Genomic DNA, 256,938 nt, shown 5'->3' with positions numbered 1-256,938 from the left:
GGCATGTAGAATGAGGTAGTTTGGAGGCACCAGTTCGAGATTTCGGTCGTTAGCAGGTGTGATGAAGGTTCAAATTCTTTCTGCTGTTACTGGCTTGAGGGTTGATAGCGCGGGTTCTTGCCTGGAGTTCATTCACTTCACTGGTCAACTAGAAACTGCCAGAGTTAAGATCTAACACTCATTACCACAGTTCAGCTTGTGGGGAGGTTGGTCATTTTGGACCCAGGAGGTAGATTCCCACATCTGGAATCTAGATGCTTAATTGGAGTCAGGACTTCTATTTTTGGAGACACTGGTGTCAGGTTAACCAACTGCTGCTCCCTTTATTGAACCTGGGTGTTAGGTCTGATTAACGTTTTGACCATTAGCATCATTGTGGGAGATTACATCTTGTGAAGGTTATCCTTTATGCAGAGGTAGCTGGTCCAGACACCTTGTCACCATGGCCATTCTTACCTTGGAATTGCTGCAAGACATCAGATGGTTGATTGAACTATTTGTGAGCTGAATTTTTCCATTTTTAACAGCACAGGAAAAAAATGACTATATAGAATCATTCAGTTGATTAATAAATACATTTTCTGTCACGTCTCAACTGTGACCATGTTGAAAATGGGAGCAGGGCTTCCACTTCTGGGTCTCACCTGCCAGTTTTAAAGGTTGTGGCATCAGGAAGACACTGAAAATCTGCGCAATATTTCAGGTCGCTTGATTTTCATCAGAACTGGGAAAAGTTCGAAATGTAATCAATTTCCAGCAAGTCACAGTGTGGGAGGCAAGGTGGGGCTATGAGAGAGTGATATGGGTGGGAAAGAGAACCAAAGGGAAGGCCTTTGATGTATTGGAAAACAGCTTTTCCCTGAATTGGCTTTGGTTCTTTTCATCTGATCCATTTTGCCTATCCCAGAGATTACGTTTCTGTTGGTGGGTGAGAAGTATTGGTGTGGAGTGGCAGAGTGATACCCTCCTTACAACATAGCTGAGAGTGACAGATTTCATGGGCCTGCTGTTCTTTTTCTGCACATCTTTTTCATGTCTTCATATGTGCTCTTCAAAGGCAAGATTATTCTATCTTAAATTATTAATTCATGATAAGACAGATGATGCCACGTAACCATAATATTTCTACAAATGAACTATTTTTCACACTCAATCCAAGGAAACAAACATTTGATTGTACGAGGTATCCCTCGTACAATCAAATTATCATTACCTCACACTCACAGATTTCCAATAAAGATAACTGGTTCGTATTCAACAGCCAAAATCCTAGCAAATTTTTTTTCCTCCCTCTGCTTAGCCTAGGCTTTAAAAGGCCAGACAGAGCACCTCATTACCAGCCACGTTCAATTCAGCACATTTTCAGAATTAGAGTTCAGACTTTCCAGACCTATTTAACAAAGTATCACATAACATGCACTTAAGCATGGTCATTGTTTAAAACTGATTAGAGCCTTTGTGTGCCAAAAAGCAGACAGCTGATGGGCCATCACCAGGCTCTCAGAACAATTTATATTGATCCCTCCCATTCCCTTGACTCTCAGATCACTTAGCTAATGTTTTTTTCAGATGCTCCAAATATACCAGTATCCAGGATCTGCTCGGTTTCTAAAAGTAATGTTATTTCTTGTCAAATAATATTTTAAAATTCTTACTACTTTATTTTATTAATGCAAATATATTTACAATGTAAAAAAACCTACATTTTAAAGTTTCCCTTTGTTAGTATATGGCCAATGCTATTTTTTTGAAAATCATTTATGGTATTTGGGCGCTGCTGGCTAGGCCAGCATTTGTTACCAATCCCTAATTACCCTTGAAAATATGGTAGTGAGCTGCAGTCCATATGATATAGGTACACCAACAGTGTACTGTTAGGGAGGGTCTTCCAGGATTTTGACCCAGCAACAGTGAAGGAACAGCAATATATGGGTGGTGAGTGGCTTGAAGGGAATTTCCAGGCTGTGGTGTTCCCATGCATCTGCTGCCCGTGTCCTTCTATATAGAGCGGGATTCTCCTGGATGAAAACCAATTGCTGCTGCCACCAAGAAAACCAGAGTATTTCCCGCTGGCACTATCAGCTGAGGTGGGATTCAACCGCCTTTTGTTGAAAATAAATCCCAGCAGGAAACACACTACAAGGTTGGCTTCACAGAGATTGGGGCACCCCAAACTCAGAGTTCATTGACGCCCCCCCCACTCCCAGTCAGATACCTCATTCCCACCCCCCCACACCCCACCCCCCCTCCCCACACACACACACACAGGACACACTCTGATGTGGGGACACCAAAGGCCCCACCCCCTTTGCAGTGCCCACCTGTTTTAAAAAAACTGGTCAGAAACCTCAGCAGCTGAAGACGAAGCACTTCAAATTTAATCAACCATGAAGGGAAATAAAAACAAACAAAGCTACTGCCTACTGTGAAATAGCCTGTACTTGTCAATCAAGAGGCTAGTAAAAGGTATTGAAGCGTGAAATTGAATGCAAACAATGCCTCTCAAAACATTTAGGCTTCTCAGCATGGCCAAAGGTTTGAAAAAGTTAAAGGGGAATGAGATTGAATGAGAAATAAGCAATTCAAAGATTTTCAGTACATCAGAAACAAGACTTTCACCTTCATCTGAACAAAGGACAAAGAGAACAAAGAACAAAGAAAAGTACATAACAGGAGCAGGCCCTTCAGCCCTCCAAGCCCATGCCGATCATGGTGCCCTAACTAAACTAAAAACAAAACCTTTTGTCCTTACTCTGACCATATCCCTCTATTCCCTCCCTATTCATGTACCCACCCAGATATCTCTTAAATGTTACTAAAGAGCCTGCTTCCACCACCTCCCCTGGCAACGCATTCTAGGCACCTCATTCCTCTGTGTGAAAACTTCCTCCACACATCTCCCTTAAACTTTTACCCTCTCACCTTGAAGCTGTACCCCCTTGTAATTGACACTTGCACCCTGGGAAAAAGCCTCTGACTATCCATGCTATTTATGCCTCCGTCTTTCCAGTTAAAACAATCCTAGTTTATTCAACCTCTCCTCATAGTCAATACCCTCGAGACCAAGCAACATCCTGGTGAACCTTCTTTGCACTTTCTCCAAAACTTCCACGTCCTTTAGGTAGTGTGGTGACCAGAAATGCATGCCATACTCCAAATGCGGCCTGACCAAGGTTCTATATAGCGGCAACGTTATTTCCCAACTCTTGTACTCAGTGCCCCAGCCGAAGGGGGCAAGCATGCCATATGCCTTCTTAATCACCTTGGCCATCTGTGTTGCCATTTTTAGAGAACTGTGGACCTGCCATGCCTAGATCTCTCTGTACGTTAATGTTCCGAAGGGTTCTGCCATTTACAGTATAATTTACACCTAAATTTGATCCTCCAAAATGCATCACCTCGCGTTTGTCTGGATTAAACTCCATCTGCCATTTCTGTGCCCGAGTCTCCAATCTATTATATATATCCTGTTGTATCCTCTGACAATCCCCGGCACTATCAGCAACTCCACCAATCTTTGTGTCATCCACAAACTTACTAATCAGACCACCCACATTATCCTCCAGATCATTTATATATACTACAAACAACAGAGATCCCAGCACTGCTCCCTGCGGAACATCTGAAAAACATCCTTCCAGCACTACTCTGTCTTCTATGACCAAGCAGTTCTGTATCCATCCAGCCAGCACACTCTAAATCGCATGAGATTTTAGTTTTTGTACCAGTCTGCCATGTGGGACCATGTCAAATGCCTTACTAAAGTCCATATAAACTACATCCACAGCTCTTCCTTCATCAATTATCTGTCACCTCTTCAAAAACTTCAATCAAGTTGAACGGTCATGATCACTAAATCACAGATTACTACAGTGTAGAAGAGGCCCTTCGGCCCATCGAGTCTGCACCAACACATGAAATGCTCTGACCTGCCCACCTAATCCCACTTGCCAGCACTTGGCCCATAGCCTTAAATGTTATGGCGTGCCAAGTACTCATCCAGGTACTTTTTAAAGGATGTGAGGCATCCCACCTCCACCACCCTCCCAGCCAGTGCATTCCAGACCATCACCATGCTCTGAGTAAAAAAGTTTTTCCTCACATCCCCCTTCCCACCCTTCACTTTTAACTTGTGTCCCCTCGTAACTGACCCTTCAACTAAGGGGAACAACTGCTCCCTATCCACCCTGTCCATGCCCCTCATAATCTTGAATACCTTAATCAGGTCGCCCCTCAGTCTTCTCTGCTCCAACGCAAACATCCCAAGCCTATCCAACCTCTCTTCATAACTTAAATGTTCCATCCCAGGCAGCATCCTGGTGAATCTCCTCTGCACCCCTCCAATGCGCTCACGTCCTTCCTATAATGTGGCGGCCAGAACTGCACACAGTACTCCAGCTGTGGCCTCACCAAAGTTCTATACAACTCCATCATGACCTCTCTGCTTTTGTAATCTATACCCCGATTGATAAAGGTGAGTGTGCCATATGCCTTTTTCACCACCCTATTTACCTGCCTTTCCGCCTTCAGAGATCTATGGACAAACACACCAAGGTCCCTTTGTTCTTCGGAACTTCCCAGTGTCAGACCTTTCATAGTATACTTCTTTGTCAAATTACTCCTTCCAAAGTGCATCACCTCACACTTTTCAGGGTTAAATTCCATCTGCCACTTATCCGCCCATTTGACCATATCGTCTATATCTTCCTGTAACTCAACCTCACTGTTAACCACCCAGCTAATCTTTGTGTCATTGGCAAACTTACTGATCTTAGCCCCACATAGTCATCTATGTAATTTATATAAATGACGAACAATAGGGGGCCCAGTACGGATCTCTGTGGTACGCCACTGGTCACTGACCTCCAGTCACTAAAGCAGCCATCTGTCACCACTCTCTGTCTCCTACCGTTAAGCCAGTTATGTATCCACCTTGTCAGATCACCCTGTATCCCATTCTTAATAAGTCTCCCATGTGGGACTTTGTCAAAGGCTTTGCAGAAATCCATGTAAACTACATCAACTGCACTATCCTCATCCACACACTTGCTAACATGCTCAAAAAATTCAATCAAATTTGTTAGGCATGACCTCCCTCTGACAAAACCATGCTGACTATCCCTGATCAAATCTTGCCTCTCCAAATGGAGATAGATTCTCTTCTTCAGAATCTTTTCCAGTAGTTTCCCAACCACAGACATGAGACTCACTGGTCTGTAGTTCCCTGGCTTGTCTCTACAACCTTCCTTAAATAGTGGGCCCACCTTAGCTGTTCTTCAGTCCTCTGGCATCTCCCTCGTGGCCAGGGAGGAATTAAAAATTTGGGTCAGAGCCCCTGCAATTTCCTCCCTTGCCTCCCACAACAACCTGGGACACAATTCATCTGGACCTGGAGATTTGTCCACTTTTAAGCACGCCAACACTCCAATAATTTGTCACTCCCTATGATAATTTTCTCTAGAGCCTCACAATCTCTCTCTCCCCGAGTTCCATAACTACCTCCTCAATCTCATGGGTAAAGACAGATGTGAAATATTCATTTAACACCCTACCAATGTCCTCTGCCTCCACCCACAGATTTTGCCCTTGGTCCCGAATGGGCCCTACTCTTTCCCTTCCCTTCTTACAAAACCAAGCTGCCAGTCAGTAACCAGTCCATTTTCTTCCAAATGTGCATATATTTGGCAAATCTTTGGACTTGGCATGCTGGGAGCCAAAGTTTAAACGGACAAGATTTAGCATCCTCATCTCATATGTCAATAGCAAATGTATTTAAACGTAGTTTCTAAAGTAACGTAAATGGTCCTTCAGATGGTCTCATTGGATGAAGTGAGGAGATTGGCTATAGATTCATGGAAAATAATAACAGAGGAGGTGGACATTCAGCCCATCAGATGTCTGCTGGCTGAAAGCAATTAATTTTTCAACCCTTGGCAGTAGCGCTGTATATCATGGTTCTTCTAATGGATAACCATCCTCTGCACGTTTTAGAAGCTTTCTGCCCAAATTTCCCCTCAACTCCCCTTTATTCCTTCAGCCTTTCACTTTAAATCTATGCCCCCTGGTGACTCCTCTGCTTTTACAAATAGGTTCCTACATCTCTATTCCATCAAGGCACCGTCATAATTTTATGCACTTCAGTGAAATCTTCCCTCAGCCTCCTCTATCTCGGAAATAAAAACCACAGCTTCTCCAATCTTGAGGCTTGGCAAAGAGAAAAAAATACAGTTGGAATAAACAGTTAAGAATGAAGCTTTTGGACTGAAGCTTTGCAGGCAAGAAAAAAGGGGAAAAAAGCCAATATAAAAATGTTATTAGAAAGCATTCATGCTTTTTAGGAAGGGTCAGAGACTTGAAAAAAATGCAGTGTTAAAAAATGGGGTCAGATTAAATAGCTGTGGTGAAAATAGGATTTACTTGAGCCCTATTGGAGCATGAACAGATCAATAATGAACTCTTTCATCTGCTCATGAGCTTGTCAATCGGAGCAGTTCAAAGAGGACATGCAGCACCCGCGGATCGTTCAGTCCACAAAGGGCAATCCCCCTGGTGAAACTGACATCTCCTGTCAAAGTACTTCTGGGCCTTCTGAAATCAACCAAGGGCAATCCCTGCAGTAGAATGGAGTGCTTCTTTGATTTTGAAGGATTCCAGGTGTTCAGAGGGCATGGATATTAATGTGACCAAGCCACTTCAAAGGTTTTACAAAACACAAGACAATAATAATGAGTTTTAACAGAAGATTGCCTGAAATCACCATCCAAAGAGTGATCTCCATTTTCCTGGGCAAAAAGCAAAATTCCAGCCTTGAGACCCCCATCCCGGGGAAGATTCCAAAGTCAACCCCTTCCCCCAACCCGAGCCCCCTCCCCCCCCCCAAACCCCAGGTCCCTCAAGGAAGGCTCCATCTGTAGCCTGGCAGTGGCAGAGGAACCTATGGACACAGTCCTTATCTCCTTGCCCCTGACCTCTTCGGAGTTCAGCTTGTCAGGACTTGCACCAAATTGCGCCCGCTGGACTTTTTGCTGGGGGGAGTGGCATACCAGGAGGACCGGAAAATCCAGCCTCAAACCCTTAATTATTTTGAAGTGAGTGTGAATGAATAATGATCAGGTTCTTGCTTGCTCTAGCTATGTTCAGGATTTGGAGTGCTGACACACACTGCCTGAGAATGTGATGGCGGTACATTCAATCAATCAGGCTTTCATAGGAGCAAAGGAATTAGGAGCAGAGTAGGCAAATGCAGCACTTCAGGTCTGCTCCGCCAATCAATCAGATCATGGCTGATCTCTCCCTGGTCTCAAATCCACCTCCTCACCAGTTCCCCATATCCCTCTTTCCCTTTTTTAAAATTAGAAATATGTCTATCTCGCTCTTGAAACCATTCAATGATTCAGACTCCACCACGCGATGGGGCAGCGAGTTCCACAAATTCACCACCCTTTGAGCGAAATAGTCCCTCCTCATCTGAGCTTTAAATCTACTGCCTCCCAAACTTTAGCTGTCGCCTCTTGTTGGAGATTGCCCTGTAAGAGGAAACATTTGGTCTACATGTTCTTTATCAATCCTTTTCAGTATTTTATGTACCTCAATCAGATCCCCTCTCATCCTTCTAAACTCTTTCCTTTCAAAAGGGAATGGGATGAGCATCTGAAATTCTGAAGAAAACATTTCTGAAAAATCTGAAGTCAAAGAGTGGTTGTAGATGGGTCTTTTTCAGCATGGAGGTCGGTCACCAGTGGAGTAACCCCGGGATCTGTTCTGGGACCCTTGCTCTTTGTGATTTTTATAAATGACCTGGATGAGGAAGTGGAAGGATGGGTTGGCAAGTTTGCTGATGACACAAAGGTTGGTGGTGTTGTGGATAGTGTAGAGGGATGTCAGCAGTTGCAACGAGACATAAGATGCAAGATTGGGCGGAGAAGTGGCAGATGGACTTCAACCCAGATAAGGGTGTGGTGGTTCATTTTGGCATGTCGAATAGGATGAAAGAATATAATATTCAGGGTAAGACGCTTGGCAGTGTGGAAGATCAGAAGGATCTTGGGGTCCGGGTTCATAGGACGCTCAAAGCAGCGTCGCAGGTAGAGAGCTGTGGTTAAGAAGGCATATGGAATACTGGCCTTCATCAATAGAGAAATTGAGTTTAGAAATCGGGAGATAATGCTGCAGCTGTATAGGACCCTGGTCAGACCCCACCTGGAGTACTGTGCCCAGTTCTGGTCGCCTCATTACAGAAAGGATGTGGAAGCCATAGAAAGGGTGCAGAGGAGATTTACAAGGATGTTGCCTGGATTAGGTGGCATGCCTTATGAGGATAGGTTGAGAGAGCGAGGTCTTTTCTCCTTGGAGAAGCAAAGGATGAGAGGTGACCTGATAGAGGTGTATAAGATGTTGAGAGGTATTGATAGAGTGGATTCTCAGAGGCTTTTACCCAGGGCTGAAATGGTTGCCACAAGAGGTCACAGGTTTAGGGTGCTGGGGACTAGGTACAGAGGAGATGTTAGGGGTACGTTTTTCACTCAGAGGGTGGTGGGTGCGTGGAATCGGCTGCCGGTAGTGCTGGTGGTGGCGGATTCGATAGGGTCTTTTAAGAGACTTTTGGATAAGTTCATGGAAGTTAGTAAGGTAGAGGGTTATAGGTAAGCCTAGTAGGTAGGGACATGTTCAACCTGTGGGCCAAAGGGCCTGTTTGTGCTGTAGCCTTTCTATGTTCTATGAAATGGGGACAAGGGGGAGGTGACCAGATTAGTTGTTTTTTTGTGGGAGAGTGGGCATTGACAACATGAACGTTAACGGTCTCTACCTGTGCGCCGCGCTGCGACACCATCGAGTTGACGGCTGTGGGCAGGGCAGGTGTCGCCTGGCGGTTTGAATTTTGCGCGCGCTGGTCTAGGCTGGGCACCCACGCATGCGCGGAAGGACTTACCTGCGATGAGCCCGGTCATCCCGGCTCACGTGACAGAGGTTGTTTCCCTGACAAACAGGAGGCGCCATCCCGATCCCCGGGCCGCACGACGCCTGACCCATCCGACATTTTAATATTCCGTGTGTTTAATATTATGTGTGCGTGTGAATACAGTGGAAATCTTTATCTCGCAGCTGTCAGACCTGAAGGATTAGTTTGATTTGGCAGCTCAGTAATCATTGTCCTGACGGTTGTCCGGCGCTCCTGCTTACCTCTACCATGTGTTTCTTCTGACTTCAGTCGACCACTGCCGGGCAGCGTGGAATCAAAATTAAAAAGCAAAATAAACCCAACAGGTAGAGAAAGCCTGACAGGTAGAGAAAGCCTGACAGTCTGGAGAGCTTCGGATGCTATATTTCGAAACTGAAATAAAAATATGCAGAGGCGGCGTAAAAATTAGAGTAAGCCTCGGTTGGTTGTCGTGTTGTGAGCTTCTGGCATTGTCGGCCGTGCCTGCTTCATATTGGACTGTAATTGTAGGAATGTACACTCCCTGAACCGCATCTCCTTTTAAGACCCTCCTTAAACGTATCTCTTCGATCAAACTTTTTTGGTCAGCTTTTCTAACGTCTCGCTCTTTCTTGTCATAGTGTCAGACTTTGCCCGTTTACACTTCTGTAAGATTTTGGGGATTTTTTGTTGTTGGCTAAATTGAAGGCGTTGTACATCAATCTAAGTTCTCTCTTTGAATCCAATTTCTAGCGTCATATTATTTTGCTTTTGTATTTGAATTTGTTTGCACGTTCAGATCGTGAAAAACATGCAAGTTAGTAGAAAACTTTACTATGCTTAAATAGAAGCATAAGCTTCTTGTAAAATATTGGATAAAGTTGGTCAAAATGTAAGTTTTTACTTTAACAGATTGAACAAAATTATTAAAAATCAATTGGTAGGAAAGCTTGGTGTTACATGGTATTCAATATAAGAAGAAATATAGCAACAGTCATTATAATTCTTGAATAGCAATGTCAACAGAACAAAATAAACAATGCATAATGTAATTATGTTTCGATATCTGGCATAAACTGGACCTTATACTTCTAGTAATTCTAGGTCATAATTTCACAGAATCACAGAATTGTTATGGTGCGGGAGGCCATTTGGTTCATCGTGTCTACACCGACTCTCCAAATGAGCATCGTGACTTAGTGCCATTCCCCTGCCTTTTCCCTGTACCTCTCTACATTGTTTCTCTTTAAGTAATCATCTAATTCCCCTTTGAATACCTTGATTGAACCTGCCTCCACCACACTTCCAGGCAGTGCATTCTAGACCTGAACCACTCATGTGAAAACTTTTTTTCTCTCTCATATTTGTTACTTTTAAAAAATCACATCTGTGCCCTCTTGTTCCTTTTATGAGCAGGAACAATTTCTCCTTGCCTATTTTGTCCAGCCCATCATGACTTTGAACATCTCTATTGAATGTCCTTTTAATCTTTCCAATCTATCCTCAGAACTGAAGTTTCAAACCATTCTTGTAAACCTCTTCTGCACTCTCTCCAATGTGTTCATATCTTTCCTATGGTGTGGTGCCCAGAGCTATACACAATATTTCAGCTGAGGTCTACCTAATGTCTTGTATATGTTCAGTAAGAAGTCTCACAACACCAGGTTAAAGTCCAACAGGTCCAACAGTCCAATGCCGGCATCTCCATATCTTGTATAAGTTCAGCATAACCTTACTCATGTACTCTATGTCCCTATTAATAAAGTAAGAAGTTTAACAACACCAGGTTAAAGTCCAACAGGTTTATTTGGTAGCAAAAGCCACACAAGCTTTCGGAGCTCAAAGCCCCTTCTTCAGGTGAGAATTGCCCCTTCACTCACCTGAAGAAGGGGCTCAGAGCTCCGAAAGCTTGTGTGGCTTTTGCTACCAAATAAACCTGTTGGACGTTAACCTGGTGTTGTTAAACTTCTTACTGTGGTTACCCCAGTCCAACGCCGGCATCTCCACATCATGCCTATTAATAAAGCCCAGGGTCATGTATGCTTTATTAACTCCTCTCTCCACCTGCCATGTGTCAGAAAAACAGGTAGTTTAAAGTGATGTATATCTGTATTGTTAAATATTAGAAATAAAATATAGTTTTAAGTGGTTTTAATTTAGTGTTTCTATGTAAGGAAGGGCAAACTTGCAATTAGATTCATGTTAGACAAAGATGTTTCCTTTTTGGGGGTTTTTGGTTTTTTAGTTCAAACTGTGCTTGGTTACAGCGTGAAAATTAAACAAGCTGGGAGAAGTGAAAATGGTTGCTTAGTAACCGTGGCACCTTTGGAGAAGAAAGTCTTTTTGGATGCAGTTTTAACTGAATTCTTAGCAATTGGAGCTAGGGAGCAAGTGGGTGAACAGGAAAGCCATTCAATGGAGTCAGGTGCACAAAAGCAAGCTCCAAATAAACTAAAGGACAGTTAGTTTAAGAAACCAGGGAATGGAAAAGAAGCTCCAGGAATATTGAAGTAGAAGGAAACAAAGAGGAGCTGCCTGTAGAAGAGGATGCTGTTTATGGAAGTTAAAGATGGACCTGGGAAGAGAAGAAGTTGGTTGCAGACAAGCCACATTATCTGAAGCAACCAATTTAGAAGCAATAGCATTTGGTTGGGGACTGTGTACCAGAGTTTGTGTGGAAGCTTAAATACATGTTGCAATTCAAGATAAAGGAAGCCTGAAATAAGGTGGAAAACCTGGTGTTGGATTCCTTGTTAAAAGTGGAGCTGAAGCTTTGTTTGAAAGGCTGGTTGGAAAACCTGGAGTATATTGTGAATGAAAAGAGCTGATGGAAAGCATTGTTTGAAGGCAGATTTTAAAGCGGTCTTTTTGGGAGTGAAGTTTGAAAACACTCATGACAATCATCTGGGGGGATTGTGAGAGAATTCCATGGAAGAACGGTTGAGTGACATCGGCCATTTGGTTCAGAGTAGGGTATTATTTTTGAAAATTGTATATATTTATGAAGCTGGGAGAGAGCGTAAAGGAGTAATGTAACTTCGTGGTCCTGTGACTTTGTTCCTCCACGTTTTCTAAAAGAAAGTAAAGCTGCGATCTTTTTAGCCAGGGTTCCAGTCTGGGATCTTCCCGTCCAGTAGCAACACCAAATGGGATCATAACACCTGCCTTTAATGATCTATGCACGTACACCCAAGTCCTTCTGCTTCTGCACCTCTAAGAATTTTACCGCTTATTTCTGTTGCCTCACTATGCTCTTCCTACCAAAATGCATCACCTCACACTTCTGCGCATTGATCTTCATCTGCCACCTTACTGCCCACTCCACCTACTTGTCTGTCCTTTTGAAATTATACATCTTCTTCACAGTTTACAATGCTTCCAAGTTTTGTGTCATTCGTAAACTTTGAAATTGCACAACATAATCTAGATCATTAATGTAAATATCAGGAAAAGCCAGGGTCCCAAAACTGATCCCTGGGAACACTGCTACAAACATTCCTTCAGCCTGAAAAATATCCATTGACTATTACCTTCTGCTTCCTAATATTCAGCCAATTTTATATCCATGTTACTACTGTCCCTTTTATTCCATGAGCTATAACGTTTTTCAAGTTTGTTGTGTGGCACTGTATCAAATACCTTTTGGAAATTCATGTATGCCACAGCAACAGCATTACCCTCATCGACCCTTTCTATTACCTGGTCAAAAACCCTTTAGAAATCCATGCTGGCTCTTCCTAATCAATTCATGTTTTTCCATGCGATTACTAATTTATTCTATTTTTGAATTTATGAGGCAAGTTTAGATAATGTATTTTATGGGCCACGTGAACAGAAAAATTTGAATTAACTTGAAATATATCTTCTGATTAATTCAATTCATGCTGTTTTCTTTATTTTGTTAATACTAGGACAATGGATCTCTTGTCAGTGTTGTGTTACTGTCTGGCGATTTATGTGATTGTGCAGTTTGTTCGGTTTATGAGGGCTGATGCAGATTTTACTTTGTTATGGGCTGAATGCTTTGGAAATAAGCCAGGTACAGAGACCCCAATTTATTTCTATACTCAATAAGTTCATATACTTTATAATGTAAAAACGTAACTATTCTGCCAGTAAACTTATCTCCGATTTGAATGATCTGCATTTTTATTGACAATTTCCATTTTGGTCTTTTTATTAGTAAATTTTCACAGTCCTGCAGCATTTAATGCATTTTTGGCTGCAATTCTGAGATTCTGAGCCATTAAGGTCAAAAGGTTTAAGTTTGATACCTGGTCTGTGTTGGTTAGCTGATTTCACTTTGGATGGCATTAGCAATACCACAGTGAACCATAGTTATCCTGGATTAAGGAGTGTAAAGAACAGGTAACATTCCCATTGCCATTTTGGAGGTAAATCTCCAGTTTCCAGCAATACTAGACACAATATAGGCAGAAATGTCAACTTCATCTGGCAGTTCAACAACATTAATTTCAAATTAAGTTTTCACATAATTCAGAATCTGTCTCATTCTTCTGCCCAGCCAAGGTTGACTCCCTGCCCCCAATCAAATAGTCTGCCAACAATTGCTGTCAATTCATATGACCCTTGGATAGGTTTATTGGACTTATGTTACCTTTGGAACCATATGCAAACGTATTAGGATCATCAAGAGCTAGTTGGCGAAGGAGACGAGCAGTCAATCTTCACTCAGTTTTAGATTTATTTACAAAGTGAAACATTACAAATGTATAGCTTCTAACTCTACAGCCTAACACCAATGTCAATAAGTGTCTCTGTTCTTCTGTTATAGTCATAATTAAGTCCACAGAATACAGCTGACACAATTGTTTTATAACCTAGGCAGGTTAACAGCCTTCCTGAAATGTATACAGTGCGTTGTGTATACATCTCCCCCACCCCCACTTGATTAAGTTCCAAATTGGTATGAGCGCAGTATTGTTGTGCAGTTACATTTATGCACGCTCTTGCTGTAGTCTAGAGTTGTATGTTTGTGATACTGTGTTTCAGGCATCCATGTATCCATACACATAGCTATACATTTCTGTTCAGGCTTCCTTCCCTAAGAACATCAATGAAGGGTTTCTTCTGAAAATGTAAAGCTTTGTAACCATTTTTGCTGACAGCAGCCCTTTTTAAATTTTCAGATTTATGAAATTGAGTTCAAATTCTTATTTTGTGCAGTATTCATTCAATATGCTTGAATATTATTACAGAAATAACACCAGTACTCTTTAGTTGTTCCACTTGTTTTTGGAGGTCATCCCCCGGATCCTGGAGCCTTCTTTCTGTAACATTTCCTTGACAATACCTCTTTGAAGAGCAAAATTATGTATATTCAGCAACATTTAGGATTATACTGAAGGACACTTGCAGTACAACTCACGCAAATGGAATGCTGCTTCAGCATTTCAATCCAATAGTGTGCTTGCTATTGGAGTTATATACTTCATTATATCTATGTTCAGCCAGCATCTTGAGAGGTTGCAGAGGTTTCATCAACTACAGCAGTGGAGGTTAAACTTCCCCAAAAGCCGCCCAGAGTTGTTTTGCATAACCACATATTGGCCGGCCCTCGACTGCTTTGAATGAAAGCATTGTGCTGTCTGCTGGGTAAGAGGGCTTTTATTTGCATTGTGATGCTGAGATGAATAGAAAGACTGAAATCCTTTGTTCTCTCATATAGAAAATGACGTTGTCTGATGTAGCATATGGAGCCACATAGGTGCAATCAGTAACCCTTAGAATTTTCTGTAAAAGTTTGGATCCCACTCATACCGTAGGGAAGATGATGAGCTATGATGCTCAAACAAAACATGATTTAACTCCCACATTTATGCAGTGCAGATACTCCAGAATGTCTATGTGCAGTGGCAACTTAAAATGACTCCAATGTCCTTTGAGTGTGATTGTCATTTTAACAGCCACTTGCAGTTGGCTATGATGAGGTTTAGCTGCTGCTCCAGTTACAGCATTTGGTATAACTCTATTTCCTTAGTGAACTGAAACCTCCATATGCAATTCTACTTGGACTAGTATATATATATATATATATAATATACACACCTTTGGGATTTAGACAGATAAGTGCCAATCTCTAAAGTGCAGATTGACCTGCACTGAATTCCCTGACTTTTCAAAAAGGAATCAAATAAAGGGTCATTGATAGGTTATGTTCCTCCTATACCACTTCACTAGCAGCAAGCTGAGTTATATAAATTGGGGCCACAGCATTACCTCACTGTAGCAGCCAACACTAACAGGACTCATGCCAGCAGTGGACCCTGGCAAAATTACCACCAAATTAACTATTCAGTCAAGAATTCTCCTGTATGGCATTATATCAACAGACATTGAAAATGAAACATTACAAGACAATATTGAAAAACAAAAAAGCTTCAGCCATGTTCTTATGATGTATGATCCTTGTACGTTTAAACAGTTCTATTTGGAGCTCAGTATTTAATATTCCTGAATACCTAGCTTATCAGATTAAGGAAACAGTGCAACCTCATAGAATCCCTACAGTGCAGAAGGAGGCCATTTGGCCCGTTGAGTCTGCACCGACCACAATCCCACCCAGGCCCTATTCCCATAACCCCACATATTTACCCTACTAATCCCCTGACACTAGGGTCAATTTAGCATAGCCAATCAACCTAACACGCACATCTTTGGACCGGGGGAGGAAACCGGAGCACCCAGAGGAAACCCACGCAGACACGGGGAGAATGTGCAAACTCCCCACAGATGGTGACCCGAGGTCGAAATTGAACCCGGGTCCCTGCCACTATGAGGCAGCAGTGCTAACCACTGTGCCACTTCCCTGGTTGGAAGTCATGAGAAGTTGGTTGTTTGGCATCATTGTTGTTATACACTGATTTACATGTAATTGTTCACAAATTGGCAGCTTTTTCCTTTGGAACCCAACTACAGAATTGCAATGGAGAAAAAGTGGACAGAGAACTGACACAGTAGATGCTAATTTTCCATTCGGGAAATAGACCTACTCAAACAAAAATCTAGGCACCACCTGAACCATCATTAAGACATAGTTATCCAAAAAAAAGAAAAGAATTGTGAAAGGTCTTTTGATCAATTTATCCCCTCTAAGTATTAAATGTTAATGTTCAATAGAAGACAAACTCTTCAAGAAAGTAATATGGATAACAGGAGCCTCTTCTGGAATTGGAGAAGAGTTGGCATATCAGCTAGCAAAATTAGGAGCTTCATTGGTGCTATCTGCTAGGAGAGAAGCTGAACTGCAACGAGTTAAACAGAACTGCCTTGGTAAGTAAGTGAAAATGTTTTTAATGACCGTAATTGTGGATTAGTGGAAGAGTAGATTTAGAAAAATAAACTGCAGGAAATTAAATTAATAATATGCTGATTGCTATCATTACAAAAATCTCCTTTTTTCATAAGCTTTAGAAGTTGAAACTATTTGAAATAAGGCTGCGGGGGTACGTAACGATTTCAAAGGCATTCTACATATATAGTGAGCACTACTTGATGAATATACTCTGTGTTAAAAGCAAAATACTGTGGATGTTGGAATCTGAAACAAAAACAAAAAATGTTGGAAAATTTCAACAGGTCTGACAGCATCTTTGGGGAGAGAATCGAGCCAATGTTTTGAGTCTAGATGACCCTTCGTCAGAGCTAAGAGCAAAGAAAATCAACAGAGATTTATACTATGGGGGGGGGGGGGGGCACTGGAATGAGACAAAGGGAATGTAAATGAGGATACAGAAGGCTGAGAAAGGTTCTAAAAGTGTCCATTCAGTGATCAGAATGTGTGAATAGCAGAACAGAGGTACAGATGGTTAAGAGACTGCATGGGGATTATGGCAGTGGCCCTGAAAGGGAAGGGGGTGGGGAATGGAATTGATAAAGAAGGATGATAATATGGATGAATGAGATGAAATAAAATAAATGGAAATGGGGTGAAGGTGGAGGGGAGAGTTCATGCTCTGAAGTTGTTGAACTCAATGTTCAATCTGGAATGCTGTTAAGTGCCCAATTGGAAGATGAGGTGCTATTCCTCCGGTTTGCAATGTTCTAGCGAACTCGACACAAAAGGCCAAGGATGGACACATGGACAGGAGAGCAGGGTGGTAAGTTGAAGTGGCAAGCGACAGGAAGGTCTGGGTCCTGCTTGCAGACGGACTGAAGGTGCTCAGCAAAGCGGTCACCCAGGCTGCATTTGGTCTCTCCGATGTAGAGTAGACCACATTGGGAGCAGTGACTGCAATAGACCAGATTGAAGGAGGTATATGTGAAGCGCTGCTTCACCTGAAAGGGGTGTTTAGGACCTGTGATGGTGAGCAGGGAGGAGGTAAAGAGGCAGGTGTTGCACCTTCTATGATTGCATGGGAAGGTGCCATGGGCAGAGGGTGAGGTGTTGGGCTTGATGGAGGAGTGGACCAGGGTGTTCCGGAGAGATTGGTCTCTGCAGAACGCTGACGGAGGGGTAAGAGGAAGATCTGTTGAGTAGTGGCATCAAGCTGGAGTTGGCGGAAAAAAAGTGTGTTGTAGGTTTGCAATTTATTTATTTTTCCCTCGATAGAAAGTCTCTTCATTTTTCAATATATTCATCAATTCCCTTATTCAAATTTTTCTTGCCCAAGCATCAGTTTTGGCCAAGTGGGAAACCAATATCCCTCTTGATGCAGTTGCTAGGAAATACAGCAGCAACTTGATTATGGCTTCTGTCCAATTGTACCAGTCTCTCTGGTCAAGTGCCTGGCTTACACTGAACATCATGGGCAACATGCAGTTCCCTCCAATGGTTTTATTGGCAGTTCCACTGAGGTTATTGCTACATAACAGTAGTAGTTAGCACTGCTGCCTCTCAGTGCCAGGGACCCGTGTTCAATTTCTGGCTTGGGCCACTGAGGTTATTACTACACAATAGGAGGATAGTGTACTCTACATCTGGTGCTCACCAATGCATTCAGTGGTGGTTGGGATGCTGTGGTAATCTATCAATCCAAACAAAATCACCTTACAATCTTCTGACGTGCCCCATACAAGGTTTCTAGTGAAACCAACTCCGGTCTCAAGAGGTTGTGTGGCCAAAAAATCACAGTATGCTATAAGTATAGAATTTGTCAAAAGATATCATGATGTAACATCTTATTTGCAAGGTGTTTCCATAAAAAACTGATATGTTGTTTTACATCTTTCGTTTAGTTTTTCCTGACTTTCTCCAATTCTACTTCCAGTATTTTACTGAAACTTTCTCCAAATAATTTTTCCTTGTTAATTCAAGGAAGGGAACATTTTAATTATTCTCAAATACTTAAAATTTTTAATCTTAAAATGAAGTTCAAGTAGAATCACCCTTTTAAGTGCTCCACCCTCTTTTTGACCTCAGCTCTGCAAGAAAGTCTAGTTTAAATGTACAATTTAAATTGCAATCTAAACGCAGTACAGAAAATTGAAAAAAAAGTGATTTCATGTGGCTATTGTCAAGATTCATAAATATTATCAAGTCTACCAACTTGTGGAATTAGCTATTATGTCACATTTCTTTAATTTTTTTTTAGGTTGTTGGCATTGCTGTCAAGGCTGCATTATTGCCGATCCCTATTTGCTCTTGAACGGAGTGGCTTGATGGGTCATTTCAGAGGGATTTAAGAGTCAACCACATTGCGTTGGATCTGATGTTAGTTGTCGGCCAGACCGGGCAAGGATGGCAAATTTCCTTCCCTAAAGGACATTAGTGAACCAGATTTTTAAAATTTTTTATTTAGTGTCACAAGTAGGCTTGCATTAAAACTGCAATGAAGTTACTGTGAAAATCCCTGAGTCTCCCCACTCCAGCGCCTGTTCGGCTACACTGAGGGAGAATTTAGCATGGCCAATGCACCTAACCAGCACATCTTTCGGACTGTGGGAGGAAACTGGAGCACCTAGAAGAAACCCACGCAGACATGGGGTGAACATGCTTGGGTCACTGTCTGTTCGGAATCTGCACGTTCCCCCCATGTCTGCTCGGGTTTCCTCCGGGTGTTCCAGTTTCCTCCCACAGTCCAAAAGATGTGCTGGTTAGGTGCATTGGCCATGCTAAATTCTCTCTCAGTGTATCTGAACAGATGCTGGAGTGTGGCAACTAGGACATTTTCACAGTGACTTCATTGCAGTGTTAATGTAAGCCTACTTGTGACAATAATAAATAAACTTTAAATTTTAGACTCTGCACAGACAGTGACCCAAGCCGAGAATCGAATCCAGGTCCTTGGCACTGTGAGGCAGCAGTGTTAACCGCTGTGCCATCATGTCAATCAACGAAAGTTTCATGGTCACCATTACTAAGATTAGCTTTATATTTCAGATTTTATTGGTTGTATTTAGATTGCACCCCCTGCTGTGGTGAAATTTAAACCTGTGTCCCTAGATCATTAGACTGGGCCTCTGGATTACTAGTCCAGTGACACTACCACTACACCATCATCACCTCTTGTCCTCAATATGGAGCTTTTTATTTAGTTTGTGCATCATTCATCAATATTATTGTTATTTACCACCCTTATACCTTTTAATTACAAATGTTCTATAATTGCAGTAATTTATTGGCAACAGAAAAGGCTATGTGGTTCATTGCGCCTGTGAAAGAACCATCCAATTAGTTCCCTTTCCCCTGCTCTTTTCCCATAGCCATGTAAAACAATTTCTATTATAAAAGGTTTAATATAATTACCTTGATTTTGTATTCTTGTGCTTCTGTTAATAAAGCCATACTTTTTTATGCAGTCTTCTCAACTTGTCCTGCCACTTTCAAAATATTGCATACACACATCTATGGGGTCTCTGTTCTTGTACACCCTTTAAAATTGTACCAGTTAGTTTATATTGCAGCTTATTTGTGGCATGTTAACATGTAGGGAAAGGTACGAAAAGAAAAATAAGTTCACTGCATTTCAAAATATGATACTCTTTATTTAGCAAGTAAAGACTTTAAGGTGACACAATATCTTGTGACTTTAAAGAAAAGACTAAATTTTGTATAGATCTGACAACGAAAGCTGTCTGTTTTTCACCATGAATGAACCAAAATTTCAAATAGACTACTGAGAATTATTTTTGCCGTTAATCTACATTTCCAAGGTCAAGTTTGCCACAAGAGAAAACGCTGGAAAATCTCAGCAGGTCTGGCAGCATCTGAGAGGAGAGAAAAGAGCTGACGTTTCAAGTCCAGATGACCATTTGGCAAAGCTTTGCTCTTTTGGTTTCAGATTCCAGCATCCACAGTAATTTGCTTTTATCAAGTTTGCCACATTTTGTTATAATTGTATTTAACTAAATTTGTGAATGGACATGGAATTTTTCTTTAACAAGGCATAGGGTGGGTTTTCCAGCCCTTCCTGCCGGCTGGATGTTTGGGTCCTGACTCCCACATTGGCGGGATGGGCGAGCCATGCAAAATGCCATAGACTTTGGCAGGAGCATAAGATCCCGCCGACGGCCAATGGTGAGCCACCTCTGCCATGGGAAAACCCAGCCGCAGGTGGCTGGAAAATTCCGGCCATAGTAAAAATTAAAAACCAAAAGAAAGAAATGGATGGGCATGAGAAACCACTTGTATCGTTTTAGTATTCCCTCTGTGACTCTGTATGACTTGCTTCGCAGATCATAGTAAGCTACAAGAAAGGGATATTCTTGTCCTGCTACTTGACCTAAATGAAAGCAGTTCCCATGAGGTTGCAACAAAAAGCGTTATCCAGCACTTTGGTAAAGTACGTTTCCTAATGATTATCCATTATTAAAAGAATAAAGCCATAAAGTTGTTGTACCTTTAAATAATAAATGAATAGAATGTAAAAAAAAGTTACATTTCGGTGATGAAACCGGCTTTATTTTTACAGATAGTTCACAGACCGGAAGAACAGAGAATTATTTTACTAACATTTTAAAAATATTCATGCACACAAATGCTGTTTCTTTTGTTGGGTTTCACTTTCACTAATTTAAGGCTGTTAGCAGTATGCCCTAACTCTTGATTTCTCACTCCTTTTGCAGAGATGCATTCTGTCATTTCCCTTGAGTGCTGTTCACAGCAAAAAGTGAGATATGAACTAATGGTTTCCAGTTTTCATGTGATTTTATGACTTTCTGGCAAGGAGAAGAAAGTAATGCGACAGTAATAGTAACTCATTTCAACCTTTACCATTTCAGCATATTTTTTTAATGTGTACATTAATGTTTATATTAGTGGCCTTGTCAAGTAAGCAAACACTTGTTTGGAACATTTTTACATTCCAATTGCTATTACCGTTTTATGTAGGGAAACTAAAAATTTAAGCTCAGGGCTGTTTTATTTAAAAAAAAACTGTCCCAAGAAGCTGTTGTCGGGTGATTTTCCACTCCCTTTTTTTTGGGTGGGTTTGCCAACAGGAGCAGAAATTCTCGCAGGAGGCCTAAATCAGGTTTCACACCAACGTAAAAGCGTGACATGATTGTCCCCCACCAGTGACGTAACGGAAACCCCAACCTTTTAATGTCAGAACATTATTATAATATTGCATAATATATTTGCATATTATTATCAGGCCTCTGTGCCTGAATCACCCCCCCCCGCCCCCCCAATAAGAAAATACATTCGCTTTGGCGTGAGGGAAGACTGGTGTGAATTATGACTGGTCTTCATGGCGTGTACCTGGCAGGCACACCTCTCAGAGCAGCTCGAGAGAGAGAGAGCGAGCATTACTCAAGAGAGAGGGTCAACTGAGCACTGCCCCCTGGTGAACTTCTGTGCATTGGGACAGCCTTTAAAAATGGCCTTTATAAAACTAAGTAGCTGCCAGTGTGCTCACCCCACCAGTGAGAGTTGTGGGACCCGCCCCTTGAAGTTTATTTTCCTATATTCCCAATGATACGGTGGCGAAAACCACTGTTGGTGCCAACAGCTTCAACGCTGTTTTTCCTGCCCGCTGTCGCACTCTGCCAAGAGCGAGTAACTTTCCACCCAAGATCTAAAAGTGAAGCCAATTAATCATACCCTGCTCTTCTAATAAGAAGAGGTGAATTCCTGACCTGATTCTGGTGGAATCGAGATCTTTTTCTGACTTCTGCAATGTTTCCAATTAAATAAATGAATACCATTGGCTGTCCTCATGATTTTGGCACTCCGTAACACTGGTTTTTCTAAATTTTCAAGTGAGATGCTCCTGGCAAGTTTGAATTTTCTTATTTTGTGATTTCTTTTGTTTTGGTCCTGGTTTATCCTGATTATCCAGGTTAATTTAAAAAGTTTCTGTATTTTTTGTATGTTATTCTACTTTGATCCGGTGCCACCAGGACATTGTGTCCCCTTTACTTAGCTAATATCTGTTGTGAATAAATATCAAAACCTGGAGGCCCTTGTCATTCTAGTCTCTGACTAGGAATATACCATGTGCTACCACATAATTCTCAATAAGGGAATGGGATATACTTCATCAAACTTGGCTCAGACTTTAACCCAACAGACCAGTCATTTAGTATTAAAGTGATAGGTGGCACGGTGCGGTGGAATAGTAGTTGGCACTGCTGCCTCACAGTGTCAAGGATCCAAGTTTAATTCTGGCCTTGGTTGTTTGTGTGGAGTTTGTACGTTCTCCCCGTGTCTGTGTAGGCATCCTCCCATGGTGCAAAGATGTGCAGGTTAGGTGGATTGGCCATGATCAATGTGCAGGGTTACGGGGGTGGCCCGGGGGAGTGGGTCTAGATGGAGTGCTCTTTTGGAGGATCGGTGTAGACCTGATGGGCCAAATGGCCGCCTCCTGCACTGTATGGATTCTAAGATGGCACAATGGTTAACTCTGCTGCCTCATAGCGTCAAGGACCCAGGTTCAATTCTGGCCTCAGTTGTTTGTGTGGTGTTTGCGCATTTGTAGAATCATAGAATCCCTACAGTGCTGAAGGAGGCTATTTGGCCCATCAAGTCTGCACCAACCACAATCCCACCCAGACCCTATTCCCATAACCCCACATATTTACCCTGTTAATCCCCCTGACACTGGGGTCAATTTAGCATAGCCAATTAACCTAACCCGCATATCTTTGGACTGTGGGAGGAAACCGGAGCACCCGGAGAAAACCCACACAGACACGGGGAGAACGTGCAAACTCCACAAAGACAGTGACCCAAGCCGGGAATCGTACCAGGTTCCCTGGCGCTGTGAGGCAGCAGCGCTAACCAGTGCCGCCCCATGTCTGCATGGGTTTCCTCCAGATGCTCCGGTTTCTTCCCACAGTGCAAAGATGTGCGGGTTAGGTGGATTGGCCATACAAAATTGCCCCTTATTGTCCCAAGATGTGTGGGTTAGATGGATTAGCCATGGTAAATGTATGTGGGTACAGACATAGAGCGGGGGAAAGGGCCTGGGTATGATACTCTGTCAGAGAGTTGTATGGACGCTATGGGCTGAATGGCCTCCTTCTGCACTGTAGGGATTCTATGATAGTACAATCAGTACATCTGTAGTAGTTCACTAAGTTTAGTATTCCCTTCTACATTAGACAATAGGCACTTCTGAACTATTTCAACATAAAATTAACCCTTGAAACCTAATTCTTACTTGACAAAATGCTAAAAGGTAGTTACTGATATAGCTCATCTCTCTGCTAACCAAATACTAGCTGAAATAAGGTCAGCCAAATATATATCATTCGAAGTCAACATATGAGCATACGAATTAGGAGCAGGAGTAGCCCCTCAAGCCTGCTCCGACATCATAAATAGTCATCGATGATCTGATTGTGGCCTCAAATCCAAATTCTGTCTATCCCCGATAACCTTTGAACATTATAAAGCTATAAGTATAATTACACCAGAACAACAGCCATTCGCAGGTTATAAATTACCTAAATTGCTTCTCAACACAAATTCATTTACCTTTAAAGTTCAGAAACTCTGAGCCTGAATGTCTCTATCTGACAAACCGAATAGAATCAAAAGAGAAAATGCTGGAAAATCTCAGCAGGTCTGGCAGCATCTATAAGGAGAGAAAAGAGCTGACGTTTCGAGTCCAGATGACCCTTTGACAAATGGTCGTCCAGCTTTGACAAATGGTAATCTGGACTCAAAACTTCAGCTCTTTTCTCTCCTTACAGATGCTGCCAGACCTGCTGAGATTTTCCAGTATTTTCTCTTTTGGTTTCAGATTCCAGCATCCGCAGTAATTTGCTTTTAAAGAGAATGACTGACTATAAAGTGGAAGTGCCGTAAATCTGAAAGAAGGTTGATTGATCTATCGGGTCAATCGGCAAATATGGTAAAAACAGAAAAGGTAACATTTCATGTGTGACCCTTCATGGAAACTGAAAACAAAATGAAGTGAACAAGTATTTTAACATATACCTTCATTTTTCATTTCCGATGAAAATGCAAATCAGATGATGATTTTTCTCTTCCATAAAAAATGACTGAACTGCTGTTTTTTTTTTAACCAAGCAACAAGATGTCAATAAATGCCCAAGAAGAATAGTGCATCTGAAGTGGTCCTTTTCCCCTATATAGTGTGTAGATTGATCTGTAGCTTTCAGAAAATGATCAATGAGTGACCATAAACCCTGAGCATGTACTGTGACTACAAATAGACAAATAAGTGATCTGACATTACTTGGTGTTTTAGATCATTGTTGTTACTGACATTGTGGATTGAAATTTCATAAATGAGATAGTCAGTGGTTCTATGTATCAAGTGCAGTTACATCAAAATATATTTGCATAACTTTAAGAATTGATTCCACAATGTCTTTTGATACGAGTTTCATTTTTGCATAATTGAAATGGAATTATGAACAAATGATTTGATTCTTGGGATATATGACTACATTTTACTCTTAAATATTGCTAAGTTTTACATTTTAATTAGGCTAAAAGATGCTTTCTTACATATACATTATAATGTGAATTATTTGTGACGCATGGGTAACTTGCATTACAATAAAAAGTGGTTTTGTTTTTTAAAAATGATCTTCGTATCCAAGGTTATCTTCATTACTCTGATTTGGAGACTTTACATTAGAATCTTGTAATTGACATTATGCAAGTGTCAATTCAAAATTCAGAATTTTTTTATGAGCTTGCCCTCACAATAAGCTCAACACTTCTTTCTATGCGTCCCTGCCATTTTACATCTTTAACCAGTAGAAATAAACAATGCTCGACATGTCCAAAAAAAATTATTTGTTAATCTAAATCAATTACTACTTTCTGCTTCTATCTCACTAAACTGCTTGAATTAGCATAGTGCAGCAATAGTGATTACAAAACACCCAAGTTATTATTTTGGTCATATGTAGGTTTGGGCTGACAAGTAGAAAGTGACATTTGTGCCACGTACAGGTGAATATCTAAATACTTCTTAAATGTTACAAGAGTTTCTGACTCAACCACCCTTTCAGGCAGCGAGTTCCAGGCCCCCTCTGTGTGAAAAGGTTTCTCCTCAACTCCCCTCTTGGCCTTTACCTCTTACCTTAAATTTATATCCCCGATTATTGATCCCTTGAGAGGGTGGATACCCTATCTGGGCCCTCATAATCTTATACACCTCTATCAGGTCCCCTCTCATTCTTTGCTGCTCCAAGGAAAACAGCCACAGCTTATTCAATCTTTTCTCATAGCTCAGATCCTCCAGCCGAGGCAGCATCCTGGTAAATCTCCTCTGCACCCTCTTCAGGGTGGCACGGTGGCACAGCGGTTAGCACTGCTGCCTCAGCGCCAGGGACCAGTGTTCAATTTCTGGCTTGGGCCACTGTCTGTGCGGAGTCTGCATGTTCTCCCTGTGTATGCGTGGATTTCCTCCGGGTGCTCCGGTTTCCTCCCACAGTCCGAAAGACGTGCTGGTTAGGTGCATTGGCCATGCTAAATTCTCCCTCAGTGTAGCCGAACAGGCGCCGGAGTGGGGTGACTTGGGGATTTTCACAGTAATTTCATTGCCGTGTCAGTGTAAGCCTACTTGTGACACTAATAAATAAACTTTAAACTTCAGTACAATCACATCCTTCCTATAATTTGGTGACCAAAATGCATGCAGTACTCCCGTTGTGCCCTAACTAGCATTTATACTGTTCCAGCATGATCTCCCTGCTCTTGTATTCTATACCTCGGCTAATAACGGCAAATATCTTGTACGCTTTCGTAACTGCCTCATCTATCTATCCTGTCACCTTCAGAGATCTGTGAATATACACTCCACTCTGATCTTCAGCACTTTCCAGGGCTCCACCATTCACAGTGCAATCCTTTGCCTTGTTGGCCTTCCTCACATTTTCTATTTGTCACTGCTCTGCCCACCTGAGCAGTCCATTGATATCCTCTTGCAATCTATGGCTAATCTACTCACTGTTTACCACCTTACCAATTGTTGTATTATCCACAAACTTCTTGTTCATACCCACTATATTTAATTCCATATCATTAATGTACACCACAAATAGCAGGGGCCCCAGCACCGAGCCCTGCGGAACCTCACTGGAAGCAGACTTTCAGTCACAGAAACATCACTCTATCACCACCCTCTGCTTCCTGCCTCTCAACCTAGTTTGGATCATCGGGACCCTTACTTTCTTGACCAGTCTGCTATGAAGGACCTTATCAAAAGCCTTGATAAAATCCATATAGACCACAGCAAATGCATTACACCTCATCAACAGTTCTGGTTACCTCCTCTAATTCAATTAAATTTGTCAAACATGACCTTCCCTTAACAAATTCACTCCATCTATCACCAATGCCCAGTGGCAGCAGTGTGTATTATCTACAAGATGTGCTGCAGGAACTCATCAAGCCTCCTTAAACTGCACCTTCCAAACCCACAATTTCTACCATCTAAAAGGACAAGGGCAACTGATGCATGGGAACACCACTACTGGGGAGTTCCCTCCATGCCACATACCATCTTGATTTTGAAATATATCACAATTTCTCCATGGCCACTGGGTCAAAATCCTGGAATACCCTCCCTAACAGCACTGGATGTACTTCTCCACAGGGATTGCAATGATTCAAGAAGGTTCACTACCACCTTCCCAAGAGGAAGTCGGGATGAACAATAACTGCTGGCCTAGCTAATGATGCCCACATCTCTTCAATTAATTTTAAAAATCTGAAAACCCATGAAATCATCATCAAAACTTTTCTGTTGCTAGTTTAATATTTCTTTGCTCTTTTTTGCAGATTGACATTTTGGTCAACAATGCTGGCCGTTCCCAACGCTCTCTATTCCTAGACACACATCTTGATGTTTACAGGGCAATAATGCAACTGAACTTCCTTGGTACAGTCTCACTGACCAAGTGTGTGTTACCTTACATGATCAAGCAAGAGAAAGGACAAATAGTTACTGTCAGTAGCTTGGCAGGCCTTGTCGCTGCACCTGTTTCTACAGGTTATGCAAGCAGTAAACATGCTCTTCAAGTAGGTGATTTAATTGCATTCAGTAATTATTTTAGCTGTCCCAAACTTATCTAATTGACCTTTATTCTCCTGTTGTTAGTTTTCTGATGACATGGCTCTTTTCACAATTCTGGGCTATATTGAGTTGCATTTTCTTTAAGAATGCAGCTATTGATTTAAATCTTAGAGCTGAGATGAATAAAAGTTGTGGGATTGTTATACCTCAGATAAAGCAAAGTGCAGCATCATATTTTTAAGGATCATTAAAACTTTTAAAACTAATTTCAAGTATAAATTTTTGGATTTTTTCACATTGTGAAGTCTTTTAAAAAGCATCCCTCTGATTATAAGCTGAAAATTGCTAAATTATCTGATCTGTACTGGTTTCAACATGCTGACCAATACATTAATAATATCATGAGCACCAACAATACTAAAACTTGAGAGATTTTGGGATGTGATTTTCAGCAGCAAATTTTCAGAAGTTAAAAGCAGATTCAGGGTTTACGTAAATCATATTAAGTCACAAGACAGTTAATCATGTTTTTTTTGTTAAGAATTCATAGGAAAATTCTTACAGCTTGACTTAAACATATTGGTTGTTTTGAATGCGCTGCTAGGCATAACAGCATGTGGAATAATACAATTAAAAATAATAGAAATGGTTTAATGATAGTAAGACTGTCACTTTTATCATACACATCACACATGTTGATTCTATACTGTATTCCCTTTTCTAGGGATTTTTTAATTCCCTTCGACCAGAGCTTGCCAGCTATCCAGACATCATAATCAGCACCGTTTGTCCAGGACTGGTACACTCTAATGTTGTGAAAAATGCTTTTACCGAAGATCTATATAAGGTAAAGGGACGGACAGTTCACCAGAGTCACGAGTGCAGTACATCTAAGATCAGTGGTGGGCAACCTGCAGCCCAGACTGTTGCCCATGTGCAGAGTTGCCCCATTCCACTGGTTTCAATCTGTGTACCTTTTTACCTACCAGTATAACTGAATTAATATACATGTAAAGCAAAGGCACATGGTGAGGTTCATGCTGTTTACATACAACATTGACTGTCAGAGCCTTATGCTCCCTCTGCATCCAATCAAATGTCAATATTTTTTCTGTTTTTACCACTTGAGTTAGAGAGAGTGCAGAGAAGGTTTACCAGGATGTTGCCTGGTATGGAGGGTCTTAGCTATGAGGAGAGATTGGGTAGACTGGGGTTGTTCTCCTTGGAAAGACGGAGAATGAGGGGAGATCTGATAGAGGTGTACAAGATTATGAAGGGTATAGATAGGGTGAACAGTGGGAAGCTTTTTCCCAGGTTGGAGGTGACGATCACGAGAAGTCACGGGCTCAAGGTGAGAGGGGCGAAGTATAACTCAGATATCAGAGGGACGTTTTTTACACAGAGGGTGGTGGGGGCCTGGAATGCGCTGCCAAATAGGGTGGTGGAGACAGGCACGCTGACATCGTTTAAGACTTACCTGGATAGTCACATGAGCAGCCTGGGAATGGAGGGATACAAACGATTGGTCTAGTTGGACCAAGGAGCGGCACAGGCTTGGAGGGCCGAAGGGCCTGTTTCCTGTGCTGTACTGTTTTTTGTTTTTTTGTTCTTTGTTCTTTGAAGTTGATAGTTTTGTTTAATATATAAATGATTAAGCATTTTCTATAACTTGTTAGAAAATACTCAGCGTGTATTAAATGTATTCAATCTTATTCATGGAAGTCACAGTTATTGAACAAACCCAGTTTCAATCTTGCGGCACACTGAGATGAAGGAGGGCCACCAATGTGGCCCACTCATTAGCCTAGGTTGCCCATTGCTGTTCAAGATTATTTAAAGGATTGTTGTTTACCCTGTAAAATAATTTAATGTAAAAAATTAAGTTGCAATCAATGTTGTCATTCTTTTAAGTAAAATTCACACAACATTTAGAACAGTCATATTCATATTAATGAAACTATTGAGAACATTCAATATATTAGGACTGAACCAGTAAGTTTTTATCTTTAGTGATTCAATGGTTGAGTAAATTAAAATATATATTTATGGAGATATAAAGCAAAACCAATTCAAATTGGGGAAGCAATACCCCAAGATTTGGACTCTTGCCTTTGGAGCAGGCTGAAAGCATGGCTGATATGTTTACATTATAGGAGAGTTCAGAAATATCATTTTGTTTTGCACTTAATGTTGCTTTTCCTAGGCTGTGACTGAGACCTCTGTGCAAACCTGCAAAATGTCCACGGCTCGTTGTGTCCGACTGATGCTAGTTGGTATGGCAAATGAATTAAAGGAGCTGTGGATTTCAGAGCAGCCGATTCTACTTTATGTTTATCTTTGGCAGTATGCTCCCACCTTGGCCTGGTTGGTTGCAAACAAGATGTCTGTGAAGAGAATCAAAAACTTGAAAAGTGGTCTGGTAGGTAAAATTTTTGAATGATTAATATTTGTGTATTAACAGTCCTTTCTTTTAAGTTTGTGGATCTTTAATCATCAGCAAAACTTGTCAGCACCTTAAAAATATTCCTGGGTAAATCTAACAATGGTAAAAATGAAAAAAAAAGACATGATTGCATTTAAATTATCAAAATAAAAGCATCTTGCTATGGTTTATCTGTCATTGAGAGATGCTATTTCTTTATTTCCAGAGAGTCTGGGATGACTAACATATTTTGGATTAAAATGTTACTATTGACAATGGATTTTTTCCTCCCTTCAGATGCATAATTAGTGTTAACAAAATTGTGCTTTTCAATTAAATCTCTGTAAAATTTAAATAGTAATTTGTCCTAGGCTGCTTTAACCTAAATTTAGATGTACATTTTTTTAAGTGACTGACTTGAGTAGAAAATCATTGCTGTACAAGTCTCCAAGACAAACAATTGACCAGTTCAGACCAGATTTGGGTATTTTCGAGTCCTTGTTGAATTTTAACTAACTGAAACAAAGCAACTTGTAATTACACAGTGACTAGTGTACTTGGACTTGCCTCACTCCTGTACAGGACTGTAAGTCTGCCAGAATATTGTAGACCTGAAACATTCACAGAACTTCATCTTTTCACCACACATCATCTTGCCTGCTGTTGGATTCTAACATATTTATTTATGCCAGAGAATTGATTTGGTTGTAATTTTGCATTGCTAAGTGCATCATCTTGGAACAAACTTCAGGCTGCTTACCACTCTCTCTACTGGGAGCAGTGTTACTCGTTGGTCAGGCAGTTAGCAAATGTAGATGTGTCCTAGATTTGGGACAGTAGGGAGCAGGAACTCCATCTGATCACCATGCTTCGTTCAACTCTCAATGTGTGTATTTCCTGAGCATGGTAAGATTGCATTGCTTTTATTGATTTTCATATTCAACCAAGTGTGAGGAATTCCATGTGTTTATTTGTCACCAAGATCAGGACTATCCATTCAGTTGCTTCCCTTCTTTCACTTGCTCCCTAAGCCCAACCTCCCTACCTGTTAAGGTAAAAGTAGTCGCCATAGTCCCAGAGATGATCACAGACTAATCTCCCCTTAGAAGAGGAGAACTGACTGGTGGTGATTTAACCTGAGGATCACTGCACCTCAGGCGAGGGGCAAGGTTGAGAAGGCAGGCCTTCATGAATAACCCTACCTATAGGCACTGTGGGTGTACCTACATCATATTGATTGCTAGCTAACCACCTTCAATAGTAATTAATGAACAAGAAATTCTGGCTTTGCCAGTGACACCTAAATCCCATGAATACATATTTTTTTTAAATAGTGAATCTAGAGTAGTACAATTGCTATAATTTACCTAATGTACTCAAGAACAATTACCCTTTAAGAAGTTGCGCAATTATGCCAAATAGATAGTAGTTGTAAAGGGATTCTGCTCCACTTCATCAATGTAATAATAACTGATGTGTAACATGATAATGCTCATGAAATCCTCAAATAAGTAACCGTCCCACGACAATAGATAGTTTGATGTATGTAGATAATGGCATTCAAACTTGTATACTGCTGGGATTTAAAAACATCACAATTGTACACAGGAGTATCTTTGTTTCCCAGCCTTTGCTAATCGTTTTTAAATATATGTTTCAGGATGCCGATGTCTCTTATTTTGGAGAAATAAAGGTTAAAGCGGCTTGAAACTGTAACCATTATGCTTCGCCTAAAGAAAGTGAAGTTTTAGCAAAGGTACTTTTAATGAAAATACATCATTGTTTACGAACCCATCACAGTTGTTTTGTTTAAAATTATCAAAAAGAGAACTTGCATGTATATTTTCTAGCCTCTGAGGACGTGAAAGGCCCTATATAAATGCTATCTCTCTATTACCTCAATGATTGAAGTGTTGTCTCTGTTTAGTGCAGTGAAACCACCAGCAAAATCCTACCCACGTTTTTTCCATTGCCCTATTCAAAGAATGTCTACACAGTCTATGAAAATTTATTTTAAAAAATTTAGTTGGTTTAGCCTACAAGATCAGTCTTAGGCTTAATGCTGCCATGGTGAGGAGGGGAAAAATAACAGCTACAAATTATCTGATAACCAAACACTGCTAGTGTGACACCACACAGAAAATCGTAGTCCACGCTCACATGAATGGCCATTGAGTCTATAAAACAAAGGTTTTCTGCTCTTTAAAGATATGAGTAGCCATTTTAAAAGTCAAGGAAAAATATTCATCCACTACTTTGAGAGATTTTTTCCTTTTCTATTCAGAAAGAATGGCTCATGGATATTGGCAGTTCTCCAGTACCCTTACTCAGATAATTATTCCACAAAGTCCCAAATGTTGGCAAGGTATTTGACAATGGGATAACATTTAGTCAGGTTTAATCCTCACTTCGTGTTCGCACATACGTTATGATAAGAACGGTCCAAACAAACTCACCTGTACCTTTACTGTCTTCAGGTCAAATGCTAACAGCATTCTGTTCTTATACCCTCGCATTTGCATAACCAACAAGATGTTCCATCACTTCTTTATTAGTGCACACACTGAGCGATATTTATTATCCATCGTCATTGCACTTTGCTTCTTCTCCAGCTTTCAGCAGATGAACCACATGAACTTCCTCTTCAGGAGCCTTCAGATTCAACAGAAATTTGAAATTGGCATTTGAAATTGGCTAAGTCAGAAAGACCAAACCAGTTAAATCTGTTGCTTTATATGTCGTAAGAGTTTTAACAACACCAGGTTAAAGTCCAACAGGTTTATTTGGTAGCAAATACCATTAGCTTTCGGAGCGCTGCTCCTTCGTCAGATGGAGTGGGAATGTCTTCAGGGCCTGTGGTGACCTATCGTAGGTAAAATTAATTCTATTTAAAAAGGAAACAGGAAAACATGCAGGCAGGATCTTATTACTCTAGTTTGATTAAAGTGTTGTTTCTATTTTGTGAAAATGTTAAGTTAACATTCACCCTGGTGACCTTGAGGCATAATGGCTTCCTACATTACAATAGTGACAAGACTTCAGAAGTACTTCCTTGCATTGGAACATCCTGGGTTCCAGTTTTCTTCCAAATTATATTTGTGGGCATTGTGGAACCATGAAGGGGTATCATGAGCCACTGGCAAATGACTGCCATTTTAACAGAAAACCATGGAGCAATCTTAATTGCATTATTGGCTTTGATTTGCTTCTCGTCATGAAGCTACTGCCCGTCTCTGTTGCACCCATCATTTGAAGTAAAGAAACTACACATTTAAAATGGCAGTCAAGAGTAACATCTACAATAGCATAGTTTTTATTAGGTTTATATTATAGCATGAAAATGTATATAGGAAACTAAGGTACAGCTTTTGAAGGAATATCATTCATTCAGCATAATGAAAATATAGGGCACGATCTGAGTGGGGGTGGGGCTGTGATGGGAGCCTTATGCAGGGGGCCGGACGTCATGCAGCAGTGGATTGTGAAGAAGGAGCATGTCAGGGGTTACCAGGGGACCCCTCGGGAGGGCCCTGATGTCAGCTACCCCCGTTGTAGGGGGAGAAAATGCCCATAATGGGGATGGGGGAATTCTGATGTTTGCAAGAGGGCGTCTTCCACTGACAGATCAAGGCACCCTAGCGAAATAGCACCTGAGCACTCTGAAGCCGGTTTAACTGTCGTGCTTGGCTCTGCCTCCCCCCCCCCCCCCCCCTTTGGGGGGAAAATTCTGCCCATACTCCCCTCTTTCCAACAGTATAGTTAATTAATACAAATCAGTCAATTGTGTGGCACTTCATTGCTGTTGAGACTTAGTTTGAAATAGCAGCTTGAGATTAATGGGACCCGGGTGCACTGACATTCTTCTGACTCAATTTTAAATAAATTCAGTCTTATTTTCGTAATTCCATTCTAAATTTTTCTGTCCACATTTATAAACTCCTGACAGTGTGTCAAGTTCTTGCTGAAATTATACTGTCCTACTAAATAGAACTCAGCATCTGCACTGGCAAGAGTGTAATTAGTGTGAATGTGGACATTGAAGTTTCTAATGTAGGAAATTGATGAAAATTATGCATGGACTTGTGATTAATTTTATTACTGCATTTATTGTAATAGTTTAAAACTAATTTGTTCATGGTTTATTCTTTTGTACATTGTTCATTTTAAAGACATTTAATTTGGAAAAAAAGCCTCAGATGGTTGTGATGAATATTAAACATAGGACGTAGGATCTGATCTTGTTTACAATAGTTTGTATAATTAATTGTGAATTAATATGTAAACTTCCCTCAACAATAATAAAGTGACACTTTTGAAGGGTTGATTTTATTTCATCTGCTCTGCATTGCTCAGTTGTAAATATGCCATAATTTAAACAATTTCATTACACTATGCCATTATAGAAATAACCTACTATTCCAATCCATGCCTACAGTGAAATAATCTATCAAGGGTAAGTAATATTGATGGATGTTTGCACAAGCACCTGTACAAATGTTAATGTTTTCTGTGTGGGGGTGGGGGGGGGGGAAATAATTAGAAACTTCATTAACAGAGGTGTATGTCAATACATTAAAGAAATGAATTACGTTAATTGGGATATTCTGAACGTTAAGATACTTACTTGCAGTCCTGAGGGCCACACTCAATCAAGTGGGCTGCGAAAGCAGGGTTCTTTCTGTCTGTTTCCTAATGTGGATGTCAAAGGTTACAGCATTCTGTTGGCACCCTTGCCAATATTCTCTCAGTTACTACTACTAAACAATTAAGTATCTTGGTATTTATTTCATTGTTATTTATGGCATCTTGATGTGCACAAATTGACTGCAGCATTTCCCTACATTATAACAATGACTACCTGTCAAAAAAGTACTCCCTGTCTACAAAGTCCTTTGGGACTGGAGGTTGGCATGGTGATATGTAAATTTGAAAACTTTGTAACTTTCAGATTTCCTTAAGTGGACAATGTTGTACAGAATTGAATCATAGGATCCCTGCAGTGCAGAAGGAGGCCATTCGGCCCGTTGTGCCTGCACCAGCAACAATCCCACCCAGGCCCTACGGCCACAACCCTATGTATTTACCCTGCTAGTCCCCCTGACACTAAGGGCCAATCTAGCATGGACAACTTGCACATCTTTGGAGTGTGGGAGGAAACCCACGCCGACATGGGGAGAAGATGAAAGCTCCACACAAACAGTCACCCAAGGCCGGAACTCGGGTCCCTGATGCTGGGAGGCAGCAGTGCTAACCACTGTGCCGCCAAAACCAAAATTGGTTTACATGTTCTCATCAGCTGGCATGGGGCATGGTCCCCTAAAAAAACATAAATGTTAATGGAATGTAAAAAATGCTTGATCATCTTTAGCACTTTTTGGTGAAAGAGTTTTTCTTTCTTAAATTTTTTAAATCCTCTTGAATAGAACCATGCTATCAATATTTGAGAGAAACCTACAATATCACTATTTAACATCCTACATTTGTGACTTGTAATCAGACTTCTGCAGATATATTCGTCCCATATAATTTTAAATGTGTAACATTACCTTTCTGCCCATTCCCAAGTTACATAACTTGGTTGTCAGAAAACTGATGAGCATGGATTTGAGCTCTTGGTAAATACAAGGAAGAGAATTTCAACACAATTGACAGTGAACTGTACAACTGCCCACAAGATGAGAGCACTTCGGTTACACTCACCTTTTGGATGTACGGAACCCAATGAAATGCATAGAACATGGATATATACAACTGCATATTCTCATTCAGTTCTCAGATATAGCTTTCCAACCATCATCCCAAGTTTGAGCCTTCTCAATCAACCAGTACTCATGTGAATGCTTTCAGCAAAATGGTAGGGTCGAAAGGCAGCAAATTTATGTTGCTGCTCGTGTTAAGCACTGGGTTCTGGCTTACTTATTATCAAATACTAATCAGAGTGAACCTTCAGGAACTAATAAAAAAAGCACAGCCTTACCCTCCTGCTGCTTTTCCTATTGACACAAATTGACAATGGTTTAATTCTGAATCTCACATATGGCTATTATATAGCTAGAGTGTTTAAAAAGTTTTTATATATTAAAATGTATCTTTTTGTATAGAATGTTTTAAGTTTCCAAGTAGAACTGGAGTGAACAAACTATAGCCATAGTCTGCAAACAACCACAAAGGAGAACGTGACCATAAAGCCCAGACACCTCAGTACTGCAGTGTTTTTGATTTGCTGTTTGGTTTGAAATTTGTGGGTTCTGAATTCGTGAAGAACTATTTTTTACATTAGCGAATACATGCTAAATAAGAATAGCATCAAAATCCATTGTCTTAAGCAATTTCAAGTATAAGAAGAGTAATGGAAGGATAGATTTAATTTAATGTGGCTTGTAAGACTCCATAGCTTGCATCTCGGTGATTAACAAAAGACAATAGTCATTCCTGATATAAAGTAAACTTTAATTTTATAGAAGTTCACGAAACAGTAAGTTTCTTCAATATATACAGATTTAAACCTGGAAACTGTCATAAAAGTTATATCAAATACAGCCGTACATGTCATCATTGTAATTTCATTATACAATAACCCACACTTCTAATAAATCTGATTTGAAAATGTATTGCTCATTTGAAAAACAGGAGTTGCCCATCCATTTAAAAACTGCTGATAATAAAAATGTGTTAAGGGATAACAAGAATAATGGAAGATTATATATACTAAATGGTTCATACTGTGCAGCGCTAAAAACAAGAGGCACTGTTTGAGGTTTAATCATGTTCAATACAATTTCTTGTATGGTTGCTTTAAAAACATTTGCACACAGAATTTCAAAACAGTGTGCTTTCTGGCACCCTACAATCTTGCAGATTCCTAATAAAGATGTGGAGATGCCGGCATTGGACTAGGTGGGCACAGTAAGAAGTCTCACAACACCAGGTTAAAGTCCAACAGGTTTATTTGGTATCAACGAGCTTCCGGACCGCTGCTCCTTAATCAGGTGAGTGGACTCACTTGATGAAAGAGCAGCACTCAAAGTTCCTAATACCAATTTAACTTGGTGTTGTCAGACTTCTTACTATTCCTAATGAAACAGTCCTTTTAACAAAATGTAATTGATTAGCCAAATAAGAACTTGCTTTACTTGTATTCTAAATGTTGTACAATTTATTTAAACATTATTTCCTTTATGTATGGGTTAGCAGGTTGGTCAGTCAGGCGACTAACTGATTGTCACCAATATCTTTTAGCAAATGCTCGTAGCCACACACCCGTGTGTGTGTGTGTGTATATATATATACATACACACACACACACAACTCTTCATACATTTCCTTCCATGCAGCAGATTGTTACCACAGCTGATGTTCTGCACAACTCAGATTTGTAAGTGAGCAGAAACAGTTTCAGTTACTAAGTTCTTTCATTCTGGGGTTCTTAAACTAGCACGGAGTATATCAGCCTGCCATCATTTGAGGTCTTAAAATTACAATTTATGGAACTAGCAAAAACAAATGCAATACTTCATTCCAAACAAACCATGATATACCCATTTGCACTGTTACAAACAACATTCAAGATGAGCAATTGCAATTGCCAAAGGGGGATTTTAGCATGACATTTAAGAATGGTTTTACTAGGACTTTTCCACATCAAGCAAGTTTTCAATTTAAATCAAATATCTGTTCCATTTGTGTTGTGTTGAAGTTATTATAACTTTAAAGCCACAGAGGTATTTTATTGCAAATAATTACACATTTTCTTAGTACTGGTAATCCATGGTAAATAGTTTAGGTTTGAAGGGAAAAAATCCTAGGTAAAACAAGATTTTACTGTCAATTATTGTATTCCTTGCAATCATGTAGTGAAATATTTCAGAATGAAGGTTTTTAAAAATGTGCCTCATTCCAATTTTTTCAATAAGCTGCCACACTTTTACAAAATAACACAATCCATTGAACTTATGATGCAGAAAATAGTATACAACATAAACTCTCTTCAAAGCTAGTGGCACATACTTGGATACTAGATCATAGTTGTCTCCAATTTCATATTCCTAACCTAGGTTTTGGCATACTTTTAAACAGAGGATTCACAGTTGAGACCAATTCTAGTCTATAACATTCCCCACCCCAACCCATTCTTGTTTCCAGGGATACAAAAAGACTACAAAAATCCACTAATTAAAAATCATCAGGAAGGTTTTAAAAATACCAAAATTATCCTGGCAATAACTTTTGCATAGTTGATACATGAAGAACCCAGCAAAGCATTGATTTGTACTAGTTCAAGTAGTAATTCATCAAAGTGCCAAATCTCAACTTTTAATAATGAGGGAAACATTTTACTTTCATTGCTTCCATAGTAATAACTCTGTTAAACACCGATTCGAATTTGCAATGAAATTCTTCAGAACAGAGGCATATGAATTGACGTGGATGAATAAATGGGATAGCCAAGGGGAGGGTCTGCTGATTGCACTGTTAAATTTCTCAGTAACACAGGCTGTGCTTGTATACTGTATCGTTCCTCGTCATCATTTGTAGCATACAGAAGTTCCCAAGACAAGTTGGCCCACTGGCCTCTTATTGCTTCGGCATTCAACCGTCCAACCTGCAACAACATTTCCTGCAGTGACAGCACACGTCCTGTATATGTGCTCTGCAAAAGCAAGAACAATCAAAACAATTTTAACTCAACCAAGAGCTAAGAAAAATAAATTTGACGTTTCATTTTGCCCTAACAAAAATTTCACAGGCAGAAGTTTGGGCAAGTGATATGTTAAGAGTGATTTCTTAGGCAAATCCAGACATTTTCATTTATTCTAGAATTTTTACTGTAAAACTGTAGTGATGGAAAATGAGTGGTGGTTTAAATTTGCAGCATTCTTTCAAATGGTTATGGGTTCAAGCTTCAGTCATGCTGTGTGATACTGGTAAAATGCCAGCAGCTGTCTGTTCTAATAAACATAAAAGTCCCATGCCACAATTTGAACTGAAGTGAAATGTAGTCAACCATTTCTCAGGGCAACACCACTTAAAAAAACTGATCTTCATCTCATTTGTCAGATCTTGCTATGTGCAAATTTTCTGTCTTTGTTATTTAAATAACAGCAACAATAGTGTACTTCAAAATTAATGGGCATGATAAGCAAATACACAAGTGCATTTTTTTCTTGCCCAGGCATAAAATTGCAGAAATGTATTCATGTGAATGTTGTAGTTAAGGTGTAGATCAATGGTCCCAATGATAGATCAATAAACCTATGAATGATTGAACATTGAACTTGAAAGATCAAGATGGCAAACATAAACCTACCAGAACTGGAAACAAGGGGTGGAATTTTCCCGTCCCGCCCACCGCGGGAATCGTAGTGGGTGGGAAAGGTCCGTTGACCTCAGGTGGGATTTTCCAGCCAGGAAAATCCTGCCCAAGATATCATCTTAAAAAGTAAAGACCTAGACCACAAGGATTCATTGAATGAAGTGAACAAGATTAAAGATGCAGGTTACATGGATTCCAAAGCACTCAACATATTTCTTAATCAAGTTGCTTTTGTTTTTTTTCATTACCAATAATGTTTTGGCAATAATGTTGTTAATAGTAGCAACCCAGTACTTTTACAGAAATGCGAAAGTAAATTCCAAATATATAACTCCGCTATTTGTTATATAAATTCAAGTTTCAAAATAAAGTCAAAAAATATTTCCATTGATTTCTCAAGTTATCAGGAGATTTGGTTAGACAAAGATAACCTAATATAATCAAATGCTTTTGTTAAAAATAAATCCTATCTACAACAGAGAAAAGACACATTCAGTGAAGTTATGATGAAAATAAAAGCTTGTGGTGTGAGGGTAACGTATATGGCACGGATTGAAACAGGAAACAGAGTTGACATAGATTGATCTTTTTCTGGTTAGCAGGATGTGACAAGTGGTGTGATGCAGGGATCCGTGCTGGGGCCTCAACCTTTTACAATTTATATAAATTACTTGAATGAAGGGACTTTTGCTGACAACACAGACAGGTAGGAAAGTAAACTGAAGAGGATGTAAGGAGGCTACAATGGGACATTGATGGATTAAGTGAGTTAGCAAAAAATCTGGCAAATGGGAATATAATGTGGACAAATGTAAAATTGTCTATTTTGGCAGGAATAATAATAAAGCTTATCTAAATGGTAAGAGATTGCATAGGGATATGGGTGTCCTGGTGCATGAATTAAAAAGACTAGTACACAGCTACAGCAAGTAATTAGGAAACCTAATAGAATGTTATTGTTTGTGAGGGGAATTGATTACAAATGTAAAGAGGTTATGCTTCAGTTGTATAGGGTATCGTGAGACCACATCTGTAGTATTATGTACAGTTTTGGTCTCCTTATTTAAGGAAAGATGTAAATGCATTAGAAGTTGTTCAGTGAAGGTTTACTAGACTAATAACAGGAATGGGCTAATGAGGAACGGTCAGAGAGGTTAGGTTTGTATCCACTAGAGTTTAGAACAGTGAGAGGCAACTTGATCGCAACCTTTAAGACTCTGAGGGGTATTTACATGGTGGATGTAGAGCAGATGTTTCCTCTTGTGAAAGAATCTAGAACGAAGGACACTGTTTAAAAGTAAGGGGTCACTCATTTAAGACTGTAAAGACACCAGCAAAGCCTGATGGTTAAAAGAGCAGACTGTGGGAGCAACAAGGTTGCAGAAGTTTGCAGTGAAAAACAAGCACAGGAGCTAATTGGACAGTGACTTGCTATACCTTGAACAGACAATGATTGAACACAGACACCTGCATTGTGTTCTTGAGAGAGATACAACCCCTTGAAAGACAACTCGCTGAGCATTCGTGACCACAAAGCCAGTAATTTATCAGTGCTTCTGTCAGTACGTGACTGAAAGCATGATCAGTACTAGCAAGATCCATATAAGAATGAGAGATAGTGGGTGCGATAACCTGCAAGGCCCACCATTGTAATAAGACCCCGAGTCCAGGACTCAGACATCGGAACAAAACCCGTCAAGAGGGAGTCAGACCACCTCTCCCCAACATAGGTAGAATCTGAGTCCAAATCATGAGTGTGGCTATTTTTGTGAAGCTTTTGATCAGCAATGGAGCAGGCTCGAGGGGCCTACTCCTGTTCCTAATTCATATGTTTGTATTACCAGGTATTTTCCCTACACACTGCCACAATCTTGCAGGATGACAGCATAATCTAATTCTTTCATTGGATGTGGGTATCGCTGGGAAGGTCAGCATTTGTTGCCCATCCTTAATTGCCCTAAAACTTGCCAGGCCATTGTGGAGGGCAGTTAAATGTCAATCACATTGCTGTGGATCTGAACTCATACTCAAAAAACTTGACACAATCCAGGACAAAGCAGCCTGCTTGATTGGCACCTTATCCACAAACATTCACTTCCTCCACCACCTCTACACAGTGGAAGCATGTGTACCATCTACATTAAGCACAGCAGAAACTCACTAAGGCTCCTTAAGGCAGCTCCTTCCAAACCCAGAGTTGCTATCATCTAGAAGGACAAGGGCACAAACATATGGGAACACTGCTATCTGGAAGTTCCTCTCAAAACCGCTACCATCCTGACTTGGAAATATATCACCTTTCTTTCACTGTCACCGAGTCAAAATCCTCAAACATCCTAACAGCACAGTGGGTGTACCAACACCACATGGCCTGCAGCACTTCAAGAAGGCAGCTCACTATGCAAGGGTAATTAGGGTTGAGCAATGAATGCTGCCATAGCCAGCAAAGCCCAAATCCCATGAGTGAATAAAAAGTGAAAGAATGTTCTGATGGTTCTTGCTAATACAGCTTTGTAACTTAAAGGCTATTCATATTACAGTCAAGGATAATAGGCCATTGATGTGCGGGTTAGGTGGATTGGCTATGCTAAATTGCCCCTTAGTGTCAGGGGGACTAGCTAGGGTAAAAGTATGGGGTTATGGAGCTGGGTGGGATTGTGGTCGGTGCAGATCGGATTGGCCGAATGGCCTTCTTCTACACTGTAGGATTCTATGAACATAATTGCTGATACATTATCAAGAATATAATTTTGTTAGAATTATTTGGAAATCAAGGAGATCAGAGAAAGCTGTATAGGTTCGGTGTCGTCTTCGGCAATCAATTGCTAACATGTGAGATCATTCACCTAAGAAACTCTCCCAAAAAAATTCTAAGTGCCGAATTTGAGTGAAAACTGGAGTAAATCACGCTGTTTTTTTCAGTGGGAGTTCACAGTGTACTGCTGAGTGCACCAGTGTAAATTGCGCTAAAAATCAGTCCCAGACCCATTAATAGCATTTATATTACATGGAAATTCAAATTAACATAAATTATGCAGCTCCGCACCTATTCCTGACGCGGAGCTGATGGTGCCGGGAGACACACTCGGGGCCGGACGCCCAATGCAGATTGCACTAATCCGGCCCCGCTGAAATCTCCCATCCTGCTGTGCTAAAAACAGAATCAGCGCAGCAGGATGGGAGAATCACTCCCTTGGTTCTTAGGGTTTCTAGGAACAGAGAAACTGTTGTTAGTATCTAAAAACTGGCCATGGGTTCTGTGGGTCCTTGCGTGGCCGATGAGCCTGATCCGAGAGCTGCAGCTCCGACCGCACACTTGGCAGATGTTTCCAGGTGGTGAGATTGGTCCTAGGACTCAAGATCATTGATATTTCTTACTCAGCCTCTTTTTCTGGACTTCCTCTTGCCGTTTGGTGTTCTTGAGGAATTGTGTCCCATCAATCAAGGAGGTTCCTCCCAGTAGGTCTCCTCTGAGCAAGTGTGTCCCAGGCATTGACATCTACGTTGATTTCTTCAGGGTGTCTTTGAAGTGCTTCCTTTGTTCTCCTCTTAGTAGGGAGCCTTCTTTGAGCTGAGAAAGAAGATTTGCTATGGCAATCGGGACTCTGGCATCCTAAGCACATAGCCGGCTCAACAGTTTTGTTTTGGATGATCATGACCTTGATGCTGGTGTTCTTGGCTCCTTTAAGGACGCTGACATCCTCTCAGCTGATGCAGAGAATCCGTCTCAGACTGCGCTGATGGTAGTTCTCCATGGCCTTAAGGTGGTGTCAGTACGTAGTCCAAGTTTCGGAGCTGTATAGAAGGGTTTCTTGTACACGAGGATCTTGGTATTAGTATAGGTGTCGAAGACTCTCACCCTTAGGTGTCCAAATGTGATTTGAGAAATTTTTTTCACACAATTGGTTCAGGTCTGGAATGCACTGCTTGGAAGTGTGGTGGGGACAGGTTCAATTGAGGCATTCAAGAGAGGATTAGACAATTATTTGAATTGAAACAACATGCAAGGAAAAGGCAGGAGAATGGCATTAGGTCATAATGCTCCATTGGAGAACTGGTGCAGACATGATGGGCCAAATGGCCTCTGCACCATTACAATTCTGTGATTCTGAGGATATCACAAATGTGTTTCACAGCCAATAAAGTACTTTTGAAATCTACCCACTGTTGTGCTCCAGAAAACACAGCCTCAATTTACACAAACTGAGTCAGAGGTAAGAATGCTACCCACTGAGCCACATCAATGTGAAAGGAACTAATAATGTTGATATGGTGCGTAATGATGCTTAAGGTTTTGAAAAATCCATTATTTTGTAAATCAATTGTTAAAACAAGAAAACATAATGGTGTACAAAAAACAATTCTTTCTTCATTTATTTGTTAAAAGTACTTACCAGACTGGGGTCATAACCCAAGGAGAAGAGGCAAGGCTTTTCCTGCAGTACAGCCTGTTGCCACTGGGGCTCTGACACCATACCAATGAACCAATCTCTATCGTATTCTTCCAAATAATTCACCAACTCAACAAAATTTTCAACTGGACCTAGGCTGGCTTTGTCAAACATCAGCTTGAAGGTATACCTATGTGAAGAAATGTTTCACCATGATCACACTCTGCATTTCAATGAATTCAATTAAGTAACCCCATGCATCAAATTGCAGTTTTACAATTAAACCAAGAATTTTCAGCAGTAACTGCTCTTGTGGAAAAGCATCACATTTTAATTACCTGAATGCCTTTAGTGCAAGTGTGAACAGCTCGGGCTTTTGAGTCAGCCAATCTAAACCCAAAGACCAGGGTATGTCACCAGAATACACCTTAAAGACTTGACTGGGGCTCGGGATTGTAGAGTCTGTTCCTAACATTACACCATAACAAGTCATCACCACTTGGGCATACATATCTCTCAAAGTCTCATCTCCTTTCACTTCAAAGATAATGGAGGATTTTTCATCAGAGTGGACAACGTCCAAGAGAGTAAGAACAAATGAATACCAATCTTTAGGGAAGGACTTCAACAAATCTTGAAGCAGTAGTGAAGGGAAAGGTCCAGATTGCCAATTTTCTGGCACTTTTAGCTTATGCGAGTAAGGGGAACTGAAGACAACCAATGGGCCCATTTCATGGCTACCAGTTTCCATAAACCTCTCTCTTCCTTTGTCAGTAGCAGGAAGTCCATATGTGGGAGTTCTTCTTGGTAATTCTTCATCATTCATATCAGGAGATAAGCTGTGTGTTTCAACACTCCCAGGAATAGATGTTATTATAGGTTGTGTAGTTATTTGTTGCACACCTGTGGTGCTTTTAATTAAACTTATTCTAGTCTTTCTTCCAATGGATTCCAGTTCAAACATATCACCATCTGACCATTCATTAAATGTTTCTGAATTCATGCTGTAGGAATCTTTGGGACTTTTAGAAGATTCTGTTTGCACTGAAGTAATTGTATACTCATCTGACCAGGTTACATTTTGTTGTAGTGGCTGGTTGTCTTGAAAGGTTTCAGAAGATTTTGACTTAATAGCATAATGTAGAAGTACCCAAATGAAAACTTTAGCAAAATCTTCTTTTAACTGTTTTAAATTTTCATGAGAGTCAATGATTCCTGTTAAAATATTCCGTGCATCAGAGTAAACTTCCACTGGTAGTACAGCACAGGGAGTCAAGATGTTGCCAATATGCTCATTTATAGGGCAAGCTTTCGCTTGGTCATCTTGTTCAAAGGCCATTTCAAACACCTCATCCACTCGTCGGGCTTCTGCAGTGTGGCATGATGTTTCTTGGAGCTCTAAACCCTGACAATAAACAAAAATAATTTCACATCAAATATAAAAATCAGTCCATCAAAATGACAAACATTATTTGATTACAAGTATTGCACAATCATGAAGTCAGAATTCCAATGGACTGTTATATTTTTGAGCGGAAAATTATTTAATTTCTCTCCCATTCGTGTTATTCTTGGTTGACAGAACAGACCGAAAAATACACCCAAGCCTCCACCAATGCCATCTGTTATGTAGCTGTGAGAAATGAGACACTAGCACAAAGTGACTCCTTCACATTTTCTTCGCTGTTGCATGTGATTCCTCTTGCAAACTTCAATGTTATGCACCCCACTGGGTTGAAATTTACTTGGACAGACAAGCTGAAACTTTGCTCTAAAAACCAATCCAGCATCTTAAGCAAAAATAAATTTGGGTAGACAATCCAGCTCAGAGAGCCATTCAGAGAGCCGGTGCAGATATGATGGGTCAAATGGCCCCCTTCTACACTGTAACAATTCTGTGTTAGTGACTGCTGTATATTTTAGACTGAAAGATGAAAAGCTCTTGAATTTTCCAATGTTTGGCACCAGCACAATGGACTGGCATCAGGCATGACACATTGAATTTCTATGGGGCAGCTGAAATGCTTAACAGTTGCTCTCAGTAGAAAAACAAATGAGGCAATAGGATATTTCAACCATAACAATCACAATTGTAATTTTTGCTTAAAGAAAGGTTACCAAATTGCGATCTTTTCTCTATGGTCCAAAACAAAGTTTGGTAGTATTTTTATAACTTTGCAGGACACAAAAATTAATTCAAAAGGGCAGTTTGTAATTGGCACAAATAACAAGACTGCTCAAATTACGTCTTCTCAACCAACAATTGTTGTTTAGGCCCCGTTTTGAACTGTTGGCATATTTGCTAAAATTTTTTATTTGAAAATACCCAAACTCATTCCACATAAAGCCTTTACAATATACCCCAGTCAGGAGACTTTGAACCCATTCGTTTTAGCTAGATTCAAATCAAAATACGAGATCAAAATGTACTCATTTAACGCAGTTTCACCCAACCCTACCATGTTTTTCATCAGGAGATGAAGCTATCTTACCTTAACGCTAATATAGCAGTAGCCAAAACCTCTTTCCAAAATCAAAACCCATATCAGTCGGTCCTGGAAGCGACACAGAAAATGAGATCCAGGTGAAAGATTGCCTGAAAATAAAATGTCAAACAATTAGCATATATACCAGAATTTTAAACCAAGTTAAACTTTGACATTGTATCCATTGTACACTTTAAAAAGTGTAAAAAATGTAAAAAGTACCAATTTAATCCATGAAGTATACATATGTGTATGAATATATGTATGTTTAGATATTTAGGGCAGTACAGTGGTTAGCACTGCTGCCTCACAGCGCCAGAGACCGGCCTCAGGTCACTGTCTGTGTGGAGTTTGCACGTTCTCTTCATGTCTGTGTGGGTTTCGGTGAGTCCGGATGCTCCGGTTTCCGCTCATGGTCCATAAATGTGCAGGTTAGGTTGATTGGCCATCCTAAATTGTCAAGGGGACTGGCAGCGCAAGTAAGTGGGTTACAGGGATAGGGCCTAGGTGGGATTGTGGTTGGCGCAGGCTCGATGGGCCAAATGGCCTCCTTCTGCACTGTATGTATTCTATGATTCTATGGATCTGTTGTAGTCTGTAAAAATTAAAATATCTGATCATGCAGCTCCAGAATGTCTGGCTTTGGGCATTAAATATGTTTCACTACAATAGCAGTAGAAGAATTAAACATTTTAAAATTCACAATAAAAATATTTAAACTGAATCCCTAACCCACAAATTGAGTTCACACACAGCACAAACTTCCACTCAGTCGCACAGATTTCTTTGAATCTTTAAGCCATAAAGGTTTCCAATTATCATTCAATTGTAAAGAAGTCTTGAGAAATAAATTAAAAATATGTCATGTTGATAAATAGCATCCTCTTAATGATAGAACATTAGACAGGATAGGTGGAGAGAGCAGTTAATAAAGCATATAGAATTCTGGCCTTTATTAATAGGGGCATAAAGTAGAAGGAGGTTATGCTGAACTTGTACAAGACACTATTTAGATCTCAGCTGGAATATTGTGCATAGTTCTGGGTTCCACACTTTATGAAGGATGTGAACACATTGGAGGGAGTGCAGAAGAGGTTTTCAAGAATAGTTCCAGGAATGAGAAACTTCAGTTATGAGGATAGATTGGAGAGGTTGGGAATGTTCTCCTTGGAGAGAAGACGGCCATGAGGAGGTTTAATAGAGATGATCAAAATCATGAGGGGCTGAACAGAGTAGATAGGGAGAAACTGTTCCTGCTCGTAAAAGGGTCGCAAGGGGTTAGATTTAAAGCAATTTGAAAAAGAAGCAAACGTTACAGGAGAAGGAAAACTTTATCCACACGGCAAGTGGTTCGGGTCTGGAATGCACTGCCTGGAAGTGTGGTGGAGACAGGTTCATTCGAGGCATTCAAAAGGGCATTAGATAATTATTTGAATAGAAACCATGTGCAGGGGTACAGGGAAATGACAGTTGAAAGGCACTAAGTTTGGCGAGCCGGTGCAAATATGATGGGCCAAATGGCCTTCTGCGCCATAACAATTCTGTGATTTCTGGACATCTCACAATTTAAAAGTTCATTATTAAATGAATTAATCCTCCCCATAGAATTGTTTGGACAAGTTTTTTTCCCCAAATGAAATGAATGGAAAAATGAAAGCACCCTGAGGCTATTATAATTTTGAAATTCTAAAGCTTTCATTCCAAGCAGAGAACACATTCAACAGTAAAACATTTCAAACCTGACACCTACTTTCATGTTTATAACCAGGCACTGAGATAAACTGAACCTTTAATTTTCAGGTTGCCTGGACATTTAAGCACTTCAAAATGTCAATACGAAACAAAAGTAGATCAAAAACCCAGCCTCAGCCTATTAACACTGTTCAGAAAATTGTGCTGAGTTTAGGAAAATCAAACATTGAAATACTACCATCAAGAACATCATCATTCAAATTTGGAATTATTCTTCACATACCCAAGCTGCCAGCAGAGAATGCCGTACAAAATGCAGCAGCCAGATTGTGCATCATGTGCTGGTAATATACAGAATCGGGACATATACATGCAGAAGCACCCACAGGTCCAGGCCAACTCTTGTTAGGTCTTGGAAATCCCACCAAAAACACTGGAAGTGTAAACAGTGGAAGTAAAGGTGCCGAAAGTGCTGAAGCAAGAGCTATGATCGTCAATACAACTGGGAACAGAATAATATTTAAAATAATTAAGATGCTAGAAGACTTTCGGCGCTGCTTCTTCTCTGTCCAAGAGGAGACGAGTACAGTCAAAGCAAATTTGAGCTTGGAAATTGCTTGAAAGAAACGATCTCGTATGATACCAACCTACAAAAGGAGATAAAAAACTGGGTTATAAAACTCTCCAAATTCTAAAGGGACTGGCTGTTTTTAAGTTCAAATTCATTATGAACATTTAGAACTTAAGAAATAGGAGCAGGAGTAGGCCATCTAGCCCCTCGAGCCTGCCCCGCCATTCAATAAGATCATGGCTGATCTGAAGTGGATCAGTTCCACTTACCCGCCTGATCCCTATAACCCCTAATTCCCTTACCGATCAGGAATCCATCTATCTGTGATTTAAACATATTCAACGAGGTAGCCTCCACCACTTCAGTGGGCAGACAATTCCAGAGATTCACCACCCTCTGAGAGAAGAAGTTCCTCCTCAACTCTGTCCTAAACTGACCCCCCTTTATTTTGAGGCTGCGCCCTCTAGTTCTAGCTTCCTTTCTAAGTGAAAAAAATCTCTCCATCTCTACCCTATCCAGCCCCTTCATTATCTTATAGGTCTCTATAAGATCCCCCCTCAGCCTTCTAAATTCCAATGAATACAAACCCAATCTGCTCAGTCTCTCCTCATAATCAACACCCCTCATCTCTGGTATCAACCTGGTGAACCTTCTCTGCACTCCCTCCAAGGCCAATATATCCTTCCGCAAATAAGGGGACCAATACTGCACACAGTATTCCAGCTGCGGCCTCACCAATGCCCTGTACAGATGCAGCAAGACGTCTCTGCTTTTATATTCTATCCAACTTGCGATATAGGCCAACATCCCATTTGCCTTCTTGATCACCTGTTGCACCTGCAGACTGGGTTTTTGCGTCTCATGCACAAGGACCCCCAGGTCCCTCTGCACAGCAGCATGTTGTAATTTCTTTCCATTTAGATAATAATCCAATTTGCTATTATTTCTTCCAAAGTGAATAACCTCGCATTTGTTAACGTTATACTCCATCTGCCAGATCCTCGCCCACTCACTCAGCCTGTCCAAATCTCTCTGCAGACCTTCTACGCCCTCCACACGATTCACTTTTCCACTAAAATTTAACTTTTATCTTTGTAATTCATATTTACTACAACCATTTGCACTTATTTGGAATCATTAACTTTAAAAAAATTCCAAGGCAATTTACAGTAGCTTCATCAAGCAAAAGAACTGAAAAGGCTGAAGCAAGACTGTTGGTACAAATTGAAACAGAATAATACTTAAAACAGTATTGATACTAGAATATTCTCAGTGCTGTTGCTGTTTCTTTGTTCAGGAGCAAAGAAGCACAATCATAGTAAATGTGAGCAAAATATAAAAGCAAAATACTGCAGATATTAGAATCAGAAACAGAAACAGCAAATGCTGGAAAATCTCAGTAGGTCTGACAGCATTTGTGGAGAGAGGATAGAGTCAATGCTTCGAGTCTGTATGACCCTTCATCACAGCTCTTTGAGCAACTTAATCTACAGTTTGTTTATACCTTCAGAACACAATTAACATAAAGACATCAATTAAAACAAAATAAATTGTCAAACTAGGGTCCTAAAATCTAATATAAAAGGATAGGCCAAATACCCAGACAGTAAAATCTCACATTTTCTCACAAACCAGAGAAGTTCATAAAACAGTATTGCTCGTGTGGCCAATGTGGTGGCATCAGGAAATCTATGTCCTTCCCTGACACCACAACAACATATTGAACCATTACAATGACTCAGGAGTCGACTGGAAAAGAACATAGTTTATTACAGAATGCAAAGTAAAACCAGTACTGTGGTGCACACACACTAGTCCCTGCCTAGGCCTGCCTTATAAAAGGTTCAGGTAATGAACCTGCTGGGCAGGCCACAGCCTATTACCAGGGGAACTCATATTCAACAAGCTCCACAGGGAGATCAATCAGTGATTCCCCAAGGACCTTGTGGGGGTTATCACACCTCTGTCCCTACCACCCACCCAGAGTCTGAGGGTTCCTCCTCACTCCCATGACAATGGGAGCTTCTCTGGGTCTTTGACCATGGCCTCATCTCCATTGCTTGGAAGGTCAGCTCGGGTGTGGGGGCGCAAGTAATGGATAGGTGAATGGACACAAAGAGCATTGAAGAGCCACAACAGAGGCTCGTCCTCAGTGGCGACCTCGGACTGGGTATCCGTGACCTCTGTCTCCATGGCCAAGCTAGAATCTTCATCATCCAGATGACTGGCTCAGGTTTTTAGAGGGGTGGGGAGTTTCCTGACCACAGGCTGGTATGAACAGACGGTATACCTGAGGTCCTCATTACAGGCAATAGGACCCTTTTTACCCGTGGGGAGTTTCAGACCTTCATGGGTATGAAGGGAGTGTGTGTACCATCGTGTATACACACTAGTCCCTTCCTGGGACTACTGTTCAGCAGGCCGAGTCCTGCCCAGTGGCCCCACAGGGAGATCAGTGATTCCCCATGGACCTCGTGGGGATTATCACAACAATCTGAGATATTTTTTCAATTTTATTACATATATCCACTAATGCCACTGGCTGAGCATAGACTGGGGCATGAACGCAAAACATTTTCTGGTCCATTCATCATCTCAGCAAACCACTAATTCTCAGTCAAACTGTCAATCTCAATTTCTAAAAGGAGTCCTGGATCTGAGGCAGTAACTTGCAAAACAAAACAAAAAAAAAATCTGATAGGCAGTTGATTGGCAAAGCCTTATGATGACAAAAATGCCTGAAAAAAATGCTCTCCCCCATGTCTCTAGCAGGACAAGAATAAAGAGAGACAAAGAGCAAGATAAAATAACCAAATGCATCATACAAGAGTCATCATCTTTGCAACTTTAGCAAAGATGCTTTTTTGGCAACTGTTCGCAGATGAATCAAAGCAGAATTTAATTATACAATGAAATTATAATCAAATATTGTATTATTTGAACATTATTTTTAGCTGCTGTATTTTATTACACGTGCTGTAACAATATTTTTAAGTGCACACAGAACATTTCTCTATTGCCAGTAAAATTCCATTACCATTTAAAACATCTAAATTGTAGCTTATAAATGTTCCTACTGAATTCAGAAAATCAAAACCATGCCCTGCTGGTAAAACATGCTGAGAAGCAAAAACTCAATAAGAAAATAGGGAAAATAAAAATTGCAGTTACCATTAGCAGTTGGATTCCTGTACCTATACTGTTCCACCACACCAAACTTGAATGCAATGTGGCAAGTCGCACAATTGCTATCACGACCACTTCTAATAGTGCATTCTCTGTATTCTGCCACACCTATTAAGACACAAATACTTGTTTTTATTATTTTTGACTTCCATTTTGTAAAACATGTTAAGTTATACAAATATCGATGACAAATTTTCTTGAAATGTTGCAAGCGATTTAAAAAGAAATTCAGGATCTACCAAAAATGTTGGCGCCTCTTGCCACGAAGACATTAGTATGGATTTTGTAGTCTGCAGCATTATGCTGAGAGCTGCTCCCAGTGGCAATTTACAGTCATTTGGAGTTTGATAAAACACAATATCCTCCACGGGTGATCTGGGATCTGTGAGAACAGTACAGGCAATAGCATCTCTCTTCAACCAATCATATTGAAGAATCCTTACTGAGGGAAACAGTCTGGACCAGGAAGTGTAACTGAGAATGTTTAATTCAATGTAAAAAAATTACAAAGAGAAAGTAAAATAGAGTGGGAAAGTAAAAAAAGAGATTGAGAAAGAGGTGAAAAATTGTTTTGTTTAATGTTGCAGATAAAAATATTTCAAGTCTGAAGGAATGAGACTTCACTTGTAAAATTAATTTTCAGGCCTTAGTAGTAATTAAGACACATCATAGTGTTAAAAATTTACTTACACTTGAACAGATAATCCCTAACTTTCAATGGGACATTTAGTGGTATTTCTGCAACTTTTTGTTTAACATGTTTAGAAGTCGAGTCTCAGGCTAGGTACCAACATAACAAAGCTATACAGCAAAGCAGTGGAAACCGGACAGAAATCTCATGATTTTCACATTTAACTAAGTTTGTGCAGTCTCCGGAAGTTGCTGTCTAAGTGTTTATAGCCTCAACAAGGACAAGGGCTGCAGATACATGGGAACACCACCACCGCCTGCAAGTTCCCCTCCAAGTCACTCATCGTCCTGACATAGAAATATATCGCCATCCCTTCACAGTCACTGGGTCAAATCATAGAACTCCCTCCCCTTCACAATGCTGTTAGCATTGTGGGTTGACCCACAGAACATGGACCACAGCATTTCAAGAAAGCAGCTCACCACCACCTTCCCAAGCGCAACGAGGGATGGGCAATAAATGCTGGTCAGCCAGCAATGCCCACGTCCCACAAATAATTTAAAAAATTCGCCAGGATCTTGTGATCCCAATAGCAGCGAATGCTAAGAGAATCACCTCTGTTGAGGGCCATAATAGCACTGCAATTTCCAATGATCTCACTTATACCAAAATCTTGATGTTGCGGTGTGCCACAATGGGCTCTAGAGAGGAGCCTGCCGTGATGGTTCAGCCAGGACCAATTGTCCAGCAGTTACTTTCTACGTTTGCACAGTCTTCTGAAGCATATCCCTTCAAACCAACAGGATTGTTAAAAACCTTACGCCCTGATGCCACTTCCTCAGTTCCTTACTCCTGCCAGTCAGCAACAGGAATTGGTGGGGAAAACTTCTTCCATCAAGGAGACCAACAAAATAGAAACAAAGAGTTTGAGGAACAAGAAGGATCAGAGCATAAAAATGTGCTAGGAATATATCTAGATATATAGTTTTGGATTTGCTAGCAAAAATTTATCTAGCCTTTTAATTCTATAGTCACTTGACTATAGAACAACTTGAATTTATATAGTGCCTTCATAAGAACTAACAACAGTAGGCAATTCAGCCTCTCAAGCTGCTCTGCCATTCAATACGATGATGGTTGTTCTCATTTCAGTCTCATCTCCACCTTTCTGCCTGCTCCCCACAACCATTCAACCCTCGAATTAAAAACCTACCTCCTCCTTAAATTTATTTAGTGTTCCAGTGTCCACTGCACTATGGGGTAGAGAATTCCACAGATTCACAATCTTTTGAGTGAAATAATTCCTCCTTATTTCTGTTTTAAATCATTAGTCTGAAACTATGACCTCTTATTCAATTTGTGTGCTGCATTACTTTATGACTCTATGGTATCCAATAAGGGGAAATATGCACTCTACGTCTACCCTGTCAGTTCCCTTTAACATCTTATATACCTCAATTGGATCTCCTCTCATTCTTCTAAACTCCAGCAACTATAGGCCTAAACTGTTCAGTCTCTCTTCATAAGACAAGCCCTTCATCCCTGGAATGAATCTAGTGAACCTTCTCTGAACCATCTCTAATGCATTTGCATCATTCCTCAAATAAGGGGACCAAAACTGTAAGCAGTGATCCAGAGGTCTCACCAATGCCCTGTACAGTTGCAACAGCACTTCTACTTCTATTTTCCATTAGCAATGAGTGCCAAAATTCCTTTTGCCTTCCTTATTACCTGCTGCCCCTGCATATTAACTTTCTGGGATTCGTGCATGAGGAAACCCAGATCCCTCTGCACCAAAGCATTTTGAAGTTTCTCTCCATTTAGATAATAAGTTACCTTTTTATTCCTCCAAACAAAATGGATAACCTCACACTTATTCACGTTAAATTCCATCTGCCAAATTTTGGTTCACTCACCTAACCTATCCATATCCATAAGTAAATTTATTATATCCTCATTGCAACTTGTTTTCCCACCTATTTTAGTGTAGTCTGCAAATTTTGGCTGTAGTACATAATACCCCTGCATCCAAGTCATTAATATAGATGGTAAATAGTTGGAGCCTCAAGAACCAAACCCTGTGGTGCACCACTAGTTACAGCTTACCAACCAGAAAAATATCCATTTATCCCCACTATCTGCTTTCTATTGGTTAGCCAATCCTCTATCCAAGCTAATATATTATTCCCAATCCTGTGGGATCTTAACCTTGTATTAACCTTTTGTGTGGCACCTTATCAAATGCCTCCTGGAAGTCCAGATACACTACATCTACAGGACCCCCATTATCCACTTTGCTTGTTACATCTTTGAAAATCTCCAGCAAATTAGTCAAACATGATTTACCCTTCATAAGACCATGCTGACTCTGATGGATTAAGCTTTGACTTCCAAATGTCTCATTAATACTTCCTTAATAATGGATTCCAACAATTGCCCCAACAACAGACGTTAAACTGGTCTACAGTTTTCTACTTTTTGCCTTTATCCCTTTTTGAACAGGGGCATTACATTAGCCTTTTTCCAGTCCACTGGAACCTTTCCAGAATCCGGGGAATTTTGGAATATTAAAACCAATTCCTCCACTATCTTTGTTGCCACCTCCTTTAAGACCCTAGAATGCAGGCCATCAGGCCTTGGGGACTTGTCTGCCTTTAATCCCAATTGCTTACTCAGTACTTTTTCCCGAGTGATGGCAATTGTTTTAAGTTCCTTCTTTTCTACAACCTCCGCATTACTTGTTACTATTGGGATGGTTCTAATGTCCTCCACCATGAAAACTGAGGAAAAATATTGATTCTTTGTCTCTGCCATTCTGTGTTCCCCATTAACTCCCAGTCTCATCCTCTAAGGGACCAATTATGATCTTAGCTACTCTCTTCTTTTTATATACTTACAGAATCTTTTGCTATCTGTTTTTGATGACGCATACCATGAAAGTCAGTTGAAGAAGGATAAAGGAGAAGTTATCTGACTGGAAAACAAAAAGGGAGCAAAGAATCACTTTGAACTGGCTCCTGAGGAATGAAGTGTCCTCTTAAGGGACAGAGCAAAGATTAATCACAGAAGGAGATTTAATGGGGAATGTCCTATTGAAATAGTATTTAGTTAATGCTTTTAGTTTGCACGCTACAGTAAAAGTCTTAAAACTTGAAATATTGTCATGCAATTCCTTTAGGCTGGTGACTGGAAATTTGAAATTCTTTGGAAAAAAAATTATTGGTTTTAAAGGGGATTGTAACAATACAACAAAACAAAAATCAATGCACCAATATAGAACAGAACTTACTATTCGGAATGCCCGTGTGAATCCAATACAAAGAGACGCTGTATGGAGATCATGTAATGAAGTATCAACGGAGAGAAAGGCTATCATGGCAAATGGAGAGACTGCAACAAACAGAAGGTTATTAGAACAATTTAGTCTCTAATAATGCAGAATGCTTCATTATGCCATTAACATTTTGAAAGGATAACATTGATCAAGCATAAACAAAGTTACTGTTGATTCATACTGCAGACAACTGGCAAGAGCCAGGACTTGAAAATAGGAAGTGAAAACTAACGAACAAAAATCTTTCCAACATGTTTCAGGTGCTATGTTAATGAAAGATCAAGTCAGTTTTTGTTAGGAAACAGAGATGAACTCTGAATGAGGAATGTATGATGCTGGGAAAAACCTGTTTCACCACCCACCAGCATTGTGCTACATTCAATGTGTATTACCACTGGATCAATCAGGTCTTTATGTTTAAATTCTAATACGATTTGTCCATTTTTCTTTACCCCTCATTTACTACAATTCCACCTTCATCTGGAAGGGTGCAATGTCTCACTATACAAATGTGCAATTCTGTAGTGAATTAATCACTTTTGCAGATAAAATACGCAGTCCCAAACACAAAAAGGCACTGTCAAAAAGGAATCTCTCTGCTTTGTTGGATATCGGTCCGGAATATCAAATCGTCTGGACCTTTTCCACTCCCTGCCTGTGCTAGGCTCAGTCACCTTTTTCCTCAGCATAGGCTCCATTCCAGACAAACCAGTCTTTCAAGAGCAGCGCTGTCAAGTCAGGAATGCAAGTCTGCAGTCACTGCTTCCTCCTCTTGCCACAAACCCCAACCTCCAAATTGCCTTACAACCATGCAGGCCACAGCACCACCCAGTGGTCTCTACCCAATTAACCCAGCCTCATATTGCTGCACGCATTAACTAAGTCTTTCTTTTAAAAAGCAGAAGATAAAAACGTAGTGAATGCAGTGGAAACAAAGAAGAATTAAACAGATTAAAGGGAGGGGAAGTGAGAGATTGAGAAACAGGCATCTTTTCAAAAATATGCCACACACAACCACCATCTAACCTATTACCATTTTAAGCAACTTACTGAGATTGAGGAGAATCCTTTGAATCCAGCCAGCCTTCATCAATATTGCTCGTTTTTGCTTAAATACTTTCACAGTTCTTATGCCTTTAGGAAATAAAGGATTTCGAAAGAATCCAAACAGGACATATGCACTTTGGATTTCTTGGAAAATCTTCCATACTACCAGAGTTACTATTAAGATATAGCTTATTATAGTCTGGGGACTTATTCGAGATGTAGTTGATTTTGTTGCAAAGGAATGTAACAAACCAGCTTCTGCAAGTGTCATTATGAGAAGACTAATATAAATCAAAGCTTCTTTCCAGCCAAGCTGCCATCCAATTCGGTTCCTGAAATGTTTAGGATATTCCAGTGAGGCATGAGCTGTCCTGCAGCAGAATCTAAATGAAGCCTCAACTTGGGTGAGATCGAGACTAAGTATAAATCCCATTCCAGTTGTGAACAGTACCACACCAAGTGTGTCTGGGATAAAGAACGTTGCAATCACCACGCCAACAGACACAATAAACATAACCAACAGCCTGCAAAAATAAAAGTCATAGATGTAAAATTAACACCACAATCAGCACAGCTCTATAACAGCCTAGTAGAAATTTATAATGTAGTCACAAATTCTGTAACTGTGTCAAGTCCATGTTTGCATTAATGATCATTAGGGCACAGAAATGACCATCCACTATTTTCTGGAGTCTAGTACATAGGGAATCAAAATAACATTAAAGGTAAAGCAGGGTTAGAACATGGGGATAACTGAAGTAAGGTCCAGGAAGGGCAGTATATCTGCAGGTGAAAGGGGTGGGATGGGGAAAAGATTGAGCACAGAAAGAAGGAAGAAAACTGGGGACAGTGGAAGGACGATGCTGAAGCACATACAGAACTTAGAGGAAGTTTAGTCAATGTGACGGAGAGGGGAATTTGGATCAATAAGGAATTCAATAGAGTTGATGTAGAAAAATGGTTTCTTCTGGTGGTAGAATCCACAACAAAAAGTAAAACCTTAAAATTATAACTCAGCCATTTAGGAGTGAAATCTGGAAGAACTTTGAAAGGACAGCGGAAGTCTGGAACTCAAAAATGTTGTTGGGCCAATTGAAATTTAAGACTTAAATTGCAAGGCTATGAAGGGAAAAGCTGGATAAATGGATTTTTGATACAGATCATTCACTAAATGGGAGAATAGAGTTAACTGACTGAAAGACCACTTCCCATTCCTATGTTCTGATTTAAAGTGGTATTTTTTAAAAATAGAAACTTACTAAACGTTTTTAACATTTAACAGAAGCAAGTTGTGTTGAAGATGTCATGAAAAGATCACAAATAAAATTCTAACTGTTGTAGAATTAAACACATTTGATGAACTGCATTATTATAATAGTGTCATAACATTTTGCAAATACAGGCCCTGCTACATTACAATGTAATTTTCAAGTTATGAAATTTCACATCCAGAACTCTGGTCAATCATTAAGCACATTGCAAGTCTCAGCGGAATAAAAGTACCAACAAGAATGACAACTGGTGGCTGATAAGCACCTTTTCTCTCAATATGTTTAATTGCATATTTGTTTTTAGACACCTGGTTTCTGACTTCCTGTAGATTAAAAAAAAGAGTTGTACAAATCTTCTGCTGCACGAATAAAGTGTTTGTAACTATGTTTACAGAGTATTACCTGGTAACTGACAACAAAAGGTTTTGTGCCTAGGCCAGTCTCAATTTCGGGAAATGCATGTGTATGAAACATTCTTCCAACTGTTTCCTTCCTTCCCCCACTATTTTCTTCAACTTACTCAGTTCCTTGAATAATTACTACAGAATCAGACATACTTTTTGCATACTCAGGAGTGATAATGCAATGTATTGAAATACCCGGATTTTTCTTCCCACTCGACCAACATAAAATGAAATAAAATGTGCTATGACAAAGTTTTTGCATCACAGTTTGCAAAAATAGTAGGCAGTCTAATTTATTGCAAAATCTTTACAAAGCATAATTTACATTTTATTTAGAACATGGTTAAATCAAGTCAGGGAACCATAAATTTTAGAAATTTCCCCCATTTTGGGCCTGTTATTTGCCCAATTGGTTGAGAAAGAAGGTTCCAGCAATTAGCTTCAGTGCCTCTCAGTTAGGAAAATGGTTTCCCCCTTTTGACCACTGTCCAGTGACCCTTATTGCAAATACACATATGTACATCAAATGAGAACAAGATAAAGTTTAATGATGCCATCTGAATAGATAGCACACTGACATTCACTGTCAAGTCTCACACTCTTGAATAAATGCAACTTCAGCAAAGCACTGAAGGACCTCTGGCACTTTCAACAGTACATCAGAAAACCAATGCCTTCAAAAGAGGAGGATGGGAAAGAACATTCATCAGAAAAGGAAAAAAAAGTCTTCCTCAGGTGGACTCTCATTAGTGTACAAGTTAGAGCAATATTGTGAATTGGGATCAGTTTCATAAGCAGCATCTTAACACAATCACAACCACATGTCTGAAGAGCTTTTGCAACATAACCAAACGTTGTACTGTGACCCTCAAAGAGTGGGATTCAGAAAGGCCAACCAATATCAAATTGGCCATCATGAAATATACTATAGCTTGAGGAGTATTGGATGAGAAGTATACAAATGTAAAATTCTAAGTTTACATAGGAACCGTGTTTTCTACCAAAAACATCTTGTGCTTTCCATTTGGGAAGATTTGAATCTTACCTTAAGTTGGTTGCCATGGGTGAACCTCCAAGCCCAAATTCTAAGACTTGCTCGAGAAGCCATAAGAAAAGTGCATCCACAGGAGGCAAAATACCAACTGCCCAAAGGACAGGCAGAAATACAAAAATAATGTGCAAGATCTGATTTGTTTGAAGCAGGGTTGCGTTTACAGTAAATCTGAGGAAAGGAAAAGTCACATATTAATTCAGAAAGCACCAAATGCTTCAGCTATTTATCTCTATATTCCAAATCTAATCTCCAGGTTCAGATAGCCTACTATTAGTTAAATATTGTGAGCAACTAGAATTTGGTCAAAGCAGAGGCAGTACAATATTGATAAATTTCTTTTAGTGAGAATGGAAAAGAATCTTCAGATTAAGCAAAATATATAACTCGAAATGGATTCAGTGTTTTACATTTTATCTTCTTGATCCACAATATCAGCTTTCTAAACATATATCAATTTCCACGTTTGCGAGCTCTTAGTGGAAGCTCTTTTGGAACAGACTGGATAATTTCTGCTCCTCTACAGGAAGCAGCATTAAGACAAATTCAAGTTGGGAGACATAATATTATGTACAAACTTTCCTTGATCAAAAATTATGACACCATACTGAATTTTTAACATTGTAACCGTTGTTCACAAAGGTTATTCGTTTCAAAAGACTTCCAAAGATTCGAGCCATTAATATTTTCAGATACACCATAGAAAGCATTCCTTCTGATTGTATCACAGCTTGGTATGGTTCCTGCTCTGCCCAAGACCACAAGGAACTACAAAAGGTCGTAAATGTAGCCCAATCCATCACGCAAACCAGCCTCCCATCCATTGACTCTGTCTACACTTCCCGCTGCCTCAGCAAAGCAGCCAGCATAATTAAGGACACCACACACCCTGGACATTTTCTCTTCCACCTTCGGGAAAAAGATACAAAAGTCTGAGATCACGTACCAGCCGACTCAAGAACACCTTCTTCCCTGCTGCTGTCAGACTTTTGAATGGACTTAACCTTGCATTAAGTTGATCTTTCTCTACACCCTAGCTATGACTGTAACACTACATTCTGCACTCTCTCCTTTCCTTCTCTATGTTTTGTCTGTACAGCATGCAAGAAACAATACTTTCACTGTATGTTAATACATGTGACAATAATAAATCAAATCAAATCAAGGTAGCAGGAGGAAAGAATTTAAATTAGACGGCTTCCACCAAAATGGGATTTGAATTTGGCCAAATATTTCTAAGTTTGGATAATTTCAGACCTAAATAACATATCCCTCCATATGGGCATCAGCATCACTAGAATATCAAATATCAGAATGGAAATTCAAAATTGAGAAAATCAGGGCAAAATCTGAATCCAAACACAGCCTTTGCCACTTCATTCATAATTTCTCACAACGCAACATAAAGATATTTTTAAAATGTATACCTGTAGGCAAGATCCACTGCAATGAAAGCAAAAATATAAAGTGGTCTGGTAAGTGCATTGATTTCATATGTATCTTGTGGTTGAAATGTAGCAGTCTCCACCGCAGTGTTTATTATTAATGAATATTCTCCAATGCACACAGTCACCCAACCAAAAATAAAGAGCACAACTGTTGCTCCTGTATTGGCATATAGTACCATTAACCTGTTAGGTAGCAAATACCATGTTCCAAGACCACATAATGCTCCAGCTAAAATGGAGTGAAAAACTGTATTGATTAAGTATTTTTTTCCAGGTATGATGAATTTTGTTGTCTCTGGCCCAGCACAGCTGGAAAAATCAAATTCATCCTCATCTGCCAAAGTATTTCCAGATGAGAATGTTTCGACAGTCATGTTCTTCTGTCTGGCACACAAATTCATGCCTTGAACGATGAAGGCTGTCAGAATCATCAATCCTGCGGCAAAGGCTGATGCCCAATAATCTTCTAATACATTTAGATGATAAAGAGCGGTCCCCACTCCACCAAAAACCCATGGTATCAGGAACAAGATGATCTGGTTCACGTAGATGTAAGGTGGAGCATAGTATCCAAGTTTGAATCGTGGTCCTCCTAGTACCGTCTGTGGAAATCGTTTCCAAAAGAATTCCTGTTTGTAGTCATTTAGTAGCGGGACATCTGGACCCATCCTGATTTCGCACAATCCTTACATCGTTAGTATTTCCACAGTGTGGTTTTGCCTGGGAATGTCAGAATTTAACAGTAAGACATCTAGATATCCACGGTTAGAATTAGATATTATTATATCTAGTAAACAAGCACTTCAAACTTGGCACCAAATTTCAGCGCAGTTGTCCAAAACATATTTACATGGTGTTGAGAAAGACAAACACAAATATGAAAGCATACAATATAATGGCAGAACATTACCTAGTGACTCACTACTCAACTTACAAACTTTCTAAAGACGCAGTAAGATATCCCATGTCATGGATAGCTCAAGATCTGTGATGTAGAATCTGTGTACTGTGATTCTGCTGCAGCGCAAATGCAAAACTAACTTGCCCATGTAGCACTGCAAATTTACTGAACCAATAGATCATATAACTGGTTGAATATTTTCACAAATAGATCTGTTGTAGATTTTATTTACCAGATTAAAGAACTTACTTAAAACGCAATTGCTTGTTCTTCACTCCCTAAAACCATGTTCCCAGTTTTTGTTGCATCTCCTATTAAGTAAAATGAACTATTTTATCCATTTATTAGATTTTATACATTGCCCCAAAAGAATTATTTGTCCCACTATTTTATCTCCCCATGCCAATGTGCATTTTCAGCTTTTTTTCAATTCATTCAAGGGATGTAGGCTTTGCTAGCTAGGCCAGAATTTATTGCCCATCCCTAATTGTCCTTGAGGAAGTGATGGTGAGCTGCCTTCTTCAACACTGTAGTCCCTGTGGTATAGGTACACCCAGAGTGCTGTTAGGAAGGGAGTTCCAAGATTTTGTCCCAAGCAACAGTGAAGAAACGGCAATATATTTCCATGTCAGGATGGTGAGTGGCTTGGAGGGAAACTTCCAGGTGGTGGCATTCCCATGTGTCCGCTATCCTTCTCAATGATATCAGTCATGGGTTTGGAAGATGATGTCTAAGGAGCCTTGGTGATTTCCTGCAGTGCAGTCTTGTAGATGGTACACACTGCTCCCACTGTGTGTTGGGAGTGAATGTTTGTGGGTTGTGCCAATCAAATGAGCTGCTTTGTCCCGAGCGTTGTTGGAGCTACGTTAATCCAGACAATTGGAGAGCATTCTATCACAATCCTGACTTGTGCTTTGTAGACTGTGGACAGTCCTTGGGAGTCATGAGGTACATAACTCGCCACATGACTCCTAGCCTCTGACCTGCTCTTATAGTCACAGTATTTATATGGCTGGTCCAGTTAACTTTCTATGGAATGCACAGGATGCTGATAGTGGGGGATTCAGTGATGGTAATGTCATTGAATGTCATAGGTTAGATCCTCTCTTGTTGGAGATGGTAATTTCTTGGCACTTCTGTAGCATGAATATTACTTGCCACTTGTCAGCCCAAGCCTGGACATTGTCCAGATCTTGCTGCATTTGGACATGGACTGCTTCAGTATCCAAGGAGTCAGGAATGGTGCTGAATTGTGCAAGTCATCAGTGAGTGGGTTCTGACCTTATAATTGAAGGCAAGACACTGTTGAAGATAGTTGGGCCTAGGACATTAGCTTGATGAACTCCTTTGTTTATTGGAACTCCTCATTTAGAGAGTCTGCAACATTCAGGGATGTAGTGATAAGAACAGGGATTATTTGCTCATGGAAAGACTATCAACATGAATTGGTTAGGCCGAGTGGTTTGTTTCCATTGTGTACCTTCAGTGAATCCATTCATTCCCCCCCCACCCCTCCAGTCTGTTCTGCCATCCAGTGAAATCATGACTGATATAAGCCTCACTTACCTACCTTGCTCAACAAAAATCCATCTCAGCCTTGAAAGGAAAAACTAATCTAGTATTCAAAGCCATAAAGAGACAAGGCTCCAGGTTTCCACTTTGTGTAAAAAGATACTTTTGGTTTTCACCCCTGAATGGCCCAGCTCTTAATTTTAATTTGATGCTCCCTTCCCCAGTGAGGGGAAGTCATTTCTATGCAACTTCCCCTACCAACATGTATGTATATTTAAGATATCCAGCACCTTAACAGGTGATCATTTGTCACAGACTGTACTTAGTTGGTTGGCTTACTGTGGTCACATTGCCAGAAATAATCAAAATACTTTAAAACTCTGCCTCTAACATTTGGTACAAAAATCAATCCCTTTAAGAACACAACATTGCTCATTCAAAACAGTTAAAGCTTTTTTCCTGTTCCCCCACTGCCCAACCAATACCCCTCACAGTTATGCTTTCTGTCCACTGCTATGGGACAGTTTTTCCAGGAGAAAGGTGAAAGCTGTAACGCTCTCCTTTAAACATTTTCCCCCTCTCACACCGGTTGAAAATCTTCAGCATCCAAGCTTAGAAAATGTATTAAATTTTCAAAACAATATCCTTAGCCAGAAATCACACTGAAGATTATCTTCTGAAAATTGCATCCTGAAAACAGTCTGGGGGCTTTACACAGACATAATACAAACATTCATTAACTGTTGATACGTCAAAATCTAGTATTAATAAAATATCCAACAGTCATCCAAAAATCAAGACTGGCGACATACGGGCAGTTTTTATTTATGAAATTACTAAAGCTAAAAATATTAAAAGCCACAAAGTTAAGAAACGTCAACAATTTTGTACCGCGTTTGATGGTTCTATTCTCTTTCCACAGATGCTGTCAGACCTGCTGAGATTTTCCAACATTTTCTGTTTGTGATAGAAATATCTAACTGAGGGGGGGAAAAAAGAGCAAGTTTTCCATTTGGTCACGGTGGATTCAGTCAGGCTGATCGGAGCTGAGTTTCAAGCAAAGGTCCGGCTCGGCCTATGTGCAATTTGATTGTTAGATTGTAAGAAAAATTGTGCGCCAGGGTTGGTCATTTAATTTTAGTTGGGAGGAAAGTAAGCAATGTTAAACACACCACCCCATTCGGTATTTCATCAACATTAACCAGCCCTCACCCACCCTCCCTCGCTGTCCGCGCTCACCAACAGGCGCTGGCTTTACGGTCCAATGCCCTCCTGAGGTGACGTACCTGCCGGTGAAGGGACTCAGATCCAGCGGCTCCCTCTCCATGTCCATGTCGCCGCTAACTGGTTTCTATGGCACAGCCGTAAACAGTCACCACCCCCTACATACACACAGAGGCGGCCCAAACACCGCCTCCTCCCGCTGCTGTCAGGCTGTCAGACCGCCTCCCCGCCCCCCCCCCCCCCCCCGGCCGAGCTGACTCACCGACACTCCCCACATCAGCTGCCGGCCTCCGCATCGCTCCTCGAGCATGTTAAAGGCGCCGGCCGCCGCTTGGCCATTCAAGCCCGGCTCACCGCTACCAGCACGCATGCGCCTGGCCTCTGACCCGCGGCGGGGTGACGTCGCAGGGAGCGAGGGCGCATGCGCAGGGGGTGGGGTGGCTGACACCAATAGGCCCTATGAGCACCTGAAAGAGGCTTTCAGCAACCTTGCCACCTGCAAGCTCACTCTCAGACCTTTCTCTTATTCTTTCATGGCATGTGGGAGTTGCTGGCAAGACGGATATTTGTTGCCCATCCATAATTGACCTTGATTTGAGTGGTTTGTGGGCGATTGGATTGGGCAGTTAAGATTTGATAAATTCATTTTCAGCTAATTAAACTGATGCCAGCGTTGGAGTGGGGTGGGCACAATCAGAAGTTATAAAGCCATATGTGGAGATGCCGGTGTTGGAGTGGGGTAGACACAGTAAGAAGTCTCACAACACCAGCTTAAACAAGTCCAACAAGTTGGACTTTAACCTGGTGTTGTGAGACTTATTACTATGTCCACCCCAGTCCAACACCGGCATCTCCACCGCATGGCTTTATAACTTCTTACTGTGCCCACCCCACTCCAACACCGGCATCTCCACATCATGGCTACCATCGACACTGCAAACCATCGGCTCAAAGTGGAGAGGATCTCCAAGAAGATTGCGCATATCGACACAGACATCAAGTTTCTACAAAGATGCAAGAAAGTAGACAAGATCCTGAAAGGACTACTCCACTCACTTGATGAAGGAGCAGTGCTCCGAAAGCTCGTGATTCCAAATAAACCTGTTGGACCTGGTGTTGTAAGACTTCTTAATAAAAGTGAATCAGATTACCAATCATAAATTTGTGAAATAAAAGCAAAATACTGCGGATGCTGGAATCTGAAACAAAAACAGAAAATGTTGGAAAATCTCAGCAGGTCTGACAGCATCTGTGGAGAGAGAATGAGCTAACTTTTCGAGTCTGGATGACTCTTCTAAAGAGCAGACGAAGGGTCATTTAGACTTGAAACGTTGGCTCCAATCTATCTCCATAGATGCTGTCAGACCTGCTGAGATTTTCCATAAATTTGTGAATGTTTTTTTAATGCGTGGGAGAAAGTGAGTACACTATTATTTGCTACATGATTGCACTGGGTCATAGAGGTTTGAGAGGCAACTCTTAACCCAGAGAGTGAGTTCAAATTCCATTCTAATTTGTGAAATTGAATCCAGTATATCTGTCGCTCTACCTCTTCCCCCTCCTCACTGTCCAAGGACTCAAACACTCCTTTCAGATTAAGCAGCGTTTCATTTGCACCTCCTTCAATTTGGTCTCCTGTATTTGGTGCTCCCAATGCATACTCCTCTAATTGGGGAGATTAAATGCAGGCTGGGTGACCATTTTGTGGAACATTTTAGCTCCTTCTGCAAGCATGACCCCAACTTTCCAGACACTTATCATTTCAACTTAACCCTCATGCCCACATGTCCACACTAGGCCTGCTGCAATGCTCCGGCGATGCCCAACGCAAACTAGAAGAACAACACTTCATCAACTGGTTAGACACATTTTTAGACAGTAAGTTACACCCCACCCCCGTCACCCATTTTGTAGTTTGTTTGTCTGCCCTGACACAACCCCACCCCCTCGCCTACTTGGCCACCTGACCGTTGCCGTTCAGTTGCTCCCATTAGCACATTCTGTTATCTCACCTTTTGCCACCATTGGCACACTTCATCCCTTTTTTTTATTCATTCGTGGGACATGGGTGTCGCTGGCTGGCCAGCATTTATTGCCCATCCCTAGTTGCCCTTGAGAAGGTGGTGGTGAGCTGCTTTCTTGAATCGCTGCGGTCCACGTTCTGTGGGCTGACCCACAATGCTGTTAGAGAGGGAATTCCATGATTTTGACTCAGCGACTGCAAAGGAACGGCGATATATTTCCATGTCAGGATGGTGAGTGGCTTGGAGGGGAACTTGCAGGTGGTTGTGTTCCCATTTATCTGTTGCCCTTGTCCTTCTAGATGGAAGTGGTCATGGAAGAATCTTGTAGATAGTACACACTGCTGCTACTGAGCATCAGTGGCGGAGGGATTGAATGTTTGTAGATGTGGTGCCAATCAAGCGGGCTGCTTTGTCCTGGATGGTGTCAAGCTTCTTGAGTGTTGGTGGAGCTGCACCCATCCAGGCAAGTGGGGAATATTCCATCACACTCCTGATCTGTGCCTTGTAGATGATGGATAGGCTCTGGGGAGTCAGGAGGTGAGTGTCTCGCCGCAGTATTCCTAGCCTCTGACCTGCTCTTATAGCCATTGTGTTTATGTGATGAATCCAGTTGAGTTTCTGGTCAATGGTAACCCCAAGGATATTGACAGCGGGGGATTCAGTGATGGTTACACCATTGAATGTCAAGGGGTGGTGGTTAGAGTGTCTCTTATTGGTGATGGTCATTGCCTGGCATTTATGTGGTGTAAATGTTACTTACCACTTGTCAGCCCATTGCACCATTAATACTCCCTTTGTCCTATGACTATGACAAACTGGTCCATACCTCCTTTGCCCCAACCTATCCCTGGTCTTCCAATCTGCCCACCTTCTCTGCCCCCTTTCCAACTATTTATTATATACCTTTCTACCTTGTTTCAGTTCCACAGAAGGGTAATTTAGATCTGAAACATTAATTCTGTTTTTCTCCACAGAGAAAAGTCTGCTAGACTGCTGAGTTTATCCAGCATTTTCTGTTTTTAAGATTCCAGCAGTAATTTGCTTTTATCTATCACTCCAATCTGATCTGACCTATATGTGACTCCAGTCCAACACTTTATATTTGCCATATATTTATTGCCCTCAGGCAGACATCTGTGATGTGGAGATGCCGGCATTGGACTGAGGTGGGCACAATAAGAAGTCTCACAACACCAGGTTAAAGTCCTACAGTTTTATTTGCTATCACACGTTTTCGGAGTGCTGCTCCTTAATGAGGTGGAAAAATACTAAGAACAGAACAACACAACCTCACAAAAAACAAGACACTGCCCCGAGGGGAGCCGAAACCTAGAAGACTGACAGATTGGAAGCCTGCATATAAGACCAGATGGAGAAGGTGACATGCTCCTCCAACCAGTCTAATCTCTAACCAAAGAGAGACCCCAACAATGCTGAATCAAAGCTCCCAATCTTGCTTTCAGGCCCTGCAACCTACAGGATACTGTATCCTACTTCCCTGTCCAAATTGTTACTTCTTAAAAATGTGTTCATGGGATGTGGGCACCACTGGCTGGGCCAGCATTTATTGTCCATCCTGGACATTTGAAAGTCAACTATATTGCTATGGATCTGGAGTCACATGTAGGCCAGGCCAGACCAGGTAAGGATGACCTAAAGGGGCATTAGTGAACCAGATGAGTTTTTACGACAATCAATAGTTTACGACCAGCAATGGTTTCATGGTCACCATTAGATTTTTAATTCCAGATTTTTTTCATTGAATTCAAATATCACCATCTACCATGGTGGGATTCGAACCTGGGTCTCCAGAGCATTACCTGGGTCTCTGGATTACTAGTCCAGCGACAATACCACTACACCACTACTTCTCCATTCACATGTGAACAACAGTGGCCCCGGCAGTAGTCTATGGAACCCCACTGTCCACCTTATAGTGCTCTGAATAGCTACCCTTTACCCCTGCTCTCTGTTTTCTATCTTTTATGCAGCCAGATATCTATTCTGCTACTTGTCCTATGATTCCTCATGCTCTGGCCTTATTCGTTAGCCTATTATGTGGAACTTAGCAAAAACCTTTTGAAATCTAGATTAATCCTACCCTTGTGTACTTTCCCTGTTATCCCTTCGAAGAACCCAGTAAGGTTGGTGTGGTCAGATGGCCAGCGGCCTGAATTGTATGCCCAATGGACAATTGGACACTAAATTAAACTACCACAACAGATAGCTCCTACAGCAAGCATCACTGGGAACCCAGATAGGCCAAGATCAAAAACAATACAGGTCAGGAACACGCCCCTTATATGAAGTTGATCTTTCTCCACACCTGAGCTATGACTGCAACACTACATTCTGCACCCTCTCCTTTCCTTCTCTATGTATGGTATGCTTTGTCTGTAGAGTGTGCAAGAAACAATACTTTTCACTGTGTACTAACACATGTGACAATAATAAATCAAAATCAAAATCAGGTCAAGCTAGGGCATGCTCCTGGAGCGGAGATCAGAAGGACTCGAACCTGACCCTATTTGGCAGGTCGTTTATGTATTCCCAGGTTTTGGTCGACTTTCTGGTGTCTCAGGTTCCCGCCACCACTTTATTTGGAAGGGAGCTACGTGGAATATGCATTCCTGGCAACGTTCTCCTTGGGTGCATCTAGCGTCCTCCAAATAAGGGATTTGCAACCTCATTGAGTGTCGTGACCTCCACCCAGTGACCCCATTGACTGGAAACCAGGGAAGCTTCCAGAAGGGTGCAGAGGAAGAGGATATGGGGAGACAGCTGGAGGCCACTAACTGTGAAGACTCAGCACGACCCACAGTGAAGAAGACTACAGACAAGACTCAGCGGCAACCTAGAGACGGATGGAAGAGGCCATACGAGAATCACCTTCGAAGATGAGGACCTTGAGATGGCAGAGGCTGAGAGAATTGGACCCATAGCTCAGTCAAGTTCATCGACACGGGTAGTATTAGAATCTTAGGCAAATAGGGTTAAGATAATTTGGAAATACTAACTGTGTGTTAACATTTATTGAACCTGTTAATAAAATTAGGTTGAACCACGAACTGAGTCTTGTCCTTTTGTTCATCTTGTATATAAGGACATTTGGGTAAAGTGTTTGAGATATACGAACGGGTCGAAGTGTCTGTTGGCGTTTCACAGACATCGATCAAGTGAGACATTTCCTGTGAAATCCATACTGACTGATCATTAAACGGCTTTTCACCTTCCCCTTTAATGGGAATTCTACTATCTTTCCTACCACCCATGTCAAACTGACTAGCCTACTTCCGCACATATTCTATGTTCCTTCTTAAATATAGGTCTAACATTAGCTATCTGTCAGCCCAATAGCATCACACCTTTTTCTAATCAATAGTTAATTACATGTAATAGTGCCAATGCCATCTCTTCCTTAGATTATTTTAAAATGTGAAGATGCAATCCATCCAGACCTGGAATTTTTATCCTGTTTTGTATTTACTCTGTTTATTTCATATTTCTCTGGTTTTTAATTTTAAATGTGGTTACATCATTTCTAATTCATCTCCATCTGATCCATCTCCCTGGTAAATACCGAAACAAAGTAGTTATTTGCTGGTTGTGCCATTTTGCAGCCGCTCCCTGTGATTTTTATTCTGTCCATCCAATAGCAGCAACCCTGTTCCCACTCTTTTTTATTTCTTTACATTTCGTGAATAATTCAATTTTTTATGTGCTTATGATGTTAGGCATACTTTCAGCACCTTATTCTTAGGTAACTGAGAAACCAAGATGACAGATTAAAATACTTTTTTAAAAATGTATTCTCTGCCATTTTATTGCCTTTCTGTTTGGCAAACTGTTAATTGTTTTTTGCTGCCACTTACTAGTAATTCCGTCAGTAGCCTTCACTGGGAACAGGGTGCAATTACAGAGAGATGAGTTTGAGTTTGCCAAGGCAGTTTTCATTATAAATGTGGATATATTACTTTGCAGAAAGTCACAAGAAGTGCGCATGGGTGTAAATTGTTAAATATTTAATAGATCATGCAGTTCACATTCTGTGCTGTTGTACATTGTAAAAAATAAAACAAAATTATCTTCCTTCCTGTAATTGTCTCTTTCCTACCTGCTAATGGTTCCTGTGTCACTTGCTGGGTTTTCCTGATTGACATTTCGCTCTCTCTGTAACACCAGCACTTCTTCCATTCTGTCTCTTTGTCTCCAGATGTTGTTTACATTTTTCACTATCTGTGCAAGTTTCCTTTTTTGCTGTATAACATTTTTCTTCATATTTATCAATTGGTATTTATGGCTCACAAATATTATTTTTTCTATGTACTCAATTTATCTTTTTAAGCCTAAATGCACAAGAAGCTGGTACTTATCAGGATCCAGAAAGCATTGGAATACACACAATTTTTTTAAAAAGTAGGAAATGGCACTGAACTCAAATTAGCAGTCATCAGGAGTATGCAGTATGTGGGGCCTAGAGCTGGTGTGTTATAGAGCAGTGATTCCCAAACTTTTTATATGTCATGCATGGCACAACTCTATACTATAAAAAAATTTTGAGACACACCACCTATTTTCTCTGTCTTCTTCCCTCACGGGGAACTTTGTTTTTAACTTCTCCCTATCGTGTCTGTTTTTTAAAAACCTCTCCCTGTGTCTCTCACTTCCCCCTGGGTTTTTGTATCCATTTTGTGTTTTTGCTTTTTGTGCAGGTGGATGGGACCTTTGTTTTCAGCTCCAAGTCTTACTGGTCATGCGCATGGATCTGACCAACATAAAAAATTGAAATCCCGCATTTATGGCTCTTTCCAGCCAGCTCATGCACGGGAGGCCCAAGATTGGTCGGGTCTTGGAGACGCCAACCACAGAGTTGAAGACGAAGGTTGCTTTTAGTTTAATTACCTGAATTTTGACTCTTTTTCGCGACACATTTATGTTTCCATGGCACACCAGTATTTCATGGCACACCAGTATTTCATGGCACACCAGTCAGGAACCACTGTAATAGACAGTAGGCATGGAAGACAAGGGTGCTTCGAGGTTTGAAACCATTCAGCCAGGTTGCGTCTTAGTTGTATTTCAGTTGCACAGAAATTGCAACATGGAAACAAGTCAATCAGTCCAACATGTCCACCATGTCAGCTTTTACTCTCAACATCAGCAAATAGTTTTGAATCACATTTTCCCACCCTCTATCCTTTTCTCCTCAACCAGTAGAAATTCATAAGATAGCATGTGAGACCACTTACTGGGCTGGAGGATACTAACGTATGGGTTTTGTCAACATTTTTACAAAAATGGATGACAAAGAACAAAGAAAATTACAGCACAGGAACAGGCCCTTCAGCCTCCAAGCCTGCATCGACCATGCTGCCCAACTGAACTAAAACCTCTTACCCTTCCGGGGACCATATCCCTCTATTCCCATCCTATTCATATATTTGTCAAGACGCCCCTTAAAAGCCACTATTGTATCTGCTTCCACTATCTCCCCCGGCAGCGCGTTCCAGGCACCCACCAACCTCTGGGTAAAAAACTTGCCTCGTACATCTCCTTTAAACCTTGCCCCTCGCACCTTAAACCTATGCTCCCTAGTAATTGACTCTTCAACCCTGGGAAAAAGTTTCTGACTATCCACTCCATCCATGTCCCTCATAATCTTGTAGACTTCTATCAGGTAGACCCCTCAACCTCCGTCGTTCCAGTGAGAACAAACCGAGTTTCTCCAATCTCTCCTCATAGCTAATGTCCACCATGTCAGCTTTTACTCTCAACATCAGCAAATAGTTTAATCACATTTGCCCATCCTCTATCCTATACTAGGCAACATCCTGGTAAATCTTTTCTGTACCCTCTCCAAAGCCTCCACATCCTTCTGGTAGTGTGGCAACCAGAACTGAACACTATATTCCATGTGCGGCCTAACTAAGGTTCTATAAAGCTGCAACATGACTTGCCAATTTTTAAACTCAATGCCCTGGTCGATGAAGGCAAGCATGCCGTATGCCTTCTTGACTACCTTTTCCACCTGCGTTGCCACTTTCAGTGACCTGTGTACCTGTACACCCAGATCCCTCTGCCTATCAATACTCTTAAGGGTTCTGCCATTTACTGTGTATTTCTTATCTGTGTTAGACGTTCCAAAATGCATTACCTCACATTTGTCTGGATTAAACTCCATCTGCCATCTCTCTGCCCAATTCTCCAACCAATCCATGTCCTGCTGTATCCTCTGATGGTCCTCATCACTATCCGCAAATGCACCAAACTTTGTGTCATTGGCAAACTTACTAATCAAACCAGTTACATTTTCCGCCAAATCATTTATATATATTACAAACAGCAAAGGTCCCAGCACTGATCCCTGAGGAACACCACTTGTCACAGCCTCCATTCAGAAACGCACCCTTCCACTGCTACCCTCTGTCTTCTATGATCGAGCCAATTCTGTATCCACCTTGCCAGCTCACCTCTGATCCCAAGCAGCTTCACCTTCTGCACCAGTCTGCCATGATGGACCTTGTCAAAGGCCTTACTGAAGTCCATGTAGACATGGGAGCATTAGTGAATGCTGATTTATAAGAAGTCAAGCATGATTTTGATTTGATTTATTATTGTCACATGTATTAACATACAGTGAAAAGTATTGTTTCTTGCGCGCTGTACAAAACATACTGTTCATAGTGAAGGAAACGACAGAGACTGCAGAATGTAGTGTTACAGTCATCGCTAGGGTGTAGAGAAAGATCAACTTAATGCAAGGTAAGTCCATTCAAAAGTCTGACAGCAGCAGGGAAGAAGTTGTCCTTGAGTTGGTTCGTACGTGACCTCAGACTTTTGTATCTTTTTCCCGAAGGAAGAAGGTGGAAGAGAGAATGTCCAGGGTGCGTGGGGTCCTTAATTATGTTGGCTGCTTTGCCAAGGCAGTGGGAAGTGTAGACAGAGTCAATGGGAAGTGTAGACAGAGGCTGGTCTAGGACTTGATAAAAATCTGGAGAAATCAAGGAGCACTGGGGATGTTAGCAGCATCAGGAGGCCTGGCAGTAGTGGGCCAAAGGGGGGGATTGCCTGAAGGAAGGGCAGTAGTTTTGCAACAGCGGAATTTGTTCCTGTAGTTCAGCTGCAGTACGCCAACCCTGATATAATGAGATAGAAATATGAATTTTGGTCTAATAGGTATTTATGTGATTTAGTGGCATAACAGCAGGGGTCCTGGAGAATCACGACATTAGATTACAAGCAGTTGGCACCCATAAGAATAGAATACAGGGTTTGCCAAATGATTGCACCCTATTTTTGCAGCCCTGGAGGAATGTTGTGTTTGAATGTGGTGCATGGAGTCTTGGAAAGAGAACAGGTCACAGTCTGGGGAAGAAGGACCTTCTGTAGTAGCCACTGTTACATCAGCCAGGTAAGAAAACCATCTACAGGAAAACCAACTGGAAAGAAAGAAACTGTACAGACGCACTGGAAAATGTTAACAGCATCATGTGTGCATACATCATCATATCCCAAACTGCACATTCACTGCAAGACCTATTTTAACCAGAACAACACCCAAATAAAATATTGTATCTCCAGACAGGTAGTGCAAATTGAGTCTTAGGCTATCAGCCCTATTGCAAAGATGTGTTCCAGGCACTTTTCAGCATTCAGACAAGTTGTGAGTTAGCACAACTATTTATTCTGAACAGTCTAATTTTTATAGATTTCCTGTGAAATAAATGTTACTTTTATCAGAAATAAATAAGCTGGGGAGACAGCCAAAACTCAACTTTACAAAAATTATTTTAGCAGTTTGTTTGGTAGTAAATGAAGATAGAATAGTAGCTCCACAAAGTTTTGGCAGTTTGATCACCCAGTTTTATGCTGCTTACAAGTTCCCCATTGTTACTGACTGCTTATGATATGTTCATGAATATTCAGTTGGATGTTTAATTGCCAGCAATAGATATTACACACTTTAAATCAGCTTATTTTTTTGTCATAGAGGTGTGAGGTCCATTGTCTTTGGAAGGTATGACACACCAGACGCAGGATGGACATGAATTTTAATTACATATATAATAAATATTTACACATATAATGTTGCTGAAAGGATTATGATATAAACACAGATATCATAGCATTTTCTTATCTTTGGTTACTTTGACAACTTCTTTATTAAACATAGTTACTTAATATTTTATTAATATCACATTCTTTTAAAACATTCAACTTTTCAGGGCACTTGTTTCTGATATGTTACTGAAAGTAGATTGAATTGGATACCTTTGAACTTGTATAATGTTTGAAATGATACTTGAAACTTGTACATCTGATGTAAATTGTAAATTTAAACTCATCCTATATTGAAATTAGTGTGTAATACACCTCAATTTCGCACAGGTTAACATTTTTCAAGCATTTGGAACCCCAACGTTATCTAGTTGCACTTTAGGTTAATCAGCACTTAAGGTTAATAACGAGGAGCCAAGTTACAACCTTAAATCCATCAAATACTATAGTGAAAAAAAAGTGATTTTGAATGAAACAGAAAACTTTAACAAATAAAATACACACCATCATTTTGACCAGTTTAACCTTTAAAGAAAGAGCCACTGTTTGGAGAACAAACTAGAACTCTAGGATATGTGAAGGTGCTTGAGCATAATACCATAATTGAATTACATTTAGAAGACAAGTATTCTGGAAACAAAATAATTTACGATTCATAGTTACTGATGGAAACGCTGTAAAAATCATCTCCTGAATAAATCATAATCACAATCAACGTAAATCAGTCTTTTTGAGATGCCATCCTAGTTATTAATGAAAACCCCTTAACATCAATCAAATAAACAAGATTTCAATCTTGTAATGTGTGACCTCCTTTTGTCTGTGGTTCAAATTCGGAGGGTTGTATGTCTTGCTGCACATCTTGATTAATATTAGATGGCTCAGACCTTTCAAGATGGATTTCGAGATGTCAAAGTGGCTACAGAGCACAAATAGCAATCAGACACAATTAAGGTGACACAGATAAGTGCTTTATTTATCAGTAGACTGCATCAGAAAATGCACTGATATTCAGTGCACCTCCGTCCAAATTAAATCTCTAGTGGTCCAAACATTCTTGGTGTACTTCACAAAAAAGAACTTTAACCTATTACAGTTAACCTTAAGCAGCCACATCATGTCGCAAATTTCAAGCTACCTCAACATTAAAATAATGATTCAGGTGTTGGGTACAAATCTGATTCCTGAATATACTGAAGCTGGGAGGCTTGAGATCATGGGGTCTGTATTGTCGTGTTGAGTTGACATCCTAGTGAGTGTATAGACTTGCTTATACATTTTGTCAAAGAATTAATTCATCACTGGTATCAGGATTACATGATTTGGATTAACCTTCACAATTAATCTAACAGGTTGGATTTTCTCCAGTTGGCGGGTTTGTGACAGGGTGGAATTTCTCTCTGCCAATATGACTCTACTGCTTAGTTAAGTGGAGCAGGATTACACATACAAACCATGTCACTTTCGACCCTGTCTCACTTGGGTTACTGATTGAATGCCCCAGATTTTGAGGTCAGCAGCTAAAGGAGAGCATTCACCCCTAATCTTGAAGAAAGATTCCCATAAAGGTCTAACAACTGCTGCGACATTGATTTCCTGAATTACAGTATCAATTTCATTCTCGCATCATTCATAAGAGATCTCTGGTGACCAGGATCAGCGAAGTCATCAAACAGGCTGAATCAAATCAAAGTATTCTCACAGACAGCAAACCTAGAATTAAAAAGCACTGATTATTTATTCACTTTATAATCCTTTTACAGAGAGTAAAATACAAAAAAGATAGGAAATGGAAGATGTCATTCAGCCCTTTGAACCTGCTCTGCCATTCAGTAAGATCATGGCTGATCATCTATCTCAACCCCATACCTCACTCACCCCATACCCTTTTAGAGTCTAGATATTAATCTATTTCCTTCTTAAATATAGTCAGTGGCTTGGCCTCCATCGCCTTCTGTGGTAGTGAAGATGCTTCTCCTCATCTCAGTCCTAAATGGCATACTTTGTGTCTGGAGACTGATCCCTTGTTCTAAACCCCCTAGCCAAAGGAAACAAAGTCCTTGCATCTCGTCTGTCCAACCCTATCAGAATTTTATATGTCTCAATGAGATCCCTTCTCATTTTTCTAAACTCCGTTGAATACAGGCTAAGTCAACCCAATCTCTCCTCGTATGACAATCCTGCCATCCCAGGAATCAGTCTGGGAAACCTTTTCTGCACTCCCTCTACGGCAAGTACATCCTTTCTGAGGTATGGAGGTCAAAACCGTACACAATGCTCCTGATGTGGTCTCACAAAGGTCCTGTATAGCTGCAGAAAGACATCCTTGCTCCTGTACTTAAGTCCTCTTGCAATGAAAGTCAACATATAATTTGCCTTCTTAACCGTTTGCTTACCTACATGCTTGCTTTCAGTGACTGCTGTACAAGGACACCCAGAGCCTTTTGTACATCAACATTTCCCAATTTATCCCCATTTAAAAATACTCTGCCATTCTGTTTGTCGTACAGAAGTTATTGTAGGTAAAAATACCTCTGAGGCTAGTCTGAGTCAAAATACAGTAAGGCTTTATTCTCACAAGCTTGCGGGAGAACTTGACCCTTTGAAAGCGGAAGCCAAAGTTCTCCCTAAACACAGAAAAGTGGGGATATACATACAGCATGGCTTCTAATACTGGTCACGAATCAAACTCCAGACCAGTCACGACCCAAAAATACAATTTACAACTGCTGGTCACGAAGCAAGCTCCAGACCAGCTACAAATCAAAAATATCGCATCTGGTCACGAAGCAAGCCTCAGACCAGTTACAAGTCAAAAATACATTTATACCTTCTGACCATAAACCAGTGTATCTGGCATTCTCAGGTCATGAAGCGCAAGTCTTCTGTTTCCTGTTCTTCCCGCAGCTTCCCTTTGAAGTTACCAGCGCACTTGCAGCTGACCCAGCGGGAGTTCCTCTTCAAACGGTCGGATTGCACTCCACATCTTGCAGCTGCCTTCTCCGTTCAAATCACACACAAGCTTGTAGGAAAGGTAAGACTTCACAAACACATTTACATTTGACTGTCTATCACTATTAGAATAAGAGTTTAAAGAATGAATAACTTGTATTAATCTCAGAAGCAGTACAAACAAGGGGATTAGCCATAATGAAGGGTTATGCTTGTGATACATTCTAAGTACAAAATCCATTAACCCTTTAGGTATAAAATACATTGAGTACAAAAAACATTAACCCTTTCCCTTCTTCAAAGTGGATAACTTCACATTTATCTATGTTATATTACATCTGCCATGCATTTGTCTGCATACTCAATTTGTCTGAATCACCTTGAAACCTCTTGATATCCTCCTCATCAGTCACATTCCCACCAAAGTGTGTGTTGTCAGCAAACTTGGAAATATCACCTTGGGTTCCTTCATCAAAATCATTGATGTATATTGTGAAAAACTGGGGCCAAAGCACTGATCACTGTGGGACCCCACTAGTTACCACATGCCACTTTGATAAAGACCCATTTATTCTTACTCTCTCATTCATGTCAGCTAACTAGTTCTCAATCCTTACCAATATATTATTCCAATCCCACGTGCTTTAATTTTGAACACTAATCTTTTCTGTGGGACTTTCACAAAAATCTTCTGAAAACCCAAATTTACCACATCTATTGGTTTATCCTTGTCTATTCTACTGGTTACATCTTCAAAAAACTCTTGCCAAACATGATTTTCTTTTTGTAAATCCATGTTAACTTTGTTGAATCCCATTGAAATAGATTGGGGCATACACATTATTTTAAGGTAGGAGCTGCAATATCATAAATAGACATTTTAAAATATTGTTGCTTTAAAAATCTGTGGAGTTTTAAAAATGATGGTAAGGGAGGGAACGACACTCTGGACTTTTATAATCAGATTTTCAAGATCAAAGAGGTTGTTCAGCAGTAATTATGATTAGTATTCTGTGGATGTGTGGGGAATCACTGACAGTAACTTCTGGGTTTAACTATACATATGTGGAAGCCAAAGATTGCTGTCAGTTCCACAGAGTAAAGATGGTGAATGCTGACAGTTCTGTTGCTGTGACAACCACAGAATATGAGCGATTAAGGTGAGTGAACACCCCAAGGTTGTCTTTTCTGGGCAATCACCAAGTCAGGTGAGGTAAGAGAAGTTGCTCCATTCCACCACGGAACTCAGGTGTCTAAAGTAGCAGTCTGAGTACTCTAGAGAGAATTACTAGCAGCTTAAATGTCTCTGGCATGGTCTGCTGCAGATACACTAGAGTTGCAGATGTCTTTTCAAGGACTATCGCACTACAAAACCATTATACAAAATTATCTACATACAGCTTGCAGCAGTAGACTTCACTCATATCTTTGCATTCATTCAGACCAAAATAATTATATCTATTTAATATATGTGAGCCCTCAATTTTAACATGTTGCTTAGCATGGTCCCCAGTGATTACACAATATTGTCTTTCCTTTGAACAGGGATCCACGAGCTCATCAGCCAAGGAGAAACATGATGATGACACTTTGGTTAGCAGATTCCCCACTTACACTTGTGGGAGGGCGCGATTCTCCCATCGCGATTCTCTCATCGCGACCCGCAACTTTTCTGGCGAGTCGGGCTGGGAGATGTACGTCGCCGGCCTTTTTCCGGGATTTGCGCATGCGCCGGGAACACATGTGCATCTCCCAGAGCCGGAGAACAGTCGGAGTCCAGACCACGCTGGAAACCGGCGGGAGGACAGGTAAGTGACTTGAATCTTTTTTTAATGTAGTTTAAATATGTTTAGCATGCGATTATCTGGAACTTGCCGGGCCCGATTGAATCTCCCACCCCGCCAGGAGTACATCTTTCCGGTGAGGTTTAGAGTAGCTCCCCACGTTCGGGGAACTAGCGGGAGATCCCACTGGAATGAAGGGGGGGCAATCGGGCCCCCCCCCGGGGGGGGGGCGGGCAGCGGGGGTTGATGCCACCTGGGCATGGGTACCCTGGCAGTGCCAGCTTGTGCCCCCTGGCACTACCCAAGGGGCAAAGTGCCCATGCCCCAGGGCACCTTGACACTGCCCACTGGGCATCGGGCAGTGCCAAGGTGGCGGGGCCTATAGTGGGCGGGACTTAGGGGTAGTCGGTGGGGGTGGGGGGGTCCGGCTGCCACTCTGCATGGTGATCGGTCTGCGCTGGAGGGAGGCCAGCGATTGGGGCAGGCTGGGAGGGCGTGGTCTGCCCGGGGGAGGGGGGGGGTCTGCTTCCCGGGAGGGTGGGGGGTGTGCCGGGGTGAGGATGGTGGGAGGATCGCCATTGTTGGGGGGATGGGCTGGACATTCGGTTGCTCCAGAACCGGGGTGGGGTCAGGGCTCGCCCAGGAATTGTTGTGGAGGCCACGATTGGGCCATGGGGGGGAGGGGGGTGGTGGAGGGGCAGCACTGTGGGGGTCCCGGGCTGGTCAGTGATCAAGCTGGCCAACTAACGGGAAGACTGACAGATTGGGACCACTGCGCATGCGCAGAGTTCCAGAACTATCAGACTCCGGCGCGAATAGGCCCCCCCCCCTAGGTTTTTAATGAGATTCACGATTGGGACTTCTGCAGTGTACAGAGTGCAGAGATTCGAGTGTGAAGCTGAACTGAGAAAACAGTCGTGATCTAGAACAGTTTTCCTGCCAATTCAGCACTTTTGGAAGAATGGCTCCCGTGTTCTCTGCCCCACCAATTGCACCCTTCAAATCTCTGTCTTTGGAGATATCTCTGCTGGTGCTTTTGGAGAAATGGAGGAAGTGATAGTGTGTGTCATGAAGCACTTGTGGGCCAAATGCTACTTGAGTATTTGGTTTTTAAAAAAACGCTTATTTATTAGTCACAAGTTAGGCTTACATTAACACTGCAATGAAGTTACTGTGAAAATCCCCTAGTCGCCACACTCCAGCTCCTGTTCAGGTCAAGGCACCTAACCAGCACGTCTTTCAGACTGTGGGAGAAAACCGGAGCACCCGGAGGAAACCCACGCAGACACGGGGAGAACGTGCAAACTCCACACAGACAGTGACCCAAGACGGTAATTGAACCCTGGGTCCCTGCCACTGTGAGGCAACAGTGCTAACCATTGTGCCACTGTACCATGGTTTGTTGCCTGTAAGTTAGTGAAAAAATAGAATTAGAAGAGCAGAAGGAAGTGGCTTGGTGGAGACCAATTATCCTAGTGTCCTATTTCCAAACTCCACCATGACTTTTGTCCGTAGGATTTGTAGGGTTTTTTTCCTCTTTACGCAATGTGAACATGAATATTATGAGGCCATCCTTCTGTGCACATTCTTTCACTTCTGTTAAGGTTGTCTTTAAAGACAGAATAGAAGTGGGAGATTGCAATTGTCAAACTGATATGAAATGATTCCCAAATGTCAGCATATAACCCATAGTGGGCAGGAATTTCATTCCCAGGTCCTAATCCCACCATCAGGATGAAATGGGGGTGAGGAACCACAAATGCTGACAGCGGAACCTCGGGAATACATGTGGAGTGAGTGGGCAATGAGTTGGACAGGTGCACCTTTCACACTGCCCACTTATAACTTTGAAACATTGTCAAAGGTACCATCTCGATACAGGTTTGTTCTTTCTTTACATGTTTGTAATGTCTCAACCCTTTTCATCGAAAATCTTCCCATGTCACACATTTTTCCGGGATGAGAAGAATGGGCTTCAGTTTTGCTGTCAGGTCCCTGCTAATGCTGCGCTATAGTGAGTCATTAGGAGGTGCAGAACAGTGACAGACTATCTGACATTCCCTCTCTATTGATGCCAGCTTCTCAGCTAGGATCAGAAATGCATTATGTGAGGAAACAGTCCATGCACATGCATTCAGCTTTGAACTGAAAAGTGCTGCATGCCGTGGCTGCCCTTAATGATTTTTGACAAACATACTGTGGATTTCCATTGAAAACTAAGATTTTAAGATTCTGTGTGGGTTTTTTTTCCACTTTTAAATTAACAAGTTGCGAATTGGGAGGCAGAACTAAGAAACTCTGGCTGTCTTTTGTGAATTGACAGCTGTACTATACAAAATAAATTATACATGACATCATGGTGACCTAGATTTGTTCTGACGGAAATCTCTAGATATAGAACGAGTTTCCTTTGGTTGAAATAAACAAAGAAGAAACTGCCATAAAATCAAAGCTGATGAGCCATGTAACTTGTGCTGGTTTTTGAGTATGCAGTGCTTTACAAAAAGATTCATCTTCAAAAACAATCTCACAGGCTAATATGACAGAGTCGGGACAAAGAAGGAGGCCACATAAAAGGTTGATAGTTGAATGTAAAACACGCAGAAGAGGAAACAGGTGAAAGATAATAGCAAATAATAGAATATCAACCAGGCATGCTTCAAAAGCTCTATTCAGTCAGAAAAAGCAAACATCTGCATGTGGCAAATGCTCCTTCAGTTGATGATGTTCATCTTGAGAGGTGCTTCCTGCCCCCACAAGCCATTTGGTTCACTTTCTGACTCTCCTTCTTAAACATAATTAGTTCCAAGCTAAGGAATAATATTGATTTGTCTCCCCTATTAGCTGGAAACACCTCTTCTGAATATGCTGGTTGCTATCGAGAATTTAATACTCTGTGTTTTATCGAGTCCATCTTTTTGCAGTAGCTTATTTGAGCTTGTTAGAATGGAACCTCATCAAATGAAAACCTTTCCACCTGCCAGCACTTCAATCAGTACCTGTATATACTTTTTTTTAATCAGCAGTATGAGACTGAAGCTGCTATCAAAGCTTGCCCTGAAATTTCTTTTTAAATTGCCTATTTTTTTCTATTACTTTGTTTCTGTTAATCGAAGTGCAGAGTGTTTGTGCTGTGAAATGTTGCAAATTTGGATGCAAGCTCTGTATAAGAAACATAATTTATGCCATGATGCCATGTATAATTTATTTTGTATAGTACAAAAATAATGATTTTAGTCTTCACCATCAGTAACTTCATGTATTCTTTGGACAGTGTTATGATGTCCATGGGAGATCGTCAATAGATCTCACCATGGGCCTCGTGGAGTACGAGTTCCCCTAATGAGCGAGTTTCGGCTCACCCAATAAGAAAGGAGCAGCAGGAGTTTAAAATCAGCTGTCGCTACTCAGGCCAGCAGCCAGGTTCCATCCTGGGCTTGATCTGTGTCCTGTAGCTGCAGAAGTGATGCTTTACTCACTATGTAGATAAAGGGTGTTGGTGACCAGTTGTGTTCTTGTCAATGGTAACCACCAAGATGTTGATAGTGGTGATGCCATTGATTGTCAATAGGACAGATTCTGTTTTGTTGAATATAGACATTGCCTGCCACATTTGTGGCATGAATGTTACTCGCCACTTATCACCTCAACTTGAATGTTGCCCAGGTCTTGTTGTATTTGGATATGGTTGCTTCAGATCTGAGGAGTCATGAATGGTGCTGAACATCGTGCAATCATCAGGGAACATCCCCACTTCTGACCTTATAATGGAAGGCAGGTCATGACGAAGCCACTAAAGATATTGTGCTGAGGGCACTACCCTGAGGAACTTCTGCAGGGATGTCCTGGGACTGAGATGATTGACTTCCAACAACGACAATCATTTTACTTTGTGCTAGCTATGGCCCCAACCACTGGAGAGTTTCCCCCCTGATTCCCATTGAGTTGTATTTGGTGGGGCTCCTTGATGCTATATTTGGTCAAATACTACTTTGATGTCAAGGGCAGTCACTTTCAACACACCTCTTCAGTTTTGCTCTTTTGTCTATGTTTGGACCAAGGCTGTAATAAGGTCAGGAGCTGAATGACAAAAAACCGAACCCAAAGAGAGAAACAGTGAGCAGGCTATTGCTGAGTAAGTACTACTTGATAATACTGTTGATGACCCATTCCATCAATTTACTAATGATTCAGAGTAGACAGATGAGGTAGTAATTGGCTGGGTTGGATTTGTCCTACTTTTAGGATCAACTTGGGCAATCTTCCACACTGCCGGGTAGCTGCCTGTTTTGAAGTTGTATTGGAACAGGTGGCTAGGGCAGGTGGCTAAATCTGGAACACAAGTCTTCACTACTATTGTCAGAATGTTGTCAGGATCCATAACCTTTACAGTATTCAGTGCCTTCAGTCATTTCTTTATAGCAGGTGGAATGAATCAAAATGGCTGAAGACTGACATCTCTGATACTGAAGACCTCAAGAGGGGGCTAAGATCGATCATCTGCTTGGAATAACTGGCTGAAAATGGTTGCAAATGTTTCAGCCTCGTCTTTTGCACGACATGCTCCCAAATCATTGAGGATGAGGATATTTGTTGAGCCAGTTAGTTGTTTAATTGTCCATCACCATACACTTCTGGATTTGACAGGACTGCAGAGCTTGCATCTTATCTATTGGTGTGGGAGCTGCTTAGTTCTGATTATCACATGTCATTTCCACTGTTTTTGCATGCAAGTAGTCCTGTGTTGTACCTTCACCAGGTTGACTCATCATTTTAGGTAGGCCTGGTTACTGATCGAGGTATCCCTTCCTGCACCCTTCATTAAACAATGGGCTGATGATAATGGTAGAGTGGGGGATGTGCCAAGCCATGAGTTTGCAGATTGTTGCTGGATACAATTCTGCTGCCAATGGCCCACTGTGCCTTGTGGATGTCCAGTTTGTGCATTGCTAGGTCTGTTCAAAATCTATCCCATTTAGCATGGTAGTGCTACACAACATGATGGAGGGTATCTTTGATGTGAAATTGGGACTTTGTCTCTACAAGGACTGTACACCAGTCATTCCTACCAATGCTGACATGAACAGATGCATCTGCAACTCATTGAACTCTTCTGTTCTCCAACATCCAAATGTGTAATAAAATGCCTTTATTTGCTTTAAACAACGGCATGTGATTGGTTTTATTTTTTAAGAGAATGCTAGCTTTTATAAAATTATTTTTATTTAATAATACTTCTGGAAACTTCTGGGACTTGTTCTCAGAAAACTTATAGAGGTCATGTTTGGGGAGTATAGGAAGATTAGGTATCCCAAATTATATGACACCAATATGGATAACTCCATAACTAGAAAGTTAGAAGTGAGTTTTTAGTGTCAGCCCAGATAGAAGTATTTTAGCCTCTGTGTCTTACGGCTGCAGCGGCAAGATTTGTACACATATCTACAGTGACTCTTCAGTACAACACTGAAGGGGTGGTGTTGGCAGAATGGCTATTGCTTGGATTAAACATTAAGCATTCAACTGGGTCTGTGTCTGTCTGTACGTGTGATCATCAAAGCCCGCATAGGCATTTTTTGGCAGAAAAGTGGGATGTTTTCCTGGTATCCTGGCCAATCTTCATAGTTCCAACTCTACCACTAAAGATATTATTGTAACTAATATATTGCCTCATTGCTGTTTTTTTGGAAACTTACTGTGTACAAATTGCTGTATTTGCCTACTTAACAAAAATGATTAAATTGAAAAATAATTAATTGGCATGAAAGGTGATGTATAACTCATAGAATCCTACAGTACAGAAAAAGGCCATTTGGCCCATCGAGTCTGCACCAACCACAATCCCACCCAGGCCCTATCCACATATCGCTACATATTTACCCACTAACCCCTCTAACCTGTGCATCCCGGGACACTAAGAGGCAATTTAGAATGGCCAATCAACCTAGCCCACACATCTTTGGACCGTGGGAGGAAACTGGAGCACCCGGAGGAAACCCACACAGACACAGGGAGAATGTGCAAACTCCACACAGACAACGACCTGATCCGGGATTCGAACCCAGGTCCCTGGAGCTGTGAAGCAGCAGTGCTAACCACTGTGCTACCATGCTGCCCAACATAACTCTATGTTGTTTCTTTATAGCTGGCAACACTGAAATATAAATACTGTTTAACATAGGAAACCAAGCTGCGGGGATGGGTGCATTGTGAAGTCTGTATGAGAGTGGGGGGACATCTGGGCCGGAAGTCTCCCATCCCGCTCGCCACTGGAATTTTAGTGGGCGGGTTGCGGAGAATGTGAAACGGCATTGACAGTCGGGCAGGAATTTCCGGCTTTTCGACCAGCGCGGCCGGAGAATTCCGTGGTTTCTGCTCAATGACCCATGCTGGATAATACATTGCGTGAGTATTGGAGTGAGTATTGGATGAGCTTTAACCATCAACTTGCTTGTTGATACTCATGCCTCCTCGCCTCTCCCCGCATCACATAAATTACTCTTCCATTAGGAATTTTAAAATCACTTTCAGTTTCACTACCATGGTGTTATTATTTTGCAGTACAATATATAAGTCACAGGAAACTAACATTTGCACAAATTATAAGGCAGCTAAAAGCAATGATTCACTAGTTTTTACTTCTCTGTTAGGATATAAAGATTCAATTTCCACTGACACAATCCCCATCGAAAACACAGCATCAAAACTTCTACACTTTTAATTAATGGTTTCCTTTACCTCACTTATAGCACTTCTGAACTGTTCTTTATCAATATAACACACCGTTTATGCTTAATGTATCCTGACAGAACTGCTAAATTCTCATTTGTTCAGGAGTGTGTTGGGGAGATGAAACTGATCTTACTTCATTTGAGCATATCTGCAATGTTGGTATTCATTTGATACGGGGTATTCATAAATATCTGAAATATTTATTAGTATCTATATACTCCCTTCAACAGGGATGTTATGAAGTCTCACACTGAGGTTAGGCCAACAGAAGCCTGGAAAACTACCATCCGTCTATATAGTCTGACTAAAGTAGGCATGCATTTTGCTTCAGGGGTGGTAAACAGAGGTTGGGTCTGTTTCCAGGTTCCAAATCTACCTCCTGGTGACAAAGTCCATTCTTTGAGACTTTGAATGGGGTAGTCCCTTATCTGGCCAGTTGTGTCCTCTGTCAAATTCAAGGTGTCAGCCAGGCCTTTGAAGTTGAAGGGTCAATTAGATACCTCCCTGCTTATAAGGAACAGTCGACTGCAGTAACTGAGAAGGTGCTTCAACATGAAAGAGCCCTCTCTCTATCTTATCTCAAAATAAAAACTAAGAGAAGCAGCCTGGCCATTCGGATGCGGAGGTTACCCTTCTACAGGGTGGTCTTTACTTGCACCCTGCTGACACCCTGCTGCTAGGAGCCCACCTCCAATTAAACTGTCTCTCGTCGCAACAGGAAACTGGGAAATCCCAGTCGGCCTCCTTTAACCACCAATAGGGCTCCTTATGAGCCTAATTGGCTGCCCATCCCTCCTAAAATGGCTGGCACCAAGGAATGGGGGTCAAGAAACAGGCTTGCTGATATTTTGTCTGCCTCCAGTCCTGACCTTGGAAGGGCCAAAAAATATTGCCTCTTCTGTCTGCTGACAAGTTTCATGTATTCTTTCTGATCTCCCAATAATTTTAGTCTCCTTAAAACGTATATATATTGCCAGAAAAAGCTGCACTTGCCAGTTTTGTAGGTACATATATCTTCCAGTATTCTGCCATAATGCCAAGATAGATGACAGAAATGCAATTGTGCAATTTTATTTGCAAATGCAAATGACAAAAATAGATTCAAACAAACTCAAATAATTTGAAGTAATGTGCTCTATTTGAACACTTGAGAATGGACGTCATTATGTCCTCCATCTATCTACCATCTCACACATATGGACATCATGACCTGAATTTTTTTGGATGACAAAGTCTCTTTTCCCATCCACCATCTGGCAGCTCTCCAAGGTGGGACTTGCTCTCGGGTGAGGGGCAGAAGTCCCACCAGCAGCCAACTGGTGCTCATTCAAGTGTGAAATGGTTGTAGGACCCTCAGAGTCAGCGGGAATGTGTTCCCCACTGCCTTTTCGAATGGTGGGAAGGGAGGGAGACCCCCACCATCTGAAACATTTAGGCTTATTTCCGAGGCCCTGCCCATCACAGTGTGAAATGACTAAGAGGTCGAGGTGGGTGGGAATCCAGAGGGAATCCCATTCCTTCAGTCTCATGCTTTTCACACCCCCCCCCCCCCCCCCCCTCCCCACCACCACCTAAAACCCCGTTGGCAGGGGAACATGAAATTGAGGTTTTGTGCTCAGTTGTGGGCGGCAAACAGGGGAAATGTCGAATCATAGACCCGATCTTACCATTGCGTCGCGCCCAAAACGTGGTAAAGTCGGGTGTGAGACCATTAACGCGATCCGCGCCCTCGTCCGCGCAGATTGCCACTTTACCGAAACCCGGGAATGGCGGCGATCCGCTTCGTGCCCAAAAACGGGCGCAACGGCAATTTAAATGCATTTGCATGCATTTAAATTGAATTAATGAACTGCCTGCCCAACTTTATCAGCATTTTGAGTTTGTTTGAATCTATTTTTGTCATTTGCATTTGCAAATAAAATTTGCAAATGGACAGTGATGTGTGTGGGTAGTGGGGGGGGGTGGATAAGGGGGACAGTGATGTGTGTGGGGGCCATTGCTCCTGCTTTTCGCTCCCGTGCCGCTTTCTCTGCTTTTTGCGGCTCGGGAGCGATTTGACACGGGCGCGCTTTTTCAAATTTTTTTCTAACTGCGCATGCGCAGTTCAGAGCTCCGATCGTTTCGGCCGCTTTTAGCCCCGCCCACAGCGCGAATGGGACTGGAGATGGCTGAGAGTGTATGGGGGCGCCTGAAAGCAGATTTCTAAGTCAGATCTGCATTACGCCCAGATTCAGCACTTAGAATGAAAATGGTAAAATCGGGCCCATAGAATCATAGAGGTTTACAGCATGGAAACAGGCCCTTTGGCCCAACTTGTCCATGCTCCCTTTCTTTTTTAAAACACCTAAGCTAACCCCAATTGCCCGCATTTGGCCCATATCCCTCTATACCCATCGTAGCAATGTAACTATCTAAATGCTTTTTAAAAGACAAAATTGTACCCGCCTGTACTACTACCTCTGGCAGCTTGTTCCAGACACTCACCACCCTCTGTGTGAAAAAATTGCCCCTCTGGACACTTTTGTATCTCTCCCCTCTCACCTTAAACCTATGCCCTCTAGTTTTAGACTCCCCTACCTTTGGGAAAAGATATTATCTAGCTGATTTGTGCCCCTCATTATTTTATAGACCTCTATAACATCACCCCTCAGCCTCCTACGCTCCAGAGAAAAAAGTCCCAGTCTATTCAGCCTCTCCTTATAACTCAATCCATCAAGTCCCGGTAGCATCCTAGTAAATCTTTTCTGCACTCTTTCCAGTTTAATAATATCCTTTCTATAATAGAGTGACTAGAATTGCACACAGTATTCCAAATGTGGCCTTACCAATGTCTTATACAACTTCAACAAGACATTCCAACTCGTGTATTCAATGTTCTGACTGATGAAACCAAGCATGCCGAATGCCTTCTTCACCACTCTGTCCACATGTGACTCCACTTTCAAGGAGCTGTGAACATGTACCCCTAGATCTCACTGTTCTGTAACTCTCCCCAACGCCTACCATCAACTGAGTAAGTCTTGCCCTGGTTCAATCTACCAAAATGCATCACCTCACATTTGTCTAAATTAAACTCCATCTGCCATTCACCAGCCCACTGGCCCAATTGATCAAGATCCCATTGCAATTGGAGATAACTTTCTTCACTGTCCACTATGCCACCAATCTTAGTGTCATCTGCAAACTTACTAACCATGCCTCCTATATTCTCATCCCAATCATTAATATAAATGACAAATAACAGTGGACCCAGCACTGATCCCTGAGGCACACCGGTCACAGGCCTCCAGTTTGAAAAACAACTCTCTACAACCACCCTCTGGCTTCTGTCAAGAAGCCAATTTTGTATCCATTTAGATACCTCACCCTGGATCCCGTGAGATTTAACCTTATGCAACAACCTACCATGCGGTAGGTTGTTGAATAATCATAGGACAACAACTAAAATTCAATGGGTTCTTAGTTACCAGAATAGGTTCAAGGTGTTGGAGCCATTTGCAATAGAGAATTATAGGCTTAGGATAGACATGACTGCGGTCTCCAAAAATTATTCAGCTATTAGACTCTATCCAGTTAGGTTATTTGAAATATAGAAGGGCAGAAGTAATAGGTAGCATGCATAAATACGTGGACAAGATGTGGTTAGATTTTTAAAAATTCATTTGTGGGACATAGGCATCGCTGACTGGGCCAGCATTTATTGCCCATCCCTAGTTGCCCTTAGAGGGCAGTTGAGAGACAATCGCATTGCTGCGGCTCTTGAGTCACTTGCAAGCCAGACCAAGTAAGGACAGCAGATTTATTTCCCTAAAGGACATTAATGAACCAAGTGGGTTTTCCCAACAATCAGCAATGGTTTCATGGTCATCAGTAGATTCTTAATTCCAGATTTTAAAAAATTGAATTCAAATTCCACCATCTGCCATGATGGGATTTGAACCCAGGTCCCCAGAACATTAGCTGAGTTTCTGGATTAATAGTCAAGTGATAATACCACTTGGCCATCGCCTTCCCTTAAAATGTTAAAAATTAACGTTAAGATGTTAAAAATAATTTATTTTAACAAGAATTATTGTGGATGGAACAGAATACCAAAACCTGCAGTGAGTTGCACTCTCTTCAATCCTTCAAAGGTAAACTAGCCCCTGAGTGAGGAGGACATTTCTGGCTCTAAAGGGCAACATGCAGGGTGGCTCGGATTAGAAGGATTTTGGAGTTACTGATGTCTCCTTGATCTTTGCTTGATTACTGCAAGAGATTGGGGAGTCATTGGTCTGGGATAATTTATCAGGTGCTTTCTTCATGAGGAAGATCAGAGAAGGAAAGCTGGGATCAATTTTAGAGCAGCATCAGTGGGGGTGTTGAAGAAGGTTGCCTCCAATCACCCACCCCCCACATACACACTCTCCCCCCACAAAACACCCCCACCACTAGCTAAGTACGTTGTGCACTGTGGGGTAAGCAAGAGATAAATGTAAAGAACAAATTCATTACAATATTGCAAATTAAATAATTTTAAAAAATGCACCTTGGCAGAAACTTTCAATTCACTCAATTTACCGTCAGTTTTTATTTTCATGAACATTATTCTCATTAGCGTCACAAAGTGCCAGAGTTTACCCAGCAGTCCAAAATGCGGTAATCATTCCAAACTCATATTTTGTTCCCCTTGCTATGCTTTACTACAGCTTTTCCGAGCTTAATACTCCAAAGGTGATATTTTCGAGCAAGTTCAAACATCTTATTTTTGCCAAAAGTGAAGGGTGATCTTATATGAGCAAAATGAGATAAATGTGGATGTGGTGGGGCTGAGAGATTAAGGCAAGGAATATTTATGTCAACTGTGGCTTATTTGGTAGCTTTCTCAACTTTAAATCAGAAGGTTTGGGTTCAGGTCCCATTCCAGCACAAAACTCAAGGCTGACACTTCAGTGCAGTGTAGAAGAAGTGCTGCACTGCTGGAGGTACCAACTATCGGGTAGGACATCAAATCGAGACCCCGTTTGCCTATTGAGCTGATTTGATGGCACTGTTTTGAAGAAAAGCAGGGAATTATCCCAATGTCCTGGTCAATTTTCTATCTGGTCATCATCAGTTTGCTGTTTGTGGGAGATTGCTGTGTGCAAATTGGCTGCCATGTTTCTTTTTATTCATTCGTGGGACATGGGCGTCGCTGGCTGGCCAGCATTTATTGCCCATCCCTACTTGCCCGAGGACAGTTGAGAGTCAACCACATTGCTGTGGCTCTGGAGTTACATGTAGGCCAGACCAGATAAGTGTGGACAGAGAAAGAACGGCTGCAACAATGATTTAACAACAATATTGACAAAGTGGCTTTGAAATGGCTATTCTGGCTGAGAGTGAAGCATGCTGGGAATTTTGGTCAACTTATAGATTAAAACCAGATGCAGGTCGTAAAGAGGCTCTAATCTGGGAGCTGTGATCTGAAGCTTCCTGTGTTGGTCAGATCAGGGAAGTTGTTTACATTAACTGAGACAGCGCGGCTCCGATTTATGGCTGCTATGTGTGGGACATATAAAATGAACTAAGCATCATGGCGTCGTTCAAAAGTAGTTTCACTGAATGTTCGAGCCATGTGATTGGTTTCTGGCTACACAATTGGCTGGATGACAGAGAATCTTCCAGAAGCAAGTGGAGAATTGGGATAAAAGACATGTGAGTCCTTTGTTTGGCAGCGATAACTCCAAGGGAACAACCATCGCAACAAGACCTTGTACGCTGAAGGAGACTTCAGAGAGAACAAGGACGTAGATTCTACATCAAGGATATTTCTTGGCCAAGGTTTTCCTAAACTTGGTAGTATCTATTTTGAGTTCAATAGTTAAAATTGATGTTCAGTTAGAGTTAAAGTGCAGTTTAAGAATTAAATAGTTAAAGTTGATGTTCAGTTAAAGTTCAGTAAAGAGTTAATGAGTTGCTACTGTTTATGTTTGAGTTGGTATGAGAAGTGTTAAATAAAGAAATAATTGAATTACTGTCCTTGTTTGTCTCTTTAAACTGGAATGCTTGGAAGGTGTTTAAATTAAAGCTGTATAACATAAGGAAGGGAGATTTGCTTCCCTAAAGGACATTAGTGAACCAACTGGGGTTTTCCAACAATTGACAATGGCTTCATGGTCATCAGTAGACTCATAATTCCAGATATTTTTCATTGAATTCAAATTCCACCATCTGCCGCAGCGGGATTTGAACCTGAGTTCCCAGAACACCAGCTGAGTTTCTAGATTACTAGTCTAGCGATAAGACCACTAGGCCATCACCTCCCCAATTATAACACTATTTCTACATTATAACAGTGACTACACTTCAAAAAGTACTTAATTGGTTGTAAAGCGCTTGGGGACACTCTGTGGTTGTGGTAGGCACTGTATAAATGCAAGTTCTTTTGTATCAGAAGGGTATTGTGGAGCATAAATTAGATACTTATGTCAAATAATCTCTTGTACGAGTTACAGCTTGAACAAATTGAACATTCCATGTTCAATCCCCCTAAGAGTAGAGATAAAAAGGGTTTTAAAATCGAATTAATGCTCAGTAAAAATCTGCCGCAATAGCTCCAAAGGAAGCTACAAATTAATCCATGAGATATTCTTTTCAGGTACAAGACAACTTTGTTACTAATATTCATCTTGTTTCTCTTTCAGTGAAAGAAATGTTTTCCAAGTCAAACATACTTTCGTTTTAAAAATAAATTCCATACATTTTTCTAAATAATATGAGAATCACTGTAATTTCTTAAAGACTTCACATGATAATGGTACCAATAATTCACAGAATCTTTATAGTTTAAAAGGAGGCCATTTGGCCCATCAAGTCTGCACTAGATCTCTGAAAGAGCATTCTACCTAGTCCAACTCCCCCGCCTTATCCCCATAACACTGCAAATTCTTTCTTTTTAGATAGCAATCCAATTCCCTTTGAATACCTCGATGGAACCTGCCTCAACCTCTCTCTCAGAAAGTCCATTCAACTCCAACCACCCTCTGGGTGAAAAGATTTTTCTTCATATCACTATTACTCCTTTTGCCAATTATTTTGAATTGGTGCCCTCTTGTTCTTGAGTGGGAACAGTTTATCACTATTTACCATGTTCACATCCCTTAGGATCTTGAATATCTTGATCAAATCTCCTATCAGCCTTCTTTTCTCCAAGAAAATCAGTCCCAACCTCTCCAACCTATCCTCATTCTTGTGAATCTCTTCTGAACTCTCCCCAGTGCCTTCACATCCTTTCTCAAGTATGGCCCCCGGAACTGGACGCAGCGTTCCAGATGAGGCCTAAATAGTCTTTATGCAAGTTCAACATGACCTTCTTACTCTTGTACTCAATGACCTTATTAATAAAGCTTAAATTACTATCTGCTTTATCAACTTGCCCTGCTATCTTCAATGACATATGCACGTATACACCAAAGTCCCTCTGTTCCTGCACCTCTTTTGGAGTTTCTCCTTTTATTTTGTGCTGTTTCTCTATATCAGAGATGGGTAACCTAGGCTAGTGAGTGGGATGCATGAGTGGTCCTCCTTCATCTCAGTAGGCCGCAGGATTGAAATCAGACTTGTTCACTAACCAAGACCACATGAATAAAATTAAATACATTTAATACAAGCTGAATATTTCATAACGAGTTATAGAAAATGCTTAATCATTTATATGTTAATAGAACTATCAAATTCAAATGGTAAAAACAAAATAAATATTTACACTTTGGATGCTGTCTCTCACTGCCAATGTTTTGTGCAAACGTCATGCACCTTACTTCACTTCATTTGCCCTTGCTCTATGTGCGCATCACTTCATTAATACCAGTAAGAAAAAAAAACTACACAGACAGAAATCACAGGAATGTGGCAACCCTGCGCATGGGCAACAGTGAACAAAGTGCCTTGGGGGCCCCACTCAGAACCCAGATGGGCCGCATGTGGCCCTTGGGCTGCAGGTTGCCCACCACTGCTCTATATTCTTACTGCCAAATGAATCAACTCAAACTTCTCCACATTGAATTTCATCTGCCACTGTCTTCCCAATCCACAAACATGTCTAGGTCCTTGAAGTTCAAGATTACCGTCATCACAGTTGGATAATATTTCCAATCTTTGTATCATCTGCAGATTTTGAAATCATGCTCTAAATTCCACGGTCCAGGTCATTAATTTCTATCAGGAAGAGCAAGGGTCCCAACACTGACCCCTAGGGAATTCCACTACAAACCTTCCTCCAATCTGAAAAATAACCACTAATCACGTCTATATTTCCTGTCACTCAGCCAATTTCTTATCCAAGTGCTTACTTTCCCTTTTCTTCAATGAGCTAGAATTTTGCTCACAAGTCTGTTGTGTGGCACTATATCAAATACCTTTTGAAAGTTCATGTACACCACATCAACAACATTGCCCTTATCAACCTTCTCTGTTATCTCCTCAAAAATCTCCAGAAGGGTGGCTAAACATGATTGTTTCTTTAAAGAATCCATGCTGGTTTTCCTTAATTATCCTGTAGTTATCCAAGTGACTATTAATTTAGTCCTGAGCTATAGTTTCAAGAGGTTTCCCTCTCATTGATGTCAAACAGACAGGCCTGTAGTTGCCAGCTTTATTCTTGCACCCCTTTTTGAACAAGGGTATAATGTTCACAATTTTCCAGTCCTTTGGCATCACCCTTGTGTCTAAGACTGGAAGATTATCACTAGTATCTCTGCAATCTCCACTCTCACTTCCCTCGGTACCCTTTGACCATAGAATTTCTACAGTGCAGAAGGAGGCCATTCGGCCCATCGAGTCTGCACCATCTCTTCGAAAAAGCATCTTACCCAGGCCCAGCCTCCTGCCCTATGCCCGTAACCCATGGCGAATCCACTTACCTAAACTGCTTTGAACACTAAGGGGCAATTTAACATGGCCAATCCACCCAATTTCTTCATAAGGTGCACTCTGGTATATAACATTTTTTGTCATCCCTCACTAGCAGTGAGCCTATGCAAACATCTTCCCTAAAGCATAGCTGCTGTATTACTGCTTATGGCTCCAAAAGGCAGCTTAAAATAAGTCTATTATGCATTTTCATTGTGCATTGTTTTGCTTCGACACATAGATATGTACAACAATAAATATATAAAAGTCTGTTCACAGGTCTAAAATTTTAACTGTTGCACACTCTACAACCTTCCAAAATATATACTAAAATATGATGTTATTTGAATATTGTTTGTATAACCTGCATTTCATCATCTTCTTTCCTGCTTTAAATCATTTGGATTTATTAATTTTACTGCAATATGCTTTCAGCAAACATTGATTTCTGGGATTTGATCTTTTGTTTACTTGATTTTATTCAAAACGTAGGAATTTCTTGATCTGGCTGTATATTTATTTATTTTTGGCTTCTCGTTCTCTTTCATAGCATCTTTCAGCAAATGTTCCTCATCTCTAAAACACAACATTTCAGGTTGTTCTTTATAACCTGAACTCATCAAACCATCTTCATTGACTTGTTCTGTTTCCTGTAGCCACAAGAATGCACTACCAGGGCTGATTGAACTCTCCACCACACACTTCACAAAACACAAAAGGTCACAGTGAATTAACTTATCTGTGTTTGAAAACACTTACATTTCAGCAAAATGAAGGCAAAACATGGCAGAATCTTCAACACATTAAATTGCCTCTGGTGTTTGTTGATTTCTTGATGCATCAGAGTGATAATCAAGATTATCATCAACTTCAGTGCCCTGAATAAAAGGTACTCCTACAGACCAGCACAATAGTAATTTTCACATAATGGGCTGTGATTTTATTATGATTCTGACTGCATAAAAGAACCATTGTTTTTCGATCTCCTTCTTGTTAATAAATAAAATTGGTCAGGTCAGAATGTACTGAAGGGATGAATGACAGCAAAATTGGAACGAAGGAGGTTAGAAGACTGAAATAGGTATCTGCCATTATTACTCTGTCATCGCATATCTCATGATTTGAATTCTATCCACCTATTAAAATTCTTGGCAACTCTGATTGATGTCTCATAATAATTTCACTGTAAAGATTGAAAAGATCTTGGGACACTGCACTATATTTTGTATAGCTAGGCGGCACAGTGGTTAGCACTGCTGCCTCACAGCGCCAGGGACCTGAGTTCGATTCCTGGCTTGGGTCACTGTCTGTGCGGAGTCTGCCCATATCTGCATGGGTTTCCTCCGGGTGCTCTGGTTTCCTCCCACAATCCGAAAGACATGCTGGTTAGGTGCATTGGCCATGCTAAATTCTCCCTCAGTGTATCTGAACAGCCGCTACTCCAGACAGGGGAGAGCTGTGGTGCGAGGCGACCGTGTTCCAGACTTTGAGAAGGTCCAGGTAAAAAGATGGGCAATGCCTGCAAGGAGTTTTGAAGGCCCCCCTGGTCTTTGTACAGGAGCTGCATGTCATAATTTAGGCCGTAAACCTGGCGGACGAAATACGTCGCCAGGGCACACCATCCAGGAGGGGGCTGAACGTAAAGGTATCGCTGCAGGGTCTGAAGGCAGAAGGTCGCCACCTGGGTGCGAAGGCACACCAGTGCCTGACTGCTCTCCACAAGCGGGGTGAAAATGTAGCCAGTGCTCCCACCGACCAGCCATGTAAAATCACCATCAATTGCCTCCTTAATGGGCTTAATTGGTGGCTGACAGACTTTAAAGCCCCGCTTGTGCCTGCTGACCTTAATGCTGCACGCATGCACAATGAGATTGGGACCTGTGACTTGATTTGATTTATTATTGTCATATGTATTAGCATACAGTGAAACGTATTGGTTCTTGTGCGCTAAACAGACAAAACATACAATACTTAGAGAAGGAAAGAAGAGAATGTAATGTTACACTCATAGCTAGGGTGTAGAGAAAGATCAACTTAATGCAAAGTAGGCCCATTCAAAAGTCTGATGGCAGCAGGGAAGAAGCTGTTCTTGAGTCGGTTGGTACGTGTCCTCAGACTTTTGTATCTTTTCCCGACGGAAGAAGGTGGAAGAGAGAATGTCTGGGGTGCGTGGGGTCCTTGATTATGCTGGCTGTTTTTCCGAGGCAGTGGGAAGTGTAGACAATGTCAATGGGTGGGAAGCTGGTTTGAGTGATGAACTGGGCTTTGTTCACGACCCTTCGTAGTTTCTTGCGGTCTTGGACAGAGCAGGAGCCATACCAAGCTGTGATACATCCAGAAAAAATGCTTTCTATGGTGCATCTGTAGAAGTTGGTGGGAGTTATAGCAGACATGCCAAATTGCCTTAGTCTCCTGAGTAAGTAGAAGCGTTGGTAGCTTTCTTAACTATAGCGTCGGAGTGGAGGGAGCAGGACAGGTTGCTGGTGATCCGAACATCTAAAAACTTGAAGCTCTAGACCACTTCTACTTTGTCCCATTGATGTAGACAGGGGCATGCCCTCCACTACGCTTCCTAAAGTCGATGACTATCTCCTTCATTTTGTTGACATTGAGGGAGAGATTATTGTTGTCGCACTAGCCCACCAGATTCTCTATCTTTTTCCTGTGCTTGGCTCGTCATTGTTTGAGATCCGACCCACAGCAATGGTGTTGTCAGCAAATTTGAAAGGGAGGGGAATTTGGCCACACCGTCATAGGTGTTTAAGGAGCATCGTAGGGGTCTGAAGGCACAGCTTTGTGGAGCAATGGTGTTGAGGGTGATCATAGAGGAGGTATTGTTGCCTATCCTTACTGATTGTGGTCAATGGGTTAGGAAGTCTAGGATCCAGTTGCAGAGGGAGGAGCCGAGCCCCAGCCCATGATGTTTGGAGATGAGTCTCATTGGAATAATGGTGTTAAAGGCTGAGATGTAGTCGATAAATACGAGTCTGACATAGGTGTCTTTGTTATCTAGGTGTTTCAGGGTTGAGTGTAGGGCCAGGGAAATGGCATCTGCTGTGGACCTGTTGCAGCGATAGGCAAACTGTAGTGGATCCAGGCAGTCTGTGTCCACCGTCCATAATGTTTTACACATACGCGGAGATATCGGGATGGGTACCCACTGTCTTCTCGCGCACATGATTTCACATGCTCCTGGGTCAGGAGCCTGTTCTGGCCATGGTTTCTGGCACATTCGATTGAGGACTCATTGGACAACACATGCAGCTAATGTGGAAGTTTTGTTAAAAGCAGGCACACAAAGAACCTTGAGATAACACTAAGAAGCTATTACAGTTCTTTGGGCATGTATCTTGGAGTGAGAAACTAGAATATCTGGCAGTCATTGATAAAATTGCGAGTAACAGAGCAAGAGGAAACAAAGGAGGAAACACATCCACAGTTTGAAAAGAAGAAGATTTGAGGGTCATCCCAAAATATTGGCTATTATCAAGGAAATTTGGAGATTCGAGCCCTGATTTTAATTTGGGGTGGGCAGGGTGCAAGAGCACACATGGCCTACTGACACAAGGCTATTTTAAAACCAGGGCCTTATTTAAATGTTTCTGAAATGTCACCTGCCTAAATCAGTTGGGAGGAAAGACTTTGGAAGCAGTGATGGGTGTGCAAGTGGGAAACCAGACATGAGGCGCACACGTTTACCCTCACTGTCAGTTCTTGACTTTAGGATTTTTATAAAGGACAGCTTACATGGACTACAGTGGTTTATGCTCAACCGCAAATGTGTTTATTAACAGAAAAACACTCCTAATCTCCCTAATACAAGAGATCTAAACTCGTGCAATGACGCCACACAACACTCAAAACCACAACTTATTAACAAAAGCCTCCACTGAAAAACCACAAGCAAAACTCCACATTTCTGCCCTAAATCTTACGTGGTCCAACTTAAACTCCCTCAGGATTTAGCTCCTAACCTTAGGATCTGGCTGAAATTTACAACTCCCTACACGGTCGGTTGCTCCAGTGCAAGCTTTAGGCCCATGAATCAGGTTTACGGTTCCTCACCCTCCTTGGCAACCGTAGCCCTAAAACCCCAAGCCAATGCCACCACAATATGGCTGAAAACACTTTCAATCTCCCAACATGGCCAGTCTTGTCTGATGTTGAAAGTTGGCCTGTATCAAAGTGACTCGCCCTGACTCCGCTTCTGACTGACTGCCTGACCCTACGGCTTTGGCCTTTTTATTACAAATTTTATTAAAAATATCAAAGCATGTTTCCTGCAGATGTTTTGTTTAGTGGGCAGTGCTTAGCATCTTTTTAATCTTTAGACTGGTTCCTGCCTTGGTCCAAACAAACCCATTCATTGCTATGTTGTTTCCAATGTACCCTATTCAGATGTGGTGTCTCTGACTCTCAATTTGATACATGCATGTCATATGATAAAGTCCATTTCTCCATAGCTATTGTTGATGTTGTTTATATGATGGTTGTCTGGGCCTCATGCTGTTCCAGTTTCTTTAGTTGAATTATCTGATGGACAATTTATGTCTTTGAGATGGTAATGTCCCAATTCTTTACATGGTATCGACTTGGTTTCAGTATTGACATGTTTTGAAGGTTAACCCCTGATAGGACAGCCGGCCTCTCTGTGTTGCGGCCGAGCCTGTTTGTTTGCAGTTCTTATGTCTGATAATTGTAATTCTTCGAACATTCAGGATTGTTTAGCAAATGTTGTCTAATCACAAAATCACATCTAATGTTGGACTGTGTGTTTTAAGTTTTGCAAGCACAGACTGGCTGGGTGCAGTTAGTGCCTTAGCCATTGTAAACGTCCTGCCTGCGGTGGGTTTCGTGACAAGTGGCAGTGGAGAGTCCAGCAGGAGCCAAAAATCCAGAATCCTGCCTACGTGATAACAGTTTGCAATTCTGTTGATGGCAGGCTAATGGCAGTTTCAGGTATCCTACTGTCTAATGGTGTGAATGACATTGCAGTCATTATTATCTCATAAATGCTCATTAAATCTGCTGCTTGCCGGAATCACATGTTGTCTTCCAATCCTGCGACACATCAATGGGAAATCGTGCCAGTATGAAGCACATTTGAAAAAGGGTGGCACACAGCTGTCAGACCTCACTTTGCTTACGACTCTGAGTGAATGCTTCATTCATAGACTACCTGAACATAGCACAGTTGCAGTCTTATTGCAATGAGAGTGGAATACCTCACTGATGGGGATATAGGGTAGCACTGCTCCTGGTGGGTATCTTCATAGTTGGGGAGGCGGGGATGTTGAAAGATAACATAACAGACACATGAAGGGCTAAGGGGTAGGAAGGTATTGCTACGCATTGGGGAGGGGGAGCACATGGAGTCAAAGGGGCACAAAGTCATTGAAGGATGTTGTGGAAGAGGGGATTGATGGAAAGCAGAGGGACATGAAGGGTTTGGAGGAGGAGGGGGAATGATATCAGGCAGAGGGGAGACCAAGGGCTGGGAAGCTGGAGCCTGACAAGGGAAACTGAGACACTGACAAACAGGGGGTGAATGGGATACAACATATAAATGGGAGAAGCTGCTTGTAGACTCTGGAATAGGAATGTGGGAAGGTGGTGTTAGTGTGGCACAAGAGGGATGGGTTGCACTGAAACTCATAAAGGGGAGCGGGGAGGGGTTAGGAGAAGGGGGATAATGTAGTGTTCAGTCATGAGGGTAATAGGATCTCATTGAAAGTCAAGGTCCTTGGTCTGGGACCAGCAGGTCAGAGTGACAGAGTGGAAGCTGTGCTTGGGTTCCCAGTCAGGACTGAGAGGGTACAGAATGTCCTCAGGCTCTGTGGACCTCACAGACAAGAATGATAGACAAGAGACAGTCATGGGATGTAGCAGGTCATGCTACAGGGCTATGCATGGCACACGTTTTGTACTCCTGGTCCAGGGAGGAGCAAGGGATATGAGTTCATAGGGGTTGATGTACAGCTTGTTATGTGGGCCATTTTCATGGTTGCTGTCTGTGGGCTTGTCTGGCTCTGTACTGAACTGCAGATGGGATGGTAAAGGTTATGGGAGGGCATCTGCAGCCTGTATTTGGAGAAAACATAATAAAGGGCGTTTAGGAAAGTTTAACTGTGATAATTATTTACAATTAGCTTGTAGTTTAGTTACAGGCATTAGTCAAATAATCAAAGAATGTCAACCAATATGACACCAGCTCATCACATGACTTCCTCTTAGAATCACAGGGATAGAAACTGCATGTCGGCACAGGTTTGATGGGCTGAAGGGCCTGTTCCTGTGCTGTATTGTTCTTTGTTCAACAAAAACGCAATTGATAAATCATAGAATCCCTATAGTGCAGAAGGGGGCCATTCAGTACATCAAGTCTGCACCGACCACAATCCCACCCAGGCCCTATCCCCATAACCCCATACATTTACCCTAGCTAGTCCCCCTAACACAAAGGGGCAATTTAGCATGGCCAATTCACCTAACCTACACATCTTTGGACTGTGGGAGGAAATCGGAACACCCGGAGTAAACCCCCGCACACACGGGGAGAATGTGCAAACTTCACATAGACAGTGACCCAAGCTGGGAATCGAACCCAAGTCCCTGGCGCTGTGAGGCAGCAGTGCTAACCACTGTGCCATCATACCATCTTGTAAAGGCCTGTTTTAATGAAGTTCTACAGGATCGATTTATTCGTATAGACCAATTAGACATCTGGACTGAGGAAACCATGTTCCCAGATATTGCATGCTGTCTTATCTCAAATAAAATCAGGCATCAAAACTATTATCACTTTTATATATACACATTGGGTGCAATTTTCCCAAAATTGCAGAGTGTTGGATCAGGTGGGAAAAGCTGTATGAAACTCACCAGCTTCACTGATGCCTTTAACAGCACTGACGCGGATCACAGAACCAGCTGGAGGGCTGTGTAACCCTGCCAGCAAGCTGGGAAATGGTGCCCCAACCTCAGAGTTTAATTTAAAGCTCCATTTCCTCCCCCGCAGAGATCAGGGTCCCCTCCATGGAGATTAGCACCCCCCACCCCTCCAACCACAATGCCAACTTCTGGGTAACACCCCGCTCGCAGACATCAGGGCTGTCCCCCTCTCTACTGTTTTTCTCCCCTTCCCCATTCGCAGGTACAGGGCTCTCCCTCTTCCCCCGTCCCGTCGTGGGCATCAGAGTTCTCTCCTCTTCCCCTCCCCCACCCCCCACAACCACCATACAAGGGGAACCCACCCCCCAATGAAAGAGAGTAACTCCCACTGCCAAAGCCTCCTTGGCACGACCCCCTTCATGTGCCCCTTGGTACCAGGAGGCAATACCTAGCCTTGTCCATCAATCCCTGGGGCCTAAAGGCATTTCCACACTTGCCAGCATGGTCACAAGGTCATCACAATGGTTTTTTGTTTTTGAAAACCTATAGTGATTCACACTGGTGCAATGTCATGCCATCAAGGGAAGAGGAGGATTACCAAGCCCAGTAATCACATCTACATTTATTAAAATATATGGAAATCAGGTTCACACTCTTTCTGCTAGCAGGCAACCGTTAAGGAGGCACAAGTGCTGCATTATATGGCACCCCATCAATGAAAGACTTACAGATGATTTCTAGAATTGGCATTAACAGGCCAAAAGCACCCAGTCAGTAATCATAAGCAACTTATTGTTAATTAACATGCTAAATCTGAGATTGGATCACTGAGCTAGGTCAGGTTGGGTAGGTCATTCAAACCTCCTCCATGTGCGATTCAGATGTTATGGGAAGGATTTTACAGCCCCTTCTCCCGCAGGAATCTTCTGGTTGTGCCGAAGTCAACTTACTTCTGAATGCCTTGCTGAATTTCCTGGCTCCATCCCTGAAAGAATGGGGTGATAAAATTCTAGCTTAAGTCTCGGGGATTGCATCTTGGTCACCTCAATGTTTAGCGCCTCAGATACAGGACTGCATCAGTGACAAGGCTAGTAGGGCAGAAGCCACTATAGACATTACAGTTGCTTCTGGTTCAAGAATGTGACCCTATTTTCACCCATTATTCATTAATCTATTCATTATGTCACTTGTGAGTGGACAAAATAGTTATGGATCCAGGGATAACTGCTGCCTTTTGGAGAGTTCTAATATAATGGACATGGAGAAGAAGGGACAGACAGCGTCGAGGGCAATTTCAGAAGGAGGTCCCATCTGTGGTCCAGGGTGCAGGGGAACCATAGCAAGAACATGAGGATCAGGAGGATGGACCCAGACCAAGGAGGAAACTCCCTAGACCAAAGATCACCAAACAACACTATTTGTAGATGAGTGAGAGACAATGCCAAACACACCTGTGCTTGTCCCAAGTTCTGGTGGTTCACATCTTCCACATTCTTCAGGAGGATCCAATGTTCCGTGGAGTTAGAGGCTATTGTCAGTGGCCTTGAAGGTCATCACCTGTTCAATTATTTTTCCCTGAAGATCGTTCCGGGGGTCTGTGTGGCATTTCAGTCCACAGCACATAGATGCACCAAGGAGGTCCCGAATTCCCTCTACAGCTAGGCAATTGTTGTATGATGTTTGCACTCGATGAAGATAATGGGACTGTGAGATTCAATAGGTTTGCAGTTATCTCAGGCTTCCCTAAAGTGCAGGGTGTAATAGACTGCACTTATGTGGCTGTGAAGGCTCCATGGCAGCAGCTCTAACTTTTATCATCTGTAAAGGCCATCATTTCATCAATGTTTAACTGGTGTGCAATCATTGGAAGCACAGGTATCCTGGGAGTTGCCCTGACTCGTGCATCCTGAATGCTCAGGTGCCTCATGTATTTAAATGGTCTGAGCATCTACAGGGATGGCTGCTTGGGGATAAGAGGTACCGTACCCACTGAAACACTGGCTCATGGTACCCATGCATTGGCCTCAGTACTTCTGAGGAGAGATAAAATGCAGTTCACAGCTCCACATGGCCCTTAATTGAGCAGATAATTGGCATTCTGAAGGTGCGCTTCCGATCTTTGGACCACTCAGGTGGCGTACTGCAGAAACTCCAGATAGGGTCTCCTGTATCATCATCATGTGTTACACCTTTCACAACCTGGCACTGCAAAGCAGTGATGGTGAACCCTTGCCAGGAGATATGGAGGAAGATGGAAAGCAGGAGGGCCAGGAGTGATGAGGGTCAGCTATCATAGGATGAAGCCATCGAGGAAGCATGAAGTGGAAGACATGCCCACGTCTCTTTATTTGCTACCAGATTCCAGGAGGGCTAAAGTGAAGGCAACAAGAGATGGCCACATTCCTTCTGTCCCTTAATGCTATTCCATTGCAATGAAAGCGACATCCAAACAGACACATCAAGAGTAAGTTTGGGATTCAGACTTGCACCTTCCAGCCTCATGATTGACCAGGCCATGATCTCTAAGAAAGTCAGTGGTGCACCCTTATGTGCTCACTCTGGAAAGTGAAAGTCGACACAACAGCAAGAATTATAGACTGCTTGCATCTTTAACTTAAAATGTAGTTATACAGTGCTATGGGGAAGAGGGTGGTGTAGTAGGATTAATTTTGGATTGCCCTCACAAAGAGCTGGCATGGAACTGAGGGCCAAGAAACCTCCTTGTGTACGCTGGAAGCTTCTAAATTCCTGAAGAACTGGTTCTTTTGGTTTTTGAAACAATTAACAATTCATCACAATTTGAAGATCATAAACCTAATGTTAGCAAATGATGTTAACAAAGATTAATTCAATTAGGAGTATTTTAGGACTAGATAAAAAGTGTTGTTAAGAATAATATGATCAATCAAAAAAGTGAAGTAGAACTCGGCATTTGTTTGTAGAAAATACCTTAACTCTCTTGTTAAGAAATTTAGCTAACAGGATTACATTTCAATTAGTGATCATTTTAATCACATCCAAGCCAGAACACACTCAATTAAGTAAATTCTTCAAATATATCAATTAATTATTGCAACATGACGATGGAAGAATAAAAAAAGAGCGCCTTGGTGATAATGTTTACAATGAAACGTGCATAATCTTTGAAAAATACCTCTTGCAAGAAGAAAGAAAATTGCACCTAGTATTAAAAATACGAAGCAAGGATTTTCTTAAAATTAGTGTAACAACCACTGCAACAACCACTGTAACAACCACTGGTTAGCACTACTGCTTCACAGCTCCAGGGACCTGGGTTTGATTCCCGGCTTGGGTCACTGTCTGTGTGTAGTTTGCACATTCTCCTCGTGTCTGCGTGGGTTTCCTCCGGGTGCTCCGGTTTCCTCCCACAGTCCAAAGATGTGCGGGTTAGGTTGATTGGCCATGTTAAAATTGCCCCTTAGTGTCCTGAGATGTGTAGGTTAGAGGGATTAGTGGGTAAAATATGTAGGGATATGTGAGTAGGGTCTGGGTGGGATTGTGGTCAGTGCAGACTCGATGGGCCAAATGGCCTCTTTCTGTACTGTAGGGTTTCTATGATTTCTATGATTTCTAACCAGGCTAAAAAGGTTACTGAAATTGAGTTCTGTTCTGTAGAGAAGTCAGTCTGTCACTTTCTATCCCATTAAGTTATGCTGCAAGTCTTTTGTGTTAAGCACACCAGAAATCTCAAAACATCACTGTTGCATTGCATGTTAGTGCAATTCTAACAGCAAAATTAATATTTTGTTACTTTTATGCAAATAGCATTTTTATCAACACCTACGCTCTTTCGGTGAGGCATAAAGAAAAGTTATGTTAATTTCTTCTCAAACAAATTAAAACCATATGATCATAAGACAGAATTAGGCCACTCGGCCCATCGAGTCTGCTCTGCCATTCAATCATGGCGGATATTTTTTCATCCCCAGTCTGGTGAAAGTTACATCAATGTTTTTGTGGTTACAAATGCCAAAATTAAAACTAAAATGGAGAATTTAAAAATTCTTAACAAATAAAACTAGCGAAGATGTTCGTGTGATACTTCTGAATCTCTACTTTCATTTACAGCAGGGTCAATTTGAAACTACAGTTATGCACAAGTTCCTTCTGGTATCTTCAAACAATGTACAATTGACATTAGTTTTTATTTACTGAAGGTTAGTAAAATCATATGCATTACAAAATGAATAATAAAAATGCCAGAGTATCAAATTAATGACAAAACACCAGACATTCGTTGTGGCTGCACTTATTGAATTTTTGAAATATGTTTTTGGGCTCATGGAGGTGGTGATGTTTGTGCTGGGGAATTAAATTTTTCCTATTTTAGAACATAGAACATAGAAAGCCACAGCACAAACAGGCCCTTCGGCCCACAAGTTGTGCCGATCACATCCCCACCTCTAGGCCTATCTATAGCCCTCAATCCCATTAAATCCCATGTACTCATCCAGAAGTCTCTTAAAAGACCCCAACGAGTTTGCCTCCACCCACCACCGACGTCAGCCGATTCCACTCACCCACCACCCTCTGAGTGAAAAACTTACCCCTGACATCTCCTCTGTACCTACCCCCCAGCACCTTAAACCTGTGTCCTCTCGTAGCAACCATTTCAGCCCTTGGAAATAGCCTCTGAGAGTCTACCCTATCCAGACCTCTCAACATCTTGTAAACCTCTATCAGGTCACCTCTCATCCTTCGTCTCTCCAGGGAGAAGAGACCAAGCTCCCTCAACCTATCCTCATAAGGCATGCCCCCCAATCCAGGCAACATCCTTGTAAATCTCCTCTGCACCCTTTCAATGGCTTCAACATCTTTCCTGTAATGAGGTGACCAGAACTGCGCGCAGTACTCCAAGTGGGGTCTAACCAGGGTCCTATAAAGCTGCAGCATTATCTCCCGACTCCTAAACTCAATCCCTCGATTAATGAAGGCTAGTACGCCGTACGCCTTCTTGACCGCATCCTCCACCTGCGAGGCCGATTTAAGAGTCCTATGGACCCGGACCCCAAGGTCCTTCTGATCCTCTACACTGCTAAGAATGGTACCCTTCATATTATACTGCTGCTTCATCCCATTGGATCTGCCAAAATGGATCACTACACACTTATCCGGGTTGAAGTCCATCTGCCACTTCTCCGCCCAGTCTTGCATTCTATCTATGTCTCGCTGCAACTTCTGACATCCCTCCAAACTATCCACAACACCACCTACCTTGGTGTCGTCAGCAAACTTACCAACCCATCCCTCCACTTCCTCATCCAGGTCATTTATGAAAATGACAAACAGCAAGGGTCCCAGAACAGATCCCTGGGGCACTCCACTGGTCACTGACCTCCATGCAGAGAAAGACCCCTCCACAGCCACTCTCTGCCTTCTGCAGGCAAGCCAGTTCTGGATCCACAAGGCAACAGCCCCTTGGATCCCATGCCCTCTCACTTTCTCAAGAAGTCTTGCATGGGGGACCTTATCGAACGCCTTGCTGAAGTCCATATAGACCACATCCACCGCTCTTCCTTCGTCAATGTGTTTGGTCACATTTTCAAATAACTCAACCAGGCTCGTAAGGCACGACCTGCCCTTGACAAAGCCGTGCTTAGGCAGTGACTGTCAGCATCAAGCAATCCCAGATCAGGGATAATAGTAAAGCAGAGTACAATTTCCTCTACTCTGGCCCCCAACCTCCTAAGAGCATTTGCTAATACAGGATTTTACCCACAGCTGCCACACAAGCAATGTTGTGAACTCTTAAGTGAAGCTGTCATTTGGTGCCCAATTAGGGACAACATGCCGATAAGGAGCTAGACAGAGAGTGTGCAGACCCATTTCACACAGGACACACACCAGAGGCTTTCTATAGCTATTCATCTGATGAAGTGATATACTCCTAAAACACCACAGTCTGTTTTCACTTTATGGATAATAATTGATCTGTGGCATATTTACCAGTTTCTCTTTTGACTTCATATGAACAGATAGTTTTCCATTATGCATGACATGTCACATTTGATGATTTCATATTTATTTGCAGCATTTTACAGTTTCGTCATTTTATAATTGCATTTCAAATACTGCAGTTCTCACCTTGAGCTGAAATAACTGCAATATTATGTAGTATTAAAAAAAGGCTCATTTGCTTAAAAATGAACAAGAAACTCAGTGCTTCAAGTTAACTGCTGTTCGATCTATGCATTTTACAAAATTAGCTGAAGGTCGACATTGAATGTTGGAAACAAAAGCACCATGAACAGTAATGGAAACAATATTTTAACTAATTTGAGGGATGGTGAAATGGTCTAGTACTAGATTATTGAAACATTTTATTGATTGCAAATGCATTCATTCCAAATACATTTTGCGACTAAAAGATTTTTTATTGTACTGTGCTCTTAAGTGACTTTCCATCTGCACATTGGATGCTGCAGAGTAATTTTAAAAATAGCAAGACACGTCATGTTTTGGTTTAAATATATTATTAAATAATATTTCTTACATTTCAAAATGAGCTTCGAAAGAAAGGAAATTATAAAACTGATACGGTAGAAATGCTATCGGATGTAGGTAATATGGTAAACATGATCCACTAAAGTAACAGGGCACTTTGGACTGGACAATGAGGACTTCTTGTGGTACTGTTTGAAATTACAACATTCAAAGTGTGTAATTCAGTACTAAAGTTGAAAGATCACAATAGGAGGTAAAGGACAATAGACAGTTTCAATTTTGTACTGAAGTTCAATAAAGTTTACTCTGTTCCTGTGGAACAACTTGCAACAGAAATACAAATTGGGGATACAAAAATATAGTATTTACATACAGGTTTTTGCAATATTTTGGAGGAAAATGGATTGATGTTTTTAACATAGTCAAGGCATACTTGACAACATACAAAATAAATTGTGATTAAAACCTTACTGTAAACTATCATTTTAAAAAAACAACTCTAAAGCCATCTCTGTACACCTTTATTAAAACAGGATTACATTTACAGGGCATTTAAAATAATACATTTGAGAATGCAAGTAAATAATGCAAGTTATGTACTAGACTATATTGGGCAATATCAATTATTGGTTAATGATTCTTAAGTGTTAGCAAGAATACAGAACTGTAAATGTTTACTGAAACTATTTCAACACAAACCTTAGTTATCTATACATGTAGTAACGAATGAAAAGAGTGCATTTCATATTTGCTTAAATTTTCATCATGATTCAAAATTTTAATGGTCAACTAAAACAGTTTTAATTGAGTATTTTACACAAAATTCTGAGAGGTTAGCTCAGCATGAATTGTCATTGCTCATAATAAAATGTGATTCAAATGTATTTTAATTCTAGATTTAATTATAAAAGTCAATGAAGTACTTGCACTTTCTGTGTCAAGTGCAATCAAATTTTTCTTCATGGATGAAAGTTATTTATGTCAGCTAAATTCTCAAAAAATGTCTTTTAATAGCCAGGTCTTGTTAAGAACTGTACCAATGCACACAATAGATGGCATTTATTGGCATAATAAATACATTAATCTCAAATAGCTTTACACCTGAGAGGAGGGGTCATGGTATGTACCAACTTTGTTTTAATGCAAATTCTTTAAACTTAGACATTACATAATAGTCAACTCATCCAAAATGCATATCTGAAGGTTAAGAAACTGACAAATAATGCTGGAATAAATAAACCAACTACCATATTTAAATAGGTTTATGAACTGTTTACAAAATAGTACAATGTTATTTTGAAGGAGAAAATAACTAATCCCTAGAAATGTAGTTGAAAGAAAATGCCTGAGTAGATATTTCATGAACCACAGACAAAGGTGTCTGCAAAGTTGTTCATCTCCCTCTTCGAAAAGGAATATATAGCTGACGGTATCGCTTTCCCTCCAACTCTTTCACATTTGAGATGGCTTTGAAGCACTACTGTTGTGTACCCTGGAAGAAATCTTTCCATCAGCAATCAGCTTCACTTTTCACAAATTAAAAACATCAGCTACTTAGTTTTCATATTGTTTTATCATTAAAACATAATGAAGGCAGAACTGGCAGAACTTGAATATTCACATAATTTAATTAAAGGAATGGATCTTCAGAAATGTTTAACTAATTTTTCAACAGTTGACTTTAATTAGTCCCTTTTAAAACTAATAGCAATGTGCGATTAAATAAAAATGCTGTGTCTGTTCTAATGTAGTTGTATAACCTTACGTATCCAATAAATATGCCAATGGATTATATAGAAGTAAACATTTCCAACCAAACTTTGTTGAAGATTTAAAACCTTTCATAATATTCCAAGTTTAAAAAAAATTATTTTAATTTTGTTTAAAATATAATTGTTTTAATTAGCACATATTGTATTACCATTTAATTCATCACCTTTGAACTACATGTTTTGACTATGCACAATCAAATCAAACTAATTCCTACGGAGAAATTAATTAATCACAGGATTTCATAATCTGTGGAGGCAATATTTTATACAAAGATATATGTATTGTATTTTGTTTGGAATGTTTCTCACACAGTTCTGTTATTTTGTAATTCACTGATTGTGACTAATATGAGTAATAAGATAGTAATAATGGCTTTCAACGAGATGTGTACATTCCACTTAAATTATTTCATGTTGCATGATAAAACTTTTAAGTGTTTTTATACATGGCCAAAATCCAATATTCAAAGCAAAAAGCCACTGTTTGAATGCAAAATCCAAGGAGAACCCTGTTGCTGGAGTAAAAATATTGACATACAACATACAACTAGACGTTATTCTGTGAGCAGACAAAAATATTGACGTGGCTTTTGGAATTGGAGCATAATTTTCTGTATCTCGCTATAATAATCCTACTAACTTAGAAAACAAAGCAATCTTTTGAAAGAAGTTTATTATTCAAATGAAAAATGCACATTTCAAATTAAAAAATAATTGCTTCTCAGACTTTTGTTGATACCTTTTGTTATTTCTTTCCTCTAAGATGCACTGAATGGCAATGCAATTATATTTTTCAATGCTTTTACATTTAATTATTCAGTTGGTACCTAATTATTGATTGACAGAGCAAAGCTTCATTCTGTTAAGAGTGCCCTGGTGGATAGGCAAATGTCCATTTACAGAATAGAAAAATTAATTGCAGTCTGCAACTTATATCCTCTTAAATACATTAATTATGAAGCAAATGTAAATATAAAATTCAAACAAAAATTAACAGCATACCTGCTATCTTGATCTTGGATCTGCATTAATGTTCGCATGTTGCGGGAACTATCCCTCTGCTGCTGCATAAAAGAAGGTTGATACGTTCCACCACTTCTCATCTGTCGACAGATAATGTCTGGTTGGAAGCTGCGAATATTAGACAGGTTCCCTCCCAAACTCTTGTGCTTCTTATCTGCAACATTGTTTACATGTTTGTGAGAAAGTTGACATCTGTTCAATGTAAATTACTTTAAGATATCTAAGGCTTGCAAGTTTGAATTGCGTATCTTGAAATCCCTCAGATAACATGCTGTGTTATCAAATTTGTTCTGATGGTAATCGTCATCAGTGTCATCATTTTTCTCGCTCTTTATTGATTTCACAATGTGTATGTCTAGAAAATGTATGCTGGCTTTCCACATTTTATTATTGTAAAATTGGACCGAGCACTTTTCCTGTGCAGAAAGTATTTTCCACTTTTCCATCTCAAAGTCAATACCCCAAACCTTTTTTTGAATTAGATTTCGCTGAAGTCCTAGCCACCCAATTATAATATATGAATATATGTGTATAAATAAATGGGCCCCATTGCCAAAGGACGTTTTATGATTCTGAAGGCATTATGTGAATGTGCATTGCTGTAATTTTCTGCTTTAAATCATAATGCACTTGGGTTAAATTAAAACAAAAAAATATAACTTATAGTTGATACCAGAAAATAGCTCAGACTAGTAGACGCAAAGGGCTGGATTTTACATGCTCCCAGTTGGTGTGTTTCCTGCATGGGGGGGTATGTAAAATAGGATGGGCACCCATCTCACCATCTTCCAGCCCACCCCCGAGATCCCTTCTCACATATTACAGGGGTGAATGGGCCTGTGCTGAAATTAGCATCTCCCCACCATATTTAAATGAATAATTAAAGGTCAATTAAGCTTGTTATCAAGTTAATTGACCCTGTTAATTCGCTGCCCACACATAATATTTGGCGTGGACAGCATGACAGGAGTGGAAGTCCAATCTCTTGAAGTTCAGAGGAGAGAAGGAAGTCGGGCCATTCTGGGAGCTGTTCTTTGCTGATCATGCTGCAACCCCCTCCCCTATTCCTTTACAGACACACAAACCAATGAAAAGTTACAACTCGCTTGACACATAGGCTTTTCACTAAGGACTGGCACAGTTGAAATTCCTGAGTATTCACTTGATTCTCCTCATCCAATATGCATCTCTGCCCAAGACACCCAAACACTGCACTCCAAATTCATTGTGTCTTCAACTACAGAACAGACAGAATGAGTTTCCAAAACTCAGTCTTCCAGTAGCACCTTTGCTAACTGATAACTTTACCGAGTTCTATAACAGTTAACCACTTCCCTAATAACTTTAGTTTTTCTTCTCAGACAGCTTAAATTGCCGCCCCATCAGTCTACTCTCGATCATCAGTAAAGTGATGGAAGGGGTCTTAACAGTGCCATCAAGCAGCATCTGCTCAGCAGTAACCTGTTCAGTGACGCCCAGTTTGGATTTCGCCAGGATCACTCAGCTCCTGACCTCATTACAGCCTTGGTTCAAACATAGACAAAAGAGCTGAATTCTAGAGGTGAGGTGAGAGTGACAGCCCTTGACAGGAGGAGCCCAAGCAAAACTGGAATCAATGGGTATCAGGGGGCAAACTCTCTGCTGCTTGGAGTCATACCTGGCACATAGAAAGATGGTTGTGGTTGTGAAGAATCAGTCATCTCAGCTCCAGGACATCTCTGCAGGAATCTCTCAGTGTAGTGTCCTAGGCCCAACCATCTTCAGCTGCTTCATCAACGACCTTCCCTCCATCATAAGTTCCGAAGTGGGGATGTTCGCCGATGATTGCACAATGTTCAGCACTACTCGTGACTCCATAGATACCAAAGCAGTCCAAGTTCAAATGCAACAAGATCTGGACAACATTCAGGCCTGGACTGACAAGTGGCAAGTAACAAACATGCCACACAAATGCCAGGCAAGGACCATCACCAATAAGAGACAATTTAACCATTGTCTCTTGACATTCAATGGTGTTACCATCACTCAATCCCCCACTGTCAACTTCCTTGGGGTTACCATTGACTAGAAAATCAACTGAAGTCACCACATAAACACAGGGGCTAGAGCAGGACAGAGGCTAGGAATAATGCGGCGATTAATTCACCTCCTAACTCCCCAAAGTCTGTCCACCATCTACGAACCACATGTCAGGGTTGTGATGGAATACTCCCCGCTTGCCTGAATGGGTGCAGCTCCAACAACACTCAAGAAGCTTGATACCATCCAGGATAAAGTAGCCCACTTGATTGGCACCACATCCACAATCATCCACTCCCTCCACCACTGACGCTTAATAGCAGCAGTGTGTACTATCTACAAGATGCACTGCAGAAATTCACCAAAGATCCTTAGGCAGCACCTTTCAAACCCATGACCACTTCAATCTAGAAGGACAAGGGCAGCAGATACATGGGAACACCCCTACCTGCAAGTTCCCCTCCAAGCCACTCACCATCCTGACTTGGAAATATATCACCGTTCCTGGGTTATAATCCTAAAATTCCCTCCCTAACAACGTTGTGAGTCAACCAGCGTTTTCAAGAAGGCAGCTCACCACCACTTTCTCAAGGGCAACTAGAGATGGGCAATAAATGCTGGCCAGCCAGCGATGCCCACATCCCACCAATGAATAAAAAAGTTCCTGTCCCCTCCCTTTGACACACACCCAACTCTTGGAATTTCCCCCCTCAACTCCTTTCTTTTTTCCCCTGTTTGTGTTCCTGGATATCTGTTGCTAAGCAACAGTAAAGCATTTTCCACTTTTTGTTGCCTTTGGGGGGACCGGAAGATCCCACTGGTGGGAAGAGCTGGAAAAACCCAGCCATCATCTCTGTTAAGTCTCGCTTGTCCCCCTCACGCACTGGACCACACATGCACCTTCCACTCACACACGCTCTCCCATGTTTGCTCTCCATGTACAAGTTCTCTCCACCACACATGTTCTTGCCCCTCAGTTTCTCCCCTTTGTGTGCTGTCAGCCCTTCACAGAATCTCCACTTCATATGCTCTCCACCCACGTTTCCCCTGTTCTTTCTCCTCACTCTGACACACTCTTACCCCCCCACGCTCACGCACACTCTCCCCATCACTCTCACACATGCCCCCCTCACTCACCCTCCCCTCCCCCACTCACGCCACAAACACCCCCTCACTCACACTCCTTCCTTCTACCTTCCCTCTACCTCTCCTTCCCCCTCAGAACTTGTTGTCAGTCCATAGAGTGCTGCCCCAGCTCCCCAAGTCATCGTTCTGGCTCCCATGGTCCTCACTCTGGCTCCCCAAGGCCCTGATCTCTCCCTGTCTGCAATCTTGCTCTGCGGGCCCTGGAACCTATCTTAAATCTCACCTTACCATATTTCCTGCTCATCCAATCAAAAGCTGGTTGCTCCCTGCATTTGATGCTGATGGGCTCCAGTGAACTTATCTGCAGCAAATGCAGGAAGAAGCCAGCCTCTTACAGCATATTTCAAACATGTCAACTGAATGTCCAAAAAGTTTGGCAAGCCAATTCCAGAGAGCCTAGGGGCCACAAACCGGCCTGCAGACCGTGCGTTGGGCAAATCTATTTGAGAGCACTGAGGGAACTCCTCACCCACAAGCACAGATCCAGTATATTTCCCCACCTGCAATTCTGAGACTAGAATATTTTGAGAATAAAACAATTCTCCACCTTTTAGGTTCACTTTAATATATAATGTCTTTAATTTGTTGTCTCCTCTCAAAATCCTCAGTAGTTTGTTATCTCTATGCAGAACTATTTAGATTGGAGATTGTTAACTCCAGAGTCCAAGGTCCTCCTGGCCTTCAAGTCACACTACTGCTTCTACAGGGAGCACTGATGACACAGTCGGCTTGAAATGCAGGACCCTGCAGCCCATGTAGGTGCTGAGGCTTACCTAAATCAGTATTTCATCAGCATCTCCAGAGGCAGAGTCATCCAGGCCAGCAACATGGACAGTACCTTCTGAAACATGGGCTATAATATTTTCAGCTTGCCTGTACGGGGGTGAGGAGGGGTGATTACAAGCTTGGTTAAAGAATGGGCTTTTCAAGGAGGAACGTAAAGGAGGAGAGGGATGTGGAAAGATTCATGTTTCTCCACTGAATTAAAGTGTTGATTCCTGTTGATCCCACTAACAGTGATATTTATAAAAGCTTGTTAATTTCAGTATCATTATTAAACAACTTGGCACAATTGGACAGAACAAATAAACACACAAATTTGTTGGAAGCCGTACAAAATCTGCAGGTTGTTGGTTAAGACAAAAGGATAATACATGACAATTTCTTACTTCTAGCTGTTTCCTGTGGTATTGAGTCCCCAAAACCATGTGGGAGATTGTATTCTGCTGCTGTAAAAGGCTGCAACCCTTTAGGAAGACAATTGGTCACCCTCAATGTATTGGGCCTTGTTAACAATGGCATAATTGCAGACAGCCCTGATTCCACAGAAGGATTTGAAGGCGTTGCCTATTGATCAAAATAAATTAATACAATCAATATCGGTAAATATTGACATCTATAACCAAATAACCAAATTAAATTAATCACTTTTAAGTTCAAATGTTTTTGGCCAGATGGGAAAGATGGCTCCTTCTTCCTTCCCACCCCCTCCATCCCACTTGCGTTGATTGGAGTCTGGCTATTTTACAATTAATATGCTTCTGTGGGATGCTTGGCAGGTATACTCAATGTTCCATTTTATGATTGTCTATCAAGTAGGATATAAACAAAGAGCTACGCTAAATAAATCTACTCAATCTGTCTAAGGGAAAGCAGGAAGTAAAACTGAATGCATAACACAATAGTTATAAACCATATTGTTAAGTTAATAGTGCTTGTTTTATTTAAGTATTTTATTTACAATAAAGTTTGTTTTTGTTTAAAATGTGAAATCTTGATTTAAACAAGGTTACTGAATTTCTCTTTAAATGTTAACATCCCCTAACCAGATCATATCATCATCCTAAATCAATGATCATAGTGCAACATCTTACATGACATAATTCTACCCGTTATAATTCAGTGTATTGTTCAGCTTACTGTTAGCAATGCCACAAAAGATCCGCTAGCCATTTAAACAATCAAAATTCTTACACTGTGCTCACACAATAGAAATTCAGCTCTTTCTTTCTCATCCATTGTCACTGGTACACCATCTAATATCTGAAGCCTTGTCAATCGAAACACTAGGAATGGACGATACAACATTTTACGAGAGACCTGAAAAAAATTTTACATGGTCACTTAAAAGAAGCCTCACTTCTTCCTCTTTTTAACGGTTTCAACAAGTCAAGTTAAGATAGTGGAATCACATACTATATCAAACATACTTAGAATTTCACACATTTGATTAATTTTACAGCTGCCTATTATTGTGAAGTATCTTCAAATCAATATATTGCTTAACACGAATTACTCTTATTTGTAACTTGGAAATCTGTGAAATGCTGATGCAAATCTTTGCAGACAATTGTAAATGATGTAAATGATCATTTTTAAAAAAGAAATGTAATCTAGAACTCCAGTTTAGGGGGAGTTATTTAATACTGACCTGAGACATACAGAACATAAACCTTCCAGATTCAACCTCTTTTGTGCTGAATTAGTTGATCTCAGCTGGTGCAACACTTGGGAACTAAAATTAGCCTCAGTGCCTCATGTTAAAAGGGGGAAAATGCACAGATCCCCTTCCTGTTGAAAGATAGTCTTCTCATTCACATGTGATCGGGCTTGATTTTGATGTACAGTGCAAGGTTGCGAGGATGAGATACTGGATTATGTCTGACATGCAACCCAGCAACAGTGATGTCAGGAATGAAGAGAATGCAGAAAAATAAATGCACAAAATATCTTTGTGTACCTCTAGTGGTAATTAATATGCTAGGAAGTTCAGATATTTCTCACACAACCTTTGCGTATAGAAATGCTGGAATTATTTCTCCTACAAAGAAAATGGAAATAATCCTCACGTTTATATTCCTCAATTACTCTTTTACATCGAGCAGTGCGAGAGGCAGTTTGTGTGACAATGGCATGACTGAAGTTGCTATTCAATATTGGTATATAAGCATCAGAGAGGCAAGTAAAAATAATTATGACATTATGTTTAAATCTCTTGTAACTAATAAGCAATTACTTAAATTGTGAAAGAATGTAATTCTTCAGAAATCTAATCTTTGCAGAATAATTTTTGGAATTTTTTATACTCTTGATAGATGAAACCAATTGTGAAAAATTTGTCAAACTGTGGCTTAGTTCATGACACACTCATCTGAGTCACAAGAGTGTGACTTCAATTCTAGAGACCTGAGCACAAAATCTAGGTTGACACTCATGTGCAGTAATAAAGGAGTACTGCACTGTCAGAGGTGCCATCTTTCAGAAGAGATGCTTAATTGAGGACCTGCCCGTCATTTAATATGGACATTAAAGATTTATTGGCACTATTTTGGAGAAGAGGAGTTACCAAGTGTCCTGGTCAATATTGATCCTTCAATCAACATCACAAAACTGGAGGCTGGGATTCCCCCCTCCCTCTTTGGCTGCTGGTGGGGTCTATTGATCCCACAGATATCATTGGCAATTTGCATGGCTTGTCAGCCCTGCTTTGGGGGTCAACTTCAGCAGGACTGGAAGATCTCATCAATGGAAAGGGTTGGTAAATCCCGCCTAGAATATCTGGTCATTACCACATTGCTGTTGGTGAAAAATTGCTGTGTGCAAATTTGCCACAGTACACTGTGACTACACTTCAAAAAGAACTTCAATAACTATAAAGGATGGTCTAAGGTCATGAAAAATGGCACATAAATGCAAAGCTTTTTTAATCCTTATTCTTGGTATATTGGCATTACTGCCAAGGCTGACATTTTCGAAACGTAGAAAATAGGAGCAGCAGAACTAATTTCTCTGCTGTGGAGCAATTCCTAGCCAAAATTCTTTGTCCTTGGTGGAAAACTATGCTTTGATTTACTTCCCTGATGTTCCATTTGTCCTTGCTGTTGCTGTTGTACAGTTTCTTTCATTTTTGGGGGTTTGAACCGGTCGAATGCTGAATGTAGTTGTCTCTTCATTATTAGTAATGCAGGAGAAGTCTTGGTCGTTGAATGTGCGATATTCCTACACACTGGTGGGAATTTGTTAAGATGTTTGATCAGGGAACCTTGTCCTCGGGTTCATAGAATGACTCCATTGATGAACCAGAAGGAGCCATTCAGCCCACTGAGTCTGCACAGACCCTGCAATATCTTGCCCAGGTCACCCCCCCCCCCTCCCCCCAATCCACCGAACTTTGACATACTTGGATTGCGGGGCAAAACCGGAGCACCCAGAGGACACCCATGCAGACATGGGGAGAATGTGCAAACTCCACACAGTCACCCAAGGCCGGAAATGAACCCAAGTCCCTGGCGCTGTGAGGCAGCAGTGCTATCCATTGTGACGCCCTCTCAAGGTACGTTTATGGTTGGACAAAATGTTCTGCTAGTCCATTGATAGCAGGATGATACAGTGCGGAACCAATATGTTGAGTACCATTCTCTTGCAAAAAACATATGAATTCTTATGGGTCAAAATGGCATCTGTTATTACTTGCCAGTTGTTCAGGGAATCTAACCTGATTAAATACTTCTCCTAGCTTCTCGATAGTCTTCTCCGATGAAGTAGATTTCATCACAGGTGACCTCTGGCCACTTTGGGTGAACATCCACCATTACCAAGAACCTATAACCTTCAAAACGTCCTGCCAAGTCCACATGCATTCACTGCTAAGCCTCTTCAGGCCATTCCCATGGATGCAGCGGTTCTAACGGTGGCATGTTTCTTACCTTTGCACAGGAAGAACATGTTCTGGCTTTCTCTTCAATTTCTGCATCCAGTCCAGGTCACCAGAAATAACTTATTGCTATCTCCTTAATACATATGATTCAATGGCCCTCATGTAACTTCTCCAACACTCACTTTCTCTAAGGTGACGGAATGATCACTCTGAGCCTTCATAGAAGACATTCCGATTGTACTGACAGCTCCACTCTTCTGGAGCAGTATGGCTTCAGGTTAGGGCAAGGTCTTCCCTCGTAATAACAAATCCATCACTTCTGAGAGTACTGGCTCACTCCAGGTATGCTTCCTCACCTATCTGAAAGTGACTGGTGTATTGTCCACTTGTTCAGCATTCAGCTGCAGAATGCCCTGGCTTTGTACATAAATAAACCTGTTGGACTTTAACCTGGTGTTGTGAGACTTCTTACTGTTTGTACATCAGTAACATACATGAATCTCGAGATTCTTGGATGTCGATTCAGCAGACAATTTTTGTATTAACTACACAAACTCAATTGCTGAGCTTCCTTTGTACTGAATTTTATTGAAGTAGCCACTTTCATGGTCTTTTTCAGTGTAAGGATACTTTCGTTTAGCAAACATTTCTGGATTGCCTCGCTGCGCAGTCCACAGACAAATCGGTCCCAAATTATGTCATTTAGCACATCTCCAAGCTCACAATATTTTGAAAGTCTTTTAAACACAGCGAATTACACAATTGACTCTCCTTCTTCTTGGTTTATGTTGTGGAACCTGAAGTGCTCTGCAATCACCAAAGGCTTCGGCAAAAAATGTGCTTGCAAAATATCTATGATCTGTATATTCGTTTTAGTGCCTGGCTTCTCAGGTTGGACTAAACTATGGAAGAGATAAATGTCTCCCCCCCCCCCCCCCCCAAATCACACTCAGGAAAGTGGGCACCATAATATCTTCAACTATTTTCTTTTCCTGCGCAAGACAGTCAAAACACTCAGTATAGGAGATCCACCACCGCTCCACATTTTCATCAAATGGTCCCATGATGCTGAGAACTCCTGCCATTTTTTTACCAATGAAGGTTTCCCGCATGTGCACTTCACAACACTTTTCCAGAGCACATACGAAAAACTTATTTTCTAACATTTCGTTTTCCTGACTTTTCTCGGTAAATTTCTTCATCCCAGGTGGCTAGCAGCATCCTTCGTTGTCCTCATTTTTTTGTGTTGCATATTGGAGATATGCTGTACTCAGGATAAGAGAGCCTTATTTACAGGTGTGTGTTCACTTACCTGGCTGCTTCTTCTCTGCCCGTTTCCCCGCACTAGTGACTTGTGATGTCACTTCCGGTGAATACACAAATACATTAACACAGCAGAGGAAAGATCAAGTGTAGAATTGACATGCTGTACTTGGTTGAAGTCATTAGGTTACATTTTAGCTTCATTTGAAGCAATGTTTAAAAGCAGCATCTCGGCCTTTTGGCTAAGATGCAAATGAGATCAAGCCTTGGAGGAGGTGCAATGCCTACTCCAATCAGCTTGGATCATGTAGATCAAGCCCAAGACTGGAGGTGAGAGCCCTGTCTTGTCAGCTTGGATCGGGAATGTCTCATTTGTTGAGACTCTGAATTGGACTTGATTTCATTGAATTGGATTTTTAAAAAATACATGAACACAGCAGAACTTCAGGAAGCTAATAAGAATTAATACAAATACATAATACTCACCACTCTCTGGGTGAAGATCCTTCTCTTCATCTCAGTCTTAAATGGTCTACCCCTTATCCTCAGACAGTGACCGCTATTTCTGGACTCCCCTGCCATCAGAAACATCCTTCCTGCATCTATCCTGTCTAATCCTGTTAGAATTTTATTGGTTTCTATGAGATCTCCCCTTATTCTTCTAATCTTGATCATCTCCAGTTGCCCTGAGATGGTGGCCATGGGGTTTCTTCTCAAACTATTGAAATTATTTGCGCTATTCAGAGGGCAGCTAAAAAGTAATTGATGTGGGACTGGAGTCACAAGGAGATGAAAGCAGATAAGGATGTCAGATTTCATTCCCTAAATGTTTTCAATGGCAATTCAAGATCATTTTTATTGATCTCAGCTTTTATTTCCAAATGTTTTAGAAACCAAATCTAATTCTTAAACAGAGGCACTGAGCATTTCTTTTAGGTTGTGTTTTTTCTCACATGAAGGAGTAATGTCTATTTTCAATTTTTTTGCCATCTTATGAGGTCTTTTGGTCAGTGTGGTTTAGTGAGCAGGAATACAGTTTATTCTCGTGTTGCTGCCAATGTTGTTCGGCAGCCATTGCTAGAGTTATGGTATGAATTTTCTTTCGCTTTCATTTTCCATCCACCTTCCCCGCTCCACCACCTCATCACAAAGACGTGGGAATGTAGACAAATGTAGATTACGTGGTACAAACTATTGGAAAAAAATGCAGACTTTTCCTACCATGTAATGGCAGGACTAACATAAAACAATTTTGAAATCTGTCCTCTTTATCAGGTAAATTTTGACTCATGAATCTTAAAGTATTCCAGGTCTGTATGCAACTGGACACTGGTAATATCCAGTTAGTTTTACACAGAGGAGGCAAGACCAGATGCAGTAGAACAGATGGAACTATTACTTGTCCCGTCCCCAAAATGAATTTGTTCAAAGTAGCATTTGGGACAGAGTTGCATCCCAGTTTCTTGTTTAGTTGGCCTCACTGCCCCTTTCATACTTCGCTTCAGAGTGAAACAATTTGGGATTCTTATCTCTTGGCAATATAATCAAAGGCTGCAATTTTCTGGACCTGCATACAGAGGACGCAAATCTCTTTATGACCGCTAACTCTTGAGAGGAAAATAACAGAATTTGCATTGGGAAGATCTCAGAATGAGATCTTTCCCATCCCCTGCCAGTGATGTAATCAGGTTCACACCCTGTGAGGACATGAACCTGATTCCCATCAATTTGAATGTATTTAAACATAACACTGTATCTTTCGGGGACTTCAGATGTCACATTGGCGGGAATGACTACTGCTCTCCAGCAGTTTGAGATGACCATGCCAGGGGCGTGGAGGCCAGTGTAGCTCCCGGGTGGTCAGAGACATGGCAAGGGAGGGGAGGAGGGGGCAATTTCCAGCAAAAATGAATGGGGGGAGGAAATTGCTGGCGATGATAAATGGCAGGCGGCAAAATTGCTGGCATGGATGGATGGTGAGGGGAGTGGAGGACCCAATGTTTGTGGGTGGGAGGGGGAGGGATGGGGGAGTCTGTCTTTCAATTTTGACATTGGGGTGCCCTTTAAATAAGGCACTCCCATCTCTGTGGATCTGGGCTTACTGGCATCTTTAGGCCCTGTCCCTCAAGAATAACAGTGCAGAAGCTGCCCCCATGCTTTTCTTTTGATTTGGAGGGGAAACCTGAACACACCTGTTTTCAGTCAGAATCTGACTCTTTGCCATTTTTTGGAAAAAATTCCACCAAAGTTTAAATTTTGTTTATAGATAAACAATTGTTGCTAGATTCACCATTTGAAGTAAAGGGTTTGTGGAAAGGAAAGTTTAGGTACAAAAGAATTGTGATCAAACAAGATAATTCATCAATTTGTAAATTATACAAAACATACTGGATCATAATACTTACAGGATTTCCAGCAACTGAAAGCTCTGTCATATTTGGAAGTGAATCGAGTTTTTCCAGTTCACCTATATCCTGTGCAAAATAGACTATTTACTTGGAAATAGTTTAATTACATATAGAAGGACATTTTACGATGTCTACCATGACAATATCTCAAATCATAAAATCCTGGATTGATATACTGTTGAATAAACTTCCCCACATTGCCACTAAATGGACTTGCAAGGTGCACACATATTTTGCCATGAGTTCATTCAGCCCTTATTCCGTATGTTTCACTTTCATGGCCTTTCGGCTTATACATTTTACACCTTTTTACACGCAAGTTTTAAAGTTTTCCAAGTTTGTATTTCCTTTAGTACGGTGCACAGCAGTTTATAAAACTTTTAATACATTCAGAAACCAAATGGAATATAAAGTTTTAAAATATTGCAGATGCTGGAAATCTGAAATTAAAATGGAAATGCTGGAAATACTCAGCTGATCAGGAGGCATCTGTCAATTTCAGGTTGCTCACCTACTGTCAGAACTGAAATAAGTTAGAGTCAGGAAGTGTTTGAGGAGTTGAGGAATGGTCCGAAGTGTCGTGTAGGAAATGGTCCCTTTGGAGTGTAGAAAGATAAAGGGAGAGAAAGATGTATCTGATGGTGGAAAAAGCTGAAGGTAGCAATGATGGTGGAAGATGAGATGTTAAACGTGGAGGCTGGTGGAGTGGAAGGTGAGGCCAAAGGGAACTTTAACTTAAAAATAGGTAATTACAAGGCTATAGAGACAGAGTTAACTAATATGTAACAGGAAAATAGGTTTAAAGGTAATATGCTAGAGAAAGAAATATTAGCAGATATTTAAGGATATATTTCATAACTTTCAACAAAGATATATTCAATTGACAAAGAAAGATGCCATGAGAAGGATGCAGTATCTGTTACTTACGAAGGAAGTTATGGTATAGTCATATAGATCAGATTGAATGAAAGATGCACGATGCTACAAAGATTAGAGTTAGCCAGAAAATTGGGAAAACTTTAGAAACTAAAGAATGACTAAAAAATGAGGGAGAAATTGGAGTTTGAAAGAAAATTAGCAAGAAGTATAAAACCGTAAAAGCTTCTACAAATATGGAAAAAAAAGAGTAGCTAAAGTAAGTGTTGGTCCCTTAGACGGTAAGTATGGGAAAATAATAATGAGAAACAAGGAAATGGCTAAGAGATTAAATATTTTGTATCTGTCTTCACAAGAACAGTACAAAATTAGGGGCTGGATATTACGCTGAGGCCAGGCTCCCCACAGTCCAGTGTAAAGTTCGGGGTGAGCCCAACTCAGCTTAGCCAGCACGAGGCAGGCGCTCGTCCAGTTGAAGAGGGCATCCCACCTCATAGAGTTGTCAGCCGATCAGAGACCGGCAGCTGTGTACAGAGGCAATGTCAAGCAGGAATGGTGGCCACTTCTGGTACTGCAGGTAAACCAAGGAGGTGAAGTTTGGTGATGGACCCCGATATCGGGTCAGGCCTGTTGGGTTCAGGCTGACAGCACACAGCATAAGGGGGAGAGGGGCATTTTGGACAGGGCAAAAGGGTGGGTGGACATGGGGGAGGCAAATCTGTGGAAAGGAGAGCCTCTGGTTGACATAGGGTACCAGGGGAGGAGGCCTTTCACTGACCAGCAGTCTGTAGGGTTAAACTTTCTGTGATACCCACCCGATGCAGGTCTCAACCACTGCCAATTATATCAGAGTGGTAATGGGATGAAGCCCTATATTAGGCATTAATTGTCCTTAAATGCACATTAATAGGGCCTGGGCAGGCAACTCTCCATCACCTATTTGGCTGCCTGTAAAATCAGAGATGGGGGTAGTGGGGTGGATCAGGAGTGGGTACACCAGTGTTGGCACAGCACCTTCTTTTATGGGTCACTATTCCCAGAGAAAAAGTACTACGAAAGCTAATGGGACAAAAGGCTGACAAGTCCCCTGGATTTGAAGACCTGCATTCCACAGTCTTAAGGGAAATTGCCACAAAGGTAGTGGATGTGCTGGCTTGTGATCCTTCAATATTTCCTGGATTCTGGCGACGTCCCAGCAGATGAGAAAACCACAAATGTAATGCCATGGCTGGGGTTTTATGGCTCTGCCAGTGTGTCTCCCCCTGGCAGATGTGGTGGGCTATTTAAATTGCCATTTACTTTGGCAGGTGGGGAGGAGCCATAAAATCCTGGCCCACTATTCAAGAAAGGAGGGAGACAGAAAGCACAAAACTATATGCCAATTAGTTTTTGGGAATATAGTAGAATCCATTCTTAAGACTGTAGTACCAGGACATTTCGAAAATCAGGTGGAGTCAATACAGTTTTGTGAAAGGAAAATCATGTTTGAAAAATTTATTACAGTTCTTTGAAGATGTAACAAGCAGGATAGATTATAACGGCACGGTAGCACAGTGGTTAGCTCTGCTGCCATTGCCAGGGGACTTGTTAGCTTTACAGCGTCAGGGACACGGGTTCGATTCCCGGCTTGGGTCACTGCCTGTGTGGAATTTGCACGTTCTCCCCGTGTCTGCGAGGGTTTCCTCTGGGTGTTCAAGTTTCCTCCCACATTCTGAACGTGTGCTAGTTAGGTACATTGACCCGAACAGGCATCAGACTATGGTGACTAGGGGATTTTCACAGTAACTTTATTGCAGTGTTAATGTAAGCCTTACTTGTGACTAATAAATAAACTTCACTTTACTTACTAAGGGAAACCAGTATATGCAGTGTGTTGAATTTCCAAAAGGCATTCAATAAGAGGCTACATGAAAGATGACTACACAAGATAAGAGCTCATGGTGATGGGGATAATATATCAAATTAAATTAAAGAATTGGACAACTAACATGACACAGATTGTTGAGATAAATGGGTCATTTTCAGGTTGAGAAACTGTAATTATTGGAGTGCCGCAGAGGTCAGGGCTGTGGTCTCAACCATTTATGATCTATATTAATAACTTGGATGAAGGAACAGGTTTATAGACGAATTTGCTCATTATACAAAGATAGGTAGGAAAGCAAGGTTCGAAGAGAATACAAAGAGTCTGCAAAGGGATACAGATCGATTAAGTGAGTAGGCAGAAAATGGCAGATGGAGTATAATGTTGGAAAATGTGAGGTTGTCCACTTTGACAGTAAGAATAGAAAGCTAGAATGTTACTTAAATGGAGAAAAACTGCAAAATGTTGCAGTACTGAGGGATCTGGGCGTCCTTGTATATAAATCACAAGAAGTCAGCACACAGGTACAAAGAGTAATTAGGAAGGCAAATGGAATGTTGGCATTTCTTGCAAGGGGGAATAGAATATAAAAAAAGGAAAGTCCTGCTACAGCTGTGCAAGGCATTGGCATCTGGAGAACTGTGAACAGTTTTCATCCTCAGGAGAGATAAACTTACTTTGGGAGTAGTTCAAAGAAGGTTCACTCGGTTGATTCTTGGAAGGAAGGGTTGCCTTATGAGGAAAGGTTGGGCACGTTAGGCCTATATCCACTGGAGTTCAGAAGATTGAAACATATAGGCTGGGCTTTTTTCTGAACCCACTTGATGTGAGCAGGAGCGGAAAATATTGCAAGAAGTGCAAAGTTGTGTTTTATGTCGGCATGAAAACATGACGTGATTGCCCCTCATCTCCACCCTCCCTTATCCTTATCCTGATCCTGATGTTCAATGTTGAGACCATCGTTACAATAAATTTACATATCATCATCAGGCCTGTACACCAGAATCATAACCCTCGTCAAAAAATCCATCCATGGCGGCATGATGGCAGAATGGCATAAAACACGGCTAGTCTTCATACCACCCTGACACTGGGACTACCCAGGCATCAAGCAGGCAGTACCCTGGCATTAAAACAGGTATTACCCAGGCAGTGGACAGGTGGTGCCCGCCTGTTGTCTGGTTTGTGCCATGGGTGCACCTGGGTGAACTGGTTTGCTTGCCGTGCACTGGGGCAGCCTTTTATCAAGTGTCTGAGTTGATGGCACATGAATCAGGGGCTGCCCCATCAACAGTACATCATGAGACCCATGACAAAGTTTTTTAAAAAAAGTTTTGCAGTATATGGTGGAGAAAGCTGCCATTGCCATCAATGGCTTTGACGTCACTTTTCCCACCCAACCTCAGCTGATAATGATACCTTGGTAAAACTCATACTTCTGAATCAGAAAATTGTGGGTTTAAAGCCCACTCTAGAGATTTGAGCACATAATCTAAACTGACTCTTCTTCAGTGTTGTAGAAATAAGTACATGCTGAACTGTTAGAGATGTCATCAATCGGGGTGACAGTTGACTTCCATTCTGTTATAAAAGATCCCATAACATGAACTGAAGAGGAGCAGGGAAGCTCTTACTGTGACCTGGCCAACAGCAAGAGATAACATCACTAAAGGAGGTTACCTGATCATTGTTGTTCTGGAACCTTGATGTATGCAAACTTGTTGCTGCATTTTCACATATACCAAAAAAGACTTAATGGACAGTAAAATGATTTAATATCTTCTGAGGACATGAAAGGTGCTATATTAATGCAAATCTTTTGTTTACCTGGATTTTGTTTGCACCAAGGAAAAGTCGCTGCAGTTTTACCAATGGAAATAAGTTGTTAAGATCACGCATCCTATTCTCTTCTAAATGGAGCTCAAGAAGAGCACTTTGGCCCAAAAAAGAGTTCTCATGGATCATTCGGACTCTGTTTCGTTCCAATGACAATTCAGCAAGGTACTGAAGGCGATCAAGCCCCTCAATCTGACTAATAAAATTGCCTACAATGGAAATAATTGAAATGAGTCAAATTTTCTATATAACACACATTTAAAGAATGCATGCATCCACTCAAATACAATTTAATTCCTTCAGAGTGAAGGAGACAGGAAGTACAGGATTTAGCCAATCCATTTTCCCCAATTGCTAAATTTCACTCAGGACACTCAAGATTATTTTCCTTTTGTCAGAACATGCAGTGAGTACATAATTGCTTTAGGAAAACTGGACAAGGTGTTTCAAGTGATCAACATCACAAGTTATAGAAAGTACATGCTGCATAGTTAGTTGTCAACAAATCATATCTAATATTGCAGATTCCTGGAGCTTTCGCAATTGCCTTTGGAGGTCAAAGTGGAAATTTCCAAGGTTTGATTTGGAGAGGGATGTAATGGGGTGCAGGCAAACAGTATGTGTGCTCCTGGTGTTAGTCTTTTTGTTGTTTTTTTTCATGTCAGATCAAGAATACAACATTTGAATGTTAAAATAGTGGTTTGGAAAAATTGGAGACGAAGGGCCCGATTTTACCATCAAGTTGCGCTCTTTTTCGGGCGCAAAAACTTGATAAAGTTGGGCATGAGGCGAGTAGCACAATCAGCTGCCACCTCCGCGCCAGTTCCCCCTTTATCAAGGCCTGAAAATGGCCACGATTGGCAGCACGCCTGAAACAGGCGTGGTGCATTTGCATGCATTTAAATTGACTTAATGGGCTGCACGCCCAACTTTACTGGCACTTCCCCCTTTACCAACATGTTCGCCCATCCAGAATCGGCACGAAACAGATATGCTCCATATAAGTCCGATTTGGGCGCTCTATCAGTGAGGGTTAGTGAGGAGCAGTGCCGGATTTAGACTTGGTGAGGCCCTAAGCTATATAAAGCTTGGAGGCCCCTTGTTAAAAAGTTACACCAAAAAGTCTCACAAAGGTGCGTACCAAAACAGGACCTTGGGTCACCACAAAAAAATTGAAAACATAATTATGCTTTTTAATTATTTAATAGCAAGGTATTTTCAGTGAAAAATACAAATTATTTTCAAATGAATGCATTTACTGATTACATATTTATCATTTGGCTGGCTTGATCTCTCTCATAGATTTTGCTAATTTTTTGAGTTGCGCTTCAAGCTGGTGCTTTCTTTTTCTTTTCTGGTATCCGCTCTTAAAGGTTCTCTTCATTGTAAACCTTCTGAAATTTTGTGAGGCCCCTGCGGATTGTGAGGCCCGAAACTGTAGCTTGTTTAGCTTATGCCTAAATCCGGCATTGGTGAGGAGGTAAGTGCCGAGTGTCCAACGGCTCTCGGGGAGCGGGCGGGGGGGGGAGCGTGGAAAGGTGGATCCGTTGCCACTCTGCTTGAGATTGGTGGGACGGAGGGGGGGGGGGGGGGGGGGGGGGGTGAAAGTGGAATCTGCTACCAGTCTGCCCGTGATCAGTGGGGGTGAAAGGGGGTCCACTGCCACTCTGCCTGTGATCAGTGGGAGGGAAGGGGGTCTGCTGTCACTCTGCCTGAGATCGGTGGAAGTGGGGGGGGCCACGATCGGTCTGGGTGGCAGGGTTGTGGGGGGGGGTGGGATAAGGGGATCAGTAATGTTGTGGGGGTGGGCATTGTCTGTGGGGGCCAGGGGGAGGCATTAACCAGTCCCGGAGGGATGTGGCAGGGGAGCAGCATTCTATCACTTGTTTTCTGCACATGCTTTGTTGTAGGCGCCGATCGGAGCTGCAGGGTTTAGGGCGTGTTAAGCCCCGCCCACAGGCTTGTGCAGCGTGATTCGGAATCGCTGATATGTTTGCAGACAGAGTGCGTATGGGGGCATCTCAGAACGGGTCTAAAAGTCAGATCTGAAACATGCCCAGTTTCAAGTCCGCCCAGCATTTAGAATCAAATTGGTAAAATAGGGCCCTAAGATTCATGCAAGAAATATTCCTTTTTTATTCTTGTCATGGAGGTGGGCATTGCTGTCTAGGCCAGCATTTATTGCCATTCCCTAAATACCTTGCCCAACATTTACATTTGGCTGTGAATTCCAGAATCTTGACCTAGCAACTGTGAAGGAATGGCATCATAGTCCCACGTTGGGATGGTGTGCAACTTGGAGATGTTCATGTTCCTGTATGTATGAGGCCCTTGTTATTCTAGGTGGTAGAGGTCGCAAGTTTGGAAGGTGCTGTTGAAAATGTATTGGTCAGCTGCTGCAGGCATCTTGCATATGGTACACACTTCTGCAACTGTGTGAACCAGTCATGGAGGGAAAAGTTTATGGTGTTGGCTGGGATGCCAATTAATCAGGATGCTTTGTCTTTGTTGGTGTTGAATTTCTTCAGGGTTTTGGAGCTGCACTCATTCAGTGATGAGTATTCCATCACAATCCTGACTTGTTTCTTGTAAATGATGGAAAGGCTTTGGAGAGTCAGGAGCGAGTTACTTTCCACAGAATTTTTAAAAATTCATTCACAAGATGTGGGCTTCGCTGGCTAGGCCAGAATTGATGTAATATCAGAGACAAAGGTTTCACTGCAAACTATACAACACAGCTGCAACTTTATGCATTATTTGAAAAATAATACAAAAATAAATTTGCTTTCATCACGAGTTTAGTGTGCAGGTAGTTTTATTTACCTTCCAAATGCAGCACTCTCAAATTTATGAGTCTATTCAACTGTAGCTGAGCCAGGCTAGAGATGCCATTGTATCCTAAATGAAGTACTTCCAAACTTTCCATAACTGGAGGGAGGCTTTCATAACTTGGGTCTCTGCTTTCAAAAAGGGAGGCAGTGATTAATTATGCAGCAAAATAACATTTTGGCTGGAAATTGCTATCAATAAAGCAGTAAAAATTGTATATTAAAATGTTATTTGGGTGAATTAAAGTACTTAAATTGCAGGTTCCAGAAGTCTTTAGTTCCAGTAAATTTTCCTCATTCATTTACAGGATATGCGCATCTCGAGCAAAGACTGTATTCACTGTCCATCTCTATTGCTTTTCAGAATATGGTGTTACTACTTTTTGATAATTAGTGGCTTTTCAGGCCAATATGTAGGCAATTAAGGATCAATTACATTATTGTGGTCTGGACACTTAGACCAGGCAGGGTATATCTATATGTATATATATATATATATATATATATATATATATAATATATTTTACGACAATCCAATCCTGATCCTGGCTCTTTTCTAGATTTATCTAATTGAGTGAATTTAAATTCCCCAGCTGCTGTGGTGGGATTTCACCTCATTTCTCCAGCTCATTAGTCTAGGTCTCTGGATTGCCAACCATTAACATAAACACAATGCTATTGTGCTCTACCATTGAAGACAGCTGAGTTTCCTTATTGACAGTACGCATTTATTATTGCTTTCTGCTGTTCAGCTACTGAGGTGCAGCAACTGAGCTTAATATTAGCATACCGACACTTACCATGATTGATGCATACTCTTGCAACTAATAGGATTTAGTAATGAAACATACGCACACAACATCTGAGTATGTCATCAGTAAATTCTTAAATTATTTTATTTATATTTGACTAACATTGTAAGTAATAAGAGAGAATTAAAAAGTATAACCTTTCAAATTTTGGTCTGTTGCCTCAATTAAGAAACACCGCAGATCAAAGAAAAATGATGGCATTGTTACAAAATTCACATATTGGAACATGCATTTCGATAAGCAGCGATTCTCTATAAGCAGCGTCACCGAGATGATTCACACATAAGTTGAAAACATTTCTGGCAGATTTCCATAGTGTGATGGCAAGACTCTTGTGAGACACCTCATCAAATACCTTCTCAATATCTATATACACTATACCTAACATATTTCCTTTATCTACACAATTTCATAGTAATTTCATTGCAGTGTTAATGTAAGCCTTACTTGTGACTAATAAATTAACTTTTCATCACCTATTCTCCAGTAAATCATTTTTCAACAAATCTGTCCACGCAACACATGGATCTCGTATTATGGATTTTAAAAGATTACCCTCATCTGACGCTAGACTAACTGGACATTAGCTATCTGGTCTATCCTCTCCCTTCTTGACCAAGGGCTTGTCATAAGCTCTATATTACTGACAATGGGGAGAAGTGGAAAATATTCAATTGCTGGTGTGCTAGGTGCTGGGAAATGAGCCAGACCAGGTGCTAGACTTGGAAGTTGGTGTGCATTTTGGTGATAGTGACCACAATTCGGTTACGTTCACCTTAGTGATGGAAAGGGATAGGCATGAACCTCGGGCCAGTGGTTTTAGCTGGGGGAAGGGTAATTATGAGGCTATTAGGAGAGAATTAGGAAACATAGGTTGGACTAGGAGATTACAGGGACTGGGAACGTCCGACATGTGGAGTTTTTTCAAGGAGCAGCTACTGCGAGTCTGTGATAGGTATGTCCCTGTCAGGCAAGGAGGAATTGGTAGGGCTAGGGAACCGTGGTGCACCAAAAAAGTTTCTTTGTTGGTTAAAAAGAAAAAGGAGGCTTATGTTCGGATGAGACGTGAGCACTCGGGTAGTGCACTAGAAAGCTTTAGATTGGCTAAGAGGGAGTTGAAGAGCGAGCTTAGAAGGGCTAAAAGGGGACATGAGAAGACTTTGGCGGATAGGGTTAAAGAGAATCCTAAGGCGTTCTATAGGTATGTCAAGAACAGAAGGTTGGTTAGGGCAAGTTTAGGGCCAGTTATAGATGGCAGAGGGAAGTTATGTGTGGAACCGGAGGAGATTGGTGAAGCATTGAACCAATATTTCTCTTCGGTGTTCACGCAAGGGGACATGAATATAGCTGAGGAGGACACTGGGTTGCAAGGGAGTAGAATAGACAGTATTACAGTTGATAAGGAGGATGTGCAGGATATTCTGGAGGGTCTGAAAATAGATAAATCCCCTGGTCCGGATGGGATTTATCCAAGGATTCTCTGGGAGGCAAGAGAAGTGATTGCAGAGCCTCTGGCTCTGATCTTCAGGTCGTCGTTGGCCTCTGGTATAGTACCAGAAGATTGGAGGTTAGCGAATGTTGTCCCATTGTTTAAGAAGGGGAACAGAGACTTCCCCGGGAATTATAGACCGGTGAGTCTCACTTCTGTTGTCGGCAAGATGTTGGAAAAAATTATAAGGGATAGGATTTATAGTTATTTGGAGAGTAATGAATTGATAGGTGATAGTCAGCATGGTTTTGTAGCAGGTAGGTCGTGCCTTACTAACCTTATTGAGTTTTTTGAGAAAGTGACCAAGGAGGTGGATGGGGGCAGGGCAGTGGACGTGGTATATATGGATTTTAGTAAGGCGTTTGATAAGGTTCACCATGGTAGGCTTCTGCAGAAAATGCAGATGTATGGGATTGGGGGTGATCTAGGAAATTGGATCAGGAATTGGCTAGCGGATAGGAAACAGAGGGTGGTGGTTGATAGTAAATATTCATCATGGAGTGCGGTTACAAGTGGTGTACCTCAGGGATCTGTTTTGGGGCCACTGCTGTTTGTAATATTTATTAATGATCTGGATGAGGGTATAGTTGGGTGGATTAGCAAATTTGCTGATGACACCAAAGTCGGTGGTGTGGTAGACAGTGAGGAAGGGTGTCGTAGTTTGCAGGAAGACTTAGACAGGTTGCAAAGTTGGGCCGAGAGGTGGCGGATGGAGTTTAATGCGGAGAAGTGTGAGGTAATTCACTTTGGTAGGAATAACAGATGTGTTGAGTATAGGGCTAACGGGAGGACTTTGAATAGTGTGGAGGAGCAGAGGGATCTAGGTATATGTGTGCATAGATCCCTGAAAGTTGGGAATCAAGTAGATAAGGTTGTTAAGAAGGCATATGGTGTCTTGGCGTTTATTGGTAGGGGGATTGAATTTAGGAGTCGTAGCGTTATGTTGCAACTGTACACAACTCTGGTGCGGCCGCACTTGGAGTACTGTGTGCAGTTCTGGTCCCCACATTACAGGAAGGATGTGGAGGCTTTGGAGAGGGTGCAGAGGAGGTTTACCAGGATGTTGCCTGGTATGGAGGGGAGATCCTATGAGGAGAGGCTGAGGGATTTGGGATTGTTTTCGCTGGAAAGGCGGCGGCTAAGAGGGGATCTTATTGAAACATATAAGATGATTAGAGGTTTAGATAGGGTGGATAGTGATAGCCTTTTTCCTCTGATGGAGAAATCCAGCACGAGGGGGCATGGCTTTAAATTGAGGGGGGGTAGTTATAGAACCGATGTCAGGGGTAGGTTCTTTACCCAGAGGGTGGTGAGGGATTGGAATGCCCTGCCAGCATCAGTAGTAAATGCGCCTAGTTTGGGGGCGTTTAAGAGATCCGTAGATAGGTTCATGGACGAAAAGAAATTGGTTTAGGTTGGAGGGTCACAGTTTTTTTTTAACTGGTCGGTGCAACATCGTGGGCCGAAGGGCCTGTTCTGCGCTGTAATGTTCTATGTTCTATGTTCTATGAATCACAAGAAGAAAATCTAGCTGGCTAAATTGTATATAGTGCTAAGAAATTGATTGCAGTCAGATACCTGTTGCTCCTGGAAAGTCCTGGCTGTCCATAGCCACTGGAAGAGACCTTCTGTTGAAGAATCTGTCTATTGGTCAAATGAAGTTGAGGCTTTTGTCTTGGTAAAATTGTCTCAATGTGGTTGTGGTTTAAATAAAGCACCTTCATAATAAGTAAAAAGAAAATTTATTTTACAATATGTCAGACTTCAGTTCTGTTACTATATATATATTGTTGCTTTCAGATGGTCTGGGAAATACACAGGATACAATCAGATTGGCCGGTGGATCTGTAGCCCCAGCAGCACCAGATGAGAGCAGTGGCCACTGTTGGAGTGGCAAGCAGTCCTGAGGAAGAATTGAAATTGTCTCTTGGACTTAGGTGACTCTGGGTATTTTGGGTGGGCAAAGCAGTGAGGAGGATGGGCTTGGGGCTTCAGATTAAAGAAACTGGAGTTGGGGGGGGCAAGGAACCAGGGACAAAGGGGGTATCATCTTGGAAGGGACCCCCAAAGGAGGTAACCCCCTTTCCTGCCTGCCAGCAGTCCATGCAGCAGAAGCTTCCAGGCTATTCACCATGCTCCCGCCTTGACAACAGAATGCAAAATTGTGGCAGAGGGGGATTGGGGCCCTGAAATGGCAGTTAATTGTCCACTCAAGAGCTTCAATAGCCCTAAGGATGGGCCGCCTATCTGGCACCTTACCTGGCCCCCATAATATGAGGGACAGGTGGGGGAGTGGGTACGAAGATGACAGGCTGGCAACTCACTTAATTTTAAGGTTTCACAGGGATCTCTGGGCATGTCAAAGACTGTAAATGCATATCTTAAAGAGAAAGCTCCTACGTCCCCCAAGATATTCAGGTTGACTTTTTACCAGTAGCCACAAAGTCAAAATTCCATAGACTCACTGCACATCTGCCATTGCCATTCCATCAGTGTCATGTCCTTTGGCCTAGAGGTATAGGTCACTGAACTGGTAAACCACAAACCTCTGAGGTTCCAGGTTTGAACCTCATCATGATGGATGATGAAATTTGAATTTGAATTCGGAAATAAACCTGCCAGGTGGCAGGTCCACAGACCATATTTACTGCCCAGTATATTAAATCATGGCAATCCTATGACTGAACAGGCTGATGGGAGAAATACACCTTTGGTACTGAGTGAACTGCAGTACGGAATGATCAATGTTACATTATAAATACATTAAAGGATGTCTATTTCATTGTACCAGGACTATGAATTTTTGAGCAGTGCTTATTTACCATTGAAATACTGCATCAATGTATTCTAATTTATGTGCAATGTGAGCTATCCAATATTGCTGTAATAAAGATAATTAAGCACATAAGGAGGTGGAAATAATCCATGCACTTCATATATTTCTGTTTATAGACCTGGCTAGTGAGCTACAGAATCTGATTGGGCAGTATGTTGTTGACATCACGACTATGATTTATAATTTACCACTATATTTTGGGAAAAAATGGAAGTTATCTTTAGGTAACTACAAAAAAAAACTCACTTTGACACGAGGGAGATAGACAAGACCACTGAAGGATGTAAGATTATTGTGTTCCAAGTTGATTCTTTGTAAACGTCCAAATTTCTCTGCAGGTCCAAGATCTACAGATCTGATAAGTATAAGAAAAGACTTTAAATAGCAGTACTTATGTTGTAACTAAGGTCACTGATGCTACATTTTAGTTTTTCCAATAGAATCATTGTATTTCTTGCTAATTACATAGAATGTTTCAAATAACACAGAAACGGGTCATTTTTATCCAATTGATCCATGTTGGTGTTTATGTCACAGATGAGCAATTTTCCTAATCTCATGTCCATCTTGCTTCCATATTCCTTTATTCCCTTTTCTTTCAACCAACTATATAACCTATTCTTTAATGTTGACTTGATCTCGGCTCAAATCCAGTGATACATTCCACAGCCTCGCAATACTCAGAAATATTTCTCCAGCTCTCTGCCCTATTTCTCTGTGCATTCTATGCCTCTTAACATAAAGTACATTATTCCATTAGCTATTTTAATGACTTCATCCACTTGAGGTGCTGCTTTTAAGCCTTATTAAACCAGTACTCCAAATCCTTCTGCACTTTTATGTGTAAAAACGTAAAGAAGCAGATAATGATCCAAATCACACAGAACACAAGACAAATGGTGGTAAAGAGGCTACTGTAATGCAACTTAGACTTGGACATAATAATTTATTGAGATGAGCTATTATTATTACATTTATCATTTTATTACATTCAGTGTATGATCAGTATGTATGAGCGCATTTATGTTAAAAACCCCAAGGTATCTATCATATGGTTAGAAAAAGCTTGGTTACTTAAGAAATACTATCAAATCGTATTTTTGAAAATGCATTTTCAACAATGCAGGTATCCATACTTAGGATGAAAAATATACATTTCTTTGGTTTCGCAAAGATAGTGGAAAACATAGCCCATAAAAGAATACACGAGCAAGTTCACATGAGTGTTTTAGTAACAGGAGGAGGAGGAGTGATGCAGTGATTCTAGGATTGTGAAAAGAAGCAGACAAAGGGACATTGTGTAAATAGAAGGACTAGAGGTAGTTTGGAGCTCAGGAAAAAGCAATATGAGATCTAAACTAGAAACATAGAAACAAGAAGCAGGAGTAGGCCATTCAAGCCTGCTCTGCCATTCATTTTGATCATGGCTGATCATCGAATTCAATATCCTGATCCCCCTTCCTCCCATATCCCTTGATCCCTTTAGCCCTAGAGCTATATCTAATTTCTTTCTAATAGAAGCAATGTACCCTCCTTTTTTTGTTATGTGTGGCCTACTAAATTAAGTGCCTGGCACCTTTACATTTCTTTTTCCATGGCTGCGCATGGGCGACACCTTCAAGGGCACGACTTGTGCCAACCTATGTGGTAACTTCAGTGTTGCTGCACAGCCTAGCCCATAGAGGGAACTGTTTCAGAGCCCCACTTTAGTAAATCTAGTATTGCACCATGGCCTAGGTGCAATGCATTGACGATCTTTACCACTGATTGCCACTGTTGACCCACCACCTGTCTTCAGCTTCCTGGTGGTAATAGCATGTAACACTGTCTAGGAACCAACTCCATCAAGATCCTTAGTGTGACATCTGAAAATCTGGGTGCTCTCACAACAGCTGTTTTAGGCATGTCTCAACTGTCCATGGCATTTTCTGGTGTTGACCAACCAATGTGCACCTCCCTTTAAGAGGTGAGGCTATCTTTAAGTAGCGTCATAGGTATGTAATTTTCAGACTCAAATTAGGCAGGTTATCACCACTGCAAGAGGCATTGGCAGTCTGCTGATTCAATGTTAATGAGATATAGGGACCAATTGCTCTAATTAACGGTGGCAACGTGTTCAGGTGCAGGCTGTGTATGCAATGCCATTTACGGGTGCAAATCAGTGTCCACTCCACAAAACCTGATGCATCATTGCCTAGCGGCGAACTGAAACCTTACATTTCTGGGCACTACACCTGACAAAGGATATACTGGTACTGGAAGGAGTAGAGTGTAGATTAACTAATATGATACCTAGACTTCAATGGTTAATTTATAACATCCACTAAAAAAAGCAGAAACTAGGTTGCATTTCCTGGGATTTATAAGGTTAAGGGATGATTTGATTGAAGTCTTCAAGATATTAAAAGGAACAAAGGGTTATGATATATATATATATATTTAAGTTGTTGCTGTTGTTAAACAAATAAGGTAGATTAGGTGAAACTATTTCTAATAGTTGGTGAGTCTAGGTTTAGGAACATAGGAGAGGCATGGGCCATTTGGCCCATCGAGCCTGCTCCACCATTCAATAAGATGATGGCTGATCTGGTTGTGGTCCCAACTCCACTTTCCTGTCTGTCCCCCATGACCCTCGACTCCCCTGCTTAACAAACATCTGTCTAACTCTACTCAGAATAAATTCAATGACCCAGTCTCCACTACTTTCTGGGAAAAGAATTCCACACATGGGGGCATAGTAAAAAAATGTAGAACCTGACTTTTCAGGAATGAAAATAAGAAACACAAAGGGTGATCAAAATTTGGAACTGAGTTTTGCCAACAGCAATAGTTTTAAAATTAACAACTGATTGGAGATGGGTGAAAGGCATGTGTATCAGAGTAAGGTCATAGATCTAATAACAGGCTTGAATGGGGAAATGGTCAACCTGCTGTTACATGGGCGGCATGGTAGCACAGTGGTTAGCACTGCTGCTTCACAGCTCCAGGGGCCTGGGTTCGATTCCTGGCTTGGGTCACTGTCTGTGTGGAGTTTGCACATTCTCCTCGTGTCTGCGTGGGTTTCCTCCGGGTGCTCCGGTTTCCTCCCACAGTCCAAAGATGTGCGGGTTAGGTTGATTGGCCATGCTAAAATTGCCCCTTAGTGTCCTGGGATGCGTAGATTAGAGGGATTAGTGGGTAAAATATGTAGGGATATGGGGGTAGGGCCTGGGTGGGATTGTGGTCGGTGCAGACTCGATGGGCCGAATGGCCTCTTTCTGTACTGTAGGGTTTCTCTCTGATTTCTCTCTTCTCTCTGACATTCCTATTAAAGCAGCTTAATGGATTCATGTGGTTCTCCTAGTCTTGTGGATAGTGGGTAAATGAACACTATCATAGGATGTGATTTAAGATATAAACCTGGTTAAAATCGGCAAATCTCACATGGTAAAATTACTTCTAACTCCTTAAATACAAATGTGTAATATTGCACTAACATTCCTCATAATATGTGACCTAGAGCAGAATCTGTTAAAGAGAGAGGATAGATGGTAAAGTTGCCATAATTCTAGATCACCAGAGGCTGTTCTCCCCTTTGAGGGAAAAAGCTGACTAGTGGTGATTTAACCTGAAAAATCACCACATCTCAGGCAAGGGGCAAGGTTGAGAAGGCGGAACTTCATGGAATAACCTCAGCCGGTATGGGAATTGCACCCTCGCTGTTGCCCTTGCTCTGCATCATGAACCAGCTATCCCGCCAACTCAGCTAAATCCCCTTCTCATTGGTATCAGATAACCAATTATCTGGTTGGCTGGTACCATCCTTCCACGGCACCTTCTTCTTGCGGGTGCAAAGACAACTGCTCCTGATGGCATTGCTGAGCTGCTAGCCCTCCAACTGGCTGGCAAATCCTGGAGGCAGGCAACCGATTAGTTGTCTACCACATGTAAAATGTAGCCCTGGTCTGAAAGAGTGCCAAAGTGGGACTGTTGCACAATACCTGCCATCAGAATAATGGATAGAATTTTCCGCCACATTCATGGTGTGCTGACGGCGGGTCAGATTTCCTACTGATCAATGTTGGGAAACCTAACTGCATGCATTAGCAAGTAATGAATACTCTTTAAAACACAACTTGCCAGAGTCACTTTTTTCCTCCAACTTACATGTTATGCCAGTAGAAAACTAGACTGGTCTGAAACACAGCCTGATATAAGTGGTGTGCAGCTGTCCACATTCGCTTTGCTCGTCACACCAAGGTGAGTGCAACATTCAAAGTCAACTTGCAACATTGCTGTTCCAGGATGACAACAATGCTGAAGTTACAGTGTTACACCAGCCTGGTGGGGTGTTTGGCTGGATTCTTCACAGTGGGTGCCTTGGGTATGCAGTAGGGCAGCTCATGAAGGGTGCCTTGGATGTGAAATAGGGCAGTTCAAGGTGGGTGCCTTGGGTGTGGAGTAGAGCTTACTGGAGGAGGCTGGAGAATAACGGAGGGAGGTTTGAAGCTAGTCTTGAAGTAGAAATGCAGCACCACCACCTTGAGACCCTGAAGTAATGATACAATTTGATTTGATTTATTGTCACATGGATTAGTATACAGTGAAAAGTATTGTTTCTTGCGCGCTATAGACAAAACATACCGTACATAAGGAAGGAAAGGAGAGACAGCAGAATTTAGTGTTACAGTCATAGCTAGGGTGTAGAGAAAGATCAACTTAATGCGAGGCAGGTCTATTCAAAAGTCTGATGGCAGCAGGGAAGAAGCTGTTTTTGAGTCGGTTGGTACGTGTCCTCAAACTTTTGTATCTTTTTCTCGATGGAAGATGATGAGAGTATGTCCGGGGTGCGTGGGATCGTTGATTATGCTGGCTGCTTTTCCAAGGCAGCGGGAAGTGTAGACAGTGTCAATGGATGGGAGGCTGGTTTGAGTGATGGACTGGGCTTCATTCACGACCCTTTGTAATGCACCTAACCAGCACGTCTTTCGGAGTGTGGGAATCTATTTCCAGGATAAAGAACTTCACAGTGTTGGCAGACATTTCTAGTTAACCTCTAATCAAAGGAGTTATGGCTAAACCTTGATATACTCTTCATGTTCCTTAGGGCCATCTCCGGAACTTGCGACCACACGACTGGGCTATAGAGGGTAATGTGAGTAGTCGGGTGGATGTAACCTTGAGCCCATGAGGTGATGGTGGGCAGAGGAAACAGTGCCATTCCCACCACATGGCTCAGTGAGCAGCTTGCCTATGCATAATTAATGAGGTTTCAAGCAGAAGATCGGGCATGGGAACCCAATTGACTGATCAGCAGGAAAGTCGCCACCAATGTCGCCTGCCGCTGCACTTTGTCTTCAGAACGGAAAATTCCACCCAACATTTTTAATGTGACATACAACACTGTATATAGCCTCTCCAGCTGGCAAAAGGAAATTTAAAACTGCCAACCATATTTTATAAACAAATAAAGTATATACAGTTGATATGATTTGTATTGTGGCAAATCTTCCACAAGTGACATCACTTTTGGCCTGATACAATTGAGAAAGTTCAAAACTTGATCCATGTAATGGCTTGAAAGAGAACTATAGCATTCATAAATGAAAAATCTACCATGGAGAAGGATTTCAGCATTAGAAAAAGCAATGTATCTGGACTCAGAGCTAAAATATTCACACCATGTCAGTATACATTACCTGACTGCTGATTCAGGCATTTCCAACTTCAAAATTTCTGAAAAGTTTGAATGTCCCAGTCTCTCTGTAACCATGTCAGCGGTGAGCCTACCACCAAAAACATCTTTTGCATTTTCCGATTCTGCTGGTTCCTGCACACAAATACAAATTTGAGATTTTAAAGGGCTCTAACTGTATTCAGATATGAATGAGCTTCAGATGTAAAATGCTGCTGCAAATACATAGTTAATTTATAATTATGAAGATGGGTTACAGATCACTCAGGGAGTGTCTGGGTTGCTGTAGCAAAATACACAAATATAAATGTTGTTGTCTGAATCTATGGATTGTGATGTTCGAGGATCCAACTTTCTTTCCATCACATGGCTAACCAGGAATCTCTCCAAATCTTATTGCCTGCTGTTAATGCATGTTGAAAGGATATGTAGGTGGATAATGAACCTATTTGCCAAAGTTACGAATACACTTTCTTTAGCCATCAAGTCCTGAGGCAGGACTCAATCCCAGAATATTTGGGTCAGGTATTACTGATGTGTCACAAGGCCTCCACTATTTATTTATTTATACATACGCGTGCACACATGAGCACACAGACACACAGTTGTTGAGAAAATTGACCATGTCTCCTATGGCTGCATCTACATTCATGGTTTCACCCATTCTCACCACCAGCCTCCCAACCTCCACCCAGTTCAAATGCAAAATATTTCAAGAAAGTACTCAACCTGCAACATGCAAAGGGTTGTGGCTGTTGAGATGCAATTGGGATCCTACATAGGGAAGTATATAGAGAGGAATAAACATAGAAACATAGAAAGTAGAAGCAGGAGTAGGCCATTCGTCCTTTTGAGCTTGCCCAGTCATTCATTTTGATCATGGTGGAGTTCAGAAGAGTGAGGGATGACCTTATTCAAACATATAAGATCCTGAGGGGGGTTGACAGGGTGGACGTTTTCACTAGTGGGAGAGTCTTGAAAAAGGGGACGTAACTACAAGATAAAGGACCGGTCATTTCAAACTGAGCTGCGTAAAAATTTCTTCTCGCAATGGGTGGTGAACCTCTGGAATTCTCTGCCCCAATGGGTGGTGGAAGATGGATCATTATAAGTATTTAAAGTGGAGGTGGATACTCTGCAGAGGGTAATGCACAGAGATGAACACAGATCTCTGCAAATCTCTGCAGACAGGCTTGCATAAAGTCCCTGTGCAACATGAATAGAAAAAGTCACTTCTTAGCCACTGAGAGTAAAATCCAGGCCATTAATGTTAAATTATTGTAAAATCTAACAGCACACTGAGTGTAAGTTCTGTTTTTTGAAAATGTTATAAGAAAACCACCTGTGATGTAGTAATATTCTATGTACCATAACTGACTTCTGGAATTTCTAAAAGCCAATAGGTGTATGGAAAATTCAGTTTTTTGCTCACTGCCTCCTAAACATGTGTCTGGGTGGCCAGCTGTCCCAAATGCAGATGTACGGCATTTGTCCTCCTTTCCTCCAAGGTCTCCAGTGCACTCTTGGAAAACCTTGGGGCATGCATTTCCAGCCATTCTTCAATCTTTTACAGCACAGATTCAGATCGCAAAAAACTCTAACCCCTTCTTGCAGCCACAGTGTACCTCCCCTTCAGGAGATAGAAGCTGCCTTTTAAGTAGCACCAGCCAATTGCAACTCTGCTGATGCCTGCACCAGTGGACAGCGTAGGTAGCACTGGCTACATGTAGCAATCATATGACCAGCAGGCAATACAAATTAATCATGTTGCCTGGAACATAATGACTGGACACAGTTAATTGTGCAGCGTGGATCCCCACATCCTTTTTCGGGTCTTATCCATTTTGATTGCCTTTAACTTTTAATTTTGATAATATTTCCATTTAATTAAAAATGTTCTTTATATTAGACCTGATGGCTCATTTTCCCATTTAGTTCCCAAAACATTTTCTAGAAACACAGTACTGTCTGATTATTTTCATCCAGATACTGAGTTTGTATCTGCATGTCTTTGTTTGTATTTGAGGGAAAATTAGTATTAATCTAAAACAATGCATTTGTCATTGTGGAGAAGTCGTGTATTTTTCAAATTTACTGAACTAGTTATTCATCAATTAAAAGCATACAAGCCGAATTTCCATATTTTAGGAGCTATGAGAGTATTTTTGTATTGCTAATTCTTTTATGAAAATATCCACTCCTTGGTGATACAGTTCCATGGATTCTGTTCACCCTGTTGTTCATATTCAAGTCTCGTCAGCAAAAATCAATAGACTATCTGACTGCAGAGATGTAACAGCCAGATCCAACCCTCTCTTCACCTAATGTGATTAGGTAACTCAGTGCAGACTGGCAATCAAATCTGAGACCTTCTTAGGTTAATGTAATAATTGCGAGGCTCTACAATTATTTGACCGCTGAAAGTAACTGAATTATTTATTTGAAGCAGACTATATACAAAGGAGACAGCAAAGACTTCCATACGTTTCGACTACCGTGGGGCAACTGTCAGAGCTCAACCGCCATTCTCCAATCGCCACCCTTTAACCACTGTAATCTGAGCTTGGACTCGAGCTCCACCTCCGCTCTGCGCTCCGCCACCGTGTATCATACTGTATTGCACTATCACAGTTAACTACTTTGGACAGTCAAGACAGGCAGCTACATGAGTGTTATAGACTTAGACCATAACGAAAAAAAAAACATTTTTATAGCAAGTGAGCATTAACGAACCACTATATTTCCATCAAAGGCTCTCAATGAAGGAAGGTGATAGATGACGAAGAGGCGATAATGTTCCTGTTTATAAACCACTGGGTTTCCATACAAGTCTAATATGACAAGATTCTCCATTCCCTAAAAACATAGAAGATTCGTTAAAGAAAGCAAAGCATATTATAATTTAAAAGATCTAAAATAACCTTCTACAAATATATAGTGCTTTATGTTATGGAATGCCCCACAAGAGATAATGGTCAAAGCTGAAAAAATAATGGCCCGTAACTTCCATGGAGTGGCAATCTGCGGCAGATTGCTACTCTCTACAGACTTACCCTTGCTGTTATTGCACAACTCCTGTCACGCCCAACCTTCCATACTCAGGCTGGACGAGACAGGAACTGTTTGTGCAGTGCACCAGCAGCATCAGTGCAAAGTAACTATGGCCCAGAGGTAGGTCACGCCCCCTTTTTATGGCAGTGGCGGGGGTCAGAGCCAGAGGGGTTGGGGTTTGGGGTCAGAGCCGGAGGGGATTTGTAGGGGATGAGGGAGTGGGGGGTTGGACCAGAAGAGATGGGGGGTGTCAGAGCCAAAGTGTGGGGCCAGAACTGGAGGAAGAGTCAGACCAGGAGGGGGGTGAGAGGGTTTGGGGGGGGGGGGGGGGGGGGTGAGAGGGTTTGGGGGGGGGGTGGTTTGGAGCTGGAGTCGGAGGAGGATTGGGAGGGATGGGTTGAACTGGGAGGTGAGGTCAGAGCAGGAGGGGGAGGTGGGGGCCAGGTGTGAGTAGGGAACGGAGCTGGATGGGAGTTTGAAGTCAGAGCGTGGGGTCATGTGGTGTGTCCCCTGTGAGGCTGGGTCAGGGTGTTTAGATAGTTACTCTAGTCAGAAGGCAATTGTTTTCCTTTTAACTCTTTCAGAGTAATTATCAGGGTAAAACTGGCAGAACCATCTGGTTGGCAATTTCAATTGCTTCTGTTGGATGGGTCCCAGCCCAGCCCAATTGTCCAGAGGAAGTTAGTACCTCTGGGGAATTGCCGGGTAAACTCTTATGTAGGAACTTCCTGGAAATATTCCCCAGCACATCATTGCGGTACCCCCCAAATACGATGCTGGGAAACCTGGAAGTTACAGGCCAATAGCTTTTAGAAGTGCATAAATCATAGAAGCTTAAAGCATAGAAAGGGACCACTTTGCCAATTGTGGCTGTTGGAAAGAGCTATCCAATTAGTTCCACTCCCCTACTCTTTTCCCATTACACTCCATTATTTTCCCTTTAAGAATTCATCCAATTCCCATTTGAAGGTTACTATTAACTCTTCTTCCATCACTATTCCAGATCATAATAATCCACAGCATATTTCACCTCAAACCTCTGGCTCTTTTGCCAATTACCAAAAATCTGTGTCCTCTGCTTTCTGATCCTTCTGCTAGCATGAACATTTGCTCTTTATCTAATCTTTCAAATCCCTTTATGATTTTAAACACATCCATTAAAAGTCCCCTTATCCTTCTCTGCTCTAGAACAATCCTAGTTTATCTAGTATCTCCATGTAATTGAAGTCCCTCCTCCCTGGCACCATTCTAGAAAATCTCCTCTGCACCCTCTCCAAAGCCGTGTGATGACACCTAGAAACAGACACAATACACCAGTGATTTCTATAAAAGTTTAGATTTTAAAGCAACGTCCTTGCTTTTGAACTCTATTTAAAAATCCAAGGACCATGTATGTTTTTTTTTAAACTGGTTCATCAACTTGTCCTGCCACTTTCAAAGATTTCTGAGTATAAATCCCTGGATCATTCTGTTCCTTGAACCACTTTTAAAAGTCTACCACTTAGTTTATATTGCCTCTCCTCATTCTTTCTTCTAAGATGCAGCATTTCACATTAAAGAAAATGTTCAAAGATTAAGGAAAAAGAAGGGGTTTGGGATTGAATGGATAGTTCTGTCAGAGAATGCAAATGTAGCGAAGAAATGAAAAACTTCTCTTTTGCAAATTGTCTATTAATGTACAAATTGTATTCACCTTTAAATGGTAGATCTCACAGTTATTATGTATGAGATTGTTTCCCAAGTACAGTTCGATTAGGGTGTATATTTTCTGCAAACTGCGTAGTGAACAAATTTTGTTGCTTTCTAGTGACAAGTAATGGAGATGCGTTAACTTATCTAGACCAGAGCCTTCCAAATTTTTCAACTGATTATTACCAAGATTCAATCGAGTCAGCTTGGTCAGCTTTGAAATCCCTATTAAAATCAAAAATAAATACATAAATAAATAATCTTGCAGAGAGCAAAAAATAAACAACTTGCATGGATTCAGATCCTTTCACATTCTAAAATTCCAGCCAAAGACTTACTGTTGAAATTTAGTCATTGTTGCAATGTAGGCAAATACACCAGTCAATGTGCACGGAGTAATGCCTAATAAAAAGCCATCAAATAAATGACCAATCTGTTCCGGTTAAGCAATTGTTAACGTGGATCCTAGGGGAACACCTCCCCCTTAATCAACATGAAACATTGGCCTCAATTTTGCACTTGTTGGGTGCAAAATGTATTTCTGGCCACAATTGGTCCGAGAATGTGATTTCACGCTCGCTGGCCAATTAACGGACAGCCAGCTAGAAATGTACATTGAGAGAGGCTCAGCACTGCCGAGGGGGCAGAAAGAGAGTGGATGTGAAGAAAAAGGAGGATGGGGGCTGGTGCTTCCAGTAGGCCCACTCAAGGTGGACAGCTACTACAGAGCTGTCTCAGGCAGCTGCAGATCCCTACAAATTGAATGTGATGAAAAACATTCACAATCTGTGTCAAGGCAGCACATTCAAACATCTGACAACAGAACTCAGGAAACCTTAGTCCCCAGACAAGTTTTTAAATTTTATTGCAGTCCTGGCCAAGTGGCTCTCCCACCAACCATAATAGTGGATAGGCCGTGTGAAAACACTTTTAATTGATTATTTAATAGGCCTAATTGCCCACTTAATTGTTGGCGGGCATGCTTCTAACTCCCATGTTGACTTGCTGACTTAAATATCGTGCAAGTGCGCAATGATGCGGGACATGTGATTGCATGCACTTCCAGGTCGTGGGCGTGCACTGCAACATTGCCCAGGCAACGTAAAAGTCTGGCCATTAACTTTGTTTCTCTCTCCACATTTACTCAGACTGTATAGGTTGAATGGTTTTGTGTTGTAGGATCAAGGCAGTTGGCATGTTGGACTTTATTGCAAGAGGGTTGGAATACGAGGAGGAGAAAGTCTTGCTAAAACTGTACAGCAGTTTGGTGAGACCATACTTGGATTAGTGTGCGCAATTTTGGTCTCCTTATTAAGGAAGGATATACATTAAATTGTGTGTCATCTGGCACTCTGCCAACTGGAATTCTCTACTAACTAGAATTTCTGATGTTACCCTAATTTAAATTGTCACCTTACCAACCAAAAGCAATAACAAAGTTATCTGGAACCCATATCTGTGTATTGTATGATTGTATATTGTAGTTTATGTTTTAATGTAACATTAAAGATTTAGAAATAAAGTGAATACTGTTCTTTACTCCCGAGTACTTGCTTATTAGATCATGCTACAGGTATTGTGATGCATTCCATTTGTAAATGGTACTATTCATTAACCAGTATTTTTGGTTTATTCCCCAAGTGTTTCAGATATAAAGGTTTACTGTATTTGCCGAGTAAAGCAGAAAGGGTTGTCCTATGATGAGAGGCTGATTAAGTTAGGCCTATACTCTCAAGAGTAAGAAGACTGGAAGATTTAATTGAAATATACAAAATTCTGAAGGAGCATGACAGTGTAGAACATGGGGCCACAAGAGCATCCCCTCAGGATAAGGGGACAACTATTATGTCTGAGGTGGGAAGAAATTTATTCACTTAGACGATTGTGACTCTTTAGAATTGTCTGGTCCTGGATGCTCCATTGCTGAGCATCTTTAAAGTTGGGATCAAGGCTGGAAACAAAGAGTAAGAATAAATGGATCATCTTCCGAATGGCAGGCAGTGACTAGTGGGATACCACAGGGATCAGTGCTAGGACCCTAGCTATTCACAATATATATTAATGATTTAGATTAGGGGACTAAATGTAATATCTTTAAATTTGCAGTTGACACAAAGTGGAAGGGTGAGCTGTGATGAGGCTGCAGAGATGCTTTAGTGTGATTTGGACAAGTTAAGTGAATGGTCAAATGCAATATAATGTGGATAAATGTGAGGTTATCCACTTTGGTAGCAAAAAAAGGAAGGCAGATTATTATCTGAATGGCTATAGATTGGGAGAGGGGAGCGTTCAATGAGATCTGGATGTCCTTGTACACCAGTCACTGAAAATAAGCATGGAGGTGCAGCAGGTGTTAACGAAGACAAATGGTATGTTGGCCGTCATAGCAAGAGAACTTAAGTACAGGAGCAAAGATGTCTTGTTATAATAATACAGGGCCTTGGTGAGGCCACATTTGGAATATCATGAACAGTTTTGGTCTCCTTATCTGAGGAAGGAGGTTCTTGCTATAGAGAGAGTGCAGAGAAGGTTTCCCAGACTGATTTCTGGGATGGCAGAAATGATGTATGAGGAGAGATTGAGTCGGTTGGGATTATATTCATTGGAGTTTAGAAGAATGAAGGGAGATCTTACAGAAACCTATAAAATTCTAACAGGACTAGACAGGGTAGATGCAGGAAGGATGTTCCCGATGGTGGGGGTGTCCAGAACCAGGGGTCATAGTCTAAAGATATGGCGTAAACCTTTTAGGATTGAGATGAGAAGAAATGTCTTCACCCAGAGGGTGGTAAGCCTGTGGAATTTGCTACTACAGAAAGCAGTTGAGGCCAAAACTTGTGGGGGGAATTTTCCCATCCTGCCCACCATGGGAATCGGAGCGGGCAGGGGGCGAACCACGCAAAGATCCATTGTCGTCGGGCAAGATTCTCCGGTTTTGGGGTGAGCGTGACTGCAGAATCCCACCCTATATGTTTTCAAGATGGGGGTAGATATAGCTCTCGGGGTGAAAGGAATCAAAGGATATGGAGGGAAGATGGGATCAGGTTACTGAGTTGGATGATCAGCCATGATCATAGTGAATGGTGGAGCAGGCTTGAAGGGCCAAATGACTTACTCCTGCTCCAATTTTCTTTGTTTCTGTCTCTCATGGAACTAAAGGATAAGGGGAGCAGGCAAGAAAGTAGACTTGACGTAGCAGATCAGCCTTGATTGTGTTGAATGGAAGGAACAGGTTTGAGGTGCCAAATATTCTACTCCTATATCTTATGAAATCACACCACCAAGAGAAGGAACAGCCAGTATCCATGTTGCACCGTACGTCTCAGTAGAAAAAAAGTGCTTTGTTCACTTTCAGTCAACAAATCAGCAGATCGTTTCAGGTTCTCTCTAGATGTGCATGTTTATTTGGAAGAGGTGAAAAAGTATTCTTGAACTACAAACATGTGAGTCTTGACATGTTTGCTTGAAGAATCTCCTACATTGTTGAGTGCAGAAGCTGCTAGTTTTATTTTGGAATTGTAAAGTTTTGTTCGCCAAGTAGTACAGGGAGAAATAAATCCAAGATCTGAAAAAAATGAAAGTTTTGTGAAAATCCAACCACTACCTTCGAGTTCAGAAATGAAGTTGTCTTCCAGAGAAAGTTCTTCAAGTTGGAGGCAGTGATCCAATCCTTCAAATCTGCGGATGCTGTTGTTGTTAAATGAAGCCCAGCGCAAATTCTGCAGCCTGTCTAGATTAGTGAGTTGTGAAAGATTCTGTCCGTCTAAATTTAAGGTAGTAATCTGTACACAAATTGCAAATCAAAATATTAAAGGAATTAGACAAATAATGATTTATTTAACTTTTAAAAAAAAACAAAATGTAAATTCACATGTACTGGTGCTAAGGGTGAAAAAAGGTTTGTTTTTAACTCCCTGGTCAAAACATCCAGATGTTTCATAATTAATTAACCATGTAAATAGATAACACACATTTGAATTAGGTTTGTAGATTTCTTGTGGGCTGTTATTACATTACAGTAAGTTGTTGATGTTGTAGTTGCCTTCCTGAAAAGTGCAACTTTAAGTGAAACGCCATCAGATTTTCTGTGGCACAGTGGTTAACACTGCTGCCTCACAGCGCCAGGGGCCTGGGTTCGATTTCCAGCTTGGGTCACTGTCTGTGTGGAGCTTGTTCTCCCCGTGTCTGTGTGGGTTTCTTCTGGGTACTCCGGTTTCCTCCCACAGTCTGAAAGACGAGCTGGTTAGGTGCGTTGACCCGAACAGGCGCCGGAATGTGGTGACTAGGGGAATTTCACAGTAACTTCATTGTGATGTTAATGTAAGCCTTACTTGTGACTAATAAATAAATAAACTTTTTTAAAGGTAAGTGCTGTAGTTAGGTCTGTAGGATATGGTAATAAAAGTAGTTAGGTTCTGTAGGATCTTTCCCATCAGAAAAAAAAAACAAAACATTCTAACCTGCATGTTGAAATATTTCAAATAATTAAATTTCTATATTTATAAATCAAATAATTCTTAAAACAAAACAAATTTTATAACGTAAGAAATATGATTATTGTTTCTATTTAACTTCCCTGATCCCCCAGCTGCCATCAATGGTGCATGCCGAACCTCCTGCGTGCCACACATCCAGCTCCCTGACACTCCCTCTCACTGTCAAACCTCCCACTCACCTCGTCTCTCTCCCGCCCACACACTGTCAGCAAGGGCTCAGGAAATGAACAGCAGGAGCCAGGAAGAGCAGCTTCAAGTTGCAGGGTTGCAGATGTAAGCCCCAAGCTTGGGAGATGGCAGGAGGGAGGGTTGTCAAGAGGGAAGTGACCAAAAGAGTCAGCAGCTAGAGGGAAGGTCAGCAGTGAGAAGGAGTGTTGGCAGCGACTGGGAGAAAAAGTCAGAGAGAGAGAAAGGTTGTTCCAAAATGGTGATTACTGGGTGATACAACCCTACTTCAGACCCAATGTGAAACAAGGTTAAAACTAAGCTCCCAGTATTAAACACAAATACCAACCCTACTAAATGAATGGCATTTAAAGCAGAATGACTTAAAAATGAGGACTTACTGCATTTCCATTAATCTCAGATATGTATATAACTATTGTACTTGAAAAACTTTTAGGATACTGCAATAATTTTATTTAACAACCAACTGGTTGAAACAATAGACTTAATATCAATTAAATGGATAGTCCAAGTTGAGAAGCTATTATTCTGGAACCAAATCCTACACCAGCAGGGACTTATTTTAATGATGCATTTTTTTTCCAACTCTGTAATCTTAACTAGTGATACTTCAAATGTTATTACAAACCTTAGGAAACCAGAAGGTGGTTTGGTCGACAGATGAATTTGGTTTCATTTTGCTTAGCTGAGTCAGGTTCTGAGCAGAGTTCATTAAACTGAGGCATCGAGGGCGCTCTTCATCAGTCCGTGAATGGGTTAATAAAGAAAGCTGGCAGAGAAGGGAAAAAGGATTTTAGCTTAAGTGATGAAAACCATGTTGAATGTAATAACTCAAATCAACTTGTGTACATTTGTAAATTTTATCCCATTACCACTGTTTCCATCGCCTTCTGCAGTCACTGTCCCAGGTTGATTTTTGGTAAACTTGACATCCTATTTTACCCCAAGCTGAGCTTCAGACACTGTGTTGTGGAATCCTCCCATAATTTGTCAGTGCGTCAGGCTCAGACTGAAAATCAACCTGTATCTCTCCAGATGCACTGACGAGTTTTTAGACCAGATCTTGAGTCACTGACAAAAAAACAAATTGGGGGTGTGGTTTACACAGCAGTCTGGTGGGGTGGGACCGACCAGAGCAAACCGACTTCACAGAGATCAGGGCGCCATCTTTAAAGGGCGCCCCAACCATCACAGGGGAAAAACCCCCTATCTCCTTACTTTAACTGAAACAAGGAATGACATTAGATCTGGTACAATCAAAACTGATATTCATAAAGTCTTTATGTTACATGGAGTTTTACTAATAATAAAACATAATAAAGATAGTGATCATGCCATTTCTACATTGTCAGGTAGCATATTCATCTTAAGCATGGAAATATGAAATTTGTATTTTGCAAATGGAATTTATTAATATTTAAATTTAAAATAATTTGAAATAAAAGTAAACCATTGATGAGATAATGGATAGGCACAGCCCAAAAAGGAAAGTCAAGTTAATAGAAAACAAATGTTCTCCGATTTTATTGTAGACGGTTAAAAGAAAGTCAGAGGAGAAGTCAGTATCAACATTGGTCATACCTGTGTAAGCCTCGATTCAGCAGTAATACGCAGGGCTGCTAAAACTTCTTCCTCCGTTACAATGCACCCATCCAGATAAGTGAGAGCCTTTAATTGGCCAATGATTATCGGGCGTAACAATGCAGGCTGTTTAAAAATTTGACATGGGCAAAAAGAATGATAAGACTTACTGGAGTTAAATAAGTTACAGTTTTTTTTAAAAGCAGAACTATATTGACAACTGTACTGTAGAAACATGCAATGCAATAACTGAAAGTATGCAACAGAATTAGTATTTAATTAGTGAGCTGTAATTTTCAAATTAATGGATCGCCATGTCTGTCTTCACCAGCTGGAAACGCTGACTAAACATACACAACATCACGTGTAGAAGCTTATGTTACCTAAATATAAACTTGTATATTGATGATGTTTGTATTGATGATCATAAGGCAATCTAGCAACCTTACTGATTTATTATTCAAATAAAACTACAAATATAACTAATGTAGATTTAGCTCTTCCATTTAATAGAGATTGGGAACTCAACAAAAGTGAGACTTAAATCTACATCTCTCCATTCAAACAAAGAAAGAACAAAGAAAAGTACAGCACAGGAACAAGCCTTACTCGGTCTGTATCCCTCTATTTCCTCCCTATTCATGTACCCATCCAAATGCCTCTTAAATATTGTTAATGTGCCTGCTTCCACCACCTCCTCTGGCAGCACATTCCTGGTACCCACCACTCTCTGCGTCCAAAACCACCTTCGCACATCTCCCTTAAACTTTTCACTCTCACCTTGAACCAGTGCCCCTTGTAATTGACACTTCCATCCTTGGGAAAAGCCTCTGACTATCCACCCTGTCTGTGCCTCTCATAATTTTGTAGACCTCTATCAGGTCTTCCCTCAGGCTCTGTCTTTCCAGTGAGGAAACGGCATAGGCAAGAAAAATACCAGCTTTCCATACAAGTTAAACAATGTATGGAACTGAATCAAAGCATTGAAAATGGTTGGGTCCGTGCATTATTTAAACATGCTCTCTAAGATGAAAAAAAATTAAGGCATATTTTAAATTTAAAATGATCTGAATTCACACTTCTTTGTTTAAGAGTTGGCAATCTTAATGATTTAAACAGCCAGTGGAAAATACCTTTTTCCATCGATTATGACGGACATCGAGTGTAAGGAGCTCTAATGTATGTTTACGAAGGACTCCAATTTCTTCTTTAATGTAAGTTAGTTGATTCCAACTCAGATCCAAATATTTGAGATTTTCCGCTCCATTAAAACCATCTAATGTTATCAACCGGTTGTGGCTAGCATCCAAAAATGTAAGGTGAGGCTGCAGAATTTTAAAACACTGGATTCAGAATGAGACAAACAAACAAACACAGTGGTTTCCTTGATGTCAGGAAAGAAATAAGGTCAAAGAAATTAACAGCAAAAAATTTAAATCTCCATCTTAACTAATGCATATTGGACTTTTGCACCTTCACCCAAAGTAACTATTGGCACTGGAAGATTCTGCCATAACACATGTAGAGATGTGCTGCTAACTTCAAGATGAATAAGTATCTCTAGTTCTCAGCGAGAACAACTCGTATTTATATAAAACCTTTAATCTTGTAAAACATCCCAAGGACCATTTTCAAACAAAATTAACACTGAAAACATTACGACAGATGACCAGAAACATGGTAAAAAATAAAGTAGATTTTTAAGAATGTCATAAAGGTGGAGGGAGCGGTAAAGAGGTGGTGAGGTTAATGGAAGGAATTCCAGAGCTTGAACTTAACCTGCCTAAGAGGTCAGAATTGGAGGAGCTTGGAGATCTCAGAGGGTGGTGGGGTTGTAGATTACAACGATAGCATAGGGTGAGGCCAAGGGGTGATTTGAGAAACAAAGTTAAGAACTTTAAAATCAACGCACTGGATTTTCCGGCCATTCCAACCGGTGGGAGCTTCTGGCCCCCTCATGGTGACACCCCACCATGGGTTCCCCAGTGGCAGAGGGTGCGAACAACGGAAACCCCGTTGGCAGCGGTGGGTCCAGAAGATCCCACCTCTCGCTAATGGTGGGCCACCTCCGCCGTCGCAAAACAGGTCATGAGGGGGATGGGCAAATTCCGATTGTGTTGTTGGAGTGGAAGAAAGCACAGGTCACAGGCGTGATGGATAAGCAGGACTTGCTTAGAATACAAGTCGCAATATTTTAGATGAAACCAAGTTTATGGAGGGTGCAGGATGGGAGGTTAGCCAGCAAAACATTGAAATTGTCTCAGCTAGTGATAACAAAAGTACGGATGCAGGTTTCATCAAAGATAAACTGAGGTAGTTGTGGAAGGGGAGATGAAGGCCCAGCACCAAAGTTCAGTGACGTCTTCCTGTGCATCCTCGTGGACCATGTCGAGGTTTGCAAGAATATACTATACCAGCCTAATGGGAGGAGTAGGCCAAGCAGGGAAACCAACTCTGCGTGGGCACAGGTAGCCAATGCTGTCAGTGTACACAGGGTGCGTAAGAAGTCGGCCATATAGTACCAGAAAAGGATGAATGACCTAATGTGCTCTCCCAGGGTATCTCATCAGATGGTTGCATAGACCACAAAGACACCTATATATCAGCACAAAAGAGCCTCAGTGGCAATGGAATAATTGTGCCTCACAGTCCCTCTGCAGTGGAGTCAAGCAGGACCATGCCATTGGCAATGGGGAGTTTGGACATGGGCATCCACCTAGTAAGGACTCATCCAGTCCAAAGAAACAGAGGGTCAAATATGTATTCATGTTGGAAGCAGCTGATGTGGTCACTTGCACGCTTCTCTCTCACTTACAGGTAACCCCAGGAAGAGGCCAGGACCAGAGAAGGACTCGTGTCAGGCTTCAGCACCAACCACAGCCTCAGCCCAGAGAAGCCCAGGAGAGAACAGAAGACGAAAGCAGTATGTACACTTACAGATGTTGCAACAGACATGTGCACCCTCCATCAGCTTAGGAATATACATCTCGATGGGTATTACTGCTAGGTTAGAAAGGGTGTCACAATCTGGTGGTCACCACACTGACATGAAACCGCAGCAGGAAGAGGCTGGTAAGCCAAGTTCACCGGCTCTCAAGGCTGCTGAGGAAGTGGCATCAGTGATCGCTGAGTCCCCTGGCGAGCCTTTGATTTTGGCCTTCCAATTTGTGGAGAGTCAGCAAGAGGCTAAGCAGCATCAGGAAGAGATGTTGGAAGCCTTCAAAAGAATGCTATGTGGGTGGGAGGAGTCAGTCTGCCTGCTCTCTTGATGAAGTGCTGCCCACATGTGCACACACTGATATCTCCATAGGGAGGTTGGCAGTTGCCATGGAGACCCTTGTCCAGTAGAAGGTCCAATTTCTGCTGGAGATGCACCCAGACCTGCACTCCATCATGGCAGTCTTCAGTGCATTCTTGCAATGGCAACTCAAGATGGGGACAAGACACCTCAACCTCTCTTCTTCCCCTCAAGGAATTAGGCCGGGATCTGGAGCACCCAAAAAGACGAGGAACACACTTGGGTCATCCACTCTGAGTTTGGCTGCTCCCTCCGAATCCCCTCAGCCTGTGATCCCTTCAGCCTCGTCCTCTGGCCTCACAGAAAGACAGACAAAAGAAGCCAGGGCCCTCCAGGCCATGGCTCGCCAGAGTACGACAGCTTAAGTCATCAAAGGCAACAGGGGCAAACCGCTCCATAGCTGCCTCCCTCCCTGATGCAGATGTCAGGGCAACACCTAGAAATGGTAGGCAAAGAAAAATCAAGAAATTTGGCTCATAACTTATTGCACAAGTGAACACAGTAATTATCACAAATTAAACAAACGCAAATGAAAATATTAACTTTCACCAGAGTGAATTATCACCCCTTGGAATGACATTTTTATTTGATTTTTTAAGTTTCCCATGAAGTTTTAATTTTTTGTTACAGCGCCCCACCATGGGCTGTCACTCCCTCTCATTTTTGATCTTTAATTTATTGATTTTTGTTTCATCAAGAGTACCTTAACTCTCACTGCATAATGTTTACTGGTTGCTGTCAGCATCCTCCTAAAGGCTTTACTAGACACCCCACTCCAAGCAGGTCTCTTGCGCACAACCAACCCCGCAACTGAATCTGCAGGGTCCGTGGCAGGGTTTTTCAGAGCCTCATGCAAGCATTCGCCTGCACATACTGAGCCTTCATCCATCATACGCATGACATGAAGAATATATTGGAAAGGCTGGCTATACTTAGAACAGATAAGCAACCTGATCCAGATGGCTTGCATCTCAAGTTGCATAAGGAAGTCGGAGTGGAGATTTTGGAGGGGTTTGCCATCCTCTCCCCAGATATGAGAAGGTGCTAGTGGATTGGAGAATGTCAAATGAGACATTCTTTTTCAAGAAAGGCTGCAAGGACATTCCCAGTAATCACAGACCAGTCAGTTTAAAATCAGTGGTGAGTAAACTTTCAGGAACATTAATCAGGGGGGAAAATAACGAAGAGGCACTTGGATCGGGTAGAGTTAATTAGAAGAGCCAGTAAGGATTGATTTAAAAAAATTGATCATGCTTTATTAATTTAACTGAGCCTGAATTAAATAATATATATGGTTGATGAAGGGAAAAGCTATGGATGCAGTCTATATGAATTTTATTCAGGTTTGTATTTGTAACGAAGTATGTTAGCAGCAAGTTTAAAATATACTTTACTGTTACCAAGTTAGTTTGTTATTAGTTAGATCAAAGATTGAGCTACATCTATTCTTGGCCATCTGCCCAGACCATGATAGAAAATGTTAGACTCCTTACTTTGGCTAATAAGTCTAATGTCCTTTAGGGAAAGAAATCTGCTGTCCTTACCTGGTCCGGCCTACATGTGACTCCAGAGCAACAGCAATGTGGTTGACTCTCAACTGCCCTTGGGCAACTAGGGATGAGCGATAAATGCTGGCCAGCCAGCGACACCCATGTCCCACAAATGAATTTTTAAAAAGTAGATCACCTTCCAAAAAAGGTCACTGGGGGGGATATTATATCTTTAACGTTTTCCTCTTGTGCTGGCCTTTGGAGTGGTGTCAGCACCCTCTTCAGATGAAGGCAGTTAAAGAGACCAAGTTGATATAACGAAAACTTGCACAAGATACAATAATAAACTTGCAGAGTCTTCCGAGTGCTCTTGAGGCATTGGCCTTTGATATATTAAAGTATACAAGATGGTTGATGGCGCAGTAAGTGTGCCTGAGGAGCAACCTGACCTCCTAGGCAGGCCTCCTTTTCCTCCTCCAGGAACCCGTGCGTGTGATATTACACTGGCCTTTACCAAGGTTTGTGTAAGGCAACCAAACTGAAAGATAAAAACCTTTCCAAATTACATTATTCGATTCTGTCACACTGGGATGTACCACTTTATAGGATGTCAGTCCTTCCATTATCCTTTCTAAAATGTTGGTTGGCTAACTTCCATAGGTGGCAACATGCACTACTCCCACCAGCCTATCATGCTGTTTGTTTTAATGCAACATTGAAACCAGCATCTTATCAGTTTCTGGGCAGTGAGCTGTGCGTTGACCAGAAGTGATTTTGCAGTGAAACATGAATAGGGAATCAGAATGTGTGAATCTCTGCCATTCTTATAGTTGCCAACACTGATTTTGCATCAGCCAGCACCACCATATGTTAATTCCATGCTGGAAATACTTAAAGCTTTAAAGTTTGTAAATTCTTACCAGATTTGAAATGTCATCCAGCTGTACAAGTTCATTGAAGCTGACAGTAAGTTGCTGCAAATTTATCAGTTTGGAGATACCCTTTAGCTTACTCAGACTGTTTCCATGTAAATTCAAAATCTATATTATGACATACGTGAAAAATAAACAAAGTAAGTTTTAAAGTTACATCTCTGTGCAATATGGCATACCTATTTTGCAATAGGCAGATGTTTTCATGAATAACAGATTCCTATGTTTTCATGTTGTATCTCGAAAGATAGTCCATGCTTTAACATGTGGAGTGAAGGTCAGTAACCCCTCTCACACCATAATTATAAAACACAACCATTTTACTTGAAGGGTTTTGTTGCACTAAAATCCATCAACATTACTTAGCCTTTATTAACACCACTCAAAGGTAGCTCTTAATTGCAACATGATAATGGGAGCAATGAGGTTCCCATAATGACAAACTAAAAAAAAATGCATATTATCAGAAATGATTAAAAGTACATTATTTGATTTGTAAAAGTAAATCACACATTTTTCTTCATTTTAACATGCTTCAGATACTGTAAGAGTAAGTCTACACTTTCAAAAGAATGTTGCATTCTTAATAAGTTGTGACATGATATTGGGGACTGGCAAGTAATTCTCCCTTTCCAAGCCACCAAAGGGTTCTTGCACGATAGAACATTCAACCTATAGTGTAGTGCTGGCTCGCTGCTATTCTCACTCACTTGCCTCTTCACTGTCCCCTGCAAATCTTTTCTTTTCAGATAATTACCTAATTCCCCTTTTGTGGTAACTTGACAAAGGTAGACAAACACGTTTGGGTGCTTAAATCTTCTTTACTTACAAAGCTATAAAATAAACAGTACAACATAGATATAGAACCTGGCAGCAGGTCCCTCGTGGTTACAATAATAATCCGCTCAAGCCCCCGCTCCCGACAATGTCACGCGCGCACGCTCACACTTACTAAAGACATCAGTATACATATTCAAATAGGAAAATGCTTAGTATACCCAGTATAACACTCTACACCACTTTTCCTTAAGGGGGATTGAAATTAGGGGAGGATAGAAATATAAATCACACTCATCTCTCAACTATACATCAATCTTTCAGGAACTTTGCAACTATGCTGTGACCTGCGCAGTACCGCTGGCGACTCAGTCAACACTGGTGAGACTTGTTTCAGTGGAGCTGGACTTGTGGGTATAATGTACACAATTTCATACTGGTAGGTTGACGATGTGAGATCCCAGTGCTGCATTCTGGCCGAGGCCATGGGGGAAATACACCTGGCTTCACTAAAAAGGCTCATCAGTGGTTTGTGGTAGGTATATAAGTGAATGGATAACCAGGGACGTAGTGGTTAGCACTGCTGCCTCACACCGCCAGGGACCCGGGTTCGATTCCCGGCTTGAGTCACTGTGCGGAGTCTGCACGTTCTCCCTGTGTCTGCGTGGGTTTCCGCCGGGTGCTCCAGTTTCCTCCTACAAGTCTGAAAGATGTGCTGGTTAGGTGCATTGGCAATGCTTAATTCTTCCTCAGTGTACCTGAATAGGCACCGGAGTGTAGCGACTCGGGGATTTTTATAGTAACTTCATCGCAGTGTTAATGCAAGGCTATTTGTGACACTAATAAATAAACTTTTTAAAAGGTACTGATGAAACCGTTTCACAGCAAAAACAATGGCTAGCTGTTCCTCATCTAGCTCCGAATATCCCTTTTCAGCTGTTGTCAGCTGTTGCAAAGCCAAAGGGCTTTTCTGACCCATCCTCCATCAGATGAGAGCACGGTGCCCTGACGGCATGGGGCGAGGCATCACATGCCAGAATGAGCTTCCTGTTCTGGTCAAAGTGAACCAGCAGATTAGCTGATTGTAGCAGTGCTTTCACATCCTTGAAAGCTTTCTTATGCACTGGCCCCCACTTCCATTGAGTCTCTTTGTGAAGCAGCAGACACAGTGATGCCAACACTGTTGAAAGGTCTGGCAGAAACCTCCTGTAGTAATTTACCATGATGTGGAGATGCCGGCGTTGGACTGGGGTAAACACAGTAAGAAGTCTCACAACACCAGGTTAAAACCCAATAGGTTTATTTGGTAGCAAAAGCCACTAGCTTTCGGAGCGCTGCTCCTTCGTCAGGTAAGTGGGAGTTCTGTTCACAAACAGAGCATATAAAGACACAAACTCAATTTACAAAATAATGGTTGGAATGCGAGTCTTTACGGGTAATCAAGTCTTAAAGGTACAGATAGTGTGAGTGGAAAGAGCGTTAAGCACAGGTTAAAGAGATGTGTATTGTCTCCAGACAGGACAGTTAGTGAGATTTTGCAAGCCCAGGCAAGTCGTGAGGCTTACAGATAGTGTGACATGAACCCAAGATCCCGGTTGAGGCCGTCCTCATGTCTGCGGAACTTGGCTATCAGTCTCTGCTCAGCGACTCTGCTGTCATGTGTCATGTGTCATGAAGGCGGCCTGGGAGAACGCTTACCCGAAGATCAGAGGCCGAATGCCCGTGACCGCTGAAGTGTTCCCCAACAGTAAGAGAACACTCTTGCCTGGTGATTGTCGAGCGGTGTTCATTCATCCGTTGTTGTAGTGTCTGCATGGTCTCCCCAATGTACAATGCCTCGGGACATCCTTTCCTCCAGCGTATCAGGTAGACAACGTTGGCCGAGTTGCAAGAGTATGTACCGTGTACCTGGTGGATGGTGTTCTCACATGAGATGATGGCATCCGTGTCGATGATCCGGCATGTTTTGCAGAGGTTGCTGTGGCAGGGTTGTGTGGTGTTGTGGTCACTGTTCTCCTAAAGGCTGGGTAGTTTGCTGCGGACAATGGTCTGTTTGAGGTTGGGCGGTTGTTTGAAGGCAAGAAGTGGGGGTGTGGAGATGGCCTTGGCGAGATGTTCGTCTTCATCAATGACATGTTGAAGGCTCCGGAGAAGATGTCGTAGCTTCCCCGCTCAGGGGAAGTACTGGACGACAAAGGGTACTCTGTCCGCCGTGTCCCGTGTTTGTCTTCTGAGGAGGTTGGTGTGGTTTTTCGCTGTGGCGCGCCAGAACTCTCGATCGATGATTCGAGCGCCATATCCTATTCGTATAAGGGCATCTTTCAGCGTCTGGAGGTGTCTGTTGCGATCCTCCTCATCTGAGCAGATCCTGTGTATACGGAAGGCTTGTCCTTAGGGGATGACTTCTTTAACATGTTTAGGATGGAAGTTGGAGAAGTGGAGCATCGTGAGGTCATCTGTGGGCTTGCGGTACAGTGAAGTGCTGAGGTGACCGTCCTTGATGGAGATGCGTGTGTCCAAGAATGCAACCGATTCCAGAGATAGTCCATGGTGAGTCTGATGGTGGGGTGGAACTTGTTGATGTCATCATATAGTTGTTTCAGTGATTGCTCACCATGAGTCCAAAGGAAGAAAATGTCATCGATGTACCTAGTGTATAACATCGGTTGAAGACCTCTGCGGTGAAGAGGTCTTGTTCGAACCCGTGCATGAAGATGTTGGCATATTGAGGTGCGAATTTGGTCCCCATGGCTGTTCCGTGTATCTGGATGAAGAACTGGTTGTTGAAGGTGAAGACATTATGGTCCAGGATGAAGCGGATGGGTTGTAAAATTGCATCTGGAGACTGGCAGTTGTCGGCGTCGAGTACTGAGGCAGTTGCAGCAATGCCATCGTCGTGGGGCATGCTGGTGTCAAGTGCCGAGACATCCATTGTGACGAGGAGTGCTCCTGGTTCAACTGCTCCATGTGTGCTGAGTTTCTGTAGGAAGTCCATAGTGTCGCGACAAAAGCTGGGGGTTCTTTATACAATGGGTTTCAGGATGCCCTCGACATAGTCGGACAGGTTCTCGCACAGGGTCCCATTGCCCAATACGATGGGACGGTCGGGTGTGTTTGCCTTGTATATCTTCGGGAGGCAGTAGAGATCTCCAACGCGGGGAGAATGTGGGATGAGAGCACGGAGGGTGCTCTGAAGGTCCGGATCAAAGGTCTTGATCAGTCTGTTGAGTTGACGGGTGTGTTCTTTGGTCGGATCTGCGGGTAACTGTCTGTGGTGTTCCTCGTTGTTCAGTTGTTGGTACACTTCTTTGCAGTAATCCGTTCTGTTCAGTATGACTATGGCCCCTTCTTTGTCTGCTGGTTTGATGACAATGTTGCGGTTGGTCTTGAGAACGCTGATGGCGTTGCGTATTAATTTACCATGCCCAGAAATGACTTGAGCTCAGACAAACTTGTGTTTGGAGCTTCCTTGATAGCTCTGACTTTATCTTCCACAGGGAACAGACCTGCACTGTGATTTTGTGACCCAAATATTCCACACTCTTATGCTTGGAAGATAATCTTACTATGCTTCAGTCACAGTTCTGCCTCTGGAAATTTCTTTAACACTTGGTCCAGGCTGCTGAGTTGCTCCTCCTCAGTTTTCCCTATGATTAAGATGTCATCCAAGTAAACTGCTACATGAGGAACCCCCCTGCAACGGGTTGTCCATTGTCCTCTGAAAAGAAATCGCCAGACTGGAGGACACCCCGAAAACCAGATGGTTGTATTTGAACAAACCCTTGAGTGTTGATTGTGACATATTGTTTTGAGCCCTTCTCTAACAAAAGCTGCTGGTAGGCATGGCTCATGTCAAGTTTTAGAATATCTTGCCTCCTGCAAGGGTTGAAATCAGGTCTTCCACCCATAACAATGGGTAAGCATCCAGCTTGGAGGCCTGATTAATGGTAGGTTTGTAATCCCCAAAGTACCTTCACTTTTAAGAACAGGAAGGACTGGAGTTGCCCAACATGAAAAGTGAATGATACCAAGCTTCTGCTGCCACTCCAACTCCTCCTCCACTTTGCCTTTCATGGCGTGGGGTACTGTCCTGGGCTTTAAAAAGTGAGGAGTTGCCTGAGGATCTGCAAACAACTGTTGTGCCAGACAATGTACCCAGTTCATCTTTGTAAACCTCAGGATATTTCTGAATGACATCATCTGTCACTTGTGTGGTTTATTTCAATGGAATTGTAATGAGCCAGTCATGCCCTAGTAGACTAAGCACTTTCCTTTTTAAGCCATGCTCTTGCTTCTTGGCTATTGTATGCAATATTCACCTCTAATGCCCCAAGCAATGGTATAGCCTCTCCGGTGTGTGTCCGAAGTTGGATCCCTGTCTGAGTAAGGACAGGCGCCTGCTCAGAGCTCCAAGTTTTTCTATATGTCTCCTCTCTGATTACAGGTGCAGAGGCACCCGTGCCCAACTCCATCTTAATTTCCTTTCCATCGACTCCACTCTAGCACAGATAAGACTCCACACACAACTCATTCACATTGAACATTCTTCTTTCTGCTCTGTGCTTTCCAGGTGATGCGCAGCTGGCTGAGGCCTTTTTGAATTTGAATCTCCTTGCCCAGCCTTTGACTTGTTCTTAGGAACCCTGCAATTTTAGCCAAATTCCCTTTTTTATTGCAACGGTGACACTCAGCGTCCATGAATTTGCAATGATTTACATAGTGTGTCTCCCCACACCTGAAACTCTCCATTACTTTTGCCCTTTTATTTGTTGCCTCTTTTCTCACTTGATGCACTGCACCCACCTGTGCACTTCCACTGGCCTTTTGAATATCTTTTGCCTTGTTGGCAGACATTTTCATTCTCAGAGAAATTTTTTCAACTTTCTTGAATGTCAGTGTGGCTTCTCCTATCTACTATTTATTGTTTAGTGTTGCATCCTATTTTTCTAGCTATTTTATTTACTTTAGAATATAGTTAGCTTTTGCTTAGACTATTGTAATGCAAGTTTATGGGTGAAATTTTCCCAAAATAAATAACAGCGAGAAAACCGGAGCGATCCGCGCCAGTCTGTCAATGTGCTCCGGACTGTAATCGTCAGGGTCTCTAAACACACCAGTGAGTCTGGCCATTTCTCAAGGACGCCCCAATCTCACAATGCAATGGAAGACCCCCGTCCTCCTTCCTCCCATGGACATCGGGATCCAAAGTCCCATTGGCGGCATGTTCTCCAATGCTCACATGTATCGCCGGCATCGGAGCCCTTCCAATGGGTCCCCCTGCCTATCCCCAGATATGGCCCCCCCCCACCCCGCGCGGTCATGACCACCAACATGCTCCACTCCTGCACGACCCCCATGGCACAACTCCCCGGCATATCCAAGGTGTGTTTCTGAGATGGCAGTTTCATGATGGATGGCAGCCAGAGTTGCTGACTGTGGTGAATACACTAAACCCTTTAACATAATAAATGGTGTGAAGCAGGAGTGTGTCATGGCCCATGTACTCAGCATATTCTTGATGGAATATAAATTCAATTAATAACAGATGGCAATCTCTTTGACCAGAGATGGCTGAAATCCTCAATTAAAGTGTCAGAGATGATGATACGGGAATTGCTGTTTGCCAATGTCTATGGCCTTGTGTCATGCTGTGAGCATGGCCTGCAAAGGTTTGTGGACTGTTATCTCAAAAGCTGTTTTTTTAAAGTTTATTTATTAGTGTCACAAGTAGGCTTACATTAACACTGCAATTGAGTTACTGTGAAAATCCCCTAGTTGCCACACTCTGGCGCCTGTTCGGGTACACTGAGGGAGAATTTAACATGACCAATGCACCTAACCAGCACATCTTTCGGACTGTAGGATGAAATCAGAGCACCTAGAGGAAACTCACACAGACATGGGGAGAATGTGCAGACTCTACACAGACAGTGACCCAAACCTGGAATCGAACCCAGGTCCCTGGCGCTGTGAGGCAGCAGTGCTAACCACTGTGCCACCAACTCGTCAACTATGAGCTAATCATCAGCTTAAGGAAGACAGTGATACTCCACCAACCACCCAATTCTGATTATTTCCCATATACTATGACCATCAATGACAAAATCTTGAAGGTTGTAGATATGTTCACCTATCTCGGAAGCGCAATCTCCAGAAACATCTGCACTGACAGTGGGGTGGCAAATAAAATTGCCACAGCATGCACAGATTCACCCATTGACACAGGAAACAATAGAGAAAACAAGATACCTAACTTAAAACAAAACTTACTATGTACTAAACCATGGTAATACCTAGTCTCTTATATGCCTGTCAGATAGGGACTACCTACTTCTGATACATTATTTAGTTGGACAAGTTCCATGAGATGCATTTGGAACATCATGACCATCAAATGGGAGGGCAAGATACCAAAAACCAAGGTAAAAGAGCAGAAATGTGTGGAATTGAAGCATTCATCATCAGAGTCCAGTTCAGATGGAGTGGATCCGTAGAATGTATGATTCATGATAAAATCTCTAAGGGCAGTCACGTATTCATAACTAAAACTTGGACACCTCCTGTGAGGTAGGCCGAGATTAAGGGTCAAGAATTCCTTGAAGATGAACCTCAGGAAGTGTGACACGTCCGCCAAAGACTGGGAGAAAACTGCACAAGGAAGAATTATCTGAGGATCAATCTCTAGTAATGGTGTTGCCCCTTCAAACAGCAAATAATACAGGTAACAAAGGTAAAAGACAAGCTAGAAAGACTGGGCAGAACCAATAATCAGACAATTCATTCCTGTACGCATTGTGGAAAGCCACAAGAGTCTGCAATTGGGGATTCCCACAGCACATTAGCATGCAAACCAGATGACCAGAAATAGCCATCTTCAATAATGGAGGAAAACTGACAACCCAACTGTACTGTATATGTAGTCACTGCAACTAGAGGTTGATTTTGGTTCTTTTAAGGAACCAAATCATTATCATTGGATAAATTTCCTTAACATGGCACAGAATCTGCATGGATAATATATCTAATGTCATGATATTATCACCATGATAGCATCTTAAAGCTATTACATCTATCATGACTTGGTCTTACTCTTGCATTGGATTGAGAGTATTTCAATCTGAACAATGATCAGCATCCTGCAAGCCAATCTATGAGGTTATTATGGGAAACAAATGATCTTATCTATAACCTTTAACTTTTGTTTATATATACTTGATGGGAAAAACTCACTGTGATTTGACTCAATATTGAAGCTCCAGATACAGAAAGTATTGTCCTCTCATCCAGATTTAGGATTTTAGGCCTTTGCATCATAACAGGATCCATTTTTAAAACTTCTTCATCAAGTGCCTTGGCTCGCTGTGTGATTATTATTTCTGCTTTACTCTGCTTCCTTTGAGATGTTTTATTTTCAGAAAAAGCAGAATAAAATGATTGCAGATCATTCTAAATAAATTCAATTTGTAAAAAGAAATGATTAAACATTCATTTATAAACTTTGAAAAATGCTATCTCTATTTTCATTTGATTTTCCTAATTCCCTTCTTTATTTATCAAACTTATAAGCAGAATCTGTTATTCCACGAGCTACGGTGCAAGTGATGTGGTTACCTTTGCCCTTTGTGTTGGTAGAATGTTGTGCCAAGGGGGTATATTATTTCAGATATAACATTCCAATACACACTGTCTCAAGTCAAATATAATAAGAAACTTCAAAGGATGGGGGCTGATTTTGTTTTTTTTATTTCCCATCCATTCATTTGATAATAATAATTCATACTGGTAACTATTTTTTGAGAAAAGATTTGGGAATTTTTCTAAGACCTATGAATATTGTGAAATATCTATTTTGGTTTGAAGTATGAGAAACTACCTAGGTCAGGTATATTTACCAGTGCAATTTGTCATATATTTAATTCACTTGTTTCAACCATATCTCCATGTAACTGCAGTGGGAACAGAACTCTGTAGAGGCAGAAGTGCGCTCCTTGCAGAAATTGTGGGTAGAATTCTCCCAAAATAATTCTAAGCATCAAATTCACATGCTGGAGTAAACCTGCTGTTTTTTCCAGTGGGACTTTCAAAATGAACCTCCCACACTCTGCATCGCAGAGAGCCCTGCTGTGAATCTCAATAAAAAGCCGAGGACGGCCTATTCCCGCAGGAGAGGCCAGCAGCATAGCGCTGAGTGAGCCACTGCGCATGCACTGATCTGTCAGAGCTGATATCGGAGCATGCACAGTCGCCCTGCACTGCCGATCTCCCGATCACCGGCCAGCTAAATCACTGGCCAGCCCCGTGACCCCACATCATTGGCTGTGTGACCCCCTACCACTCCGATTTCTGGCTTCCCAGATGCGTCGGGGCCAGCCCCAACCACACCCCCCACCCCGCCGTGATCTCCCATCGTCCCAGTCCCTCCCCGATTGCTGTCCACCCTCCTTCTGTCACTAATCCTGACTGCAGAGTGGCAGCGGGACCCCCCACCCCCAGCCATTGCCCCCAGTGGTCCCCCCAATAGGTAACCCCCCTGCAATGCCCGATGCCCGGTGGGCAGTGCCAGCGGGCCAGGTTGGCACTGCTAAACTGGCAATGCCTGGGGATTACTCCCCCTTACCCCCGACCTCCTGGGGGGCTTCCATGTCCTCCTGTCACGCCAGTGGGGTCGGGCTGCCAGCTCCCCGTTAATGGGAAGCTGTTGTAAACCCCGCTGGAGTGAAACACTCCTGGCCAGTTGGGTGGGTGAGAGGGGGGGTGGGAGGTGGGGAGGAAGAGACCAACGAGCCCAAAGACTTCAGTCCCAGACCAGCTAACGAGATTCAAATGCTTATTGTAATATTTAAATCAGCTCTGTACCGATTTCCTGCATGGAGCTGAACGATGATGGAAACCCAGCGGCCAGAGACACGCGGAGGCCGTGGTGCCTAACAGGAAGCCCACTCCATGACCTCCACTTATGTCTCCTGGCCCGCTGTGCTGCTCTGGGAGAATCGCCCCCAATGACTTTGAAAAACAACTCCCAAGTACACAAACTCTTAAGTTTCAGAAAATGGTTTAAAGTATTGCTGAAGGTATTAAAATTGTTCTTCATCCATTGGTTTATTTTCCTTCTGCATAAAGCTATAGCTTCTGATATATACACTTTGAAGTTTAGCACGAAATGTTTCAGTTTTTATGTTTTTTTTCCAACCATCAGCGAACTATGAAGTATTCAGTGAGTATCTCAGGTTACTTCTACAGTCTTTTCCCCATCTGCAGGAATAGATTATTAACCAATATTCCAGTCACTTCTTGTGTAAGATAAAGATTTCAGATCACAGATGGGATTGGCCTATCTTCTTGTGCTGGGCATGAGAAATAAGCACTGGGTAAAAGGTTGAACTATACTATCATGGGGCTGGATTTTTCTTTCTGGGATATTAGAAAAGTGGAACTGTTTCCAGGTCTCGAATATCTTAAATTAAAAATAGATTCTGCAGCCAGACCACCATTGTGTTGGGGAAGGGAGTCCGTGTTCTGAGCAGCCTTTGGCTGCTCCAGCACCTGGGCAGGCAGGAGGACCTCTACAATAAGAACTCATATTTACATAGTGTTTTAACAAAACAAAATGTCCCAAGGCCTTTCACTGGAGCATTATGAAACAAAACATGACACTGAACCACATAAGGAGATATCAAATCACAGCACCAAAAATTTAGCCCAGGGTAGGTTTTAAGGAGCATCTTAAAAGAGAAAAAGAGGCAGAAAAGCATCGAGAGAGGTAAAGAGGTGTAGTGAGGGTGTTCCAGAGTTTAGGCCTGACAGGAATAATGGTTCCCCAGCACCACTGAGTGCCTGACCCCAGGTGACTAAACTGGTTTCCATCAGTGCTTGAAACTAGAGGTCAAATGAAAAATCCCAGTCAATCTTCTTTACTTAGACGCAACTAGTCCCTTAATTAACTAATCATAGACATAACTTGTGTGGGTGAGGTGGCCCTGTCAACCCCTTTCCTGCCTCAACAAGAATGGTCGTGGAGACAGGATAGAACCATGGAACTGACACGCCGGCCAACAAGTCTATTTTTCTGTCTTGGGCTAAAAATCCAGCCAATGGATTCAGCTGCCTAATTAACAACATGAAACAGTTACTCCACAAGCGGTTGACCACAACAACTAGATACTGAAATTGGCTCTGGAAATACAGATAACATTTATCCACTCAAAGAGAATAATTAGTTACGGAGTATGCTTCTCCCATTATCTCTTAAATCTATAGTAGTCCAAAAAGTTGTTGAAATTGGCATAACCTTGCAACATTTAAGTTTTTCATGATCAGTTTCTAGTTTTTTTTTGTTCCTGGAGTATAAGCTTTGTTGGCAAGTCCAGCACTTGTTGCCCATCTAAGACTGGAAGATTCACCAAGTTTGCACCAGGGGAAAAATCTCCAAGAAAAACCCCTCACTGTGAAAGTCAGTCCTGGGGTTAAAAGTTACCAGACTGGGGAAGGAAAAGAATGAGAGTAAACCTTCAAGAGCTAAAAATAGATTCTGCAGCCAGACCCCCATTGTGTTGGGGGAGGGAGTCCCTCTTCTGGGCAGCCTTTGGCTGCTCCAGCACCTGGGCAGGTGGAACTATATCCAGAAGCATTTTGCAATGAGCAGAATAGGAAAATAAGAAGGTAGAAAAATACATTTCACAATTTTAAGGGGTGGGGGAGGCAAAAAGATGAAGCAAACACTCCCTCAAAATGAATTAACCTTCAAAAAATAAGCAGACAATACCAAAACAGTGAACAAAGTTAACCATGAAGATTACAGGAGAATACAGACATCTCAGTGGATTGGTCAAATAGATGCCAGATGAAATGTAATGTGGACAAATTCAAGATGATACATTTTAGGAAGAAAAATAAGGGGAGCACATATGCAATATTGACAAGTGAATTTTAATTGCACTGGAGGAACAGAGAGATTTAAAGGACAAGATGCACAAATACCTAAAAGTGTAAGGCAAAATTGATATAGTTTTTTTAGAATCCCTAAAGTGCTGGAGGAGGCCATTTGGCCCATCGAGCCAGCACCGACAACAATCCCACCCAGGCCCTATCTCCATAACCTCATGTATTTACCCTGCTACTCCCCCTGACACTAAGGGGCAATTTAGTATGGCCAATCAACTTAACCTGCACATCTTTGGACTGTGGGAGGAAACTGGAGCACACCGAGGAAACCCACAGGCACTGGGAGAACATGTAAATGCCACACAGACAGTGACCCAAGGCTGGAATTGTACGCAGGTCCCTGGTGCTGTGAGGCAGTAGTGCTAACTACTATGCCACCGTGCCACTCAAATAAAAAAAATAAAAACTATGGGATCCCGAGTTTATAAGCAGAGGTATTGAGAACAAAAGCAAAGAGATAATGCCAAACATACATAAATAACTGATTAGGTCACAGTTAGAATATTATATCTGGGTTAGGTACCCTTCTTCAGAAAACATATCCAGGCCATAGAGAGGGTGCAGAAGAGATATTAGATTAAGATAATGGGACAATGGTAATGTCGCTGTACCAGTACTCCGAGAAGGCCAGCATAATGCTCTGGAGACAGGAGTTCAAATCCCACCATGGCAGCTGGTGGAATTTGAATTCAATAAATAAAACACCTTGAAGCTAGTTTCAGTAATGGTTAACGTTATACAAACCCACCGAATTTCAAGAAGGAAGGAAACCGTCACCCTTACCTGCTCTAGCCTACTTGTGACTCCAGATCCACAGTACTCTCACCTACCCTCTAGAATGGACCAGCAGGCCACTTACTTCAAGAACAATTAAGGATGAACAACAAATGTGGATCTTGCTAGCATCACCCACATCCCATGAAAGAATATAGGAAAAAAGGGCTTAATTATAAGAAGAGACAAGAGAAATTTTCATTCAGACAAAGGAGGTTAAAATGGGATCTGAGGGATGTTCAAAATGATGAGGGGATTGGAGAAAGTAATTAGGAAAAACGACTTCCACTGGGTGTATTCAGGTGCTGTTGTAATTCTCGAAAATCTCAGCAGGTCTGACAGCATCTGTGGAAAGAGAATAGAGCCAATGTTTCGAGTCTGGATGACCCTTCGTCCGAGCTCTGATGCTGTCAAACCTGCTGAGATTTTCCAGCATTTTCTGTTTTTGTTTCAGTTTCCAGCATCTGCGATATTTTGCTTTTATCTGTTGTAACTCTTGACCTGCCTAGGCTTAGAGTTGAAAGGGTCATGGAAGTATGAACTTTTCACCATCATCATATTTTTTACACATAATACTTAATGAGAAATAAAAAATCAGAGATATAAAATAGGCTTGCATACTTGTTATCGCCAATTTTATACATCGTATTATAAAATCTACCACCCCCTGTTTCTATTGCAAATTTTGATCTAGATCCCGACCCAAGATCTTGGAAATTGTGCAGTTTAATGGAAGAAAACGAACAACCATAAATGATTACATATATAATTTATACTGAAATGGATCAACAGTTAAATACAAATAATTCCTTTCAGCAATGCAAGATATTCCATAACTAAATGCATTACAGTTTGCTAAATTTATTATCCATACCTGTGTAATATATTCAAAGTCAATAAAATATTCCGGCACGACAAGATCATGGTCAAACACAAACCACTCATATTGACGTAGACTGCAATCACAGCTGCCATGTAGTTTAAGGGTACTTGAGAATCCTTGAAGTACATGAAATATAGGGAGTTAGAAAAAAATTAGACATGCACATTTTTTCATAGTCCTGCACTAAATATTTACAAACACATCGTAAATAAGCTGGTCAAAGGGCAACTCCCCAATACTGGTCATATCTGCATTACATGGAATGTGAGAAATATATGGGATGAGCTTATATATAAGCTGTCAAAAATTGACTATCTTTTAAAGGCCGGTAACAATTAATTGAGAATTACAGATCCTCTTGTTGCAGACATGGTGATCTGATAAGCAGCTACTTGGGATGAAAGATGGATGGCAACAATAAGAAAGACACCACAGGGCTGGAAAGTTTTCCAGGAGTGGGGAGGTGGAAGAGGAGACCGTTTCACAGAAAGTAATCAGTAATATCTACATAGAATCTTCAGGAAGCAACTGAGCAGCAGTATGTGAGATTCCTCTGTTTTTGCAAGCAGGCTTTTATAGTGCTTTAATCACTTTCTATTGGGGTGTCCGGATGCTAAACCTTGGATTCATCTTACTAAAATCTTGAATTTTCACAATAAAAATAAGGTTATTATAGAGCCATGCTTTTACTTTTTTTTTTGTTTTTCCCAGCCATGGAATCCCTCGAAGATGATTACTGTTTTTGAATAATATATTGGTGTGGTAGCGTGGCCCCTTTAATGGGTGATCATTCACGGGCTACGTGACCAGGCTGGAATCAATGGAGCACGAGCATGCACACCTGGGCTGATAGGGAGCAAGGCCAGGCATTTCTGGGGCTGGAAGACTTCAGTTGGAGTCAGGACGTTGTCGGGAGTAGATCTGTATAGTTGCGCTGTTAAACTCTTAGTCATGCATGGTTCTTCTCAGTCAATAAATCTTTTAGTTTGTTACTTGACACATCGAGTCATCTCGAATGACTACGCTGGTGATGCAGACAAACTGGATCAGTCATTGCGAACCCACAGTACAGAGTTAATGGGGGAGGAGTATGATCACTCGAAGCTCAAAGAATTAAAAATACAGACTTTGTTTTAAAGATGCTGCTATTTGAGAAAATTGAGCTATTCAGCCCCCAAGTCAAGAATTGGGGGCAATAAATTGAGAGACTGTGTTATTTCTTTGCGGCAAACAAAATAATGGCCAAGAAGTAGCAAGAGGTGATACTGCTCACAGTTTGCGGCCTACAGACTTACAATCTGGTGACACAAAAAACCTTTGGTCAGTTAGTCAATTTAATTAAGGATCATTATAGCCCCCAAACTTCCGATATCATGCAAAGGTACAAATTCCACCCTACTGTTAGGGAACCAGGAGAGATGGTCTCCAGCTTCGTGGCCAGACTTCAATGATTGGCTGAGCACTGCAAGTTTGGGCCTTCACTGGGAGACATGTTGAAGGATCGTCCAGTTTGTGGAATCAATAACTTAAATTAACGTAGATAAAGGGAATTACAATTAAACAAGGACAGAGTTAGGTAAAGTGGACTGAATGGATAGATTAGCAGGAAAGACAGTAATCAAGCAATGACAGACAATTAAGGAGGTAATTGGACACATTGATTGTAATTTTCCAAAAGTCCTTGGATTCTGGAGAAATACTGGAGGTTTGGAAAACTGACAATGTGAGACCCCTCTTCAAAAAGGGAGGGAGGCAAATAGTAGGTAACTACAGGTTGATTAGCTGAACATGTATTGTTGGAAAAATGTTGGAAACAAGTATTATAGAAGTAATAGCAGCACATTTGGAAAATCATAATCTAATCAAGCAGATTCAGCATGGCTCATGAAAAAGAAATCATGTCTAACTAATTTATTAGAGTTTTTCAAGGAGCTTTCAACCAGAGTTGACAGAGGGGAACCAGTAGATATGTTGTATCTGGACTTCCAGAAGGCTTTTGACAAGGTACCTCACAAAAGATTAAGTCATAAGAGCCCTTGATGTTGGAAGTAGTATATTAGCACGGATAGAGAATTGACTAATGGTCAGGAAACAGCGAGTAGGGATAAGGGGTTCTTTTTCAGGTTGGCAACCTGTAACTAGTGAGGTTCCACAGGCATCAGTGCTGTGATTGCAACCGTTTACAATATATTAATGACTTGGAGGAAGGAAGTGAGTGTAGTGTAGCCAGATTTACAGACAACAGAAAAGTAGGTGGAAAGCCAAGGTGCAAGAAGGATACAAACAGTTTACAAAGAGATATTGATAGGTTAAGTAAGTGGGCAAAAAGTTGGCAAATGGTTTAAAGTTTATTTATTAGTGTCACAAATAGGCTTACATTAACACTGCAATTAAGTTACTTTGAAAATCCCCTAGTCGCCACACTCCAGCACCTATTCAGGCACACCGAGGGAGAATTTAGCATGGCCAATGCACCTAACGGCTGTGAAGTTATTCATATTGGAAGGGAGAACAAAAGAACAGAGTATTATTTAAAATGGAGAAAAACTGCAGAAAGCTGCAACACAAAGGGACTTGGGGTACTTGTGCGCAAAACACAGAAAGCTAGCACACAAATGCAGCGGGTAATCAGGAAGGCTAATGGAATGTTGGCCCTTATTTCAAGGGGGTTGAAGCGTAAAAGTAGAAAAGTCTTGCTTCAACTGTACAAGGTACCGGTGAGACCAAATCTGCAGTACAGTGAGCAGTTTTGGTCCCCTTATTTAAGATATTATTTCATTGGAGGCAGTTCAGAGAAGGTTCACTAAGATGATCCCCACTATGGAGGGATTGTCTTCTGATGAAAGGTTACACAGAACAAAGAACATTACAGCACAGGAACAGGCCCTTCGGCCCTCCAAGCCTGCACTGACCATGCTGACCGACTTAACTAAAACCCGCTCCGCTTCCGGGGACCATATCCCTCTATTCCCATCTCATTCATATACTTGTCAAGACACCCCTTAAAGGTCACTACCGTATCCGCTTCCACTACCTCCCCCGGCAACGAGTTCCAGTCACCCACCACTCTCTGTGTAAAAAATCTGCCTCGTACATCTCTTTTAAAACTTGCCCCTCGCACCTTAAACCTATGCCCCCTAGTAATTGACTCTTCCACCCTGGGAAAAAGCTTCTAACTATCCACTCTGTCCATGCCTCTCATAGTCTTGTAGACTTCTATCAGGTCTCCCCTCAACCTCCGTCGCTCCAGTAAGAACAAACCAAGTTTCTCCAACCTCTCCTCATAGCTAATGCCCTCCGTACCAGGCAACATCCTGGTAAATCTTTTCTGTACCCTCTCCAAAGCCTCCACATCCTTCTGGTAGCGTGGCGACCAGAATTGAACACTATATTCCAAGTGCGGCCTCACTAAGGTTCTATAAAGTGTCAACATGACTTGCCAATTTTTAAACTCAATACCCCGGCCGATGAAAGCAAGCATGCCGTATGCCTTCTTGACTACCTTCTCCATTTGCATTGCCACTTTCAGTGACCTGTGTACCTGTACACCCAGTCCCAGGTGGGACTCATTGGAAATTAGAAGAATGAGAGGTGACCTCATTGAAACATATAGCACGTAACAAGTAACAAACTAAAATATTTATTGGCTGAGAAGAACTATGTACCACTAAGGGTGCAATAGCGAATCAGCTGTGCAGATTCAAAGCTTCCATGAAGCTGCAGGTTCATAGGCCATTGTCATTGGCAAGATTTTTACTATCCTACAATACTACACCTCATACCACCACTGGGGTCACACCTGCAGAATTACTAGTGAGTTGGCACCTGTGTACACTGTTTAAACAATGTTCCCAAATTTGCCTGGGAGGGTGGAGACTCGGCAATGCTCTCAGAAAGAGTATCATGACATTCGGACAGATCGTTCAATGTTGATAACCTTGTTTTGGCATGGAATTTTGGTGGCAGACTTGCTTGGGTGCCAGGAAGAGTTGTGAAGAAGTCTCATATGTGATAGAGGCAGAGGGCCGTCCAGTAAAAAAGCATGTTGACCACTTATGCAAGAGAGTAGAGCCAGCTCCAGGAGACAAACAAGTGGCCCCGCATCCAGTTCATATGTACCAGCCTCTGAACAAGAGATTTTGACACCCATGGTGGGGCCATGGCCACCTCTGGCTTTGGTGGCTGAGGCAGAGGAATGGGCTGGCAAGGGTTAGCTCCAGAGGTGGTTAGCATATTCGTTCCATCAGCGGATCCTTGGATGTCGACTGCTGAAGAACCCCTGACAGTGTTGCAACATTCCACAAGGATCCGGAAGTTTCTAGACTGGTTGACATTATAAACTGTTTTTCCCTGGTGTCCCTTCTGTAACATTGTTGTTTGCCCGTCTACGTGTTAACTGTTTTTCTTTTTGTTTAATCATGGGTAATCCAAGACGTTTGGATTACCCATGAAGAGGTGTGGTAGCATGGCCCCTTTAATGGGCAATCCTTCACAGGCCGTGCACTCAAACCTGAACCAATGGAGCACGAGTGCACGAACCTAGACCAATTGGGAGCAAAGGCATGCATTCCCAGTGCTGGAAGGCTTCAGTTGGAGTCAGGGCGTTGTCAGGAGTAGATCTGTATAGTTGGCTGTTAAACCTTTAGTTGTCATAGTTCTTCTCGGTCAATAAATCCTTTAGTTTGTTACTTGCTACATCATGTCACCTTGAATTACTAAAGTTATGCAGTTGGTTACCTGTATCATTTGCACATCTGGTGTCCACTTTTCGAGGTCTATAGACAGAATTTGCGTTTGGGTACTTTAATTGTTCGACAGTTTCTGAATCAATGACCTGAACACTACGACCAAGGAAGACTTTGGCAATAATGAGCTGACCTGAAAGCAAAGTCAAATAATTTGTTTCAATACTTTGTGAAATTGAATGCTTTAAATTCATTCACATTTGATATGCAAGATAGCATTAATGTGGAACATCAAAAATAATCAGCCTGGCACATCCCTTCAAGTTCGTCTAATAAACCATACATAGTTTGTATCGGCATAGATACCAAGCTATTGTGTAATGTCCTTAAGGAGATAAAGAATCACAGATAGAATGCAAAGAAATAAATCAATCCCCAGCCTCTGACAGAATATCAATCTAACTATTATTTATCTTATTCAAATCAATTACATTTCCCAGATCACATTTCTATCGTCTGAAAATGGGATGGCCATTGTATTCCACATATCCAAGGCAAACACACATGTTTATTTATTGAACATTCACCCAGTGTAAATATCCAGCACATTTACATATTTGTTTCCAACTCTTCTCCAACCTGTCTTGAATGCGTTGGCTCTTTGCTGGCACACTTTTCCAAAAGCAATTGCCTGTACTTTATTCAAGTGTCACATTTCACGTAGGATCTTTGACACAAAGCTATTTGCCTCTATGAGGAAACTGATGAACTGTTGACAAGCAGTGCAGTAATAACCTGTCATATCAATTTGTGTTGATGATGATGTCCCCAAAGCAGATTTGAAGGGAACAGAGGCACAAAGCTATTTGAACATTGCTGAGCCAGATATTCAGCCAATATCCCTCCCTCCAGCTGCACCTTCAAAAGGGGCCATTGATAAATACAAATACATAGACCACCTGCTCTCCTAAATCCAAGAGTGTTGGGGTCAATTTTAGGGCTCTTACTGCCAAACCAGAATTTAGTTAGCACAGTGCACAGCTGGAATAAAACCAGAGACTTGCCTAAGCAGCACAGGGATCAAAGGAACAGAAATAGGTCATTCAGACTCTTGTACCTGCTCTGCAGTATAATTAGTCCACAGTTGATCTGCACCCCAACTTAATTTTCCCACTTTTGTTTCAAATTCTTTGATAACCTTATCTAACAAAAATATATCTTGAAAACTCAAATTATCCCAACATTCCTAGCCTTTATAGGGCAACGGTGCCAGATTTCCACTCTCCTTTATGTAAAAAGCTGTCTTATGATTTTACTGCTGAATGGCTTAGCTCTAGTTTGAAGATTGTGATCTTTTGTCTTTAATTCCTCACCAGAGTAAATAGTTTCTATGCATCTACCCTGTACAATCCCTTTAACATTTGGAACATCTCAGTCAGATCCATCTCTTACACTCAAGAAAATAGAAGTCAGGTTTTACAAAATGTCCTCATAATTTGACCCGCTAATTCTAGAAATCATACAGACAAATTAAACGCTCAAAGATCAACATAGGAACTTAGTAGTACAAGAACTTCAGTATTGCTGAAAAAAGACATGCTGTTGAAGCTTTTCATCTTGCACTCATCAGGACAGAATTGCAAGTATATGAAATCTCAAACGGAACAACAATTTATACTGTACGAGAAGAGGGTGCTGATTAATTGGCAAGTTGATGCTAATTGGTAGAGGCATTATGATGGAAAATTCCTCAGGGAACAGTTAACTGCCAAGTTTTTATTTAAATTCAAACCAGACAAGACCACTCCAATTAGTCAAGGCAATGCCATGGGGAATGAACCAGGGCATGAACTTAGAGTGGATGATTTGACAATTTGATTCCAACAATTAGAGGATCGAATTATGAGGACAAAGGGCAGGATTTTCTATTTGGCTGTTTTTCATCTTAAAATTCTAAATAAAGGATACAGGATTAGAGATGATGATGTGCGTTGCACCAATTCAGAAATGCAAAGTAATGCGTCAGAGCAGTAAGCAATGCCATATTTGTTCAGGTACATTCAGTAGATGCATGTATCCTTTAAATATTATAATCACACTGAATCATTGTCTTTCCTGAAATGGTGCATATGAAATGAACAAAGGACAATAAAAGTACAGCACAGGAACAGGCCCTTTGGCCCTCCACCTGTGCCGATCATGATGCCCTAACTGAAAAAAAAACCTTCTGCCCTTACTCGGTCCATATTCCTCCCTATTCAGTTACCCATCCAAATGCCTCTTAAATGTTGCTAATGTGTCTGCTTCCACCACCTCCTCTGGCAGCACATTCCAGGCACCCGCCACTCTGCGTGAAAAACTTTCCCTGCACATCCCCCTTAAACATTCCTCCTCTCACCTTGAACCTGTGCCCCCTTGTAATTGACACTTCCACCCTTGGAAAAAGCCTCTTATTATCTATCCTGTCCAGGCCTCTCATAATTTTGTAGACCCCTATCAGGTCTCTCCTCAGCACTCTGGCGTCCCTCTGCCTGCTCTTACTCTGCGCTATGTTTATCTCAGTCTGATGCCATCTTTTTAACCTGTCCAGTACATCATAGTAGAAATAGTCAGGAAGTAGCTTTCAAAAGTGGTATTAAATGGGCTCCTCATCTCCATTAAAGTGATTCACTGGTTAGTCATCCAGTGTTGCCAGGATGTGTTTGAGTAAAGTTGCTGGTTGTTTCGGATGCTGTTTGGGTGTTAATACTTTGGATTTTGTGGAATGTTACAACTTTTTCATTGTTTTTTTCTTGTTCAGAGTAGCTAAACTTGGATTTGCTACTGGTCTTATCCTTGATTCTCCTAAATGTGGGAGAGGAACAGCAGCAATGGCAAGGAAGGCAGTGAAGATCGACATAGGTTACAAGAGGAGGGCAGGAAACCTTGCAACATGCATGTCATCAACAATTGATCAGCAGAGCTGAACCTCACAGAAGAATAATGTTCAATGCAACCACTTTTCTACAGGGAGAAAGTCACATACTGTGCCACCTATTGCAGCAAGAATTGGAACCCAACGCCAGCATGCCTGTGGCAATGGAAGTCATGATGTGGAGATGCCGGCGTTGGACTGGGGTAAGCACAGTAAGAAGTCTCACAACACCAGGTTAAAGTCCAACAGGTTTATTTGGTAGCAAATACCATAAGCTTTCGGAGCAATGCTCCTTCATCAGATGGAGTGGTCTCTGTTCTCAAACAGGGCACAGACACAGAAATCAAATTACAGAATACTGAAGTTACCATGGCTTTAAATGTTTATGCCTCTGTTCCCTTCAAATCTGCTTTGGGGACATCATCATCAACAAAAATTGATATGACAGGTTATTACTGCACTGCTTGTCAACAGTTCATCAGTTTCCTCATAGAGGCAAATAGTCGTGAAGAATGAGCACTGGGATTTGTTAGATCGCTAAATTTCTGCAGGCACAGGGCATCATCAAGTAGGTCTGCTAGTGCACAATTATAAAGCAGCTTTGTTTATGAAAAGGAAGTAACTCCATTTGCTCAATATTTATGATCACAGGTCATACGCAAGCCAGGATGGTGTGAGACATGGAGGGGAATCTGCAGCTGGTGCTGTTCTGATGAACCTGCTGCTGTCCTTTTAGATGATAGAAGTCATGGAATTGGAGAGTGCAATTGCAAGAGGTTTGGTGAGTTGCCTCAATGTGTCTTGTATAAGGTACACATTGCCGCCGCTTTGCAGCAGTGGTAACGGGTGTGATTGGAGTCCCAGTCAAGTGGGTTGCTTTGTCCTGGAGGGTGTCACAGTCATCCAGGAAGTGAAGAGTATTCCATAATACATCCTGATTTGCATTTTGCAGATAGTGGACAGACTTTGGAGAGACAGGAAATGAGTTACTCCCCTCAGAATTTCTGGTCTGCGACCTGCTCTTTTAGCCACAGTATTTAAATGGCAGATCTAGTTCAGTATTTGGTCAATGGTAACCCCCAGGATGTTGATACTGGGGGTTTGGTTTGACATAATTGCAGCTATACATCAGTAAAGGTTCTCATTGAGCAAACTGATGGTATCCTAAACCAACAATTCCTCTGTCTGCAGATGTCCTTCAGTGCAGTTCAGAAAGAGTTTCATGGTTCATAATTGAGTGTTGGATGCTTCATAATGTAGCTATTTGAACGGGATTATCTTGGAAAGGAGGAGGAGATGCAAATCCAATGGTCTGAATGACCTCCTATTGTATTGTTTTGTTTTATGATTCTTTGTATTTTTACTTTTGGTAGACTCCATCATAATTTATTATACTTTACTGCCTTATTATTCAAAAATATGAGTTATGACAACTCCATTCTAATGAAATAGTACAACCATAACCAGAGCAAAAAAAATCAAGGAGTTAATGCGAAAATTTCTCTTACCATATCTGAAAGGTACAGGATCAACATAATTTCCATTCTGGGCTTTAGCTTGTCGCTGCAGGTATCCAATTCTGGGTTGTTCGCATAAGCTCATACTATTACAGAGAGGGACTGCCTCATCACGACCTAGATACTGTGAAGATGAACAAAAATATCTGGATCAGTTACATTTGTTGTGTGTAACACTCATAGTTCATGCTTAGTATTAATAGTGGACTATTCTTTATCAGGTTGCTAACTGTATAAAATCTGATTTGTAGACATTTGAAGGAAGCAGGTGAAATGTTAACTACTAAAAAATTAATGTGATGTCACTTTTACATTCTATTCAAAAACAACCAACTGCTTTAATAGTATGTTATATTTTCCTGATTGCTGATTTCCTGATGCTTTAGCATCTCACATCATTGTTTCACTTTTCAAGAAGGGTGATAAATCAATTTGTGGGAATGAAGAGAGAGATAGTCTTTCTGTCCAATGTGGGGGAAATTCTCGCACAAATCTTCCTGAACTGCCTCCCTACACATCAGTGATGATATACCTTTGGAGATCCAATGTGGTTTCCGGCCTTCCTAGCGAACTTTAGAAATGATATTTGTTGCTTAAATCCAAAAAAAGTGCAAGGAACAATGTAAAGAGCGCCATATAGCCTTTATAGATTTGTCAACGCCATCAACTGTGAAGTTCTTTAAAAAATAAGCCTCCAGAAACTTGGATGTCCAGCAAAATTTGTTGCTATCCTGCATATCCTATATCATAGTATAACAGCAAACGTCCTTTGTAACGGATTGGAGATGAACCCTTTCATATCCAGATGGGCGTGAAGTATGGCTGCATTTTTCCCTTCACCATTTACCTCAGCCTAGTCATGGAATTCATATATAACCAACTTCCACACTGGGTCATGGTTGAACTTTGGCAAAACAAAAAGCTTTCCAACCTCAACAGGCTTCGAGCCAAGAATAAGGTGACCATCCAGTATATCCTGAACTAGGCAGAACTAGAAGAGGTTCTGCTGAGGGTGAATGAGCAGCTTGGGCTAAATTAAAAGAGTTAAGAAACTCTCTGGATTCATAGCTGAGCCATAAGCAAATTAGCATTAATTAGGATAAATCAGATTAGAACATTAAATTTGTGATGGAAAGATCGGCATGGGAGAATATTGATTCACAGAGCACTGACAGCAGTAATGGGAAAAGTTGGAGCTGTACTGTTGGGAAAATCTTCATTTGAACCATATTGGGACAAATGTTCTGACAATTTGTATAACTAGGGGTAGAGAGGGTTTTAAACTAAATAGTGGGGCAAGAGATCGAGTTTGTGATAAATTAACTAGAGAAGGCAAGGAAAAAGGGCAGAAAGGGGCAGAGTGTACAAAACTAAATATATAAGGCTAGGGGTTACAAAATAGTAAAAAGATAGAACTAAAAGCTCTATATCTGAATGCATGTAGCATTCATAACAAAACAGATGAATTGATAGCACAAAAAGGAATAAATTTGTATGATCTGATAGCGCTTACAGAGACATGGCTTCTCGATGACCAAGGTAGGGACCTGAATATTCAAGCATACTTGACATTGGAAAGGACATGAAAGTAGGTAAATGTGGAGGAGTTGCGCGGTTAATTAAGGATGACATTGGAACAATAGAGAGAGGTGACCTTAGTTCTGGAGGTCAACATGTAGAATCCGTTTGAGTAAATATGAGAAACAGAAGCCACTTGTGGGAGTGGCTTATAGACTCTTTAACAGTAACCGCACTATAGGATGGGATATACAGGAAGGGAGGTGATGGCCTAGTGGTATTATCGCTAGACTATTAATCCAGAAACTCAGCTAATGTTCTGGGGTTCCGGGCTCAAATTCCATCAAGGCAGATGGTGGGATTTGAATTTAATAAAAAATGTCTGGAATTTCAGAATCTACTGATGACCATGAAACCATTGTTGATTGTTGGGTAAACACATCTGGTTCACTTTTAAGGGAAGGAAATCAGCAGTCCTTATCTGGTCTGGCCAACATGTGACTCCAGAGCCACCGAAATGTGGTTGACTCTCAACTGCCCTCCAAGGGCAACTAGGGATGGGCAATAAATGCTGGCCAGCCAGCGACGCCCATGTCCCACGAATGAATAAAAAAAATAATGGGGACTGGTGAGAAAAGGTAAAGTGATAATCATGGGTGATTTTCATCTACATGTACATTGGACAACTCATCTTGGCAAAAGTAGTCTCAATGATAAGATGACAGTGTTTTCAAGACAATTTCTTAGAGCAGTACATTTTAGCATGAAGCAGAGAGTAGGGTATACTAGATCTAGTAATGTACAATGAGACATGATTAATTAAAGTCGCCCATAGGTAGCAGTGATCATACCTGATTGAATTTCACATTCCACTTGAGGGAGAGACTAGTGTTTTAAACTTAAAAATAAGAGCAATTATGAGGGCATTGGGACAGAGCTGGCTAAAATGAACTGGGAATTAGGACACTTAAGTTGATATTTCATAATACTGAGAAAAGATACATTCCAGTGAGAAAGGCAGATTGTGAAGGAAGGACATGTGGCTAACTAAAGAAGTTAAAAATAGTATCAAATAGAAAAAAAAACATATAATTCCACAAAGATTGGGCAGAATATAAACAACAAAGAATGACTAAAAGATTAATGAGGGAGAAATTAGAGTACAAGAGAGACAGCTAGCTTGAAATATAAAAACAGACAGTAAGAATTTTGCATCTGTTTGAACTGAAGAGAATTCAAATAACAGAAATAATAATGAATCAGGAGGTGAAAGGGAGGAAGGGACTTAAAAGGCTACTAAAAAAACTATTAAGATGAAAAGTTAACAAGTCCCCAGGTCCTGATGGACTTCATCCTAGGATCTTAAACAAAGTGGCTGCTGAGATAGTTTAAATTCCCAAAATTTAGATTGGAAACAAGCAATTGTGACTCCCTCTATTCAAGAAAGGAAAGAGACAGAAAGCAGAAAACAACTTGGCCAGTTAGCTTAATATCTGTTGTAGGGAAACCTATTATTAAAAAGGTTATAATGGGACACTTAGAAAATCTCAATTCAATCAAGCAGAGTCAATGTTGGTTTGATGCTCAGTATGTAGACCATACATCCCAAAGACTGTCAGATCATATCAAATTGCATGTCCCTTCAGCTGTTTGCAATGGGCAAAGTACTGACGATATCCAACCAACCTGTGTTCGCAATACTCAAAACACATTGTCCAACATTAGATGTGATTCTGTGATTGGACAACATTTGCTAAACAATCCTGAATGCGCTAAAGATGACACTGACAACCAATTAAAGGTCATCAGTCGGGCTCACAGTGTGGTTCCCTGAAGTGTGCCAGACGCTACATATATTAATACACAGGGCCCTGTCCTTTGCAGACAGATAGAACATATACTCGTAAATAAGTTACAACCATTCCCTGGTTCATTCCTCAGGGCAATGCCTTCATAAATTAGAGTTGGGGTGGTGGTGGGAGCCGGTGATGGGAGCCATGTGGTCAGTGGGGAGAATTAATTGAGGGGACGTTGGGTGGTTGGTCAGGTGGTCAGTGGGGGGAGCGGGTGGGATCAGAGTCGGTAGGGAGGTTTGGCCAGGTGGTGGTCAATGTGGGGGGATGGTGTTAAATGGTCAGTCAGAGGGTGGCTATTGGGGGAAGGGTCAAGTGATCAGGGGAAGTTGGGGTGTCAGTACTACAGTTATCCAGAACTTATAAGTGGTGTTAATTCTTCTAACATTTTCTGACCTTTTGGCTAAGATCAAGCTTTATATCAAGCCCAAGTTGGGATGCAATGCCTCATCTTGTCAGCTTGTTTGTCTCTCTTCTGGGGATCATGAATTGGGTTTGATCGGATTTTAATTTGGTTTTTGGAGTAAGCAAAATGGATTCGAGTCTGCCTGGTCCAATCTGAGCATTGGCTTTGTAACTTTAAGAATGGTGTAAAATAATTTGGGGTAATTGTTATTGCAAGATAGTTGGAATCATCCAAAGTTTGTGATATAAATCATGCTTGAATGTTCTTGTTTGCAAGACAATTACTCAACAGAAGTTTGGACATTCCAGGTAATTACTGAGCAAATCTATCCCTGGGAGGAGCGAGGGGGTTTTCCACTCCATTAAAGCGGCCAGTTTATTTTTCTAGTTTTGGCTGGCACAGATAGGATGGCCGAATGGCCTTTTTCTGCACTGTAACTGTTCAATGGTTCTATGGCATCTTTGGAGTATGCCCAGTTCTGACACTCTGAAGCATGGAAGCTACAGACCATTACTTCACTCCTCCTTCCCACCCACCACATTCCCATAAGAAAGATTATGGGGGCGATTCTCCCAAAAAAGTTCTAAGTGCTGAATTCACGGGAAAACAGGTACGGTGTAAATCACAATTGTTTTTTCAGTGGGAGTTCACACTTGAATCTCCCACACTCTGCAATGCAGACGTCACAATCACGAATATCATTAAAAGCTCTGGGGGCGGGGCCTATTCACACCATGTGCAGTGGCCCCGAACTGTCAGCCTCCAGTTTGCTGGCCAGCTCGATCGCTGTCCAGCTCGGTACCCTCGCAGCGCTGCCCCTCCAGGCCCCCCACGGCCTGATCGTGGCCCACGACCATTCCCGGACCAGCCCCAACCCCCCCGTCCCAGAGCGCCCCAACCTACGCTGCCACCCCTCCCGCCAACAGTGACAAGCCCCACCCCGGTAAGCTGACCACCCCCCCGGCAGCTCCCACAACCACCCCCCCGCAGACCCCCCCGCCCAAGGCCATCCTGATTGCTGTCTCCCTCCAGCCCCAACTGAACTCCAATGCAGAGTGGCAGCAGGACTCCCGACCCCCACCGATCATCCCTAAGCCCCGCCCCAGCTGGCTGCCCCTAGGCCTCGCCCCCTTGGCACTGCCCAACGCCTGGTAGGCAGTGCCGAGGTGCCCCCTGGGCATGGGCACTTTGCCCCTTGGGCAGTGCCAGGGTCACAGGCTGGCACTGCCAGGATGCCCATGCCTAGGGGGCACCACCACCCCACTGTCCGGCCCTCTGGGGTCCCCGATTGCCCCTCCCATCACTCCAGTGGGGTCTCCTGCTAATTCCCCGAAAATGGGGAGCTACTCTAAACCCCGCCGGAGTGAAATTGTGCAGGTGGAATGGGAGATGCTATCGGGCTCGGAGAATTCAGTCCTGGGCCCGATAATGACATTTAAATTACATTCAAATAAGATTAAAATAACTTACCTGCTGCTCCCACCAGTTTCCAGTGTGGTCCCGACCGCACCGGATGTCCGTTGCGGGGAGATGCACACGCAGCAGGAATGCATGCGGGAATCCCGCAAATCGGCGCACGCGCAATTCTCCTGCCCAACACGCTAAAGAATTAGTGCCTCAGAATGGGAGAATCGTCCCTATATTTTTGCATTATATGAGGCAGCGCAACAAATATTTTAAACAACCATTTGTCCACACAATCTTGTTACTGAACCTTTAAGCTATTATTTAACTTACTGAATTTATGCACATACCCGATACACTTCTGCCTTTTTGAATCCATCCTCAAGAATCTGTAGAATTTCATTCTGTTCAGTAGATAATTCTGGATCATATACATAAAACAGGTATTCCAGGTGCTTGCTGTAGTTTCTAAAGGACAGAAATTGTTGATTTCAGTACACAATCACTTACCTGAAAAGGCAATATTATTCTATTACTAAATGAGATTAATAGCAGGCAAATCTATGTTTATAACTTCTAAGCTGTCATTCAATTGACACCCTATTAGAACTTCAGGTCTACTTTTATTATTCAGCTTCGACCTAAAGTTAAAAGATAATTTTGAATTATTCTCTACTTTTATGTTTCTCTCCTGCAACCACTGTTTTCACAATTTGTAACTAAAGTTTGCCAGCAAGGATTATAGCTATGGTTATTACTGGGGAAACGAAAAGAGACTGGAAGGGTGCCATTTGCAAATTTTAATCAGTTAAAAATAAAAAAAAAGGTCATTAATGTTGAAGGGCTAAATTTATATATGCACAACAAAAAAAGTCAAAGAAAAGGACCAAATCATTATATGATTACAGTGCAGAGGCCATTGCGGTTCTTTGTAAGAGCAACTTAGCTAGTTCTGCTTCCCTGCCCTTTCCTTGTAGCCATGTAGATTTTTTCCTTTCAAGTGTAAATCCAATTCCCTTCTGAAAGCCATGATTTAACATGCCTCAACCACATTCTCAGACTTAAAAAGGTTTTCCTCATGTCACTATCGGATATTCTGGCAGTAAATCAACATCCTCTGTTCTTCATCTTTCTCACAAGCAAAACAGTTTCTCTCTGCCTCGACCCCTCAAGATTTTGAGCACTTCTATTAAATATGCTCGCAATCTTTTTTCATCTAAGGAGAATAATACCAGTTTCTCCAATTCTCCACAGAACTGAATCCCACGGTGCAGAAGAAATAAATCTTTTCTGCACCCTTTCTAAAGCTTTCATATCATTCTTAAACTGCAATGCTCAGAACTGGATGCAATAGTCCTGCTGAGGCCAAACCCGTGTTTATAAATATTCATTATAACCTCCTTGCTTTTGCACTCTACTCCTCAATTTAACAAGCCCTGGACTCTGTATGCTTTCTTAACCACTTTTGCAACCTGCTCTCCTTTCTTCAACAATTTATACTCCAGGTCTCTCTGTCCCTGCACCCCCTTTAGAATCGCATCCTTTATTTTATATTGCCTTACTTTGTTACTCCTACAAAATGCATCATTTCACCTGCAACTTGTCCACCCATTTCGCCAACCTGTCCATGTCTGCTTAAAGTCTATTGCTATCCTGCTCACAGTTCACAAAAACTGCCAAGTTTTGCGCCATCTGCAAATTGTGTCCTGCACACAAAATCTGGATCATTAATATACACCAAGAAAAGCAGCGGTCTGAATACTAACGCCTGGGGCACCCCACTGTATACCTTGCTGTCCAATAAACAACCATTCACCACCACTCCCTGGTCTGTCACTCAACCAATTTTGTATCCATGCCGTCACTTTCCCTTTTATTCCATGGGCTTCATTTTTGCTGGTAAAGCATTGAATCTAAATTTTCTTTTCAGTAAATTTGTTACACCACCCTGATCCTGGAAAATTTCAAAAGGATGTGGTGAAAATTGTAAGGGTTTTCCCTCATTTCTTGCGAAGGACTTGTAAGATCATAGAATCTCTACAGTGCAGAAGGAAGCCGTTTGGCACATCAAGTCTGCACTGACAACATTTCCACCCTATCCCGGTAACCCATATATTTATGCTGCTAATCCCCCTGACATTAAGGGTCAATTTAGCAGGGCCAATCAATCTAACCCACACATCTTTGGAGTGTGGGAGAAAACTGGACACCCAGGAGAAACCCACGCAGACATGGGGAGAATGTGCAAGCTTCACACAGACAGTCACCCAAGGCCGGAATTGAACCTGGGTCCCTGGCGCTGTGGGGCAGCAGTGCTAACCACTGTGCCACTATGCCATCCATTGTGGATTATACTGCTACTCTGTTGGTAAAACCGATGGTCATTTTGATTTGTATATATAAATTAATATTCTCCTCTCCCTTCACAATTCATTGAGCCACTCATCTCTCCTGCCCCCATTTCACATGAGCACTCTTTTCCAAATTCCTCAGTATATTTGACACTCTTCTCCCCCCTCTTCTAGTTCATGGAGTCAGGCTTCCACACTGACCTGTATTGGTGAGGCCAAATACCCAGTTTCTATGTCATAACTTCTATATATTTCACATGTTGTGAAGGGGTCACTGATGGTGGAGTTGTTGAAAATCAGGAGGAGAGTTATGGAATATGATTGTTAATTGATTGTCAGTCAAGGCCTGGATGTTGCCACATCCTGCTCTAAGTTGCTTTTCAGAAGAGTTAAGAGCAGTGGGATTATCAAGCATTCCTGCCCTTAAATCAGAAAGTTGAAGATGGCTTGACAAAAATCATTCTATTTTGGGGGTACCAAGATCTGGGTACATTGGAATGGGTTCAGGATGTCAGGGTAGTGTGCAGAGATGGTCATATGATCATTAGGCAAATGACCATGGGGTCTGGGAGCTTTGGAGTTGGTCCTGGGCTGAGACAGAATATGAGAATAGCTTGCAATTTACTGGAAACTGGGAGTGGAGGAGAAGTCCTTAGGGGATAATTGGTGCGAAGGCGCACTGAGCTGAAGTGCCTAGCAATATTGGAGGTCCATGGTCTGACAATATTGGGAGAAACCCAGACTTGACAGAATTGGGGATCCTGGGTCAACCAAGTAAAGGTGCACTCAGGAAAATGAAATCAAACTGTTCTGGGTGGACCTTCTTGGGACATCTGACATGCTTTGCCACATTGACACTTGTCAGCCTCTGACCTATCCATGGCCCTTGGGTCATCATGCACTCTTCTTTGTCAGCCTATTCTTTATTTATGTTCATGTCTTAAAGCATTTATTCTATTGATATTCTGTGGTCTGTACTTCTATAATCTTCATCCAACACGAAATTGTAAAAAGAAATGCATCATTGCACAAAATGCTAAAACATTCAATATTACACTTCCTCCTGTGTAACCTCTGCCACCAAAAAGGATAAGGGAATACTATCACCTTTGATTTCTCCTCCAAATCACACACTATTCTGAGCTGAAAATTATAGCATTCCTTTGTTGTCAGTGGGACAACTTTGTGGAATTTCCTAGCAAAAACTATCACCACAGAGATTTAAATTAAAGTTCAAGTAGGGCAAATACTAGATTCTCAGGGCAATAATGTGATAAATGTGGCCATATCAACTTCTCAAGAACAAATAACTTAAGCTCAGAGTCCCCATTTTAGTACTTTAAGACACTGGGTCCCTTCCCATTGCTCCAAGAACCCAATACTGATAAATTTCATGTGGAATGCACCCTTTTCTTTTAAAGCCTCTTGACTCTTTGTACATAAGACCACAGAAGATACCAATTATAATACTGTAAAAATGGCATATGGCAAGCATACATTGTGCTTATAATAATAAGTTTTTGCTATTTTTGTAACAGCAGATTTTAATGGCTACATGTTAAATATAAGCTGATGTAGTTTGAATCTCACATGAAATGACTAAGTTATTGCCTTTCAGGCCACCCAGTTTCTAAGACTTGCATCTTTAAGGAAGGTAGAGCTATGGCACTATGCATTTCACCCTAAAAGCAAAAGCATTCTGATCAGAAACTGGCATCCACCATCAAGAATGTAGCCCGAAACCTGAACTCTTTTCCCCTTCAACTACAGCACCCAAGGTGCACACAAAATGCCTTCTTCAGCCCCTTAGCAGTTTTCTCCCCTTAACAACACCTTACCACGACTTTATCCTCTCCATCTTCTCGCCACTATGAAATATGAAAAAATAATCCTACAACCTGACAACTGGTGTGCCTGTCCATATGCTTCCCTCCCTCCCCACACCTGCTACTGACAGAAAAAAAGATAGGAGGGGGGGAGCAGAGAAAGAAAGAAAACAATACAAAGGCAGAGAAAGTCAAAGTTGGAAAAAGAAGAGAAAAGGGAGAAAAAAAGAGAAATGAACAAAGAAGACATTGTGAGATTGCCAGAAAAGGACAAAGGAACAAAAAGAGAACCAGCAACACACAGAAAAACAAGTAAGCAAAAGAGCACATACCACAATCTGTCATGTGCACCACCAAAGGAGATTGCTAGTATATTAAAATATTGTTGTTTCCTTTGTTGTTTGGAAATACACTACTTCGTTTATCAGCAAAAGGCAAGGAGCTCTCATTAGTGTGCATGTCCCTACCATAATCAACCTTGATGAAGTCAAGGATAAGCTCTTTGATGACCTACTGTACCAAAGTCAGACAACCTTATAAGGAGAGGCTGGATAGACTGGGACTTTTTTCCCTTGAGTGTAGGAGGCTTAGGGGTGATCTTATAGAGGTCTATAAAATAATGAAGGGCATAGATAAGGTAGATAGTCAACAGCTTTTCCCAAAGAAGAAGCGTCTAAAACTAGAGGACATAGGTTTAAGGTGAGAGGGGAGAAAAACAAAAGGGTCCAGAGGGGCAATTTTTTCACTCAGAGCATGGTGAGTGTCTGGAACGACCTGCCAGAGGCAGTAGTAAAGACAGGTACAATTTTGTCTTTTAAAAAGCATTTAGACAGTTACATGGATAAGATGATATAGAGGGATATGGGCCAAATGCGGGCAACCGGGACTAGCTTAGTGGTAAAAACTGGGCGGTATGGACAAGTTGAGCCCAAGGGCCTGTTTCAATGCTGTATACCTCTATGTCTCTTGGTGATTTCACCACAAGGATTGATGCAGATCACTAGACTTGGAAAAGGGTCTTTGGAAAAGTAGGGTTGGTAGTTGCAACAGTAATGTTTTCCTCTTGCCAAAGATGTGCGTTGAACATGAGCTCTTAATTACCAACACAGTTTCCTGCCTACATAATCACAAGAAGTTTTGGTTGCACCCGTACTCTATGCATAGGCATCTAATCAATCATGTCATTACCAGGCAGAGGGACAGGTAAGATATGCATGTGATGAAAACCAAGTGTGGCGTTGACTGTTGGATTGATCACAGACATATAATTTCAAAGCTAAACATCAAGACTGATCCCTTTATATGTGAGCAAGAAACCATCCCACAAGATAACAAAAAATGCCTTAATGTATATCACTACAAGGAAAAGAATGCCAATATTGCGACAGTCATAGGAAATCTTACTCATGTCCATTGCCAGCAAAATCTTTTCCTAGAATCATTCTGAACCACTTAGTACAACATCTCAACCAGGAACAGCTGCCAGAGAATCAGTGTGGTTTCAGAAAAAGTCGATGAACCATGGATATGGTGTTTGCAGTTAAAGCTGCAAGAAAAATGCCAAGAATGGAACATCGATCTCTTTACATCATATTTGTTGACCTGACCAAGGCCTTTGAAAGGTAATGGAGAAATTCAGCTGCCCTGAGAAATTCAGCACAATAGTTCAACAGTTCCTTGACAGCATGCCCATGCATGTCCTGGATGATGGTAAGTCATCTGACCCATTCCCAGTCACTAATCAGGTTAAACAGGACAGCGTGCCAGAAACAACCATCTTCGCCATGTTCTCCAATGCCTTCCATGATGGTGATCCTGGTATTGAAATCAGATATCGCATGGCTGAGAAACTACTCAATGTATGATGACACAAGGCAAAGACCAAAGTCTCCAAGGATATTCATTTCAATTTCCTGTTTGTCGGTGACTGTGCACTAGCTGCCAGTTCAGAGCTGGACAAGCAACAAAGCATAGACACGTGCTCCAATGAATATGACAAATTCAGCTTTATGATCAGCACATAAGGAACTGAAATAATGTACCAGTCTGTTCCAGGAAAGCCCCATCTCAAACCTAGGGTCCATGACCAGAATCTGTCAGCAGAGGATAGGTTCACTTATCATGGCATCACACTCTTAGGCTGTCTATATTGACGATGAAACACATACCAGAATAGCTAAAGCAAAGTGCAGTCTTTAGAAGACTTTTAACATCAGTCTGGGAACAAGGAGAGGTAAGTCTGCCTATCAAACTTAAAGTCTATAGAGCAATAGCCCTACCTACTCTGCTGTACACGAGGAAGAGATGGACTGTGTACCAACATCACACGAAGAAGCTTAATCACTTTCAGTTCAGCAGTCTTCAGAAGCTTCTGAAGATCAGATGGCAGGGCAAAATACAAGGTGCTGAAGTGCTCACCTGAGCTGACATGCCATATTGAGACAGTCATAACTGAGGTGGGCTGGTCACGTAGCCAGAATGCCTGACACTCACATACTAAAGCAAACCTTCTATTGAGTTTGAGTCTGGAGTGCATGGCAAAGGAAATATTACAAGGACAATCTGATAATCTGAAGGCTTTGTTTAGGGGTTCTGAAATCCACTTTGAGTCCTGGGAGAAGCCTGCCCAGCCACTACACATGCCATAACCATAACGCATTTTCCTTTGAAAGGAACATTTATCAGAAGCAGAGATAAAACACAAGGAGAGGAAATCCTTGTCCAAAACTCAATCATCTGTGGTATCCTGCCCCATTAGCAGCAGTACTTTCCGGGTTCAGATTAACCTTAGCAGTCACCAGAAGCTGTACAAATACCTCAGATAACAAACATAGTCACCTTTGCCTGGAAGGACAAACAAGACCATGTTTATCATTACAAGAAATAAAGGCATTTTAGCATGCTTACACTGTATGAAAAAGTATAAAATATGTTGAGGTTGACAGTAAATTGATTTATTAATGTCATTTATTGAATTGAAAAAGGGACACTGCAGAATTGTTTCTTTATATGCGTTTCTTTGCAACACAACAGTGACTACACTTGAGAATGACTTCATTGATTGTGTAAGCTGCCGCATAAATGCAAGTTTGTTCTTAGAATGTGTTGTAAATAATTGTTTTGTTCCAAATTAGCAGGGGGATTTTTTCAAAAGAAATGTTGTTAGGACTGTAATTTAAAAGTTTACACAGTAAGAAGTTTAACAACACCAGGTTAAAGTTCTTCTTACTGTGTTTACCCCAGTCCAACACCGGCATCTCCACATCATTAAAAAGTTTACTCAGAAAAAAATCTTGGAATTAAAGTAAACTCACTCTGGTTTATATGTTGATCCTTCTTTGCTCAAAATAGATTGGATCTTATCCTCATATTTCAGTCTGAGCATTCGATTGTGAACTCTGACGATGCGGTTTATTTTTAACCCTGTCACGCCAAGTTTTTTGAAGTCCCAAGCACAAAATCGAGATAAGATTACATCATAGCAGGAAGTGAACCTGTCAAGGGAAGGAAACTACATTCATTTGTATCTTGTAGAGTCATTCATTTGTTGAAGCAGTTGGAATGTAAACATATTTTTAAAACCTGTGCTACCATAAACTAAATTAAAAATAAATCATTAGTTTGCCAAAGACTTTTGTTATAGGACAATTTAATTCTAAATTTGAAAAACAGGGGCTTTTCACAGTACTCCATTGCAGTGTTAATGTAAGCCTACTTGTGACTAATAAATAAACTTTAACTTTAATTTTCCTTGGAAATTTTGAAATTGTAAAATTCTGCCTTAAAAAAATGAACATCTTGCTTCTACGATCTGTAAATAAATTATACATATATCTATTAACATAAATAAATGTCTTCTATGTCGTGCAGGACTGGAACTTAAAAGCTGTTTCAATATTCTGCTTAGTGCAATACTATGGGCCCGATTTTACCAAAACTTTGCGCCCGTTTTCAGACGCGATATGGCAGTAAAGTTGGGCATCGGGCCTATGCCGCGATCCACACCCAATTCCTAGCGGATCGCGCCTTTACCAACGGCCGATTCGGGCACCGTTCCGGTGCATGCCCAAATCGGCCGGCGCGACGATATAAATGCATTTGCATGCATTTAAATCGACTTAATGAAGCGCGCGCCCAACTTTACCATCAATTCCCCTTTTACCAGTGTCCGGTACAATTCGCGTCCGCGCCTTTGCCGACCTGATAAATAAAAGCCCAACTTGTACTTTTATTCGGCAGGGGAATCGCCGAGGCCCACCCTTCGCAGACACCTAACCACCCCAGCAGACCCACCCCCTGGGACTGGACCTCTCTGGGAGGCAGGCCCCCCCCCACCCCCGCGACCGTCTACAGCTGATCCCTCCTGGCACCATCACTGGTACACCCCCCCCCACCCCCCCATGGGATGAGACATCACGCCCCCCCCCCCCCCCCCACCCCCCCGCAGGGAATGAGACGTCACAGACCCTCCCCTCCCACCCCCCCAGGGGATGATAAGTCACAGCCCCTCCCCTCCTCCCACCCCACCCTCCTCCCCCCCGATCAGAGGACGAATGACAGAGAGGCTCTCTCCGCTCTCTGCTTCTTTTTTCGCACCCGGGCGCATTCTGTCAGATTTCTTCCAAACTGCGCATGCGCAGTTCGGAGCTCCTATTGTTCCGGCGGCGTTAAGCCCCGCCCACTGGACCGGCACCAGAAAAAAGTGTATGGGCGCGCTGGAGCACGGCCTCCGGGCTCGGATCTATTTGATGCCCACACCCGGCACTTAGTCTCTAAATGGTAAATTCGGCCCTATGGCTACCATTTACTGACAGGTGAGTCTCACAAAGCTCACAGGAGCTCCAGAAAAACTTGCCAGCTTCGTGAAAATCAACTGCTGGATCGACACTTTTTTTAAAAATTGAGGTTTCATGTTGGAATCTGCTAAATTTATTGTGTGAAACCCACCTGCCCAGAGCCAGGGAACACTAGCACAACAATGACAGCAATGCTTAAACAAAAATGTCACAAGTGGGAAAGCAAGTGTTCATAGGGCAAAAAAATCTTGGTTGCCTCAGATGAAAATAAACAAATTATAAATCTTATTTGTACCTTTAATAAAATTGAATAAGTGGTTGAATTATTTATGATAAATTACAAATTATAGGGGGGCATGGTGGCACAGTGGTTAGCACTGCTGCCTCACAGCGCCAGGGACCCAGGTTCAATTCCAGCCTCAGGTGACTGTATGGAGTTTATACGTTCTCCCTGTCATAGATTTACAGCACAGAAACAGGCCCTTTGGCCCAACTTGTCCATGCCGTCCTTTTTTTTTTAAACCCCTAAGCTAATCCCAATTGCCCGCATTTGGCCCATACACCTCTATACCCATCTTACCCATGTAACTGTCTAAATGTTTTTTAAAAGACAAAATTGTACCCGCCTCTACTACTACCTCTGGCAGCTTGTTCCAGACATTCACCACCCTCTGGACACTTTTGTATCTCTCCCCTCTCACCTTAAACCTATGCCCTCTAGTTTTAGACTCCCTTATCTTTGGGAAAAGATATTGACTATCTAGCTGATCTGTGCCCCTCATTATTTTATAGACCTCTATAAGATCACTCCTCAGCCTTCTATGCTCCAGAGAAAAAAGTCCCAGTCTATCCAGCCTCTCCCTATAACTCAAACCATCAAGTCCCGGTAGCATCCTAGTACATCTTTTCTGCACTCTTTCTAGTTTAATAATATCCTTTCTATAATAGGGTGACCAGAACTGTACACAGTGTCTGCACAAGTTTCCTGCTGGTGCTCCGGTTTCCTCCCACAGTACCAAAGGCATGCTGGTTAGGTGCATTGGCCATGCTAAATTCTCCTTCAGTGTACCCGAGCAGGTGCCGGAGTGTGGCGCCCCAGGGGATTTTCACAGTAACTTCATTGCAGTGTTAATGTAAGCCTACTTTTGACACTAACAAATAAACATAAACAAAGTTACAAATAAAATGGTCAATAAGAAAGATATAACCTGCAAGTAGCAAAAGGCCAAAATAAATCGTTGAAAGGATTTTTCAAGTGACTTCAATAGCCAGTTATAGGCCAGAGATGTTAAGACAACAAATCCAAAACTATTATCACAAAAATTATAAAACGGTCTCCAATAATTTTCCTCTGCATAGGTCTGTCTAACCCTTTCTCAAGGGCCAAAGGTCTATTTTTGAACATAATTCACGAGTAATACAAAAAGATTCCTGCTTTTTGCAGTATTGAGTCCACCTGATGAAGGAGCAGCACACCAAAAGCTTGTGATTCTAAATAAACCTGTTGGACTTTAACCTGGCATTGTGAGACTTCTTACTGTAAAGGAAGAAAATTTGGGCCAGGCAGGTAATCTACATAATATAAAATACTGCACATGCTGGAAATCTGAAATAAAAACAGAAAATGCTGGAGATACTCAGCGGGTCTAACAGAGTTATATTCCAGGTGTGTGACCTTTCATCTAATTAAAGGTCACAGACCTGAATTGTTAACTCTGTTTTTCTCTCCACTGATGCTGCTAAACCATTTCCAGCACTTTGTGTTTTGTTTTATACATGAATTATGTGTTTCCAAGGGCTTAATTACAGTTGTGAAGGTGGTGGGAGCAACATCACAGTAAGTGCTGGTTGCTCTTCCATTAAAATTTGTCCCATGAAAGACATAAAGGGAGTGGAATAAAATCACTTATCATAAAATAATTAATTAGTGTTCACTGATTATAATGCACTTCTCAGCAGATAGCATTCTGTTTATTCATTTTAATCCTCCAAAGGGAAAAGCTGTATATGCACAGTTTTGATATGAAGTATACTGGACACCAAGGTTAGCATGCACGCAGTGAACACCTGCCAGATACATACAGAGCAAACGGATCATGGTGTCAATCAACATGCGGCATTTATTTGGCAGCACTGCTATCGTGGAACAGCGGACATCATCTTTTGACCTCGCACAGCTGAATGCGTGCTATTAACATGAAGAATTTCCCCACCAGCATTAGTTAAAGGGATCAACAAATTGTCAGGGGATCAAGAACTCTCACTACATATTTTTATAAAATAGATATAAATATCTCGTGGCTAATTTCTAAAATTCTAAAAACTGGACAAAGATCTTTTAAAATAGCTGAATGTATGTCTGTGTGTGACCCTTGAACAAAAGGGGCTATCCTGCAGTTTCAAAGGAAATTACACTTCGTTATGTCTGAAGTGAAACTAATGCCCTCCCTGTGGTCTGCATAGACCAAATTCCAAGAGAACTATACAAAGGCCACCTACATTTTATAAGCCAGGATAGCCAATTGAAGGCCATCTTTTTGCTAAAACAAAGGTCCCTGCAACCTTCCTTTCAAGTTTTAAAAAAAGTTTATTTATTAGTGCCACAAGTAGGCTTACATTAACACTGCAATGAAATTACTGTAAAAAGTTCCTGAGTCACCACACTCCGGCACCTGTTCGAGTACACCGAAGGAGAAGTTAGCATGGCCAATGCATCTAACCAGCGCAACTTTTGGATTGTGGGAAGAAACTGCAGCACCCAGAGGAAACCCACGCAGATACAGGGAGAATGTGCTGACTTCGTACAGTTACCCTAACTGGGAATCAAACCCAGGTCCCTGGCACTGTGAGGCAACAGTGCTAACCACTTTGCCACCATGCCACCACTTTAAAGTCTCAATGGTTGGAATATTTGACCATCATAGGGACCGAGACACCTTTTGTCAAAGACACTATGGTGATTTTCTTGCTCTTCCCTCCGGCATGATTTTTTGGTCCTGTTGATAGTGAATCCCGCACGGCCTTCCTGGTGGCGGGGGGGTAGAATCAATGGGAAATCTCATTGACAATGGCGGAACCAGAAGATCCCAACGCTGTCCAATGGTGGGCCTCTTCCCGTCACCCAGAAACATGCCAAGGGGGAGGGAGGTGCGGGAAATCCCTTCCCCACTGCAAAAAGGTGGGACACAAAAGATGGGACAGTAACACAAAAGGTAAGGTCCCATGAGTTTGGGAGTAATATATTAGCTTGGATAGAGGATTTGGTAACCAATAGAAAGCAGAGAGTGGGGATAACTGGGTCTTTTACTGATTGTCAATCTGTAAATAGTGGTGTGGCACCGGGTTCAGTCTTTGGGCCCCAACTATTTGCAATCTATATTAATGACTTGAATGCAGGGATAGAATACACTATAGCCAAATTTGCAGACAACATTCAAATAACTGGGAAAACAAGTTGCAATGAAGAAATAAGAAATTTACAAATGAATGGGGAGGCGGTGGCATGGGTGGTCCTGTCACTGGGCTAGTAATCCAGTGACCCAGGATAATGCTCTGGGGACACAGGTTTGAATCCCACCATGGCAGGTGGTGAAATTTGAATTAACTACAATCTGGAATTAAAAGTCTAATGATGACCAATTAGGGATCGGCAATAAATGCTGGTCCAGCCAATGATGCCCACACCTCCTGAACGAATAAAAAATATGAGGAGGGACAAAATTTGGCAGATGAAATTAAATGTGGATAAATGTGAGGTTATCTATTTTGGTCAGAGGAGAGAAACTTCAAAATGCTTCAATGCACAAATTACAGAAAGTTAGTATGCAGGTGCAATAGGTAATAAGAAAGGAATTTTAGAATTCATTTCTAGTGGAATAGAGCATAAACACAGGGAGGTGCTGTTGCAACTGTGTAGGGTATTGATGAAACCGCATCTGGAGCATGGCACTCATTCCTGGCCCCCTTATTTGAGAAAGGATGTAATTGCATTAGCGACGGTTTAGAGGAGATTCACTAAATTGATTTCAGGCCTGAAGGACAAATGCAGATCTGATAATTTAGCTCCCATTGTTTCATTAAAGGTGGCCATATTTAGTGCTCAATTAGATCTAAGGACATGAATACCTGCAGTGGTCATTTCATTTGTTGTTTTGTCTTGCAACAATAATACACTATGAAGTATAAAGCTTATACCAGTAGAAAACTTAGACTAAGTAGGAACAATGCTAGGGGACATCAATTAAGAATTACATATGCAAATCATATCCTATTAAAGATCAAATAATTGCTGTCATTCCAAGGAATCTGATAAAATATGTAGCATGACATTAACTAGAAATAGCACATCTACGTTAAGTTGCTAGAATTTAGGAATGATTCTGTTCAGCACTTCTGTTTTTCCAAATACTATCTGAAATGTGGCTATGAAGTAATACAAAGCTTTTGCAAAGAATTTTGTAGTTATCACCATACCATACATCAGAGGGAGTGCCTTCCTCAAAGCGAATATTTCCCACGGTTTCCAGTTCAATTAACAGAAGTAGAACACTCAAATTAAAAAACTCAGTTATTGGTGTTACTTCAGTCTGATACCTTGCTTCAGTTCTGTAAAGAAGACAGAATGGAATGATTTCATTGCGGTATGACAAAATGAATATTTGCATTTGATACCATGTTAACACAAAAACAATATTAGCGAATAATTTTATGCATATTTATGCATATTCTCACACTGTTGAGAACGCATGTTTCACGCTTTCTGTGTTATTAAAATTTGTGTCTGTATGAATGCAGCACAATAATGTGACTGGGTTCATTCGACCAGTAGGACTGCAGGATCAGGAGCAGATGCAGAGATCATTGTCCCTTTAACTAAGCAGATCTGAGAACTATTTACGTACTGTCATTTCTAATTAACCACATGACAATTTGATTAAAATAATTCTGAATCATACAACAACCATGACATAGGATGGAGATTAGTGTGTTCACTTTGTGGACCGTATTTGATTTATTATTGTCACATGTAGTAACGTACAGTGAAAAGTATTGTTTCCCACGCGCTATACAAAGCATATCGTTCATAGAGAAGGAAAGGAGAGAATGCAGAATGTAATGTTACCTTCCTAGCTAGAGTGTAGAGAAGGATCAACTCAATGGGAGGTAGGTCCATTCAAAAGTCTGATGGCTGCAGGGAAGAAGCTGTTCTTGAGACGGTTAGTACGTGGCCTCAGACTTTTGTATCTTTTTCCCAACGGAAGAAGGTGGAAGAGAGTATATCCGGAGTGCATGGGGTCCTTGATTATGCTGGCTGCTTTTCCGAGGCAGCGGGAAGTGTAGACAGGGTCAATGAATGGGAGGCTGGTTTGAGTGATGGACTGGGCTTCATTCACGAGCCTTTGTAATTTATTGCGATCTTGGACAGAGCAGGAGCCATATGAAGCTGTGATACAACCAGAAATAATGTTTTCTATGGTGCATCTGTAAAAGTTGGTGAGAGTCATAGCGGACATGCCACATTTCCTTCGTCTCCTAAGAAAGTAGAGGCATTGGTGGGCTTTCTTAACTATAGTCTCAGCATGGAGGGACCAGAACAGGTTGTTGGTGATCTAGACACCTAAAAACTTAAAGCTCCCGACCATTTCTACTTCATCCCCATTGATGTACACAGGGGCATGTCCTCCACTACGCTTCTTGAAGTCGAGGACTATCTCCTTCAGTTTGTTGACATTGAGGGAGAGATTATTGTCGTCGCACCAGTTCACCAGATTTTCTATCTCTTTCCTGTACTCTTTCTGATCATTGTTTGAGATCTGACCCACTATGGTGGTGTTATCAGCAGACTTGAAAATAGAGTTGGAGGGGCATTTGGCCACACAGTCATAGATGTATAAGGAGTATAGTAAGGGGCTGAGGACACAGCCTTGTGGGACACTGGTGTTGAGGATGATCGTGGAGGTGTTGTTGCCTATACTTACTGATTGCCGTCTGTGGGTTAGGAAGTCTGGGATCCAGTCGCAGAGGGAGGAGCCGAGCCCCAAGCCACAGAGTTTGGAGATGAGTTTCATAGAAATAATGGTGTTGAAAGCTGAGCTGTAGTCAATAAATAGGAGTCTGACATAGGTATTTTCGTTATCTACGTGTTCCAGGGTTGGGTGAAGGCCAGAGAGATGGCATTTGCTGTGGACCTGTTGTGGTGGTAGGCGAACTGTAGTGGAGTCAGGCAATCTGAGAGGCTGGAATTGATTTGTGCCATGTCTAACCTTTTGAAGCACTTCATAATGATGGATATCAGAGCCACCAGACAATAAAGAACAAAGAAAATTACAGCACAGGAACAGGCCCTTCGGCCCTCCAACCCTGCACCGACCATGCTGCCCGACTTAACTAAAACTCCCTACCATTCCGGGGACCATATCCCTCTATTCCCATCCTATTCATGTACTTGTCAAGATGCCCCTTAAAAGTCACTACAACATGCGCTTCCACTATCTCCCCCGGCAACGAGTTCTAGGCACCCACTACTCTCCGTGTAAAAAATCTACCTCGTACATCTCCTTTAAACCTTGCCCCTTGCACCTTAAACCTATGCCCCCCAGTAATTGACTCTTCCACCCTGAGGAACACCACTTGTCACAGCCTTCCATTCGGAAACGCACCCTTCCACAGCTACCCTCTGTCTTCTTTGACCAAGCCAGTTCTGTATCCAAAGACGACCATCATCCTGGTACCAAAGAAAAGCCAGACAATGTGCCTTAATGACTATTAGTCATTTTGGAAGGTCTAATATAGATAAGAAATATACAGTAAATGGCAGAACCCTTAAGAGTATTGATAGGCAAAGGGATCTGGGTGTACAGGTACACAGATCATTGAAAGTGGCAATGCAGGTGGAGAAGGTAGTCAAGAAGGCATACGGCCTTCATCGGCTGGGGCATTGAGTTTAAAAATTGGCAAGTCATGTTACAGCTTTATAGAACCTTACTTGGGCCGCACTTGGAATATAGTGTTGAATTCTGGTCGCCACACTACCAGAAGGATGTGGAGGCTTTGGAGAGGGTACAGAAAAGATTTACCAGGATGTTGCCAGGTATGGAGGGCATTAGCTATGAGGAGAGGTTGGAGAAACTTGGTTTGTTCTCACTGGAGCGAAGGAGGTTGAGGGGAGACCTGATAGAAGTCTACAAGATTATGAGAGGCATGGACAGAGAGAATAGTCAGAACTTTTTCCCAGGGTGGAAGAGTCAATTACTAGGGGGCATAGGTTTAAGGTGCGTGGATCAAGGTTTAAAGGAGATGTACAAGGCAGATTTTTTACACAGAGTAGTGGGTGCCTGGAACTCGTTGCCGGGGGAGGTAGTGGAAGCGGATGCTGTAGTGACTTTTAAGGGGCGTCTTGACAAGTACATGAATAGGATGGGAAGAGAGAAATATGGTCCCCGGAAGGATAGAGGGTTTTAGTTAAGTCGGGCAGTATGGTCGGTGCAGGCTTGGAGGCCGAAGGGCCTGTTCCTGTGCTGTAATTTTCTTTGTTCTTATCTTCTTGAAGCAGATAGAGACCTCAGATTGGTATAAAGAGAGATCGAAGATGTCTGCACATAGCCCCACCAGCTGGTCCATGCAGAATCTGAGTGCTTGTCCGGGTACCCCATCTAGGCCAGTCGCTTTCCGTGGTTGACTTTCGAGAAGGCTGCTCTGATGTCTGCAACGGTGGCCTTGGATACAGGTTTGTCCAAGATTTTCTGGGTGGAGGGTGTGCTCCCGCTGATCTCATGCTCAAAATGGGCATAGAATGCGTTAAGCTCATCAGGGAGGAGTGCATTGGTGCCAGGATTTTACATGCCTTCATCTTATAGCCTGCTATGTCTTGCAGACCTTGTCATGGTCAACAGGAGTCTGTGTGGCTAGCCTGGGACTCTAGCTTGGACCAGTACTGTCTTTTGGCATCTTTGATGTATCTCCATAGATCATATCTGGCTTTGTTGTATAGGTCAGGATCGCCTGACTTGAACACCTCAGACCTGGGCTTCAGCAAGAAATGGATATCCCTGTTCATCCATGGTTTCCGGTTGGCACACAGTCTTCCACATACTTACTAATGAAGTCAGTTACTGTAGAGGTGTACTCGTTCAAACTGATTGCAGAGTTTTTAAATACTGACCAGTCTAGTGACTCTAAGCAGTCCCATAAGTGATCATCCAATTCCTCAGACTAACATTGCATGGCTTTCTTTAATGGATTGTCCCGTTTCAGCTTTTGCTTGTAAGCTGGGAGCAGGAGCACAGCCTTGAGTCCCCGCGTTGCCAGACTGACGATGTTAACCATACCCACTCATTTTTGGTAGTTAAAATGACAAGGTCTGGAGAGAAAAGTGGCCAGTGTAGCTGGAGAGTTCATGCCAGTTTTCTCACCAAAATTGATACTCTGCCAAATGCCACCTAGTGAGTCAAATTCATGTACAGTATTTAGGTAAAGCGTGGTTAACACAGTCCGAGATTATTAAATTTGACCAACAAGTGAGGGTGGAGGAAGGATAAATGAAGGGCAAGAATGGGAGGGCGTGGATGTGAATTGAAGGGAGAAAGTGAGAACACAAGGACGAGGAGGGAAGAGTATATAAGCAAGACGAAGATCTAAATAAATCTAATTAGCTAAGTGACGCTCAGTGAATTTACGTTAGAAGATATGCTCAGGTGAAAAGGATAGGTTCTAGTGAAAAGATATATGATGGGAGATCATGTTTGGCTGATTTTCAAACAATCCTGTGTACGCTAAGAGCTGCAGTAACAACCAATTTGAAATCGTCAGTCAAGCTCATAACTTGGCTCATTTACACTTGCAGAAAGCAACATGCATTCCTGTGCAAAGACCCAATCCCTGCAAACAAAAGGAATATGTTCGAGCCTTGCACTTTTAAAAAAAGTACTTGGGGAGCTTATGGCTCCCTGTTGTTTGTTTCATGGCAATGGTTTAATCAATCAGAGTTAACCTGATAACCAGTCAGCACCCATTTTTTCTGTAGTATAAATTATGGTGATCATTTGAAATTTGACATTCGTGCATTTGTCCTGATAAGATGAAGAGTTTTGGTAACATGTTCTGCACTACCAATGTTTGCATACCATTTAATATTGGGTTAAGCGCTGATTCTTATTGAAATGACACAATGTCACATTCAGTACATTTCTTGGAAAAATAAAAAGCATAAAGACTTCAGACATTAGTTAAGAAATTAAGCAACTTTGGTAATATAATGCAAGGATATTACAAACTAATTTACTTACTCATCCAGCCTGTTGTTCCAGAATATTAGTCTTTCTTTCAGAGCATCCAGTTTTTTACGCATTTTCTGCTCAACACTAGAATCTTCTGTGCTGTTGTTTACTGAACTGCTACTGCTATGCATTTCTTCAACCCCGTCTTTATTCTTCAACCCATTCAGAACTGTCAGCACAGAATTTTGCCTTTTGCTCAAATGCAGCGTTGTCAATTCAGATTCTAGCTGTTTCAAGAAAATTGGTTTGTGAACTATTATCACACTTATTATCAAAATCTTCAATCTTAGTAATTTGCTTGCAAGATTGCATTCTAAAAAAGAGTATGTGACTTGCATAATTCATCGAGGATAGCAAGGTCTCCTTGTGTTTACCTTCAGGAAATACTCCAATGTAGTACAAATTATGAACCAGTCATTTGCTCCAGAGCATTATCGCTATTAGGTTAATCTGTTACCTGCTACCTCCATGAGTGACCAGTACCAATAAAATATTCTGTGCTGCAGAAAAACAGCATACATCTTCAGCCAATGTAGTGAAAACTCTGGTCTACAATCAACAGGAGACAATGTATAATATTTTAAACAGTCAGCATACTTGAAATACACAAGGGATGAGAAGTTGATACCGTTTGTTCCCATTTATCAGTGCCACAAGTGACTTTAAATGACTCCTAAGTGGTGTTTATGAAATGCATGCACATTTTTTGAGATGATTTGCCCTGGATGTCATACCAGTAAGAGATTTAGGGTGGGATTTTTCAGCCGCACTCGCCCCAAAACTGAAAACTCCCACCCGAGGTCAACGGCCTTTTGCATGGTGTTCTCCCCACTGCCCGCCACAATTCCGGTGGCAGGCAGGACAGGAAAATCCCCCCTTAACGTGCATCAGTGACTATCCATGGAAGTATAGAGAGCAGGCAAAAAATGCTTTCATTCAGCATGTGATACTGACTTGAAGCCATTGTTGCTCTTTTGGAGCGCAACACTTCAGCTCTCTCTAAACCTTGCATAGCCAAACACATGTTCAGCAAATAGGAAGGATCCCCCTGTTACCAGCATTACTTAATAGGATTATCAAACAGTTAAAGTTAGTTTCTAGTTCATTTCTTCCAACTGTTGCTACAATTCCCCTTAGAATATAGCAAGGCTTAAAGAATGAGCAGAGGACAAGCTTCTGGAAGTGGGAGTAAGTAAAGTATTTTCAGCAGGAGACCATATCCGCTCAGTGTTCGGGGAGCAATTCATTATCATGGGCCTCAACAAGGAAGAACACGTGAGACATTTGCGCTCCAGACATCCTCAGTGACATTTACAACCATCTGAGGCCACAACCTCAGGGCAGAGCAAGGACTACATTCACAGTAGCTGCAAAGGTCACTGTGGCAATTAACTTTTTATGCCTGATTTTTAGGCTGGAGCTGGAAATGTTTGCAACATCTTACAGTTTGCCATTTACTGTTGTAAGGGAGGTGATTGACTCTTTTATTCAATGGCAGCAAAATAAAATTTATTCTCCCTATCCATAGAGAATAGGTGGAGAGAACATTTGGTTTCACTAGGATTTCAGACATCCTCATAGTTTAGGATACTATTGACCACATCACTTTTCAGGCATAGCATATCAACTCTAGCCCTAAACCTCCCCCCCCAGAACCAAAACTCAGGTAGAGTGGATCAATCATTGAAAGACACTGAAAGTTCTGACCTGGTCTTGCAGGGAAAAATGAACCTGGAGAGCCTGACAACAATCCCACCCAGGCCCTATTCCCGAAACCCCACTTATTTATTCTGTTAATTCCTCTGACACTCGGGGTCAATTTAGCATGGCCAATCAACCTAACCCACACATCTTTGGAGTGTGGGAGGAAACCCACACAGACACGGGGAGAATGTGCAAACTCCACACAGACGGTCACCCGAGGCCAGAAGTGAACCCGGGTCCCTTGCACTGTGAGGCAGCATTACTAACCACTGTGTCACCGACTGTTCCTTAATACTACATATTTGCCAGAAGCAAGGCATGTTTCAATTGTATTCGTTAGTTAATGAGGAAGTACCTTTTCTTTAGTTTGTTGTGTTAGTTGCCAGGTAATTAACGTTGGATCTATGTTGATTTTAGTTTGTTACTGTAAAGGCCTTTCAAAGTGAAATCTTGCCCTTTGTTGTTTGTCAGTCACTGGGAAATTCATTTCCTTTTAAAAGATATCGGTCTCCAGAGCGATTGCAACAAACTTTAAACGATACAACCTGACTTCTATCATTGCAAAGTTGTGCAAAAATGTTAAAAAGGTAGCAAGTTCTTGATTATTTGTCCTGGGCCCCAGAAAAACAGATTGAAAACAAACTAAACTATTTTAAGCATTAGTAACACAGCGTATGAGCATAGATAAAGCAAAAAAAATCAACCATCTTCAGTTCTGTAGAAGAGTCATATTGGACTCAAAACTTCCTATTTTTATACAACCAACATGGGTTTTGTACTTACGGCTTTAATGCAGAAGCTGATGGCTTTTATTCGCTCCTTAGGTACCTCCTGCATTGAACTCAGTTGCTTTTGCAGCCTTTCTACAACTTCAGCTAGTTGTCGATGGGCGTTCTTTGCACGCATACTGTAATACATTTTCTTTTTCATCACAGTTGACTACATGAAAGGAAAATTAATACCACTGAATCATTCTGCATTTTCACTTTGACACTAAAAGGTTTCTACTGATAAACAGACCAATCTAAAATCATAATTTTTCTTTTACACTCCTTATCACATTTTACATTATAAAATATAAAACAATTTGTGGAAACACTGGGAAGATATCATTGTTTCTTGTAACCCTATCTTTCAAGTTGCTGATTTTCCTTGAAATGCTATCAGATTATCTATTGTCAGTATGATACATTTTCTTTAATATAATTCATTTACCAGATCCAAACATACATTCAAATAAAAAGGGAAAATGATGGGACATTTGTCCTTTATAAAGTTAGTGTCATAAAGGAGCGATGCCAATCTTGTGGTCCTTCTGATGCTATTTACGTAATGGAGCATTCGGTGAACACGGGGGAAGAAATGTTTCAGGTATAGGCTAGATACATTGCAACAAGGGCAAAAGGCAAGGGAACCAAAGCCAGGATGCCATGAATGTCGAGGGAAGCAGAGAATATGATTTTTTAAAAAGAGGATGTATGAAGAATGTCAGGTGAATTCTTCAAGCAAAAACCAGGCGAAATATAATAAGATGAGAGGGGATGCGAAGAGGAATAAAAGACTGACAAAGAGAGAATATGAGAAAAGCTTAGCAGTTAACATTGAAGGGACCATAAAAATCTTCTACCGGTGGATAAATAGTAGGCGGGTAACAAGAAATGGGCGAGGTCTGCTGGGTGCACAGAGAAGGATGTATACTTGGAAGCATGAGGCAAGGCTAGAATAATTAATAAGTGCTTTGTATCAGTGTTTATTAAGGAAGAGGAAGATGGCAAAGCATTAGTAGAAGCAGGGATGGTGGAGGTGATGGACGGGGGGCAAATTGACAAGAGTTTTCAGATAATTAAGGAGCGCTAGCATGGATTTGTGGGGAGGTCTTACTCGTCGAACTGAATTTTTTGATGAAGTAACAGGGAAGGTTGATGAAGGGAATGCAAAGGATGATGTCAAATGCTTTCTGAAAATTGATATAAACAAAGTACTGCATAAAAGGCTGGTAAACAAAACTGAGGATCATGGAATAGGAGGGTCAGTGTCAGTTAGATAACTGACTTAAGAACAGGAAGCAGTCAGTTGTGGCAAATGGTGATTTTTTAAGATTGTGGGACAGTGATATTCCCCAAGGGTGAGTGCTAGAACCATTGTCTATAAATGACTTTGTTTTGGAATATTGGTCAAATTCAAAATTTGTCCATGACATTTCACTTGGAGGTCTGGCTGACAGTGAAAATGACATCATTTGAATGGAACAGAACACATATAGGGGACGATTTGCGTTCATTTTCATCACAAGTGCAAACTGTGATTTGGGTGCAAAATCTCAAGATTTGGAAAATTAGATTCTCGCGGGCGAAAATCTTGTTTTCTGATTTCCTCCACCCCACGCCAGTGACATAATGAGGGTGGAACCTCTTTAAAATACATACTAAGAAACCTAAATGGAAGCTTACAGGGCTTCCCTGTCATATGTTCCCTCCACATAAAGAAATCCCCCCTAGCCGACATGACGTTATGTTGGTGAGGTTTACAACTGCTTTTGCAAAACATAAAGCTGTCAGGGGGATCCCACCAGGGGCGCACAGATAATACAACTTCCAGTGGAGAGGGTCATGCCCGGGCAGTGGATTGCCCCAGTGCTTATGGGGGAGGGGGGTGGAAGAGTATGTTTTCAGTGCAGATCGGGACACCCATTAAAAACAGCACCCCAATCTCTGTGGAGTCAGCATTGGCGGCTCTATCAGGTTGTACTCCGCCAGCATGACGGCAATAACTACACCCCTAGATTTTCTGTGCACAGAATGCCAGAGAAGCTGGAGAGAAAACTTGGCTGTGCTGCTGGAGTGCTGCATGGCGTTTTTTTTCGCCTCAGCTAGCGCTCTGTGCAGAGTGCAAAATTCCGGCCATAGTCCAGTAGATTGGACAGTGGCAGTTAAAATGTAATGATGTGGAGATGCCGGCATTGGACTGGGGTAAGCACAGTAAGAAGTCTCACAACACCAGGTTAAAGTCCAACAGGTTTATTTGGTAGCAAATACCATAAGCTTTCGGAGCAGAGCTCCTTCGTCAGATGGAGTGGATATCTGTTCTCAAACAGGGCACAGACACAGAAATCAAATTACAGAATACTGATTAGAATGCAAATCTCTACAGCCAGCCAGGTCTTAAATGTACAGACAATGTGGGCAGAGGGAGCATTCAACACAGGTTAAAGAAATGTGTATTGTCTCCAGACAGAATCTTCTGACAGATTTTCTGTCTGGAGACAATACACATCTCTTTAACCTGTGTTGAATGCTCCCTCCGCCCACATTGTCTGTACATTTAAGACCTGGCTGGCTGTAGAGATTTGCATTCTAATCAGTATTCTGTAATTTGATTTCTGTGTCTGTGCCCTGTTTGAGAACAGATATCCATCCTTCGTCAGATGGAGCTCTGCTCCGAAAGCTTATGGTATTTGCTACCAAATAAACCTGTTGGACTTTAACCTGGTGTTGTGAGACTTCTTACTGAGTTAAAATGTAATACAGTGTTAGGTCATGCATTTTGGCAGAGGGATAGGGAGAGGCAATATAGACTTAATGGCATTGTTCTAAAGTGTGTACAGGGACAGAGGAATCGCAGGGTTCATTGCATAAATCTGATTAGGCCACAACTAGAGTATTGCATCCAGTTCTGATCACCACATTTCGGGAAGAATGCAAAAGTCTTTGAAAACATATAGAGAAGATTTACCAAAATGGTTCCAGGGATGAGAGATTTTGATTACAAGTTTAAGTTGGAGAAGCTGGGGTTGTTCTCCTTGGAGCAAAGGAGGTTCAGGGAGATCGGACAGAGCAATGCAGATAATTTGACAAAGTAAACTGTCCAATTAGCTGATATTTCAAGGACGACGAGGACCCAGATTTAAGCTCTTAGGCAAGAGATCCAGAGGAATGTGAGGAAGAGCCTTTTTTTTAGAAGATGCAGTGAGTGGTATTAACTTAGGACTCACTGCCTATGAGACTGGTGGAAGTGGAGACATTCAACAATTTCAGAAGGAAACTGGATAAGCACTTCAGGGAAATGGGATTAAGTGGATAATGTGGCTAATAGCATTGACTGGGCTATTCTACGGAGAACCAGCATGGACTCAATGTACCAAATGACCTCCTTCTGTGCTGCAATGACCCTATGGGTAGAGTTGTCTCAGCCCCAGAGTGACAGGTTGGGATGGGGATGGGATGCAAGAGAAATAGCAGGGAACCATATTGGGACTGCGCTCTCACACAATCCCTGCGCTGGGGAGATTTCCCATCAGTGGGACCAGATGGCGGTTGTCTGCCTGCCAAATGGAGGTAGGCAGCCAATTTAAAACATTTTGCTGGCTGCAGAGTGGCCTTACAACATTAGAAAGCCATCCACTTCACTGAGGTGGCCTCCCTGCATCAAGCTGGGTTGGCTTCTGGAGCTGGTGTTTCCATGATTACAAACAGGAGGCAGGAAGGCAAAGCCCACAGCCCCAATGAGCCAAAAGAGAAAATGCTGAAAAACTTCAGCAGGTCTGGCAGCATCTGTAAGGAGAGAAAGGAACTGACATTTCGAGTCCAGATGACCTTTTATCAAAGCTGTCAAGGCTCCCTTTGTCAGCTTTTTTTGCCCCAATGGGCCATTTTTTTTAACTCCTCGCCATGAGCCTCGATATTGAGGTTTCCTGTTGATTCCAAACCTGTCTTAGCAGTGTTTAGCTCTACCAACACTTCAAAGTTGTCAGCCCTCTGATTGGCCCAGCAGCATCTACATCCAGTCTGCTGTCCATAATTGGAGAGTGACCCCAAAGGTGACTAATTAGGAGATTGATGCGCTATCAATAAGGCGAAAGACTACCGGTGTGCCAATACAAGTGTAGGCTTTTATTTGCAACAGAGTCAGGAGCAGATCCCAACAAATAACCGACCTGGACTGAACAAGGGGGAGGAGACAGCCACCTTTATACTAGGTGCCGAGGGGAGGAACCAAATTGGAAGGAGGTGTGTCCAGGTATGACAAACACACACAACGGTGGCCCATATAGGACAAAGGCACAACTGAGGTCCACCACAGAGATCACCTTGGCAATATTGCTGAAACAGTCTCACTGCCAGGAAGTGAGAGCTCTGGACTCCGGTTTGGTCCGGAACCTGTGTTTAAAACCCTGCCTTATGACTCTTTCTGAAGAAAACTCCTGCCTGAAGTACATAGGAGCTTTATTATTATATTTAAATGATTCAGAAGCACTAGCCAGGCTACATCTAACATCTTTTCTCACCCATATCACTCAGTTGACATTGCAGGTAGATAACTCAGCTGCTAGGCATTCAGAACTTCAGTTAAGTAGATTTAAAGTGGTAAATAAAACATTTTTTAAGCAAGTTAGGAAAATATTTCTATTAACATCAGCAAAATGGTACTTTTTCTTTGGACACAAACAAAAGGCAACAGTACAATTTCTGTGCCTTAATTTCCTGTCAAGTATGAAAGGCACATATAATTTATAGGTGTAGTCTGGACTCAGGCTCATGACCACTCCATTTTGAAAGTAAAATAATGTAAAGTGCAAAGGTTCAACAGCAAAGAGACATTATTGTGGGAATAGAATGAACAGGTGAAGATGTAAGATATATTTCCTTAATGAGGATGTAAGTATATGGGGGTAGGGGGACCACATGATACCAAAATCTTAAAGCATTTGTAGATACAGACATCTATTTTGAAAATATCGGTATCTTTCAAAAAGGAGACATACTGCACAGAAACCAGATTATTAAGTACTTCGTTACCTCAGCAAAATCCTTGGCAAGTTTACTGGACACATCATAAGTGTCGAGTCTCAGAAGTCTTGGAATGTGGTAAACTACATGTGTCATGTAGTTACAGAGAAGAGAGACAGGATTTGGAGTATACTGAGGATCCTTCAGACTCAATATTTGAAGCTCGGGTAGTCTTGCTAAATTAGTGAGTTCCTGGAGGAAAACATTAGGAGAAACATTAAACTCTTCAGAGGTGTAATGAAACATTTTCTTACCGTATCTTTAAAAGGGTCAATCAGTATTTATATGTGGTGTCAGCAGTGTGTGTGTGCTGGGGTAGTTAATTATGTATGAACAATTTTATGGCACTCACAAATTTTCAAGCCACAAAGGTTTTTTTTCAAAATAAATTAATTGTAACCACTTCCTGAGAAAATTTTCATTTTTACCACTGAGTATTAAATGTGCTGTCACAAATCAGTTACCACTAAAGTCTATGGAAAATGGAAACCAAAGTTGAGCAGGATGTAAAATGGGAAGCTGGTGCACAATCACCCGTTTTTCATCCAATTGCAAAAGTAAAAAGTAAAACTAATTGTGTTGGTCAAATACTGATGAAGTGATTCTCACAGATACAGGATTAAACATGGGGGTCGGGATTTTACCGGCTCACCTTGCCATCAATGGGCGGAGCAAGCCGGTAAAATTGCGCGAGAGCTGAGAAATCAGGATCATGCCCGATTTCTCGACTCTCACGATTTTACAAGAGCCAGATTTGGGCGAGAGGCTGAATAATTTATTCAAATGAAGATTTGCATCTGTTTAGTGAGCCCGGCTCTCAATCGTCCGGGCTCACTTACCTTTATGGCCTCGCCGGGAGAGGTTCTCTCCGGCGAGGAAAACGCCTGCTTCCCATGAATGGGGAACAGTTGTGTTAGCCTCGCCAGTGGAACCAGAGGCCATTGAACCCCCCTGGGGAGGCTGAGAGCAAGAGGGTGTGTCCTTCCACATGCACACAGTTGCAATTGCACATGGGCAGCATCAGAGATCGGCACATGTACAGTAGTCCCTCTACAGGGGCTGGCTGGTGAATTAAGCCCAACCCACTGCCTGCAGCAGCTGCAAACAGTCTACACCATTTTTTCAATGACCAAGTACGTAAGATTGGGCATGAAAACTTGCCCAAAACGGATCAGGAACTCCCCCATTTTCACGCTAGCTGGACACTTAGAATCATTCTCGTAAAATTCCGCCCATGATCTTCTTACTATTACATGTGCAATAGATCTGACTAATTAAGCCAAATGAAAGAATGACTTAGATATGTTGATCACTTCATCACGTTTCACAAAAGTGTCTCAAAACAATTTATCCGCAATTAATTATTTTGTTGTTATTGGCAAAACCCCACTAGCAGCAGAGGTAATCAGTTAATCAGTTTGATGGTACTGGTGGAGGAACCAATGCTTTCTAGGACAATGGGAGAGCTTCTTACTCCTGTTTGATTAGTGGCATGGGATAACATTGACTGGATTATCAGAAGAGGGAGATGGGAGTTCTTTTTAATATCCTGTCCAAAGGACACCATCTTTGATGTCCAAGCATTCCTTTAGTATTACAAAATAGTATCAGCGATTATGGGCCCCAATTCTAGAGCAAGGCTTGGCCCGAATGATTGGCACAAATACTAAATTTTAGCAACTGAGTCATTTTTACTGTTTAAAATAACATATTTAATATCCAGAGGTTTTAAAGTTGTTTAGGGGTATCTTCAATCCAAGCATGTTTAAACCCATTCGGCCCCATTTTACCATTTTCATTCTAAGTGCTGGGCGGACTTGAAACTGAGAGTGTTTCAGATCTGACTTTTAGACTCGTTCTCTGGTGCCCCCATACGCACTCTGTCTGAAAAAATAGCAGCGATTCTGAATTATGCTTTTGTTAGATTTTAATTCTGTCACAATGGGCCCGGTTTTACCATCAGGTTACCCCCATTTGTGGGCGTGAAAACTTGGTAAAGTTGGACGTGAGGCAAGTAGCGTGATCTGCAATCGCCGCCACGCCAGTTCCCCCTTTGCCAAGGGCCGAAAATGACCACTGTCGGGACCGTGCCTGAAACGGGCGCGCTATCAATTTTAATGTATTTGCATGGAGGGGGCGGGTGGGGGGAGAGGGGGGGGGGGTCTGCTGACACTCTGCTTCTGCTCAGTGAGGGGGAAGGGGGTCCGCTGCCACTCTGCCTCTGCTCAGTGAGGGGGAAGGGTGGAGGTCCGCTGCCACTCTGCTTGTGATCGGTGAGGGGGAAGGGGGGTCCGTTACCACTGTGCGTGTGATTGGTGGGGGGGGGAAGGGGGGAAGGGGGCCGTGATCGGTCGGGTAGCGGGGGGGCTGCAGAAACCTGTGGGCAGGGCTTAATGCACCCAAAATGCTGCAGCTCCGATTGGCGCCAACTGCGCACGTGCTGTAAAAAAAATAGAAAAACGCTCCCCGCCACATTGCTCCCGGGCCGGATAATGCCTCCCCCGGTCCCCACGGACATTGCCCCACCCCCACAACATTACTGACCCCCTTATCCCCCCACCCCCCCACTACCCAGACCGATCCTGCCCCCCTGCCCCCCTTCCCCCCCACCAATCATATGCAGAGTGGCAGCGGACCCCCCCTTCCCACTCACTGAGCAGAAGCAGAGTGTCAGCAGACCCTCCCCCCACCGCCCTGCCTGCAAATGCATTTAAGTTGATGTCGCGCCCATTTTCGGCCCTTGGCAAAGGGGGAACTGGCTCGGAGGCGGTTGCAGATCACACTACTCGCCTCACCCTGACTTTACCAAGTTTTCACGCCCACAAATGGGTGCAACCTGATGGTAAAATAGGGCGCATTGTGTCAGAATTAAAATCTAACAAAAGCATAATTTTGAAATGGGTCCATGTTTAATAATACCATCAGGAGGTTTTCCAGTAAAGTCAAGCTAATCTTATTTGCATATATTGTAACCTTTTCTTTTTGGCATCATATTGCCATTATATTCAGCCAAATTAATTAAATTGAGCTAGAATACTTTGAGACTTGCGGTAAATGGTAATTTTTCAAAAGCATAACATCAATCAGAGGTTTTATAATTAATATTAGACTGATCACTGTTTACAGACATAACTGTTGATTCTATAAAGTAACAAAGCTACCAGATATCTCAATGCTGAAATACACAAGTTGAATGAATTAAGCTCAAGATCACAAGAAGCTCAAACCGCCGTAAAAGCAATGTAGTAAAAGCAAAATGGGTTAAGAATCTATAAAAGCTTTGCATTTAAAAGAATATGCTGTGGTGGAATCAATGGAGTCAATGGAATCGATGGAGGCAAATGCTAAAATAGATGGGCTGGAGCACAGGATCACCTCCATTTTGTTAGCAATGACAATACTATAAAATTAATCCTTAAGTCTACATTAAGTGTAGTCTATGTGAGCAATTTCATAATTTACAGTATTTACTTTGCTTTCCATATTTCAGTCTCTTGCTTTTCTGGGCAGCACGGTGGCACAGTGGTTAGCACTGCTGCCTCACAGCACCAGGGACCTGGGTTTGATTCCTGGCTTGGGTCACTGTCTTTGTGGAGTCTGCACATTCTCCCCGTCTGCGTAGGTTTCCCCTGGGTGCTCCAGTTTCCTCCCACAGTCCGAAAGACGTGTTGGTTAGGAGCATTGGCCATGCTAAATTCTCTCTCAGTGTGGAACCAGAGAGTGGTGACGAGGGGATTTTCACAGTAACTTCATTTGTAGTGTTAATGTAAGCCTATTTGTGACACTGACAAATAAATAAACTTCATTTATTTATCTCATCTTTTCTTCCCTGATTGTGAGGGCATACAGTTTAAATCTAAGCCTCTGCCTGTGCATTGAGTAAGTGGCTTTCAAGAGATTTATGAAAGCAACAGAGAGTAATTAGGGCTATTCACTGCATCAAAGTAGAATGTTCACTGATTTTCTTGTTCTATGTAGACCGGTTTGGACTTTGCTCATACTTTCAGTTATTATTATTCATGACTTCTAATCAATCATGGCCCAGTTTTGGTACTCTGATCGAAAGACCAATTCAAGAGTCTTAAGCATACAATCTAAACTGATTCTTCCAGTTCCATCTTTGATTGAGACATCAAACTAAGATCCTATATAATGGGCCCGATTTTGCCATCAGGTTGTGCCCGTTTTCGGGTGCGAAAACTTGGTAAAGTCGGGCGTGAGGCAAGTAGCGCGATCCGCACCCACCTCCGCGCCGGTTCCCCCCTTACCAAGGCCCAAAAATGGCTGCAGTCAGGACCGCGTCCGAAACGGGCACGACGTCAATTTAAATGTATTTGCATGCATTTAAATTGACTTAATGGGCTGCATGCCCAAACTTACCGGCACTTCCCCCTTTACCACCGCGTTCGCGCATCCAGATTCGGTGTGAAACAGACATGGTCCACAAAAGTCCGATTCGGCGCTCCAGTTTCTGAGGAGGTAAGTTCCGAGCGTCCGGCGACGGAAGGGCGCGATCGGTCTTACTGGCGGGGGGTGGGGGGATAATGGGGGTCAGTAATGTTGTGGTGGGTAGGACATGTCTGTGGAGGCCATGGGGAAGGCATTATTCGGCCCGGGAGCGATGTGGCAGGGGAGCGTTTTTCTATCTTCTTCTTTCTGCGCATGCACAGTTTGAGGCGCTGATCGGAGCTGCAGGGTTTCGGGTGAGTTAAACCCGACCACCGGCTTCTGCAGCATGATTCAGAATCGCTGCTATTTTTTCAGGCAGAGTGCGTTTGGGGGCGCCTGAGAATGGGTCTAAAAGTCGGATCTGAAACACTCCCAGTTTCAAGTCCGCCCAGCACTTAGAATTAAAATGGTAAAATAGGACACAATGTTTCAGCAATAGATGTTATGAAACTATTTAATGGGAAACAGACGAGTTTTCCTAATGTTCTAGCCAACATTTCATCCCTGAGTGGCCAGTGCTTTGGGGATGACCTGGGGGGATATCACAGAAAGCACCATATAAATGCAGATTCTTTCTTATAAAAACTCTGGAGATTGTACCATCTATGTTGTTACCTTTTGTACAAACAGTGAACTCATGAAACAGGGACTGGAATTTTACCACCCGTCCCACCACATGAATCGGAGTGGGCAAGGGGCGGAACATGGAAAGGTCTGTTGACCTCGGGCGGGATTTTATGGTTTCGGGAGAGTGAGGCTGTAAAATCCCACCCAGTATCTAGGTTCTGGTACACAGGTTATTCAATGCTACACAAAAATAGGAATTATTTCTCAGAAATGTACGTTGTTTGTCTGACCTTGTTTGAATTATAATGAGCTGCACTAGAGACAGGACAAGGGAATGTTTCGAAGTTTGGATGGAAGAAAACATTTTCCTTCCTCTTTGCAAAAATAAATTAAAAGGGCTAACACAGAAAATAGAGTATTGAAGAATTGGACCTAAATTTATAAATTCTAGTCATAGTGTATCCATTGGGCCAGATTTTGTTATAGGAATTGACGGCACAGTAACACAGTGGTTAGCACTGCTGCTTCACAGCTCCAGGAACCTGGGTTCGATTCCCGGCTTGGGTCACTGTGTGTATGGAGTTTGCACATTCTCCTCATGTCTGCGTGGGTTTTCTCCGGGTGCTCCGGTTTCCTCCCACAGTCCAAAGATGTGCGGGTTTGGTTGATTGGCCATGCTAATGTCCTGAGATGCGTAGGTTAGAGGGATTAGCGGGTAAATGTGTAGGGATGTGGGGGTAGGGCCTGGGTGGGATTGTGGTCGGTGCAGACTCGATGGGCCAGATGGCCTCTTTCTGCACCGTAGGATTTCTATGATTCTATGAATCATATTGAGGCTAACAAATTTCACCATTATTTATAAGGAAATCAAATAGCAATTTCCACCTGCTGTACATGCATAGTTAATTGTGGAAATTGGAAAGTTGCTATCAGAAATGCAACCTCCTCCAAAAGCTTCCTGCAAATGACATTTTGCCATCTGCCTCTCCAAATACATTGACTGGCATGAAGTTGCCATACTTAACTTCTCAAATACAAACTAAACTTGTCAGCAGACATTAGGACTTGTTCATTACTGTGCAAGTATTATTTTAACTAAATGCTAACTGTTAACAACCTCTTTGACACTGAAAATTATTTTTTTAAGTCACGGTATGGTTTCATTCCCTCAAATTTTAATTACTTTTGGAATTTGGAAAAGAAAAGGAAAACTTTTGTATTTTTACCTTTTTTCTCTGTCTCTTTAATCTCTCTCTCTCTAATCCATCGTTCTTTCCCTGGTTTAACACCACATTCTATACATAATTTGACAGTGAACTCAATAGTCCAATTTACACATTCTGGTTTAGACATTGCACGCTCATTACCAATTTTCCAATCTGATTGGTCAAGGAGATACGCAGGAGTTTATATACTAAATTTAATGGTAGAAACATATAGCTGCAGCTATGACTGTGTATAACAAAATTACAAGTGATGACTACTCAGCATACACAGCAAATGTAATATATTTCTACTCAATCTTGTGGGGCATACAAAACAGTGGCATTTTAAGCCAAAGTTTTATTTGGCAAGGATTAATTCAACCAGGGAAAACAAGGCGGCATGGTGGCGCAATGGTTAGCACTGATGCCTCACAGCGCTAGGGACCTGGGTTCGATTCCCATCTCTGGTCACTGTCTGTGTGGTGTTTGCGTGTCTGCGTGGGTTTCCTCCGGGTGCTCCGGTTTCCTCCCACATTCCAAAGATATGCAGGTTAGGTTGATTGGCCATGCTAAATTGCCACTTAGTGTCAGGGGGACTAGCCGAGTAAATATATGGGGTTACTGGGATAGGGGCTGAGTGGGATTGTGGTCAGTGCAGACTCGATGGGCCCATCTCAGTGGAGATGGTGCGGGTTAGGTTGATTGGACATGCTAAATATCTAACCTATCACATCCCAGGACACTAGGCGGATATAGGACCTGGGTGGGATTGGTGTCAATGCAGACTTGATGGGCCGAATGGCCTCCGTCTACACTGTAGGGATTCTAAGGGTGGGAGGCTAATTTGACTCGAACCTGACTTGTAACGTTGGCTCTATTCTCCCTCTACAGATGCTGTCAGATCTGCCGAGTTTTTCCAGCATTTTCTATTTTTGTTTTAGGGAAAACTAGTTTAATTGAATCCCCATTTTAAAATCTTACATTTTGTCCTTATTTTGAAGGACTGAAACTGATCACAGATATTGCTCTGTATGTTCAATTACGAAGTAAAGCAGCTTATAAAATTAAAATACAAGACGAAAGCAAAGAAATCCCAAATTAAAAGAAAGCTGAAGAAACTCAGCAGGTCTGGCAGCATCTGTGACTCTCCGAAGAAGTCATATGGACTCAAAACGTTAGCCCTGTTTCCACAGATGCGTATGGGATGCGTATGGGATTAATATGGCTTCTCCACATCATGTCCACAGATGCTGCCAGGTCTGCTGAGTTTTTTCCCAGCATTTTCTGTTTTTATAACAGGATATTAAATGTAGGAACAATGGACATCACTAAAACAGAAAGGTTTCGATGGTAGATCTCAATTTGATATACCCACTTAACAGCTTTCAACTGTAACTTGTTTCCAAGAAAATACAGTCGCACCACATATATCATTTACCCTTGTCCAAGGCAGCTGCCTAGATCGGTCAAATGGCACTAACCATTTTCATTAGCATTGAATTTAAAAGCACGGTTAGTAACATAGTAAATGGATGACACAAAGCTAAGTGGGAATGTGCTATGTGGAAGATGCAAAGTGGCTTCAAGAGGATTTGGGCAGACAGTGGTCGGAATTTTCTAGCCCTTCATGCTGTTGGCATCTTCTGATCCCATTGATGCGAATGGAGATTTCAATGGCTCACCGTCCCTGCCACAGGTTCAGCCTGAGAGTGTTCAAATACATAGCAGATAGAATGTAATGTGGAAAAATGTTAGGTTATCCATGTTAATATGAGAAACAGATGCGCATTTCTTATTGTATTTCTTAAATGGCAAGAGATTAGAAAGTGTAAATGTACTAAAGGACTTGGGTATCCTAGTCAATAAGTCACTGAGGGCTAATATGCAGGTGCAAAGGTTAATGGTATGTTGGCCGTAACTCCTGGATTGTGGTGGGGGCTGGGACATCTTTTATTGTCCACTCCCGATCCGCCATAGGATGTCGGCCTGACTTATCGACTTTGTAACCCAGATAGGTTACTTGCAGTGCTAAAAAGACACATTTCTCCCTCTTTAAGTGCACACCCACTACTGAAAATCTTCTAAGGACTTCCTCCAGGTTCTACAGGTGTTCTGCTCTTGTTTACCCCATAATGAGGACATTGTCCAAGTAAATGGCGACCTGTGGTAACCCTTGTAGTATGTTCCCCATCGTTCTCTGAAATATCGCACAGGCTGACGATACCCGAAGGGCAATCTTATATACTGAAAAAGGCCCTTCAGTGTGTTGATTGTGGAGAATCTTTGTGAATCTTCATCCAGCTTCAGCTGTAGGTACGCATGACTCATGTTTAGTTTAGAGAATAAAAGTCCTTTTGCCAGCTTTGCGCATAGATCCTCAATCTGGGGAATTGGGTATTTATCAAGTTGTGAGTAGCGATTTATTGTCTGTTTAAAATCGCCACAAAGACGAACCAAGCCATCCAACTTCAGAATAGGCACCATAGGTGCTGCCCATGCTGCAAACTGGACCAGTTTTATTATGTCTTCGCGCTCCAATCTTTTGATTTCTGTATCGACCATTTCCCTTAATGCAAATGGTATTGGTCGGGGCTTGCAGAATTTTGGGACTGCCTCTGGATCGACATGTAATGTTGCTTTTGCTCCTTTAATTGTTCCTAGCCCTTCTCGAAAAGCCTCCAGTATTTGTACAGGACTTCGCTCAGGCGACCATTTTCTTGCTGGAAAATGTTTACCCAGCCTAGTTGAATCTCCTTCAACCAATTTCGTCCCAATGCGCTCGGTCCCAAACCTTCCACTACCTTTAATGATAGCCTAACCAGTTGTTGTACCCAACACTCTCAGTGGTTCCCCTGTATAAGTCCTCAGTCTTGCCAAGGTCTCGGTCAGAGATAAGGATTGGAGTCTAGTGCGAATTTTGTTGAACACTCTTTCCCCTCCTACGGACGGCTGCGCCTGTGTCAACCTTCATTAATATTAGAATCCATTCAGCCTTATGGATAATTTAATAGGTTCTGATTTGGTCATTGCTATGCAAAGTAGTTGTTCCTCATCAGATGTAGGTAGGACTTTCAGGGTGTGTATTCTCCTGTATCCCGGCCTACGTGTCTTTTTCCAAAATGTCGGTTTTGGAACTTTGTTTTTCTTCTCCAACTCCGAATACTGGCAACAGTTGCAATATCTTGCCGGGCAGGACTCTGCAGGGACTGCTGTCTGTCTAGTCCTAATTCGGCCTTGTTTAGGAATGGTTCTTTGAGCGGGCTGGGTTCCCAAGTCCTTCCTGAAGGCGGCTATATAGTAGCCTGCCCCACTGTGGTAATCCCTTAACTTGGTTGCACTGGTCCTGATGTCTACCTCCATCAGAATACCCTATAACTCATGTGCTCCACTAGGACAAAGCCAGCTGTAATACTTGTTTGCAGTCCAGCTTGGCCTCCGCCAACAGATGTTTTTGTATGGTCATATTATTGATCCCGCACACCAAATGGTCTTGGAGCATCTCATTTAACATCAAATCGAATTTGCAAACCTCTGCTAATTGTCTTAATCTCATCAGGAAATTAGTGACTGACTCCCCCGTCTCTGGGAATGCTGAGTAAAACCGGTACCTTTGCAGGATCAGAGGTGGCTTAGGGTCATAGTACTCTTCTACTAAATCTGTCAATTCCTGGAAGGTTTTTGTGTACAGTGCTTCCAGAAAAGTTAAACTGCGCAAAAGCTGCTGGTCCACAAGCAGTCAGCAGAATGACCCGTTGCTTTTCATCTGGGATCATGTCATTAGCTCTGAAGAAATACTTCATCCACTTTACATATTGGGCCCAGTCTTCCACGGCAGGGTCAAAAGAATCCAATTTCCCGAATAGAGGCATGTTTGCCAGGCAATGGCTTACCCGCAACTTGTAGCGGTTGATAGTAAGCAAGTTCCTTCGGGTCATTCCTTTTTCTTCATTGCCACCGTAATAGATCCTCAGAGGCAGAAGTCCCTTCACCAAAATCCCTTTATTTACAAGTCTGACAACAGCATATAGAGTGCTTTCAGTTAGCAGTCTACACCAGGAGTCCCAGAGAAACTGACACTCCTGGCTAAGTACAAAGTAAGAGGCTCCCTGATTGGCCCAACAATTTGGCCCTTAATAAGGGAGTTCATATTCTAAAAGACCCACCTCACTTGCCTGATTAAAGTCATTACAAAAAGCATTACTCTAGCACCTTTAGCCTTTTATCTTTCAACTCTCCCAGGGTGTGTCTCTGTTAACTACCCCTCACCTCCCCACCCCAGCTTAATTAAATCATGTACAGACACACCACCATATTTCCAAAATATTAAAAAAAACATTCATCCTCACAAAACTAAAATGGTTTTCTCACTATTCCAGCCGATTAATACTGTGGACACAATCTTACTGACCTTTGATGCCCCGCTCAGCCAAATCTCCATTCACTGCAGCAGAACCAGAAAATCCCGCCAGCGCGAATGGCCGGAAGATACTGCTCTATGACTAGATGTTGAAGTGAACCCGCCTTGTTCTATTACAAATTCACGCTTTGAATTCTTCCAGTTTGTTAACTTCATGATCGATAAACATTGAACATAGAACATTACAGCGCAGAACAGGCCCTTCGGCCCACGATGTTGCACCGACCAGTTAAAAAAAAAAACTGTGACCCTCCAACCTAAACCAATTTCTTTTCGTCCATGAACCTATCTACGGATCTCTTAAACGCCCCCAAACTAGGCGCATTTACTACTGATGCTGGCAGGGCATTCCAATCCCTCACCACCCTCTGGGTAAAGAACCTACCCCTGACATCGGTTCTATAACTACCCCCCCTCAATTTAAAGCCATGCCCCCTCGTGCTGGATTTCTCCATCAGAGGAAAAAGGCTATCACTATCCACCCTATCTAAACCTCTAATCATCTTATATGTTTCAATAAGATCCCCTCTTAGCCGCCGCCTTTCCAGCGAAAACAATCCCAAATCCCTCAGCCTCTCCTCATAGGATCTCCCCTCCATACCAGGCAACATCCTGGTAAACCTCCTCTGCACCCTCTCCAAAGCCTCCACATCCTTCCTGTAATGTGGGGACCAGAACTGCACACAGTACTCCAAGTGCGGCCGCACCAGAGTTGTGTACAGTTGCAACATAACGCTACGACTCCTAAATTCAATCCCCCTACCAATAAACGCCAAGACACCATATGCCTTCTTAACAACCTTATCTACTTGATTCCCAACTTTCAGGGATCTATGCACACATACACCTAGATCCCTCTGCTCCTCCACACTATTCAAAGTCCTCCCGTTAGCCCTATACTCAACACATCTGTTATTCCTACCAAAGTGAATTACCTCACACTTCTCCGCATTAAACTCCATCCGCCACCTCTCGGCCCAACTTTGCAACCTGTCTAAGTCTTCCTGCAAACTACGACACCCTTCCTCACTGTCTACCACACCACCGACTTTGGTGTCATCAGCAAATTTGCTAATCCACCCAACTATACCCTCATCCAGATCATTAATAAATATTACAAACAGCAGTGGCCCCAAAACAGATCCCTGAGGTACACCACTTGTAACCGCACTCCATGATGAATATTTACTATCAACCACCACCCTCTGTTTCCTATCCGCTAGCCAATTCCTGATCCAATTTCCTAGATCACCCCCAATCCCATACATCTGCATTTTCTGCAGAAGCCTACCATGGTGAACCTTATCAAACGCCTTACTAAAATCCATATATACCATGTCCACTGCCTTGCCCCCATCCACCTCCTTGGTCACTTTCTCAAAAAACTCAATAAGGTTAGTAAGGCACGACCTACCTGCCACAAAACCATGCTGACTATCACCTATCAATTCATTACTCTCCAAATAACTATAAATCCTATCCCTTATAATTTTTTCCAACATCTTGCCGACAACAGAAGTGAGACTCACCGGTCTATAATTCCCGGGGAAGTCTCTGTTCCCCTTCTTAAACAATGGGACAACATTCGCTAACCTCCAATCTTCTGGTACTATACCAGAGGCCAACGACGACCTGAAGATCAGAGCCAGAGGCTCTGCAATCACTTCTCTTGCCTCCCAGAGAATCCTTGGATAAATCCCATCCGGACCAGGGGATTTATCTATTTTCAGACCCTCCAGAATATCCTGCACATCCTCCTTATCAACTGTAATACTGTCTATTCTACTCCCTTGCAACCCAGTGTCCTCCTCAGCTATATTCATGTCCCCTTGCGTGAACACCGAAGAGAAATATTGGTTCAATGCTTCACCAATCTCCTCCGGTTCCACACATAACTTCCCTCTGCCATCTATAACTGGCCCTAAACTTGCCCTAACCAACCTTCTGTTCTTGACATACCTATAGAACGCCTTAGGATTCTCTTTAACCCTATCCGCCAAAGTCTTCTCATGTCCCCTTTTAGCCCTTCTAAGCTCGCTCTTCAACTCCCTCTTAGCCAATCTAAAGCTTTCTAGTGCACTACCCGAGTGCTCACGTCTCATCCGAACATAAGCCTCCTTTTTCTTTTTAACCAACAAAGAAACTTTTTTGGTGCACCACGGTTCCCTAGCCCTACCAATTCCTCCTTGCCTGACAGGGACATACCTATCACAGACTCGCAGTAGCTGCTCCTTGAAAAAACTCCACATGTCGGACGTTCCCAGTCCCTGTAATCTCCTAGTCCAACCTATGTTTCCTAATTCTCTCCTAATAGCCTCATAATTACCCTTCCCCCAGCTAAAACCACTGGCCCGAGGTTCATGCCTATCCCTTTCCATCACTAAGGTGAACGTAACCGAATTGTGGTCACTATCACCAAAATGCACACCAACTTCCAAGTCTAGCACCTGGTCTGGCTCATTTCCCAGCACCAGATCCAATATAGCCTCACCTCTAGTTGGCCTGTCTACATACTGAGTCAAAAAACCTTCCTGCACGCTTTGAACAAAAACTGACCCCTCTAACGAGCTAGAGCTATAACAATTCCAGTCAATATTAGTCAAGTTAAAATCCCCCATAACAATTGCCCTATTACTTTCACTCCTAAGCAGGATTGACTCCGCAATCCTTTCCTCAACCTCTCTAGAACTTTTAGGAGGTCTATAAAAGACTCCCAACAGGGTGACCTCTCCTCTCCTATTTCTAATCTCCGCCCATACTACCTCAACAGATAAGTCCTCATCAAACCTCCTCTCTGACACTGTGATACAATCTCTGACCAATAATGCTACCCCTCCCCCTCTTCTACCTCCTTCCCTACTTCGACTAAAACATTTGAACCCCGGGACCTGCAGCATCCATTCCTGCCCCTGCTCTATCCATGTCTCTGAAATAGCCACAACATCGAAGTCCCAGGTACTGATCCACGCTGCAAGTTCACCCACTTTATTGCGAATACTCCTGGCATTGAAGTATACACATTTCAAACCCTGCTCCACCCCACCTCTGCAATGCCGTGCATTGCAGTCCCCATCCATGCATCCCTCACTTTCAGCCCCACTACTCAGGATCCCTCCCCCCCCCCGAATCAGTTTAAACCTCCCTGCATGGCCTTAGCAAATTTACCCCCCAGGATATTGGTCCCCTTCTGATTAAGGTGTAGACCATCCTTCTCATAGAGGTCACACCTTCCCCAGTACGAGCCCCAATTGCTTAAGTACCTGAACCCCTCCCTCCTGCACCATCCCCTCAGCCATGAATTCAAACCTTCCCTCTCCCTATTCCTCTCTAAACTATCCCGTGGTACAGGCAAGAGTCCAGAGATAACCACTCTGTCAGTCTTGGCCTTTAGTTTCCACCCCAACTCCATAAATCCCTGCCTAATATCCCCTTCCCCTATCCTCCCTATGTCGTGTGTCCCCACATGTACAATAACTTGTGGTTTATCTCCCTCCCCCCTAAGAGTCCTGAATACCCTGTCAGACACATCCCGGACCCCAGCCCCTGGTAGGCAACACACCAACCCTGAGTCCCTACCTTTAGTTCCGACCCTCCTATCTGTCCCCTTAATTGTGGAGTCCCCAATCACAAGGCCCAGTCTTTTACAGCCCCTAACCACCTGAGCTTTCTCACTCGGCTCACCCCCAGAGATCTGCTCTCTATGCTCAGTTGATTCCTCCTCAACTGTAGCCTCCAGCACCGAAAACCTATTATGGAGGGGAACCGCCCCAGGGGATTGTCTTCCCGATTGCTTCTTACCCCTCCTCCTGGCATTGACCCAAGCCTCATTTCTAGGAGTTACTATTTCTCTATAACTCCTATCAACTTCCACCTCCGCCTCCCGAATTATGCGGAGTTCCTCTACCTCCCCCTCCAGCTCCTTTACACGCTCCTCCAGAAGCTGCAATCTAATGCACTTCTTACAACTAAAATCTCCTGAAACACTACTGGATTTCCTCACCACATACATCCCACAGGAGATGCAGCATACTGCCTGAACTGCCATCCCTGAAGCCATTACCAGCAAGAAAAAAAGAAAACAAAAAACTTCCCCACACTTATAATTAGGTTAGAGGAGGATGGAAGGGTGGGATCCTCTACCAGTGTAGAGGATCGGGTATCTCCTCTGCACCAATTTATAGGGCTAGGGGCCCGAGAGAAAAAAAAAAAACTACTACTGAGGGGGAACCACCCAGGTAACTGACTTTTAAAGTTAAAATAAAAACCCTTCCCAGACTCCTTTGCTGCCCACTTCTAGTTTTCACTTTAAACTTGAAAAACTGCTGTTAAAGTAAAGGCCAAAAAAATACACACACTAGCTGACTAATTAAATAAATAAACAATTCAATTAATCCAATTAATCTCTTACCAGCACTGCTGCTTTTCAATCACCCCTCTCAGCTTGCTCCAGTGGATCAATGAGCATAAACTGCAATTTTGCAGAGCCTAACAATGAGCATAAACTGCAATTTTGCAGAGCCTAACAAATTCAGTTCAAAATCATACAAAGTAAGGCATAAACAATAAAACAAAGTTAAATCGTGGATATGTTTCATTCTATTTCCATCCTGTATTTTGCTCAAAGGTTATGAACTGCATTCCATTGATATGTACAAGGACCCAAACATGTGACACTCAATAATCAGTTTTCCTTTGAACTATGGAGTTCAATGGAATTATTATACACCAAATATAAAAAGAAAATGAGCACAAACCATTATTTGTGGGTGAGGACCATAATGTCAAAACCCATCTTTCATGAGTTCAAGTTGTAAAATATGTACCTTAAAAGAGCATATTCTGTTTCCTGAGAGGTTGAGCCATTCTAGCTGAACATTGGAGTCCAAAGAGTCGGCTGAAATTTAAAACATTGTTTTAAAGGGCTTTAAGAATTATTTGACTGAAATATTTAAAATAAAATAGTATTTGATATAATAAAGGAAAAAAGGCATTCAGTGCAATAACAGAAAGCAAGTTTTGTACCTTAAAGTGCTTTACATGCAAATAATTATATTGACGTTTAATGGTTGTTATTATGTAGGAAAACATGTTAGTTATATAGCAAACAAACAACAAAGAGACAAATAATCCGTTTATCTGCTTTTGAACTGTTGCTTGAGGGAGGAATGTTGGCTAAGACACAGAAAGAACTTCTTACTCATCTTCAAATAGTGGTATGTGATTTAATATTCACATTAACAGGTCAGCACTTCAACACCTCAACAGAAGAACTATATAAATCCCATGGTACAACCCTGGTTACAATCAAGTTTTTGAACTGACGTCCTGTCATGAGGCTCCAAGCCCCAAACTTTTGATTTAACAGCGTTGCAACTGAGCCAAGCCATCAGAGAAATTATAGCACAGAAGAAGCTTTCACTGACTCAGCTCTTGGCCGGAACTTCCCAGTTGTTCAAACCAGCGGGATTTTCTGATCCTGCTGATGGCGTGCTTCCACCGTAGGTTTCCTGGTGGCGCAGGGGGGCGGGGAAACCAAAAGCTCCTGTCACTGGCCAACAGCAGCTACCTCCCACTGTGAGAAAGATGCCGAGGGGAGGCCAGAGAATTCTGCCCCTTTGAACTGGAACTACCATTTCCCTACCGTTGCTACATCTGTTGATATGCATGTTTTTTCAGTGGAATTATAACATGCAACTCAACTGATTTGTGTTAACACATCCAGCATTCTAATAAACATCTTTAGGATAAATCTAACTGCCCACTTCTTCTAGAATCAATCCCGAGTTTATGCCGTGTTACAGCCTAGCCAACTAATGGAAACTAGCTTTTACTATTTACCCTTTCAAAGGCTTTCACAAATTTAAAAACTTCCACTTGATGCCATTTTGCTCCTTTATTTGTGGAAAAAGATCCAATTTTCAAATCTTTTTTTCATAATTGTAATAGTTTATTTACAATTACAGGAATTAATTAAGTAAAAAAAAACATGATTATCATAGAAAACAAAACCAAAAGAAGAAAAACTGGATCATGGTCCTACCACTTAAAATGGACCGGACTCAGTAATGAATTAACCTGTGTATCATCACCCAGTACAAGACTGCATGTTGAAGCTAATAATCAGACTAGTATCTTTCATTTGTATGAGCTTTATCTGTTCTCCGCTGCACCAATGCAATACAAGCAGCATCCCTTAAATTGAATTGTAACTCTCATCAGTTCAAAAAGTGAGTCCATTGGCAATCTCCAAAGACAGACCTAGCATATAGAACATTTAACCGTCTGAGTTAAACGAGAGGAAGGAGATGGAAGATACTCATGGTAAATAAATGAAATGTTTATCTCAGGTACCCAAGTAAAGATTTTACCTTTATTCCACTAAATCTAGTTTAGGTTTACTATCCTAAAAGAATATCTAATACTCCAAAAAATTATAAAAGTATGGAATCACTTAAAACAATTACTTGTCTACAGATAAGCTAAACTTGTTTCAAATTGGCCTGCATAATGTAATAGAACTATTTTATACTCACTAATCACATCAATTAAATTGCCAGCCAGATTCAGCTCCTTGAGATGCGTCAATGTATTTAGTCCCTGGAGTGAAAAAAAGTAATTACAGTCTAAATCATGCAAATACAGTTTCTATTGTCATGGAGTTTATTTTTTCTCATGTTTTCTTTCTATTTATTTAGTCAGTGTATTATTGAGAGTATTGCCAGTTAACATCTATCATAGCGAGAATCCATTATTAAGGAAGTTATAGCAGGATACTTAGAAAATGATAATGTGGTCAGGCAGAGACAACATGGCTTTGTGGAAGGGAAATAGTGTTTCACTCACTAAGGTGGATAAAGGGGAACCAGTAGGCGTACATGGATTTCAAAAAGGCATTTGATAAGGTGCCACATCAAAGGTTACAACACAAGAGAACATGGTGAGGGGGATAACATATTAGCATTGATGAAGGAGTGGTAAGCTAACAGGAAGCAGAGAGTAGGCATAAATGGGTTTTCTTTGGGTTCGCAAGCTGTAACTATTGAATTGCCACAAGGATCAGTGCTTAGATCTCAACTATTTACAATGCACGTCAATGATGAAGGGACTGAATAATGAAGCTAAATTTGCTGATGACATAAAGATAGGTAGGAAAGTTGTGAAGAGGACATATAAGGAGTCTGTACAGGCGGTCAGATAGGTTAATCGAGTAGGCAAAAATCTGACAGGTGGAGTTTAATGTGGGAAAATGTGAAGACACAAATGTACGAATTAGGAACAGGGTTAGGCCACTCAAACCTTCAAGCTTGCTCTGTCATCAATAAGATCATGGTTGATCTGATTGTAACCTGGGTCTGGGTTCTCCAGCCTTCCGTGGTGGGACCCGCAGTGGGGGATGTGGCCGACCAGCCAAAAAAACCACTGACTCTGCCTGATCATGCTGAACTTACCTAAATGGCCTGCTACAACATCTTTATGAATAGCTTTTGACATTTTCTCTATGACAGATATTAAGCTTATTGGCCTGTAGTTTCTTGCTTTTAACTCCCCCCTTTTTCAAAATAAGGAGTTACATTTGCTGTTTTCTTATCTAATGAAACCTTTCCTAATCTAGGAAATTTTGGAAAATTAAATTAAAACAAAACAAACTATTTCACTCGTCACTTCTTTTAAGGTCCTAGGATAAATACCACTTTTCTGGTGTTGTGAGTGATTGAGTTCCTCCATCCCTTAATTTACAGTTATCCATGGGATGTTACTTGTATCCTCTATATTAAAAACCGATGCAAAATACCTGTTTACTTCATCTGCCATCTCCTTATTTTCTGTTATTAATTCCCAAGACTCACTTTCTATAGGACCAAAGGTCATTTTGTTACTCTTATCTTTTAAGAATATTGATCAAAACTCTTATTACCTGGCTTTATATTCTTAGCTAGCTTTCTCTCAAACTCCCCTTATTAATCTGTCAGTCAGTCTTTGCTGGTTTTTTATATTCTGCCCAGTACTCTGTCCAATATCTTTGTGCAATCATGTGCGTTTTTTTTTAAGTTGATACAATCTTTAACTTTTTTAGTTAACCAGAGATGATGGGTCCTTGTGGAACTTGTTCACGTTGGCACAAAGATTAGAAAAGCAGTATGCTATTCAAATGGAGATATTTGCAGAATCTGGTGGTACAGAGGGATCTGGGCGTCCTGATATTTGAATCATCAAAAGTTAATGTGCAGGTACAGCAAGTGATTAGGAAAGCAAATGGAATGTTGCTGCTCATTGCAAGGGGAATGAAATATAAAATCTTGCCCTGCCACAAAATACTGTGCAAAACATTCGGTGTATAATGAAATCTGCCACAAATGGGGGCAGGACCTTCTTGATCCAGGTCCAGCCTGCCATTTTTAAAGGTCCACATAGTCTCCATGACTCTGAAAGTCTGGCCCTCAGAAATTGCGTTGCTTCAGCTTATGCTGCAACGGAAGCTGAGACATTAGCCACCAGAGGCTGCATCATGGTTGGATCCACAAGTGCAGTAATGGAATTGGCCACCAATTCTACACTAGAAGGAATGGGCCCAAACTCTGTACAAAAGTTTGTGCAATCGCATAGCTGAACTTGTCCATGTTCCTTGAAAGTAACTGCAGTTTTTTTGAGAGGCCGACCACCAAACAGTTCTGAGTGTATTTTTTAATTAATTCATAGGATGTGGATATTGCTGGCGAGGCCAGCATTTATAGCTCAACCCTCGTTCCCCTTGAGGTGGTGGTGAGCTGCCTTCTTGAACCACTGTAGTTTATGTTGTGGACGGACACTCACTCAGCATTGTTAGGGAGGGAGGATTTTGAGCCAGTGACAGCGAAGGGATGGTGATATAGTTCCAAGTCAGGATGGTGAGTGGCTTGGAGGGGAACTTCCAGGTGGTGGTGTTCCCATGTATCTGCTGCCTCTGGCCTTTTAGATGGTAGAAGTCATGTGTTTAGGCAGTCTAAGGAGCCCTGTTGAGTTCCTGCAGTGCATCTTGCAGATGGTACACACTACTGCCACTGTGCACTGGTAGCAGTGGGCTCCTCTCGCGGGCACCCTCAGCTTTGGCCCCCCCCCCCCCAAACCTTGTCAGCCCTTTTCAGGCACCCCCTCGGCTTCAACTCTTCTCGGGATCTGGGGAACCCAGTTTGCGAACCCCTACATTAGAGATTCAGCACACACAGACTAAGCTAGGGGCAGAGATGAATGGAAAGAACAGTTTCACACCAAAATCATGTTCTAGCATAATTAGGTTGAGGGGACTGTACAGCTTAAGGCAACACCAAGCCACTTAATTCAAATATAAATGTGTTGTTTGAATTACATAGGTGTGTGTCAGGTGTCAACCTTTGCATCAATTAGGTGAGTATTTAAACTCAAAAAGTTCACTTTTTTTAAGCCAGAGTGTGGTCTGGATTCTTTGAAGCAGGCATTTCTTAATTCTCAACAAAGGATTAAGAAAGAGAGACAATAAGTATGCACCATCCATGTCTAACTAAGGAAGTGAAAGATGGTAACAAAAGGAATGAAAAGGCGTACAATGCTGCAAAGATTAGCGGTAGGCCAGGAAATTGGGAAAATTTTTAGAAACCAGCAAAAGAGAATTCAGCAGGTGTCCAGAATTTGGTTCCATGCTGGTGTGAATTTCCCACAGGACCTTCGCTGTTGCCTACCATGGCAGATTGGAAAACCCACTGAAGGCCAACATGAAACTGATTTGCATCCCACTAATAGGATGCAGATTTAGGGTGGATCAAAATCTCCCTCCACTCCCAATTCTCCACAACACCAGTAAAACACACCAGTCCAGAACACGTCTGGAACAATGAGATGTGCCGAAGTCAGGACTCAACTGGGCAATGCCTCGGGCTATCTCTCAAGTTCAGGATGGAGGCCATTAGCAACCCTGGACCCGGAGTACCACAGCAACGGGTGGAGGAGAATCTACAGGTGGACATCCAGATTCAGTGTCGCGAGGAGGTTCATCTTCCAGCCTTTAAATATTCCTGGATGTCCATCTTCTTTCTTCAACGGTGGGTCAGTTTCAATAATTTAACTTTTCAAAATGGCACCCAGATATGATGGCAGGATTCATGCCATCATGTCTGCCCCACCATAGAATACAGTGCAAATCCCCATGGCACATATTTAATGAGATTAGGGCCAGAAGAAATGTAGTTTTCTAGCAACTTCCACAGCGAGAAACACAACACATTCCAACGCCTGCCATGAGATTTAGATCCAGATGGGAGAATTGTATCCCAAGTATCTGCAATGGGATATAGATAGGTTAAGTGCGAGGGGAAAAAATTGGCAAATGGTGTACAATGTGGGAAAATTAGAGGTCGCTCACTTTGGTGGAAGGTTAGAAAAACAGGGTATTATTTAAATGGAGATAGACTGCACAATGCTGCTGTACGGATGGATCTGGGTGCCCTGGTGAATCACAAAAATTTAGCATGCAAGGAAAGCAAGTAAGTAGAAAGGAAAATGGAATGTTGTCATTTATCGCAAGGGGATGGAGTATTAAAATAAGGAAGTTTTGTTACAACTGTACAGGGCATTGGTGAGACCACAACTCAAATACTGTGTATGGCTTTGGTATCCTTACTTACTTGGCTAACTCACATATACTTACATTGGAAAGAATTCAGAGGTGTTCAGTAATTTGTCTTCTGGGGAAAAATTAAGCGAGTTGAGCCTATACTCATTGAAGTTTAGAAGAATGAGAGGTGATCTTATTGAAACATATAAGATTTTGAAGGGCTTGACAGGGTAGGTGCTGAGAGGGTGTTTCTCCTCATAGGGAAACCTACATCTTGGGGCACAGTTTAAAAATGTTAAACATTTAACACAGAGATGAGGAGGGATCTTTTTCTCTCTGAGGGTCATTGATCTTGTAAACTCTCTTACCTTGAGAGGCCGAATCATTGAGTTAGCCAGATTTTTGATGGACAAGGGAGTCAGGGATATAGTTGGGGGGAGGGGGGGGGGAGCAGGTGGGGGATAGAGGAGAGTGATAGAAAAAGAGAGAGGGAGGAAGCGAAGAGAGGTGACAGTTGGAGAGATGGCAGGAAAATTTCTTATGGCCAGAATCAGATGAGCCATGATCTTACTGCATTGTGGAACAGGCTTGAGGGGCCGAATGACCTACCTGCTCTTACTTCTTATGATCTTAGAATAATGTATCTGATTCACTCTAAAGTCATTGAGGAAACAATAACAACTTTTCGTTGGAGAGTTAGAAGTTTATTTATTAGTGTCACAAGTAGGCTTACATTAACATTGCAATGAAATTACTGTGAAAATCCCCTAGTCACCACACTCTGGCACCTGTTTGGGTACACTGGAGGAGAATTTAGCATGGCCAAGGCACCTAACCAGCAAGTCTTTCGGACTGTGGGAGGAAACCAGAGCACCCGGAGGACACACAGACTCCGCCCAGGCAGTGACCCAAGCTGGGAATCGAACTCGGGTCCTTGACGTTGTGAGGCAGCAGTGCTAACCACTGTGCCACCATTGGCACACTCAATGCAGAAAAGTGTGACAAAGCTTTTCACAGAGACAAAGCCAAAGGGGATAAGGTGAAAGGAGCGATCAAGAGGTTTGGTCAAGAATGAGGATTTTAAGGATCAAAGAAATGTACTTACTTCTATAACTTTAATTTTATTATGGTTCAACCAAAGAATCTCCAACTTCGTTAGATTTTCCAGATTTTTAATCTTAGTGATCCGATTGTAATACAAGTAGAGTCTTTGTAGATTTCTACAATAGTCTAATCCTTCAATGTCCTAGAAAAATAATTAAAAGTTATTTTTGGAATCAATGCCATTTTCATACTCTGGTCTTACTTACTGTACCCTCAATACACTTCAGTGAAGAACATGAAACTTCAGAACCTTCAGGTGATCTTCACACTATTTTAATATGTAATTAATACAACTTGGAGAAGAATTTTTATTTGTCTTATTTGTATCTCTCCAAATGTAGTGAATCTTTCAAAACTGTAACCCAGTCTTTCTAATTTTAATACATGCAGGTTCTACAAATTCCTGCGGGTGGCAATGTTGAGATGGTACAAATTATTGTCAAGGAGTAAAATTAATAGCAACTTAATACTTTGCAGAATAAAAGCAAATTACTGCAGATGCTGGAATCTGAAGCCAAAAGAGAAAATGCTGGAAAATCTCAGCAGGTCTGGCAGCATCTGTAAGGAGAGAAAAGAGCTGACATTTCGAGTCCAGATGTCCCTTTGTCAAAGCTCCACTTTGATAACATAGTTGTTTTAAGCAATAACTCAACAAGCTTATAATGTTATAATAGCAAAATACTGTAGATGCTAGAATCTGAAACAAAAACAGAAAAATGTTGGAAAAACTCAACAGGTCTGGGAGCATCTGTGGAGAGAGAAAATGAATCTAATGTTTTGCGTCTGTATGTCTCTGAAGAAGAGTCATACGGACTTGAAACATTAACTCTATTTTCTCTCTTCATAGATGCTGCCAGACATGCAAAGTTATAATGTCACCTTTTTCAAAGAATGCTGCAAGTTCTAAAAGTATTGCTTTGTATGGCTCTGTAACTTACCTAAATCTTTGGTTAATTAGATAAAAGTGTTTACTGATGTTATATTACAGAAAATCAATATAATTTAGAAACTACAAAAACAATTTAATGATATTTGACATGCTCTAACAAAACAGACAGTTCAGAAAAGAGCCATAAAGACTTCTACTACCCTTCATTGTACACAAAGTATTCTCTTTTAGTTCCACAGAAACAGGTAACTCACCACTATCTGTGACTCAGCAATCCATAGTTGAGTAAGCAGAGGGCACGCTTCCAAACCTTCAATCCGCTTAATATCCTGCTTCACTAATGTAAGAACAACTAAGTTTGGAAAGTATAGCAGCCCCACCATTCGAGGATACCCCGAGAAAAACATTTCCAGTTCAGTGACTGATTGTCCTTGCTCAGTAATCTTCTCAGGTGACAATCCATTACACATACACTGAAAAATAGAAAACATATCAAAAATATATTAATTGATTTAGAAGTGCAACTTAGCTTTTATTCTTACTATTACTTTTTCAATACTCCAATATTTCCAAAGTTTTATTTACAAAAGCTGGAGTTAAATTAACACAGTTTTTAAATTTTAACTTTTTAAACTTGCAAGTGAGCCATTTAACTTGGATTGCCACAGGTGGAAACCCATCCATGTTGCAGGGCCAAACATCTTGAAGTTTTTCAATGTAATGCCAGGAGTTCGAAACTATGACACAGAAGGGACCATCACTGAATCTGGTGTTTATATTTCTGCACCTTTTTTAAAAAGCATAAGATATATCACAGAGAGCACAAGTTTGAAATTTGTATTTAATTTGGGGTACCAATTCTGGATGGAGCTAAGCCTAGAGGTTTAACCACCTGGTAATTCTGAGCATATGACGTCTAACCTTGTGATAATTACAATGTTATTCCATTTACCATTAAAGGTGGATTCCCCGGTAGTTGAAAGTTCTTTGCCTTGGTCCCCAGCTGTTGTGTGACAAGTTCCAAAAGCCAAGAGACAACTCATGAGCAGGTGAAGGAGGGAAATTGATGGCAGGGAACACTGGAAACTGAAGGTGGGGGAATAGTGCACAGGGGGAGCCAGAGGTGGACAAAAAAAATCCATTCCACCAGCAACTAATAACAACTCACTGATAACTAATAGTAAAAGTGGGAACACACATTTTCTCCTCATAAATAACTGTAAAACAATAACACAGATATTTTATATGTAACGGCTACTAATAGGTGTGGCATCCTGATATACCACCTGGAGTAGTCCTATACTTTACTGATACTCACCTGCAACCAGGATTCCCAGTTAATGCCACTTTTAAACAGGCCCCAGAGCATTGTGCCTAGACAACTCAAGACACAGCTGCCATTTGCAGCACCAAGAGAGGGTGAGATGCAAAGAGGCTAGAATTAGAGAAGATTTTGAATGTTGGGGGAGTTTGTAGTGCTGGAGGAGTTTACAGAGATAGGGGCATGCAAGGTGAAGTAAGGATTTGATACATAAATGGAAATTTTAAATCAGAGGCACTGGGGGACCAGGAACCAATGTAGGTGAACAAGGAAATGGATGAGAGACCAGATATAGAATAGGATATAAGCTGCAACATTTTGAATGTGCTGCAATTTACAGTGGAAGTGGAAAAGATGTCACTCAGGAGAGTACTGAAGAAAGGAATTTGAGACTGGAGGTGAGTTATGGATATTAAGTTCAGCAGCAGTTGAGGTAGGGATGAATAAGGTGAGATCAAGTAAGAGGAAGTGGTCATTGCATCTTAAAGGATATGTCATAAATCATGGTCTGGTTCAAACAAGGCTCTACGTTTGCAAACAGCCCGGATTGGCCTGACAGAGTGCTCTGGAAGAGAGATGGAGTTGTTGGTGAGAGTATGGAATTTGTGATGGAGATTGAAGATTTTTTTGTTCTTCCTAACATCTAATTGAGAAGTTGTAGTGTATCCAAAACCCAGAGGCTATTGAGAGGGAGGGCATTGTGTCATGAGTATACATGTGGAAATCAGATAGCTCTTCAAAAGAAACAATAGAGGCACAGAAACTAGAAGCAGGAGTAGGCCATTCGACCCTGCTCCGCCATTCATCTTGATCATGGCTGATCATTGAATTCAATATCCTGATCTCCCCTTCCTCCATTATCCCCTGATCCCTTTAGCCCCAAGAGCTATACCTAATTTCTTCTTGGAATTAGACAACGTTTTGGCCTCAATTACAATAGAAATGATAGACTCTGTACTCTCCCTTCTGTGCTTTATATTTCAACAATTCTAGGATTCTGTGAAATATGCTTTCTTATCCAGTAGATTTAGACTAGAAATAAAAAAGGTAGTTCTATGGAGTGAGCTAATGGAAGATAGTCATTGGAGGAGGAAGGTGGTTGCACGGAGGTTGAAACCAACAAGGAAGCAAAATGCACTGCAGTCACAGCAAAATATAATGCACAAATTTGATTCAAATATAAACATATTCAGTTTTATTTTAATATACTAAAAGTTTTAATTTACTTCTGAGTGCTAGACCAATAGCAAATTTAGCAGCAGAACCTATACATCATTTTGAGGATCTACACAAGATTCACAGTGTTCATCAGATTCTAGTGTCTTGGACTCCCTCTTATAAAAAAACTTAAGAATTCCATCCAGCCTTCTACCAGCAGGACTTCAAGAGGAGCCAGCAATATAATTAATGTAATGGGCTGAAATTAAATTGATCTTTTCTTTTGGTTTTCATTATTGAGTCTGTGTTGCATATGAATTTACTGGCATAAAGACTACAATGCTCTGATTAAATAGTTTGCTTCTGATAAGGGATATTTTGTTTTGCGAAGAGCCAAGAAGCATTTCAAATGTTCCATTGATTGGATGTAGTCTGGATACGCTCCAGATTCCTATGCAATTGTATTTAGAAGCACTTCAGCAAAGTTATGATGTACCCATGGTGTTGAACCACTTGGTAATATACTAGAAACCTTTGCTCCCCTTGAAGTAGCTATTCAAGAAAGTGGCACAGTCCCATTAAAGTCCCTAGTTCTCATTCTGTATGGTGACAGATAAAGTTCATCAACCAAACTATTCAGACAATGAAAATGAGGCACATGCATTTTAAAGTGAATAATATGATTTATCAGTTACAATTTATTACCTGAATTTTATTACATCAAATACTAACGTGTCAACTTTCTTCAGAAAACTGAGGTTTGAACATCCACTAGAGGTTAAATGCATAATCAGGCTTGCCTTCCAGGCAATAATGAGTAAATAAATGATACAGTAAGGAGTCTAACAACACCAGGTTAAAGTCCAACAGGTTTATTTGGTAGCAAATGTCACTAGCTTTCGGGGCGCTGCTCCTTCGTCAGGTGAGTGGGAGTTCTGTTCACAAACCGGGAACAGAACTCCCACTCACCTGGGTTTGTGAACAGAACTCCCACTCACCTGACGAAGGAACAGCCTGTTCCGAAAGCTAGTGATATTTGCTACCAAATAAACCTGTTGGACTTTAACCTGGTGTTGTTAGACTCCCTACTGTGTTTACCCCAGTCCAACGCCAGCATCTCCACATCATAAATAAATGATAGCCAGAGGTGCCATTTTTTTGCACAAGACGTTTAAGTACCATCTCAAATTGTTTCAATGTTCAGCACTATTCAAAGGAAAACATTTCTCCCATTATTCAGGTTAACTTTTGTCCATCAACCAATACCACCCATAAACAAATCTGTTATTTATTAGTTATTCATGTTGCAAATGCATAATAGTTCTACTGAATAACAAAACTGAATTTCAGAAGAAAATTGTGTGCCAAGTGCTTTGAAACATTTTGATGTGAAAGCATGATGTGAATGCAAATATTATTGTAGACCGAGTGGTCACATGCGAACGTAATGACACAACTACAAAAGAGGTCGTGTGGCGGGAGCACGTGAGTTATCCCTGGGAGTGCAGGTAGAGGAGAAGTGTTGTATATAGCTGTTGAGCTCAGGAATGGACTACCTTCGTAGGAACTCCTTGATGTTGATGATTTAAGGGACCCACAACATTCTACACAGTGTCAGAAGTTGGCATTATGACAAAGACTTTGCCACATCGACCCATTCATCTTTGATGAAAATATTGCAGATAGTTTGGAAAAGTTCCAGAAGGGTATTTACTGCAAGCTGCACTCTCCGACAAATCGTAAAAGGTATCCTATTAACCCTTACTGGCCCAGAGGCTGTCGTAAAATGGCAGCAGTCCAATCCTCCAGTGGTAGGAGCATCAGTAAGGTGAACGAATTGGAGTTCAACCAAAGCAGTGAAGCAACAGAGCCTCCAACAACATTCTACATTCTATTGCGACAGTGTTGACAACTTCAAAGGAAAGAGTGAGATCATCACCACCTCAACATAATTTTTTCATTAGAGCATGCCGTACATAAGATTTCAGGTCTTTATTATCACTTAGCTTAGAATTGCCTTTGAATTTCAGCTTTCAATAGAAAAGAACGAGGAGAAGGAGACACAATGGGCTATGCACCAGCTGCAAAAGCCTAACCAATGTCTATATATGTACATATAATATATGTAAATAGTTATGTATTGTCAGTTTGTTTAATTGTATGTCACACAATGGTCTGTATATAGTTTCCTATTGTGCACACTGTTACATCTCATGCCACCAGGTGTCCTAACCAAACAGAGAAAATGTAGACCGAGTGGCTACATGAGAACATGATAACATAGCTACAAAAGAGGTCATGTGGCAGGAGCACAGGAGTTATCCCTGGGAGTGCAGGCAGAGCATTAGTGTTGCATATAGCTGCTGAGTTTAGGGATAAACCACCTTTGTTGGAAGTCCTTGATGCTGATGATGTAAGGAACCCACCACATTCAACAATTATAATAGCTGTATTAAAACCTATTTCAAAGAAGGACTTAATTGCATACCAGAACCTCTGGTTAATTCATATATGGAAAAATTTCAAGGCATTTTGTCAACAGTCACACAATTATTACTGGAGCTACTAAGAGTAGCAAGATAAAATATTCCTTCTATCATGGTACTCAGCTCAAACATTCTTGCTGCAATGTTTCTGAAATTGATTTTCAATTTTCCCACCTTAGAACAGTTTGTTTTTGCTCAATCAGACTTAAAAGGTCCTCAATAGCAATGTTTTTCAGCATGCATTACAGGCAAATATTCCAGGCCATTTCTTTATTCATGTTGAAGTTTCAGGTCAGCAATCAAAATCAGTCCCATTCTCTCATCAGAACGTTCACCTTTGTGCATCCGCAGGTTATGGAGAATGCAACATACAATACACAAGTGTGTTATGTACATACTGGTGGGGACCTCTGGTGATGCAAATAATCTCACCTTAGTGTTACAAATGCAAGATTGTGCAAAGATGATAATGTTGCGGAGTGTCTCTTTAATTCAAGAGAAAACTGAGTCGTGAAGAGGGCCATATGACTCGCTATAAGTTCTGCCCAACAACAAACCTATGTGGCTCAGTTACCATGGAAACCAGGAGCCTAGGTTGGGGCTTACCGAGATTAAAGTGCAAAATGTTCACACCTGAAAACAAAGTCAAGCACGGTTGGACTAGCTGTGCACAAACTTCCTGTCTCAGGGTTTTTGGACAGAAAAAGAGAGGGAGATGTCTCACAGAGACAAAAGGCTGTTGCTTGCATGACTTTAACCTGGTGTTGTGAGACTTCTTACTGTGCTTACCCCAGTCCAACGCCGGCATCTCCACATCATGGCTTGCATGATCAGCAGAGGGGAAATGCTTGCTGGTTCCCTATGAGCTACCTGGGTGATTGCAGGAGGGAGGACAGTCTGTGATCAAAGAAATGCACCTATCGCACTCTAAAATCTCTGGAAGATTTGCCCTGGTGAGGCCAGGAGGAGAAATCACCTGAGTGGGCCTTACTGCCTGGAGTTGGAACAGGAGTTCTCCAAAAACTGAGAGAAGTGCTTTTAAACAGTCACATGATGTTACAACTCAGCGAAACAGGGAGACATGTACCCCTTGCAAGGTGGGAGAGACTGAACTGTTTCCTATTAAGACTGTACTCCTGTGGAGAGTGTGCTGTTATCAGTTGTGTAGAGTTATCAGTTCTGTTACAACATTAGATAAGGGTAATCATTTCTGTGGTTTAGAATATCAGTTGTCTACTAAGTAATGTCAAGTCAATGTTGATTTTGGTTTGTGTTATAGAATTATTACAGTGCAGAAGGAGGATATTTGGCCCATCGAGTCTGCACAGACCTCAATCCCATTCAGGCCCTATCCCCATAGCCCCACTTATTTACCCTGCTCATCCCCCTGATACTAAGGGCCAATTTACTATGACCAATCAACCTAACCTGCACATCTTTGGACTGTGGGAGGAAACTGGAGCACCCCGAAAAAATCCATGCAGACACGGGAGAATGTGCAAACTCCACACAGTCACCTGAGGCCAGAATTGAACCTGGGTCCTTGGTGCTGTGAGGCAACAGGCTAACCACTGTGCCACTGTCAGTAAACGTCTTAAAATTTGTGTTTTGATGTGATTACCGGGAATCACTTTAAATTATCACTAGGAGTTCAAATCTCTTGTTTAAAGTATTAGTCTCTGTGAGGATCATAACATTTTTTCCGGTTGGTAGGTGTTCCTTCAATTATATTTGGTATTGCCCAGGAATTTTTTCCATTTTACCATTCTCTTTATGGGGCCTCATGGAGCTGACGGCGAGGCAGAGGGCTAAAGTCGTGCTGGTGGAAGGTGCCATTGGCATTTCACCAGCAGTGGTGAATGTGATGGACAGTCTCCACCTAGAGGATATTGGAGGTGCTTAAGTAGCCACTTAAGAGCTTCTTCACGCTGCCATTGACATTTCATCATCTGCTGATGGGCCCTGCGGCAAATGGGGAGACTGTGAGGTATCCCTTCTGTCTTCCTAATGGCTTGATTGGGGAGCAGTGCCTGATCTGCACCCTGTGGCCCATGGAAAGCCCCCTCAACAGCCAAGTTCAATTCAGTGTGCATAGCCCATGCACCAACCCCCGGCAACCACCACCCTCTCCACGTTCCTAACTATCCCATTGCCAGCATCTGCCTGAATGGTCTCAGCTTCCCCGATCCCACTAACCTAGGTTCTGGGACACAGTCATGATGTTACTCCAGGCTGGTGCAGTCCCAACAGTAACCATGGCACTGCTGGGACTGAAGAACTGACAGGCCTTCAATTGGCTGGCATCTCTTCAATGCGAATATTGTCTATAACAGGGAGGGGAGATCTGATGTCTGGCACTTAATTGCCTGATGCACATAAATCCAGTTGGGCCTATCAATCCAATCAAGGTGGGGTCGCGCTCAACTTTCTGCCCAATAAAATCCCAGCCATTGTGTTTATGGGTAGCATATAGTGGTAAAGTTTTCAGAACAGAACAATGGTTCCTTTTGTAAAGTCTTTTTTATTAATAACCTGTTAGATTTAAATTAAAGTACATGCATGGTATAAGTAAAGCAAATATGTTACCTTGTGAAACACCATAGAAAATGGATGAAAATAATGAACAAAAATCAAATCCTTTCAGGGAAGACGGCTAATCTACAACTGACCATCTATTATCAGCAAAGATCAACAATTGTGTAACAATGCAAGGGGAGGGGAGTATTTACCAATTCTCTGAAAATTTCTTCCGTTTCGTTCTGTAGTTGGATCATTTCCCAAGTCATTTGGTAAATTGCAGTATGCAGATTAACCACTAAAGAGAAAAAGAAGCATGGCAAAATTCAACAACAATTGAAGATTAATAAGCCATTAGTATTTAAACATAATTTAAATTAAGTGCCAAACTGTACATATAAGCCTCTGGTCATGAACACATGTTGTGCTTAAAATTATGAATGGCTGTTTTTAATTGTCGATTTGAAGAATGGCTGGATCAATAGGCTATCTGACCAACATGGGGCATAACAAAACCAATGCCCTCCCAGACAGTCAATATTAAAAACATGCTGCAGAGATTTTCCCGGCAAGTTGGCCCCCGACCCCATTGGCCTCCCCCAACAAAGCAAGCCATCTGGTCAAATTTCACCCTCCTCAATCTCCACTCACTCAGATGAAAATTCAAATTTGGTGAAACAGAGTGGACTATTTCTCCCTCATCCCCACATGGAAATCCACTCCAATGGAAACCAAGGGTAGCCCAATGCAACTCCTTCCCACCCAATAGTTTTATTTTATTCTTTCACAGGATATGGGCATAACTGGTCTGGCCAGCATTTATTGATGTGGAGATGCCGGCGTTGGACTGGGGTAAACACAGTAAGAAGTTTAACAACACCAGGTTAAAGTCCAACAGGTTTATTTGGTAACAAAAGCCACACTTTTGCTACCAAATAAACCTGTTGGACTTTAACCTGGTGTTGTTAAACTTCTTACAGCATTTATTGTTCATCCCTAATTGCCCTTAAGTGATGGTAAGCCATCTTCTTGAATCTGCAGTCCATGTAGTTAGTGTAGGTTCACCCACAGTGATCTTAGGAAGGAGGTTCCAGGATTTTGACCCAGTCTTTGTTCCTACTCTCCTCTATCACCTTTCTCTTTCTGTTCACTGCCCCAACCCCCTTGTATTCCATCAACCATTCATCACACATCCCCCTTTTCTCTTCTACTCTCTCCATTTACCTCATTTGCCCTCTTATTCTCCTTCCACCCACCTCCTCCTATACATCTTCCTTGTTCCCATCTGCTTCCTTTCCATTATCCTCTGTTGTTTCTTCAAAACGCAGTATTGCATTTCTCAAACTGACTTGCCTTCTCAAATCCATGTTAGCTATCCCTAATTAATCATGTCTGCGAGTACTTATTTTATCCCATATTTTAGTCTGTAGAAGCTTATCCACTACCATTGTTAGGCTGATTGGTCTATGGCTACCTGTTGTGCTTTCCGAACAGATGTGTTATATAGGCAACCCTCCAGTCCTCTGGCATAACTTTCTCATTCAAGGATATTCAAAAGATTGTGACCAGAGTCTTTGATATTTGCTCACTAATTTCCCTGATCATTTTAGATGCAAGCCAAGGTGGCCGCTACATTTTCCACCTTCAGCTCCACCAATCTGAATCATCTTCTCCTGTACCCATATGCTTTTCTGTATTAAAAAAAAAATCAGGGTGGAGGTCTCATTTATTATCTCTCCAATGTTTTCATCCTTCACAAGAAGGTTGCCTATTTTATATTTAATTGCTTCTGTTCTCTCCTGGACAATTATTTTAATGTTATAAAGGGATGAAAGTAATTGTTCTTTCCCTTAAGCTTACTTATCCATCTCTCCTCATACTGTCTCCTAGCCTTCGAATGCCTTTTTAATTTTTGTCTATATTTTGTACACATTGCTTGATTTTATTTTATATTATTTGCATCTCAATATTTCTAACCCACTAGCAGCCTTGTAGATTCCTGAGAGTTGCAAAAAATAGATAAAGGCATCCTTCATAGTGTCATGAAAAGCAATCAAACAATGAGTTTCAAGAGGTAACAATGCCCATGGTGGCCTTTTGTAATTCATCTGCAGTTCACAGCAACATTGGCCTCCTCCAGGAACTTGCCCAGCTCCCTTTTGATCAATCTACATGATTAGAAAAACTATCCTAAAGGATTAATAACCTTCTGGGAAAAGGAAAATTTCCCAACACCTAACCTAGCTCTATTCTTTTGCTGCTTGTACATGTTTTATTCCGAATCAATAAATCAACCTTTACATCTTCACAAGAGGTTATTTTTCCTTTACTAGCCCTGTGTTTTTTCTTGTTTTATTTTCTCTGTTAAGGACCACTTCAGAAACACCAAAGTATATTATGAAGTTAGCTGAGACCCCAACTATTTTCGATTTTAGCATTAGTGTAAGCATAAGGTGTTTCACTCCAGGTGTGATTCTATTGACCCACCAGGAAGCTTTTATCAAAACAAACTTTATTTAACAATACAGTTTAACTATAAAAAAAAGAATTGGTGTAACCTTTACCAATTGAAATACTTAAACATGACAGATATATTTCTTAACTGCTAACCTATCTCTGTTAGTTCCAATTTAAGCAATATTGAGAGCGAGCAAGAGAGAGTGAGAGAGCGAGAGAGCGAGCGCGCTGCACCTTACACATCCAAACAGAAATTGCCGGGTGTTTCCCTCTGTAAGCCTAGCTCCTCCTATTGGCACATGAGGTGCTCTTGTCAATCAACCTAAGTAAACCCCAACCCAGGGGACAACCCAAACAAAAACTGCATTAACTCAGATTAAAACAAACACCCCAATATCTAGGATTAATTATGATCATTCTCAGCATGTGGGCTGCCTGGAGCAGACAAATTGGCACAGTAATCAAGTTTAAAACATTCATCACATCTCTCCTAGGGGATTACATGGCTACAATGGAGAGACAATGGTTGTGGGGCATAGTTGCTGTATCAGCTAGTCTTTTCCTGATTGTCATTTTTTAAAGAATATTTATACATTCCTTCTTTATTTTAAATCTTAGAATTAATTTATGAGGCTATTTTGAGTATCTAGTTTCATAATTCATATGTTTTAGAATGTAACCTTTAGATTTCGGAATTGGAGTTTTTATTCAGATAAATGGAAAAACTTGATTAAGACACTGATATACAACCCTAATGTTAATATAAGTCAAACAAGCCAGGGCTAATTAGAGTTAAAAGATAACCTATGTTTATTTTATAAGGTCAGAGTTAGCAGTGAGAAAATGTAAACCATGAATGACCTATCTTGAATCTTTTAATAGAACTAGAACGTTTACATTTATCGCAGATAAAATATATAAATTATTCATATGGGTCACAGTATCAAAGAGATTGTTTTGAAGGCAATATAATTAGTTTGCATTTTGGTTTGGAACATCCCAAAGCATGCTGCATTGCCATGGAGGTAGGTTCTGGGGCATAGAGGGCACTTTTGTTTGATTTATCTAGGTGCTCCTCATAGAAGGCAATTTGATCTTGTGCAGGTTGCAGCTCAGTTGGAATTCACAAGGGGAAGAAGGTTTTAAGATTTGCCTTACTTTGTGCCAGAGGGAGAAATTTCCAGTAACCCTCATCATGAAATGCAATTAGTCTTCGAGCAGAAATCAGTCATCTTGAACAACTGGCTCAGAAAAAAGCTGTGGGAGCTGACTGAGAAAAGCAGTTCCTCTGTCTGGAGTCAGGGCAAGAAGGCAGTGGAATCATTGCAGAGAGAAACAGCTCTGGAAGTCCAAGTCCAAACTAGGAAACTGAGGAGAAATTAAGTGAATTCCAGAGAACTGTGGCAAACATTAAGGTTGCTCTGAAGGAATGAATGAACCTTCAAGATTTTGTCACGATCAGGGAACTCTTGGGAGGAAGTAAAAGTAAAACTGGATTTATAACATATAGTTATAAATGAGGTGTTAAATTAGTAGTGCGTCTACTTTAAGTATTCTTAGATACGCAAAAAGTTTGTTTTTGTTTAAAACAGTAAGATCTCGTGGCATGGTTCCTTCGTTTAACTACTGGGTGTTCAAATTTCTCTTTAAACATTAATGGTCCCTACCAGAATCATGAGATTTAAAAAAGCCAAATCTAGAGCTCATAACATAAAAGAAGCTAAGCCAGCTAACTGTACTGACATGCATCATACAATATTTATCTACAATGTTACCATAGTGAAGTTTAAATTATTATTAAGAACTGTATCTTTTGATTAATAAAAGGATTATAGTTTGGACTCTACCTTTAAATTTAGGATAAATGAGAGGGATCATGCAATCTATGCCGGTGTCTACGTGATTGTAAATACTGGGTGGTCATCGATACAGGGAGACTCAAATTGTGTTACTCAGAGGTAGGTATTCTATAATTTACATTTGAGGAAATCACTGTGATTGCTATGAAAACAATCAAAATACATGAAGTCTCCTGATACTAATAGCATAGTTATGGGTTTCAAGATTGTAAATAGTTGTGCTGAAACCTGGAAGACATTTGTGGTCAGAGTTAACATGTTAATTAACATGCATGCTTGGAGGCGAGGCTGAGGTGTTTCCCATTGCCATAGAGAAGCAAATAGAGAAAATGTATTTGGAATTAAGTTACAGTCTTTCTTGTAAGCACAGGATTATGACAAAACAAATTGCAACTTTGATCTTGTGCAGCTTACAAGTTCATTGAGAGTTGTGGGAGCAAAAGAGAAACATTAGCCAGGCCTGCACCTTAAGCAGAAAAAATACTAACTTTATTATTCACTGCGAGGAATACAAATGGGACTTGCACTTAGTTTGGAGACAGAGTTCATGAAGGGAAAATAGGTTGGAAAATTTGCCTAACTTGAAGCTAAAGGAAGAAATCTATAATAACCCTCATATTGAAAGGCAGTTAGCCTGAGAGCAGACAGAGAGAAAACAGTCCGTGTCTGTCCAAAGCCAGGACAAGGAAAATAGAGGTCATTAGGAGCTGGGATACTCCTTACTTTTTAAATCACTTAACACAAATGCACAGGAGCCCAAGCTTGAGGTGGGAAGTTCATAGTCATGAAGTTTTGAAGAAAGGTTGGAGGGTCATTTAACCAAAGGCAAATGGAATGATCTCTATGAAATCTCATACCTCAAAGAATGGAATTGAGGAGAAATTAATGTGAATACCAGAGAGCTGTGGCACACTTGGTTTGATATCAAAAGGAGATTAATAAAGTTTCAAAATCTCAATGTATAAAGGGAACTCTTGAGTGGAATTAGCAAGTAAAGGAACAGGACTTACATCCCAAGTCTTGACAAACTATCTTATTAAGTCAGTAGCATCTGCTTTGTTTATTTCTTCATCACAGGGAAATTTGTTTTTGTTGAAAAACATGAAATCTTGCACCACAGTCCTTTCAATTGATCACTGAGTGTTTACATTTCTCTTTAAATTTTAATGGTCTCCATGGAGATCACAACAACCTCATCCAAGTTCCTGAAGTAAATCAAGTCATTTATTTCATTTCTTTGTTAATCAAGTAAATCAAGTATCTTTATTTCCCTCCTTTTTTATTTTTGCATAGTTTATATTGTACATTGTTCAGAAATTTAATTAAGTCCTTACCAGAAGCAGGAAAGTTGTTGCTATTGCAGGTTCTGAGTGATGAAAATCAGCATATTATGATGGTTGCTTGACCTGTATATGTTTTAGCAATTAGAAATGGAAACAAAGGCATGATTGCAACAAGTGATTTGTCAACTGCACTAATACTGCCACTTCTGCATTGACACAAAGCAATTTACAGTGTGCCTAAATGAATAAAATATCAGCATGACTTGTATTTATGTATCACCTGAGCGCATGACATTTGCAACTCTTTCTAAGGGGCAATTTTTGATCAATCTGACCTTGCACTGGCCACAGACAAAACTCCAACCTGTTCTAATGCCACATTTTAGAAGTACCTTTCCACCACTGGGAACATTTAAATATCACATTCTGTGTCATTGGTGCTCATATTATGCTCTAACATTAAAAATGAGCTGTAAATGTGCAGAGGTATATGCATCCATTGATCAACATACAGAATCCATTGTAGTATCAAATCAAACTGAGCTCATTCTGAAATACAAAAAGCTATGCTGACTATGCAATCAACAGATACCATATTGCAGTATAATTGCATTTGAAGGAAATGATCCATATTCTCCTTGCTGCATTGCAAAGTGATATAATACATTAAACTTGTGATATATATGAAAAATTAAAATACTCATTCCAATTTATTGTTAGTTATTCAATTAAGCCAGTTCAAGAAGTGTAATCCAAAGGCTTTTTCATCTCATCCATAAAATATATTTCCAGCTCAAAGTGCTGTTTACCACCTCTTCTCAACCTCATGCTTTTGGATATTGTGAACTGGTCTCCTTCCCTAAGATATTGTTTTACCTACATTAACCCAATCCTTTAAAAATCTACCCTTCATTACACTACAACTACCACCACATTTCTTATCTACCCTTTCTCTCAGCTCTTCCCCCCCCAAACCCAATCTTTCCCTATTAAAACTGTCTCAACATCAAAATTAACAATATTCAGTATGGCTGTGACCAACCTTTTAAACCTTTCCAGGGGCCATTACTACAACCAACTCCCCATGGCATAGTACTTTTCATGATTCCATTCCTAACAGCGGGGACTTCTTCACTGTATTCAAAAGTTTTATTTTTGGCCTCCCTTTATTTATTGTATAAATGCTGCGTCTTTGTGATCATAATCAGTGTTACATCTCCATCACAGACTCCAACCTACAATGCGTTCCAACATTATGTCCGAAACATCACTACAACAATCACCAATCTCCCATGGCTCCATTTCCCAGTGTATAGATCACAAAATGTTCATCATTTTTAAAGCACTCTTCAATCTCACTCCACGCTATCCTTGTATCTCCTTCAAACTTAAAACCATCTTACAACCTTCACCCAATTCGTTCCCCCTCCAGAGCCTCCAGTTTTAACAGTACCTTTATTCGGTATTCTATTCCTAAGCATTTCCTGCTCTCTATGTTTTAGCCTAATCAAAACTTCAGTTACTTCCTCTAACCTTCCAGTTCTTGCTTGGTATCCAAGTTCCCCATAATATAAAAGGCATTTCGTACATACAAACGTAGACTCAACATTAGGAAGTATATAATAAACAGGCAAATATAAAGTATTGTATGGGTACAAAGTTCAACTCGTTTTTATAATAAATGTTTAGACACAGGCACACAAACAATATGATGACAGAAACGTCATTATGGGATAGGAGAGCCTTTACTTAGCGAAACAAATGACTAATCTGCGGCAATTGTGTCCAATCGGAAGAAGGTAGACGCCGCCTTCGAACAGGATGACAATTGGATTTAAACCAGTCTCTTAAAAATAAAGTCAAATGGTCACCCAACTCGACCCAAGGATGGGTGGAGCTGGGATCGCCAAGAGACTGTCAGGAGGCCAAACGAACTCTTGGGAGGAGAGTCCTGGCGTCGGGAGCCAGGCGGCCAGCGCCGTCGGGTCTGGGGGTGACTCCACATTTGTACATCTGCATTTTACAAAACCAGAAAAGAAAGCATCAACTCAAACCTGTGGGAACTCTGGAAAAAAAAGTTAATTGACTTGTCGTGCCGACATTTGAAGTGAGTAAAGCGGCTGTAGCGCCGCCGCCTCGCTGCTGACGGGACAAGGGTTTCTCACACTCAGCATGCAGGGTGAGAGGGAGAGATCGGGTCGATCGAGACTCTCTCCCACCTCAGTAACCGGCACTTCGTTAATTCGCATCAGAAGGGACACAAGAGGATTAAAGATGTCCCGGTCCTGTCAAGACACCTCAGCTCCCAGGTGCCCCCTGTCTGTCTGCCCCCAGGCCGGCTGGGTGTTTTTACCGGTTCCCCTGTCTAACAACCATTTCGCCGACTGCACATTCTAACAGGCGGCGCGTCTCTGTTGTCCGGGAGCCATTTTGGTTTCCATGGGGAAGGTCAGAGTCTAAAGGTTAAAGGGTCCGGCGGGCAACACCTTGCTGGAATCCTGACTGGAAGAAAGTCCGTGGAAACACTTGGGAGACGTGTTTATTATATCGTCTCAAACAACAATCTAACTCTCTCTTTTTCGGACAAATACTTTCAGCTTTTATTCTCAAAATGACCCGGGGCGGGGGGAAGACCTAACATTAGCGTCAACTGGAAATCATAAAGTGTCACCCTTCTTAATCCCGCCACGGCAGATTGTGGAATTTGACTTCAATTTTAAAAATCTGGAATTAAAAGAGTCTACTGATGACCGTGAAATCATTGCCGATTGTTGTAAAAACCCATCTGGTTCAGTCATGTCCAGTAAGAAGTCTCACAACCCCAAGTTAAAGTCCAACAGGTTTATTTGGTAGCAAAAGCCACACAAGCTTTCGGAGCGCTCGCTGCTCCTTCGTCAGGTGAGTGGGAGTTCTATTCACAAACAGGGCATATAAAGACACAAACTCAATTTACAAAATAATGGTTGGAATGCGAGTCTTTACAGGTAATCGAGTCTTTACAGGTAATCAAGTCTTAAAGGTACAGACAATGTGAGTGGAAAGAGTGCTAAGCACAGTTAAAGAGGTGTGTATTGTCCCCAGACAGGACAGTTAGTGAGATTTTGCAAGCCCAGGCAAGTCATGGGGATTACAGATAGTGTGACATGAACCCAAGATCCCAGTTCGTGTCACACTATCTGTAATTCCTATGACTTGCCTGGGCTTGCAAAATCTCACTAACTATCCTGTCTGGAGACAATACACATCTCTTTAACCTGTGCTTAATGCTCTCTCCACTCACATTGTCTTGTACCTTTAAGACTTGATTCCCTGTAAAGACTCGCATTCCAACCATTATTTTGTAAATTGAGTTTGTGTCTTTATATGCCCTGTTTGTGAATAGAACTCCCACTCACCTGACGAAGGGGCAGCGCTCCGAAAGCTAGTGGCTTTTGCTACCAAATAAACCTGTTGGACTTTAATCTGGTGTTGTGAGACTTGTTACTGTGTTTACCCCAGTCCAACGCCGGCATCTCCACATCATCACTCATGTCCTTCAGGGAAGGAAATCTGCCGTTCTAACCTGGTCTGGCCCTACATGTGACTCCAGAGCCACAGCAATGTGGTTGACTCTCAACTGCCCCCCAAGGGCAACTAGGAATGGACAATAAATGCTGGCCAGCCAGCGATGCCCATGAATTTTTCAAAAAATAAAGCGGTACACACATCTGGTAAGACATGAATCACACAACCAAACAAAGCTTACAACATTATTATCCACTTTCTGGTTCGGTAGTGCTGGAATCAACACAATGTAGGTAAGACCTCTTGAGTTGCTATACCTGCCAAGAGATGAAGAGGATAAATTCAAGACAACAAAGGTGGAAGCTGTTCAGCCTGTTTTCCAGCTCCACATATATTGTCCAAGTCCCACCATTATGATGGAGTGCACTGAGGATCGTCGATGGCGGTCCCCCGAAATTGAGGATGATATCCATAAGGCTTGGTGAGTCTTCAGATGACTGAGGAGCCTGATTCTGGATCCACAAGTTCTTCCACGATGGGGGGCATGTTGTTGCCTCGGGGAGTGGAATTTGCAACCCTAGGTTGGCTTCCCTCTCCTTCCTTGGCTGCCAACATTCTGCCTTGCTGTCAGGTTGCTGAACCTCGAAGTGGCTTGCTACTTGATTGACCAGGTGAAACCATGCTAAGCGGTTCATAGCTTTTTCCTCCTAGCCAGTGTGACCTATGCTTTAGGACAGCCTTGAGCATATCCTTTTATCTTTTCCTTTGGCCAGCCTTAGAGCATTGGCCAATGGAGACATGAGGGAAGAGAACCTGCTGAGGGAGGCAGTTTCCATGCATTCAGATGCAATGGCCCGTCCATTGGAATTGGTTCCGGCTATAAAAGGAATCAGTTTCAGATCCTCTACTCAGGACGGTGGCGGTCGTATTGTCATGCAGAAGCCTCGGGCTGGTGACAAACTTCAACAGGCAGCCATAGCATTGGAGGATGATCCAAAGAGCTTCATGATTTAAAAGGATAAAACATCTTGGTCAGGACAATGAAGGCAAGGAACAATCCTTGGTTTTGCTCACGGCATTTTTTCCTGGATAGCCACAAAGACCATGTCTGCAGTACCCTGGGATGGTCAGAAGCCACACTAGGTTTCTAGGAGCATCTCCACAGCGACAGAATGAAGACGGTTTGGGAGGATGTGTGCCAAGATCTTGCCCGCAAAGGAACGAAAGCTCCCTGTAGTTTTCACAATTGGATTTATCCCCCTTCTTATGGATAGTAATGATAGTAGCATTCTTGACATCCAGGGGAAGTCGTCTTCACCCAAGAGGTGAAGAATGAACTGTTGGGGTTGTGAGCTGATAGCCACTACCATGATAGACCATTGTGGATATACCATCTGGCCTACAGGTTATGTTGGCTTTCACCCTTTGAATGATCTGCTTAAATTCACCAATGGTTGGTGAATCACTAAAGGAATCCTCCACAGGGTGTTGTCAGACAGCTTGAATCGTCTCCTCTAATTCAGTTCTCCAATCCCAGCTCTGACGAAGGGTCGTCTAGACTCGAAACGTTGGCTCTATTCTCTCCCCACAGATGCTGTCAGGCCTGCTGAGATTATCCAGCATTTTCTGTTTTTGCTTCAGATTCCAACATCTGCAGTATTTTGCTTTTAACTCTTAAATTCTAACTTCTATTTCAGTTCCAATTAAGCAATATTTCTCTTATAAACTTCACAGATATATTTGTTCGGACTTGGTTAGAGTTGTGAAAGTTCCAGAGAGTCTTTGCAGAGATAGAGTGGTCAGAGAGAGAAGCTTGTAGACTTCTATCTTTTAACAGTTCCCTCCAGCAACCGACTTTTGAAAATGAAAGTGAAACTTATTTCCTTGCTACAGGCCAAGCTCCTCCCATTAATTTAGTATCACATAACTCTGAAATCCCAGGAGAAATAAAGTAAACAAAAGTGCATTAACTCTACAAAGTAACACATTCCTAGCTAAAAAGCAATCCCCCTTAAACATATCATGTATCAATAGCCTAATATCATCACAACTTTGTATAATGTAATAGTTAAATAATTGAATTTGAGCTATATTTGCTAAAATTATAAGATCAGACAATAATCAAAGTAGAAGATAATTGTGAAATATTTCTTTCTTTGGATTGCCACCTGAAATTTGAAGGTGGATAATCTAGAAACGTTTGAAATATAAGCTCAACACCAAAGGTCTAGATTTTAAAGTGGAAATCATCTGTTCTTTCTTATCTCTCCCTCTTAAAATCAAGACAACTGAGAAGTTCCTTATCATAGAAATCATAGAAATCATAGAAACCCTACAGTGCAGAAGGAGGCCATTCGGCCCATCGAGTCTGCACCGACCACAATCCCACCCAGGCCCTACCCCCATATCCCTATACATTTACCCACTAATCCCTCTAACCTACGCATCTCAGGACACTAAGGGGCAATTTCAACATGGCCAATCAACCTAACCTGCACATCTTTGGACTGTGGGAGGAAACCGGAGCACCCAGAGGAAACCCACACGAGGAGAATGTGCAAACTCCACACAGACAGTGACCCAAGCCGGGAATCGAACCCAGGTCCCTGGAGCTGTGAAGCAGCAGTGCTAACCACTGTGCTACCGTGCCGTCTAGTTGGACCAAAGAGTGGCACAGGCTTGGAGGGCCGAAGGGCCTGTTTCCTGTGCTGTACTGTTCTTTGTTCTTTGTTCACATGATACTGGAATTGAGTCCTTTGGTTGGATAAATTGAAAACTCTCAGCCTTGTAAGTTCTAGTCGTCCTTTTGACACACCCAGAACAGTTTGAAGTCAGAACAGCTTCCCTGAACTCCAGTTAGACTCTGGTCAATCTATCAACAGCAGATTTTCTACTCCAAGGAGGCTTTCAGCTAGCCCACAGAATTTCCAAAACCAGGGAGAGAGAGTGAGACACTACTTTTCAGCTTGCTGTCCCTTCTAAAACTTGTAAGAAGTCTCACAACACCAGGTTAAAGTCCAACAGGTTTATTTGGTAGCAAATACCATAAGCTTTCGGAGCAATGCTCCTTCGTCAGATGGAGTGGTCTCTGTTCTCAAACAGGGCACAGACACAGAAATCAAATTACAGAATACTGATTAGAATGCAAATCTCTACAGCCAGCCAGGTCTTAAATGTACAGACAATGTGGGTGGAGGGAGCATTCAACACAGGTTAAAGAGATGTGTATTGTCTCCAGACAGTACAGCTTGTGAAATTGTGCAAGTCCAGGAGGCAAGCTGTGGAGGTTACTGATAATGTGACATAAATCCAACATCCCGGTTCAGACCGTCCTCATGTGTGCGGAACTTGGCTATCAGTTTCTGCTCAGTGACTCTGCGCTGTCGTGTGTCGTAAACAGCAACTAAAACTGAAAACAAAAAAAACTCCTGTTACCTGACCTGCCAACCAATTTTCTTCCTAACAATGCAGAACCATAAAAGATCCCACAGTAAAAGTAAACAATTTTCCATTTAAGCAGCAATAAACGGACATCTCCAGACAAGCCGGTGCTGTGAGCTGCAGAGAGCATGTTTCTAAAAAAAAACTTTCTTTAAGGTACACTAACGTCATACTTAATAGGGTTTTTCATCTTCATTCCAGAGGCGCCATCTCTGTATGAGATGCTACACTGATGCTCCGTTTGCTCTCTTAAGTGGATGTCAAAAAGTACTTAGTTGGCTGTGAAATACTTTTGGATATGCTTTGGTCATTAAAGGCATCATGAGAGTCAACCACATTGCTGTGGCTCTGGAGTCACATGTAGGCCAGATCAGGTTAGATTTCCTTCCCTGAAGGACATGAGTGAACCAGATGGGTTTTTACAACAATCGGCAATGGTTTCGTGGTCATCAGTAGACTCTAAATTCCAGATTTTTTAAATTGAAGTCAAATTCCAACATCTGCCGTTTCTTTACCACCCACATAGAAAATACCTGAAATCAACCCCAACCCTAATATTCTAATCCACCATTTTATTTTAGCTTGGCAAAAAGGTTTTATCTCAATAACTAAGTTATAACAAAAAAAACACCTATTTCCCAAGGGTAAAATGTTGTCATTAGTAAAACACTATAAGGAAAAATCTTTGAGTCATAACCAACATTGCAGCACAGAAGGAGCCCATTCAACCCAAAAATAAAGGGTTGCCCATTTAAAATGAAAATGAGGTGAAATGTTTTCACTCAGAGGGTAATGGGCCTTTGGAACTCTCTTATTGAAAAGGTTGTTGAAACAGAGTCTTTGAATATTTTTAAGGCAGAATAGCAAGGGGTTGATAGGTTATTGGGAGTAGGCAGAATGTAGATTGAGGTAACTATTCGAATCAGCCATGATGTTATTAAATGACCGAGGAGGCCCGAGGGGCTGAATGACCTACTTCTGCTCCTTGTTTGTATGTTCAGCCCATCAAATCCATGCTGATTCATTGCACATCAATTCAGTCAATCCTGTAACCCTGCTTTATCCCCATGTTTCTGCAAGTTTATTTCCCTCAAGTACCCATCCAGTTCTCTTTTGAAATCTTTATTCGTACCCACTTCCAACACCCTCATAAGCAGCGAGTTCCAGCCCGTTACAACTTGCTGTGTAAAAACAAAAATCAGCTTTTTGTTGTCTACCTCATCTAACCTGTCATAATTTTGTACACCTCAATCAAATCTTCCCTCCATCACCTTTGCTCCATGAACAACAACAACAGTATCCCCAACCTAACTTAGTACCCAAAATCCCTCATCCTGGAACCATTCTGGTAAATCTCCTCTGCATCCTCTTAAAGACCCTTACACTCTTCCTAAAGTATAGTGACCAAACTGAGTACTATAGTCTAACTGCTCTAACCAGAGATTTATAACTTCCCTGATTTTGTACTCTATGCTCTATGAAGCCCAAGATCTCAAATGCTTTACTAACTACTCTTTCAATACGTCCTGCTGTCTTTAAAGATCAGTGCTCATGAATCCCCTAAGTCCGATTATCCTTTCAAACTTTTTAGAACTCTGCCATTAAGTCCATATTGTCTCTCTCATCCCTGTGCCAAAAGGACATCATGGGTTGTTTCCAATGGTGAGAAAGATCATCACATTTTATTGATCACCATCCCCCCTCAAACTGGGAAGTCCCCAAGCAATAAGGTGCTGACTTGCCAATGAATGCATGAGGATTAGGAATCCTATCGTGAAAAGTAGACAGCAAAACAAAAGGTGAAAGTTCTCCGGTTTGGAAGTTGAAACGGCGGGACTTGTGTCCTGGCATGCATGAAGGCTTGCAGTCAATAGTCAATGTATGTAAAATGACATTAATCAACCATGAACTACACACATTCAAAATTGATGTTGCTGTTTGACTAGAGACTAGATTGTCTGACACTGGATCAACACCCAGTGGAGAACCATAAACCAAAATAGCCAAATTTACCAATCGACCCTGAAACGATGAGATTACCAACAAGATTTCACTTTTTGCAACTTTTATTTTAATCCAAATCAGACATAACCAACATAAATTTAACATGAATGTTTGGACAAATGATACTTTCATTTACAACAAAGGTACATTTTACGCATCCACATCAGTCCCCACAGACAGGTGACACACCAGCAGTTCCAAATTTCTCTAACTTAGCATTTGTATTATAAGATCTCTCGCTTTCCAAGTCATTCAATTTAATCCCAAATTGTGTTCACCAGCAGCCGTATTCAGTCTGAGATTGTCCAAGACGAACGAACGTTGCCTTAACAGCACACTCACACAGAATCTACTTCGCTCAGTTCACAGCTTTCCTGATCACACAGATTTGCTAGAGACACCTTTATCTTACTCTTACTCTCACTGTTTAATGGTATGATCGGCTCTGGCAAAAATAAAGGAGCAAAAGCAAAATTGTCCAATTCACAATCTCTGCTCTAATCCTGCCTTTGGCTTTCTGTCCTGTTTAACTGTATTACATGCACACAGCTCCTTGTAAACCTGCCTTCTCGGTTCTTCCCACTTCTCCAGCTCTCTGTCTGCTGTTGTCCTTTGTGTCTGCCAGCCACATACCTTTCATCCATTGACTTCCTGTTAAGGGCAACCAGGTCATGTGGACCAGTATTTATTATTCAAGAAAATTACAATTGATTCCTTTACAATTGATGCGACTCTTAAAAGTCCCTTTACAACACTTAAAAAGGAATTACCAGATTCCACAGACATTTTAAAATAAATACAAATTTTCTTCTGCTTTTTTTTTTCACTTTATTTTCTTGCTGCGGGATCAAAGGCTGTCTCCCCTCCCCCTTTAGAAGAAAGAAAGCTTTCTTTATCAGGGTGTTTGAAATACAGCAAATTGTTAACATCCTAAAATATGTAACAACCAGTGTATTACATGTCACATAGTTGGAACAGTGATCCACTGTATTTACAAAATAAGCTTCATTACAAACATGCAGTGTTATTTTATAATATAACAACAAATAGTTTCACCTGTCTAAGATATTGTTACCATCCCTTGTTCTTTAA

At 41.7% G+C, this 256,938-nt stretch overlaps 3 protein-coding genes across 9 annotated transcripts; 1 reads left to right on the top strand and 2 right to left on the bottom strand.

Annotated features, from left to right (window-relative positions):
- The first annotated feature begins 8,941 nt into the window (after positions 1-8,941).
- On the top strand, positions 8,942-34,049 carry dhrs7 (dehydrogenase/reductase (SDR family) member 7). 6 transcript variants are annotated; one of them, XM_078234213.1, is made up of 9 exons: positions 8,942-9,050; positions 12,829-12,956; positions 16,058-16,210; positions 20,555-20,661; positions 27,090-27,329; positions 28,049-28,171; positions 29,528-29,743; positions 31,407-31,502; positions 32,359-34,049. In XM_078234213.1, exons 2-8 carry the CDS (start codon positions 12,833-12,835, stop codon positions 31,452-31,454), a joined length of 1,011 nt encoding a protein of 336 aa, XP_078090339.1. In that variant the 5' UTR covers positions 8,942-9,050; positions 12,829-12,832; the 3' UTR covers positions 31,455-31,502; positions 32,359-34,049. The 6 variants fall into 6 exon arrangements, with proteins under 6 accessions (XP_078090339.1, XP_078090334.1, XP_078090337.1 ...); XM_078234208.1 differs by lacking the exon at positions 31,407-31,502; XM_078234211.1 differs by having other exon boundaries at positions 31,407-34,049.
- A 2,126-nt stretch (positions 34,050-36,175) lies between these two features.
- Positions 36,176-64,578, bottom strand: pcnx4 (pecanex 4). 2 transcript variants are annotated; one of them, XM_078234206.1, is made up of 11 exons: positions 64,471-64,578; positions 60,551-61,291; positions 59,118-59,294; positions 56,401-56,921; positions 55,306-55,406; positions 51,371-51,493; positions 47,912-48,275; positions 45,943-46,046; positions 43,789-44,855; positions 43,454-43,640; positions 36,176-38,396 (listed from the first exon to the last, which is right to left on the bottom strand). In XM_078234206.1, the coding sequence occupies exons 2-11, from the start codon at positions 61,237-61,239 to the stop codon at positions 38,145-38,147; spliced, it is 3,585 nt and encodes a 1,194-aa protein (XP_078090332.1). In that variant the 5' UTR covers positions 61,240-61,291; positions 64,471-64,578; the 3' UTR covers positions 36,176-38,144. The 2 variants fall into 2 exon arrangements, with proteins under 2 accessions (XP_078090332.1, XP_078090333.1); XM_078234207.1 differs by lacking the exon at positions 64,471-64,578 and adding an exon at positions 64,271-64,436.
- Positions 64,579-108,490: 43,912 nt separating this feature from the next.
- Positions 108,491-234,223, bottom strand: lrrc9 (leucine rich repeat containing 9). Its single transcript, XM_078233126.1, has 31 exons — positions 234,071-234,223; positions 232,929-233,069; positions 227,793-227,856; positions 226,083-226,153; positions 210,631-210,813; positions 205,619-205,774; positions 203,141-203,358; positions 198,330-198,461; positions 192,375-192,554; positions 185,234-185,351; positions 179,694-179,826; positions 175,324-175,464; positions 170,578-170,702; positions 165,219-165,434; positions 157,200-157,319; positions 152,625-152,816; positions 151,492-151,617; positions 150,539-150,679; positions 148,833-149,010; positions 145,233-145,453; positions 143,222-143,344; positions 140,493-140,623; positions 135,061-135,169; positions 133,557-133,696; positions 129,673-129,806; positions 126,841-127,058; positions 122,271-122,339; positions 115,920-116,045; positions 115,115-115,292; positions 110,760-110,934; positions 108,491-109,477 (listed from the first exon to the last, which is right to left on the bottom strand). The coding sequence occupies exons 1-31, from the start codon at positions 234,221-234,223 to the stop codon at positions 109,438-109,440; spliced, it is 4,452 nt and encodes a 1,483-aa protein (XP_078089252.1). The 3' UTR covers positions 108,491-109,437.
- Between the last annotated feature and the right edge of the window lie 22,715 nt (positions 234,224-256,938).

Source organism: Mustelus asterias, chromosome 18, assembly GCF_964213995.1.
Source record: "Mustelus asterias chromosome 18, sMusAst1.hap1.1, whole genome shotgun sequence".
In the NCBI taxonomy this organism is placed as follows: Eukaryota; Metazoa; Chordata; class Chondrichthyes; order Carcharhiniformes; family Triakidae; genus Mustelus; species Mustelus asterias.
This window is presented reverse-complemented; position numbering and strand designations above follow the sequence as displayed.

Excerpts from the sequence above, each read along its gene's own strand:
- dhrs7 (XM_078234208.1), top strand. The coding sequence starts at position 12,833 with ATGGATCTCTTGTCAGTGTTGTGTTACTGTCTGGCGATTTATGTGATT. Across the intron at positions 12,957-16,057 it reads ATGCTTTGGAAATAAGCCAG|AAGACAAACTCTTCAAGAAA; the intron begins GTACAGAGACCC and ends AATGTTCAATAG. Across the intron at positions 27,330-28,048 it reads GCAGTAAACATGCTCTTCAA|GGATTTTTTAATTCCCTTCG; the intron begins GTAGGTGATTTA and ends TCCCTTTTCTAG.
- pcnx4 (XM_078234206.1), bottom strand. The coding sequence starts at position 61,239 with ATGGGTCCAGATGTCCCGCTACTAAATGACTACAAACAGGAATTCTTT. Across the intron at positions 56,922-59,117 it reads CCCATGGCAACCAACTTAAG|GCTGTTGGTTATGTTTATTG; the intron begins GTAAGATTCAAA and ends TTATTTTTGCAG. Across the intron at positions 43,641-43,788 it reads CTTGCACTAAAGGCATTCAG|GTATACCTTCAAGCTGATGT; the intron begins GTAATTAAAATG and ends TTCTTCACATAG.
- lrrc9 (XM_078233126.1), bottom strand. The coding sequence starts at position 234,223 with ATGTTTTTCTCGGGGTATCCTCGAATGGTGGGGCTGCTATACTTTCCA. Across the intron at positions 115,293-115,919 it reads TTCTATTGTGTGAGCACAGT|GCAACGCCTTCAAATCCTTC; the intron begins GTAAGAATTTTG and ends TTTGATCAATAG. Across the intron at positions 109,478-110,759 it reads ATCCAAGATCAAGATAGCAG|GGTACACAACAGTAGTGCTT; the intron begins GTATGCTGTTAA and ends GATTTCTTCCAG.